Source organism: Cryptomeria japonica, chromosome 7 (assembly GCF_030272615.1).
Source record: "Cryptomeria japonica chromosome 7, Sugi_1.0, whole genome shotgun sequence".
Lineage (NCBI taxonomy): Eukaryota > Viridiplantae > Streptophyta > Pinopsida > Cupressales > Cupressaceae > Cryptomeria > Cryptomeria japonica.
Genome location: NC_081411.1, coordinates 621,804,356 through 622,092,713, shown reverse-complemented (window position 1 = coordinate 622,092,713; position 288,358 = coordinate 621,804,356). Strand labels below are relative to the sequence as shown.

The following is a 288,358-nucleotide window of genomic DNA, read 5'->3' as shown; positions in this document are numbered from 1 at the left end:
AATTGCCACATCAACAACCACAACATCACTACTTACTAGAATCTTCATCATCATTATATCGAACCTCAAGAACATTAACTATACTGACTGTCAAACTAAAAGATACACTTGCAGACCTCCAAATCATGAACCATCTAAATTGAACACACACCAGAGTGTCCCAAACACTGCCAAATCCGCAAACTAAAATATTGCAACATGGAGTAATGCAGAGCAAAATCTAGAACACTAACCAACACTAAACAATAGAAAAACCAACCTCAATACCGGATCTCATAACTCAATCATATCAGCATGTGAACCACAAAAACTATAGTTGAATCAACTAGAGATATTAATCTCAAAACCCTTTAATCTGCAATAACTCAACTATAACATGATGGCCAAACCAACTCACTCAGTCTGACTGCAACATTGGAACACACAAAGGAACATGATGACATCAATGACAACACATTATTCAAGCAAACTTCTCAACAATATCCAACAATCTCCTCCTTTGGCATTGATGGCAACATATGAATGTGAAAAAAATTAATGCAAAGAAAGAAAATAATCGGCTCCCCCTAAGATCATACACATAGCTCAACACGTAGCTCTCTCCCCCATAGTTTTTCACATGACTCTCTCTCCCCCTTTGACATCAATGCAAAAGGCACATATTGCACAAATCTATCTATAATCTCCCCCTTTGACCAAACTCACTCTCCTTACAACTGGTCATCAAAACTAACAAATCTAAACATCTGAACCACAAAACTGACTACTCCCCCTAAGTAGCAGCCTCAATCATCAATCTAGATCACAAGATATCTCTGTGAAGTCCACCAGACTTATGCAAATTTATGCATCTTAGTTCTCACTAGGACGGGCAATCACCCCTACCTTCTCTCTGAGATACTCAAAAGTATCTTTAGGCAAAGGCTTTGTGAAGATATATGCAATTTGTTCCTTTGTAGATACTTACTCCAATCTGACTTCCTTCTCATTCACCTTTTCTTTCAAGAAGTGAAACTTGATTGATATATGCTTAGTCTTAGAATGCAACACCAGTTTATTAGAAATGTTGATAGCACTTGAATTATCACAATATATAGCAATAGGCTCATCAAAAACAACTCTAATATCTTTTAACATCTACTTCATCCATATTACCTAAGTACAATTGCTAGCATCAACAATGTATTCAGCTTTTGCAATAGATAAAGAAATAGCATTCTACTTCTTACACATCCATGAAACCAATCTCTTTCCCAAGAAAAATGCACCACCACTATTACTTTTCTTGTCATCAATATCACCTGCCCAATCAGCATCAATAAAAGCACACAAAGTAAAATCATCATCTTTAGGATACCACAAACCAAAATCAACTATTCCTTTCAAATATCTGAAAATTCTTTTCACAGCTACAATATGAGATTCCTTAGGATCAACTTGAAATCCATCAACAAGACAAACAATATTCATAATATTTGGTCTAGTCTAAGTCAAATATAGAAAACCACCAATCATAAATCTATATCTAGTCTGATTTTCTTTTAGAGAATCATCCTTAGTCAACTTACATCCAATTACCATAGGAGTAATAATTGGCTTTGCATCATCCAAACCAAACTTCTTCAAAAATTCCTTCACATACTTGGACTAAGATAAGAAAATTATTTTACTTGACTGAGTAATTTGCAATCCCAAAAAGAATTTCATTTCACCAATCATGGACATCTCAAACTCATTATGCATGTCATTAGCAAACTTCTTGCACAAACTATCATCTCCACCAAAATAATATCATCAACAAATACCTCAACAATTAAGATGTTATCATGATCAATCTTGAAATACAAATTACTATTAGAAGTACCTTTATTGAATTCAAGCTTCATCGAATACCTATCCAATTTGGCATACCAAGCTCTGGGGGCTTGCTTCAATCCATACAGTGCTTTCTTCAATCTACAAACCATATCTTTATGATCTGTCAATTGAAATCCATCTGGTTGTTCTATATAAACTTCTTCTTCCAACTCACCATTAAGAAAGGCTGACTTGAAATCCATCTGATAAACTTTAAAATCTTTGTAAGTAGCATAAGCAAGAAATAATCTAACAGTTTCAATTCTAGCCACCAGAGCAAAAGTCTCCTCAAAGTCAATTCCTTCCATCTGAGAGTATCCCTTACAAACAAGTCTAGCTTTATTCCTAACAACTTCACCCTGTTCATTCAATTTATTTCGAAAGACCCATTTAGTTCCAATTACATTTTTATCCTTAGGTCTAGGGACAAGAATCCATGTATTATTCTTTTCAATCTGATTCAATTCCTCTTCCATTACTTTAACCCAATTTTCATCTTTGCATGCTTCACCAACATCTTTAGGTTCAATCTTAGAAATCAAGCAATATTCTTCAGTAATTCTTCTTCTAGTCATCACCCTTTATTCTTATCTCCTATGTGTTGGCCAGTCGGTCAGCACCTCCTTGGGGTTCATGACATGGCTTCCTCCATCCTCCCATGGATCTGTGTCTCTGGCTGCTCTCTCATTCGTTGATAACTCGAGCTTTTGGCATAACTGCAGTGATGATTCCAATAATTGGTATCAAAGTGCTAGGTTACGGGTTCAAATCCCAAGAGATCATCATGTGGTCTCCTTAAAAGAAGTTCGCGGAACCCCAGTCGATGCTAAGGGGGTATTGTTGGATAGTCGGTTAGCACCTCATTGGGGTTCGTGACATGGATTCCTCCCACCTCCCATGGATCCTTATCTCTGGCCACTCTCTCATTTGTTGATATCTCAAGCTTTTGGCGTAATGGCAGCGGTGATTCCAAAACTATGTTCTGATTCTCTGAATGATTCAACCTTACATACCTTGAAGTCTTCGGATTTTCTTGATTTTTAGAATCTTGAGAAATTACTTTTGCACTATCACTTGTACCTTCTCCTTCATTCTCAGGCTTTTCTGAAACACACTGAATTTGATTCTAAGTCTGCACTTGCTTTCCTTTATCTGAATTGACATCCTGATCATCTGAATCATATCTACAAGATCTGATCTATCTCTCATTGCTTTCATCAACCTTCAGATTAACACTCTCAACTATCTTTCTCAATCTCTAATTATAATATTGGTAGGGCTTTCTCTTAGTAGAATAATCAAGAAAAATTCTTTCATCACATCTAGCATCAAACTTCCCTAGATCTTCATCTCTTCTGATATAGCATTTACTTCCAAAAATTCTAAAATATCTAACTATAGGAACATGACCAAACCATAACTCATAAGGAGTCTTACTGGTATCACCTTTAATATTCACTCGGTTAAGAGTATATACAACAGTACCCACAACTTCTATCCAATAGATATGCAAAACATTTCCTTCAATCATCATGGTTCTAGCAGCTTCCTGAATTGTCTTGTTGTTCCTCTCCACAACACCATTTTGTTGAGGGGTCTATGGAGCAGATAATTGTCTCTTCACTCCATGATCTTCACAAAATGCATTAAACTTACCAGAAGTAAATTCTCCACCTCTTTTAGACCTCAGACACTTCAGCTTCATTCCAGTCTCAATCTCAACCATAGCTTTAAAAATCTTGAACTTCTTCGATGCTTCAGATTTCTCCCTTAAGAAGGTAACCCACATCATCCTTAAATAGTCATCAGTCAACAACATGAAATACATGTCTCCCTACAAGCTTCTCACTCTAGAAGGACCACACAAATTAGTAAGCATTAGATCCAATAATTTATTAGAACAATGTTGTTTGCTTTTGAAAGTAAATGTTGTTTGCTTTTGAAAGTAAGTCTTGTTTGCTTCCCTAAATGACATTCCTTACATACCAAATTAGTAGGCTTTACCAACTTCAAAAGATATCTCAATGCTTGAGTATAACTTATCTTAACCATGTAATCAAAATTTACATGACACATCCTTCTATGCCATAACCAACTTTCATCAACATGATCAATCAAACAAACTTTACCACTAGCATTCAAGTGAAAGATATTACCTTTGGTCTTGGTCCTTGATGCAATCTCAATTCCAGAATCACTTAATATTTTGCACTTTCCATTCTTGAATTGAAAATCATATCCCTTATCAACCATCTTTCCAACACTCAAAATATAATGCTTTAGACCTTCAACATATAAGACATCATTATTGTTATGCTTACCATCAAGAGAAATAGAATCTCTACCACGAATTATACCAGCTTTATCATCACCAAATCTTACTACACCACCATCATACTTTTCCATACTCACAAACTTACTCTTATCACCTATCATATGATGAGAGAAACCACTGTCAATAACCCATTCATCTTTCTCTTCAACTTTAGCGGCCAAATATTTTTCCTCATTGATGCAGCTAGTAGAATTAGTAGGTATTGGATCATCTTCCTTGATAGAAATAAACACCCATTCATCTCTTAAATTTCCTTTCTTAGATTCATCATCAGTCACTCCTTCATCAGCAACATAATACATTTCTTCTGATATTTAGACTTGTATGGCTTAAATGGCTTCTTAGGAACTCTTTCCAAACACCTTGAAGCAAAATGTCCTATCTTATTATATGAAAAACATTTAAGAGGTAACTTTACTTCATACTTATCGGCACCTTTAGGCAATCTTCTGGCAATTAGGGCTTCAAGCTCCTCAAGCTCTCTTTCCTCTTCTTCAATGTCTCTCATCTCCTTCTCATATCTGGACACCCTTGTATAACTTTCTCCTAGATCATATTTCTACTTCCCGGAAATAGTAGCTTTGAATAGAGATTCTGACTTAGGAAGAGATTCACCAAATTCTCTCAACTCAAAGGCAGCAAGCTTTCCAATCAACATGTCTCTAGTCACATTAATCACTATCCAGATCTCCTCAATATCACCAACTTTATGTTTGTAAGCAAGAGGTAAGGATCTCAGTACTTTAGCTACAATCTCTTATTCTTCCAATACTACACTCGCACATCTGATATTCAAAACAATCTCATTCACTTTCTACATAAAGGAGGTAATATTCTCATCTTCGCCCATCTTTAGAATTTCATACTTTCCCTTTAGGCTCTGCAACTTAGCAACTTTCACATGGCTGTCACCTTCATACAAAGTTTCTAGCTTCTTCTAGATCTCATGAGTTGTCTACAAATCCATCACATTAGTCATCTTAGAATTAGTCAAGTCACTCAACAATGCTTCCTTCTCTCTAATATTGAATTCAACTTCCTTTATCTCATCCAGAGTTGTAGGACCATTATGAGGAACATTATACACATTCTTAGTAATCTTCCAATAATCATCACCGATGCATCTCAAGTGACACTTCATCCGGTTTTTCCAAAGAGTGTAGTTCATCCCATCAAATCTTAGACTATCCTTCTTGTAAGCATAGGATGCCATCCCGGATCACCTCAAGCTATCAAGCTTCTTTCAGAGGATCTAGCTCTGATACCAATTGTTGGCAACAAGGCAGAAAACTGAGAGGGGGGGTGAATTAGTTTTCTCACAAACTTTACTTAACTCAAACATAATTTTAGATCTGATAATTAATAATAAAATCATAAATCAACACCACATCAATAACACACATAACACCAAGATTTTGGCGTGCAAAACCTAATCAAGGGGAAAAAAACATGATGGGAACCTACCCATAATGAGATGATACCTTGTTAGAAGTATATAAAATATTACAATGGGGAATGCACATGCATTCAGGCGCACTGCCTAGAACTCACTACTCATAAACAATAACAAGGAGGGTTACAACCCTTAGGAAGACTCACTGTCTTACAAAAACATTTGGATTACATTCAAAAGATTGTGAACTGATAGAATAACATCTCCTCATGCCTGTTTACAGTTTCGGTTAAGCACACAGTCTGATCTGCTCTGCCACACTTCTTCACACTTCCAAAGGATGAAAACATTTGTTCATATACTTATCCGATCACACACATTCGGATACACTTGCAAATACCATGCAAATACATCTCTCATATGATTATTACATATATTTATACATATCATCAACCTATATTTCAAGGTCGGCTCAACGTATAGCACAAATTACAAAGATATAACCATTCACAAGCTTTGTAATGTCCCCTACTAGGATTTGGTCTATTTTAACCATAATTAATCTATTTCAAATTGCTTATGGCTTAAACTAACTTGATCAAGAGTCAAGACTACCTTAACATGAATCAAATCTGGAATGTTCTATCTTTCTATAATCCATCAAGTACTTGCTATCTTACCATACTAAATAGTTAATCTTATTCTAATTCATTTATAGATCATTACGTATTTATTAATTACTATTTATGTAAATTGTTACTAATTTTTAAAGGTATTATATTATTATCAACATCTATATTTACAATCATTATATTATGTCTTACTCTGATTTGGGTATATGTATACATAAATAAATACATAAATTAAGTAATATATTACCAATTATTTGTGTATTAGCTAATATCCTATTATATAAATTACTAATACTACGAACTAAACATTACTTGTTAGTAATATGTTTGGTAGCTGATAGTGGCAGACCACGTAATGATCTATAAATGAATCAGAAGAAGATTAACTATTTAGTATGGTAAGATAGCAAGTACTTGATGGACTATAGAAAGATAGAACATTCCAGATTTGATTCATATTAAGGTAGTCTTAACTCTTAATCAAGTTAGTTTAAGTCATAAGTAATTTGAAATAGATTAATGATGGTTAAAATAGACCAAATCCTAGGCCTGTTAATGGGATTTTGAGGGCTAATCCTCACAAGAAGGGAGACAATAGTTAGGAGTGGGCTCTACTAGAGAAGGGATGGATCAAGGTCAATTTTGATGGGGCCTCTAGGGGGAACCCTGAGACCTCTAGGGTAGGGGTCATTGCTTGTAATGAGCATGGAAGTGTTCTATCTTATGGAGCTAAGAGGTTGGTGGATGGGATGAACAATGAAGCCGAGTGCCAAGCGGCTATAGAAGCCATTCTTTTGGCTAAGAGGTTAGAAGTGAAGAAGCTCCATCTTGAGGAGGATTCTCAGATTGTGCTGAATGGGATTGCCAAGGGTCAGATGGAGGCCTGGCATCTAGACAAACATATCAGAAGGATGAATCTCCTTCTGGGCGGGTTTGATGATTTTAAGATTTCACATGTCCTCAGGGAAGCAAACATTGAGGCAGATAAGCTCTCGAATGTCAGAGCTAATGGTTCTTTGGATAGCTACTTTAATTTATTTGAGGATTTGTGGAATGTGTGTCCTCTAGAATTTGGTTGAGTGTGTTTAGGGAGCAAAAGCGAACCCAAGTTGTGATTTTGATTTTGGAGATTTGTTCTTGATTCTGGAGTTGAGGGAAGTGATGTTTCACATGGCTTGTGTCATTCGTTCTAGTCGCAAGTAGTAAGGGTGGTGTAAAATGATGATGATTGCATCAGATGGTTTGATCAGTTGATGATGTTTGGTTTGAGGTGTTACGTGTGGAGTAATTATTTCTTGATGTGGCGCTGGCTATTTTAGGGCCTGGTCCTTTGGTTTTCTGGCTCTTTGCAATGGTTGGTTTGGGCTTTGTTTGCGAATGCAGGTTGTGGAAGATGGAGTGGGGAAGGATGGAAGCCAATTTCTCCCTGTCTACAGACGAACAAATTCCTGCATTCCATGGTTCAATTTCGTGCAATCGTTTGATGAATGTTTTCAAGGTTGACGGGGAAGTGTTTTGGAGGGTTGTGCGCTTGATGGTGGGGGAAGAGTTTCTGGTTTCCAACTGTCGACCGCGCACAAACCTAGACATATCATCTTTGTTTGTGGCGTTGGCCCCGATGGTGGGTAGTTCGATTGAAGAGGTGTTGCAGGTGATGACATTGGTGTTCAGACCTAAATGGTCAGGAGGGCTGGAGGATGTGGTGGCTCGGGCTGAGATAGGAAAAGGTTTGAGAATGGTGGAAGGACCGTGGAAGCAGTTGGGTGAGGAAATGGGCAATTTTCAGCCGTTGGTGGTTTGGTCGGCTTCCCGACCTATGGATGCTCATATGGAGGATGCAAGAAAGGGGTGGAGGGATGTTGTGAAGTTTGTGTGGGAGTTGGGACCAGCGGAAAGAGCTAAAGTGCATGGAAAATAGACCCCAATTAAGTCAGAGGCCCCTTTGGATGTTGATGGGCGGCTGTTGGTCCGTCATCAAATCCCCCAGAAGAAAGAAAAGGTGGTGGAGTGCAGTTTGGTTCAAGGTGGAAGGTTGGGAACCATGCCAGGTGGCGGGTGGGAGACTCATGTGGCTGGTCCTAGTCAGGGCATCCCTAATGTCTCAAGAGAAGAGGCCATTGGTTGGTTTAGTTAGGCTGGTCTCATGGGGTGGTGGAATGTGGGTGGGGAAGTATTTTTGTATGGTTTGTTTTTTGAGATGGTAGGCCATGTAGGTCCAATGTCCTTCTCAGGTTCTATTGGTTTTATAGGGGCAAGACCCCATGTAGTTGCTTGTTGATGAACAACTTTAAAGTATGTAATCTCTTTTTAAGTAATATAAATCTATCCTGGTTATCAATAAAAAAAAATAGACCAAATCCTAGTAGGGGACATTACAAATGGTATCAGAGGATGTGAAATAAAACAATGTCAGCTAAGACATAGTATGGACCTAAACCAACACCTCGAACATGAAACACCTTCAAAAATCATGCCATGAACATCAACAACATGCTACATTCATTCGGTCACCAAGAAAGTCACATAACATGAACATACTAGATAAATCATCAATAACAAGCACAATGATCAATACAGACCATCAACACAAATAGGACACAATCTAAAAACATCCACAAGCATCATTAATTACCACAGCAACAACCTCAACATCACCACTTACTAAAATCTTCATCATCATTATACCGAACCTCAAGAACACTAACTATATTGACTGTCAAACTGAAAGATACACTTGTGGACCTCCAAATTACAAACCATCTGAATTGAGGACACACCAGAACATCCCAAACACTCTTCCAAATCTACAAACCAAAATATTGCAACATAGATCAATACAGAGCAATATCCAGAACACTGAATAACAAAAAAAACCAACCTCAATACTGGATCTCATAACTCAATCAAATCATCATGTGACCACAGAAACTATAACTGAATCAACTAGAGATATTAATCTCAAAACCCTTTAATCTGCAATAACTCAACAGCCACACACTGGCCAAACCAACTCACTCAATCTTACTGCAACACTGGAACACATAGAGGAATATGTTGACATTAATGACAAGACATTTTTCCATCAAACTTCTCAACAATATCCAACAATCCACATCATCTTTGACCAATATGCTAAATATTTCAACATCTATGCTTCATAGGGGATAAAAGGTCTATAAATAAACCCCCCACTTGAACCTATACCTTTTTCATTTAGTTTCTAGAATAACCATCTACATCACCCTGAGGTACAGATCCATCCTTCACATCATTGTCTTTCTTTTCTTTTGACTTCTTGACCAATATATTTTCCATCTCTTTCTTCATTTGAACTAGATCAACTTTCTTTTGTGGAACATAAAACCTAACATTCTTTCCTCTACAAAAATTAGCAAAATGACCTTATCTATTGCAATTATAACATGTCAATTCCATGTTGCAGAGAATTTCCACTCCTCATATTGGATCTACAGTCAATACGCTTATGGTCAAATTTGTTGCATGTGTAACAGTAACCATTGAAATATTAAACATTCCTAGTTGTAGTATCAAAAAATTGTGACCCCTGCAATTTTAACCATATTTTAGGTCCTCACTCGGCGACGACATTATTCCTTCCTAACCAAGACCCCTTTTCTATATTTTCATCCTTGAAACCTCCTTGTCTAGACTCTAGACCCTGTTCGGGCCCCAAAATAGGGCAGGACAGGGGCATGGCGCCCCTCTCCCCACCCCTTAGGGTGGCCCTAAGTTAGGTATGCCTGATCTCCTATGCATAATTTGCCTTCGGGGTTTGTAATTCCTCTTTGTCGATCTTTGGTGGTTAAAAATTAATCCTTGAGGAATGTAAAAAAGGGGATTCAATTCCCTCATTTTGAGATGAGAGGCATAAGGATAAGATACGGGATGAGAGGTTATCATCAAGCATTCAAGCATTCAAGTCTTCTTCATTCATCCATTGGAGCAAAATTACAATATTCATTTGCAAGCATGTGTGTGTGTTAGGGTTTTGTCATGTTACATGCCATTTCATACAACAATTGTGGTTACATTCAAGAAGCAAAGCAATCATCATCAACGAGTTGCAAATCTACAAGGTATACATTTCCATTGTTTACATTCAAACATTTGCAATTACTTTCTTTCAAGGTTGATTCCTCAACCGAGGTTTGACTAAGGCAAACCCCTATGCACAGCCATTCTCCCTCTCTTTTATGTGTGTAGGTTGTAGGTGCGGATTTGGAATTGCAGGTTTGGGCTTCATTTGCAGAGGCAGAAGAACCCTTTTCATTTCATGGATTTTGTGGAGGACCACGTACATTCCTACCATGGTCCCGATGACTTTTCTCCAAATTTGCAGGGCAGATCCATATCGGTCTAATTATCTCAGATCCAAAGTTACAGTGCGATTCCGAACTGGTAGCTCCTCATTTCACTCATTTCCTCTCTCTCTTATGCATAGTCAATAAGTCAACTTTCTCATTTACAAAAGAGGTTAAATCACACTTCAACCCTTGCAATCCACTTGGAATTCACATCCTTGTTTCCCTTGGATTTGGATCTAGTAGATTCAAGCCCCTCTTTTGAATGTAGAGTTCCTCCAAGTGAAAATCATCCTAGTGGCTTCCTTTCTCTCTCCTAGGTGGGGAATCACTAGGATCTAATTTTCCACTTTACATTTTGGTGAGCCCAACGTCTTACACATTAATTCTAATTTCTCATTATTAGATCTGATTAATAGCAATTTGAATTTTAAATTTTCATTTTCAAGTTTGATCTATTTGCAAATTTTAGAGGTTAATTGCATAAAAACCCTAATTTTTCATTTTGAGGGAATTAAGCTTGTGAAGTGTACAATTTTAATTGCTTGTTTCAGATCTGATTTATATTTTAAAATTGCAATTCAAATCTCTCTCTTTACTCTGAAAATTCAGTGGTTAAATCATAAAACCCTAATTTTAAGATCCTTCTATTTTCGACCTTTGACTGCAAGTTTGACCTATCTAGACATCTCCAAATTGGTTGTTTTTTTGGATTCCGCATTAAAATCATAATTTCTATCATCCTTGAAATATCAAAAAAAGTTGGTCGGACCGTGTGTGTTCCCACCACGATCCTCGACTTTTTCCCAAAATTTTGGGAGATGGAATTGACTGTATTTTTCTGCTCAAATTCGGAAAATAAGCGTACTTTATCAATTTTAACACTCTCTAAGGTCAAACACAAATTCACAATTCATCAAATTCAAATCTTAAAATTCATTTTCATAGAAAGTTCCTAATTTTAGATCTTCTTTTCCAGCAAATTCAAATTTCACTTAAGAGACTTTTAATGGAAATTAATCAATTGGATTTACTTGCTCTTTCGCATGTGATTACATTGCTTTTTGCATATATTTATTACAATCATGTGTCAGAAAGAGTTTCTTTCATTTCCTGTTACTTCTCTTTATTCATAGCACTTGGTCATATTGTATTGTTAGGATTTCCAAACTATTTCCTTTTCAATTAAATTTCAAAGCTTTCATGTATCATTTATGTTGTATTATGGTGATGTTGTTAACAAAATGCATTTACTCTATTAATCACCTTAAATATTTTATAGATCCTAAACCTACAGATCCTAACCTTTGTACCTATCTTAGGGTATCTTGTGTGGATGAAATGAGATCTCATGCTTTACCCAGTGATCTTTCTACAAGAGAGCGAGCATTGGAAAGTAATATGGACCCATCTTCTCCTCATAAACATACCCTTGAGCAAGGGGGGCAATATGAAAACATCAACATTCTTACATCTTTAGATCCTCATTCTCCTAAGACCTATCTTCAACATCAAAGTTTATGTAGGGAGGATGATGTCATCCATTTTATTTTTCGACCTTTCCCCTCGCATAGAAATCACTAAAAATGAGCTTTTAGATGATGAAGATGTTTCTTCCCAATCTTCCAAAAAGGATAAGCTTGATAAAGGAAAGGATATTGTCAATTCACATGATACTCCTTCTTCATCTACAAATCCTTTTCTACCTCCTTACACATCAGATTTCAAAGAAATTCATGATCATGTTCCTCCATCTAGTCGATTGCAACATTCTTATAGTCGTAGCTTTCATATAATTGCAAAACAATATTTTAAAGGACAAGGAATTAGGAAATTTGAGCATGGAATTTGTGTCCCTATAAATCCTCCTACACAAACTACTATAAGAGGCATAGGAAGTCATACCCCTCTTTCTATGGATAAATTCCTTAGGCTTCAAAACTTTCAAGATTACCTTCAAAAATAGAAAATCAAGAGAGCCCCGCAAGAATCATTCTTCTTCAAAGTGTCCTTTTTGTTCATTTCATCAAACCCATAACCATAGTGTTGATGACTGTCCTGATTTTCAAAAATCTATTCAAGATGGCATAGATAGTGGCAAAATAAGAATTATGGATAATGAAACTTCTTCTCCTAACAAATCCTCTCCTTCATGGCAAGACGATATTTACCATCTTGACAGATTAGCTGCAAGAATCTATTGGAGGTTGAAATATGACAAGAACATTTCCTTTCCTCTTCAAAATAAAAACAAAAATCTTAAGCAAGTGAAAGGTATTGAATATTTCATTTTTCATGATTCATATTCATATTCTCTTGGAAAATATTATGCATTTAATAAATTTGTTCAACTGCAATATGATCTTGCACACATTTATCTCACAATAGATCTAGTTGTATTTCTTGGCAAAAATATAGTGCCTTAGCACTTCTTTTCCCTTAATGTTGCTCTTCACCCTATGGCATGATTAGCCCATTTAATGGGGGCTCTTTATCATTAGTGGTGGTATTATTTCACTTTAACATACTTTGGGGCAGCAAAATGAAGTCCATTTTTCTTCTTCTTTCTATACATTTATCTCTATCTTTGTGCATTATTCACTATTAGATCTCTTTTCTTGCATAGGGTTATTCTTATGTGAGCATATAATTGTTCTTTGGTTTTCCTCTTTACTTGGAGAGGGGAATCTTTAATGAGTACTACACTTCTTCTCTATCCTTTATTCTCTTGGAAATTGTACCTCTTCTATGATTTCGATTATTCGCAAGTATGATATGCCCCTTAGCAGGGAATGATCTCTTGAGAAGTATGTATCCCTTCCTTGAAAGGATTTGTTCCACTAGGAAGACATGTCACTCGAAACTAATCACCATTAAAAAATGTGTAATGTTTCTCCTTGTTCTCCTCACTTGGGGGGCAAGGATTTTCACTCCTTTCCCTTTCTTTCTTTCTCATTTATCCTTATTTCTTTTAGGGGTTGCATTTTTCATATGTGATTATCATTTCTTACAATGGTATGCTTTTATGATTAATCCCCCTTGGGGAATATATGATGCTTTTTCTCTCTTCCTTTCGAAGATTAGCACTTCTTGAGACGTGTATTTTACATTTACTAATATCTTTTCTTGCATGTGTTCATGTAAGTTCATTGCACATTTTCCTATGTTTAATCTCTCTCTAGTAGATTGTGTAAGCTCTTCTCATTGTCCCTTAGCCTAGGGGGAAATGATCCTTCTCTCTCTCTTTCTCTAGGGATCCACTTTGCTCTATTAAGTGGCTGGTGTGAGTTATGTTACTTGATGTCATTCCTTGTGCACAGTTGTTGGTTATTGGCTCAAGGATTGTCTCTTATACAAGAAGTGTTAGTCCTTGACTATGACCTCTTTTACACTAGGTAATGTACATCTATGATAAATTCACCCATCCCTCTAGGGGCTAAGAGTGAGTCATCCCTCATCAAGAATCCCTTTCACGTAGAAATAGGAGGAATGATTGCATCCTTATTCTTTCCTTTTCTTGTTCTAGAAGATGTTATGGGGTAGATGTCTTTTGAACAAAGATCTCTTCTCCTCTAAGGATCACCTTTACACTTACAACAAGATATCTCTTTTCAAGTATCTTATCCTTTCTTGAAGAGTATTCCCTCTATTGCTTGGATTTATGGCATTTTTGCATAACGGATACCTTCTTTGTGATGAAGGTAGGTATCCTTGTTCTTATTTCCTTAAGATATCAACATTACCCTATGTTGACATCTTAAGCGGGGGGCACCCACATTGCTCCTTTGTACTATACTTCTCTTATACATTGTACAGTGGGATATTCTTGGAACCAGAGGGAAACCTCTTAGAGAAAGATGTCATCACTTTTCTCTTGTACAGTGGGTCATTCTCGAAACCAGAGCATAGACTCTTAGAGCGAGATGTCTTCACTTCTACTTTTCTTGTACAATGGGATATTCTTCGAACCAGAGGGAAACCTCTTAGAGCAATATTTTGTCACTTTTCTCTTGTACAGTGGGTCATTCTCATAACCAAAGCATAGACTCTTAGAGCAAGATGTCTTCACTTCTTATTTTCTTGTACAGTGGGTCATTCTCGGAACCAGAGCACGGTCTCTTAAAGACAGATGACGCCACTTTTCTTTTATGTGGGGTGATTATTCTTGGAACTAGAGCACAGACTCTTAGAGCGAGATGTCACACCTTTCTTGACACTTGTACTATATATTCTATATAGGTTGTAGCGTACTCAGGCATAGACTCCAATGAGGCACTTCTAACCTTACTTGCACACATGCGCACGAGGTTGAGTGGAGCTAACAGTGTTCTCACTATCTCTCTTTACATGGATCACCTAGACAGGCTCTAGGGGCGAGATTTTCCATGTCCCTCTCTCCATGGATCACCTAGTTTTAGGGGCGAGATGTCCATGGTTTCTTTCTTCTTTGCCTTTCTTCTCATGGATCACCAAAGTGTGTATCCATGTTCTCACTCTTCTTCCTCTCACGAACTCACAGTTTTACTATTGATGGTTCATGGGTGATGTCAGCTTTGCTCTTTTATGTGATCGCTCGTGTTTATGTGATGGCATTAGTCTTTGTGTCCCGATTAGTTTGTCGTCTTGTGCCTTGTTCTAGTCTTGTGTCTTTTTGCGCTTTGTCTTGTGCCTTTTTGTTTTGTGTTCTCTTGCGTATGTTGGCATGAGTTGAGACCCTAAGATTGGGGGCTTTTTCCTCCTCAATATTAGTGGTGTCTTATACTCCTTGTGGTATTGCTCCATGTCCCTCATCTTCATCTTTCCCTTTCTTCTACTTTACCAGCAGTATTGGCGTAGACCATACTCCCACTAAAGTGGGGGCTAAATGTAGTGTCATAAAATTGTGACCCCTGCAATTTTAACCATATTTTAGGTCCTCACTCGACGATGACATTCTTCCTTCCTAATCGAGACCCCTTTCTGTATTTTCATCCTTGAACCCTCCTTGTCTAGACTCTAGACCTTGTCTGGGCCCCAAAATAGGGCAGGACAAGGACATGGCGCCCCTTTCCTCCCTAGGACAGGGGCATGGCACCCCTCTCCCCACCCCTTAGGGTGGCCCTAAGTTAGGTATGTCTGGTCTCCTGTGCATAATTTGTCTTTGGGGTTTGTAATTCCTCTTTGTCGATCTTCGGTGGTTGAAAATTAATTCTTGAGGAATGTATAAAAGGGGATTCAATTCCCTCATTTAGGGATGAGAGGAATAAGGATAAGATATGGGATTTCAAGGTCATCATCAAGCATTCAAGCATTCAAGTCTTCTTCATTCATCTATTGGAGCAACATTACAACATTTATTTGCAAGCATGTGTGTGTGTTAGGGTTTTGTCATGTTACATGCCATTTCATACAACATTTATGGTTATATTCAAGAAGTAACGCAATCATCATCAACAAGTTGCAGATCTACAAGATATACATTTTCATTGTTTACATTCAAGCATTTACAATTACTTTCTTTCAAGGTTGATTCCTCAATCAGGGTTTGACTGAGGCAAACCCCTATCCACAACCATTCTCCCTCTCTTTTCTGTGTGTAGGGTGCAGGTGCGCAGCTGTAATTGCAGGTTTGGGCTTCATTTGCAGAGACGAAAGAACCCTTTTTGTTTCATGGATTTTGTGGAGGACCATGTACATTCCCGCCACGGTCCCGATGAATTCTCCAAATTTGCAAGGTAGATCTATATCAGTCTAATTAGCTCAGATCTAAAGTTGCAGCGCGATCTTGAACTAGTAGCTCCTCATTTCACTCATTTCCTCTCTCTCTCTCTCTCTCTTCCGCATAGTCAACAAGTCAACTTTCTCATTTACAAAAGAGGGTAAATCACACTTCAACCCTTGCAATCCACTTGAAATTCACATCCTTGTTTCCCTTGGATTTGGATCTAGTGAATCTAGATCCAATCCCCTCTTTTTAACGTAGAGTTCCTCCAAGTGAAAATCATCCTAGTGGCTTCCTTTCTCTCCCCTAGGTGAGGAATCACTAGGATCCAATTTTCCACTTTACACTAGCATTGTTAATATTGATAAAATAATTTCTTATCATTGTACTTCTGCACTTGATTACTTTATGACCAAATTTGTTACAAGTATAGCACTAACCATTAAATGGCTCAGGCCTTGGACGCCTAGATGAATTTATGTTCAATCTACTCCTACATTCAACATCCTTATGTCTAATCTTATTTCAAGAGAAGTAGTTACCATTAAAGGACTAAGAGTACCTAGCTTGAGCAATTTGATTTTGAGATGACCTTTTGTAATTCTTCATTTTAATTCAAAATCGAGTGAAGTTGGATTCATCTTGAGCTTTTTCTTTATCTTTCTCATTCATGTCATTAGTATTAGAACTTTCTCCCTTTTCAAAACCAAGGCCACCCTTGTTATTTTGTGGTTTTTGATAACATCTCTTCTCATCAAGAAGGTCATTACCACCTTTGATTTTCAATCATTTCCTTATTTGTTCTTTAGTATCCTTAAAGTTCTTTTCTTAGAACAACAATGGTACATTTAGCAGTTTTATCATGAAGCTTAATCTTTAAACAAATAACAACTTTCTTGCCTTCTTTAACTTGAATATTTAGGTTTACTATATGATTTTATGCCCTTTTGAGTTCATCACAATTTTCGCTTCCTTAATTCTCATTCTTAAGTTTGACAATTTCATCCTTTGCCATTTTAAGTTTGTCTTTGAAATCCTTGCTTTTTGTAACTTGGGTTTTCAGTCCGACAATCATCCTTTAATCCATCTAATCATCTAATCATTCAACCCTCTTCTAAATATTAATTAAATATTTATTATTTAATTAATTGTGATTTAATCCTTTAAATTAAATAGTCTTTATTATTTAATTAAATTCCATTTCTAAATAATTAAATAGTTTCTTTAAATTATCTAATTAGCTAATTAATTCTTCCATTTCTAAATCCCCAAATTCTAATTTCATTTAATTTCATACTCTTCTAATTTCTTCCAAATTCATCACATGTTCATGATTTCAAAAATCAAATTGAAAATCAAAGTCAAGTTCTAAATATATTCAAAGGCTAAATTGAATTAATAAATTCAATTATTTGAATAATATCTCATGCAAAGATTAAATTAATAATTTAAATCTAAATGCAAGCACATGCTAAATTAATTAATTAAATCATTTATCTCTCTAACTTCTATTTCCGTCCTTCAGTTAGCTTTTTCTAAATTTAGCTCTCTGTGTCATCCTCTTTATTTCCTCCAATCATTATTTTTCTTCCTTTAGTTAACTCTTTCATCAATCAGTTGACTCCTTTAATCTATTCAATCTATTGAGTTCCACTCCTACAATCAATAGTTCAACTATCAAATTGCATTTGAGCTCACCTGAGTTTACACCTCTTGATCATTATGTTCCACCTTTCAATCAATCTTCTCCAATTTTCTATAAATTGAGCATCCAATCTCCATTTTCAACAATCACAAACTTCGAATCTTTGTGTCACTTGCAGGTTACTAGCGCAATATCTGAGAGCCATCATACCATGAAGAGAAGAAGAGCAATGGAAGCAATATGCACATCTTGGGAATAGGGAGTTTTATTTGAATTGATTTCATTCTTAATTCCTGTTTTGCTTGATGATTGCATTATTTCATTGTCTAGTTTGTTAGATTTGTTAATTAGACAGGGATTCATGATTTCCCTGGTGTTTCTAATTGATAGATTTAAGATGAATTCTAGCACGTGTTACATTTTGGTGAACCCGATGTGAACTAACAGCAATTTAACCTTTTTCTGTGTTCTGTGTGATTTTTGCAGATTGTGCGGATTTTTTTTTTGCAGGTTGCATGAATTTTGAGAAAAGATTTTCTGTCACGCAATCGAGCTTACTTCATCATGCAATCGCATAGACAAAATCACACATTTGACCCTTCGGGGTCACGCATTCGTCTAGACAGGGTCACGCAATCGCCCTTTCTGGGTCACGCATCCGCAGGGTTAATTGTTGTTTTATTTTTATTCTGTCTATTATTACTTCTGTATAATTTTGTCTTAAATTTGGTTAATCGGGGATCAAAATTACTCTTTTATTTCAAGATTTGATTAACAAAGTTTATGGCAAGAAAAGTTCAATTCAAAATTTCAGGTGCAAGAAGGACAAAACAACAAAGGAGGGAAGCTAAACGATATCAAAAATTTCTCCAAGCAGAAAAATTGATACAGGATTCAGAAGAACAACTGGCCTTAGACAGATATAATAGCCTAGTTCTTTCCTATATAGTTAAATATGATCTAATCAATATTGAGTGGATGATGCAAGATTTGGTTAGGGCTTCACAATTGGTTGTGCAGATTCCTGATAGAGTTTAATTTTCTTTAGTGGTTAATTTATTTTTATTTTTATTTTTTGTTGTCTGTATTCTGTCACGCAATCGATCTGTTATTGTTACGCAATCGAGCAGATAAATTCATGCATGCGCTCTGTCAGAATTATGCATTCGCTCTGTCAAATTCACGCATTTGCTCAGTAAGTATCACGCAATCACTCAGGTATTATTACGCAATCGCCTCTGTCAAGTTCTCAGTTTCTATTTTCTGTTGGTTTATTTTGCTACTAATCTTCTGTTTACAGCCTGTGGTGGATTCGCAGAGAGGATTAGATTAGTAATTTTGCATGCACATCTCACAACAGTTAAAATTGACATGCATGGATAAATCTCACACTTCTATTTTTAGTGCTTAAAATCAACAACAGTTAAAATTGACATGCATGGATAATCTCACACTTCGTTGTTGGTGCTTAAAATGAACATGGGCTAAAATTGACATGCGTGTATCTCACACTTGGTTTTTGGTGCTTAAAAATCAAACAAATGGTTAAAATTGACATGTATGCCTTCATTCTTGGATTTGGTGTTTAAAATTGACATGCACATGCGGATCTAACACCTAAATTTGGGCTATAAAAAGAATGTGAATCAGGCTACATTAGATTAAATCATTTTTCATTTTCTTAAGGGAAAAGAAATTTTTATTGTGTCTGGGGTGGACCTACTGTTGCACTAACTGCCTTTCTACCCACCATCGGGCCTATGGGAGAAAGAAGGAAGGTGACAACGACATCCAAATTTTCTTTTTGTTCTACGTAGTGAGGGGTATCTTTGACTGGGGATTTTCATCACCCCACAGAGGTACTTCGAATTGGGATGCGTTGGGGATATCATCTCTCCCAGCGTACTCTTAAGCGGGTTTTTTGAGCCGCTATATAAATATACTGGTCAGGCGGCTAGAGTGTTGAGTGAATTCGACGTATGTGGGGGCCTTCCCTGCACCGATAAGCTCAATTAAATTCTTAAGTGGCTTGCTCTGAGAATCCATCATTGGATCGGGACCCCTCGAAACCTAATACTAAGAACCAAATTAGTTGCCAAAAATCCTACATTCAGTAGTTCCGGGAGTGCGGATCATTCCCCATAGATACCCTTCATGTACCTTACACTATGATACAAGAATCCCTCGGCTAAAAGATCTTTGGATCTTCGGGGTAAGAGAGATTGGCATGCTCGAGAAGTGTGTGCCATGGAGTGGAGCCAGTGCTACCAGACTCTCTATCTATTCATTTTGTTTCGGTATTTTATTGTAAAGGCCTCACTGAATGGTGTCCAATATCCATCCTAAGATTGTTTTCCGTGCTTTTTTATGTATCATTGTACTAGACCAGTATTGAGTCAGTCCCTTGGGCTATCTCAGGCCCTATCCCATGTATCTCTGATTTTTCTGAGATTGTTTGAAAATTGAGTCAGTCAGCTATACATACCTGCCAACCATTGTTCTCAGATTTGGAAAACTGCAAAACATTGTCCTACACATGAAGTTACCAAAAACAAAGTCCATTTTGAAACTGATTCTCAAAACGTCCTTACATACTTGTGATCTTAGGCATAGTCCCATTTACGTCCTCATTATCATCCTAAGTCTTTTGCATAGTCCCATTTTACATCCTCATTAGCGTCCTAAGTCTTTTGCATAGTCCCATTTTACGTCCTCATTATCATCCTAAGTCTTTTGCATAGTCCCATTTTAGGTCCTCATTATCACCCTAAGTTTTTTGCATTATCATCCTCATATACGTCTGCACCTAGACCTCATATATGTCTAAGTCCATTATCATTTGTAGGTCCATATCCTGTGCCTTCATGGGTCTCCCAGGTGATGGTTTGCTCCCCTTCGAGCAACCTAATCTAGTTCTAAACAGCGGTCAATGAGAAATCATTGATGGTCTAGCTAACTTAGCTTGGGATTTAAGAAGAAGCGCACCCCAGTATATGGGAGTTATATACGAGATAGATATTGAGTCTAGGATTGCCCGTAAGATTGATAGAGAGATTGAGGCCGAACAACTTCGTCAACAAATAGAAAGACTTGCATTAGAGAAAGCTAGAAAGGCTAAAAAGGTCTCACGTCAAAATCCTCAATAGAGAGTCTAGTATAGTATTGCATACCTCATATTTACATCTACTGTCTAGTGTTAGGTCATCGTCTTGCATAGAACCATCATCATATAGGACATTTTTAGATGCCCGTCACAAGGTCCCAGAAAGCAAAAGGAATAATGGACCTGAACAACACATAGTCTATAAACCCTACGTGGAACATGGACATGTAAACAGGTCAACACTCAAGTACACAAACAATGTCCACCATAAATGAATTACAACAACATCTGACAAAGGAAGAAATTGAGTCCGCACAGCAAGACCCGCATGTCCTCATGATCCTAGATGCACTTATACATAGTGATAGGGACAAGTATCTTTCGTTGTTAATACAAAATGGGGCAAAATTACCTGAGGATTTTGATGTCACAAAGATTTTACCACCAAGAAAAACTTTAGGTCAATATAACAATCAAACATTACCCTTGACGCAAATACAAGCAACGACCTCTAGTCTTCCTCAAAACGTACCTCTTCCAACAAATGTCAACACAAGTGCAAACTTTCAAACAAGCGTGTCATCTTCAGTGATCAATGCTAGTATACCATCATAGAGCCTACCGATAATGTCAAGTATCTCAACACCTATTCAAACGCAAGTAACAAGTGTAAACCAACCTCCAATTTCCTATTCTATGGGATCCACATATGGTTATCAAAATCAAAACCTAGGTACTACCAATACAACAGGTACAAGTCAACCAAACATGGGTTCACATATCACCTATTTTACAGTACCTACGGGAACACACAACACACAAGGTTATAATCTTAGTACATTCCAACAACCTTCTAATTATGCAACCACGAATCCTTTTGTGGGACATACAAACACACAAGGTATACCTTTGACATCAACCGATATTTTGACACAATGAATACAGAGTTTGCAACAACAGATGACGACCATGCAAACTGGTACCGATAAAAAGAGCTACATAATGTAGGACTTACGTCCTTATCCATTTGATCACACAGTATACATGCCACCTTTCCCACAACACTTTGAAACACCCAAATTTGATAGATATCGAGGGAAGAGTGATCCTAGAGATCATATCAGAGAATTTTTCATGGCATGTATAGAAGTTGCCTCAGAAGATACTTATCTAATGAGACTATTCCCTAAAAGTCTGGGAGGTCCAACTTTAGAGTGGTTTTCACATCTACCACCAACCATCACGTCATGGGGAGAATTAGCTGAAAAAATTATTGCAAACTTCTCACACAACATTGACACCCCGGTTACTTTGATGGATTTATGTGCAGCTAAGCAATACGAGAATGAAACATTTGCATCCTTCATACAATGATGGAGGGCTCTCTACAGAAGATGCAAGACAGTTATCCCAGAAACAGAGCAAGTGGATATGTTTACAGAAAACTTGATTCCAAAGATTAAATATCCAATACAAATGCAATGCCTTACCACATTCAAACAAATCACAGAAAAGGCTCTCAAATGCGAGAAGGGCTTGATAGAACAAGGTCTTATTAAGTATGGCAACACAAACAATAGTGACAAATCTAAATTTTGGTCAAAAAACAAAAACGTGACCAATGATGGTATGTAGACGCTAGAACTATAAACAGAACCCAACCCATTTTATCATTTGGAACGAGTCAGTCAACAAATCCACATACTGGGAATAACACCAATGTAAATGCTACGCAAAATACGAACACAAGATACCCCAGGGTAAACACTCCAAGAAGAAATTACACACCTTTAGGAGAACCTATTGAGTCAGTGCTCAAAAAGTTAATACAGACAAACATGATCACTCTACCTGAGGTAAGAGTATATGAACCAAGTCCGTTCAAACCCACATGGTGGAATGACAATGATTTATGTGATTATCATAGGACTAAAGGCCACAAAACGGCAAGTTGCTACAAACTAAAAAACTTGGTCCAAGATGTGATAGACCAAGGGGACATCACAATTGATATGGATAAGACCTTAGCAAACACAAATCATACGATTTTTAAGGATCCGTTTGTTAAGCATGACAAGGGAAAAGCAACCACATCAGGTACCCAAGACAACACGGCTAACTACATGAAAGTCTCATACGACTACACTATTCATGCCATTAGTTCAGGAGATACGACAAACAAAGATTCACATGAAACATCTGATCAGGAAGACCAATATCAAGACACTCATAAAGATGACAACCAAATTTTCATGATATCCAAAGGACCAAAGTAGGATGAGGATACGAATCTTTGTCTCCAAGACTGGGGGCAGGATCAACCATCTCACTCAGATTGGTTTGAAGATGGACTCATTGAACATATTATGAATGTCAAACATACACATTGGGACTATGAAGAAGGATTTAATATAAATCTAGATAAAACAGCTTATGATACCAATAATACAATTGCTACAATCACAATTACTCCCAGAGACAGAGACTGTGCAGTTGTTACTCGCAAGTCAAAGGTAACCTTACAAGGGATACCACAAAATCATCCACTAGCAGTAGGGACTTACAATGTAGTTGACCAGCTTAAGAAAACTCCGGCACAAATATCCTTATTCGAACTACTGCGTATTTCACCCAATCATAGAGCTATAATGGACAAAGCACTCCAAGATTCAGTAGTAGACGAAGATATAGATGAATGTGCCTTCCAGTCTATGGTAGGAAATCTGACACAAGGTACACATATTGCATTTACAGAGCAAGATATTCCTAGTGATAAAATGCTTCATAATGACCCACTACATCTAGAAGCTTACATTCACAAGAAAAGGCCCAAAAGAGTACTTATAGATGGGGGAGTCGGTCTGAACATTTATACATTAAAGCTAGTCAAAGCATTAGGATATTCTAAACTTCACATTGATTCCTCCAAAAGGATAAACATCAAGGCTTATGATGATGAAGAACGTCCATCTAAAGGCATTGTAACATTACCTGTACAAGTAGGACCAATAACAAAAGAGGTCACTTTTCAAGTCTTGGACAGAGAACTGGGATATAACATGTTATTAGGCTACCCATGGATCCACACCATGCAAGCAATACCATTCACATTTCATCAGTGTGTCAAATTCTCATACAATGGTATTGAAATTACCATAAAAGGTGATCCAAATCCCTTCCAACATTGTAATTATCTAAAAGACAGTGTAGATAATCAGGTACCTATCAATCAGGCTACACCTCTCACTACACAGTTGGAAACGTTAAAGATCATAGAAACACAAAAAGATATGCCTACGACATCCTCCTTACAAATAAAGGATATGAGTTGTGGAGAGTAATCTATTGCAAACACTTCAAATGGGAAACAATTATCTCTTTCTCCTAAGTCCTTTGGGAAACCTCATACTATAGTACAAAAGAAAGACAAAGGAAAAGAAATTGTCAGATACTCAGACTCATGCTCTTTCATTAGATGGGGAGACTTAGAGGAAGAATCCTTGAATGAAGATGTTAACCATTGGATATATAGAGAAGAAGATCATATGACAACACACAGAATACATATAGATCAGTACGATAATGGATTCAAAATACTCCAAAGACATGGATATGATGGTACCACAGGCCTGGGGTTACAAAAACAAGGAAGACTAGAACCTGTTGTTCCTAATGATAATCCAAGAAATCAAGGATTGGGATACAAGCATGTACAACTTATCACACAAGCCAGATAGCGTACCCTTGATATACTAAATCGACCAAGAAAACCATTAGATTACATATCACAAAGGAATTTGTCCACACAAGCTCTTCCATCTTCATCTCAAATAGGCAATCAGATACCTACATCACCTAGCGCAGATTCAGATGGGGAAGACATGAGACAACTCTTGCAAGAACCTATCGTAGAGTTACAAAATGATGCAGTTATTGACACAATAGTACAAGCTAATGTGGCAACAGATGCAGGATTACCCACACCACCTGAATCCCACCCATGGTTATTGTCACTACTTCTACCACGAGAGGCAACTCAGGCTCAACCTAATGAAACAGATGAAGAAAGATTGCAAAGGCTTATACCTGGCTTAAGAAGAGTCACTAATGTACAAAGAAGACCAGTCAATCTACAACGGAATCATGGACAGGAACAAGAAGAAATAAGTGATGATAGCCCATATGATGAAACATATATTGACAGTGAGACAAATTCTCATGACTATGAATTCTTATCACTCCATGATTCTACCCCACCAGAAAGTGTAATATCAAACAATCAAGTCTTCATGTTATCAGACTCTACTACAAAAGAGAATAATGATTTACCCCTAGTACATTCACACTTGATTTATTGGGGGCAAGAAGGAAAACCAACGCTGGATTGGTTTGAAAATGATGAAGCAATTTCAGAATTTCTAGGAGTCAGAGAAGGATTTCCGCAAGGTGATCATAAAGCAGGGTTTGCTATAGACCTAAATAGAACGACATACTTTGGAGAAGAAATTACTTCTCAAATAGAAGATAAGAATCAAACTACCCATAATGACAAAAGTGATTTGGGTAATCTTCCTATGGAAAGAGAAGTTCAGCATTACTTACAGAGGAAACAAAAGAAGTAAACATAGTAGAAGGGGAAGTTGTACATAACATCCTGTAGACACCCAAAATTGTCCAGTCTAATTAAATAAATATTTTATTTATTTAATTATCTAAGCTTAATTCTTCTATTAATTAAATAAATCTTTATTTATTTAATTAATTCATTTATCCTCTTCTAGCCTTATTTCTCATTTAAATAAATACATTTATTTATTTAAATTATCCTTTTCCTAAATTAAATAAATATCTTATTTATTTAATTATCTTACTTCTTCTATTAATTAAATAAATCTTTATTTATTTAATCAGTTCATTAACCTTTTCTACCCATGACACATGTCATTCATCTCTTAATTCCTACACTATCTACCTCTTTCATTATTTTGTTATTTCTTCTACCTACCCTCTAATCATAGCTGACCTCCTTTTACACCTCTCAATCTTATCCCTCCATTTCATATTGTGTCTTCTATTTAAGGAGATGCCTTCTTCATTATCAAACCCTAATCGACAATTTGGAGGACTTGACTACACTACGATCCTACTTGCAACCACATTCCGTTCTTTGTTGAGCTCTTGTGCATATAAAATCTGAGAGCAAATATATGAAGCAAGATCAATGGAGATAGGAAGAATGGAGATCCAAACCCTATTGGACATGTGATGGTATAATCTTTGTGATTTCATTTGATTTGCATTGTCTTAGGTAATCTTCATATGTTATAGTGGATCTTTGTTGATTGTTAGGCTAGGGTTTTGTGGTTGAATTCATTTAGCCTTTCAATATTGTTGTTATTGTTATCCATTTTCACTATATACATTTTGGCATGCCTGGTGGGACCCTTATCCCTTTGCATTTAACCTCCTTGTTGCAGATCTTATGTTTTTGAAGTTGCAGATCGAACATTTTCGGCAGCATTTTTGGTATTTTCGCGTCTGCGCACTTTCGGATCGCGTTTTTTATTTTCAGGCGCGTCTGCGACAACTTTATCCGCGTTTGTGTTTTGTCAATATTTCATTTTGCAGGTTCCAGGGAGGCGCGTCTGTGTTTCTTAAACGCGTCTGTGTCGTTTTCACCCGCGTCTGCGTATAGAAAGCGCGTCTGTGATTTATAATCACATCTGTGTCTCACAGAACCGCGTTTCTATTTCGGAGTCGCGTCTGCGTAGGCGGTAATCGCGTCTGTGTATTGCCTGTTTCAAAATTTTGGAAATTTTATTGATTCGGTTTTCGGATTTTGCATTTAGGGTTTCAGATCTGGTTTATTTTTGGACTAACATTTTCAGATCTAGCTAACACAATTGGTGCAGCTTGCCTTGGAAGCTAAATCGTTTGGTTGAAGGCCCCTATTTTCACAAAGTCTTTTGGGTTTTAAAATTTACCTAACTTGTGTGCATGCAGGAAGGGGTGATTATTTCAAACAACCCAAACTACTAACAACTCTTTGTTGCAGGTCCTTGGCAAGAGTTTTTGATTTTTATTGTGTGCCTTGTTTTCATAGACTAGCAAACACTTCCATTGGTGCACTAAAATTGAATCATTGTCTTTTGTGTCTTGAGCAATAGGCTCTTTTTGTTTAATCTTTAGAGGACCTGTCTTCCCGTGTGGTCATTAGGACTACTAGTGAGAAGAGGACGACCCAAGTGGTAGCGAGGAAAACCCACCTCATCCAAACCACTATAATCAAATGTATTCATGGTGAAAACTATGGATAACGTGTGTTGATTAGTTCATACCGACACTATGTCTCCCCATAAACCCATTTGATCAAATTTATTTGATCATTTGTAGGGCGTAACCCCTACCGGCTGGGAGCCTTCTGTATTTACAGAGCTAAAAGTGCCGCATGTATGGCCACACGAGCAAATGCCCTTACTAGCACCATTTTGTTTTAGAGGCCCAAATCCTTCTAGTTGTTGGGGCAGGAGGTCAGACCTCTGGTAGCGGCCCACACACATACGGTTCTTAGTAGAGATACAAAGTTCGCCATGGGGAGTTTTCATGGGGACTGATGCTTGGCTGACCCGAGAAGTGAGTGTCGAGGGTGGAGCCAGTGAGATCAAGCATCTAAGTATCCGCTCTGAATAGCGTAGCCTCGGGGGTAAAACCCCATGTGGGATCAACAACTATTGTCTTGGCCAGCCATAAGAATTGTGCTTGACTTATGTTAAACATTCAAAACATTCAAAACCAAACAGCAAAACATTGTGTCTTTTGTGTCTTCAAGTGTATGAAAAATATTTTTACATCAAACAACACACTTTTCTTAGAGTCATTCTGAGTCTAAACACTTGCAAACATTGAGTCTAAAAAAGATGAAATCAAAAGAAAACCAAGACTCGACACCAACATCCACTATAGTCCTCAAGTTTAGTGTCTCTTGTCACTTGTATAAGTCTTATTTGATTGTGGTCACAATGTTTACTTTCACAAAAAGGATAGATAGCACTGAACCATATGTTGTCTGAGTCTGTTGAAAAGATTTGATTTGTTGAAGCTCATTGTTGTTGCTGTGTCCCATCTGAAACTGACTGAATCCATGAAACTGATACTTTATTGCAGAGAAGACAAAATTTTATTGCGGATCTGTGATGTAAATGCTGCTTTATTGCGGATTGTGCGTGGATAGACTGAAGGAAGCTGGAAGAAACTGTACTCCTCGAAACATGTGATGTTCTCAGTTCCACACCCATTACTAGACGTAGGATTTGCCTTAGCCACAGATAGGATCTGATTTATTATGGATGGAAAGGAAGGTTTATACAAAATGCTCTACAAAGACATTGAAGATGACACACAAGATCATATCAATATACCCTGTGAGAAATATGGCAAAGGCTTCAAGATTCTACAAAAATTCGGGTATGATGGAAAAAGCCCTCTTGGGTTACGAAAAGAAGGCGTTATGGAGCCCTTACAACCTGAATTGACTGTAAAAAGGGAATGCTTGAAAGGACTTGGTTTTCTGACTTCCAAGATCCACACTAAAAGGACAGAAGAGGCATCACGAATCAAAATTGCCAAAATTCAACAAGAAGATCGCTATTCCACAGACTCCAACGAATGGGAATGGGGTTCAGACAAATCCTCCAGTGACTATGAGCTCACTGAGACATTCAGAGAGCCAGATGAACCCACAGAAGAGGAGTTTTATAACAAATTCAGAGTTGGTCAAGAAACAACCCATGAGGAGTCTACACAGTCCTTGTCTCAAGGTTCTAGGTTGAAATCACATAGGATGAGAACACCTGTTCCGGAATGCGCTACTAGTGAGGATAATTTGGATTCGCTCGTGATCGAGACTGATGAGGAGAGTGCCATTGATGACCTCAATAATTACCTCGACATACCCGAATATAACCACATCTTCACTCTTACCCCCGCTAACTTCGAAGACATTAAAGGCCTTCCCCTTGTTCACCACCAACTCATTGACTGGGATTATGAAGGACCTACACAGTTGGATACATTCCAAACCGATGAAGCTTTTATTGATTATCTAGGCATACGAGATGATCTTCCCCCTAGAGACCATAAAGCGGGATACACCATAGAACTCAATAGCATGGCATATTTTGGTGAGGGTGTCAGACCTTCCAGTCGCAAAAATGTGAAAATAAGAACAAATCAAGGGTCTTATGGCGAAAACCACACTGTGGCGCTATCTGATCCCCAAAAAGTAAAAAGAAAGGACATATCTGAGGGTGAAAACCTCTCTGAGGCACCCGAAGATGGAAGGCTCGGCATTCTCCTAGCATCATATGAGGAAAAATCATCCATGTTGGTAGAGGAGACTATCAAAACAAACATCGGTACAGAGGAGGTTCCACACAACATATTCCTAGCTCAATCACTGACAGAGTCTGAAAGGTCAAAATTCATAAGTTTCTTCAAAGAGCGACAAGTCAACTTCACCTGGTCATACGCTGATATGCCTGGATTGGATCCGGATTTGGTAATGCATCATCTGACGGTCAAACCGAGGGCAAAACTAGTAAAACAGAAATTAAGAAAAATGCATCCACAAGTGGCATTACTAGTCAAAGCAGAACTTGAGAAATTACTCGATGTCGGATTCATACGCCCAATTGATTATCCTGAATGGATCTCCAATTTAGTACCTGTCAGTAAACCAGATCGCAGCATCAAAATTTGCACAGATTTTAGAGACATCAACAAAGCTTGTCCAAAAGATGACTTCCCATTACCAAATATTGACTTGATTGTTGATCTCACAGTAGGTCATGAAATGCTATCATTAATGGATGGATTCTCTGGCTATAATCAAATAAGAATTGCACCCGAGGATCAACACAAAACATCATTTACTTGTCCTTGGGGAACTTTCTATTGGAATATCATGCCTTTCGGGCTAAAGAATGCAAGTGCTACATATCAAAGAGCAATGACCACTATCTTTCATGATCTCATGCACATAACTGTGGAAGATTATGTTGATGATCTCTTGGTCAAATCAATAGACAGAAATACACATTTGGACATACTTTCAGTTGCCTTTGATCGGTTGGAAAAATACAAAGTAAGATTAAACCCCAAGAAATGTGTCTTTGGAGTAACCTCCGGGAAGCTCCTAGGATTCATTATGTCCAAAAGAGGAATCGAAGCCGATCCAGCAAAAGTCAAGGCTATCTTGGACATGCAACCACCAAGAAATATCAGTCAACTTCGATCCTTACAAGGGAGACTCCAGTCCATTCGAAGATTCATAACACAACTGGCAGATAAGTGTAATCCTTTTCAGCACCTGCTACATAAAAACATCAAATTCAAATGGGATGATAACTGTCAACAGGCTTTCCAGACGCTCAAATATTATCTTCTAAATCCGCCAGTTCTGATGCCACCAGTTCCAGATCAACCACTGTTACTGTACATATCAGCTACTCCAACAGCACTGGGGGCACTCTTAGCGCAACAAATCGCTGAAGGCAAGGAAAAAGCAGTATACTATATCAGTCGCACATTGGTGAGATACGAGCTAAACTACACACCAATTGAGCGTGCATGTCTTGCTGTGGTCTTTGCTTCACAGAAATTACGACATTACATGCTCATTCATAAGACTAAGTTGGTTGCAATAATTGATCCATTAAAATACCTTCTTAATAAAGCAACACTTACTGGGTGACTGGCCAAATGGGTAATGATCCTGAGTGAATTCGACATCAAGTATGTGGACAGAAAAGCAATAAAAGGACAAGCCATCGCAGATCAGTTAGCCGATGCCCCCATGATTGATGATGTTCCTTTAAATTCAGAATTTCCAGATGAATCCATTTTAACAATATCACATGCAAAGCCATGGCAACTGTACTTTGACGGCTCATACACAAAGCATGGGGCAGGAGCTGGCATCCTCTTTATAACTCCTCAAGAAGATTCTATACCAAAATCATACCGCTTATCATTTCCTTGCACTAACAATATAGCGGAATATGAGGCATTAACAACAGGATTACGAATTGCAGTTCAATGGAAGATCCAGGAACTTCGTGTTTTTGGGGACTCCCAACTTGTCATCCGTCAAGCAACTGATGATTACCAAACAAAAGATGAAAAATTAATGCCTTACAAATAAATGGTGGATGATCTGAAATAGTACTTCACAAGAATAGATTTTGAGCAGATACCAAGAGAGCAGAATCGTGTCGCAGATGCCATGGCTACAATTGCTTCATTGATCGATTTACCTCCAAATGAGACCCGCTATGAGTTCTTGGTGGATAACCTTTTGGTTCCTTCATGTGAGATCACTCCTACTGAAATGATATGTGTTGTTGGTCCTGAATCTCAGTTATATGGTTCCATCTTCACATACCTTCGCGACAATATCCTACCTCCTGATCTATCAAATAACCAACGCCGCACCTTCATTCGCCAATCCTCTCGATATGTCATTTTAGCTGATATCCTATACCGACGAGGTCTAGATGGCACTCTTCTTAGATGTCTAGAAAGCGACGAAGCTCAGATTGCGTTACGTGAAGTGCATGAAGGGATATGTGGTCCACATGCTAGTGGTCCTACCTTAGCCAAGAAACTCATTAGGACTGGATATTACTGGCCCAATATGGAAAAAGACTCATATCAGTTTGTCAAGAAATGTAAGCAATGTCAAATTCATGGAGACCTCATACATGCGCCAGCACAAGAACTACAACCACTTGCGTCTCCTTGGCCCTTTTGTCAGTGGGGACTCGATCTCATAGGCAAGATTCACCCTCCTTCTTCCAATGGTCATAAATTCATTATCACAGCTGCAGAGTATTTCACAAAATGGATTGAAGTTGTCCCTCTCACACAAGTCACTGGAAAACAGATTGCTACCTTCATCCTTAACTATATCATATGCCGATACGGTATTCCGATTTCCATTATTACTGATAACGGGCGTCCCTTCAAAAATCAAGATGTTCGTGAACTCTGTGACCGCTTCCATATTTCCCATCATTTCTCCACACTGTATTACCCCCAAGGTAATGGCCAAGCTGAGGCGTCTAATAAAACAATCCTTAAAATCCTCAAGAAGACAGTCAACGACGCTGGCCGTAATTGGCATATCCAACTCAATCCTGCACTTTGGGCCTACCGCACAAGCGTCCGTACACCTACAGGAGCTACACCCTATTCACTAGTCTATGGTTTTGAAGCCATCTTGCCTATTGAGGTCGAGTTACCCTCTTTACGGGTCTCTTTGCAAAACATCATCACTGATGAAGATTACAGGGTCTCTCGCTTACAGGAACTAGAACTGTTGGATGAACGGAGACAAACTGCTTTTAATCATCTCAAGGCTTACCAACAACGAATGAGTCGCAGCTACAATCACAAGGTCAAGCCTCGCACATTTGAGGTAGGTGACTTGGTTCTCAGAGAAAACCCCAAGAATCAGCAAGACAGAGAGAAGAAGGGCAAGTTCGAACCAAACTGGCTTGGTCCTTACATCATCACAGCAGTATATGGCTCTGGGGCATATCAGCTCTCAACTACAGAAGGTGAACCTTTGGAGGATCCTATCAACAGCATGCACCTTCGCAGGTTCTACACATAGCTCTTCAGAATATCCTAATTCAAAAATACAAAAAAAATTATAAAACAAAAAAAATCGTTACTTGGTGAAAACCTGGCAAACAGGCGCCTTGTGACACAAAGACATTGAAAAAATCAAAAAAAGTAAAGAGAATTTCGTCCAATGGTGAAAATCACTTTGGTGGCGCCCTGGGCAAGTACCATGGTGAAAACTGGGTCACCAGCGCCATGCATAGAGACATTGCTCCTCTCTCCTTCAGGATTCTCTTTCATCATTTCACTTTGCACACACTCATAGCCTATTCGTTCATAATAAACCTCCCTTTCCATCCATAATAAATCAGATCCTATCTGTGGCTAAGGCAAATCCTACGTCTAGTAATGGGTGTGGAACTGAGAACATCACATGTTTTGAGGAGTACAGTTTCTTCCAGCTTCCTTCAGTCTATCCGCGCACAATCTGCAATAAAGCAGCATTTGCATCACAGATCCGCAATAAAATTTTGTCTTCTCCGCAATAAAGTATCAGTTTCATGGATTCAGTCAGTTTCAGATGGGACACAGCAACAACAATGAGCTTCAACAAATCAAATCTTTTCAACAAACTCAGACAACATATGGTTCAGTGCTATCTATCCTTTTTGTGAAAGTAAACATTGTGACCACAATCAAATAAGACTTATACAAGTGACAAGAGACACTAAACTTGAGGACTACAATGGATGTTGGTGTCGAATCTTGGTTTTCTTTTGATTTCATCTTTTTTGGTGACATGTCTTTTAGCTTTTCCGGGATGTCTGTGACTAGAGATTCTATCTCCAGGATGTTTTTGACTAGAAAGGCGAGGATGGGGTATCGTCACCTATTTGTATTTGTTGTTTGTGGATTGTCTCTTAGTAATGCTATGACTTGTCCAAGGATATGAGGACACTATGAATCTAGTATGAACTGGGGCATTCCTTGTTTGTGACTGTCTTATCTCCATGCAAACAGGTACAATGACTTTCTGGGTCGAACATATGCCTCGATTGTCATAACCTACTTGTCATAATAAAGCTCAATGATGATAAAGCACAAGAAGCTCTTTCACTTTCATATCTTCTATCTTCCATCCCCCTTTCTTGATTGACTTCCATCGTCCTTCTCGAGTCCGCGTAGCCTGCTATCACATGACTGAGTATAATGACACACCAAAAACATTTGCATTTCATGTAGCTGCACCTACATTACCATATATAAGCATTTCATACATACATATAGATATCACAACTGCATCACATCCTGCACACAACACTTGTTAGCACAATTTGCATTTGCATTATCATATTCATCTACATTACTTACATTCACATTTGCATCATGCATACGCATATAAAACATAAAAGAACAAAATATATTGCATTGCACCATATACATATTTGCATCCATATCATAAGCATCACATAAGAACATCTCATCACATAGGTACACATGCATATAGCTATCGCAAAAAATGAATCATCTCATATATATAATCATAAGTGTCATGATACAATGATGTCAAAAATACATATGGCTACAATCACCCGCAGGTGTCTACAATACAAAAAGAATGGTACAACACTGATACAATGGGAGCCCTCTATGGCTATGATGAACTCTCTCCCTTGGAGCCGCCTGGCCTCGATGGAATCTGAGCCCCTAAAGGACCCACCCCAGGATCACCCTGCCTATCTCCTCTATCTGGTGGTGATGGTGGACCCATGACCCCACCACTAGATGTCTGCCTCCTCCGACTCCCTCCCGTAGCTGTCGCTATACGCGACGATCTATGGAATCTCCTCGCCCACTGATTTGCTGGCACTGCACCATAGTAGAGGTCCCTCCAGTACCCTATCTCCTCTCCGGCCCGCAGGACATATGCATATCCTGCCCCTGTGTCCTCCGCTGCTTGTCTCCCTGCCCTCAGCGCTGACTCAGCCTCTGTATAGCGCTGGATAGCCTGATCTCTCTCCTGCTCAGTATCTCTGAGCCTCATCCTGAGCCAATCTCTCTCCCTCTCCAGCTCCTGTATCTCATCTACCTGGCCCTGGTAGATCTCCCTGAGCTCAATCAGCTCATCCTCCTCTGGGTCAGCCCCCTCTGCCTCTGCCTGTGGCTCCTCCTCTGCGGGTGCCTACCCTTGTACCTGTACCCGTACTGGTGCCTGTATGGGTACCTATCCATGTACCTATCCCTGTCTCCGTCCTTGCTCCTGTGCCTGTACTGGCACCTGTCCCTGTACCTGTCCCTGTCTCTGTACCTGCTTGGGACCCTGTGCTGCTGGTACCTGTAGGGGCAATCCGCCGTGACCCCTCACCACCCGAGCCTACCTCTCCTCCCCACCCTCCCTCCGAGGTGCAACTCGCCTCTCTCCCACTACTCCCCTCCGCCTCCGTCGACCTCTACCCCCATCACCTCCACCATCATCATCATCATCCCCACCTCCATCTCCATCCAATAGCTCCCCTGGATCTGTCAATCGTGGGAATGGATGCTCTGCCCAATACGCTGTATACTCTGCATCCATCCCAGCGTCCTCAATCTTAGGCCACATGTCCCAAGGAAGAGGTATCATCTCCACCAACTGAGTCACTGCCTGATCATACGACAGTAGTGGCCCAAACTGTGCCTGATCTCTGACGGTGCGGGCATACATGCCTGATCCCCGGGGCATCCTCTGAATCCGGCCAAACTGTCGGCCAACCCTGTCCACCAGCTGCCTCTCCAGCACATAGGGCATCCGCCCAATCAGGTACCTACTCCAGAAGGTGTAGGGCAGCTCCACTGCGTCATCCTCCCACTGCTCGCAGCCCAGATAAGGTCGCCATATGACCTCATCAATGTCATCAATCACTCGTCGCCAGTACTCTAGCCTGCCAATCCGTGGCTGCGAGGTGATCATGTCATACAGGTGCACAAAACTGCATCCATGTCCCCTGCCTCTGAAGTGTATCGGCCTCGTCACAGGCAAATGCTCATAAGCCCAAACCTGCAATAGTGTCACCCCGCAGCCCAATCCAACTGATCCATGATACACAAACTGATGTAGCTCATAGTACAAGTGTGCCAGCACACACGGTCCCTAGGCATATCTGGTATGCTATGTCATCAGCGTCTCCAGTGCTCCCCCTAGCCCACAGCCAATCCCCGTGTCACCCTATCTGGACACAGGAAACCACTGATAGCTCCTCCGATCACCGTCGACAATGCTAAACCTATGGCTGTCATGGTATCCCAGGCCACATGTCCTACCCTCATCTCTAATCCAGGGTCCTGAAACACCCGTCTCAATGCCTCTCTGTCACCATCTCGATCGTATGGGATCAGCTCCCCATCGATCGGCACCTGCAGAATCCTATATACATCCTCCAGGGTGACTGTCATCTCACCCATCGGCAAGTGGAATGTGCACGTCTCAGAGTGCCATCTCTCAGCCAGCGCAGTCAGCAAACCCATGTTTGCCCGAAACTCAGGCACATACAATATATGTCTCAGACCCATCTCCTCGATGGCAGCTCTATCCTGAAACGACAACTCAAGTCGCAACCTCTGCGTCGACGGGAATCTCTCCTGTGACTCTAACATCGGCAAATACTCCTATAGTCAAGCAAATCAATCATGTCAGTCATAGTGGCATTCACTGTTTATCACAAAATGCTACTCGCTATCTAAATGCATATGGCTATTTATTCTAGTGATACTCACTGTTCATCACAAAGTGTTACTATCTATCCTAGTGGTACTCACTGTTCATCACAAAGTACTACGTGTGTGGCACTCCCTGTTCATCACAAAGTGTTACTCACATTTGCACTCCCTGTTCATCACAAAGTGCTGCTCATATTTTAGTACTCCCTGTTCATCACAAAGTACTTTATCTTGGTACTCACTGTTCATCACAAAGTGCCTTGATCTATCCTAGTCTTCCTAAAGGACCTACTTGAGTGTATCCTCTCAGCAGCTTATCTAATCGACAACGTATGTTCATCACAGAACTGTCGATTTGACCTAGAAGATGCAAATTCATACTTTTCAAACGCAAACGCGCTTACATGATGCAAACGCTTTTAAAGACTGCACAGACGCGTTTGTCTGATACAGACGCGCCTGCCGGACACAGACGTGCCTATGCTCTGCATAGACGCGCCTATTTGACATAGACGTGCCTTCTTGGCACAAACGCACCTGAATAGCACAGACGCGGCCGCATTCAACACAAACGCGCCTGGCACAAACACAGACGCACCTAGCAGACATAGATGTGCCTGGCACCAATGCAGACCCGCCTGGACGTTTTTTTGACACTTTTTGGACCCTAGTCTAAGTGCATTTATTGCCCTATTCGACATGCATTAATGACAAAATTAAATGCGTCAAAGTACGAAGAGGTTTGGCGGTACTTACCGGCTCTCCTGCCTCTGCTGGCCTCTGGAATCGGCGAACACGGTCGAATCTATGCACGAAAGTCATCGTTGCTGACTGCTCCTGCTCTATTCTCGCTCTGCAATATGCTCTTGTGGATGCGTGGATGACAATGAGGATGTATTTTCCCCCGTGGCTTATCTTATAGCCTACCCTAGCCCTCGCCTTCATTTCTCGAGTCAGTCTTCATTATCCCGTGACTTTGTCACTTTATCCAGTCAGTCCATTCTATCCCGTCTTTCTTATCGAGAGATTGTCTGCAATCTTTTCAGACATTTTCATCCAATCTCTCGAAGGGGCATATCATTCCCATCTTGGGGCAACTCTGTATCAGTTCATATTATCTTCTTTGAAACAACGCGACAAGCCGCATTGTCTCAAAGAGGGGCAAAATGTAGACACCCAAAATTGTCCAATCATTTTATTTATTTAATTATCTAAGCTTAATTCTTCTATTAATTAAATAAATCTTTATTTATTTAATTAATTCATTTATCCTCTTCTAGCCTTATTTCTCATTTAAATAAATACATTTATTTATTTAAATTATCCTTTTCCTAAATTAAATAAATATCTTATTTATTTAATTATCTTACTTCTTCTATTAATTAAATAAATCTTTATTTATTTAATCAATTCATTAACCTTTTCTACCCATGACACATGTCATTCATCTCTTAATTCCTACACTATCTACCTCTTTCATTATTTTATTATTTCTTCTACCTACCCTCTAATCATAGCCGGCCTCCTTTTACACCTCTCAATCTTATCCCTCCATTTCATATTGTGTCTTCTATTTAAGGAGATGCCTTCTTCATTATCAAACCCTAATCGACAATTTGGAGGACTTGACTACACTACGATCCTACTTGCAACCACATTTCGTTCTTTGTTGAGCTCTTGTGCATATAAAATCTGAGAGCAAATATATCAAGCAAGATCAATGGAGATAGGAAGAATGGAGATCCAAACCCTATTGCACATGTGATGGTATAATCTTTGTGATTTCATTTGATTTGCATTGTCTTAGGTAATCTTCATATGTTACGGTGGATCTTTATTGATTGTTAGGCTAGGGTTTTGTGGTTGAATTCATTTAACCTTTCAATATTGTTGTTATTGTTATCCATTTTCATCATATACACATCCATCTGGCAAAATCATTGAGCAAAGAAGAAAAAGACATATTCATTCTTTTTTTCAAACAATGACCTATCAACTTTGCTTGGTCCTATTAAGACATGCCGGGCTTAGATTCTAAATTAGTGTTGCATCATTTACCATTGACACCAGGAGTTAAACCTTACAAGCAAAAATTGAGAAAAATGCATCCAAGTATCGCATTACTGGTTAAAAAAGAATTACAAAAGTTGTTGGAAGTAGGTTTTATCAGACCTATTGACTACGCGGAATGGATATCAAACCTGGTACCTGTGACTAAGCCCACAAGAGGCATCAAAATCTGTACCGATTTTCAAGATCTAAATAAAGCTTGCCCTAAGGATGACTTCCCGCTACCTAATATCGACATGATAGTTGACCTAACAGCTGGAAATAAGATGTTATCCTTAATGGATGGTTTTTCAGGATACAACCAGATTAAAATTGCACCAGAAGATCAACATAAAATGGCCTTTACATGCCCATGGGGAACATACTGCTGGAATGTGATGCCATTTGGTCTTAAAAATGCTGGCGCAACATACCAGAGAACCATGACAACATTATTTCATGACATGATCCATAACATAATGGAAGACTACGTGGATGACATATTGGCTAAATCGCAAACCAGAGAAAGTCACCTTGCAGTTCTTACACAGATATTTGATTGATTGGAACAATATAATGTCAGATTAAACCCAAAAAAATGTGTGTTTGGCGTAACAGCAAGTAAACTATTAGGGTTTATAGTATCAAACAGAGGAATTGAAATCGACCCTGCCAAGGTCAAGGCTGTAAGGAAGTTAAGTAGCGGAAACAACTTCCTACACTAACCTTGAGAGGAGGGTAATGCAAAACTTTTTCAGATCATTACAATAGTTACAGAAAATAGAAATAGATATAATAGCATTCATACCACAACACAATGATTTACGTGGGGAAAACCCTTTCGGGAGAAAAACCCCACCCTCCAAAAGCAGCTCAATATTTTATTCAGCAATCAAAAACAGATTACAAAATACTTGCAGAGCAAGCTCTTCGCAGGAGTAGCACTAAACAGAGATTCAGAGGCAACTCAATAGCCATAGGACTCTTACACACAACCTCTATCTCACACACCTCATAAATAGGAGATACAATACAAGAAACCGTCAAACGGTATTACAAAACCATGGGCTAAAACCACCCAATAAGGTGTAGCCGACCTTATCTCCCTTCTATGACATGTTAAAGCACACATCAACACGTGTCGCTCCCTTTTACAGCTCATTTATGTATTCGATACAAATTATTTTTCCTATTTCAGGAGTACAAACTTCCGGAGGCCATAACTTGAGAACCGGGTGTCCGATTGACGAACCGTTTGAAGCGTCGGAAAGCTCGCAAAGTGCTCTATCACCTCGTAACCCGCTTCGCCGATTACGGCCACTTTTCAGGGCATTTCGGAGCCTCTAAAGTCCCCAAAATTAAGTTTAAATATTTTATTGCACCCCTCTAAGACGAAAACTTTAATATCTTCAAAACTAGCTGTGACCTTGCGACGAAACTTTACCGGAATGCTTATCTAGCCAACCAGAAGCTTCAGGGAGAGTTTCGCACCATTTCGTGCTCAAATAAAAACTTACTATAAATAGTAACCTCACATAAATGCAAGGTTGAGACACCATTTTTCCCAACAAAGGCAATCATTGATATGCAACCTCCATCAACACTTAAACAACTCATAGGGTTACAAGGGAGATTGCAATCCATAAGGAGATTCATAGCACAATTGGCAGATAAGTGTCACCCATTCCAGCATTTACTCAGGAAAGGAGTTATTTTTAAATGGACAGAACAATGCCAGGAAGCTTTCCAAGCTCTAAAAGAGTATCTTTTGAACACACCAGTGTTAATATCCCCTATTCCAGGACAACCTCTATTGTTGTACATATCAGCAACAAACTCAGCTCTGGGAGCTCTATTGGCACAGCATGACAAAAATGGAAAAGAAAGAGCCATTTATTATATAAGTAGGACTCTGATCAGCTATGAGCTTAATTACACCCCCATAGAAAGAGCTTGCTTAGCAGTAATCTATGCATCCCAAAAGCTCAGACACTACATGTTGAGTCATAAGGTACAACTCATTGCATGGTTTGACCCACTCAAATACCTATTGAGCAGAGCAACATTGATCGGGCGATTGGCTAAGTGGGTTATGATCTTGAGCGATTTTGATATAGAATACATAGACATAAAAGCTATCAAAGGGCAAATCATAGCAGATCAATTAGCAGAGGCTCCTATACAAGATAGTCACCCATTGCTGATAGACTTTCTAGATGAATCTGTGTTTACACTAACTACCTCAATAATGTGGAAGTTGTACTTTGATGGATCATATACAAATCATGGATCCAGAGCAGGTATTGTCTTCATTACTCTTCAAGGGGATGTTATACCTAAGTCATTTAGGATCAATTTCCCATGCACCAACAATATGGCAGAATATGAAGCTCTCCTCATAGGACTTCGTACAACTATGCAATGGAAAATACAAGAGTTACAAGTCTATGGTGATTCACAGTTGATTGTGAACTAGGTCAATGATGATTACAATATGAAGGATGACAAACTCATGCCTTATAAGAAGTCGGTCGAAGATTACAAGGAGCACTTTAGCAAAATTACCTTTGAACAAATCCCTAGAATACAAAACAAGGCAGCAGATGCAATGGCAACAATAGGGTCTCTTTTGAATATGCCTACTAATGAAACTCGGTTTGAGTTTATCATAGAACAGTTAATGCTACCTGCATATGAGACCCCCCCTATAAGACTATGTATGTGCAATTGTGGGACCAGAATCGCCTTGGTACAATGAAATATATACATATTTGAATACCCAATACATGTCACTAGATATGTCCAGAAATCAAAAGAAGACCTTTATTCGTCAAGCATCTAGATACACCATCATAGTTGATACTCTATATAGAAAGGGTTTCGATGGAACTCTTCTCCGATGTCTGGATGAGAATGAAGCACACCTTGCTTTAAAAGAAGTCCATGATGGAATCTGTGGGGCTCACCAAAGCGGTTCGCCATTGTCAAAGAAACTGCTGAGAACCGGGTATTACTGGCCAACCATGGAAAAAGATGCTTACAAGTATGTACAAAAGTGTAAACAACGCCAAATGCATGGAGACCTTATTCATGCACCAGCACAAGATCTTCAACCCATCACATCACCATGGCCATTTTCACAATGGGGATTAGATCTCGTAGGTAGAATCAACCCTACTTCGTCCAACAGGCACAAGTTTATCTTGACAGCCATTGAATACTTTACAAAATGGGTTGAGGCAATTCCTTTAACATACACTGCGAGAAAGCAGATGTCAAAATTTATGCTCAACTACATTATATGTAGATACGGAGTTCCAATGTGCTTTGTTACAGATAATGGGCGTCCATTTAAAAACCAGGAAGTGAAAGAATTGTGTGACAAATTTCACATACAACAGAGATTTGCCACGCCATATTATCCACAAAGTTATGGACAAGCAGAGGCTACAAATAAAACAATATTGAAAATTCTTAAGAAAGTAGTCACTGACACAGGACGGGACTAGTATCTCCAGCTAAATCTCGCTCTTTGGGCTTATAGAACAGGAGTGCGCACCCCTACAGGAGCAACAACATATTCCTTGGTCTATGGTACAGAAGCGATACTCCCCATTGAAATAGAAATACCGTCTCTAAGAGTATCCTTACATAACATTATATCAGAAGAAGACTATAGGGTAGTGATGTTGCAAGAACTAGAAACCCTTGATGAAAAACGACAAATAGCATTCAATCATTTACAAGGATATCAAAATAGACTAAGGCGAAGCTATAATAAAAGGGTCCGCCCACGAACCTTTCAAGTGGGGGACCTAGTACTTAAAGAGAATCAAAGGAACTTAGCAGAACGAGAAAGGCCAGGGAAATTCAAACCTAATTGGCTAGGTCCTTTCATTATAATAAGGGTCATAGGCAATGGTGCCTATCATTTGGCTACCTTGGAGGGAAATCCAATCTCTGACCCTATGAACAGCATGCATCTTAAGCGGTATTACACCTAAGGGCTGTGTAGTTTAGGTTTTACTTTCCGCATTGCATATCATATCATTTAAAACACTGCATTATATATAGTTTATTTTTCAAACCCATCACATTCTTAAAGTTCTGCATTCTCACATAGAAGCATCAAATAAAACAAGGCAACTATTCGAGTTTATCATTCGTTTGCATCCTAAAAAGAAAACAAGGGTCATCGCCTTTCTTAGATATTCGGACATGAAGTCTTTGGGGTTCTAAAGTCATTCATTCTCAACATTACCCTGCGACAACGTTTTACTTATGGTTGGGTAGTGATTTCACTATTTGAGACTTGGTAACCCACAATCTATCAATTGCTATATCTTACACCTTAACGAGATCTCTAATTCATTCTAGACACCTAGTTGATCATATGACTAGTGAAAAATCTAAAATTCTACTTCAACGCCGCTATAATTATCACACCCAAGTAGGTTTCATTACTTACAAGTCAAGGCAAGAAAATAAAAATAAAAAGAGCTATGCCAAATATCTATCTAAAGGCAAAAAGAGCAATGATATATAACTGAAATATCATGTATACAAATACGATAAAAAGCTTGACTATGGGAACATGCTAGTAACTCCATTAGGGCTATGAACGCCTACTAGCAATGGAGCAATATTTGAGAAATTACAGTCTATAACCTCGTCGGAGCTCTCAAGGCTTGCTGGCAGCGAGGCTCTATTCGGGATGCTTTTGAAGTTAGAAAAACCATGTAGCTAGTCATATAGGATGCTAAGGATCTTTAGTGAACACAAGAGCAGGAATTAACTCATCTGCACACACATGGGCAAAAGAAGATCAAAATTTCAAGAACCAATGGGGAAGTTTTCCATGTCTCCATTTGTAAATCCTAGTCACTAAGTGTGTTGAGATGAATGTTCTGAAGGGTCTTAGAGATCAATTGATCACTTATCTACGAAATGTTTTGCACCTTCATTTTCAATCAGTGTATTACAAATGCTAAAAAACAAAGACAATCAACCTTGTTCGAATAGGAAGTGCATCTTCATCCTGCATATTGCATTCACATAGGTCATGTCAAAAATTTATTTGTCTCCACACACATTCTACAGATCATCATGTCATACAGGTCTGCACACTAGGGGCATAACTGAAAAAATCCAAAAAATCAGATAAAGTCTTGAAAAAATCCAAAAAATCAGATAAAGTGAAAAAATCCAAAAAATCAAATAAAGTCCTAAAAAAATCCAAAAAATCAGATAAAGTCCTAAACAAAATCCAAAAAATCAAATAAAGTCTTGAAAAAATCCAAAAAATCAGATAAAGTCTTGAAAAAATCCAAAAAATTAGATAAAGTCCTGAAAAAATCAAAAACAATGAAAAACTCAAAAATCAAAAACAATCAAAAACTCAAAAATCAAAAACAATGGAAAAAATCATTCAAAAACATTCAAATACGATTCTGAAAAGATCAATCAAAAACATTCAAATACGATCCTGAAAAAAATCAAACAAAAACATTCAAAAATCTACCTACATAATCCAAAAACATCTAAAAAGCTCTTGGAAAAGAACTAAAAATCGAAAATCAATCAATCAAAACTTGCAATAACATGTCTTGTGAGAAACAAATACCCTAGCAGATATCCAGCAAACACTTCGCACGAAGTTAACAAAGGATACGACTATCCAGTCAAACATCTGCAATCAACTGATCAAACTGTCTTATCAATCGTATCATATCCATATCAACACGATCATTATCTTGTCTTAAATAGAAGAGGATACACTTGAAATCAGACAGGTCAGTCTTAAACGGGGTCCGCAACTTTCTAAGATCAGACATTATCAACCATCACATCAAACAACTAAGAACGAAGGCACAAGGTCAGTATAGCTACTGAATTTTGTCCGGGTCAATCTTTATCTTTTTATCATTTGGCGATAGATATTGTTTCTATGCTACTCAAAGATGTCCAAAAGCAACTAGAGGAGCTATGATGAGCATTATCTTTTTCTTTGTTTGTTGTTTGTGGTGTGAACCGATGAAATTCTAGGGAAATTGCTCTAGTGGGTGTCTGTGATAAGAGTCTTCACATCAAGGTGAAATCGCCACACATACCTCGACCCCTAATGCAATTCCCAGAATGGAGGGTTCACTCCTTGTTTGCTACGTGTTTGTTTCTACAATGAGATATCTTTGCATCTTGGTTCCTTACACCCTGATGTGCTAAGCTTCATTGTTCGATAATAAGGCTCAGTGATGAATATATATTGACACAATAAAATATGTGACACAGGTTCATGATTCATTCAATTTCATTTTCATTATCATCTCATTTGCTTATTGATAGTTTGTTAATTTCTCATCTTCTATCTAAATCACATTCTTTCTATCATCAAATTTTTCTTTTTCTATCATCTAACTAACATTTCTTCAAGGTGTATCTGAGTTAAAGTTGGTTCAACCATTATCATACCAAAAAAACATTCATTATAGATTCATTTGCATTCATTATAGATTCATTTGCATTCATATAGAGTCATTTGCATTCACTTAGATTTCATTTGCATCGTTAATCCATACATGTACTACCATTGCATTTTATAATCATATAAAATCAAATAGATATGCATTACAAAACTCATAGCATCACATAAATCATACATGGAAAGCAAAAATAATATACATAGATCATTTCCATAAAAAACCGCATGCTATATATATAACTCAAAAATGATAATGTGTGTGAATACAATAAATAAGCCCGAAGGCTCAGATAACATGATCAACCAACACTGGCTCTATCAGCAGGTGGATCCTGTCCACTAGATCCTGCCCCAGGATGTCGAGGTGGTCCCATAACACCACCACTGCTAGTCCGTCGTGAAGTAGATCTACTCGATCTCCTCCCCATGAATGCACTGAAGCTAGGCTCTCTCTAACCCTCAGGGATGGCTCTCTCATATGCCTGTCTATAATAAATAGCCTCCTACGCAGCAGTGAAATATCTCTCTCCCTGGTCATGTGCATCTGTACCTGCTCTAAAAAGCTGATCAAAGGCATCCATAGTAATCTGACATCGTCTCACTGCCTCATCTCTCTCCCGCTGAAGACGCACTCGCTCCGCCTTTAGGGCACCATAATCTACACGATAGGTCTCTCGCTCAATATCTCGTCTAGCAACCTCATCCTCCAAGCTCTGCACCCGCGCTCTAAGAGTCTACAGCTCATCCTCATCACCAACCTCTCCTATCCCACCCTCTGCGACAAGCGCATCCTCCAACTCTGGCATATCATCATCATCATCCCCACCCTCGCTACTCGATGACTCCAAGGAATCATCGCTATCCTCACTACTAATAGACTCAGTGTCTCCACCAATGTCTATATCCTCATCTCCACCACCTCCTCCCCCATCTCCATCATCTCCACTGTCTCCACCACCTCCTCCCCCATCTCCTCCATCTCCTTCGGCTCTCTCCCCTGCGTCTATCCTCAACCGTTGTCTAGGATGGCGAATCTGATGTGCTGCAATTGGAACAACAGGATCAGTCAAAGGAACTGGCATGTGCCTAGCAAACCATGCATCATACTCCGTTGTCATCCCTGGATCCACTCCACCCCTACCCCAACCCCAGAGTAATGGCTACAACGAATCAAACTCAGCAGAGGCAACATGTGGCTGAATACACACACCCTAATCAGATACCTCACGAGATACACGAGCAAAATATGCAGTAACCATAGGTATCACCTGTACCTCACCAAACTATCTAAGAACACGTCCAGGAAGATACATCTGTATGATCCGCTAAGTCTCAAAGGTCCTACCAATAAGATATCTCTGCTGGCGGCAGAAAGACAAGTGCACTACATCATCAGGCCAACTGGGGCAATCTAAGTAAGGTCTCCAAATGAAATGTTGCAATATATCCAACTAATGTCTCCAGTACAAGGTGTTCCCCAAACCCCTGTGTCTGATACCTGTTGTATACCTGAAAGCATAAGGCTCACCAGGCTACAAATCTACATGAACGACAGGCCTAGAAATAGAAATGTGCTCCCATGCCCATGTCTGCAACAAAGTAACACCACAACTGATAGAACGGTATCCCAGATACACAATACCATGCATCTGATAGTACAACATGGCAAGTAGACAAGGACCCCAAGCATATAGCTGACAATGCACAATCATATGATGGAGCACTCTGCCCCATCCAACTGGAAACCCATGACCTCGTCGATCAAGTATCAGTAAACCACCGACAATACGGCATAATACAATGGTCAGGTCATCATAGTCTAATCGGGCCCAAGGGATCTCATAGCGGCCACTGATCTGTAAATCCTGAATCTCACACTCAAAAAGTGCACATAGTCCAACAATGCCATCGTCATGGTCATATATAACCCTCTCACCATGAATGGGAATACATAGTATACGCCATACATCCTCTAAGGTAATGGATGCCTCACCAGTCGGAAGATGAAATGAACACATCTCTGAGTGCCACCGCTCTATCAAAGCTGTAATCATGGCCCTGTTGGCCGTAACCTCTGGCAAATGCAATACATGGTAAAGACCAAGCTGACGAATATGCTCAATCTCATCATCTGGTAGGTCAGCTCGAAGATCAAGTCCACTAGGCTTGCTCTGTCGACAGTATAACACTCTGATGTTCTCCTGCAAATGAGAAAATGATCAAAATATCAGATGTCGGATCTAGATAAACTTAAAATATTTTCAAACGCATGACAAAAACTTACATTTACAACAAATGCGTAACAATTATGACTTATGCGGTACAAATATGGCTCTTGCGTGACGATTGAAGCTAATGCGTGACACAATGAGTGCATGTGTGACAAATAACACTTATGCGAAATGATATACATGAATGCAGCATGATACAGCTAATGCGTGACGCTTACGACGCATGCGTAACATTTACAGCGAATGCGGTACACTAAGCACTAATGCGTAAAAGTCAACAAGCGATTGCGTAATGCATAGCAAAAAATGATCATGAATTTTTTTGGAAAAAAGGCATAAAAACAGGAAAAAATCAGGGAAAAGCAATGAAAAATACCATGCCGCCAATCCCAGGAGGTCTTTGAAAGGAACGTACTCGGTCCGACAAGTGCAATCGAGCTCTATAACCAGACATGATGACCAAAAACTCAGAAACAGGCACAAAAATTGCAAATAAACCAAAGAACTACCAAATCACAAATGAGCAAATAAAAACCTAGAATTATCTATTTATAGCTCAAAATTAGGGTTTTACGACACCTTGACACCCATGGTCCCCGCCAGCTTCAAACAACTTGTAGCCTACTCAAATGATCTCAAAATGAAATGAAATTTCATACGCTAGTTCCTTACACTAGTATCGAAACAATGGTCTCAATTTTTGAATTTTTCGACCACTTTTTTCGAGGGGGCATATTTACACTACACAGCAATACCAAGGCATACTGGGGCAGAATTTTTTGTTTTCTTTGAAACAACGTCATTCTGACATTGTCTCAAAGAGGGGCAAATGTAGACACCTAAAAATGTCTCATTGATCATGTACTAATTATTCCTCTAATTGATTAAATAATCTTTATTATTTAATTAAGTCAATTAAACTTATTCTTCTAAATTCTTCTAATTTCATATTTCCTCATCATCTTATTAATTATTCTATTTCCTATTCTATCATCATTTCATCATTTAATCATTTTCTAAATATTAATTATTTAATTAATTCTGATTAATTCCCCAATTTAAATAATCTTTATTATTTAAATAAATTACTAATTACTCGATTTCTATCTCTAATCATCTAATCATTCAACCCTCTTCTAAATATTAATTAAATATTTATTATTTAATTAATTGTGATTTAATCCTTTAAATTAAATAGTCTTTATTATTTAATTAAATTCCATTTCTAAATAATTAAATAGTTTCTTTAAATTATTTAATTAGCTAATTAATTCTTCCATTTCCAAATCCGCAAATTCTAATTTCATTTAATTTCATATTCTTCCAAATTCATCACATGTGCATGATTTCAAAAATCAAATTGAAAATCAAAGTCAAGTTCTAAATATATTCAAAGGCTAAATTGAATTAATAAATTCAATTATTTGAATAATATCTCATGCAAAGATTAAATTAATAATTTAAATCTAAATGCAAGCACATGCTAAATTAATTAATTAAATCATTTATCTCTCCAACTTCTATTTCCATCCTTCAGTTAGCTTTTTCTAAATTTAGCTCTCTGTGTCATCCTCTTTATTTCCTCCAATCATTCTTTTTCTTCCTTCAGTTAACTCTTTCATCAATCAATTGAATCCTTTAGTCTATTCAATCTAGTTCCACTCCTACAATCAACAGTTCAACTATCAAATTGCATTTGAGCTCACCTGAGTTTACACCTCTTGATCATTATGTTCCACCTTTCAATCAATCTTCTCCAATTTTCTATAAATTGAGCATCCAATCTATATTTTCAACAATCACGAACTTCGAATCTTTGTGTCACTTGCAGGTTACCAGCACAATATCTGAGAGCCATCATACCACGAAGAGAAGAAGAGCAGTGGAAGCAATATGCACATCTTGGGAATAGGGAGTTTTATTTGAATTGATTTCATTCTTAATTCCTATTTTTCTTGATGATTGCATTATTTCATTGTCTAGTTTGTTAGATTTGTTAATTAGATAGGGATTCGTGATTTCCCTGGTGTTTCTAATTGATAGCTTTAAGATGAATTCTAGCACGCGTTACAAGGTTTACTATATGATTTTATGCCCTTTTGAGTTCATCGCAATTTTTGCTTCCTTAATTCTCATTCTTAAGTTTGACAATTTCATCCTTTGCCATTTTAAGTTTGTCTTTGAAATCCTTGCTTTTTGTAACTTGGGTTTTCAGTCCGACAATCATCCTTTTTACCTTATTGATTTTAGTTTTGTAATATTCATATTCTTCCCTTGCAAAATCTAAATCATCAAGAGAAAAATGGAGTTCTTCTTATAGATCTACCTCACAATTAGTGGGATCAATACCCCATCCTTTAGATTTTATTGCGTCTAAGTCCACTTCTGAAAGATTTTCACTATTCAACATCACTTGAAATCCTCTATGTTCGAATGTAGGATCTACCTTAGTTTTTAGACTATTACCTTAGGAACCTTGCTCTAATACCAATTTCTCAACACACTTGGATGTTGAGAGGGGGGGTGAATCAACATAAACTAAAACTTAACTATTCATTAATATTTAAAATATTAAATTAGGTCTACAAATGTAAATAATAGGAACATAACATACACCACACAAGAACACCAAGATTTTTATGTGAAAAAAATGAGGGAAAACCACAGTGAGGATCAACTCACAATATATAAAATATGTATTACAATGTTTTTTTTAGGCTCACTACCAAGGAAGCTCACTGCCCCCTAAGTGGAATTGCAGGCTAAGGCACACTGTGCTAGGGAAAGATACAATAGACTAGTAAATTGAAGGTCACCTCTTCAGGGCAAAGATCATCTACACCCTTTTTATAAACATCTTTGAAGTAATAAATCATCAAGTGTTGGTGTTAAAGAACAACATCAGTAAACTAGTAAATAATGTGCAAACCAGACAAATTGTGTGACATCAACATGATAAATACTATGCACTAGAGAACCAACGCAACTAAAACTCATATCATTGATCCTTAATACACAATCCTTATCATATCTTCAAAATCGCAAGGTCATACCAATTATTGCGACATTCTAGTGAGCCAATTGAAACACCTTACACTGACAAACTATGAATTGGAGTACAAAACCTTACATCTTTCTTTGTGCAAATATGAATGTCATGAAGACTAGTAGAGGGATACCTTACATACTCCTTGGCTTGACTCCAAAGCCGCACACCCAAAGCATGTAATGCAGCAAAATGTGGATCAAATTATTAGTCCACAAACATAAGAAATTGCACTCTTTTATACTTGACAAATTTTCTCAATCAACCAAATATGAAACTGGACTCAAACACCATCCAACTAAACTCTTGAACATGTAGAAACCAACCAAAATGACTGCATCTTATGAAAAAAATATAAATCAATGCATACAATGTGTCTAGATTAATATATTATCATTTGATGAACCTCCAAACTATCTCTTACTAATCTAAAAAGGTACAACTGCTCTCAATTATGCTCAACACGCATCATCGATGACCATAATACATACTCCAACCATTTCCTCAAAGACAACACATATTGTCAGACATAAGGCTGACATCAATGACAACGCATATTGTCAGACATAAGGCTGACACCGATGATGACCATATTGCCAATAATGTTCTCTTCTTCCATTGTGCTTATAGTTCCACTACCTTTGGGGGATGAAGTCAATTCATAATAATCATACTTGATATATATGATTTATCATATGCACATACTAACCCCAAATAGCGGTTTCCTTATGTACTCTTTTCATGTCTTGCAACTTTCTCCTTTGATTTCATTATGTTTGGAGGCATTTCATTGTTGCGATGTGCTTGCCTTTTGAACATATGTATGCTACCTTAAAGCAATTTCTCTTGATAAGGTGTAAGCAACCACTTTAATGTGGGGGCATACACTCTACTATGTGCTACACTTTGTGCATACACCATAAAGTTTGGTTTGTACACTTTGACAACACAACATGATATGTCTGGTGCCATTATAGAACCCATTTTGCAGTCTCATACCAAATTTTTGCTTGGGGCATAATGCAACACCTATTTTGCAGTTGCATTTTTGGATTACCTAGAAAGCTAAGGCTTTGTTTTGTAATCTTTATGTTTGGTGCACGTTGCATTGATATTAATTTTACAATCACTTTTTTTAGATTATCCAATAAAGTAAGGTTTTTCTTTGTAATCTTTTACAAGAGTCAACTAGCATAACACACCTTGCTAGACTTGTTTGACTCTCTTCTCTTATGGCTCCTAGTAAGCAACCCTTACTAGACCCCAATTCCATATCTTTCTTTATTATTGCATGCTCCATGTGTGTGTAACCTATGTACGAATGATATTGCTCGTTTTATCGTGATATTTTAGATTGATAAGATCCTAAGTCACGAGGACTTAGTGTTGTCTTGTCTCTCTAATGTCTTGGTAGAAGTATTTTGATGCTATCTTGTACTTTACTAAGAGTATGATTTTAAGGTCATACTCTCGCTAAAATGGGGGTTAAATATAGTGTCATAATTATATCCTCATACAATTTACATTCATTTGGGGCTCACTTTTGTGGTTTTCCCCTCTTTCCCCTAATTTCGACTAATTGTGCTCAAATCATAGCCAAATCTGGAAGCTTAGCACCTTTCTATGTTCAATGATCAATATTATAGCTCAATATTCCATGTCTATGGTGCCTATTTCCTTGGTCCTTCTAGACTATGGCACCTAGCACCATGGTCTAGCCAAAATGAACCCAAATTAAAACCTCCAATGGTTGGAAAATTCTTGAGCGATAAATTGCTCCACAATGTCAACCTTCTTAAAATTTATAGATATGTTTCACGAGGTTGTGTATAATTATAAGTCTCAGCCCCTCATTCAAACATCTCCCAATTTTAAATAGCATTCCAATTGAGCAATTACAATTAGGCATTTTCAAGGTAGCGAAGGAGAGATCAAGCATTCAAGCATTCCAGTTAACATCCATGATCAAGTTTATGTGTTTTCTCCATGAGTGAAGGCATGCATTAACTCCTATCAAGAAAAATCAACCTTTCATGAGGCTTTAAGATAAGAAGATTCATAGCAAATGTATAAATTGTCAATTTTGCATTTCCTCAAGGTTTTCAACCTTTTCCCTACAAGGACAAGCTCTCTTTATAATTAATCATTGTTGTAGTGGAGGTTAATTCCTACCCAAGGTTTGAATTAGGAAAAATCCTATATATCCCAACACTTTTCCTCTCTTTTATGTGTGTAGATTCCAAATTCGATGGAAGAGGGTTGCAAATTCAAAAAGTGCAATACACATTTTTAGATTAAAAATACATAAAAAAAAACCTTGTCACTATCAACTAGCTACAATGTCCAACACTTTTTTACTTACATTTTGAGAGGACAATCTATAGAGCATCTTTATTTGAAATTTGCACATCCAAGTTGACAAAAACACCCCTAGATAGTGACACCTATTGACATTGAGAGACACTTTTAGGCCCATATCATAAAAACAAGTTCCTCTTTGTATCACATTTCCATATTTGAGATTATTTCCTAATTTAAAGTTTTGCATCTTGTTGTTCATAATGTTTCTTCTCAAATTCCATAGTTATTGCATCATTTCTCATTCCAATCATCTCCAATCATATCAAAATCAAAAGGATAACAATAAATCATAAGTGCCCAACTCTCCCAAGGGATTGAAGTTGGGCCTAACTAGTTGTTCTCCAATAAAAAAGGATGGGATTGGGTTTGATTCCTAGTTTACATGTTTAGACTGGTGAACCCCATTCCCCAACATTTCAATACCATCCCTCGTCATCATTCCTACTTCATTACTTTCATCACTAAAGAAAACCTCTCTACACACAATGGCCTACTCGCTTGGTCAAATTACTTGCAACAATGGATATATATATATATATGCTAGTAGAGACCACACAAAATACAAAAGGGATAAATGTGATTGTGTGGTTTGGTTTGAAAAGGTCAAACAAATAAATGGGTTGCAATGCCTGCCAAAATACCCAAGAGAAATGCACTAACTATCATGCAAATAGAGAAATTTTTTTTTGATATCATCTACTAATACCACACATATAACTAACTACCCATATATGCAATACAACCATAACAAGTTATCATTTAACCTTCATTAAAATAATCACAAGAGCATATATCGCAAACAGAAATAAACACAAACATCTAAACATTCCCTAGGGTATCTCAACGTCATTACCTAAATCTATCCATAAGCAATAACGTAACATTATAAGCATGATAACACAATTACCACCATGATCTAATGCATACTAATCCTTTCCATGCATATATGATCATTTACTATCCTTAATATGAATACATCCATCTACTATGCATACATTAACCAACCCCTTTTTAAGTTCATTTTAAAACACCAATACTAAATATTCCTAATCCCATACATGAAACCAAATGCATAACAATTTATCCAAAACCATTATTTCCATTAATGAATCAATACCGAGGTACATATGATACATCAATATATCCACTACCAAACCATCTATTACACAATATCTGATTACATCAACGAGAATTTCTCTCAATTACAAATACAATTACATCAAGAATCCATTACATTCATATGCCATATAAATCATATACATCAATATGCTAGAAGTATCTATTCATAGCTAAGAAGACAAGAGATCTACAACCACACAGAGGCATATAACGAAGAACATCCCAAAGGAAGAAGGCATCAAACCACTCGACCATGTGGAACCAAAGGAACCACCCCCCATGCTAGGAGATGACACAAGATCCCACTCACACTCTAGATCTAGGCTGACACCTAACATCCAAAGGAAAGACCGAAACAAAACAAGTGCAAGAATGCAAATCATAAAATTTCCAATATGAAACCTTCAAAGGAAACACATCAAAACAAGGCTCAAAATACTAGGACCTACATTTAGGGAAAAGAGTGTCATCACATGCGACAAATGGGAACCTGGGCAGATGTCCCGACCATCCTAGATGCACATGCGGAGCCATCTCAACCTTAATGGGGTAAGAGAGATTAGCTTACTTGGGTTACCAAGGCCTTCCCAATCCTATCTCAGATTGCTACCATTGGACAAGGCATAGGGGCCACCAACCAGTTCCTATCTTATTAGAATGAACTATGCTACCCAAACCCAAGAATTATTATATTAAGTTATCACTTGATTACAATCATACTTCCAATGAGATATCCATCGATCTAGACCCCGGGTAACCAGGTTGTCTACCCCCTTGCAATCCTAGTCACTCACTTAGAAGCCCACTCCCCCTAGCATGCACCTAGACTTTTAGGAAAAAACATAACATGATGACATCAAAATAATATCATGAAGGCTGAAACATGAAAATAATCTATCAACACAACATCATTGATACAACTGAAGCACACATGAACCATAAAGCCAATACATAAAGCAAGATCCTTCACCAATCAAAGCATAACAATAAACATGGATAAGGAATACATAATCTTACTAAAAAACATCCTCAATAGTGAGGCATAATCCTCCCATTGGAGATTAAATAAAACATCTCTCAACAACAAGGCATTCTCCCTCTTGCTAGAGCTAAGCAATGCATAAATTCACCCCTAAATGGTAAGGCACAACCATCCTACCGGAGCTCAAAAGGATGATGAAATAACAAAATATGGGCAAGGAAAATACCCAAAACCCTCAAGGATTATCACCACATGCCTCTGGTAAAAAGCCAAAACTGAGAAAATTAATCAAAACTTACTAAAATAGCAAAAACCCATCAAAACCATAGATTGGCGCATTTGACAAATTCAGTGGTGCATATGATAAATTTTGTGGCACATATGATAAACTATGTGGCGCATATGATAAATTTTGTGGTGCATATGATAAATTTTGTGGCGCATATGAGACAGAGAGCTAAAATAGAAAGATAAACTCACGATTAACTCATGAAAAATACTATGGATTGAAAATTGGACTCCAAATTCATCCAAAAAGACGCAATATCATCCATTACACAAAGATCAAGAAGAAATTCAATCAATTGAACCAATCATAAACTTAAAATCCACTCAAAAAGATACAACACCTCCCGACAACACTTGAGGAAAAATAAACACTTTATCAACCAAATTAAATCATGTAAATAGAGTGAAATCACTCTTAAAACACATAAGGTACTATGTAGATCCAAAATAATTTTCCAACTAATTAAAATAATAGAACCAAACAACTAAAGAATTCATAGAATGCATACAGAGCCATTCCGGACAGTACTCAAGCAAATAATCCAAATCTTTGAAAAATAATTGAAACATATAAAAATCATTTCCCCCAATCTATAAAATTAAAGTATATATTTATTCCAATACCCTGTTATTATTCATAACATTATTCCACCCAACAATGTCAATCAATCTTTCACAGGCACAATGCAGACACAAAGAAATGATTTCTTCCGGAAATCAAAATAGCAAAGGGTAGAATCCTCCAACCTGAAAATAATAGAAGTGATGGCAAGAATTTGATGAAGCGCAACCATAAAATTCAAGCAAGCCAAGCAATCTCCAAAATTGAAATCCTTAGCCAAAACCAAAACTTGTAGAAGAAATTCGAGAAGGTAACCCGACAAAATGCATAGGCTGCCGAATAAATAAGAATTCATACAAAACTATAGCCAAGTGTCGGCCAATCAAAATATTCCCAAATATAATAAAATCTACCTACCATACCATATATTATATTTTATTTCCCCAAAGCAATATAACCAATAGTAATAAAAGGGTAGGTTAGTAATATATATTATTTATATTACCCATGTAACAAGAGACATTAGTAATTAATTTAAAACCAAATGAAATAGTAATAGACCAAGCTCAATAAAATAAACAAGGGCCAATAATAAATTAAAAGCCACAAATAAAGTATAAATCATAATTAAATAAAAGCTCCAATAATTTTTTAGTTTTTAGTATTTTTGGCAAGCTGGCAATGCCACTTGATATATTTTATTAATAATATATAATTTTTACAATTTATTTAAAAACTGGTTCAAACTGAGCTCCTAGAGAAAAGAACCAGCAAGAAAAACTCTGGTCATTGCTCATCAACATGACTATAGAAGAGAAGTAGTGAACAATCCTCTAGCTGGAGCTAGTTACAAAATAGAGATCAGCAAAGGAGCATGCAGGCTCATTTACAAATAGGAGCATGCAAGCTCATTTTATAGAATAGGAGCATGAAAGCTTATTTAAAAATAAGTTCCTGGGATATCTTGAAGGCCCTGCAACAAAGAACTCCTGCAACCAAAATTGACATGCCCCTACACCAAAAAACAACTGCAACCAATATATATATATACTACAAAACGTATAGAATTTACAAGAAACGCAAGGGTCCAAAACATGACTGACACCAACGACATGAGATCTGCGGTCCGCCATTATAGACAAATGCCAAAGGAGAAGAGGTGAATGTGGAAATGCTAGAGAGAAATGAAGCCCAAAATTTTTATGTCGTAAATGAAAAGAAAGAGGAGATATATCATAAAAAATCTGACAAACCAAAAGAAGCAGCGTATAGAGACAATCATGAAAATAACGCTATGCCAAACTTTAAATGGCATATGAAGGATGGATTCCCAATGTGAAAATAAATATCTCCAGATTTCACACCAGAAGAGAGTACCAAACACATGAACAACATCAATAACAACCAACTCATCATTAATGAATGCCAAGTGATGATCAAGTAAAGCAAAGTACCTAAAATCAAAACCAAATGGAATTATGAAAAGAAATACCTCACCAAGAGAAGAGAATATCAACTTGTATAAACGAGCAATCATATATTAAGAAACATTAAATACTCGACTCTCTACAAGCTATAATAGGTTTGGGAAGCTCATCAAATCACACCCCAATCGAGAGGAAACAATAACAGTTTTGTCACAACCCATATTAGTGAGGCAATCAGCCAATGCATTACCTTCACAATAAACATGTGAGATGATGAGGTGCTCAAACGTATCAAGAAGAGTCCATGTTTATTCAAGAATATATCAAAAATGCCAATTATCAGCTTTTCTTGCCTTGCAAGCATTAATGACAATAGTTGAATCACCTTCAATATGAAGGTATTTTAAATTCAAATCCTTAGTCATAACAAGACCTTCTAAAAGAGCACAAGCCTCGGCCATATTATTTGTGCCAAGAGAAATTGGCATAGCTTTTAATGCTAATAAAGAACCCAAATGATCACGAAAAACTATCCCTATTCCTGAATCACCAGGATTTCCACGGGAGGATCCATCAAAATTCAATTTACAAAAAGGGGCATTAGGAGGATGCCATTTTATGGAATTTCTATCTACAGGTGTTTTCCGAATCCATGGAAAGGTGGGTGATACAGGAATAATGATACTTTTCCAAGAAGAGATCATAAAATTGTCCCAAGAAGAGAACTCTTAATTCATATTAAAATATTTCTGAAGATGAGCATTAACTTGCTCAATAATACTTCTTTCCAAAATCCTAAGAACAACCAATAAATCCGATGAGTCACATCTAAAAATGCGCTTGTTTCTTTCCCACCAAATGGCCCATATGACTGAAGAGGGAATTATAAACCACAAACAAGCAAATAGAGAAGATGAATACAAAACTGGCCAAGACTGAAACATGTCCCATAAAGATAAAGGTAAAGGGAATGAAAGAGATAACTTTTGGAGGACAAAATGCCAACAACCACTCGCAAACTCACAATGAAGAAAAAGATGATTGATATCTTCAAGAGCTTTACCACATAAGACACAAGAAAAGGAGGCTGCAATATTAAATTTGACTAAACGGTCACTAGTCAAAATTCTATTTTGCAGCGCGAGCCAGGAAAAAACACCAGCTTTAGGTAATACTGAATTATTCCAACAGAACAAAAAGGCATGATGAGGAGCATTTTGATTGGCCATTTGTTGAACAACAAAATATCCTTCTTTAACAGAGTAGTTTCCCGATTTAGAAGGGCACCAAATAAGTTGATCTTTGATGTTAGAAAGGAAATCCACTCAATCTTGCAAAACAAATTTAAAATTTTGAATTTCCTGCAAGGACAATGGAAGAGTAGAGGGATCCTTCCCTAAGACCTTGTGAGAAAACAGATCAACACTATCTACATAATCAACCAATCCAACTCCCCATGATTAAGAAATAACAACTGAAACAGAAGCAAGAGAATCATGCTATGAAAGAGGGGGAAAGCCATTCCAGGAGTCTTTCCAAAAAAGAATATCCTCCCCCGAATGGACTTGCCGGGAGAGAAAATTAGAGACCACTTCCCTACATGAGATCATAAAGTTCCAAATAGCAGACCCCTATGGAGGATTAGAAATTGTGAAGATCCTAGCAGGATTCTGGGAATCCAAATACTTAGCCTGCACAATTTGGCACCACAAAAATTGGGGCTTAGTATACATAGACCAAACTAGTTTGCCCCCAAAAGCCCTATTTCTTTTAGATAAGTCCTGAATCCCAACACCACCAACTTGCTTGGAAAGAGACATCTTGGTCAAAGAAATCAGTGGAATCTTTTTATCTTCTGCCATGTTAATTTTCCAAAGAAAAGATCGAATAATCTTTTCAATTTGGGAGATGACTGGTCTGGGAGCTTGAAGAACTAAGATATAGTAATTGGTAATGGCAGATAGGACCATTTTAATGAGAAGTATCCTACCTGAAAGAGACAACCACCTAGTCTTCCAAGCAGAAATACGAGATTTAAGTCTCTCAATAACTGAATTCCAAAAAGAAGACTTAGCAGATCCCATAAAGAAAGGAATCCCCAAATAGGTAGAAGGAAGAGAGTCTACTAGGAAACCTAAGATATTCACAAGTCTATCAGCCACCAACTGAGGAGTATTAAAAATAAAGATCTTGGATTTATGGGGGCTAATCTGTTGGCCAGATCCAGTAGTATAAGTATCCAGAATAAATTTAATATGAGTAGCCTTTTGAATAGAAGAAGACCCAAATAAAAGTGTATCATCGGCAAAAAGGTTATTAGTGACTGAAATATCAGAGTTAGGAATTAACTACCCTTGCCAGAATCCCAGATCCCTTTGCTTAATAACCAATTGACTAAAAGCTTCTGCCATAATGATAAATAAGAAAGGAGATAAAGGATCTCCTTGTCTAACACCTTGGGTTGAAAAAAAGTATCCTGAGGGAGCTCCATTAATGATGACAGAAAATGAAGCAGTAGAAATACAACTCTTGATCCATTTACACTAGCTTTCAAAGAAACCAAATTTTCTCAAAACTTTGAGCAAAAAAGCTTGACAAACTTTATCATAAGCCTTCATCATATCAAGTTTGACCACAAAAGTTGGGATATTGGATGAATTTATGGAATGTAAAGTTTCATGAGCAACAATTGCTCCCTTGTGAGTTTCCCGACCCAGAACAAAACCTCCTTGTTGAGGAGAGATGATATAAGGAAGGAGAATTTCAAGTCTTAAATAAATAGCCTTGGTGAAGATTTTGTAAATAGAGTTGCACAAAGAAATGGGTCTAAATTCAGCAAAAGTTTGGGGATTCTTAGATTTTGGGATAAGGGAAATATAAGTGATGTTAAATTTTTTAAGGATATACCCACCCCTCCTAGACTCTTCCAAAGCCATTAATAAGTCAAAACCAATAAAATCCCAACATCTCTGAAAGAACAAGATACTAAACCCATCAGGACCCGAAGCTTTGTCAGGGGCCATGGAAAAAACAACAAAATGAAGCTAATCTAAAGAAAAAGGCCTCATAAGAAAGTCATTATCATCATGAGAAAAAAGGGAGGGGATAGAATCTAAAATAAAATCCACATGATGATCCATAGAGGAAGAAGAAAAAGAAGGAGATAACAATTCCTTAAAAAAAGACACCCCCTCCTCTCTAATCTGCTAATCTAAATTAAGGACATAACCAGACTTAGAATCCTTAATACGAAAAATGTAGAAGCAACTCTTTTAATCTTGGTTGTAGCTTGAAACAAGGCAATATTCATGTCACCTTGTTTAAGCCAAACCTCACGAGACTTTTGCTGCCAATAGATTTCAACCCAGGAGCAAAGGATCTCCCAGTAAGCTTGCAATTTCTTTTGAGCATCATTAGTGGAGGAATTAGTGCCATGTCTAATAATCTCCTCATTAAAAACCTTCAAATCATTGGCAACTACCTCTTTTTCATGAAAAATATTCTTAAAGACCAATTTATTCCAAGCCATAATTTGAGATTTCACAAATTTAAGTTTGGAATAAAATTGAAATATCTTAGTACCTTTGCAAAACAGAGCACTTATCCACCATTCCTTTAATAAAGAAAGAAAATGAGGATGAGTGAACCACATTTTCTCAAACTTAAAAGAAGGTCTAACAGAGGGAATATGATCCAGTTTATCAAAATTGAGCAAAATTGGGAAATGGTCAGAATCTGAGGAGGTAAGAATCTCAGAAGAAAAGGAAAAGTTGCTCAAACGTAGGTTTAGGGAAATAAGAAATCTATCAAGACGAGAGGCAATCTGGCATTTAGATCTCCTATTAGTCCAAGTGAAAGAACCATTAGAAGGGAAAATATCGAATAACACACTATTTTGTACAAAGGAAGAAAAGTCATCAATAACCTTCTGAGATGTAGGATTACCCCCTCTTTTTTCATTCAAGCAAAGGAGAGCATTAAAATCACCCCCAAGCACAATAAAAAAATCATCATATCATAAAAACAATTCAGATAAGGAATCCCATAAGCCGGTTTAATCTGAAGGAGAAGTCGGACCATGAATATTAAACGGAACAAAAGAGACTTCAAACCAGTCAACCTTTAACAACTGCCAATGAGAAGCAAAAGATAACATCTCAACTTTGACTGATTTAGGATTCCATAAAGTTATAAGACCACCAGAAGCACCCAAAGAAGGAACATGGACAACTTTCCAAAGGGGGCATTTGGAAATTATGTTATCAAAATAATCCTGAGAAAGTTTAGACTCTTGCAATAAGATGATATCCACTTTTGAAGAATCAAGAAATTTCTTGATCCTTCCCCTTTTGTCAGGGGCATTTAAGCCCCTGACATTCCAAGATAAAATCCTCATTTATCACAAGGAAAGCAACATGCCCTCCTTGTTTTGACTTGGGAAGAAAAATTCTCTACAATAGTGGATTGAATACCAGCCGCAATCTCCTCGATTTTAGTCAATTTTGGTTTTCGACCCCTCTTCTTAGGAGTTTTAACAATAGCGGGGGAAACAAAAGGAGATTGATCTAAGGCTAACTTCTGAGAGAAATCAAATCCATACACATTAGAAACAGTTGAAGAAGGACTATCAAAAAGATTCGCATCCACACATTCAACTGAATTTGGCTGAGAAGAGGAAACATGACAACCATCATGGACAGGCCCTGAAGAGGCAGATGCAGAAGAAAAAGAAAATTCAAGAAATTCCTTTGCAACAATCTCATCAAATAGATCAGAAGAAACTAAAAATAAAATATCTGAAGCAATAAGTTGAATCTTCTCTTCAGAAATGGAAAGAGAAGAAGGAGACCTTGGAATGGGCAAAAAAGAATCACTATAAAAAATCAAACTATGAACAATTTTGGTATCATCCGCCAGACCCACAAAAGAAGAACGAGGAGAAGAATTAATAGAGCAATGATTTGTGCAACCATTCGAAGGTAACAACAATTTTGGAAACGGAACCGAAGGACAAGAAATTTGAAAAAAACTCGCAGAGGAGAACATAAAAGGTTCAAAATGAAATTCAGAAGACCAATAATCCTTGAAAGGACTAGGAAGAAACTTAATCGAGTTTGAAGAAATAGAACAAAACTGACGAATGGCAGACAGAACAAAGAAGAACACGGCCAAAGAGCAGAGAAAAGTAAAATCCATCAAAGGCACATCACATACTGTATATCCAGAAAAAGGAACGAGAGATGTAACAGAAAGAGGTAAAGGAGTAGAATCCTTAACATTATGATCCTTTAAAGACTGACGATCCTTACTTTTAAAAAAGGAACATTGGCGAAGATCAGATGAAAAATCTGAACAAACTTGTAAAGGTGCATCAGAATCACCACAACATTGAGAGGTGAAATGGCCAAGTAACGGAGAACAAGAATGAATAGCGATCGAATCTTGAATTACCACAGGCTGAATCCACGCACCATATTTGGAGCAAATAGTAATATCAGAGTGAATGGGTTTAGATAGATTTAATAACAAACAAACCCTAACCGGAAGATGAGGCCATTTGAAAGGAACTAAATCATGCTTAATAAAGATGCCCAATTTATTTGCCAGGATTTCAACCATATACATATCACGATACTCCAAAGGAAGACCTCAGAAAGTTACCCAGAAGGGCATAAACTGTGGCTTCGTCGATTGAATATCAAAATGAGGAGACCAATCATAGGTAAAAATTCCTATCCCAAAACAAAACCACCCTTTAAATCTATGCACACAATCCCTATACTTTTCAAAATAAAAAATCACAGTGAAATATAGAGAATCTTTATCAAACATAAATAAATCCTTCATACCATCCTAATTAGACTTTTCCCATGTTAACAATTTACCAAAAGAAACTGGAGAAAGAAGCTTACCAATGAGAGCAGTAGAACGCAATAACTTCACAGAGTCCTGAATCATGTAATCGGGGAATATAACCTTATACTGCACAGAAGAATGCGGATTACCCCTTATCGAATTGGAAAATGCAGAGGGAGAGTTATGGGGAAGTGGATTTGGATGGAAGGGAGCTCATTTAGCAACATGAATGTCATTCGGGGAAGAAAGAAAGTGAGGGTTCGAAACCAAAGTGTTATTTGGCCAGGTGACATAAGATGGGAGGGAAGGATTACAATCCTAGGAGGGAGATCCAGAAGAAGCTAATGGGGAAAAACCATCAGAACATGGGGAGCCATCACAAATGTCGAATGGTGGTTGAGGCGAAACATATCTATGCTTCCTAGGTTTTTTAGAACCAAAAAAGGAATGAAAATGCTTAAAAGGAGTCTTTGGGTGATCAACAGGATGAGGACCCAGAATGCCCTGAAATATTATTGCCTTGGGAACAGAAGATTTATAATAAGAACGTGAAGGTTTTGGAACAGAATTACTTGTAAATTTGTGAAAATATGACGAAGCCGATAGGAATTTGTCATAAGACAAGTCACGCCAATGAGCATCCTTGACAACTCATTGAGGACAATGATCAGAAGTTTGTAATTGAGCCAAATCATGGTCGTCAAATGGCACATCTTCCCATCACATCTGCATGTCTGCCATTCCTAGGGGTTTCTTCGAGTATCCCTGGATTCCATCACCATCTGCCATCCTCTGTGTGTCCTTGTGATCTGTATTGGCTGCCTAATTTCTGTTGCTTAAACAATCCATGGCCACTGCTGCATTTAGGGTTCATCGTCTTATATCGAATGATCTGATCCCTGCCGCCAACAATCCTACTACAATGTCGTTGTGAAAGAGTCAAAGTGGCCACCTCTATCTCATTTTGCAATTTTCCATGGCACTTAATTCACCAGCCTCTGCCCTCTTTGAATGGCAACCGCAGCGTTGAACCCCAAGTTTTCAAACCCTCGCTTCGCTTACCAAAATTGCAGCCCTGTTCTGTAAAACTCCACGGCGCTTCATTCACCAGCCTATCTAGAATTGTTGTTATGTTGAATAGGTGCACATACGATTGGAATCGGTCACTGCAATCTATTCAGCAACAGATTGTATAATTTTATGGGCAAAAGGAGACATGGACCGTTCCCTGGATGCCAACTACGCTCAATTTTTAAAGAGTAAATGCACCAGCCTTGCGGACAATACAACCATAGTAGAAATGGATCCAAACAGCTCCAACGCTTTTGATAACAACTACTTCAACAATATGCATGTGAAAGTCCATCAAGTGACCCCAACATTGGGATAAAACCCAATGAATCCAACTGCAACACTCCCAGCTATCCGATCTTACCTACGCAATTCGTAAACCAACCCTACTTCCAGCTCTCAGATCTGCTGAAATAAACCCAAAACAACTCCAATAATTAAATAATCAAATATATATATAAATAAATACTCACAAATAATCAAATAAATAATAATTAACTAATTGATCCTTGATAAACCATAATGATATTAAATCGTTATTCTAACTATAAAACCAAAGGATAAATAATAATAATCGACACACAATAATATTAAATATTTATATCAACTATTTTTTTAATTTATTATTATAAACTCTATTAATCCATTAATTTAATTTAACATTATTAAACTATATAAATCAATTTAATCAATTAATTAATAATTAAACCAATCCATAATCACAACACTACACAAAGCAAACCAACATAGGATAACCCAAGGAATCACTAGACGCTAAGCAACAACTCACACCAAGACACTAAACTAACAAGGGTGATCAACTTAAACCTAGAGTATAGAATGAGATTCCATGTCAACTCTGATCAACTTGCCATTGGGATAAGACAGACCTGTGAAGCCAAGTGGATTTGATGTCTAGTACCCGCAAACCTATCATCACCAACACATATACAACAACATATATAATATATCATGAAATAAACAGACAAGTGAAAGGAAATCACAACAACATATCATGGTCACGAATGAGTGGTATGACAATGAATGAGTGGTATGACATCATCCCTTATCAAAAACGTAGTAGAAGACACTCGCAATCAATCAAGCATTATCATAGTCATCATCAGCATAAGATAGGGTTAGTACATAATACAATTTAATTAAATTAACATAGAGAAAACACGAAACACACATATCAATCATCAAAGAGTAATCCATCATCACAATAGTCTAAAAATGTCATCATCCATATGTAATCATGATGTCAACACAATATAATATGTCTAATATCCATAATGAAGCATCTAAATCATAAGATAAATCCAGAAGCATCTAATCAAAACATCACAAAATAGTCTAAGATATGCCCATGTAATCTAACGATGCACAAAAAGGAAAGATGAATTAGGGAGAGGCACTCCATGGGGGATCATTTTAGTTGCTACCATGAGTACACAATTTGAATCAGATAGGGGAGGAATAATGAGGCAAAAAAATGATGTTTGATTTCATGTTTTAAAATATCTTTGATTTTTGTCTCTAATATACTTGGCATACTGAACATGTTGATGATTTTCCTTTTAGCTTATAAAAAGATTAAATAGATCATGTTTGTGAAAATATTACTTTTAAATTAATATTATGTTGATGGTAAATGTTTCTTCTTTTCTGCATAAATGCATTTGTCATTTTGATTAACTACTACAATAATTAACTCCCTTAAGGTTAAAACATGAACTAGTGGTGACTCTAGAGTTGATTTATCTACTCTATGCCAATCTTAGTACCTCTCCTCCTACAATAAATGCCTCGGTGGCTAAATAGTCACGTATTACTTTTGCTTGAGCTGGATTGCAAGACACCTTGACCAAGGCCAACTCCCAATTGGGCATCCAACAACCATTGCATGGTGATTAGGTAAGCATTTCCTTCATCAAATTCATAACCCTTAGTTCTACCCCTCATCCTTCTCAATTATCCTTGAACTATGATTCTCTAAACAAATCTGTCACACTCAAAATTCTAGCCTATTAGAATTTTATTGTTGCAACTAATTGGTTCACTACTAGTATCTCTTCCTTAATGGCTTATTTAAATAAAGGCTAAATATAAATATTTGAGGCCATCTTCCAAATTCAAATAGTTAAAAATTTTGAGTTGTTATTCTCATTTTTGGAAGGAATATCACATTTTTGTAATTCATCCTCTTTTGGGGCCCATTTGATAAAATTAAGGAATTTTTTCCAATTCTCTTGAGATCCAGATCCCTCATGCTTAATTTGTTACATTCTATTATAGTTTTTAATGTTCAATCATTATAGTGGTATAATGAGTATCGCGTGTCATCTCACATGTTACAATCTGCATACATTATTCTATTTCTAGATTTCCATTTCAATTACGTGTCTGATAGATTAGAGTGTGAAGTAGATCAACATTTCTTTTATCCATCTAGAATATGCACTTTCAAAACTCAAAAATTAATTAGACGCTAACATGCCACTTGGATGTTCACAATTATCAATATAGTCTAGGATAATTTTGTTGATTTTTGAACCACATGTTGGTTATACCTTATATTTGTCAGTTGTAAAGTCAAAATCTTTGAAGTCAAGATATCAAATTATAGCATCATAAAATTGCGACCCTTGCAATTTTGAGTGTGTTTTAGGTCCTTAACCTAGCGACTGCATCTCCCTACTCAATTGGGACCCCTTCTCTATATCATTCTTCCAAATCTCTTCCTGTTTCAGCTCTTGTATCACCTTGTGACTCTGTCCAAGCCCCAAAATAGGGTAGGACAGGGGCGTGGCACTCCTCTCCCCTTAGGATAGGGGTGTGGCACCCCTGTCCTCCCTCTTTGGGTGGCCCTAAAATGGGTCTATCCGACCCTTGGACCTAATTTTCTATTTGGGATTTACTTTCCCCTATGTCGGCCTTTGGTGAGAGGAAAATCAAATCCTCTAAGGCAAGTATAAAAGGGTATCTAGTTCTCTCATTTGCATAAGATAAAATTGGGTAAATAAGAAAAAGGTCTCTATTGTCACCAAGGGTTCAAGTGTTCAAGCCTTTAATCATTCATCAAGTCCTCTTCTCCTTCATGTGTCTTCTTCACTCATCCATTGGAACAACATTACAACATTGATTTGTAAGCATGTGTGTGTTAGGGTTTTGCCATGTTACATGCCATTTCATGCAAGACTTGTGATTACATTCAAGAAGCAAAGCAACCATCATCAACAAATTGCAGATCTACAAGGTATACATTTCCATTATTCACATTTAAGTATGTGCAATTACTTTCTTTCAAGGTTGATTCCTCAATCGGGGTTTGACTAAGGCAAACCCCTATCCACAACCCTTCTTCCCTTCTTTTATGTGTGTAGGTTGTAGGTGCGCGATTGTAATTGCAGATTTAGGCTTCATTTTTAGAGACGGAAAAACCCTTTTTGGCTCGTGGATTTTTCGGAGGACCGTGCATAACTTACACACGGTCTTGACGACTTTTCTCCAAATTTGCAGGGCAGATCTGTATTAGTCTAAAAATATCAGATCCAAAGTTACAACGCGATCCCAAATTGGTAGCTCCTTGTTTCATCTATTTTGTCTTCCCTTTCTATATAGTCAACAAGTCAACATATCTATTTACAAAAGAGGGCAAACTACATTCCAACACTTGCAATCCACTTAGCATTCACATCCTTATTTCCCTTGGATTTGGATCTAGTGGATTCAATCCCTCTTTTTAATGTAAAGTGCATTTTTGCATCAAGTGAAAATCATCCTAGTGGTTTCCTTTCTCTCTCCTAGGTGGGGAACCACTAGGCTCCAATTTTCCACTTTACATTATGGTGAATCCAACGTCTTACATCTTAATTCTGATTTCTTATTGTTAGATCTGAATAATTGCAATTTAAAGTTTCAAAATTTCATTTCCAACTTTGATCTTTTTTGCAAATTTTAGAGGTTAATTGCATAAAAATCCTAATTTTTCATTTCGAGGAAATTAAGCTTTGCTTCAAATCTGATTTCTATTTCAAAATTGTAATTCAAATCTGTCTTTTCATTCTGAAAATTCAATGGTTAAACAACACAACCCTAAATTTTAAGAATCTCCTATTTCAACCTTTGACTACTAATTTGATATATCTAGACATCACCAAATTAGCTATTTTTTTGGATTCTACAATAAAATCATAATTCTATCATCCCTACAAATTTTGAAAAACGTTGGTCGGACCATGCATAACTTATGCACGGTCCCTGGCTATTTTCCTGAAATTTTGGGAGTCAAAATTGACTGTATTTTTCTGCTTAAATCTAGGAAATTGGCGTACTTTATCAATTTTAACACCTCATAAGGTCGAAAAAAAATTGAAGTTTCAACACTCAACTTTTAAATTAATTTTCATAAAAAGGTCCTAATTTTAGATCTTCTTTTTCAGCAGATTCTAATTAAGAGACTTTCAATGGCAATCAATGGATTAGATTTATTTGCTATTTCACATATGATTACATTGTTTTAACATATATTTATCACAAACATGTGTTCGATAATGGATTTTTTCATTTCATGTTGCTTCTTTTCATTCATAGCACTTGGTCATATTGTGTTGTTAGGATTTCAAAGTCATTTCCTTTTCAATTTGATCTCAAAGCTTTCATGTATCATTTATGTTGTATTATGGTGATGTTATTAACAAAATGCATTTCATATGTTAATCACCTTAAGGCTTTTGTAGATCCCAATCTTAGAGATCCTAATCGTTGTACCTCTCCTAGGGTATCTTGTGTGAGTGAGATGAGAGCTAATGTTTAAACCAATTATCTTTTTAAAAGAGAGCAAGCATTGGAAAGCAACATGGGCCCATCTTCTTCTCACATACATACCCTTGAGCAAGGGAAGCAAAATCAAGATATTAACATTCTTACATCTTTAGACCCTCCTTATTCTCCTAGGACCTATCTTTGACATTAAAATATATGTAGACAGGATGATGTTATGCATTTTATTCATGATCTTTCTCCTCGCACAGAAATAAGTAAAAATGAGCCTTTAGATGATGAAGATGCTCATTCGCAATCTCCCAAAAAGGATAAGCATGATGAGACAAAAGAGAATGTCCCTTCGAGTGATATTTCTTCCTCATATACAAATCCTTTTATTCCCCCTTACACATTAGATTTCAAAGAAATTCATGATCCTATTCCCCCACCTAGTCATTTGCAACATTCTTATAATCGTGGATTTGATATAATAACAAAAAAAGGTTTTAGAGGACAATGACTTAGGAAGTTTGAACAAGGAATTTGTGTCCCTATAAACCATCCCACACAAGCTACTACAGAAGGCCTAGGAAACGAGACTCCTCTCCCTATGGACGAACTCCTTAGGCTCCAAAACTTTCAAAATCATCTCCAAAGACAAAAAATCATAAGAGCCCGCAAGAATGCTTCTTCTTCAAAATACCCTTTTTACTCATTTCATCAAACCCATGATCACAATGTCGATGATTGCCCTGATTTTTCATAAATCTATTCAAGAGGGCATAGACAATGGAACAATTAGAATCGTGGATAATGGTCCTTCTTCTAACAATTTTTCTCCTCCATGTCAAGAAGATGAATTAAAACATATTTATCATCCCGGAAGACTAGCTACAAGAATCTATTGGAGATTGAAATATGATAAAAACATTTCCTTTCCTCCTAAAAAGAAAAACAACAATCTTGAGCAAGTGAAAGGCGACGAATATTGCATTTTTCATGATTCATATTCACATTCTCTTGGAAAATGTCACGCATTTAACAAATTTGTTCAAAAGCAATATGATCTTGCACGAATTTGTCTTACAATAGATCTAGCTGTATTTCTTGGCAAAAATATAGTGCCTTAGCACTTCTTTTCTCTTCATATTGCTCTTCACCCTATGAAATAAATATCCAACTTAATTGGGGGCTCTTTATCGTTTGTGGTGGTGTTATTTCAATTTTAAATACCTTGGGGTAGCAACATGAGGTTCACTTTCCTTCTTCTTTCTATGGATTTATCTCTATCTTTGTGCATTATTCATTATTAGATCTCCTTTCTTGCCTAGAGTTATTCCTATGTGAGCATATAATTGTTCTTTGGTTTTCTTCTTTGCTTGGAGAGGAGCATCTTTAATGAGTAATCCACTTCTTCTCTTGTCTTCATTCTCTTGAAAAACTTACCTCTTCTATGCTTTCGGTTATTCACAAGTATGATATGCCCCCTAGCATGGAATGATCTCTCGTGAAGTACGTGTCCCTTCCTTGAGAGGATTTGTTCCATTAGGAAGGCATATCACTTGAAAATAATCACCATTAGAATATGTGTAACACTTCTCCTTGTTCTTCTCACTTGGGGGGCAAGGATTTCGCTCCTTTCTCTTTCTTTCTATCTCATTTATCATTATTTCCTTTAGGGGCTGCATTTTTCATATGTGATTATCATTTCTTACAATAGTATGTTCATATTACTAATATCTCTTGGGGAATATGTGATTCTCTTTCTCTCTTCTCTTAGAAGATTACCACTTCTTGAGATGTGTATTTTACATATACTAATGTCTTTTCTTGAATGCATTCATGTAAGTAAATTGTGCATTTTCTTATGCATTTTCTTATGTTTAATCTCACTCTAGAAGATTGTGTAATCTCTTCTCATTGTCCCTACACTTGGGGGGCAATGATCTCTCTCTCTCTCCCTCTTTCTGTAAGGATCCACTCTTTCTTATTTTGCAGATGGTGTGATTTTTTATTACTTGATGTCATTCCTTGTGTGAAATTATTGTTGTTTGCTCAAGGGTTCTCTCTTATACAAGAGGTGTAAGTCTTTGACTATAATCTATTTTACACTTGGTAATGTACATCTATAATAAATTCACCCATCCCCATTGGGATAAAAGTGAGTCATCCTTCATCAAGAATTCCTTTCACCTAGCAATAGGAGGAAGGATTGTGTTCTTGTTCTCTTTTGTGCTTCGTTCTAGAAGATGTTGGATTTGTCTAAGACAACCCCTCTTGGAGGTAGATGTCTTTTGAGAAAATATCTATTCTCCTCCAAGGATCTCATTTACATTTATAGCAAGATATCTCTTTTCAACTATCTTATCCATGCTTGAAGAGTATTCCCTCTCTTGCTTGGATTTATGACATTGTTGCATGATGGATATCTTCTTGGTGTTGAAGGTAGGTATCCTTGTTCTACTTTCCTTAAAATATCAACATTAAACTACGTTGACATCTTAAGGGTGGGGGCACCCATACTGCTCCTTTTGTATTACATTTCTCTTGTGCATTGTATCTCTTATATAGTGGGTCAAACTCAAAACCAGAGGGCAGCCTCTTGGAGCGAGATGCCGCCACTTTTCTCTTATAAAGTGGGTCATTCTTGGAACCAGAGGGAAGCCTCTTAGAGCGAGATGTCACCACTTTTCTCTTGTGTAGGGTGATTATACTCGGAACCAGAGCATAGTCTCTTAGAGTGAGATGTAATGCCTTTCTTGACATTTGTAATATAAATCTTATACAGGTTGTAGAATACTCGGGCATAGACTCCTATGAGGTGCTTCAAACCTCACTTGCACACACGCACATGAGATTGAGTGGAACTAATGGTGTTCTCACTCTCCCCCCTTACATGGATCACTTGGATAGAATCTAGGGGCTAGTTTTCCATGTCCTTTTTTCTCCGTGGATCACCTAGTTCTAGGGGCGATATATCCATGGTTCCTTTGTTCACCTTTCTTCTCATGGATCACCAAAGTGTGTATTCGTGTTCTCTCTCTTCTTCCTCTCATAAACTCATAGTTTTACTATTGATGGTTCATGGATGATGTCACCTTTACTCTTTTATGTAATTATTGGTGTTTATGTGATGGCATTTATCTTTGTGTTTCAATTAGTTGTTGAGACATTTGAGTATCGAGGTCTCTTCGGCTAGTTGATTTGTGGTCTTGTGTTTTGTTTTTTTCGTGTGTCTTTTGTGCTTTGTCTTGTCTTGTTTGTCTTGTTATTTTTGTCTTGTGTGCTCTTGCATATTTTTGAGTGAGTTAAGATCCTAAGATTGGGGGATTTTATTCCTCAAGATTAGTGATGTCTTATACTCCTTGTGGTATTGCTTTGCATCTCTCATCTTCATCTCTCTCTTCTACTTTACCAGTAGTATTGGCATAAGCCATACTCTCGCTAAAGTGGGGGCTAAATGTAGCATCATAAAATTGCGACCCTTGCAATTTTGACTGCATTTTAGGTCCTCACCCTAGCGACTGCATCTACCTACTCAATTGGGACCCCTCTTTGCATCATTCTTCTAGATTTCCTCCTGTTTCAGCACTTGTATCACCTTGTGACCCTATCCAAGCCCCAAAATAGGGTAAGACAGGGGTGTGGCGCCCTTGTCCTCCCTCTTTGGGTGGCCCTAAAATGGGTCCATCTAAGCCTTGGATCTAATTTGCTATTTAGGATTTAATTTCCCTTATGTTGGCCTTTGGTGAGAGGAAAATTAAATCCTACAAGGCAAGTATAAAAGGGGATCTAGTCCTCTCATTTGCATAAGAAAAAATTGGGTAAACAAGCAGAAGGTCTCTATTATCATCATCAAGCGTTCAAGTGTTCAAGCCTTCAAGCATTCATCAAGTCCTCTTCTCCTTCATGTGTCTTCTTCACTCATCCATTGGAGCAACATTACAACATTCATTTGCAAGCATGTGTGTGTGTGTGTTAGGTTTTTGTCATGTTACATGTCATTTCATGCAACACTTGTGATTACATTCAAGAAGCAAAACAACCATCATCAACAAATTGCAGATCTACAAGGTATACATTTCCATTATTCACATTTAAGTATTTGCAATTACTTTCTTTCAAGGTTGATTCCTCAGCCAGGGTTTGAATAAGGCAAATCCCTATCCACAACCCTTCTTCCCTTCTTTTATGTGTGTAGGTTGTAGGTGTGCGGTTGTAATTGCAGATTTAGGCTTCATTTGCAGAGACGGAAAAACCCTTTTCGACTCGTAGATTTTTTGGAGGACCATGCATAACTTACACACAGTCTCGACGACTTTTCTCCGAACTTGCAGGGCAGATCTGTATCAGTCTAAAAATATCAGATCTGAAGTTACAACACGATCCGGAATTGGTAGCTCCTTGTTTCATCTATTTTGTCTTCCTTTTATACATAGTCAACAAGTCAACATATCTATTTACAAAAGAGGGTAAATTACATTCCAACACTTGCAATCAAAATTAGAATTGACACTTTATAGGTTGTTTGTCTTCCAAAATTATTAGGTTTATAGGGTAGTGTTTTGAGCTAGAGTTTGGGTAGATAGATGTTTCTAACAAGTGTAATGAATTGAGCCAATTACAAGAATATAAGAAACAGTTTATAGATGTTTTGCAATGTTAGTGAAGTTTTCTCTTCTATCAATCTAGGTAAAGGACCCATTTGTTGGTGCTAGATCCAAGAGGTCAACGTAGAGGATAAATTTCTAAAATTTCAATGAGAGAGACCTACCCCTTTCCCCATTAGATAACATTGCATTAAAATCACCTAATAAGTAGGAGATATTTTTCACAGCAAGTCAAATTATGATATTGCTATCAAGATTCATTTGTGTTGTTTTTGAGTCAAACTCATTAACCCATGATTCATGAGTAGTGGTTCATAAGAACCCATCTCTAATGAGAATGAATGGTACACTTAGCACTCATGAATCATGGGTCAATGAGTTTGACTCAAAAACTACACGATTGAATCCAGATAGCAATATCATGATTAAAATAACCTCCCAACATAGTTTTCTTTGATGAATTGCGGAGGAAAATGGGAAAAATATCATTTAGATCATCAATTTGTCTATAGGACGAACATGACGATAAACATTAAAAAGAAGAAAAGACAGGTTAGATAACAAGCTTATTACCTTTAAGACAATCTAATTAGGAGTAGAAGTAAGAATATATACATGCAAACAATTAGGGCATCATAGAACTCTTAAACTACTAGTTGCCCATCATCTTCTACCCCGTCCCTTCTAGTTAGGGAAGTGATATAGAAAAGCCCATCTCTAGATATTTGAGTTTGGTTTCTTGCAGGAAGATAATGCCAACCAAAAAATTGTATAAATGATGCTTAGCCAAGTGTCACTCAATAAGAGCATTTAATCCCCTAACATTTAGGGTCCAAATCTTCATTATTTTTTAAGGGAGGGGACTCCTCCCTTAGACCAGAGAAAATAAGTTTTCAAGAAGGATTGTCCATTTTTTTTTTTTTTTCTTCATTTGGTAATCAACCTAATGTCGATTTTGAATAGTTTTGACACTAATTGTCTTAATCAAATATTAAATATATCCAAATCATCTAATTCATTTTTTTAGTTTACCAATCCTTAGAATCTTCTTTAATTAAAGGTATATCATCCTTATGAGGGTTTGGATGAGCATATGGAATTATTGCCTTTCCTTTTTTTGCATCCACCTTAGAATCTAGATCATTAAGAATACATTCATTATTTTTTATGAATTACCCCCTTTAATTGAATCCAATGGGAATTCAAAAGAGGGATTCTTTGCGACCCATCTATTTGACATCCTTGTTATCTAATTTTAATGCAACGATCTTCCATATGATCTCTTCCTCTCCATTTGAGATAAAATAATATGGTCCTCAATTTCAATTTCTCGTCTTCATTCACCATGAGAGGTAGACATGATGATTTTTTTGGGTATCTTGCATCCATAATTCTTGAGGAAGGTTATATTTAATCAAATCCAACAAGGCGATACCCTTAGAGAGAATGATAGAGGATTGGAGAGCAAACTTCATTCTTGCATGTACATTATTGCTCCATTTGTTTTCCAGGGTTCATTTTGTAGAATGAAATCCTAATAATCTTCATCCTCAAATTTCATGTAAAAGAAGCCCTTTAATAGGGAGGAAATTGAAAGCTTGAAATCCCAAGATTAGTGAATCCAATTCTCCACTTGACTCCACATCATCCTCTCATTGATCCATCTACCAATCAATCCACATATTTGAAAAAAACCACAATACATTCCCCATTAAATAAACAATATTTGACTCTTTCACACCAAGATTTAAATTGTTGAAAGCTCAAAAAAAACAAAACCAAATTCTATTTTTTTTTTCTTTTCTATTAAATATAATCAAGCCAAAAAATGAGTATCACATCATGAGTTACAAGGAGGCCATGCAAGACCAAGCATCAATGAAACCAGTGAGAGTCTAAAAAAGCAGTATATCAACCCATCCCGTATATGTCCTCAAGGAAATACAAAATGTACCCAATCAGCCCATGATCATCCCCAAAAAGATACATACAACCAACCCCAAGCTGAGGCAAAAAGTCCTAGACCAAAACTACCACAAGACACTAGTAAATATAGGAGACACATCCTATCTAAAATCAATCTTCCCATCTAGAAGAGTAGTCTTTCCCAATGGGGGGACCCATGCAATCCATCCTAAGTCTCCTTCCTTCCAAACTTCGACCAGTCCATTCAGAATTTGTTCTTTGTGCGGATGCATCACCCAACCCTGCATCAATTCCTCTTCTCGGTGAATCAGATCCATCTGGGCCCTGCCTCTCCTCCAGGAAGTGCATGAAATTAAGGAGGGCCATCTCAAATGAGGTCTTACTGTGGTCTCCCCTATCCGAGGTGAATCCATCCCAAGATAACAACGAACCATCCTGAAATATATCCCCAAACACTCTGATATCACTATTATACCATTTCAGCGTCGAGCATCCCTGTAAAGTAGCAAGAAATTTTCCTTTATGAGAGGCATTCCACCAAATGGTCATGTTTTCAGCCAGACGACATCTTCCCCTAGGCAATCATTATTTCTGACAAACTACTTAACAACCTCCCAGGCCTTCCACATAGATTTAAAGACCTCGGACCCCCAAGGAGAAACCTCAAATTTTCCAGCTATTAAGTCACCAAACGGGAGAGACCCTTCCATCTCCTAGCCTTTCTAAGAACCGACCTTAATATATTTTGCCTAATCCACACTTTCCATGGCTCTTCTCCAACTATGGCCCTAAAGATCCACTTGGAGGCCAGGGAAACCCCTTGAGTCGACAGATCCTTAAGTCCCATACCTCCACTCTCCTTCTTCATGACACACCAATCCCACTTGACCGCACGTTGTTTCATATTACCTTTCCCATCAGACCACAAAAAGTTCCTAATTTGCTTTTGGATGTGGTTAATCTGGTAATTATAAAAGAGCCAGGCTGAGGAGAAGTATATGTTGTAAGAGGAAAGTATTTTCTAGCAGACCTGAAACCTTCCAAGTAGAGAGAGGAAGTTCCTATTCCATTCAGATAGCTTTTTATCAACCTTGTTTATGATCCATTCCCACATCTCCTTTAGGTTTGGGGAAACTAGGAAAGAAATGCCCAAATACCGAACGATTCCCACTTCTTTGAAAATCTAGAGAGCCTGATAGGGGGATTGTGATCCCACCCAAGAAAACATGATTTCTAAAGAGCAATTTTACTACCAGATGTTTTGCAAAAGATGTCAACATTCTCTAACAAGGCCTCCATATCATTTTCTTCCAAAGCCAACATAGCAGCAGTATCATCCACAAACTACACATTAATTACTTATTCTCCATTAGGTAGGCAAATCCCTCTAACCCTAGGAGTAATGTCATTGTTCTGACAAGGTAATGTAAAGCATTTGCAACAATTACAAACAGGGTCGGAGCTAGTGGGCAACCTTGTCTAATGGATCTCGAGAGAGGGAAACATTCAAATTGCAACCCATTAACTTCAACCATTGCATTTGCATCACAGAGGAGAGTTTGAACCAGCCTACAAAAAAAGTTTGGGAAGCCCATACTGCTAAGCATTTGGAGAATAAATCCCCATTCAATCTTATCATATGCTTTTTCAAAAGCAATTATTAAAATTGATGCATTTTGACGAGTTTCCTTGGCCCAATTCAAGGACTCCCAACATGTAATTAGATTTTCTAGTATGTACCTTCCCTTAACAAAACTGGTCTGGGTAGGACTGATGATTTTAGGGAGGACCTCTTCCAGTCTATGAGCTGCAACCTTGGCTAGTATTTCATATGAAACATTCAGGAGAGTAAAAGGCCTCCAATTTCTAATCAAGGTTTTGTCCCCCTCCTTTGGAATCAACTTAATAAGCCCCTGATTAATCTCCCTACCAAGCAAGCCTCTATCAATAGCTTCCTTATATAATTCAAGAAGATCTTCCGAGATCCACCCTAGGTTTACTTTGTAAAAATCCACTAGAAATCCATCCGGTCCAGGGGACTTGTCATTACTCAGGGAATTAATGGGTTGCTCTATCTTCTCCTTCTGTAGAGGCATACCAATTTGGGAGCAATCATATGAATTTAGCACTTTTGACACCACCCTCTTAATCACTTCCCGAGCTCTGCTTTGCTCAACCCCCCTGTCCTCTGCAGATAGCAAAGATTTGTAGAACTATGCAAAGTGCTCTAATATTTCCTTAGGGTCTGAAATATTCTTATTATCTTCCCATATACTATGAATCCTTTCCTTCACCTCTTTCACCTTAAGCATTTGAAAAAATAACTTAGACCCTCTATCTTTGGCCTCGAGCCATATAAGCCTAGCCCTTATTTTCCAGCCATTAACTTTAGTATTTTGAATCCTCCTCAACATTGCCTTAGTTCCAATCAAATCATGGGTAAGCTACTCATTTTCTGGGTTGTCCTGAAGTTTAGACTTAGCTACCGACAGGGCCCCTTGCCAAAACATCTCAACCCTCCTATTATCCTTTGCCTTCTTCTTGCCGATAACTTGACACAACTTTGTCCAACTCTTAACATTCTGACCCCATCTCTCACAACATGAGCGAAATGATCTGTTATTCTTATTAAACATCCGGATAAAAGCCAAAGCACACCTAAAATCTTCATCCTCAAGCAAGCTAACATTCAATATAAAGGAAGCATCTCTAGGGGGGATAGGAGAACAACCAACAACAAAACCCAACTGAATATTAATAGGATGATGATCAGATAACGTGTAAGAAACCACATAGTACTTCTCCCCCTTGGCATCTCTTTGAATTTCAAAGAACTCTTTGTTAAAATAGAACCTATCCAACCTACAATAGACCTTCCTATTGAGCTGTTGATAATTACACCATGTATACCAGATAGTATTCAGTTCCTCCTTCCTTCCCTAACTGGGTCAATAAGCTTAATCTTATTGACCATCCTGTCCAAATGCACTCTCTCCAACCCTTTCCATTCAAATCTGTTTCCACCTCTCTTATCTTGAGCATTCTCTACCATATTAAAATCACCCCCTAAGAACCAAGGGATGTCATCTAAGTGGGAGACCCAGTTCCACAGCTCTACTCTTTGCCTATAATCATTAGGGGCATAAATTGAGAACACCGCAAAGATCTTCTCTTCAACCTTAAGAATAACCTACACAACTCTGGCATAGGGGGATTATCCCCACTTAATCACATTGTTAGCCCATTTATGACTAAGAAAAACAGCAGTACCCCCTTACCCCTAGAGTGATCAGTGAAGAAGTATGTAGCATCTCTCCAAATACATTTCAGTCCTACCTCTAGAGAGAAACCAACCGATTTCAGTTCTTGCAACATGAGGCAATCAATGTTCCTATGCATATTGATGAATCTCTTTACCATGTACTTTGTCCGGGGACTCCAAGCCTCTTATATTCCAAGACACTGTATTAATCATCATAAGATATTCATTCATAGGTATCCATTAGAGGCTTAAACCTCGCAAAACATTTAGGCCATTCCTCCTTGTTAGAAAGGTTACTAGCATCAAAGGCCACAACTGAATTAGGCCTACCTCTCTTTTTCCTACTTTTAGAAATTTGCTCAGGTCCTAAGGACTCCTTCCTGACAGAAGCATCCCTAATAGTCCTGGGAGATCTCTTATTCCTAGCCCTCTTTGTTTTGAATTCAATGAAACCATCAACCTTCTCACTCTCCCCTAAAGTAAAGTTAGGAGCCTCAGGACCTAACAATTCAAGTCCATTCCCCATTGTAAGGGTACCAATGTTATCATCCGCTTGTCCATGAGTGAGGGCTTGGGTGGAGGTGGGATTAGCCAGGGGGAGGTCACTACCCCCAATAAAAACACCAATCGGAGACATAGGAGTGGGGTGAACTCACAATACTGGTTCCCACTTTTTGACCAACTTTGACACTTAGATGAACATTTTGCAAAAAACCTTCACTTTCCGACACCTATAACTTTTAAATTGTTAAGAATTTGCAAATGATGTAAACTAGTGATTTGTAACATCCTTTTTGTAGATTCTAAATATATTTTTTTCAAATTTTTTTGAATAAAATTTTATTGATTTTTCCATCTCCCTCAAAAGTAGTTTTTTACAGGAAACATCATTTTTTAAGAGTGATGTGCATCCTGAAACGTATAAATTTTTTTCTATAAATGATAAAAAATTATCTCTTTTAAATTTTGGTTTGTAACATCAATACCCAGGGCATGCAGTTGGTTTGATAGTGATATGCTGAATATTTTTTATTTTATTAAGTTTTGAAGTCCGACTAATTATAATTTAGATATAGGTGTACGTTTGAACACATAACTTGCTCTATATATATCAAAATTAAGTTTTATTTTTTTTGTTAGAAAGAAGACATCAATACCTAGGGCATAGATATTTTTCAATTTTTTTTGAATTAGTTTGTTATTTTTCCCAATGCATCGAACAAAGAAGTTCATGTTCGGTGAAAAACCTACATTCATAAAAAATAAAATAAAAATATATTAATAAACTTAAATATATTTAAAATTATACTATTTGGAAAGCTTATAATAAGGACTGAATCCTCAAGAAAACAAAACTTCTAAATGAATTCGTTTGACCCCTCAAAAACTAATGTAAAATTGGTTTTTTATCATCATTTGATAGATGCAAAGGACACTCCATTGCAAGTATGATTTAGAAGTAGAGAGGTTCTATCCAAGAAATTTTGATCTAAGAGCCTTTGATCTAACCCTCTTCAATTAATTACTTCAAATGGGACCTCTTAAAGCTTAAATAATTATATTTTCCAAAAAATGTATGATTTCAACAAAAATCAGGATGTACCAAAAAGTGGGAACCAGCGTTGTGAGTTCACCCAGTGTCCAAAAATAGCTAGGGACTTTCAATATCATCATAAGACTTAGGAGCAACTTTGATGGAGGTTAAATTAGGGCTAGACCTTCCCGATATCAAGACCTCCTAAGGTCGGGAGTCACCATTGAAAATAGAGTCATACATAGGGCCCTCAGAATTAGCCTCCGAGTTAGTGGAAGAAGGAACACAAGCCACCTGGCCACCAATAGTGGCACTGTCAGTGGTAGGGGCCTCCAACTTGCCATCCACACCCATGAACTCACTAGGGGGCAAGGGGAGGATCACATTTGGATCAACCTTGTAAGATCCCATGACCTGCTCAAGTTGCTTCCTAGCCACGACAACCTCTTTCAACCTGTCCAAAACTATATGTTGTGCATTTTGAGTCCTTGGGCCCTTGTTCAAAGCCGACCCATCAGAGTAGTCAAAGAGAGAAGGTCGGGAAGGCTTAGAGGCCACCCTTGCTTCCTTTAGGGCTTGTCTATACTTAAGGATGCTCTCGACAATGGAGGGGTCAATGAGTTGGGAAGGAGAGGTTGGTTTATCAGGTTCAGTTTTAGAGATAGGGCCGGATTGAGAGGGAGCTAAGGGAATTTGGGAGGACGGAGGGGAATCATTGGAGGGGCTAGATTGGGGTTTACGCTTAGCCACAAGAGGGCAATTATTTTTAAAATGACCATTGTTTCTACATATATGGCAAGCATTAATATCCCCTAGATATTCAATAGGATAGGAATAGAGAGACTCATTGAGCTTGATAACAATTTCAGAGGGTAAATCTGTGCCAGGGTTAAATGCAACAAGAATCCTCGCATCCAGATGAGGGAGAAGGGTCGAAGAGGAGTCAATCCTTAAAATTTTACCCAAAGGATCCAACATTTCAGGAAGACAAGACCAAAGGAACAAAGGGACAATCTTAACACTAACCCACCTAGGGTTCGAAAAGGCCATAATTTCCTCATTGCAACATTCAGGGGCCCATTTAATGGTTCGAAAATTAGAATTACCTATCACCCAAAAATATCTCTCTAGGGCTTTTTTTTGGCTATCTGCATCTTTGAAAAAAATTAGAAACAACCCTTTTTGTATCATTATGCAATATGTATAATGGAGCCCTGGTTTTTTAACCCAGATATCTGGAAGCCATTTATTCATGAATTGCCTAGACGAAACCCTATTAACATCTAAGGCTTCAAGAAAGATAGCGGACTCTCTAAGCCTACAAATTTCTTTAGAAATCATCGCCGACATAGAAGAATTAGGCGAAATGATGAGTTTAGTGGCAGGCGGAACCTTACCTTCTTGCACGTTGGAATTGGTCCCAACATCTTGATTAGGCACTGTGAGAAAGCATGCATTCGCTGGAAGGTCGAGCCGGGGACCCTCGAGGGCTTGCTTGAATGATCTGCTAGAATCCACCGCTGAGCCAGAGAGAGTTGGAGCAGTCGAGGAGGAATGAGGCACATTTGGTGTCCCATCACACATATTACCATCCATCCCATCCACTTGGACGAGCATTAATTACGGGGGCTCCCTAATGGTGTTGGGAGCCCCCCTGCCTAGCTTGACCAGCAACCAGGACCGCTGAGTTTCGTACCCTAATTGCAGAGCCACCTACAAGAACCAAAAATGTCTCTATTCAACAATAGCACTCGGATGAAGTTTGAACCTTCCATTTTTTCTTTTAATTATATCAAACCATATATGTACATATGTATGCATCCTTATTATTATAAATATTTGTTTTTATTTATTTATTTTAGATATATGGATCATTAATATGATCCCTCTAATTATCGCCACGGAAGACCACCACTCCACTGAAAAAGCTCTTCGTATCTCCTCACAAGGGGAGGAGACGCATTTTTCGAACCGGATTCATTTGAGCAAAACAGCAGGGCAATCCAGTCAAAGGGTTTCTCGCTCGTCACAACAGTCACGATGGCCTCTGACTGCAACGAGAGTCGGGGTTTTACAGGCCTTCGAATAAAACCCCCGCCGGTATTTCAAAAAATTCCCGACTTCGTCACGCATTTTATGCATTCCATTTCCCACAACTTGGCAGCTCCATTAGCCACAGTTTCAACCAAAATTAAGCAGCAGGAAAATAACATAAACCCTAATCCCAGTATTCTGGTCCCGGTATTGTTCAACGTCATGCCTGTTTCGACCTTTACATGGCTTTCATCAGCGCCTTGGGACAACATTTCTCTTAAAAATAGTAATAATGACGAGAATAATAATACCAGATCATCTGGCAGTAATGGGACTAGCATACAGCGAGTTCCGCCGTCAAGGAGGAGAAGAAAAAGAGAAGGCGGTTTTCCCTCCAATGTACGGATTGACGGAATCGATTTTGGGAATAACAGAGGGCCGGCTTTTTTAGGTCAAGTTTTTAGCCTATGCAATCCCTATGGCACGGGGCTTATGGCTGTTACTAAGCGTATCGAGCTGCCCTTTGGATTAAAGTATGTATTATTTTTTTTCTAATATTCTCAGTTTTTTTAAGAAGTCTTTTTACAGACAGTAAAGTTTCTTTAGCGGAATAAGTGCAATAAGGATGTTAATGTCTACGAAAGGTTGAAATAAACTCATGGGACTGTAAAAGTAAAATGAAAAATAAAGAACAAGAAGTGCAAACTCAAATTATTAGTATCCAATTTGCCTTCAATTTTTGTCATGCTGCTCTTCATTCTGAAGTGCTTGTTAATATCTGATTTACTCAATTTTTTTAAATTGCAAAGTAATTGACAAAGAGGTTACGGTATAATAGCCAATGACTCAAAAAAGTCACTAATCATACTAATAAAACATGTCAGCACCCTGAAACTATAACAAGATCAGGGGCACCAATACAAATAAACAGTTTTATCAGCAAGTTTTGAGAGCAAGATATCGGGTCTTAAACACTGACAACATCGAAGCATTAACTTATTCATAATTATATCCTTCTTTCTTATCTCATTCGTTGAGTCAGATTCTGCTACATTATCCTGATCAAGAGCCAAATGTTCCAATTAGAGATGCCTGCATTATGATCGATAAAATGTTACTCAAACAGCTATTGGTCCACTAGATGATTTTTGTCAGCTGGCCTAAAATTTATAAAAATTCAGAAACTGGTAAAATCTCGAGAAAAAACTAGGTAATAACTCAGCAATTTTATCGAACATTTAAAAACACATTAATTTTTTATTTTTTTAATAAAAAACACATATTACTAAATTTGTAAAATGTATTACTGATTTCCATTGTATATTAATATAAATCAAAATTAGAGTTTAATACATATATAGACCCCAATGGGGTTGAGGGCAGTGCACCTCATGGGAGTTTGGGGAGACTCCCCCAGCAGGGTTGAGGGGCAGCATCCCTGGTATGTTCCTCGTTGTGATATAGGGCGGGGTTGTGGGGCAGAGCCCCTGCCACCAAGCCCTAATTAAGGCCTTTAAAACCACATAAACCTTCGTGGCGAAAACCATTTTTTCAATTTTAATGACTTAAGAGCAAAATTAGGTATTTGATGTTTTTTTGTTTATAAAAAATGTTTTAAAAATCATATGAAATTTTTAACATTAGGTGAAAAAATCAAAGTAAACTCATTTAACTGAGTTTTTTATTAAAAATTATGAGTTTTTGGTGAGTATTTAGGCGAGTAACTTGCCAGGACTTTTGGCTCATGGCTTTTGCAAGTACTTTGTGAGCTTTTCAACTATGCTCCAAATACTATGTAAGACATCTGAACCTGCAGGTTTCACATAAAATTTCTAAAACAACCGATCACGAGGATGAAGAACCTTACGATTTTTATTATTTTTTGGGACAACATTGCATATATTATTGCTAATTAGAGCTTTCCATGGTTCATCTCTTTCAAATTATTTAAGAATCCATTTTACAATTAAGGACAGACAATGAAATTTCAAATTCTTAAGCTCCATACTGCCATGTTTCTCTGGAAGGTAGCATCGATTCTGATTGATTGCATTTCTTTTTAAGCTTTTCTCATCTGACCAAAGAAGATCTCTTATCATCTATGCAATTTATCAACTTGACAGCTCCTGAATAGCCAAGCAGAAACATATTGCAAATGAAAGAAGAGAACATTTTTTGACGAATTTGAAACCTACCAGCAATAAAGAGGAGGGTTTCTTTCCATTGAGATATATTTTTTTTAATTTAGATGTTTAAACAAATCGGTTTATTACTCGAAACACACCCTTCCGTAATTATTATTATTATTAATAATTACTTGTTATCTTTCTTCAGGACTAATCGATGCCTTAGTTATCTTTACCTTCATAAGCAGTGAAGAGAAGATTTAGTAGACACCGATGTCCCTTAAACTTTATACTCGGTACTGGTTAAAGCATTCCTTTGGAGACAAATCGTAGCCTTGACTGGTTGCCGTGATAGACTATATAATTTGTTGTTCTATAATCACTTCCTCGACGGTTCAATACTTGTGTTATGACATCAAATGACTACTTGCGTGGGATATAATATTTCTGCAGATTATTATATTGGCAGCATAGGAAATGATATGCCTGTGAATGGAGACGAGGTGATGTGGCTCAATGAGTGGTTCGTATTTCACTTTTAGAGGAGTTTGGAAAGACTTTATTTTGTTTAAGGGAGACCATTCTGACATGCGTCAGATCTGGTCTTTCGCAAAGATTACCAAGTAATACCAAGTAATATGTTGGACACTTATAGATAGCAGCAGCACTCAAGCTCAAAGAACTGGTGAGTTGATAAATTTTATTTGTGTTTTCTTGGATTCTTCTATTATCTTCAGCCACCAGCCATTAAGAAGGGAGAAGTGGGGCCTGCAAGGACTTGGGCAAAGACTCCAAAGGTAAATATCAACTCAAGGATTAAAAACAGAAATAATATTGAGAAATTTATATTATTATTTGATAAATATGAAATTAATATTAATATTTGATAAATATAAATGATATATGAAATCTTGTTTATTATTATTATTAAGATTTCATGTAGTTCATTTTATTCATTTATTTGGTTATATATATATATTTTTATATCATCCATTCATGCTGATCTTGTGTTCCCATCCATTCAAATCATCTGCGCAAGCGGCAAAAGCAATCTCCCACTCCAACTCCTGTTTTTGGAAGGCATCTCAGATAGACAAAAATTCTGATGCATTGGCCAAATTTTGTTTTAGGATTGGTCTTGTGATGGGGAAGAAAATCTCTTGAATTCTGAGCTTTAGGCTTTCCAACTGCATATCTCTTTCTCGAGCACAATCTGCAGCTATGAGGAAGATCTTATCCTAAATCGCTTTTATCTGCTCCTTGGCCTTAGCACTATTTGCTTTTACTTTCTCCAAAACTTCATTGCGTGCAACTAATGTCCAATGCCATGCATTAAAATCATAGGCGGCCCCTGCTGCGGCCCCTGCTGCAATTATCTCTTTGTTAATCAGTTCTTGTTTATGCATGCCCTTCAATACTCTTAAGGCATGGGATAATCCTGTCTTGAATGTCTTGGAGATCAGTCCATGCTTGCAATTTTGGAGAGCAGGAAGGAAGTTTGCCCATATGTCAATCTCAATTTGTCCGCAAATGTTGCTGCTCCTTTTCCATTTGTCATCCATTCTTTAGTTTCTCTGGCTGTAATTGCTTCTTCCTCAGAATATCTGACTGTCTCTTGTGAATTTAAAAGTGAAGGAACTTCTGGATTGGCTTGATTGAGCGGCTTAGTCAAGTGCTGAATGTATTCCCTTAGTCGCTCAACTTCTCTTTTGTATTCCCTTTTCTTTCCTACTTCTTTGTCCAGTCTTGCATTCATGGAAGCGATTGAATTATTCAAGTCTTCAACTTCCTGACTCTTAGTAGTTGGTCCCAAATTGATTGTAGTGATTGCATATTCATGAGAAGCAATATCTCCTTTTGTCTTGTCTACTTTTGACACATCAATCTGCACCATGCAACAGGCGGCTTCATCTCTCTGGATGGTAGAAAACCTTTTGGTTGGCTTTTTTACAACAACTTGTTCTAATCTGGCCAAGAAGTCGGCCATATCATCTTCTTCTTGAACATCTATTACTTTTATCTTTTCTTTCAATCTTTCCTTTAGCCAATCAGGAACTGTAGGTTGTTCAACGTCTTCTACTTCTTGATCATTCTCTTCACATGGCATATTCTGGCGTCCTCGAAGAGCGGAAATCATTCCCTCTTGAAACTCATTGCCCAGAATATCCATTTTATTATCTGACTCCAATATTTCTGTGCCTGTAGGAGATGGGGGCTCTTCATCTTCTTGATGGACTGATTCTACATTTCCTCCAATAACTGGGGAAGGAATCTCCATATCTGCCAATGACTCATCAATAGCCAATGTATCAATTATGTTGCCTGATGCGGCAGAACAAGATGGTTCTATCTTTTGTTTCTTCTGAGCAGGTCCTTCATTTACAACTGTCTTCCCTTTCATTCTTGAAGAGTTTCCTACTCCTTTCTTCTTAGTACTTTCAGTCGGTCCGACACTTTGAGATGCTTCTGCATTTGAAGAACTTTATTTTGCTTCACCCATCAGGTCATAAGTCAAGGTTAGATTTCTCCGTCTTAGCACATGAATTTGCTAATCGACCCACCAATGAGAATACTTCACGATTGGTTGCATTAAAGTAGCCAAGTTTGCATGCTCAGGTTTTGACCATGTGACAGGCGGAAGAGGTGTATTCTCGTCAAAGCGTGGCTGAGTGTATTCTGCATTATCTTCCAACTGATCAGGTACACGAAAAAGTTGAGTTATTCTGATCAAGCTTACTGGTAGTCTGGACCATAGTCTCTTCCTAATGTCAAATTCGTCTGCAACATCTACCCAAAAAACTTCTAATTCTACTCTATGCTTGTATCTCTCTCCATTTACTATCCCAATATTGCCGTGAGGATCATAGTTAGCTCTGGACTGCTAGAATGTGAAGGGATACCATTGTATCTCTAGCCTGGCACTTTCAGCTGGTCGTGCCGTTGGACAAGACTCCAACATATTTCCAATAAAGAATGGGAAGGAAATAGCTGCATTCTGCCTTATTCTTTTGAAGCTTTGATATGTCTCCAGTTGTCTAAGAACTTCTAGTAGGACCATTCTATTGGTGGGATAGATCGGAAGTTGGTAAGGACGACCTGCAAAACCTTGAACTCTTATGTATGTGAATTTCGGAAACTGGATAAACCTGTTGAGATATGGACCAGCTGGGACTCGAACCTAGGACCTTCCATACGCTGCTGGAGTGCTCTACCATTGAGCTACTGGCCCCTTTTGGACCAGTCCATCGTCGGTCTGGGTGTGGCTTATTTCCAACACCAACACCCCCCCTTAAGCCACACCTCTCGTGTGCTTGGGGCTCCTAGCCTGGACCTGGCTCTGATACCATGTTGAGATATGGACCAGCTAGGACTCGAACCTAGGACCTTCCATATGCTGCTGGAGTGCTCTACCATTGAGCTATTGGCCCCTCTTGGACCAGTCCATCGTCGGTCTGGGTGTGGCTTATTTCCAACACCAACAAAACTAGGAACCATACTTGTTGATTAAACTCTTAGCTTCAGGAGATAGCCTTTGACGAGTTCCCCCTTGTAGTGTCCTTGTGATATACATCAGGAATGCATCATTTACTCGCTTGAAATGGCTCTTCTCACTAAGCTGCAATTGTGGGTAACAGTCATAAAATTTGAATTCATTTTCACCATTGCCAACTACGCCTTTGCAAACCAGTCCGGAATATCTATAATTTCTGGCCAACATGTAGACAATGTAAGAGCTCATGTAAAATGACTTTGTCTTTTCTAAATTTGTCAATTGTTCATGGAGATTATTACTGATTATGCGGGACCAATTGAACATCTTGACTCTCGAGGTGATTTCGTCAATAAAGTAGTACATCCATGTCTCGAATGGCGCACCTTGAGGGCTGCCCATTACTCTATTCAGCAGTAGGATAATATCACCATATTCCTCTTTGAAGTATGGGTGTAGCAGCTTCTTTGGAACTTTCCCTTGGGGTCTTGTCTTTTCTAACCATGACTTGTTGATATTCGCCACACAGAGTTCAGTCTGGTCATCATAGATCTTTTGGGTATCTTCTTTAGTTATATATGAGGTTTTATTATAGCTTGGTATTCCAAACACTTCCCGAATTGCTAACTCTGAAAGATTAGCTAATACCCTTCCATCAAGTGCTATGATCGCTCTTTCTTGTGCATCATAGTGCATAGCACATTTAACCATCAGCTCAACACATTCTTTAGTTGGTGGAAATCCAACTGCTTGGACGATGCCATTTCTCATCATCTGGCGAGCAATGGGTGTTGGTAGGCATCGATCATGGCCATACATTCTCTTTTTGAAGTCTTCGAAATACACATGCCCAAGGTCAGTACCTGTGACATTCTTCCACTTGGATTTGATCTTTGATTCTGGCTGTGCTCCCTTGCTGGCGAGTTTCATCTTGAACTTTTTTGGAAGGTACTCCTACAAAACACATGAAAACTTAATATTATTTTCGAGAAAACTTGGGGTTTTAATTCTGATTTTGGACGTTTTAATTCAGAAATTTCACTTTCAGCTGGTTAAAAGGCTAAATATCTGTGAAAAATCAGATTGAAAGTGGATGAAATTGGTCAAGTACTTAGTAAATTCTGAGAAATAAATGGTTTAGACAGAAGAAATCAGTCAAGAATACGAATTTCTTGAATCTCTGGAGCTTTCTTTGACTGATTTTGATGAAAATTTGCCTTAAATTCTGAAAATTCTGTCTAAAACTCAGAAAAAACACTTATTTTCTTTCTTTCAACACTTAGAAAAATTTTAATTCTTCAAAATTCCTTCTTGAAAATCAATTTTCCACAAAATTTGAGAGAGAGAAAACTTCTTCTCAATTGCATTCCAATCTTCCAACCTGATAATGAATTTGAAAGTGACTGGTTGAAAATATATAGAGTTCAGAATTTTAATTTTAGGAGCTCCATATTTTTGTTTTTTTGATTTTTTTATTATTTTTTGTGTTTTAATTTTTAAAATCTATCCAAAATGGAAAGTTTTATTTTTTCTCTCAAGAATTCATCCTTAGCTAAAAAGCAAGGAATCTTCTAGAACTTTCTCTTAGATTTCCAAAATTTTCTTGAATTTTCGAAAATCTTTCGAAGTGTTGAAATTATTTTCCTTTCGAAAATAATTTTAAGTGTTGGAAAATAATAAAAAATATTTCATGTGTCAAGATTTATTTTCCAACCCGTTCATTTGATTGACCCTTGATTTCTTATGTTTCTTGGTCGAAATTGTTATTCCTCTAGCCATTTTTCTTGCTTCGCCATGGCAAGTTGGTCATCTTCATGTGTAATCTTCAAATCATGGGCGAATTCTTCATCTTGTCTTAGGCGTCTTCACATATTCCATTTATGCCTAGGTGAACTTGGTTAGTGTCTTGCCAACTTGTGTTTGTTTGTTCCCTTCTATCTTGGAAAATTTTATTTTCTTCTTGAATGGACCTTGAAGTGTGTTTAGCCAAGAGTTTGGGCGTCTTTCATGCTTATTAAACATTCTTTACTTAGCCAAGTCAGACTTTGCGTGCTTTGACCCATGTCTTGCTTGCCACTTAGATTTCCTAGCTTTCTTCCTTGTCTTTGCCAACTTTATTTTTCTTTTCTACATGGCGGACTCCACAAGAGTTTGGACATCCTTCATGGCTGGGCGGAGTTTGTGTTGCTTGTGCCATGTTTTGTTTTGTGCTTTATTTTTTTTTAACTTGGTCTAGGCGAACATGGTATAGGTTTGGTCATCCAACTTAATTCTAACCTTTTCCTTTTCTTCTTAACATGTCAAAACCCTTTGGTTTAATTTATGTTTTTCCTTCCTTATGCCTTAGGCTTAATCTCTTTCCATATGGAGAAGAGGGCGGACTTCAAGTGCACTTGGACATACTAGCTTGCACCTTGCTTCCTTATCGAAATTTTTATTCCTCTTATCCCTTAGGCAGACTTCAAGCTTTCTTAGCACATGGCGGACTTCAGCTCTCATAGGTCATATCTTTTACATGCTTTTCTATCCTCCCAACCTTGTCTTTCTATGGCAGACTTCAAGAAAGTCTAGCCAAGGCGGACTTTGGTGTGATCAAGTCGGCTTAACATTTCACCTTGGACGGACTTTGAGACCCCTTTGCCATGTTTTTCTTGGTGGACTTTGTGCATTGTTTGGATGTGTCCACACCTTGGTTAGGCGGACTTGAAGGCTCCTTGGATATATGCAAGGGCAGACTTTGCTTTGGTCTAGACATTCCAATCATTTGCCATACTTACCTTGTTTGTGCCATCTTTCCTAGGCGGAGTTTGCTTGGTCTTTGACATGCTTTCTTTTCATGCTTCGGTGGACTTGATTGCTTCCATGCCATGGCGGACTTTGAGTTGGACAAGACATGGCGGACTTTGAATACCTTTGGACATTAAACCTCACGTGCCTAGCGGACCTTGAAGCTTGCTGGCCCCTTGACTTAGGAGGGCGGAGTTTAAGTCTTGTTGGACATATCCATTTGCCATGTCAAAACTTCTTGCTTTTCCATTGTGTTAACTGTAGGTTGGAGTTTGATTAACCTCTGCCATGTCTTTCTTAACTGCATGTAGGAGTTTAGGAATGTTTGGATAGTCAAACCATTGGCTGAGCGAACTTCATGAAGTTTGTGCCATTTCCTTCATAGTTTGGCAAACTTCTCTTGGTCTTTGCCATGTTTATGCTTCCATCCTTGGCTTGGGCGGAGTTTAAGCTTGATTGGCATGTGCAATGCGGAGTTGAAGAGCTTTATGCCAAGGCGGACTTGGCACATCATTGGCCATGTCTTTCATGCCTTGGGCAAGTTTGACCTTCATACCATTTTTCCTCTTCCAAACATCTTCATTCAGACTGCCATGTCCATCTTTGACTTGCTACGTTCATACCAGGATCATCTTGAACAAAACCCTAGATTAGGGTTTTCACCTTGCTTTTTGTACTTGGAGACATAGTTTTTCAATTTTGGAGATATGGGCATTGATCATATGGCCTAAGGAATGATCTTCTGGAAGAAAACCCTAATTAGGGTTTTTACCTTGCTTTTTGCACTTGGAGACAATTTTTCAATTCTAAGAACATGGGCATTGATGAAATGACCTGAGGAACAAAACCCTAATCTTGCTTTCAAAAAAGCAAAAAACAAAAAAAAGCAAAAAGCAAGCCAAAAAAGCTGCTTCCCGGATTGGGCCCAAAGTGCCAAAAACAAAACTTTCTAAATTTAGAAAAAAGGAGAAATTCCTAAAAATAGAAAGTTGTCAGAAATGATTCAAAGCAATTGCGATCCTTGTCCTTCAGACCTTCTAAGCACTTTGACAACGTTCAAACACTGTTCTGAGCATGAACTCTCTACTTGGCTTGGGATGACTTCTCAAAAATTCTAACTCAAAAACTCTCAAAGAAGACGGATTTACAAAATTGCAGAGCTATGACAAAACCCTAAAAAGCGAAAATAACTAGGGGTCCCCATTTGCAATGGGGCGATGTGTGAAATAGGTCACAATAGGACTATCAAGAGAGGAAGAAGAAATCAATACACCAAACAATAACTTAGACTAGCATGCAAAAGCTTATCAAGACTTGACCTCGAAATTAAGAGGAATCTTCTGTTTAGAGATTATTGTGAGGTTGGAACAAGAAGAAGCCTAAAAGAGAAAGGGGTTAACCTAATAAAGATTTATGTCAAATAGTGAGTAAAATGACTCTCCCTAACTTTGATGGGTCAAGAAAAGTCACTGCCAATTCATGGATCCAAAAAGTGGACACATCTATTTCTCAGTCCCATTTTTCGAAGAAGATGCCATCAAATTTGCCACATTACATTTGGAAGGGGTTGCACACAATTGCTGGCACCATGGTTTGATTGCTCAAGGGCAGAAAAACATAACAACTTATGATGAATTTAGGCAAAAGATTATGGATCAATTTGACCAAAAACACCCTAAAAGACACTTAAAAGAAATAACACAATTAAAACAAGGAGGATTCATAGAAGAATATATAACCGAATTTCAAAAGGTCTTAGTCATGATACTTGGGATTATGGAGAAAAGGCTTGCATACCTATTTATTGAAGGACTATTGGAGTCAATTCGTGGTTTAGTGAGTGCTTTTGACCCTGATCTCTTCAAGATGCGATTCAAAAGGCCCTAAGGTTGGAAATGACATCAATAAAAGAAAAGAGCCAGTCCAAGAAATTGGCAACAAAAGTCATTACCTTCTCACTCACATGCAACATGGGAAGAAAGGGACAATGTTTTGAGTGCAAGGAAAAATGGGAGCTAGGACATAGGTGCACAGGGAGAGGAAAAGCACACAACTTAGAAGCATTAACAAATGAAGAGGTGAGTGAAGAAGAATTGGAATCTCAAAGAAAAATAAGAAGACAAGACAATGAAGAAGAGGGTACTTTAGCAACACTCTTGGGGGCACCCAAATACCACTCTTTTCGAATCTATAGTGTTATACGGGGACAAAAAGTGACTATCGTAGTAGATATTGGTGCCACCCATAACTTCAGCGATGAAGGATTGGTGAAAAGGATGAAATTAGAAATTGAAGACTTTGAAGCATTCAAGGTGGTAATGGCAGATGTGTTCACTACCCCATGCACACAAAGGATCCAATAGTTGAGCATCACCTTGGGAAGACATCAAATCAAGGAGGACTTCTATGTGATGAACATGGGTGATGCCAAAGTGGTATTAGTCATCCAATTGTTGCACTCCTTAGGGAGATATTACCAAGGCTCCTAAAAGATGGAGCTTTGTTTTCAACATAATGGCCAAGAGGTTATCTTACACAGGTTTATCTGATGGGATGCCAAGGGTAGTATCATCCAAATGAATGGAGAGAGCCTTTAGACATGGTCAAATAGAATGGGTTGCACAATGTATGATACTTGACAAATCTTCAACCAATGGAAAGACTATACATGTAGACATCCAACCTATCTTGAACAAACACAAAAAGGTTTTATGTAATGTCCCTTTGACTGCAGCCTTACACTAAACTAAAACATCAGTCAGCACTTATTATTGATTGTATTTATAAATGTAAATTAATATTTATTGTGACTATTTAATAATTACTGCGAATATTTTAACATAATAATTATTGATGGTAATTATAAATGCATATTAATAATTATGTGAATATTATTTAATATTAATTATTGATTGTGATTATAAATACAAATCAGTATTTATTTAATAATTATTGTGAATGTTAGTTAACAATAATAATTATTGATTGTGATTATAAAATGCAAATCAATATCTTTTTAATAATTATTATGAATATTGGTTAATGAACAAATAAATAGTTCAGATCCTCTTTAAATATTATGTAAAAATATAAGAGATGTTACATTTTATAGTGACATTCCTCGAGGACTTCCACTAAAAAGGGCTTTCAAATACACTATTGAACTTGGAGAGGGGGGCGAGACCCGTTATCGCTACACCCTATTGACAACCAATAAAATATAAAGAAGAAATTAAGAAAACCATAAAGGAGTTATTGGAAATGGTACATATTGAGCCTAAATCTTAGCCCCTTTGCTTCCTTTGTAGTATTACTAAAAAAGAAAGATGGTACCATGAGGATGTGCATTGATTATAGGGCCCTTAATAAAAAGGCCATTAAGAATTGTTACCCCATTCCTAGGGTAGATGAACTAATTGATGAGCTTCGTGGGCTAGTGTACTAAAAAATCGAACCACCAAGTCAAGTTGAGGGAGGATGTTCACTGTTAAAATTAGTCTCAGTCGTAACTCTAAACAAAATCGTAATCTGTTTATTAGCCAAGTGATATATATCCGCCACCCTTTGTTGAATAAAATATCGATATGTACGATACATGCTGTGAATGGTAGAAGATATAATTGCTTGGTCTTCGTATTTGCAGAGGCAAACTGATAAGACATAAAAAAATCAGTTTTATATTTCTTTAAATCAAATGCTAACAGTATAAATTCACTGTCTCAGAATTCTGATTGTTCTGAAAATCATCACAGTATATTTACATTTACATGTTATTAGAGCCTAACTACTTAAGATCCGAATAGACTAAAAGCGAAGTTTACATATCAAATCAAAGATTTCTAAAATGGCGAACACAATCAGATTCGAGGACAGACTCGAAGGAGCAGCAAATTTTGTGGCTTGGAAAGTCAGAATTATGATAGTATTAAAAGAGAACAAAGTAATCAAATTCATAAAAGAAGACAAGCCCAACCTAAAGACGAACCTGAGAAAACTGTGTGGAATGAAGGAAATGATAAAGCTGTAAAAATTGTGATAGATGCAGTAAGGGATCACATAATACCACTTATATTAAAATTTGACAACGCTTATGAAATGTTCAAAACCCTTGAAAGGACGTATGAGATAAACAATCCGAGCAAAACCCTAGCTCTAAAAAGACAGTTGAACCACATAAGTATAAATAAAGGTGAAACAATAAACTCATGCTTCATGAGGATAGGTTCACTCAGAGATCAACTGCAAAAACTTGATGATCATGTCTAGAAGCAAGAACTATCAATGATTACCCTAGACGGATTACCTGAATCCTGGGAATCATTCAAACAACGCATAAATGCAAGGGATAAATTTACAGAATTTGATTGACTAAGGGATGACTGCCTCCTTGAAGAGTCAAGGCAAATGAAAGGGGGAAATCACAAAACTAAAGATGAGGACCTCCACATTCTGAATACCGACTCCTGTAAGAAAGGCAAGAAGAGAAACTTCAAGAAGAGAAAATCCCATCATGGGAAAAGCTTTCACAAGAAAGACATGTCAAAAATCCAATGTCATAGATGTGATCAGTACGGACACATGTCATTTAATTGTCCTGACAAAGTAAAACAGCAGGCATCATTCGCCAAAGTAGAGAGGAACACAAAACTTGAATCTGAGAAGTTTGTATTATATTCAGCACTATCAAGTCAAGCTTCAAACAAGTCTAACACTTGGGTGATAGACAGTGGATTGTCAAGACATGTCACCGGATTCAGAGAATTACTAGACTCAATGGAAGAGGGATCAAATGAAGAGGTAACAATAGGGGATGACTCTGCACATCCTGTAAAAGGTGTCGGGACATGTACAATCAGATTGAAGTTTGGAATCTCAATCCAACTCACCGGGGTACTATTTGTACCAGGCATCAAAAGGAACTTAGTCTCTATCTCTGCACTTGAGGACAACGGATATAGAGTCTCATTCATAGAAGGAAAGGTAATGGCATGGCCAAAAACATCCACCTTCAAAAGAGCACAAGTGATTGGTTAGAGACAAGGGCACCTATATGAATTGTGTAATGAGCCAAATCAAACCTTACTTCATGAAGTCATAGATCAAGCAGGAATTTGACATAGAAGATGAGGGCACTTACATTTTCGTGCTCTACCCTCTATGGAGAAATTAGTCACAGAACTACCTAAACTAAAGCCAATTCATTCAGATGTTTGTAAAGGATGTGCACTAGGGAAAAACACTAAAAGCTCTTTTCCTTGCAGTTCTAGAAAAACTAAATGAGTACTAGAACTAGTTCACTCTGACTTATGTGGGCCTATGTTTGAACCATCACTAGGAAACACATTATACTATGTAATCTTTGTAGATGATTTTTCTAGGAAAACTTGGATTTATTTTCTTAAAAGTAAAGAATTTGAAGATATTCTTAGAAAATTTAAAGAGTTCAAATCTATTACAGAAAATCACTCTGGTAGGAAAATCAAAACTCTTAGGACTGACAATGGTAGGGAATACACATCAGAAGTATTTAAAGAGTTTTGTAAAGATGCTGGGATTAAGAGGGAGTTCACTGTACCGTACAATCCTCAACAAAACGGGGTTGCTGAAAGAAAAAATAGAACAATAGTAGAAGCGGCAAGGGCTATGTTGTTAGATCAAAACCTAGAAACTGCACTTTGGGGAGAAGCCACTAATACCGCTGTATACATTCAAAACAGATGTCCTCACTCTCATATTGGTGACAAAACTCTTGAAGAAGTCTTTACTGGAATTAAACTTGATATTAGCCATCTCAAAATATTTGGATGTCCTGTTTATATTCATGTACCTAAGGAGAAAAGAACTAAATTAGAACCTACTGGACAGAAAGGGATTTTTGTAGGATATAGTGAAACATCTAAAGCCTACTGAATATTCATCCCTGGTCAAAGACAAATAGAATTAAGCAGAGATGTCATATTTGAGGAAGATATAACTATTAACAAAACAAGGAGTTCCATTACACCTGAAATCCCAACTAATTCCATTAATTTGGAAGAAGATTCTCTTTCTGAAACTTAGAGGGAGTATCCTGAGGATAACACCTTGGAACTTGAGAACACTACAACAGAGAATCCCAGGAAGAGACCACTATGGGCCACTAAAACAGTACAGGAAGCAGAATCCTTTGCAGTACCTAGAGGAACATTTAGAGAAAGCAAAAGACCTTCAAAGTTTTCTAGCTATGTTACTCTAATGACAGACCTCATAAATGCTGAACCTTCAAGTGCCGGAGAGGCTCTTAAACAACAAGTATGGAAGGATGCCATGATAGAGGAATATCAATCTATCTTAAAGAATGATGTGTGGAAAATTGTGCCTAGACCTAAAGGAAAATCAGTTGTATCTTCTAAATGGCTCTTTAAAATTAAGCATGCTGCTGATGGCAGTATAGAAAAACATAAGGCAAGATTTGTTGCTCGAGGCTTCTCACAGAAGGAAGGAATTGACTATGAAGAAACATTTGCACCTGTTGCACGATACACTTCTGTCAGAACAATCCTGGCTATAGCAGCATCTAAAGGATGGAAAGTTCATCAAATGGATGTAAAAACTGCATTTTTGAATGGAACAATTGAAGAAGAAGTATATCTAGAGCAACCTGAGGGATTTGAGGTAAATAATGCTTAAACACATGTATGCAAGTTAGAGAAAGCACTGTATGGATTAAAACAAGCTCCCAGAGCATGGTACAAAAGCATTGACAGTTACTTATTAGAGATAGGTTTCTCTAAGAACATTGCTGATCCAAATCTGTATTTCAAAATAATCAAAGGTGAAATGTTGATACTCATATTATATGTAGATGACTTATTAATTACAGGCGAAGATCATCTCATTGCAAAATGCAAAGAGGAACTAGCTTTAGAGTTTGAGATGAAGGATTTAGGTCTACTCCTTTATTTCCTTGGATTAGAAGTATGGCAAAAACCAGATGGTATTTATCTAAATCAAGGTAAATACACCATTGACATTCTGAAGAGATTTAGAATGATGAATTGTAAGCCAATGTCATCTCCTATGGAAACAAACCTACATAAACTAAAAGAAGCTATAGCAGATTCCAAATTTGCAAATCCAACATTATACAGACAGATTATTGGATCATTAATGTACCTAGTCAATACCAGACCTGATATATGTTATGCAGTAAATGCACTCAGCCAACACATGGTTGAACCCAAAGAAATACATTTGGTTGCAGTAAAGCATATATTGAGATATCTACAAGGTACCTTGGACTATGGACTACATTATGAACACACTGCATTGAACCTACATGGATACTCTGATTCAGACTGGGCTGGAAGCGTGATAGACAGGAAGAGCACTTCAAGATGCTGTTTCAGCTTAGGATTAGCTATGGTATCTTGGATCTGCAGAAAACAATCATCTGTAGCTCAGAGCTCCACAGAAGCTGAATATATAGCTGCATCCATGGTAGCTAAGGAAGCCGTATGGTTGAGGAAATTGATAGTAGGACTGTTTGGTGAAAGTCTGAAGCCTACTATCATTCATTGTGACAATCAGAGCTGCATTAAACTTTCAGTGAATCCAGTTTTCCATGATAGATCCAAGCACATTGAAATCCCATATCACTATGTAAGAGACATGACAGAGAGAAAGGTAATAAGACTCGAATATGTCAATACAGGAGATCAGACAGCTGACATTCTCACCAAACCCCTAGCAAGAGTGAAAATTGATCACTTCAGGAGGTATCTTGGTATGGTTAAAATGTAATTGATGTCTAAAATTTATGTAAACTTCTTGGTCATATATTTGAGTATATGAAGTATGTAACCTTTCCCTGTGTTCATTCCTAAAGGATGACGATTCTTTAGTTAATGAACACTTGTATTTTAACATTGTAAGGTGATGATCTTATAAATGTTTGGAAGATCATATAAATTGAAAATCAGACAATTTGAATATCAGTAATATGATAAGTTATAGTAGACATTATGTAAGCAGATTAATGTCAGTGCACATACCATAACAGGGATATCAAAGTGAGTATATCCTTAGTATAACAAGCTGATACTTATAACAGGGATATCAAAGTGAGCATATCCTTAGTATCACAGGCTGATACTTAAAATTGGATATCAAAGTGAGTATATCCTTAGAATCACAGGCTGATTCTTCACACCTAGGTGATGTAATTATCATGAGATTAGTATTGAGCTAAATTAAGTTTTAGGTCTATACACCTAAGACTAAGAGGGAGTGTTAAAATTAGTCTCAGTCGTAACTCTAAACAAAATCGTAATCTGTTTATTAGCGCCCAGAAATTCGATTTTATTATACTTGCGATTTAATTGAGATTTATTTAAGTTAGTATTAAACTAACATATTAGTTTGCTATTGTGATGTTTGATTTAAGTAATCCCGCCGGTGTAGAAGGATCGTGGCTCCACACAGGGGTCACGACCCTATGTGGAACCATGTGGTTCCACATAGGATCGCGACCCCCTGTGGAGGCACGATCCAATGAAGACAAGTGATATATATCCGCCACCCTTTGTTGAATAAAATATCGATAAGTACGATACATGCTGTGAATGGTAGAAGATATAATTGCTTGGTCTTCGTATCTGCAGAGGCAAACTGATAAGACATAAAAAAATCAGTTTTATATTTCTTTAAATCAAATGCTAACAGTATAAATTCATTGTCTCAAAATTCTGATTGTTCTGAAAATCATCACAGTCTATTTACATTTACATTCACAAAACAACTTTTAGATGTCATTTTGGGCACTTTGAGGTCCTTGTCTTGCCTTTCAGATTAATCAATGCCCTTGCTACCTTCCAATTGTGCATGAATCACCTTTTTAGCAAGCAACTAAGAAAATTCCTCTTGGTATTTTTTGACAACCTTCCTGATTTATAGCAAAACTTGGGGAGAACACCTAAGACACCTAGATGAAGTGTTGGGGATACTTGAACAACAACCATTGTTTGACAAAATGTCCAAATGTGAATTTGGATTGGAGGAGATTTATATCTAGGAAACAAAATTAGCCCCAAGGAGTTAGTGTTGATGAAGAAAAGATTAGAGCGATAAGCGATTGGCCAAGATCAAGAACTTTAACACACCTAAGAGGATTTTTGGGACTTTGCAGCTAGTACAAAAGATTCCTTGAAGGCTTCTCAAGTTTAATTGCCCGACTCACAGATTTGACCAAGAAAGGTACATTCTCATGGAGTACAGAGCCCCAACAAGCCTTTGAGAAGCTAAAGGAAATAATGAGCTCCTACCCAGTTTTGACCATTCTCGATTTCTCATTGCCATTTGAGTTAGAATGTGACGCTTTTGGAGAAGGTGTTGGAGTAGTATTAATGCATAACAAACATCCTATAGCTTTTGAAAGTAGAAAACTAAAAGAAACTGGAAGGAACTATTCGATATATGATAAGGAAATGCTAGCAATCATGCATGCCGTAGCAAAATTTAGACAATACCTAGTTTGTGGGAGTTTCATTGTAAAAACTAATCATAATAGTTTGAGGTTCTTCTTAAACCAAAAAAGATTTAAATGACAGACAACAAAATTGAATGAGCAAATTACAAGCTTATGACTTTGACATTGAGTACAATGAAAGGGAAAAATAATATTGTAGTCGATGCCCAATCAGGAAGACCACATCTATGCTCCATGATGGATATCTCCACTAAATGGAAGAATTCCATAATTGCAGAATATGGCAAGGATACATTATCAAATGATATATTAGAAGGAAAGCTACAAGATGAAAGGTACCAACTATTAGATGAACTCAACCTCTACAAAAATAAAATATAGATCACTCTGGGATCAATGATGAAGAGGACAATTATGAAAGCCTATCATGACGCTCCTTTGGCAAGACATCAAGGGTACTACAAAATTTTAAAACAAATAAGAGAGATTCTCATGGAAAGGTCTCAAGGGAGATGTCCTAAAACACATTAGAGAATGCATCGCGTGTCAAAGGAACAAAGAAGAACATACATGTCCTATAGGATTACTTCAACCCCTACCTATACCTAATAAGAAATGGGAAAGTATTTTGATGGATTTCATTACAGAGCTCCCAAAGGTGCAAGGAAAGGATTGTATATATGTTGTTGTGGACTGTCTGACTAAGTAGGCACATTTCCTTGCAATATCTGCTGACTATAGAGCCCCTTAAGTGTCTGATGTCTTTTTCAAAGAAATTTTCAAATTGCATGGTTTACCCAAAAACTTTTTTAGCAACATCGATAGCATATTCCTTAGTTTGTTTTGGCAAGAGCACTTCAGGCTAGTAGGAACTGGACTCACCCAAGTACAAGTTACCATTTACAAACCGATGGACAGGCTGAGATTGTCTATAAATGACTTGAGAGATATCTAAGAAACTGTGTCACTAGACAACAAAATGCATGGATGAAACGGTTACACCTTGGGGAGTACTGCTATTCAACTACTCATCATATCTCTATAAGAATGAGTTCTTTCAAAGCCTTGTATGGGTACAAGGCAACCTCATTTGGAGATTGACTTCTCACTGAAAGTTGAGTGCCAAGAGCTAGAGACTTAGTACGACAAAGTATAGACATTATGAATGCACTTAAAGATAATTTGCACCATGCGCAAAATCAACAAAAGATATATGCTGATCGAAGAAGAACTGAAAGGGCAATCGAAGTCAGGACTTAGTCTTCCTAAGATTGCAACCCTATAATCAATCATCAATAAAGGGAAGTGGAGCTGAAAAACTCAAATCAAGTTTTTATGGGCCTTACAAGATTATAAGGAGGATCGGTGAGGTTGTTTACGAGTTAGAATTATCGGTGAATTGCAGAATCCATAATGTGTTCCATGTGTCTCACCTCAAGAAGTTATCGAGGCAACATATTACACCATGTTCAGAATTACCCTCGCTTGATGATGAAGGAAAATTGAATTTGAAACCTGAAGCCATCATTGATATGTGAGAAAAGAAGTTAAGGAATAAGACTATTCATGAGTATTTGATTAAATGAAAAAACTTGCTTCTGGAAGACACCACTTGGGAAGGAACCAGAATCTTTGGTCATCCCAAACTAAGATTGCTTGTGGACAAGCAATCTTGTTAAGGGTGGACTATCATGCCCCCCACTGTAAAAGAATAATAAAATAAGTATAATAAGATCGTTACCTTAATCCCATTGTAAGCATTAAGGAAAGCCCTTACAAAGAAGAAAGAATCTGGTCGACGATCTTTTTGAGTGAATAATATTAATTATCCTTAAGCGGTGGTTAATCATTTCTAAGTGACAATCTCTGAACAGCAGTGATTGTCATGGGCAGTGATTCCTCCACGGAGACATGTCTTATCAAACAATATTAAGAAGCATCAGTTAGTTTTGAAGGGGCGACGATTCCTCCATGGAGACACGTCTTATCAAACAATATTAAGAAACATCAGTTAGTTTTGAAGGGGCAGCAATTAGTAAAGAAGGGACGCTTCATTTATGAGTAGTTGTATACCTTGTGAAAGTTGAGACTCTTCATCCCTTCTTGAGGGTTATATGAGGTGGTTCTCTTCACTGGAAAGGGGCATCGAATGATCAAGCATCAAGCAAGAAAATAATTGGGAAATCAGAAGAATGTTAATAGCAGAAATTAATATTTATATCAGCAGCAATTAAATTAAAAGATAAATCTGTGAATAAAGTAAATTATAACCACATATGTGTGTGTGTTCATGCAATAGTGGTCCTTGCAGAAATTATTGATCATTGTGAAAAGTCAAAATGCTTCTCTTGTTCTAAATATGTAATAGTAGATTTGTATAATAATCTATTTTGAAATTAGGAGAAATGGATTGCAAATAGGAAGGATGGCCAACCTTCCAGGTTCACAAGAGATGAAGGACGTCCAGCCATCATGCTTCTTATCAAGTATGCCACCTAGAGATTGAATGGATGACCAGCCTTCCATGCTCATGGGCTGGGGGGTGGAATGGACCAGAAATCCTTCTGTGTTTCCAGGCTTGATCGAGGAGGATAACTGAGGGATGGAAGTGCCACCCACCTTCCATGCTTTTGCAATACAAGGGTGACCAACCTTGAGATTGCAGTTTGCAAATGTTTTGAATGAATTCATAATGAGATTATCATAGGAATATGGTTTGGAATGACTATTGCCTTAATTGGATTTCAATTTGTATGATGTTTATGTGATATCATGATGCCTACTAATGCTGAGTAAAAATAGATGTTTTCTTAGCTTATGATTTAATTTAAATATCCAGTGACTATTATTGTTATAGATTCACTTGCAATTGATTAGATGGATTAGAGTCAGGCTTGAGACTAAATGATCAAGGTATTATCTTTTCCAAAAGTCTTTGATTTCTGGTACTGCTATCAGGCACCATTCTACACTTACATACATGCCATCTTGTTTTTGTGCATCAATAGTTTTTATTCTGATATTGTTTTTTCTGTAGAAGTGTGAGCACCCATTCTTGAATTTTTATTTTCATTTTTTATTCTCTTGCACAATTATACATTGCAAGCTTCATGTTTCAAGATATTTTGTAATTGTTATTTTTGATGTTATTTCTTTAGTGGAGATTGCATCGTATTTGAGAAAGCTTTGTTCTTTCAGGACTCCTGAGTGGATGAAGAAGATACTTGCATTAGTCACAAAAAATGACATGGATGGTGTTTTTCGATTTTTCTTGGACATAGGTGATGCAGGTATTTGATTTCTCTGATCTAAATTCCAAATAGTAGCCATAGGCATTTGCAAATGCATCAAGTGTAGAATTGAAGGCATTTTAGTCTTGATTTAAGGGAAATTCTGGCTTGAGAAAAATATCATACAGGGTATTAATTATTTTTGTTCATGAAGACAAAATTAGTGCACATCCTTCATGCTTATATGGTCAGTTTTCCTTGTTATAGTAGCTGTTCAAAGCAACCGAACATGACTTGGCAGATTAAGAAAATTGCTGTTATGGAAGAATATTGTATTCAGTCTTAGTCTCCATATTTTTGTTACAATCAATATTTTTGACTTTTTCTCATTGTTCCACGGTCGTTGGGGACAGGGAGATGGGGGGATGCGGGGATGGGCTTCGGGGACGGGGGGACAAAGGGAAAAAGTTTCAGGGAGGGGTTTCAGGGATGGGGGGACTTGGGCCTGCGTGGGGGAAACGCATTTCCGTGTTTTTCTTTTCATGACAATACTGTTTGAGACAATTCATCTGAATCAGATGTTGTAAATTGCCTCATGTCAAATAAACATATAAATATTGCGAGAAAATAAATGATGAAGGAATAATTTAGAATCTTTGAAAGTAGAAATAAAATCAACCTAATCACCATGCTAGAATAATTCTAGATATTCTGACTTTGACATACTTATAAAATTACTTTTAGACAACTACTTAGAAAATCAATCCATGCCACATAATTACAAAACATAGTGCCAAGATGTATAATTTGTATAAGGGAGTACTCTACTAAATTCATTGTAAAAGGGTATATTGATTGTGATAATATGTGTAATATGGATACGTTGTAAATGGTATCATGAAAGAATCATTATCTTGGTAATTAATATCTCTATATAAAATTTTACTGTTTTCATTTTTAGTAATGACTTATATGTCATGTCCCCATCTAAACATTCCCATTAATATTATGCCATCGATTCCCTTGCAAGTAGTAAATTGAAGATATTAGAGAGGGGATAGTAATTCAGATATTTTAATATTGAAATATAAAAGATGGAAGCTAGGTTGTGGGATTTATTCCCAGCCCAGCGACTCATCTAAAAACAAAAAAAACAAACAAATAAAGACTAAGTTATAATTAACAACGGGTTGCAATGAAAAGTCATGACTATTGGAGGGAAGAAGGAATTTTAAGAAGACCAAGCAAGGCAGAAGGAGATCATTGAAAGTGTTATATTTATTTATTACTTCTTTGAGGAGTATAAACCATTACACTTACGGTCTGAGGACAAAACCCGTCATGATTATACAATTAAGAATGAAAACCCTTGATTGCCATTGCTGAGTTAGGGATGAAAACCTCTGATTCTGGCAGATATGAAAGCACTTTCAAAGTAGACATACAAGAGGAATCATTACAGTTTGAAGAATATAGAATATAAGAATGAAGGATAAGTGCTATATATTTTTCAAGAGATAAATCATTAGTTTCAAGCGAAATTATATTATCAAAATTACAATTTCTGAATAAATTAGTAATTATGATTTATATTGTAATTATTATTGTGAGTCAGGATCATCATATTGAAAGAAAATAAGAAATGTTCTAGAACAGGACATTACATTATATATCAAAGTTTTGTGTACATAAGAATCACAAATACCCAGAGAATTTATGTTTGAAATTATGCTGCACAAGGGATGCTGCCTTCAATATGACTAGATGTCTGCTGGTCAATGGTTGGCACACTGCAGAATGAAGTTATTGGTTTCACAAGGGAGCTATGTGAACCTGTGGAACCAAAATGATGGTAAAAGCTATAAATAGTCATTCTCATTGACAGGATTTTGCAACTTCTCCCAGGAAGTCGACATTGAAAGACAGAAAGCAAAAAAGGGTTGAGAGGATGCTTTGTTGAAATAAGCAACATACCAATCTCTAGCATTGCCTTTAAATATTAAATTAAAAGTGGAAGCTTGCCTCATATATTTAGCCAAGTGACATACCTCAAGACTCTGTAGATGCGATCTTATTTGATCGATCAGGTGGTTAAAGTTTCATTTTCAGAACATGGAAGCATGTGTTTGTCCCATTTTGTTGTGCTTTGTTGCCCTGAAGTTTGGTCTCAAGTCAGATGCAGTCTTGGGTTGGTTAGACTTATATTTTGAGAGAAAAATCAATGATGATGAAACAGCCAGTTTTAAGCAGATGGCGGGTTTTTGGGTAACACTGTTGGTTTGTAGCGAGGGAGAAACAAAACAAAGAAAAAATCAAGCCTCAAATCAGTTATGGTCTATTAATTTTGTGGGTCAAAAGTGCAGTGAAATATTAAATCCTTTAGGGGATCTTAGTGATCTAGAATTACATGGTAGACAAGGCTAGTCAAATGAACTACCAATGCATTCATAGCTTGAGAAGGACCTAGAAAAGGAGTTGAAGCAAATAATTTCTACACCCTATGTCAGTTTAATGCGGATAATCTTTGGGAACGTATGAGGTCTAGGCTTCCCCAACAAATGCTTCTTCATAAAAAGAAAAATAAAGCATGAAAAAGTAGACTTAGTAGTAACAACTGGAGCAAGCTCAACTCATTTCACAAAGCACTCAAGGATTTGGAGATGCAAGCACCATCATTTCTCAGCCTAATTAAACAATGATCTAGTGGAAGACTGCTAGATATGTAACAATAGAGCACCAACCTTTTTCCTGGAGACTGGTGTTTGTCTGCCATTCATTTTAATTTTGATGAACAATGTTGTATTGTAAATATATACATCCTTTCTTATGACAACACTACAATCTGGTATCTAAATCGGCTGTTTGACTCGATTTTGGCTACATCATCACACATACAGTATATGTTGATGCCCCCAATTTGATCAAGCGACTCACAATTTTTAAACAGCAGATCCAGATGATGAAATTGTCTTATACGGTAAGACTTCACAATTTCCTGGAGAATACTTCACAATTTCATGAAGAAAATCATTGGTTAACTACAGCTGAACTTCCATGGATTAAAGACGATAAGATCTACCTTTACAAATTGAGCTGCTGGTTGGTTGTGGTGGACTTCCTATGTTGTTTGAATACATAAAAAAACTGTAATGTCCCCTTTTCTCTGAGTGATCTCCTAGAGGAGATTATTAGCCTATTTTATTCCCATAGGCTAATTGGATTTATTTAAGGGAATAAATAAATTAATTAAATGTTAAATAGTCCTAAGTCCTATGGAATTATTTAAATTTAATTAATTAGCAGTTGGACATACTTTATTTTATAAAGTGACTTTATAATAATGTCAATGACAAATTATAAAGTAAAGTCACTTTTGAGGGGCAAAGTAATTTTAAAGAGAAATAAAGTAAAGAACTACTTTCGAAGAGGAAAAGTATTATAAAATTTAAAGGAGGAAAAAGTGTAATGAGGATTCATTTTTGAGTTGTTATTTTCAAAGAAACTTTTCCTCGAGAGCTTTAGCTTGCAGGTTCAGTAAACCCTAGGACGGAAGCCCTAGAGGTTTGGCTATTTGGATGGAAACCCAGATCAGCCCACTTGGTGAATTTATCTCAGGATTCACAGTTGCACATCATTGATCAGTTTTCATGGAGATTCAATGATCTATCTTGCAGATTTTCAGAAGGTTTGTTATTTTATGTATGGAGGCATTTTGGGTATGTATTACCTAATGGCATTAGGCATTTTCTGATTTGTAACAGCAGCATGTGTTTGTAATCAGCAATACATTTCTTCATCAAAAGAATACCATTTAGATTCTCCGTATTTCATTCATTGATTTCCTTGAAAATCTATATTGTTCATCTTGCATGTTTAGTTTGCATGTTTGTATGTCACAACATTACATTATGATGAAACAAAACATGAGTAAAAACGAAAATCCAAATCAGATTCGAAGCATTATCTGAGTCCAGGATATTTCAAAAACCACCATAACATCAAGCAATGAGGGGAAGAGAGAGAGAGAGAGAGAGAGAGAGGAGAGAGAGACATGGTTTTAGTAAGGTTGACCACAAGTTGGTGAAGGTCACAAAATTTGGAATGGTGATTGAGTTGTCTTTGTGAGCTATCAAGAGAGTGAGAGAGGAGGATCACAGCAGCTATAAAGACCAATATTACTATCAGATCATATACTCAAGCTTATTGATGTAGTTGTTGAAGAGGGTTGACGAAAGGGGGAAGCCACACTTGAAACCAATAGTACTCTTGACAAAGTCCGAAAAGTGATTAAAATTTTGCACTTGTTCAACAACTGTCTTGTAGAGCCTCCTGATGGAAATAATGAGACTCTATGTAAAAGTATTCAAATTTATGTTCAAAAGTGGAATGTTAAGGATTTTGTCTTTCTTTTAATTCCTTAGACAATATTCAATGCTCTTAATCTATGCTCTCTAGTTATTTTTGATTATGAACTGAAACTTCTTTGTTTGCAGGTGGCTGTAGATAATATTTATTGATTTCGATATTTCTCCAGCATTCTTCACGGCACATATATATATAGGCATTGCCTTGTAAGATCAAGGCATACCTTGACTGGACATGTCTCATGACATGTCCGATCAAGACATGTCTTGATCAAGGGTGGTGCCTCTTCATAATGCAAACCGATAACTATCGGTTAATATAAATGCCGATACATAACAAATGATAATCGATGCCAATCGGTTTGTGATTTAATGCGGTTTGATTATCATTGTAACCGATAATGAATCGGTTAGTTTCTAATGCAATTTTAGTTATCATTAACCGATCACTAATCGGTTTATTCTTAATGCTATTTCATGGTAATCGATGGTAAATGCAACCCGATTATGGATCGGTATAAGAGCAAAAATATGTTAATACGATAACTATTGTGGTTATCATATGACAACACTAATTAGTGTTGTCATATGATAACTAGAATAGATATGCAAAACCGATTACATTCACAACATATAAATGAAATCACTGCATAGCAAATACGATCATATCTCGATCGATGATAGAAATGCTTATAAAGATGATTATGATGTCTACCATTAGCATGTAGATTTATCGATAGGATAGATGATTGAATGAGAGACTTCATTTATCTCTCATTCAATCATTTATCTTATTGAAGCTACATTGTTTCAACACTCCCTCTTAGCTAGAGAAGATAAATGGAGATCTATGTAAACATTGAAATAATCATCTAATTATATAGCATCACATTTCTCATAATAGAATGTATTACATGACCTCGTGATACAAAAGATCAAGTCACATATGTGTTGATGTGTCTTTTGTACACGATCAAACATAGAATAAAATACCCAGAGGTATCTTATCCTCTCTTGAATAAAGTTTCCCGACTGCTAAAGATCTCGCCGAAGGATTAGTCGGAGAAACTCCAAGGCTCTGTTATGTAGGTTCTGTGCTCGTGGATAAGCCCTTGCAGTATGATGTGATTTTGCTGGAATCACAAGGGGACGTACATTTGACTGCCTGAGCATCTGATCTACTAGAACTCAAGTCCTATCTACTGGTTGGAAGATAAAGAAATGGCAAAAGGTACAGAGTTTAGAGAGTCTACTCTAAGACCTAGAATGCAAGAAGATGGATGAACGACTAGGTGGAGTCCTACTGGGCTGGGTCTCACCATCAGGCTGAACAATTCCACACCAACTCAGTGCGATCTTCTAAGGGATGCTTCAAATATATTCAAATTAGATACCATCAGATACTGATCATCATTCAAGTTAATGCATGAACACATTTCACCATGCATATTGCAAAGAAACGACACATTTCACCATATCTTCAATGAAAAGGGGGTTCATTTACAATCAAGGCAACAATTTCTTGCCTTCTCTTCCTAATCTACTCTAATTGCTATTCTATTTGCTATTCTACTATCTATTCTCTATTAATCAATCTCTGACTATTATCTATTAACCCACTATTAACCTTTACAAATGAGGAGCCAGGGTTTTATATAGAGAGTCCATTACAAACAGACGACTCTGATTGACTTAGAATCAATGGCTAGGATTACAAGATAGAAACCCTAATTAGGGTTTGTTACAACAAACTTCCTTAGCCAATTAGAAAATTACATTCCAAGGGTGAGGACCAATAGGAAGCAGGGGTAGGTACATCAAAGTTTGTGTCGCCTCCAGTAAATTAGGTACATTGAATTTGGTCATGCTGAGGTGGACCAATCCAACTGGAGGAATGATGACTGGGATGCCACCTTGTCTAGTTCTTGCTCGTTCCTCTTTTAATATTCAATTTGATGATGCTGAAAAGTTAACTTTGATTAACTCTTCTAAAACTATCTGCTTCTTCAACGTACCCTTGCATTGACCTTGGTTGATCCTCCTCTGTCTTTAATGTGCTTGATGAATGGTGTGCCTTTCTTTGACTCCCATGTGTCTGATGAGGTTTCCTGACTGTCAAGTCGTCCTTCTCCAGAAGTACACCTCGCCTTGAAGTGCTGGCAAAGCCTTTCTTTGTTACCTTGTGGTGGAATGAGGTCTTGAGGCTAACTTGAACTCCTTGAACACTCCTAGTCATCCAATGCCTCAAAGCATCTTGAGTCTTCCCCTTTTGCCAGTGGAACGTCCCTGATGATGATGGACTGGAAGTGGTCGTCCATGCCCTGGCTTGGTCTTCTTCTATCTGCAAAATAAACCAAAAGATGATTAAGGATACATAATAAATTCATCATTTTCTACCTTAAATCATCAATAAGAGTAATCAAATGAAATTCGCTTGAAATCCTTCCCAGGGACAGGCCCCATAAAATTTCGCCTTGGACCCTCTGGAAGGGTCAGGAGCGAAATTCTTGTTTAAGCTCAAATTCCATCATTTTATTGGTTCAAAATGCCTCCAAGACAAGCATATACTATCTTTCTCTTGTCCAAAGCCTAGGAATCCATGTCTTGACCTTCATCATGAGCAAGTTAGGTAAAATTGAGAATTTCGCCCTGGACCCTTAGGAAGGGTCAGGAGCGAATTTCTTCCCTTAGCTCAAAATACTCACTTCTTTCACTCACAATCCCCTCTAAGGCATGCTTGTGGCAATCTTTAAGCCCAATCTACCTTGATCACTGTCTTGGCCTAGCACAAATTTGGAAGAAAAAGGACATTTTTGTGAATTTCGCCCTGGACCCTTTGGAAGGGTCAGGAGCAAATTTCTAGTTTTAGACTTGATCTTACACTTCCTTTATCTCAATTCATCTTGCAAGGCAAGAATACCTCACTCCACCTTCAACCATGCGACACGAATCAATGTTTTGGCTTCACCCAAGGAGAAAATGGTGGATTTGAAGAATTTTGCTCTGGACCCTTTGAAAGGGTCAGGAGCGAAATTCAAGTCTTAGGCTTAATTCTCCATTTCTTTCACCTCAATTCATCTTGCAGGGCAAAGTAAATATCATTCCAACCTCAACCACGCCCTAGGAATCAAAGTCTTGGCTTCACACAAGGAGGAAATAGGTAGTTTTGAAGAATTTCGCTCTGGACCCTTTGGAGCGAAATTCAAGTCTTAGGCTTAATTCTCCATTTCTTTCACCTCAATTCATCTTGCAGGGCAAAGTAAATAACATTCCAACCTCAACCACGCCCTAGGAATCAAAGTCTTGGCTTCACACAAGGAGGAAATAGGTAGTTTTGAAGAATTTCGCTCTGGACCCTTTGGAAGGGTCAGGAGCGAAATTCATATTTTGCTTGTTTATCCTGAGTCAACTCCATTCCTTTCCTCTTGTTTCCTCTAGACTCCCTCATTTGAATCCATCTCTCAGCTTGGCAACGTTTGCTTGATCCTCAAAAGGCTTGAAAAGGAAAATTTGCTCAAAAACCTAGCTAGGGACAGGACCTATCCAGAATTTCGCTCTGGACCCTTTGGAAGGGTCAGGAGCGAAATTCATATTTTAGCTCAAAATTTGCATTTTTGGTGATCAAGAATCATTCAAAGGCAATCCAAAGGATTTCTCTCACATAGGTCTAGGCCTGACTTCACACAAAATTTGGAGAAAAAGATGGTTTTAGGGTTTTTCGCTATGGACCCTTTGGAAGGGTCAGGAGTGAAAATCTTGTTTTGAGCTTATTCTTCCATCCTTTCAACCTCAATCAACTTCAAAAGGGCAAGAACACCTCTCCTCACACTCATCCAAGCTATAAAAACTCAAAGTTTGACTTTACCTGCAGGGAAAATAGGTGATTTTAGAAATTTCGCTATGGACCCTTTGGAAGGGTCAGGAGCGAAATTCATAGTTCTGCACAATTCCTTCAAATCCAATGATCACCAACATGCCAAAGTCGTACTTAAAGACATCTCCTTCTTGAATCTACCTTAGCCCACACTTGATCTAGCACAAAGTTAAGAGAAAAGAGTGGTTTTGAGAAAATTCGCTTTGGACCCTTTGGAAGGGTCAGGAGCGAATTTCTCATTCTTGACTTGATTCTTCATCCTTTCAATCTCATTCTTCATTACAAGATAAAATTTCATCGTTTTTCACCCAAGGAACAAAGTTTTAAGCCCAAGCAAGGTTAAAAAATAGGTTTGTAAAGAATTTCGCTGTAGACCCTTTGGAAGGGTCAGGAGCGAAATTTCCATTCTTGGACAAAATCCTCACTTTTCAATGCTTTCAATCATCCCCCAAGGCAAGAACACATCAATCCACCTTCCAACATGCCTTACAGATCAACACTTAACCAAAAATTAGGAAGGAAATGAGGGTTATGAGGATTTTCGCTCTGGACCCTTTGGAAGGGTCAAGAGCGAAAATCTTGATTTATCCAATTCTCTCTCAAACTTGATCAATTTCAAGGTCCTTTCAAACTCTATTCATCATTTTAGGCAAGATAGAAGGTAAAATGGAAGATTTCGCTCTGGACCCTTTGGAAGGGTCAGGAGCGAAATTTCCATTCTAGGCTGATTTTCACCATTTCATCTAATCCATCTTTAAACTTGATCAAATTTGCCTCTCCTTACCACCATCAAGTCCATTTGCCACTCACTTGGCTCAAAGCAGGGTCTTTCCAATGTCCTAGGCAAATAGAGGGTCAGATGAGTATTTCACTCTGGACCCTTTGGAAGGGTCAGGAGCGAAATTTGACATTTTGGTCTCTCCGTCAGGATTCATATATGGAATATAACATTTAAGTATAAGTGACATTTCCTTATATCTTTCTTCTTTCTTATACTTTTAGTTATATTCCATATATACTGTCAGGATGTTTGAGAATGGTTTCGGACCTCTAGGAGTTATAATGCAAAATCTAGTTTTTGGAGGATTCTTCAATTTTCCAGACTTAGTCAAATTTTAGGATCAAGATGACATTCTAGACTTAGCCAAATTTCAGGACATTTGAAGATCAAGATGACATTCTAGACTTCATCACTCACCAATTTGACCAACTCAGACCTTCAAAGATGATATTCACTCACCAAGCTTCATTGACCTCCTGAAACTCAAACAAGACACTATTAGCAACAAGAGCAAAACTAGGCCTAAGGGACACTTTCAAAGAAACCCTAACTTGGAGCTCCTGTTGACTCTCCCTGGCTAAAGCAGAGCCTGCCATCCTAGTGATCCCCTGGCGACACTCAAAATGCAAAGGCTAATAGACAAACCCTAAAAACCTAGAAAAGAAACCCCAGAAAGCAAAAAAAGTAGGGGTCCCCATTTGCAATGGGGTGATGTGTGAATACATCACAACAATATGCTCGTGACATGATGTATCACATAACACGTGATACAAAAGTATATCACATCATCTCGTGAAATAGAGATATCACATAGCACGTGATATCAGTATCACATAACACGCGATACCTTGGATATAAACTGATTTGAGAATATTGAATTCTCTTATATCCAGGTTATGGTATGTGCACTGACATTACGTCACATAATGTCTACCATAACATATCATGGCACATCCACGAGTCAAGATGATATCAAGTCAGCATGATATCAACATTACAAGATCGTCACCTTGTAATGTTCAATACAAGTGTTCATTATCTAAAAAATTGTCACCTCTTAGAAATGGACACAGGGGGAGGAACCCATAAAGTCTTAACACGACAAAATAAGTTTATACATTAAACATCTTATATATTAGTGCAGATTATAAAGCAAATTACAATCCAATCATACCAAGTCCTTTCTTGAAGTGTTCAACTTTTACTCTGGATAGAGGCTTGGTCAGTATGTCTGCTGTCTGGTCTCCTGTACCAATATACTGCAACTGAATCACATTCCTATCCACCATATCTCTCACATGGTGGTAAGAAATCTCTCTGTTTTTGGATCTATAATGAAATACAGGGTTCACAGAGAGTTTTATACAACTTTGGTTATCACAATGAATTATAGTAGGCTTCAGTGTCTCACCGAATAATCGCACAAGTAGTTTTCTAAGCCATACAACTTCTCGTGCAGCCATGGAAGCTGCGATATATTCGGCCTCTGTAGAACTCTGAGCTATTGAAGACTGTTTCCTGCTAATCCAAGATATCATGGCTGAACCCAAACTGAAGCAGCATCCTGAGGTGCTTTTCTTGTCAGTCACACTTCCAGCCCAATCTGAATCAGTGAACCCATGAAGATCCAAATCAACTTTCTCATACTTGAGTCCATAGTTAAGAGTACCTTGAAGGTATTTCATAATATGTTTCACAACCATAAGATGTATCTCCTTAGGTTCACACATGAACTTGCTCAAGGCATTTACTCGATAACAAATATCAGGTCTAGTACTGACCAAGTACATTAACGATCCAATCATTTGTCTGTACAGAGTGGGATCTACTAATGGGGAATCTGCTGCTGCCTCCTTCAGTTTGTGAAGATTAGTTTCCATAGGAGAAGACATGGGTCTGCAGTGCATCATACCAAATCTCTTCAATATGTCTAAGGTGTATTTTCCTTGATTAAGCACAATACTGTCAGAGTTTTGCCAAACTTCCAATCCAAGACAGTAATGTAGAAGGCCTAAATCCTTCATATCAAACTCCTTTTCAAGGTCTTTCTTACATTGTCCAATAAGGTGATCTTCTCCTGTAATTAGAAGATCATCAACATATAAGATCAATATCAACATATCACCTTTGACTTTCTTGAAGTATAGATTCGGATCTGCATCATTCTTTGAGAATCCCAATCCCAAAAGATAGCTGTCAATTCTTTCATACGAGGCCCTGGGAGCCTGTTTTAAACCATATAGGGCTCTTTTTAATCTGCACACGTGTCTCTGCATTGTGGATCTCAAACCCTTCTGACTGTTCTAAGTAGACTTCCTCCTCAATTTTACCATTCAAGAAAGCAGTTTTCACATCCATCTGACGGACTTTCCAACCTTTGGCTGCTGCAATGGCTAGTACTGCTCTGACTGAGGTGTACCTAGCAACTGGAGCAAATGTCTCATCATAGTCTATCCCTTCTTTCTGTGAGAATCCCCGGGCAACAAATCTAGCTTTGTGTTTCTCTATGCTACCATCTACGGCATGTTTGATTTTGAACAACCATTTGGATGAAACAACGGATTTCCCTTTTGGCCTAGGAACAATTTCCCACACATCATTGTTAAGTATTGTTGATGTGTCTTTTGTACACGACCAAACACAGAATAAAATACCCAGAGGTATCTTATCCTCTCTTGAATAAAGCTCCCCGAATGCTGAAGATTTCGCATAAGGATCAATCGAAGAAACTCCAAGGTTCTGTTATGTATGTTCTCTACTCGTGGATAAGCACCGGTGGTTGTTGTGTTTGCTGTTTTACAACGGGCCTTACGTACTGTTGATGTGTTTATTATGCACAAAACATTTCAGAATAAAGTACCAAGGTAATTTATCCTCTCTTGAACAAAATCACCTTAGATGCTAAGAATGAGATCAACTAAAATGATTCCAAGATTTCTACATGTCAGGTCTTGACGAGTGGGTAAGTTCAGTGGTTGATGTGAATTGCTTTGTTTCACTTGGGGACTTACGCAAATGTTTGGATTATCATGAATGATGCGGAATAGGTGTGCTGACAACTTAAGATTTATCAATAAGGCTTTGGATTTACTTCTTACTAAAAAAGGGGGAAAAAGAATAGGGTTCAGGAAATCTATTCTAAGCCTAGGAATGTAGGAAATGATGAATGGATCTAGTGGAATCAAACCAGGCAAGGTCTCACAATCAGGTATTGACACAAGCTTAGTGCAATCATCTAAGGTATACTTAAAGATTTCAGACTATCACCATCAAACGTAGACACTATCCAAGTTGATGCTTGTCAACAGACGCGTAATAGTTGAAGTTATGCTTACTTAAATTCCAGTTGACCACACAAGGCGCACTTACCAACGGCAAGAGGCTAGTGGTATGGATTAAGGATTCCACACAAATAAATTTAACAAATTTTTCACTCAATCTAACATACATGAAGATAAATTCTAATCTAATTCTAATCTAACTTGGAGGAATTGAGAACCATGAATGCAAATACAACACTTGAAGAGCAAAATCACCAACAATTGAACAATGATTAGGATTCAAATAGCTGCAGCATATACCAACAATTCTACAAAAACTCTCTTACAAATGAGAGACAAACGGAAGTAGTAAAAGGCTCTTGATTCCTCTGATTCCTTTGATAAACTCTTGGTCCAGTGTTTCCTGACGACTGATGAAACACTTCTTTAATTCCTTCAACTAAAACACTGTTATTCAATGGTGGGAAATAGTAGTTTGGATCTTCAATAGCTCCATTGGCTGAAGCAGGTGGGCACTGAGAATTAGGTGGAACCATAGGTCCATTCGCTGATTCTGGAGGGAATCTTCCACCTTGTTCGCACATTAAACTTTCTTCATAGATTGGAGGAAACTTGAAATCCTCAATGATTAGTGCTTGGTCATATCTTGTAGTAGGGACGATTTCATATCCCGTTGTTGGAATGTTTTCTGAAGCTTCATTATTTCGCACTTCCTGTTGGAAAATGTTAGCAGCAACCTTGAATTCGGGACAATGCAACTTTGAATACTGACTAGTGTTGTGTAATCTGCACCAATTTGATAAGGCAGCCTCCGCGAGGAAGAGCCGGTCGACTTTCCGAAGCGGGCGGATTGCCCAGGGGCGATGGCACATTCCCATTGTTGGGTGCAGTATTCCACGTTCTCTTCTAATAATTCTGATTATTGCCACGATATCCTTGGTTGTTCTGATAATTCTGGTTATTACTTTGGTAACCTTGATTGTTGTTTTGATTACCACCTTGATAATTTCTATGCATACTGTAGAGCTGATTGTTCTGGTTCCTCAAATGAGTAACCTTTGTAGATAATTTCTTTACTTGATCTATTAACTCTTTCATTTCTTCTTTCTCCTCCCGTGTCCTTGTGGATGTCACAGCATTTTGCAGGTACACTGGATGCGCTTGCAGAGCTTGAGAAATGGGTGCTCCAGGATGGAGTACCAACTGATTTGATGGCTGAGCAACTGGATACATCGGCTGTGGGACTTGATTTATTATCGGCGTATGATGCACCAAAGCTTGGCTTAAATTCTGAATTTGATTTGCGGCCGTGGGCGACCCGAAATTGAGCAAAGGTCCACTAAGATTCTGACGTAATATTTTACTAACTTCTATTGCCTTCGCATATGCTTCGTTCAAATTTGTTGGAGAGGGAGGAGTTCGCACAAACATAGTTGTAAGTGGATCTAAAGCATGATAATATATCTCCCGAGCATCTGGAATGAGATAAGGAGTCTGCAACCTTGTGTAAGCTTTATGGAATCGATTGTTGAATGAATTGATAGGTTCATTCTCTTGTCTTTTGCACTCAACAAACTGTCTATGCAACTTCGATGTGGAAATTTGGATTCCAATCTTTCCAATGAATGTCTCTTTTAATTCCTCCCATGAGGTGATGGATCCTGCAAGTAAATGGATGAGCCAATGATATGCTTCTTCTCCTAAGGAATAGGAAAAAAGTCTGCAAGCAACATCTCCATACTCAATTGGTCTATTTCTCAAATGGTCTTCGAAAATCTTGAAATGATCTTCTGCCGTTCGGCTTGAGTCGCTAGCATTGATTTCAAACAGAAATTCTCCGGGTTCTTCGGCATCTCATGAATGTCATTGAAAGCGAGCGGTGACGGGTTGGTAACCAACCAGGTAGCACCGTTCGGAGGTGGTCCTTGATTCTGGGCCATTTCTTGGTCTTCTTGTTGAAACTGCTGAGCTTCCTCTTGATTTGGATTTGGAAACGTATTGTCTTCTCTCAGCACGTCCCTTTGATTGAATAATCTATCTCTATCTGCTATATCTGATCTTGGTGAAGTCTCCCGCCTTCCAAGTCTGGATCTGCGGGGAGTCCTCAACTCAATATGTCTTCGATCTTCAGGAGTGGATCTTAGAATTCTTTGAAGTCTCTCGGGTGAGAAGGAATTGATGCGATTCAGGGTGATCTATCTAGGATCAATCCGGACTTGTTGTAATCTTCGAGCAAGTAAATCTCTTTCAATCTGCTCCTCAATTTTTTTCGTCAATTCGTTCAGCTATCTTTGCTTCTTCTTCCAAGATAAGATAAACTCTAATGTATTGTGGTGCACTTGTTTTCACTTCCCAGGCAAAGTTGTTCAAACTGGATATAATCTTTCTTTTGTCTCCCAGGTTCGGTTGCTTGAACTCAAGTTCGTCCAATTCAAGCTCGTTCGTTCTATCAGGATCAGGTAGCACCATGGTATTTCATACTAACTTGAAATCTTCAACAGGTTCAATTTCTTCCAGGCTGATTGGTAGACTGGTTCTCACGATCAACTGCTCCAAGAACAATGATAATCGGAGGCAAGCTTCCCAACTGCTCTTCTTTGTCTATCACTTTTCTCACTTGTCTGAATTCAGCATGACTACTTTGGTTTCTCCAAGCAAGAGTGTTGAATTGTGAAATGATATCTCTTTGTTCAACTTGGATAAGTTCTTCTTTAGGCAACACCATTCCGGAACATAATCTTCGAATTATTGCAAAGAATGTTGAGCGCGAGAGCGGGGACAAAAGTCTTGGATAACTCCTTGTGAATTAGGATCTTGATTTCAGCTACTCACGGCATGATAATGCTCAACGCTCCTTCTAGCGCCAAAAGAATGTTGATGTGTTTTTTATGCACAAAACATTTCAGAATAAAGTACCAAGGTAATTTATCCTCTCTTGAACAAAATCACCTCAGATGCTAAGAATGAGATCAACTAAAATGATTCCAAGGTTTCTACATGTCAGGTCTTGACGAGTGGGTAAGTTCAATGGTTGATGTGAATTGCTGTGTTTCACTTGGGGACTTACGCAAATGTTTGGATTATCATGAATGATGTGGAATAGGTGTGCTAACAACTTAAGATTTATCAATAAGGCTCTGGATTTACTTCTTACTAAAAAAGGGGGAAAAAGAATAGGGTTCAGGAAATCTATTTAAGATTTATCAATAAGGCTCTGGATTTACTTCTTACTAAAAAAGGGGGAAAAAGAATAGGGTTCGGGAAATCTATTCTAAGCCTAAGAATGTAGGAAATGATGAATAGATCTAGTGGAATCAAACCAGGCAAGGTCTCACAATCAGGTATTGACACAAGCTTAGTGCAATCATCTAAGGTATACTTAAAGATTTTTCAGACTATCACCATCAAATGTAGACACCATCCAAGTTGATGCTTGTCAACGAATTCGTAATAGTTGAAGTTATGCTTACTTAAATTCCAGTTGACCACACAGGGCGCACTTACCAACGGCAAGAGGCTAGTGGTATGGATTAAGGATTCCACACAAATGAATTCAACAAATCTTTCACTCAATCTAACATACATGAAAATAAATTCTAATCTAAATTCTAATCTAACTTGGAGGGATTGAGAACCATGAATGCAAATACAACACTTGAAGAGCAAAATCACCAACAATTGAACAATGACTAGGATCCAAATAGTTGCAACATATACCAACAATTTTGCAAAAACTCTCTTACAAATGAGAGACAAAGGGGCATATATAGAGTCTCTTACAAAATGGATGGCCAAGATTGATCTAAGATCAACGGCCGAGATCATGCCAACAAAACCCTAAAATTGCCCTAATTAGGGTTACATAAAAAATGGCGCCACCAACATATGGCCCAATGAAAAGATACCTAGTCATCATATAGGGAATCTTCTAGAAGATTCCTCCCTGCATCTCTCTCTCTCTCTCTCCTAGCATACTCCAAGAATCTAGCCAATACTGAATCTAACTCCTCCATGGAAATGCTAGGCAAGGTATCCTACTGTGAATCAATCACGTCCAATGAATCCGAGCAAGCATTCAAAGTGTTCTCCCATTTTGACATGAGCTTCTGCGAACTATGAACATGAATCAACAAAGAGACCAAGTCATCTATTTGACTCTTCTTCAAAGAGTCCAATTGGCAAAAATACATAAATTTCATCTTGTCTCTTAATTCGGCTAAGTGTAAACCACTAGCATCACTAACATCAACCCCCAATAATTCCTCAATCGAGGCAAGGATCTTCATCTGAATTTCTCGAATTAATCCTTCCATCTCCATGCAACTCGATTGGGCGTTCTCATAAGTTGATTTCTTCACGGCTAGTGAACAATACCAGCCATGGAAATCATATCTGTCTCCACAGTGCACAATGTTTTCACTGACCAAGGTGGAACTAGGAATCTTCTTCAATGCGTGGAGGTGTGGAATAGTCTTGTCTTGAATAGGCCGAAATTCTTCCCAAACTCCCTCAAAATACTGGATTTTGAATACAAGCTCTGTTGTCCTATCATATGCATGAACAAACTGAGTAAGGAAATCATCTGCCTGCTTTCTTGTGCTCTCAATCCACTTTTCCACCTCTGAGTGTGTACCTCTCGCTACCTTGCAGTGTGAATGTATTCCATGGTCAACTGCAATAGGGGAAATAAGGGTTGGATCTCCACGCCTTGTCCCTACAATATACTCTCTGAGTCTAATATTTTCTTCTCTGTACCTTTTATTTTTCGCAACCGCTCTGTCTAACCTTGCATTGGTTGCCTGGAGGTTGTCACCAATCTCTTGTAATTCCTGCTCTGTGGATGTATGACCAAGGGCAACTGAAGTGATTTGGAAATCCATAGGAGTAGCAATGTCCGCTGTCACACCTGCAATAGGAACAACAATTTGCGCAATCCGCATTCCTGTCTCATCTCTAGCTAGGTAGTCATCAATATCATCAATAGGCTGCACCTCTATCATTTGTTTACTTTTCTCCATACTTCTCCTCAGTCATTCAGGAATAGCGGCCATCTCCATACCATCATCGAGACATACTTCTCGATCAAGTCCTTTCAATGTCGAGATAACATCCTCATTGTCATTAGGATTATCCCTGGTCCAATCATATACCTCATTTCCCAAACTAACTTCCAAAAGGACAGTAGGGGATTCCGACTGATCATTATTCTCATCAGGAGGTGTAGACGTTGCTGTGGCATGGAATTCCTGAATATTCTCTGGTAGTATCACTGTGTTGGAACATTGCTGAGTCTTCTTATTCTGTTCTGTTACTTCAATCACTTTGATTGATGAGACACTGGGAGGGGTGAAGGAATGATAAGTGGAATGATAGTCCTCTGTTTCTTCTTCACATCGTCAATCTTCTTCCCTCTGGCCTTAACTTCTCCTGGCGTGTTCTTCCTTCTCTTGGGAGCTTGACTCTCTTCGTTTGCATGAATCCTGACATCACTGACAGTCCTTTGATCATCCTCGGAAGTAGACTCTTCCAGTTTCATCTTTTCATAAGTGAAGGGAACACCCATGTCAACTAACTTATTCATCTGTATATCCACCTACAGGCTGGAGAAATTCAAGACCTCTTTCATCAATATATTCAGGTCAATCTCTTCTGACTCTGACCAATTAGGCAATAGGATTGCCTTCTTCATTTCACTCTCATACTGTGGATGTGTATGATCTCTATCATCTAATACTTGATCAGGAATGAGGAAAATTCCACACTTCCTCATGAAATCCATTGACATTCTAGACCACATTCTTCTCTTCACTGCTTGCTCGTCCATCAAGTTAACCAATAATCTTCTATGTCAATCTTATGAGTGAACTTCTCTCCTTTGATCCTTCCGACCTTCTTGTCTGGATCGAATCTTTCTCTCTTCTTATAGGTAGCAAATCGATAGAATGCAAGCTCCTCACTCGCAGTGCTAGCGGCTATGGCGGATTGGCAAACCTCTGACGTCTTCCCAACTGAAATAGGGAATGTCATTCCTATCCTGTGCTTCTCTCTCTGGATAACATCGAACTCTAGAAGCTGTCTCACCACTTCCAACAATATCATTCTGTCAGTAGGATACCTAGGAAGTTTGTAGGGTTCAGATTGAAACCCATGAATCCTGAGATATGTGAAAGTGGGAAACTGTATATACCACGATCCATATTTTTCTATTAACTATGTTGCCTCCTTGGACAATCTTCTGTGGATTCTGCCTTGCAGCATCTGTGTGATGTACATAGTGAATGCATCATTCACTCTCTTATAGTCTTCAATTCTATGCATGTTCAGCTGGGGGTAGCATTCATAACTCTTGAATTGTTCTTGCCCATTCTCGACTTCACCTTTGCATATTAATCCTCTGTATGAAACAAACCGTGCAAGCAGGTACACCAGGTAAGAAGTCATGGCGAATGACTTGGACCGCTCTACATTCTTCAGCTGAAAATCTAGATTGTCACTTATAATCTTGGACCAATTCACTAGTGTTCCTCTAAGACAATCCTGGATGAGGTAGAACATCCATCCATCAAATATTGCTCCCTACGGCATCTCCATCACTCTGTTGAGTAGGAATATCAAATCACTGTATTCCTCCTTAAAATCTATGCACATAAGTGTCTTGGGAGCCTTGGAATGATGAGACCTAGGCTCAATCATTCACTCTTTGTTAATTAAACTCTTACACACCCCCATCTTCTTCGTGTATCTTTCTGCATAATCCTCCTTGGTCACATCCTTCGTGTCTGTTCCGCGTGGAATTCTGAACACCTCAGCAACGGCATCCTCAACAAGGTAGGCAATGACAACGCCTTTAGGACTCTTAATCATTCTTGTGAGCGGATCCTAACATCGTGCACATTCCAAGATAAGCTCACTGCACTGTATGGACTGTGGAAATCCAACGGCATGGAAAATGCCACTCTTCATAATATTCGCATATGCTGGGGAAGGAACCTGGTGTCTGACTCCGAACATCCGACGCTGCATCTGGTCGAAGTCCAGGAAATGCATGTTTGTATCAGCGATCTCCTTCCATCTGGATGAAATCTTAAACTCTGGATAAAATCCAGTCTCCAGTGTCTTCAGCAGTTCTTTCCTTTCCTTATATCCTGACTTTGACATCGCACCTGTACGAAGCTCGAAGTTAGACTTAGGAAAATATTCGTAATAAAACTCCTGACTTTCTAAAGATTTAGCTAATTTAGAGCATGGAGTCAGGAAAATAATCCATACACTCGGTAAATTTTAGCTATTAGGTTCAAAGTGTGACAACACTAAGGCATGGAAGCCTTCCATAAAATTCATTTATGCCTCCTTATGCTTAGAAAATATGCAAGCTAAAATGCAAAGGAGTATACCGGATAAATGATGATTAAGGAAAAGTGTGAAAGATTGTGTTTTTACACAATGAATGTCTAAAGACACCATCCGCAGTCAACAGTGGAGGTCAAAATTCTAAAGACAACATGAAAAATCAGACTTTTAAAACATGTTGTAATCTTCAAAATGTGCATAAAATCAATAAAAATCAGTTTTATTGATGAAAACAATCATTTTCTGAAATGTAAGTATGGCTGGTAAGATTTAGTTTTCTGAGGACAAGTCTGAAAATCGGATACTTCAGACTTACCAGCACCTTGCAAAGTGGTTTAAATCCCTGAAAATGATGAAAAATTGCTAAGGAAACAGCCTCAAGCAAATTCGCCAAAATTGGTTAGGTGGCTGGAAATGAAAATTTCTGAGGACAACCGCCTAACTAATGGAGTTTCAGATCTGCAACAGCGATAAAATGGTCTAAAAAATGCACAAAAAACTCTATAAGACACTTCCAAATGCTAAATGTTTAAGTTCGAATTGGTTGGGCAATAAAAACTTAAGTCTGAAAATTAATGGCAACCATTAACGGATGTCAAAATCTGAAGCAAACCTCAGATCTGAAGCGAATCAGCAGGCTGGAAATGATGGCAGCCACCAAGAATGCACGAAAACCATCAAAATGTGGCACCAAATCACCTCCTTAGCAAAATCGAATTTTCCCAACTATGGCGCCAAGCTCAAATCTGAAGATTGATGTCAATGGTAGCCTTGTTCTGCAGTAGCAAGGATGGTAGCAATTTGAAAAATCGCCCAAGTTGGGATTGGATACCCCAAACACAAAAAATTGCCTTAGCAAAAATGAAAATTTTCAGAATTCTGAAAAATGGAGGAAAAATAGCCCAAGTCTCCAATCATGAAATTGCCAATTTTCACAAAAAAATGCCGAAGTTTGAAAAAATCGCCAAACTTAGCAAAATCGAAATTCTGAAACTGGTCTTTAATGGTAGCCAAGAGGAATAGATCAGCAAGCTGGAAAAAATGGAGGAAAATAAATCCTCAATCCCACACTTCACAAAAACGCCTTGCTAAAAAATTCGCCCAACTTGGAGAAAAATTGTTTTCATGGAGACACCTGACAGATTTAATAATAAAATAATGTCAAGTCTCCTCTCATATACTTGCTTTCACCTCTCTCTTTCACCACACAAGCAATGTGGGATAAAACACTTGTATAAATACTTGCTTGGTGAAAACCTAACTTGCTTCTAGAAGGTTCAAACATTAAATAATTATTGCAAGTTATTAAATTTTACTTTTAAATTTTAAATAATCATTAATAATTATTTAAAAGCAATTAAATGGGGCTTATTTATTAAAATAGTGCAAATTAAATCCAAAATAAGCCTCCAGGGGAAAATCGATATAGGTTGGGATTGAAAAATCCCTTCAAAAATCATTAAAATGCCAAAATTTACCCCATAAGGGAAATTCGACCCATGCTTGGACAAAAATCCATGCATAACTCCATCAAAATGCACACAAAAAACCTCCCAGGGGAAAATCGATACGAGTTTGGACAAAAATCCAGACAAAAATGCACTCTATTTGCAAAAAATCACTTCCAGGGGAAATTCGATGGCAGTCTGGATTGAAAAATCCACTCCAAACTCACTTACCTTGGCAAAAACCTCCCTGGTGGAATTTCGACCTCAGTCTGGATGAAAATCCGGACTCAAAACTCTTCAAAATATTCCTAGTGGAAAATCGATCCTTGTCTGGATGAAAATCCAGACAAAAATCCTTACAAATGCTCTCAGGGGAAATTCGACATCTGTCTGGATAAAAATCCGGACAAAAATCCTCCCTTAGTTGTCACAAAAATCCTGGTGGAAAATCGACCTAGGCATGGAATTATCCTCGCACTCCAGTCCGCACTCCTGGTGGAAAATCGATGGCATTCTGGATAATTCCTGACACTTAGCCAAATTTTAACACTTCCAGGGGAAATTCGACCCAAGTATGGATAAACAGTGGGGGAAAATAATAGCCAGTATGGATTTCAGCGGAAACCCATGTGTAGTATGGATTTTGAGTGGGGGAATGGGTTGGGTAGTCTGGAATGTGAGGGGAAAAACATCTCTAGCAAGGATTTTGACCCTTTAACCCTTGGAATATGAATTTTTCTTAGGATTTTATCATTTTAACCACTCAAAATCACTTAGAAACATTAAATTTACATTGGACTTAGACTAAGTTTCCAAAAATATGAGCGAAACGCTAGGAAAATATTGGAATAAAGTGTGAAACCAACTTAAATAATATCTTAGGAGCGAGAAAACAACTCCAAAAGGTTATGAATACCTTGGCACTTTAAAACCACTGATGTGCGTGTTTAAAAACACGTTAACGCTCAAATAGGTCTTACACTTAGACAAAACTTAGGATCATTAAAATATCAACGTTTTGCAACTTGACCCTATAACTTCAAAAACCTTGGACGACACTAGGCATGATCAAAACTCCGAGACTCGAGCACAGGAAACGCGAAATTGCCCACTAAGCAGCCAAAACCCTAACCTAACAATGCAGACAACCTGCAAAGAGGGGGTCCCTGTTAGCAATGGGGCGATGTGTAAAAAGGTCACAACACGTACTTTCTGAGAAAGCTTGCTCTTGCAACTACTTTTCAATGAGGAAATTTGTTGGTGTAAATAATTATTCATCTTGGATATTATTATACTTAAGTTTACTTAGGAAATGCATTTCATAGTAGTTTGGGTATGAGACACTTGGGTGTTTGTGCCACATTGGGATAGTGTGTGTAGGAGTTATTCCACCTTTTATGGTGTTGATCTTGTTGTTACACTCCACATTTAGTGGGTGATCCACCTCATGTGGAATATTATATTGTTTCTCCTACCTACCCACACCTATTTCCTACCTACCCTTGTTTCTTATTGAGCCACATGTCATGTTTGTGTGCTCACATATCCATATAGCCTTGCCTATATAAGCAGGCTTATATTCATTGTATGTAATTATTATTATTGATCATTTTCTATTGATGAGAATACAGTTTATTCTTGTCCTATATTGTGTCTCTATTTTGTACATTTCATTGAGCTCTTGATCTTGGCAAAATCTCACATGGTATCAGAGCCACTGGGGCTTCATTGATTCGTCTTAAAGAGGCATTATTGCGACGTCAAGAGGTAGATCTGAGGAGCAGCATCTTTTGGAGGTGTCCTAGACCAGGTCGGACCCCGCCATTACGTCCAGAAGGTCGTTTCCATGAATTTTGGTTATAAAGTCGGCCTATTTTGGTGAGAAATTTTTTTTCGCCAATTTTGCTATTATTGTACGAATTTCGAATTTTTTTTTTAGTTTTTTCTGAAAAAATAAAAAAAAATTTTCGGAAAAATTTCGTCCAAAAAAAAAAAAAAAAAAAAGAAAAAATTTTGGGGGTTCGAAGACCCCCCCCCCTAACCCACAGGTCTGCAGGGCTCCTCCGACACCGGTGGCTCCTCCTTCACCGCCCACCTGCCAGCTCCCCCGCGCGGCACCGCCCACAGCCTCCCGCGCTGCAACCGACCCATAGAAGCCTCCCGCAGCGGGCCCCGCGTTGCCCTTGCCCGCCACCGTCGGCTCCCCCTCCCGCTGGGTCTCGACTTTCCGGTAGCTTTCTGGCCACTCCGGCCACTGCCACGCGGACACCGGGACCCGCCTGCGTGCCATGTCAGCAGACTGAGCCTAGTCACCTGCCAAATCAGCTTGCATAGTCAGCTTTTTTTCGGCCAATCAGATCACGCCACGTCATCAATCCGTGCTGTACAAACGCCCAGTTAGCAAGGAGGTGAAGTTTTCGCGACGGTCATACGGCCGTCAAATTTAACCCCGCAGTTTGCTGACGTCATCATTTTTCAAAAATTTTGCAGGCCCCTCTCATTGAGCTTTTTGATTTTGTAGTTCAACTTCAAATGGCCATAACTTGCTCATTTTTGCTCCTTTTTGTGTACAATTTGTTTTGAAATGGGCTAGAATTTCATGTACTTTCATGTGGTGGAATTATTTTCTGATTTTGATGGACAGATTTTTCAGAATTCTCAGTTTTTGGTGACTGTACCTGTCCAATCCTCGTTTCTGCAACTTCCAGGTCTCCGTTCGGGCTCATACGAACTCCTTTTCAGGTGCCGTTTTTTTTGAAAGTGCGTTATTTTTTGTCTACTCTCAGAATATGCTATCAGTTTGCAGCAATTGTGGGTAGAAATTGTACTTTCATCATATGGTCTTATTTGGCCAATTTGGCCATTGTATTGCATAGATCTATCTTCTGATCTTTTGCTTTGTAGTTCTCAGCCTATTGGGGCAGTTGTAAAACAAAATCATAAGTCCACCTTGCCATTGTTTGCAAGTGGCCTATTGTACACGCACTACATATAAAGTGCCAAAATCATCATTTTTGGGGGGGTACTTTGATTGAGTGAATTTGGGGGGGTGTATCTTGTGCTTTTGTGCTCTTGTGTTCCTTCCTTTCTGCTGCTATGGGTTCTTCTAAGTTTCCTCTCTTAACTCCTCATAATTATGCTACTTGGAAAATTGATGCATGGAGTAAACTTATGGAAAAAGGACTAACTCATTACATTGATGGAACTATTGTTGCTCCCGCTGATCCTAAGGTTGATCCAGTTGGTCACTTGGATTGGCTCACTAAAAATATCATGGCAATTGGTACCTTAAGAAAGTATGTATCAAAGGATCTCATTTTTCATATTGAGAAGTGTACTCTAATCAAGGATGCTTGGAAAAAGTTTCAAGACTTGTATGGACAAGTTGATGAGATTAGGGGATATCAAATTGATAGTGATCTCACCATGTTGGATCCCAAGAACTTTGATACTATACAAGATTATGTCACTAAGGCAAATGAGTTGAGGGCACAACTCAAAGATTGTGGCATTGATAAGAAGGATACTCAATTGATATTCAACTTGGTAGGCAAGCTTCCACAAGAATATGCAACATTTGTTTCTAGTTTCCAAACCCATAGGATGACAATGGGTTCAAGCTACACAATGCCTACATTTGATGCTTTCAATGAAATGTTGATGATGGAACAAACTAAGTTGATAAGCATGGGCATTCTTAAGGCTTCTAAGTCTCAAGCATTAGTGGCAAATCAAGGGAACAAAGGAAATCAAGGAAAGGACGACTCAAACAAGAAGAAATGGCAATCAAAGCCTAAGGACAAAGCACCATCTTCTCCACAACAAGGAGATTCATCCTCTTCCAAGAGGGATAATTCACCAAAGAAGGAGAGACCTACTTGTGCCTATTGTAAAAAGGTTGGTCATGAGGAGTGTCGTTGCCATTTTAAAAAGATTGATGAGCTCACACATATCATCAAAAAGCATAACATTGATTTGCCTAATGTCTACAAGAAGGATGATTCATCAACTTCCACTTCCTCACATTCAAAAGGAAAAGGGCAAGCATTCATGGCTTCTACAAGTGGGAAGACTCACTCTGTTGGAACAAGAAAAGGAAAAGCTCTATGTGCTACTATCAGTCATGATTCAGAGAGATGGCTTCTAGATTCAGGGGCTTCTCATCATATGGCATCTTCGTAGTCTATGTTCTCTACATTTGAGCCTTGCACCATGCCGCAGATTTTGATGGGCAATCATACATACATGGATGTGATTGGGAAAGGATCTATTGACATTGGGGATAACTCCTTAAATGATGTGTTGTGTGTACTCCACTTGACAAACAATCTCCTTTCTATCTATCAAATCACACATGGCGCAACTAAGAGAGTTGTGGAGTTCACACCTGACTCGGTTTTCATTAGAGACTTGGAGACTAGAGCTATCATTGCGACTGGGGTGGTTGATCATGCATCTCGGTTATACTCCTTTTCAGATTGATGATGATTTCACATTTGATGATTCTACACATGATGATCACACTTCTTGTGATGGTTCAGTTTTTGAGGAGAACTTTGGACACTTGAACATGGGGATTCTCACATGTGACCCCGTTCTTGAGCCTTGTATTTCATCTCGTCATATTGATATCACATCACCTATTGCACCTGATGATGCGGATAGTGCGACAGTTTTGCCTTAATGTGATTCAGTGTAGCAAGATATTCATTGTCTTCCAGCTTCAGATTCATGGGATGATTATTTGACAGACATTGCAGGTTTGTTTATGGAATCCTACATTGCAGATTTGGGAGACATCATTGATGACATTCATCTTCTCTTTGATGAAGGTGATCCTTCTTTGATTGTTGTGAGGGCACACTCTGACCCTCTTGTTCATTTTCTACATGATCATTCTTTTGAGGTTGACATGATTGTGGATACTTATGTACAGCAGTTGGAGGAGGTCTCTTTATTTTTTGAGGAGACATGTGAGTCTTTGGGACATGTTCTACATCCATCTCCACTAGATCTTGGAGTGCCTTTTTCAGCAGTGTGGCACAGTTTACCACCTTTGGAGGAGGTATCTTTCAGCATCGACATGGGGACACTTGAGCAGTTTTCAGAGATTCCATTCATCATGAGTTTTCTTCATACATCTTCCCTTTATGATTGGGGAGACTTTAAGGATACACCTTTGGTTTTGTTTCTTCCTAAGGGGAGGAATGTTGTTCGACGTTCGTGGAGCAGTTTCTTCATATATCGAGCTTCTATCATTGGTGCAAATTCCACATTGAGGGGGGGCTTCCTAGTCTCTCTTCTTCTTCTTCTCTCATATGGGGGGGACTTTTTCCTCACATGGGGTTTTCTCCTTCACATTCTTCTATGAGAGTTCTCTTGTATGTTTTCATCTCTCTTTTGGGGGAGGGTTTTTTCCCATTGGGTTTTTCTCTCTTTCTCCACTTTGTTAGAGATTTCATTGCATTGGTTTGCATGCATTTGCATTTGTACATGGGTACCTAACATGGCCTTGTAGCCGGGACCCATCTTGCATTGCTTAGTTGCATTGTAGACTTAAGTGCATTCCCCTAAGTTGCACTTAAGGGGGGGTGTTGGTGTAAATAATTATTCATCTTGGATATTATTACACTTACTTAAGTTTACTTAGGAAATGCATTTCATAGTAGTTTGGGTATGAGACACTTGGGTGTTTGTGCCACATTGGGATAGTGTGTGTAGGAGTTATTCCACCTTTTATGGTGTTGATCATGTTGTTACACTCCACATTCAGTGGGTGATCCACCTCATGTGGAATATTAAACTCTACTAGAATTGGTGCAATCTTCTAAGGGAATTCAATGATTTTCGAATCATCAATGCGATAGATACTATCACTAAGATACATATCAATATCTCCAATAATGATTGAACTCTTAAACAATCTTAATATCTCTAGTTGACCACACAAGGCGTGCTTACAATAAAAAAGGAGCTAGTTGTTTGGACTATGAATTTTACCAAAGATCAATACAACATCCGTCCTTCAATCTAATTCTAAACTTAAGTACTATCTCTACTAAGAGTGATTCAAGAAGATAAACAACCATGAAGATAGCCAGAAGGATTGCAATAAAACACCATAACTTCAATATTTCATTGATCTCATAGCAAAATAAAACAACAATTGTTCAACTTTCTTTCTTCACTACTTCTTTCTCTGCTGCTAACAATCTTAATCTTTTTCTCTCCTTTTTCTCTTTCTATGTCTGGGACACACTTTGCTAGGCTTCCTTCCATCATGATCATGCAAATTTGCTCTTCAAGATGACATATAACTCAAGTTTTTAAAAAAAATAGGGTTTTACATGAATTTCGCTCTGGACCCTTTGGAAGGGTCAGGAGCGAAATTCATCCTTTGGCCATGATCCAGACTTCATTTCTCTCATTTCCTCATTCAAAACAAGTGCTTTTACCTTCCTTCAAGCCTAGGAATGGGCTAGCTCAGAGTTTGGGTCAGGGTGGAGTGTCTTGTGGAGGAATTTGCTCTGGACCCTTTGGAAGGGTCAGGAGCGAAATCCTATCCTTGGCATGATTTCCTCCAAGATTGACTTGACTTTACCTCCAGACTCATCCCTTGATGCATAACTTATGCATTTTCTTGCCAATTCGCTCAACAATTCTTAAAATCGCCTCCTGAATCTTCACTTTGCCATTGGCTCTGTTTTATCGACTCCAACTCGACAAAAGACAAGACTTTGACTTGAAAACCAACAACCTTGACCTATCTCGACTTACGACTTTTATTCCCTTTTGCACTATTTATCCATTTTCAATCTCATGAAAGGCAAGACCCTTCTAAGATACCACTAGGGCATATATGACTTCCCCAAGCCCAGGTTAAATTTAGCTCTGAAAGAAACCCTGGATGAGCTCTTTGAAAGAAACCCTAATCTACCCAGCCCAGGCGACCACTAACTCACTCAAAACACCTAGCAAGCAGAGAAAAAAAAACTAGCTAAGGGAAAGCAAATCCCCCCCAAAAAAGAGGGGGTTCCCATCCTGATGGGGCGATGTGTGAAATGGTCACAACAAGTATGGATGTATATTCTTCAGACATTGCATCTTTCCAAACTTGATGTTTAGGAGCTTCTAGTACACTAGAGGGTTCTGATTCGGAGAGATCATTCATAAGGTCTACATAGCTAGAAAATCTTCGGGGCCTCTTACTTTCTCTAAAAGTCCCTAAAGGAGCTGCAAAGTCCCTTGCATCCTCCATTGTTTTGTGAACCCATAGAGGTCTTTCCTTAGGGATTTCTTGGGGAGGAATCTGTACTTCATTTTCTTCTGAACACTCCCTCTGAATCTCAGGAGTGGGATCCTCTTCTAGGTCTGAAGATGGAGCATAGATTTCAGACTCAATAGAGTATTTAGCCCTTTTGAAGGCCATGTCTTCTTCAAATATAACATCTCTACTAAGTTCAATATTGCTATGTCCAGGTACAAAAATTCTGTAAGCTTTAGACGTTTCACTATATCCAACAAAGATTCCTTTTCTTCCAGAGGGTTCTAGTTTTGTCCTTTTCTCTTTAGGTATGTGAAAGTAAACAGGGCAGCTAAATATTCTAAAGTGGGTGATATCTGGCTTTATCCCGGTGAAGACTTCTTCAGGGGTCTTGTCTTCAATGTGGGAATGAGGACATCTATTTTGTATGTAAACAACAGTGTTGGAGGCTTCTGCCCAAAGGTGAGTTTCTAAGTTCTAATCAAGGAGCATGGCTTTGGCCATTGAAATGTGATGTCTATATCCTCGATTTGAACTTCTCAAATTTGAATGCCTTAGGTTCGATCAACCTTGCTCTGATACCATGTAAAAGTATTCAAATTTATGTTCAAAAGTGGAATGTTAAGGATTTTGTCTTTCTTTTAATTCCTTGACAATATTCAATGCTATTAATGTATGCTCTCTAGTTATTTCTGATTATGAACTGAAACTTCTTTGTTTGTAGGTGGCTGTAGATAATATTTATTGATTTCGATATTTCTCCAGCATTCTTCACGACACATATATATAGGCATTGCCTTGTAAGATCAAGGCATGCCTTGACCTGACATGTGTCATGACATGTCCGATCAAGACATGTCTTGATCAAGGGTGGTGCCTCTTCATAATGCAAACCGATAACTATCGGTTAATATAAATGCCGATACATAACAAATGATAATCGATGCCAATCATTTTGTGATTTAATGCAGTTTGATTATCATTGTAACCGATAATGAATCGGTTAGTTTCTAATGCAATTTTAGTTATCATTAACCGATCACTAATCGGCTTTTTCTTAATGTTATTTCATGGTAATCGATGGTAAATGCAACCTGATTATGGATCGGTATAAGAGCAAAAATATGTTAATACGATAACTATTCTAGTTATCATATGACAACACTAATTAGTGTTGTCATATGACAACTAGAATAGATATGCAAAACCGATTACAATCACAGCATATAAATGAAATCACTGCATAGCAAATACGATCATATCTCGATCGATGATAGAAATGCTTATAAAGATGATTATGATGTCTACCATTAGCATTTAGATTTATCGATAGGATAGATGATTGAATGAGAGACTTCATTTATATCTCATTCAATCATTTATCTTACCGAAGCTACATTGTTTCAACACTCTAAAATGTTGATATTCAACAATTTTTGGAAGAACAGGTGATAGCAATCCTCCTTGATGATAGCTCAGATTGAAAAATAGGACCAGTGTAGAAACCTAGGACAATGGGGTGATATGTGAAGTGGGGTTATTCTTGGGAGGAGGGTACAAAAAATCTTTAGGGAGTGGAGGGGAGCAAAGAGCTTGTGTTGCCTTGATACAAGAAACTCATGTTTCTTATGGCAAAGGGAGATGACGATAGTCTCTATGGGTGGCAGATATGGAGGGAGGGCCATGGACTAGGACAAAATGGAGTATTTGATGAATGGCATTATACTCACTGTCAAATCACGAAGACAGTGTGGAATTGAGTCATAAACTGTGGAGAATTCTACCTGAACTTGTCAGTGTTTGTTGCTCTAATGGATGGAATAGGAATAATTAAAATGGCTGCAGTTGAGGTATGAATGGTCAAGATATGAGCAATAGAAGCTGGAATATCTGATCTCGGAGGAACATGAGCAGCCACTACTGCTGAGAAGCAAGAAAATATATGACCAGAAGAATTATAAATTAAAAGATCAACGGGCTTTGATTGGTGATTTTGAGCACTCTAAAATCTGATGCATAGAGAAATTGAGTGTGAATAATGTTGGCTGAACTTGTAGGTGTTGCACTTCAAATGTTGTTCTCTACAACTCCAGGAATCTAGTTTTGTTGCTAAGGCCTGATCAATAGTATGGCAAAAATGGAGGGTGATGAAAAAAAGTGCAAGATTGTGACCAATTTTTGAAGTTTTTTTAATGGAGCTCGAGTTCCCACTGAAATGTAAAGGGGAATTTTGATTAATTCTGATCCAACAAAAGCTAAAAATAGAAAGCAAAGCTGAAAATAATCTTATTGTGGAGCCACCAACTACACAACAAAGTGCAGAGCCAACATTTGATTATTCAGAATGAACTGTCATGTTGAAGGATAAGAAATTTTAAACCGTGCACCAGGATGTAGTGTGTTTATCATGGAACAGAATCAAATCATATTCAAATGGTCAAAGATTAATATTTCATCATAAGGGCGGGCACTGCAATTGCTCTTATGTTTGCTTTTTTCTTGAACTAAGTAAATATCTTTTGATTTTTTATATCACATCTAAAAGCTTCTCTTTACAATAATGCAATTATGCTAGATTTTCAATTTTTCATTGTTTCAAATCATACATTTAATTTTTTTTACATTGTTTGTAACACACTAGATAAAATGTCAAAATACACTTTGCACACAGGCATTTATTGCTTATGATTTTCTTTTTTTTGATTGATGAGGAGGGAGTTTTTTAGATTGGCTTGAACCAGGTGAGGGCACAAATTGGGGACCTCATCCCCAGCATGAACGCACAACATCAACACAAATAATCTAGACCCTTTTGTGACGTTTTCACACATCCTCCCATTGCAAATGGGGACCCCCTCTTTTTTCTACTTTCTAGGATAGTTGTTGAGTCTTTTAGCTATTAGCCTTGCATTTTGGAAGAAGTGTAGTATCCCAGGTGGCTAAGATGTAGTTAGGACAAGTCTCTCTCTTTAGGATGAAGTCAAGCACATCACCTCCTTTGCCCAACCAAGCTGCCGACCTGCCTCCCCCAGCATTGCTAGTGGGTGCTCAAGCCCAATCGCTTCCCATTGCCATCTCACACCCTCCACTCTCACCTTCCACTTCCATTCCCTTCCATCTCTCATTTCCATTTTCTTCCCTCCATTTCTTCCTTTCCCTAAATCACTCCATCCCTTAACCTATCTTCCTCTAACCTTCATTCCCCACCTTCAACTCCTTTACTACCTCCCACTTACTATTTCCTGTCATTCATCTCTTCCACTTCACCTTCTCCCATTCTCCCATCCATTTCTACTTTCCCTCACTTCCATCTATTTCCCCCCTTATCCTTTCATTTCCTTTCTTACCCTTCACCTATCATCACCACCTAACATCCATCTCCCTTCACCCTTCTTTCCTTCCATCTTCTTCTCACCCTCATCCCCACTTTCTACCTTTCTTCTACCCCTTATACCTCTCACAACTACCACTCCCTACATCCTCTAACCTCACCTCATATTCCAACTCCCTTCATTACCCCTTATACCTCCTACACCCTACACCCAACCCCTTTCTATCTCCTTATAACTCCCACCGCAGCATTCAACTAACCCTGTAACACCCCATTCCTACCCCCCGTATCCCTTCCTTCCTACCCCGTGGCACTTCCTTATCCCTTCCCCTCATCTTTCCCTTGCCACGGTATCTTTTCATCTTACCACCTTTATTTCCTTCACATCCCCCACTTACATGGCATTGCTGAGACCCACCAAAATGGAGAGTTGAAAGTTTTTTTAGGAACCTTTTTTAATGTGGTATGCTAGCCCCCACAAAGCACTCAGGAGGAAATTTAAATGTTTTTTAAGGCAGTGTGTATGGTATTGTTTGAGCCCCACTGACTTTAGAGAAGAGAGTAAAAAATGTTTCTAAGGCATTGATAATGCCACTTCAGCATAGAGGCTAAACTGAGATCAACATTTCTTTTAGGATAGAAAGTATGAACTTAGCCTTGCGAACTTGAGTTTGAGTGACTCACCTTAAAATCTGAAAAATAAAAAATTTGGCTAAGGCATGAAGTCAACCTTGTGCATTACTCTCGCACGCATTGTGCATTGCTCTCAATGCCTATTGTCATTGCTTTTAATGCCTTGTACTTTTGCCTTGTTCGATTTTGAGAGAAACGAGAGCTATGCTTTGAACAATGCAAGTCATTCAGTGGGTGCAATGAATGAAGATCAATGATGATTCCAGTGCATACGAGCCACAAGCATTCAATGATGCTATCTCAGTACTTGACATTCATACGATGCAATTCATGCAGCCTATTCAATGAAGATTCTAAGTTCGATGAAGGATTCAAATGATAAATGAAAGGGCATTTGATAAAGGGAGATCGATTGCAAGGGAGCATTTAAAATCGATAATCATGAGCTAATTTGATCAATGCAAATCACCAAACTTTATATAGCCAGCTGATTCATAATTGAAATTCAAATTTTAAAAGTTCTAAGATGTGTCTATCAAGGACAATCGCAACACACTTAGTATGTGGTGTTTGCGTTTATGAAGGGCTCACAAGGAATTCACATTTAAAAAGAGATGCAAAATTCAAAGTTGTTTTGGGCCTCATCTAATGATGTTCGCTGGCAATGCATATAAGCTGATAATCGTAAGTTAATCAATGTGTGTATTGCATTTAGTAACGCCAAGGTAATTGCATTCAATGACCCAAATTATAAAACACAAGGGCCCTTTTGAGACTGATTGCAATGCATGCATTTAATGGAAGGAGTGATTTAAAATCGATGAGCCACCATCATTTTATAATACGCTTTTATTTAAAAGATGAAAATGATGACTATACCACATTGAATGAAAGCGACCAAGAAGTTCATCATTTTAAATAATGTGACGAGGTATCGAATTTGTTACTGATAAAGAGCAATCAAGTGAATTTGGTGATCATTTCATTTGATCAACATTCAAATTCGATATGTCTTAGGTGCAGCGATTGGAGACCATCAAAGGCAATGAATTTGTCTCCACAAACATAGCGACCTCATTTACGAAGAGTGAATTGGTTCTGTGAGCATCTTCGTATCCTTTGGATGAAGCGATTCCTCAAATAGGAACAGCGATCTTATACATGAGCAAGTCGATCAGTGATCCTACCATTGGCATGTGATCTAGGTTCATCTCATTTTCAATCAGCTTAAAGATTCGATATTACTAAAAGGGCGTTGTTTGGTTCCAGTGATTCTCAATCTAGGTGAATATATTCCCTTGACATTGACTTCAAATTGAACAAACGCGATTTATGAAGAGGGTGAATTTGGTCATTGTTACAGAGGGTGGATTTGATCCTTATTACACTGAATTGGCAATCTTTTGATCAGCGAACTTGATATTGGAGGCGGCAATAGTGAGATTGCTAGATGGCAATATAAGCTCCAACGATTTCCTAAGTTGGAGAATGATTACATTTCGGTGCCTTGCATTCCAATGAATTCACCTTTTTTGCATACAGCGATCTCACTTTGATTAGCGAATACATTTCTATACATGGAGACTGCATTCAGGGATGATTGTTTTTGTTTGATTGCATCAACACTCCAGCGATCTCCACTTGACATTGGTAGAGTCTTGAAAGAGGACAACTTTGTCCAAGACGATTGATTACTGATTCATTTTGATTAATTCGCAGGTCTGGGACAAATCAGATTTGTCATATCAGACCTTATTTCAAGTGCTGGTGTATCTTGTCATATGTCAACCTCAGTCATAAGTGACTCTTTCAATGAATTTTGATCATCTTTAATCATTTACAAGGATTCATTATTAATGAGGATGATCATTTTCATGATTAAGGGTTAATAGAATTTGATGAATTTCCATAGAAGCTCTTTGCCTAGGTTATTTAGTTTTATTTACAAATTGAATATCATTCTACAAAATAATTTAGACAACTCTCGCAGGCAAAGGGTGGCGAGCTCTCATCAAGAAGGACATTGCATTTCAAGTCTCTACAAGGCAGCTGTTGGGATCGTCAAGTCACAAGCTCATACAAGGCAAGAATAGGAGTCATATACATCATGAGATCTGTTCGAGGCAATGACACAATACGTCCTAAGCAAAGACAAGGACCAAGAACGTGATCAACATGATGATTTATTACAACACTTAAAGTATTAGAAGAATACAAGGAAGTTGCTCAAAGGAAAGGATTTCACAAAGCACACTTCAATTGAGGAGCAATATCAACATCAAGCACTTAAGATGGAAATTTTCACAATCTTGAATTTCCTTCGGAAATCCAAGAATCATTGTCAGTATAGCTAGATGAAATCTCAAGAATGCAAGTGATCAAGACGGAAGATAGTTTCAGAAGAGTTAAATCAAATTTAGAAGATCAACTTGAGCAAAGTCATCATCGCATCAAGAGCTTGATAATTTTGAGTATCAAGAGATATGCCTCATTCATTCACACACTTGTGATGAGCTACAAAGAGCGAGATGAGGTGGCGCCTAGTCATCATTTATCCAATCATATCATTTTATGATAAGGCGTCCAGATTCAATGAACCTGACTCATCCAACAAAGTGATAACTACCTCATATGGGTACAAAGTTCGATGTACCTACCATCACCATCTATTGGTCGAATTTTCAAAGGACATGTGTCCTATCAAATGTAATTGTATCATTGGTCAAGCATTAAATGCTTTGTAATGGGTTCAACAAACCCTAATTAGGATTTCAATCTTTTGATCTTGGCCATTGATTGTAAATCAATCTGAGCCACTAAATTGTAATGAGAGCACTATATAAGGCTCCACGTCTTCATTTGTAAAGTTTAATAGATAATAGTTAGTAGCTCAATAGTAGATAGCAATTAGAGTAGAGTAGGAAGAGAGGGCAAAGATTGTTGCCAAGACATTGTTGTAAGAAGCATGTAAACTTCATTGAAGATATGGTGAAATTGATATGTTGATTCGACAATTTGCATGGTCTCCACTTCTCATTTGATTTTCATGTCATTTAGATGAATGGAAGAACTTTGTGTATGATCAATGGTGAAATTCGTATATCCATGCTACCAACTCTTTGCCTATGTTAAAGTGCCTTGCATAGTCAACTGGATCTATTTAGCCAAGATTAACTTCAATTATTGCTTCTTCATTGATATGCATCAACTTGATGGTGTCCATGCTTGTAGTGGTGATTTGAAAATCATAAAGCTATCCTTAGGAGATTGCACTAGCCTCGTGGAGATGTTCATTGCATGTCAAAGCAAGACTTAGTTGAATTCCACCAAAGACTGTCCTTTGCTCGTACATTCTTAGAGTTAGCTTAGCTTCCTAAACCCTTATCCTTTTTTCCTTTTTTTTAATAGAGCGAAATTCCACGTTCTAGCATCATTCGAGCATTCAGGCATTCAACGTAAGTCCACCTTGTGATTCTAGCATTATCACATCATATACAACTGAGTCTATCCAAGAGCACGTCAAGACTTGACATTCGAGAACCTTGGAGCTGTCCCACTTGATCACGCAACTTAGCATTTGGGAGTCTTTGTTCAAGAGAGGATAAAATAGTTAGTATTTTATTCTGTGTTGCATAGTGCGTAAAAACACCATCAACAGACCCGTGAGCACAATACCTTAGCAAGAGCACACTTGCCCAACAAGGGTCTAGGACTCTAGAGAATAGTTTGGAGCACTAAGTCACTTGGCATGAACGCCAACAATATTGACGCTAAGGTTGAAACCCCACGAGCACAAGGGATCAACGATGGCACAAAACCCACAATTAGAATAGCCTAGCTGGGGTTTGAACCTTGGTGGCTACAACAACAATCCCACGCTTTAACCATTGCATTATGCCATGAACAACACATTTATTGCTTATGTTAATGATGTAATAACACCAAATTAGTTATGCTAAAAAATGACTACAATTAAGTTACAATTTACAACCACCTTGTAATTTTCCCCTTCAATAAGAAATGCAAGCCACACTCATTGGAGTGTGTGTGGTTTGCAATTTACTTCTTTTCCCTCTCTAGAGCCCTTAAAGCCCTTTGACTAAGTTGCATCAACTACTCCCCGTCCCTTAGGCTGGTAGGAACAAGGCTCTGATACCAATCATAATGTCCCCTTGCCGCAAAATCACAATTCCAAGTAAAGCAAGAAATGAAATAGAGTTAGAGGTATCATTCAAAGAAGCGATAATTCGGAAAAAAACCGCGACTAGTCGCAATTAATCGAGAATCGCCATTGTTCCCGATTTTTTCCCCAAAAAATCGCTAGAAAATTGTTGACTGATTTTCAATGACTTTTAATTCGTTTGAATCATGAAAGAGTCGTTCGTTTAATCAGCAAAAAAATGCGTTCATGGAAAAGAGTGCCAAAACCCAAAACGCTCGCAAAACTTAAGGAAAAACCTGCCAAAAAACTTACAAAATGTGCCATGCGATTGCAGAAGGTCATCAACAATGCCACAAAGGGAAAAATTGAAGGCTTTTTCAATGTGAATGACAGTGCTAGGTCGCGCGAAATCGGTTTGAGGGTTTTTTTGAGGTCGTGCAAAGCTGGGTCGCCTGTGTTTTCGAGGTCGTGCAAAGCTGGGTCGCCTGTGTTTTCGAGGTCGCGCGAGCTGATCGAAGGATTTTCGGTGCTGGGTGTAGGGTTTTTATAGAGTTGACGGAGCAACTTAGAGGTATGTATTAAATTTTATCGAATATTTTTTATTATTTATTTGTTTATCAGATTTTTTTGGTAAAAAATTATTTTTTAATGAAATTTCTGTTTAAAAATTATAAAGTTAAAATGATGTTATTTATATTAATTAGAAATTTATATATTTTTAAATTTATTTAAATTTTTTATTATTATTCTTTATAGAATCATTTTATATTTATACCTGTTTTTGTGTTTTATTCACAGAAATCAGTATAATATACTTATTTTGAGCTTGATCTGTAATATTATTTATGATTGAAATCTAAATAAATATGTATTATTTAATAATAATATTTTAATTAACAAATATTATTATTAAATAATTCATATTTGTTTTTATTTAAACTAAAAATAATATTTGAAATGGTGAAGCTGAAAATCAGTATTAAAAACTGTTTTCTGTTTTTTATGCGTATATTATATAATATGATTCCACAAAGATCTTAATAAATTGAAGAATATATAATTTTTTAATTAATTAAAAATAATAAATTATTTGACAAGCATTTATAAAAATAAAAACTCATCTTGAACTACAAAAATTACAAAGCTATTTGTGAAGACATTTCATAGTGGTTTATTTGTGAACACTTTGAATTTTCTAAAAGTGTTTATTAGTGTTGGTTTTTGTAGCTAGGTCGGATCCCTTCTAGGAGCCGACCTACTACACAAATATCAAGTGGCTTGTCGGCCTTGATATTTAAATATCTCAGCGGCTATATCCAATATAGGGCAGGCCCTATTTGGGCGTATGATCTAAATGTAACTTGTAACTTGCTATGAGGCAAGACCTAATTCAAATGTAATTTGTAAATTGAACTTGTATCTTGGCGCCAATTATATATCCAATATAGGGCAGGCCCTATTTGGGCGTATGATCTAAATGTAACTTGTAACTTGCTATGAGGCAAGACCTAATTCAAATGTAATTTGTAAATTGAACTTGTATCTTGGCGCCAATTATGTATTAGGCCGACCAAGAAAATTAAGGGTATGTTTCATATAAGTACAAGGTGACTTGTAGTCACAATTGATGAAAATAATCAATCATCTCTCTGCCTTATGCGATCTGTAATAATCAAGACATCTATAGCAGCGAATCTGATCACACCTAGTAGCGAACCTGATCACTTCATCATTGAGCGAATTTAGCCTACTTGGAGGATCAAAGTTATTCTACCTTGAGCGAGCTTACTCTAGTCAAGGCGAATCATCTCCTAAGTCTGTGATGCCTGCTGAATCTACTATCCTCAGCCAGCGAACATCATCCAAGATCAGCGTATGACATTCTGGGAATTTCGTTCCTATTCAGATCTGTTCAGAGTTGCAGATAAGTGTGTACTTTGGTGATCATTTGTTGTGCCCTAGCTGGGGTAATTTGTAGTTTGGTTGTGCCCTTAATATATATTGGATCTGAGATATTCTTGCTTGGTTTTTCACCTCCAAGAGGGAGGTTTTCCGAGGGTATCACTGTGTTATGCGTGCATTTCATGTTTTCTGTTTCTTACTGTCAATCTGATTGCTAGAATTAACATGGTATCAAAGCTTGGTTCAAATTGGTTGTGATCAAATTGATAGTAGTTTGTTTCACCTCTCCTTCTACACCCAAGATGGTGGCAAGCATGCCAACCATAAAGGCTTATCTGATGACGCACGTGGTGCGCAGAAATCATGGTGGAGGGGAACAATGTCATCTTGCATGATGCAATATTAATATCACCTTGGCTAGTTATCTTTGTTTCATACTGGACAACCTCGTGTGTAGACCGTAGTGATGCTGCTACACCATAGACAACGATGACTTCATCAACCACAGAGAGTTCTCAAGACTTGCAGGGTCTCCACTTGAATACATGGCTGGGAAAATCAATAAAGAGATAAGTAGTCCTTTAATGTTCATGTATTGCATTAAATATGTGTGTTATTTACGTTGGCAGCAGATAAGCTGCATTTGAATGTACTTACCATGAGAAACTTGCCCCTTACATGCAGGATATTTCATGACAGCCTGTTGCTCTTCAGGTTATAGGTTTTTGGAATTCTATTTGCAATGAAGAGATTGACATTCAGGAGGAATATGAAGGGGATTTTAGTGAAGCAATAGGCGCTCTTGCTTATGCTCTACAGGTTGTCTTTCAAAGAAAGGACAAACCAAGAAGCATTCAAGGGAGAAAGAACTTGAAGCTTGTAGTCATAAAACTGAGATGATGGCCGGAAGCGTTTCTTCAAGGAAGGAAGACTTTGAGGCATCTTGTGAGGAAGCATCTCAGGTTGAAGTCTAGAAAGCTGAGCTGGTGATACATAACTAGAGGTAACCTTGGACAAGGAGGTCAGAAGATTGATTTCAGCTTTAGTGGGAGCTTGACGCTTCAGCTTCAGAGGAAGCATGACATTCCAGCTTCAGAGGGAGCCACGCCATCATGAAGATTTGGTTAATGCATTTTTCTTTGTGATGGAGAAATTTGAGGTGAAAGCCCTTGTTAATGAGTTCTTCTCTATGAGGTCGAAGTTCGAGGTGCAATCCCTTGTTAATGAGTTCTTCTCTGTGAGGGAGAAGTTCGATGTGCAATCCCTTGTTAATGCATTCTTCTCTGGGAGAAGTCTGAGGTTAAAGCCCTCGTTCCACCCTCTGCGAGTAGGTATGGTGGATCCACTCTCTGCGAGTAGGCATGGTGGTGATGCATTCTTCTCTGGGAGAAGTTTGAGGTTAGAGTCCTCATTCCACCCTCTGCGAGTAGGTATGGTGGATCCACCTTTTGCGAGTAGGCATGGTGGTAATGCACTCTTCTCTGGGAGAAGTTTGAGGTGATAGCCCTCTTCCACCCTCTGCGAGTAGGCATGGTGGGCCCACCCTCTGCGAGTAGGTATGGTGGGTATCATGGAAGAAATTCCATGATGTGCTTGTTCACCCTTTGGGGGTAGCTATGGTGAACGTCTTATGTGTTTCATCCATGGGAGTAGCCATGGTGGTAGTCACTATGTGACTTGTTTAGAAGGAATCCTCCCTAGCTAAGAGGGAGTGTTGGTTTTTGTAGCTAGGTCGGATCCCTTCTGGGGGCCGACCTACTACACAAATATCAAGTGGCATGTCGGCCTTGATATTTAAATATCTCAGCGGCTATATCCAATATAGGGCAGGTCCTATTTGGGCGTATGATCTAAACGTAACTTGTAACTTGCTATGAGGCAAGACCTAATTCAAATGTAATTTGTAAATTGAACTTGTATCTTGGCGCCAATTATGTATTAGGTCGACTGTTGATGTGTTTTTTAGGCACATGCAAACACATAATAAAATACCTAAGTATCTTACCCTCTCTTGAATAAAATCTCTTAGATGCTGAAGATTAGCTTAAGGATCACCCAAAAGACTCCAAGGTTCATATATGTAGGATCACTACGTGTGGATAAGTTTAGTTGGTCGTTGTGATTGCTGTTTCATCAAGGGGCATTTATGGTTCGAAAAGATTTCATGAAGTGATTGGCAGGTGATATGCAATGAAGTTTCTTTGTAAGACTACTAAATGATTATCAAAAAATGGAAAAAGATGAGGGTTTAGAGAATTCTAAGCTATTCTAAAATGAATGAATGAAGAAATGACACAAGTGAAGCTGAACTAGTTATAGCATCGCCATAGCTTGAACAACTCCACTAGAACTAATGCAATCTTCTAAGGATATTTAGAGATTTTCAAATCACTACCAATCATAGACACCATTTGTTGAATGCATATCAATGATTGAGCAATAAGCGAACTTAAACAATTTCAAGAGTTCCAGTTGACCACACAAGACTCGCTTACAATCAACAAGAAAGCTAGTGGTATAGATAACGAGTTTCACAATATATCAAGTGCAACATTCCATCATTTAATCTAAACACTAAGACTAACATCAAAGATTGACTTGAGAAGATAAAGAACCATGCAATAAGCTTCAAGGATTGAGCAAAAATACCATAACTTCAATGTTTTATTGATCCATTAGCCAAATAACAACAATTCTTCAAGTCTTTCTCTTGCCAATATTCTAACACTACTACTCTCTCTTCTATTCTCTTCTCTAATGCTATTCTTATTGCTATTGCTATTAACCATTAGAAATGAAATGAGTGGAGTTTATATAAGACTCCCAAATACAATGAAAGACCGAGATCAATTGAAGATCAAGGGCCAAGATTTTGCCACCTGAACCCTAGTTAGGGTTTGATACAAATGAAAACCCTATCTAGATAATCATCATCATGAATCAACCAATAAGACAACATGTGCCGACACAAAAATCGAGGAAGCATCCTCCAATAGGAAAATGAAATGCCAAGTGGAATCACAACAAACTTTCTTCTAGAATTTTGTTCCCTTTCTCCTTTTCCTTTCTGGCATATTCAATGAATCTAGACGTCATACTCCACTTCAGAAATTGGAATCTTAGGTAGATTCTTCATTCGTTCTTCTAGGTGGATTACTTCATCAAAGGTTGCAAGAAGTGTTATCTCCCATCCATGCTCAAGTTCTTTTGTCTTATCAATAAGAAACATAGTGGCATGCATAAGATCCAACTATTTTTCAGTGATTGGTCCACCTTCTCCTTGAAAGATGACATTTATCCTGCCCTCCAATTCTTGAATGTCCACATCTGTTTCAACTTCTTCCCCTTTGTCAAGAATAACACACATCACCTCGATTATCTTGTCATGAATAGGATGGAGGGTATCTTCAACTTGACTACATCTGTTACTAATGTCTTTAAAAAGGAGTTTCTTCATTTGAAGCAAAGTCGACCACTGTAATAGATTAGGAGTTGATTCCTTTCAAATTATTCCCTCTTGTGCCAGTATCTGTCTAGGTGCTTTCCTTATTGCTTGCAATACTGGAATGGTGACGTCCTTAGCATGAGTGAAGGCATCAACTGTCACCATGAGGTTATGAATTATCTCAAGAACTCGAATGGCTCTACCAAGTATTTTCATCATATTTCTTACAGACTCATTAGCCATGCCTCTAGAAGTTGTGTTGAGTTCCTCATTTTCTCCATATGATCAACTGACTCTGCAGGAAGCAAGGGAGGTGGTGTGTCTGTCGGACTTTGATGTGTCAATGGTTGCTGAAATTGTTGGAGATAGTTCCTCCATGCATTTACCTCCTTTTCTAACCTTTTGTTCTTCTCTATTTCGGCCTTTAGCTTCTTATTGACTGCCTTCACTGATTTGGTTGCTTCCTCCATGGCCTGCTCAGAAGGAAGTGGACCTAAGTCAAATGTCTCCAAATCATATTCATCTGTCATAATCTCATCCTCATATTTATCTACCGCTGGAGTGGCAATCTGTATCTTTTTGGAGCCTGCATCATCTCTTATTATTTTAGACATCTTTGGAGCTTTCTTTCTTTCAATGACTTCTTGAGGTCTGTTTAGAAGACTTTCTAAATCAAATGCTTTTTCTTCTTCTTCCTCTATTACTTCTTTGGTAAGTCTCTCTTTGAGCCATTCGGGGATAGAAGATCTTCCTTCTTTTACTTGCACTTCTTCGGGCAATGGCTTATTCTTGGAAGGGGAAGTTACTTCATTATCGTCTCCTTGTTCTTCATCATCACAAATTTGGATATGAAGGGCTGGGTTTGATGATTCTTGTGGCATTTTTCCTTTTCTTGCCTATCATTCCTGTCATTTTGTATTGTGGACTCCATTGATTCATCTACTTCGTGGACCATGCCTTCATCTATTCTTTGATCTTTGCCTTGATTTTCTTTCTCGTGTCTAGAAGCAGCTCTAGGAGGCTGATTGGAATTTGTCTTTTGCTTCTTCTTGGATGCTTCTTTCTTTCCTTGTTCATTCTTCCTTTTTGATCCTTTGGAATTAGAGGTGCTCTCATTGACACTTGCCCTTTCTTCTTCCTTTGTCCTTGTCTCCAAATTGAATGTCATTGTTACATCTTGCTGCTTCAATTATTGATGTTGAATATCTACCCATCTTCGTGTGCAAGTTAAAACTTGATTCATCAATTCCCTCAAATCTGTGACTTCCTTTTAATCCCAATTAATCTTTATTCCTTTATCCTCCATCTCATAGGTAGATTGGATATATATACCACTATCTTGTGCTTGATTGACCACTCTCTTGATTTTGCATTTCCTGATGAGATCAAGAGGCAGACGGGAATGCATCGTCTTCTTTATCTCTAGGACATCTTGTGCGTTCATCCAAAAGTCTTCTACTTGAAACACATGCTTATGCTTTCTTCCAGCCATTTCTTCTACATTACCATAGGGATCAAAATTATCTCTAGAAGCAAATGGTGTAAACAAATAAAGAGATAACTCCGGCTCGACACTTTCAGCTGCTTGAAGGGAAGGACAAACTTCTATTGAATTCCCAAGTGAAATGGAATTAGTGATAACACCTCCATGATTGTACCTCAATGACTTGGTACATGATAACAATTGTCTTGTTACTTCAAGTAGTACTATCTTGTTTGTTGGATAACGCGGCAACATATAAGGAGGGGAAGGACATCCTTGGATCCTTATATATGTAAATTTGGTAAATTGAATAAATCACGCACCATATTGCTTGACAAGTGCTTGTGCTTCCGGAGACAATCTCTGATGGATTCCACCTTGTAGGATTCTAGTGCTGTGCATTGTGAAAGTATCATTGACCAATCTATAGTGCTGCTTAGGTGGGTGATGCAATATCTCATAGGAATCACAAACCCTTATCTCTCCTGGCCTCCTTCCAACTTTGCCTCTATGTGGTAGTCCCGCATATTCATAACTCCTTGCTAGAGAATATATGACCTATGAGCTCATGTGAAATGACTTGGTGGGAATTAACCTTCTCAATTGTACATCTAGGCTATTACTAATGATTCTTGCCCAATTGATCATTCCTTTCCCTTGGATGATAATTTTTATAAAGAAGAACATCCATTTATCAAAACAAAAGGCTTGAGGAGCACCTATAACTTGGTCAAGCATGGTGATCAAATCCTTGAATTCCTCTTAGAAGTCAATTTGGTGTGGCCCATTAGGTATCTTGTTCAAGCAAGGTCTACTCTTTTGCAACCAATCCCTATTGATGATTGATAGGCATGCATCAAGATCATCTTCATAAATCGATCTGGCTCCTTCTAAACTTCTATAGATCATGTCCCTCTGTTCTGGTAGATGGAAGGCTTCACTTATGGCCTTTTCTGATAGGTAAGCAAGAACGGTTCTATCCTCGGCCACAATTGCCCTTGAGTGTGAATCGTAGTGCTTGGCACACTCAATCATTAGTTAATGACATCTAATTGCAGGAGGGAAGCCAGCTGCCTTGATGATGCCGCTTACTATTATCCTCTTGGCTATAGGTGATGGTTTGCCAATGTATGGTGCCTCACGAAACTTCTTCACATTGAAGTTCCCAAGATTTGTATCTCCAATGTTGCTCCACCGGGACGTAATCTTGGTCTCCAAGTCATCATTCTTCTGATCTTCTTTGATGAGAGCCTGCCGGGAGGAAGATCCACTTGCCTTGGGCGCTGCCATCATTCACCTATTTAAAATGTTCAAGTTAGGTTCTTGGTGAGTTATCAATGCATTGAGGCCTATCTACTTGAGCATGAATTGAACCTTGCATCTAAAATATGAAATCAATTGCCAAATAAGTCTGATTTAACTCTATACATGTACCCTAACTTGGATGAATTGTTATTTTCTGCCTCTAATCAGACCTGATTTATGATCTTAAATGCAGTCCTTACCTCTGATTTTGATGATTTGCTTTCAATTAAATGACTGGCACTACTTAATGAAATCACTATTTGGAATGCAAGTCTGATGTCTAATGCAAATCTGGGCTGTCCCAAGATGAATTCGCTGTATGATAGGCCTCTTTATTGAGCAAATTCGCTTCCACCTAATCTTCAAATGACAACTTCGCCTTCTTCAAAAGACCAGCCCTGCAATTAATGGTGAAATTGGCCCTATATACTGATTGAAAATCGGTGATGTTTGGTGGAGTTCACTGACCTGCTGGAATGATTCGCTGATCTGCTGCCAAATTTCTCTTTTAAATAGGAATTATGTTTTGAATTGGTGTTAAAATGATTCTTTTGATCCTCCTTATATATGTGATTTAGGGTAAAGGTGTGTCTTTTGGTGTTAAGGCCGACTTAATCTAGCAAAAAATAAAACAACAAATTGTCTTCCTCATGCTGGCCGACTTAACACATTAGAGTTCTCCTTTTAGCAATTTGAATTTTGAATAAGTTTAGGTGCCAAAAATGCTTGCCTTTAAGAATTTCGCTTTGGGTCCTTGGCAAGGACATGAATCTTGGAATTAGTTCGCTCTAGGTCTTTTGGAAGGACAAGGTCAAGTTAAAAGTTCGCTCTAGGACCTTAGGAAGGACAAGGTCAAGGTAGATAATTTGCTCCATGTCCTTAGCAAGGGCAGGACCTAAAATGAAAATTCGCTCTCCGTCCTTAGGAAGGACAAGGTCAAGTTAAATGTTCGCTTCATGTCCTTAGCAAGGACAAGACCTATAATGAAAATCGCTCTTTTAAATTTTCGCTCCATGTCCTTTGGAAGGACAAGGTCAAAGGAAAAGACTCGCTCCATGTCCTTAGCAAGGACAAGACCTATAATGGAATTCGCTCTATGTCCTCCCCAAGGACAAGGTCAAAATAAAGAAGTTCGCTCTATGTCCTTTGGAAGGACATGACCTTGATAAGAAAAATTATCGTCTTTGATCTTCACTTGGGCAAATTCGTTTTTTGATCATTACTTGGAGAAATTCGTTCTTGAATCTTTGCTTGGTACATCATTTGAAGAAGAATTTGCTCTAGACCCTTAGCAAGGTATGCCACTTGGAGGTGAAATTCGCTCTATGTCCTTTGGAAGGACAAGGTTAAGATATGAAGTTCGCTCCAGGTCCTTTGGAAGGACAAGACTTGAAGGAAAATTTCGCTCTATGCCCTCTGGAAGGACATCAATTCAACATCCGCCTTAGGACCTATCCAAGGAATTTCGCTCAATGTCCTTAGGAAGGACATGGTCTTGCTAAAATTTTTCACTCAATGTCCTTAGGAAGGACATGATCTTGAAGATAAAAAAAAAATCGGTCTTGGACTGCGGCAAGGACAAGACTTTGAGTTCACTTTAGGACCTTTCCAAGGACATGGCTTGAAATTCACCACTTTCTTTTACCTCATCGATTTGAGCCTTAAGTTTTCCAATCTGTCCACATGAAAGCATCATCAATTCGACCCTTAAGAACACCAATAGAGGAAATTCGCTTTGTGACCTTTGGAAGGACAAGACCTAAAACAAAAATTCGCTCTAGGACCTGAGCAAGGTACGGGGTCAAGGCATTTAGGCAAATTTCACTCCAATGAGGGACCGAGGTAAACGGTTTTGATGAAAATTTTGCTCTCAAGTTGGGCCAAGGTGGGCGACCTTATGAATGACTCTTCATTTAATACTTTCACCTAACTTTGCTTTACTTGTTCAATCTTTGAGTTCTTGATCTAGTAATCATTTTTGCAACACTTGATAACCCATTCCACTCCACTCACTAGAAAAGAGCATAGAGAGACTACTCCCAGAGAGGGCAAAACCTAGGGTCCCCATCTTGATGGGGCGATGTGTGATGTGGTCACAACACTGACCATGAAAATTAAGGGTATGTTTCATATAAGTACAAGGTGACACAATTGATGAAAATAATCAATCATCTCTCTGCCTTTTGCAATCTGCACTAATCAAGATATCTACAGCAGCGAATCTCATCACACCTAGCAGCGAACCTGATCACTTCATCATTGAGCGAATTTAGCCTACTTGGAGAACCGAAGTTATTCTACCTTGAGCGAGCTTACTCTAGGCAAGGCAAATCATCTCCTAAGTCTGTGATGCCTGCTGAATCTACTATCCTCAGCCAGCGAACATCATCCAAGATCAGCATATGACATTCTGAGAATTTCGTTCATATTCAGATCTGATCAGAGTTGCAGATAAGTGTGTACTTTGGTGATCATTTGTTGTGCCCTAGCTGGGGTAATTTGTAGTTTGGTTGTGCCCTTAATAAATATTGGATCTGAGATATTCTTGCTCGGTTTTTCACCTCCAAGAGGGAGGTTTTCCGAGGGTATTACTGTGTTATGTGTGCATTTCATGTTTTCTGTTTCTTACTGTCAATCTGATTGCCAAAATTAACAATTAGGCTGGTTGCACTTAGAAAAAACAGATCAGTCTGGTGGTAACTTTTAGAGCTTTATCTATCCAACAATGAGGTATAAAATATAACTGGAGGAATCATCAATTAATTAAGTTTATTGCAGATGTATTGTTTATTAGCTTTAGCCGCAAGAAGGTTCACATCTATCTCACAAGTATTAGCTTTAGCATTGTATAAATCTTCTAAGTGTATATACTCTACATTTGCTTTCTTTTTCTCTACAATTGCAAATTCCAACTCCACTGCTCCTCCATTCTGGACTGATGTTGTCTCATCCTTTATACCCTAAACGGTATAAAAAAAGTAGTTTTGATCTTTTTTCTTCAATTTTTTACCTTTTTTTGTAAATCCGATTTTTTCAAAAAATCGTATACTTTTGGTTTGCCGATTAATTCCCCAAACGATTAATGCTTCTTTGTTATCATTTACCAATTTAAATTGTTGAACAAGATAGATCTTGGTTGAGACCTTGCAATCATGTTAGATAATCATTGAAAGCATAATCCACAAAATAGATCTTTCGTACTAGGGTTGGGAACATTATCCTAATCATATTACATATCAAATTCATTAATGGAGTTCAACCATAAAGGGTTAGGATAAGAGTACATGATAGGGTGCCCAAAATGATCCTCTACCCTAGGCCCAAGAGCGGATACACCATCCCTCTTGGCCTCATGTGGCCTTCCACCATCTCATATGAGGTGGTGTACCTAGTGAGGTGTCATACAGCCGTTCCCCCACATCAGTGTTATGTCCTGTTGATGTGTTTTTTATGCACATAACAATACAGAATAAATTACCAAAGTAATATACCCTCTCTTGAACAAAATCACCTCAGATGCTAAGGATGAGATCAACTAATGTGATTCCAAGGTTTCTACATGTCAGGTCTTGACGAGTGGGTAAGTTCAGTGGTTGATGTGAATTGCTGTGTTTCACTTTGGGGACTTACGCAAATGTTTGGATTATCATGAATGATGCGGAATAGGTGTGCTGACAACTTAAGATTTATCAATAAGGCTCTGGATTTACTTCTTTCTAAAAAAAAAAAGGGGAAAAAAGAATAGGGTTCAAGAAATCTATTCTAATCCTAAGAATGTAGGGAATGATGAATGGATTTAGTGGAATCAAACCAGGCAAGGTCTCACAATCAGGTATTGACACAAGCTTAGTGCAATCATCTAAGGTATACTTAATGATTTTCAGACTATTACCATCAAACGAAGACACCATCCAAGTTGATGCTTGTCAACGGACGCATAATAGTTGAAGTTATGCTTACTCAAACTCCAGTTGACCACACAAGGCGCACTTACCAGCGGAAAGAGGCTAGTGGTATGGATTAAGGATTCCACACAAATATACTCAACAAATCTTCCATTCAATCTAACATACATGAAAATAAATTCTAATCTAAATTCTAATCTAACTTGGAGGAATTGAGAACCATGAATGCAAATACAACACTTGAAGAGCAAAATCACCAACAATTGAACAATGATTAGGATTCAAATAGCTGTAGCATATACCAACAATTCTACAAAAACTCTCTTACAAATGAGAGACAAAGGGGCATATATAGAGTCTCTTACAAAATGGATGGCCCAGATTGATCTAAGATCAACGGTTGAGATCATGCCAACAAAACCCTAGAATTGCCCTAATTAGGGTTACATAAAAAATGGTGCCACCAACATATGGCCCAATAGAAAGATACCTAGTCATCGTATAGAGAATCTTCTATAAGATTCCTCCCTGCATCTCTCTCTCTCTTAGCATACTCCAAGAATCTAGCCAAAACTGAATTTAACTCCTCCATGGAAATGCTAGGCAAGGTATCCTGCTGTAAATCAATCACATCCAATGAATCCGAGCAAGCATTCAAAGTGTTCTCCCATTCAGGTATGAGCTTCTGCGAATTATGAACATGAATCAACAAAGAGACCAAGTCATCTATCTGACTCTTCTACAAAGGGTCCAACTGGCAAAAATACATAAATTTTATCTTGTCTCTTAATTCGGCTAAGTGTAAACCACTAGCATCACTAACATCAACACCCAATAATTCCTCAATCGAGGCAAGGATTTTCATCTGAATGTCCTGAATTAATCCTTCCATCTCCATACAACTTGATTGGGCGTTCTCATAAGCTGATTTCTTCAAAGCTAGTGCACAATACCAGCCATGGAAATTATATATGTCTCCACTGTGCACAATGTCCTCGCTGACCAAAATGGAATTAGGAACCTTCTTCAATGCCAGGAGGCGTGGAATGGTCTTCTCTTGGATAGGCCGGAATTCTTCCTAAACTCCCTCCAAATACTGGATCCTGAATACAAGCGTTGTTGTCTTATCATATGCTTGGACAAACTGAGTAAGGAAATCATCTGCCTGCCTTCTTGTGCTTTCAATCCACTTTTCCACCTTTGAGTGTGTACCTCTCGCTACCTCGCAGTGTGAATGTATTCCATGGTCAACTGCAATAGGGGAAATAAGGGTGGGATCCCCACGCCTTGTCCCTGCAATATACTCTCTGAGTCTAATATTTTCTTCTTTGTACTTTTCATTCTCTGCAATCGCTGTGTCTAACTTGGCATTGATTGCTTGGAGGTTGTCACCAATCTCCTGAAATTCCTGCCTTGCAGATGGATGACCAAGGGCAATTGAAGTGATCTGGAAATCCATGGGAGTAGCAGTGTCCACTGTCACGCCTGGTCTAGGAACAGCAATCTGCGCAATCCTCATTCCTGTCTCATCTCTAGCTATGTGCGACAAAATCTCCGCTCTCTTTGGCTCTTTCTTCTTAGCACTCCTAGCTAAGTAGTCATCAATATCCTCAATAGGTTGTACTTCTATCATTTGTTACTTTTCTCCATACTCTTCCTCAACCATTCAGGAATAGCGGTCATCTCCATACCATCATCAAGACATATTTCTTGATCAAGGTCCTTCAGTGCCGAGATAACTTCATCCTTATCATCAGGATTATTCCCGGTCCAATCATATACATCATTTCCCAAACTAACTTCCAAAAGGACAGTAGGGGATCCCGGCTGGTCATCATTCTCATTAGGAGGTACAGATGTTGCTGTGGCATGAAATTCCTGAGTATTCTCTGGTAGTATCACTGTGTTGGAACACTGCTGAGTCTCGTTATTCTGTTCTGTTACTTCAATCACTTCGATTGATGAGACACTGGGAGGGGGTGAAGGAATGATAGTCTTCTGTTTCTTCTTCACATCCTCAATCTTCTTCTCTCTAGCCTTGACTTCTCCATGCATGTTCTTCCTTCTTTTGGGAGCTTGACTCTCTTCGTTTGCATGAATCCTGACATCACTGACAGTCCTCTGATCATCCTCGGAAGTAGACTCTTCCGTCTTCATCCTCTCATAAGTGAAGGGAACACCCATGTCAACTAATCTGTTCATTTGCATATCTACCCATGTACGGGAGAAATTCAAGACTTCTCTCATCAATATATTCAGAGTCAGTCTCCTCTGACTCTGACCAATTTGGCAATAGGATTGCCTTCTTCATTTCATTCTCATAATGTGGGTGTGTATGATCTTTATCATCTAATACCTGATCAGGGATGAGGAAAAGTCCACACTTCCTCAAGAAATCCATTGACATTCTGGACCACATTCTTCTCTTTACTGCTTGTTCATCCATTAAGTTAGCCCAATAATCCTCTATGTCAACCTTGTGAGTGAACTTCTCTCTTCTGATCCTTCCGACCTTCTTGTCTGGATCAAATCTTTCTCTTTTCTTGTAGGTAGCAAATTTGTAGAATGCAATCTCCTCACCTGCAGTGTTGGCAGCTATGGCGGATTGGCAGACCTCTGACGTCTTCCCAACTGAAATAGGGAATGCCATTCCTGTCCTGTGCTTCTCTCTCTGGATAACATCGAACTCAAGAAGCTGTCTTACCACTTCCAACAATATCATTCTGTCAGTAGGATACCTAGGAAGCCTGTAGGGTTCAGATTGAAACCCATGAATCCTGAGGTATGTGAAAGTGGGAAACTGTATATACCACGATCCATATTTCTCTATTAACTCTGTTGCCTCCTTGGACAATCTTCTGTGGATTTCGCCCTGCAGCATCCGTGTGATGTACATAGTGAATGCATCATTCACTCTTTTATAGTCTTCAATTCTGTGCATACTCAACTGGGGGTAGCATTCATAACTCTTAAATTGTCCTTGCCCATTCCCAACTTCACCTTTGCATATTAATCCTCTGTACGAAACAAACCGTGCAAGTAGGTACACCAGGTAAGAAGTCATGGCAAATGACTTGGACCTCTCTACATTCCTCAACTGAAAATCCAGATTGTCGCTTATGATCTTAGACCAATTCACTAGTGTCCCTTTAAGACAATCCTGGATGAAGTAGAACATCCATCCATGAAATATTGCTCCCTGCGGCATTCCCATCACTCTGTTGAGTAGGAATATCAAATCACTATATTCCTCCTTAAAATCTACGCACATAAGTGTCTTGGGAGCCTTGGAATGATGATTTCTAGGTTCAATCATCCATTCTTTATTAATTAAACTCTTGCATACACCCATCTTCTTCGTGTATCTGTTTGCATAATCTTCCTTGGTCACATCCTTCATGTCTGTACTGCGTGGAATTCCGAATACCTCAGCAATGGCATCCTCAGCAAGGTAGGCGATGACAACACCCTTCGGACTCTTGATCATTCTTGTGAGCGGATCGTAACATCGTGCACACTCTAGGATCAACTCACTGCACTGTATGGATTGTGGAAACCCAGCGGCATGGAAAATGCCACTCTTCATAATATTCGCATATGCTGGAGAAGGAACCTGATCTCTGGATCCGAACATCCGACGCTGCATCTGGTCGAAGTCCAGGAAATGCATGTTGGTATCAGTGATCTCCTTCCATCTGGATGAAATCTTGAACTCTGGATAAAATCCAATCTCAAACGTCTTCAGCAGCTCTTTCCTTTCCTTGTATCCTGACTTCGACATCGCACCTGTACGAAACTGGAAGTTAGTCCTAGGATAAAAATAAATACTTGTAATAAAATTCCTGACTTTCTAGAGATTTAGCTAGTTTAGAGCATGAAGTCAGGAAAATAATCCATACACTTGGTAAATTTTAGCAATTACGTTCAATGTGTGACAACACTAAGGCATGGAAGCCTTCCATAAAAATTCATTTATACCTCCTTACGCTTAGAAAATATGCAAGCAAAGAATGCAAAGGAGTATACCGGAAAGGTTGTGTTTTCACACAATGAATGTCTGAAGACACCTTCCGCAGTCAACAATGGAGGTCAAAATTCTAAAGACAACCAGCAAATTCAGACTTTCAAAATATGTTGTAATCTTCAAAATGTGCATAAAATCAATAGAAATCAGTTTTATTGATGAAAACAATCATTTTCTGGAATGTAAGTATGGCTGGTAAAAATTAGTTTTCTGAGGACAAGTCTGAAAATCGAACACTTCAGACTTACCAGCACCTTGCAAAGTGGTTTAAATCCCTGAAAATGATGAAAAATGGCTTAGGAAACAGCCCCAAGCAAATTCGCCAAAATTGGTTAGGTGGCTGGAAATGAAATTTCTGAGGACAACCGCCTAACAATGGAGTTTCAGACCTGCAATAGCGATAAAATGGTCTAAAAAGTGCACAGAAAACTCCACGAAATGTCTCCAAATGCTAAATATTTAAGTTAGAATTGGCTGGGCAATAAAAACTTAAGTTTGAAAATTAATGGCAGCCATTAATGGAGGTCAAAATCTGAAGCAAACCTCAGATCTGAAGCGAATCAGCAGGCTGGAAATGATGACAGCCAACAAACATGCATGAAAAATCCACCAAAATGTGGCCTCCAAGCAAATTCGAAATTTTCCCAAGTCTAGCGCTAAAATGGAAATCTGAAAATTGATGCCAATGGTAGCTCGGATCTGCAATAATGGAGAATGGCAATAATCTGGAAAAATCGCCCAAGTTGGGATTGAAAACCCCAAACACAAAAATTTGCCTGCCTTAGCAAAAAATCGAAATTTTCAAAATTCTGAAAATTGTTGTTAATGGCAGCAATCTGCAAAAATGAAGGTCTGAACAACAATCACAATGGTGGAGGAAAAATCGCCCAAGGTGTCCAAACACAAATTCGCCAACTTTCACCAAAAAATGCTAAATTTGGAAAAAATCGCCAAACTTAGCAAAATCGGAAATCTGAAACTGGTCTTTAATGGCAGCCAAGAGAAATAAATCAGCAAGCTGGAAAAAATGGAGGAAAATAAATCCTCAATCCCACACTTCACAAAAATGCCTTGCTAAAAAAATTCGCCCAACTTGAAAAAAATCGCTCTCATGGAGACACCTGGCAGAAATAATAATAAAATAATGCTGAAGTTCCTCTCATATACTTGCTTTCAGCTCCAACTTTCACCACACAAGCAATGTGGGATAAAAAAACACTTGTATAAATACTTGCTTGGTGAAACCCTAACTTGCTTCTAGAAGATTCAAACATTTAATAATTATTGCAAGTTATTAAATTTGCTTTTAAATTTTAAATAATCATTTAATAACTATTTAAAAGCAATGAAAATGGGGCTTTTATTTAAAATATTGCAATTTAAATCCAAAATAAAGCCTCCAGGGGAAAATCGCTATAGGTTGGGATTAAAAAATCCCTTCAAAAATCGCTTAAGTGTCAAAATTTGCCCCATAGGGGAAATTCGACCCATGCTTGGATAAAAATCCATGCTCAAAATCATCAAAATGCACATAAATCACCCTCTAGGGGAAAATTGATAGGAGTTTGGACAAAAATCCAGACAAAATTGCACTCAATTTGCAAAAATCACCCCCCAGGGGAAATTCGATGGGTGTCTGGACAAAAATCCACACTCAAAAATCACTTAACTTGAAAAAATACCTCCCTGGTGGAAATTCGACCTCAGTCTGGACAAAAATCCGGACTCAAAAACTCTTCATAATGTTCCCAGTGGAAAATCGATCCCTGTTTGGACAAAAATCCTTACAAAAATGCTTAGGGGAAAATCGATCCCTGTCTGGAGAAAAATCCAGACAAAAATCCTAACTTAGTTGTCACAAAAATCCTGGTGGAAAAACGACCCAGGCATGGAATTATCCTTGCACTCCAATCCGCACTCCCAGGGGAAATTCGATGGGTGTCTGGATAAATCCTGACACTTAGCCAAATTTTAGCATTCTCAGGGGAAAATCGCTCCAGGTGTGGACAAACAGTGGGGGAAATTAGTGGCCAGTATGGATTCCAGGGGAAACCCATGTGTAGTATGGATTTTGAGTGGGGGAATGGGTTGGGTAGTCTGGAATGTGAGGGGAAAATCACCTCTAGCATGGATTTTGACCCTTTAACCCTTGGAATATGGATTTCCCTTAGGATTTTAACATTTTAACCACTCAAAATTACTCAGCGACTTTAAATTTAACTGGACTTAGACTAATTTTCCAAAAATATGAGCGAAACGCCAGGAAAATGTTGGAACAAAGTGCGAAACCAACTTAAATATTACCTTAGGAGCGAGAAAACAACTCCAAAAGGTTTGTGAATATCTAAGCACTTTAAAATTATTGATGCGCGTGTTTTAAAACACGTTAATGTTCAAATGCTCAAACACTTAGCAAAACTTAGGATAAAAAAAAATATCATCTTTTGCAACTTGATCCTAACACTTCAAAAACCCTAGACGGCACTAGGCATGATCAAAACTCTGAGACTTGGGCACGGAAAACGCAAAATTGCCCACTAAGCAGCCAAAACCCTAACCTAATGACGCAAGAAGCTAGCAAAGAGGGGGTCCCCGTTAGCAATGGGGCGATGTGTGAAAAGGTCACAACATGTCCCCACCATGAGCAGCACAAGAGAATTGTCTTAATTTTAAGACTTCACGATTTTCTTAATCGAACCTAGACATCAATCTGATCTTGCCTAAGATCAATACAAGTTACAGCACTAAAAGTGATTGGTTAAGAAATAAGAAGCTGAACTAGGGTTTAAATGCTTTAATAAGTGAAATTTTGATGTTTTGAAGGGCAACCTGAATAACCTAAGCAAAGAAATAAACTAGGGCCGACTCAAATGAAGAACAATTGATGAAGGCCCGACTTGATAAGACCAAGCCACAAATTGGTTAAAATAGCTAATTATTTTAAATGATCGGACTAAGTGAAAGGGTGCATCCCTCCGAATGAAGAGGCATTACCCCCAGCCATGAAGAAGATCAGTTTGAGAGAAGGCATCAAAAAAGGATGATCTGATATATGTGAATCAGATTAAGGCATACAACCATTGTGCATTACATTAGTGATTTGGTATGAAGTCTAAATGTTTTATACAATCAATCTTCCTATTCACATTTATGAAAAATGATTTCTAAGTATTTTATACAATAAATCTTCCTATATTTATTTATAGATATTGATTATAATAAGATCAATGCTTATATTATATTTCTACATATATACTTGTATTTATTCCATAATCAATGAAATGTAAGGTTGGAGGAAATAAGCTAGGGAGATGCGGTTTATTGAATCCCTCGAACTAAGTAGACCACCCCAAGGGATGGAATTGGTCATAGTTGGATGTTCTTGCCGCTTGTGGGCCGAGAGGCGAATAGATTACCATAAGGGATGGAACTGGTCATAGTTGGACGTTCCTTCCGCTTGTGGGACAAGAGGCGAGTTGCCATGATTGAATGTTGCATGCTCTTGGGCTTAGTGGGTTGGGTAGTTTAATGGCGCCCTTTTGAGTTTTCCTACCAAACTAAGCTATGATTGGTTATAGGATAGTTAGCTAGTTATAATGCTTATCATAATATGCTTGTTCACTAATCTATGTATTTGTTAAATATCTCTCGAATTATTAATAATTAAATGGATTTCACATCAGTAGGTCAGTCCCATAAATCATACCTGAAGCACAAATGAGATTAAGCTCATAATCATAACATGATAACTAACATCATTTCCATTTCAATTTCATTTCTATGCATTTGAAATTAACCATCTAATTTATCAATCACGTACATATAGTTAACCATTTAATCAAACACACAAGGTGATGTCCAATAGTCTCATCAAATATATAAGGAATAGTAAAGGTAGCAAAGCTCAAGTGGTGACATCCACTCCTTGCCCAACTTGTTTGAATCATTCTGATTTGGCACGTAGCATCAACAATGTTTATGTGATTCATGTGAACATCATGCCATGTTTGATCATGCTTCCGTAGCTCGCACCATGTTAGTATACCTTTCTGTGCAATATCTACCTTGAAGAATAACTGTGACATGTGCAGGAAGGTGATCCATTAACAGTAATTTAAATCTAATATTTCCTAACGATTCCAGATGTAACTATCCTTATAAATGTGTTCTATTCATCTGTAACATCAGTTTTGAGAGACTAGATGAGTAACATGAGTTACATAAAGTCACAGCATAGATGCAGCGAGGTAATAGAAAGCCTTATACCATCAAGGGTATTTCATGTACATAACATACAAATCAATACAATTTTTTTCTTTAAATAATATTGTTTTTCTTGCATATCACTCTCTTATTGTTAGTACTACCTTATTGATAGTACACTTCAACATATAATACGTCTAGATTTGTATAGTTAAGAGTGTTGTCTTTTAGAGACTCCTTCGGTTCTTCGAAATGCGCCTCTTGGTTTCACTTGTACATCTTAATGTAAAAGAGTCATCTATGTTCCATCACAATCGATGTTCCTTTATGTAGTACATACTCTGATTTTCAACAACATTTTGTAGGAAGTTTGGCTATAGCATTCCTCAAAACTCAAACAGTGTTATCCTAGGATGTTCTACATTTAAAAGGCAGATGTTATTCATTGCATGCTTTCATTTGAAGCAGGGGCACACATTCAAAAGCCAAATGCTTATTTATTTACCATCTTCATTTGAAGGAGTCACCTTTTATCAATGCCAGCTCTTGATAAACTCCAGATACTTAAGTGAAATGCACTTTTATTGTAAATGAATGGTTGTACTTTCACGAACATGAGGGTTAAATAAAGTCCATTCATTATAATTGGTAAATATCACTCACCCTTATTATCATTCATGTAAATGAATAGTTGTACTTTCACGAACATGAGGGTTAAATAAAGTCCATTCCTTATGATTGGTAAATATCACTCACCCTTATTATCATTCATGTAAATGATTCTTCCATGTGTGTCAAGTTAATTTATGTGAGATTTATCTACATTGTGTAGGGATTCTTTAAGAACTCCGCTTTTGTTTAGTTCATGTACTGTTTCTTTCATTTGTCTAGAAGTATATTTTTTTACGTGTTTTGGAGTTTCTTGCCTTATTTCCCAGCTTATCGTTATTCAAATCAAACGAATAAATATAATTTGCCTGCTGCAGTATTGTTTAAAGGAAGATATTTTTGAATTATTAATGATACTTGTTGATGCTATTCATAATATAATTTGTGTGATAGAAATAGTGTGTTGATAGATTGTCAATTATAACAGTGGGGTATGTGAACCGGTTAAACATTCCAAGCGGCTTGGTGGGAGCTTGTCGCCTTGATGTAGCCTATAAACATTTCAAAGTAAGTTCATTATGGCTGCTAAGTTCAATTGTTGGTTGTTTGCATTAACAGCTAGGGAATCTTAAAGATTAAGTGGTAATTGTCATCATTTCTTTAGATGTTCTAATCCATTTGGATGCGTTCTAATGTGCATATGCTGAAATGCATATAGAAGTGTCTTTATAGTATGAATATTTGTGAAAAAACTAAAGCAGTTTAGCGATTTACATATATCTTGCTGTTGTTTTCCTTGGACATCTCGCTTTCTGAAAGAAATCCACTACTACCTTGCTTCTAATATATGTTTTACCCAACAAATTTGTCTAATGCTAGAATATCAGTGCATGTTCTGACGGGAAGATGGAATTGAAGTAATGTTTCAATTGGTTGATAGTTGTTTTGGATCTTACCAATTTTTTCATATTCTTGCTAGCAAGGCTCTGAATTTTGTTTTTGATATGGTTGCTTTCAGACTGTATGAAAGAACTAAATGCAGATAGCCCACTGAAGGATTATAAATAACTAATGATTAAAGTCCTATGGTCTTATCATTCTGGCAAAGAGGGAACAAAATAATTTTTTTGTAAGAGGAACCTTTATTTTTGGCATTTTAATGTGGTAGTTCTGACTTTTTTCAACATTTCTTTTTCACAAATGATACTTTTAGTAAGGCTTTACCCTTTGAGGGCAGTGAGAAAAACAGTTGAGAGATTTTTTTTTGATTGGTTAATTTGAGGGGGTCAACCATTTCTTGGCCTCTATGGAGTGCAATGGAAGCTCCAACACCCAGCAAATATGGGGTTCAAACCTGCAAATGCGGTGACCCAGCAGGGGCACAAAGCCTGTGATAGCCCTATCTAGATATGTAATTATATACAATAATTGAATACTTTCAGTTAATTGCATAAATTGTATACATGAATTCGCATCTAGATTTATTATTTATTCTATTGAATTACACTTGTCACAATATATGTTACATATGAATGAATATCATGCTGTTGGTATATTACATACACTTCTATTAACTATTGGTTGATTATGACTACATTAAGTTAATCACATAATGAATTGTTTAATGATGAATATATATTAAATCGGATTGATCATGAACCTTACACGATTCATTATCATCGCTGTTTATACTTAAAATTGCTAATAGAATTTACTTCCACCGTTTTTGTTAATAGCTAATCATCCGATAGAAGACGCTTCTACATAAAGACGCGTTTTTTATTAGAGTCATGACTTATGAAGAAATCGTTGGAATTCATATATCTTAAGGTTAGAAATCCGATAAAAGGGATGGAAAATAGACGTGGGGAATCATCAGAGATTGATATTCAGGGATTATTAGATCCCAACAATCTGCTGAAACACTTTAGCCTTACACCGCAGAGGCACTGTGAAGAACAACACAGACAAAAGTCCGACCTGGCAAATCTATTAACGGGTATGTGGAGAATACCTTCTTTATACAGCATTATGAACGGGTTTTTTATATAATCAAATATATATAGGAATACACTACCACCCTTATTATTATCAGTACTGAGGAGAAGAGCAGGGATGCGGTCAGGGAAAGGCCTGTGTAAATCCAGCCAATGAATTGTCCCAAGAAAGTGTAGGGATCAGCGACCCTGAGCACCTTGCGGGCGGGGCCCAAGAAAGGTTTAAGGGCTTGGATCCGACAACTTGAGGGAAGCCATTGAGTTTGGTGTCAAAGCAACCTGTCTCCAACTTGTATCTTCTCTCAGACTGGGCAAATAATAAGACTGGCATGTTACTAATGATTTATTAATATTTACAATAATTAGCATCTTGTATTTACCTATTGAATTAAGTTAAAATATTACTTTCCTTTCAAGTTTCCAATTCATGTACAATGAACATAGTATAATGATGACTAAATTGGTAAAACTTACTTGGGGACATTACAATTGGTATCATACCCTCTATACTGCCATCCCGTGCACAGTAGTTAATGCAAGCCTACCAAAGGGCCCAAAGGGCATTGGAAAGAGAAAGGAGGAGGTTAGTAACAAAATCTAACTGAGAATCATGCAATTCAATGGCAAAACTAACCGGTGAGGAAATGAGGTCATTCATGGAAATAACAACCAAAACACTAATGGAACAAAATGAAAGAGCCCAAGTCCTCATGGAAACCTTGAAAAACATGAATGCTTCAATTAATGATCTTAGACCACACTCTAGTGGAAGGAACGCTAATACAAATCAGTCCGAGAATAATAGTAGGTCATCCACATCCAAGGGGAACAACCCATCCTTCCTACTTGTTGGTGTTTGTCTTATCATCTACCAAACATTAGAATAAGATACACGAAGGTATTCTATCCTCTCCTGAAAAATCACTACTGATTCCAAGGTCTATATGTGCGAACAAGTGACTTTAGTGAAATAGCTTCTTGGGTAGTGTATGCTGAAAATCTCGAGGGGGACTTACGTTAACAAATGTCTTTGAACTGTTGGACTTAGACGGATTTAGCAATTTTAGGCTCTGTTGTGACGTTTTCACACATCGCCCCATTGCAAATGGGGACCCATGTTTTTTGCTTGTTTTGCTCGTTTTCGCTTTGCTTTTTTTTTTAGGGTTTTGTTAGTTTGTTAATTGTCTGGATTTAGGGTCAAGCCTTAGGGTTTTAATTACCGTCTTTTCGGACCAAAATCCAGTCAGGTTTTGGGAGCTTTTTGAATTTCCTTTTCTAGAATGCAAATTTTGAATGCAATGAATTTGCCAGAATGGTCTAATTTTCAATTGGAATGTTGATGCAGAGCTTAAATTTGTCTAAGTGTTGAAGATGAAATGTGAATTTTTGTCCAATTGAATATTTTTGACCAAATTTTGACTTTTTTGAATTTTGATCCTGGGCATTGGAATTGATTTGTTTTCGCCTCGTGCAGTGTTAAAATGTGAAAAATCTTGTTATTTTGGCCTGTAGGAGCAAAATCGCTCCTGTCCCTCAGTGAAGGACGGGAGCTCAATTTCAAATATCTCATCATCCTTGCAGAGTCCAGACAAATTTTACGTTTGAAGTAATGGAGAACGACAAGATCTTTCCATTGAATATAAATTGAAGATTTTCATGAGCACAGAAAGGCCTCCAGGAAGAAAATCGCTCCTGTCCCTCAGTGAAGGACCGGAGCTACAATTCAAATTTCGTCTTGTCCTTGCAAGATTTTGAAAGTTTAATGATTTGAGGACGTCCGAAGGAAGACGCTTTGCCAAATGAATATAATTTGATATGCAAAAACGAAGGAGAATGACCTATATTGACCATATCGCTCCTGTCCCTCTCCAAGGGACCAGGGCGAGGTACCTTGTAGCTCTCGTCCCTCTCCCAGGGACCAGAGCGATTTCCTTCATTTTGCAAAATCCAGACAAAGGTCAAGGCAAGTTTACGTTCAAAAACAAGGAAAAACATGAGATAAATGCGTTGAATATAAATTGAAGATTTTTGGGACGTCCATAACAGTGCTAATTGCCTAAATCGCTCCTGTCCCTCAGTGAAGGACCGGAGCTACAAATCCAATTTTGCTTTGTCCTTGCAAGATTTTAACGTCTTGACGATGTTAGAAGGTCCAAAGAGGTGCATTTTATCAAATGAATATAACTTGAAGTGCTGTCGGGGAGATCAACAGGGTAGCAAGTCCGGCTTGAGTGAGGTCCTGATCCTGAAATTTGGCTAAGTCTGGAATGTCCTGATCCTGAAATTTGACTAAGTCTGGAAACTGAAAAACCTCCAAAAACTAGATTTTGCAATATAACTCCTGGAGGTCTGAAACCACTCTCAAACATCCTGAAAGTATATATGGAATATAACTTAAAGTATAAGAAAGAAGAAACATAGAAGGAAATGTCACTTATACTTAAATGTTATATTCCATTAAAATTGTCCTGATCGAGAGTGCGAAAAGTCAAATTTCGCTCGTGTCCTTCTCCAAGGGTCCAGAGCGAAATGCGCTCGTGTCCCTCTCCAAGGGACCAAGGCGAATCGCTCGTGTCCCTCACCAAGGGACCAGAGCGAAAATGCTTAGTTGAGCCATTCCTGACCTTGTTTGGACGAATCGAGACATCAAAGGCATGGTGAAGGACGAAATGAGCATGATAGAACATCCAGACTTGATCAAAAAACAATGAAATGATGAAGTTTTGCCTAGAGGGTCAAATTCGCTCCTGTCCCTCAGGAAGGGACCAGAGCGATTTTTGTTGTAGATGATTTTCTCGCCAAATTTCAACCGATCTCAAGGCATGAATGAATGAAAGGAGGCATTGCGAATCCGTTGAATATAATTTTCGAAGGTGATGAAGTGAAATGAGGCCCATAAGAGCAAAATCGCTCCTGTCCCTCTCCAAGGGACCAGGGCGATGAGGTACGTATCTTCCCACTTTTTCATTTTTGGGCGCTAAACAAACATTTTTTAAATTTATTTAAATGCTAGAAAAAAATCGATATTTAATTAAAAGCATTTAAATAGCGCATGGTATGTATTTATTAATTATTTTTTGCCTTTGTAAAAAATCGAAATTTATTAATTAAAAATAAAGGCATTTAATAATTAATTATTAATTTAATAAAAATCAAAAGGGAGCGCTTGGGTTTATTTTGTCAAGGTCGGCCTTTGTTATTTATTAAAAATCATTTATAATTGCTTTATTATTACCAAGTCGGCCTTAAGGTAAGTATGAGGTGAGCGCTATAAAGGGAGGGTGAAAATCTTCATTTTCACATCATCATTTTCATCTCTTACATGCGATTTGAGGAAGACAAAGGAGAAATGCGATTTGGAGTATGCAAAGGAAGGCGCCAAGATCATTCAAGGGGAGGAGCGAATTTCAAAGGGAGAAGTGCGAAGTTGTGTTCAAGGAGGTGCGAATTTATATCCAAAGGAAGGCGTTAGTACTATCCAAGGAAGTGCGAATTGTCCAAGGCATTGGAGATCACGTTAAAGACTTGAAGGGTGGTGAAGTTGATAATTTGAAGAGGAGATCATGTTGAAGACTATTTAATGTCAATTTTGCCTAGGCGATTTTGTCCTTTTTGCATTCTAGAGTTAAGCTCTCAAAGAGGTATGACGATATGGATTTATTGTTTTAATTTTGAATTTTGATTGTCATTGCCTTAATTTTGGAATTTTGTTTTGCCTTAGCTCAGTTGTTTTTAGGAAATGATTAATAAAGGACTTATCATTAAGTTTCCTAAAAATTGCTCTCTAATTTATGTTATGTATTGCAAAATCATGTTACTAATTTTGAAATGTTGTGTAGGCGTCAAATGGAGGTCTCTTCAAGGAAAATCAAGCCGGATCCAGGACGGTCTTCGCCGGGACGGTCTTAGCCAGGACATGGGCAACCTCTTTCAATCCAGTGTTCCAAGGCGAGGTACATCATCCTGCACATCAAGGACAAAAGGAGTTAGAACAAGAGTTAATTAAAGATAGCCTCTCAACGACATCAAATTGAATATCTAGCAAGCTTCAAGTGTCAGATGAGGTGGCGTCCTAGTCATCATTTCTCCAATCAGTGAAGTCCATCTCAACATGTCCAGATTCAATGTACTTAACTCATGGAAGGTGGCACAAACTCCGTTGTACCTACCCCGGCTATCCATTGGTCGATTTTTCTAAAAGGGACATGTGTCCAAGCAATACAATTTTATCATTGGTCAAGCATTAAATGTTATGTAATGGTTGTAACAAACCCTAATTAGGGTTTTCATTGTAAAATCTTGGCCATTGATCTTGAATTGATCTAAGCCATCAAATTGTATTGTGGGCACTATATAAGCCCAGGCATTTCATTTTGTAAAAGGAGAATTTTAGATGATTAGAGAGAGTTGTAAATAGTTGGAAGAGTTAGAATATAGTTGATAAAATAGCAATTAGAGTAGAATAGGAGGACAAGGCAAGAAATTGTTGCCATTGATTGTAAACAAACTCCATTTTCATTGAAGTAATGGTGAAATATGTCGTTTTCTTGCAATTTGCATGGTTTCTTGTTGAAGTCTTCAATCTTAGATGGTAGATAATTAGATGAATGGAGGAAGTGTGATTGATTGATGGTGGAATTCGTACATCCATACTACTAGCAGTTTGTTGATTGCAGACTCGCCTTGCGTAGTCAACTGGAATCATTCAGCCTAAGCTCAATTTCAATTTGTTGCCTCTTCATTGATATGCATCAACTTGGATGGTATCTATGCCTGCGGTGATAATTTGAACATCATAAAGCTCCCCTTAGAAGATTGCACTAGTCTTGTGTAGATGTTCCATTGATGTCAAAACAAGACCTAGTTAGAGTTTCATCAAAAATCAAATCATTGCTCCTACATTCTTAGTATTAGGATTAGATCCTCTTTTCGCCCTTATCCTTTTTCCATTTTTTTCAAATCTAAGTTAGTAAGAGCCTGTGTCCAGCAAAGCAGATCGGAAGTTCAATGTAAGTCCCCTTGTGATTCCAGCAAATCACATCATACCACTGGAGCTTGTCCACACGTGGAGACCCCACTAAAAGAACCTTGGAGTCTACCTAACTGATCCTTTACGCGAATCTTCAGCAGTTAGAGACTATTTTCTCAAGAGAGGATAAGATACCCTTAGGTATTTTATTCTGTGTATGATGGTGTACAAAATACACGTCAACAGAATTGGCGCTAGAAGGAGGGCTTGTACGTGAACTCCAGATTCTATCACTTCAAATTTACGGAGGTTATCTCAAGAGCTTTTGTCCCTCCTCCCGCGCACAACAGAATTGGCGCTAGAAGGAGGGCTGAGCATTTGAACGTCAAATCCTGAGAAGCGCTTGACAGTGAACACGAACTCTTGAATCCAAGGAAGATCGGTGGAAAGTTTTTTTTTCTCAAACACTCGAAGGAAGGTGATCGCTGGATCGTCAGTTGGACTTACGCAAGAGGGAATCAAGCTGGAACCAGTTGAACGTTCAAGTTGAATCTGAGATATTCAAGATCTCTCTTATTCCAGAAAATCCAAAAAAAGTGAAAAATAGAAAATCCAAAAAAAAGTGAAAAATTGAAAATCAAAAAAAAATCAAAAAATCAAAAAATCAAAAAAGAAAGATTTCTCAATGGAGCGGCAACAGTTTCACGAAGAGCAACAAGTTGATTTTCCTGAACTTTGGTGGAGGTTAGATACGCAACTTTATCCACGAAGATTGTCCGAGTTTGCAAGACCAGGGCAGTGTCGAGTTCATGAGACAGAGGAACATGATGAGATGCATTGCTTGAAGTACTTATCAAGGATGGAATCGGCAGCACAGGGAAAAATCTTCTTTTGGGATGTCCCTAGGCCAAAAACGGAAGAAGGCAACTTCAGTGTCCCAGAGACTAAAGATCCTCTTCTAAGCTTCATGTGGATGATCGAGAGTCAACTCGTTTTGGATGGTGAAATGCGTCTTGAAAACATATTGCTACCATTGTGGTGTAGAATTCACAACTCACCTCACTCGGAATTTACTTGCTCAGTATGTGAAATGGCTATCAATCAAGTCAGAAACCAGTTTGGAATGCCAACTTTGTCCGAGGAAGAATGCATCATGAACAAATCTTGGAGTGCACATCTCGCAGCCGAATTCAGGAGAACCTATGAACAGGACATTGCTCCAGCATCTGAATGTGAGAAGGATCAAGTGTACGTTGACGATACCAATGCACCTGATGATCAATGTATTACAATGAATAGCCTGCCATGCCTTGCACCTGAAAAGGAATACTATGAAACAAAAGTTGAAGAATCAGTTGAAAATACTCAAACAAAGGAAGATCTAGGAGTTGAACAAGCAACTAAAGGAAAGGACGACTCATTCCTTGAAGAATTCTCACTTATGCTACAAAAGGAGATCCTTGAAATTGAATTGCAGGAGTTTTCAAATGGCCTCATTGAAGAAGACAATCAAGTTGAGAATTTGAACAAAGAGATACAAATCATCATAAGTGAGCCCAGATATGAAGAACAATTCAAAGGGGCGCTTGAAGATTTCATCACTCTTATGCTATTTGAGGAAACATTGAAGGATCTTGTAGAGGAAACACAAATGGAATTACTGCCAAATTTTTTTCTAGATAAGCAAGTTACTGGGAGTGATATGATCCACCATCAGCTCCGACCTCCCGAGACTATACTTGAAGAAGAAAGGCCACTTGAGATTATCTTTGATCCACTAGAGGAGATGTTTGAAGATCAGTCCATCAAGGAGACTCTCATTTTTGAAGATATGCTAACAAAATTTCATGAAGATGCCTGGTTTATGCAAGATATCTCAGTGAAAACAAAGAATCTTGAGCTATTCGAGGGGGCGCTGAGCTTGTTTCAAGAGGAACTTCCTAATCAAGATCAATATGTTGTGGATACTCGTGGAATGATTCGTCATCAATGGCGACCTCCTGAAGCGGCTGGTGACCTCGCTTTCAACAATACAGTTCCGTCTGAGCCTGAAATATGCCAGGTTGTTTCTTTCCTTAATCCTAGCCTTGAAAGTTATTATGATTTTGATTATGGGGATTTTGGGAAAACAACTTGCATTTGGATTGATCATGGTCCTAACGAATTACCTCAGTTGATCATTTTGAGTGAAAACTTGCTTGAGTATGAGAGATGCATGGTGAGAGTTTGCCTTTCTGTATTTAAGGATGAATTTGCCCGATTGAGAACCATCACGTTTGCCATGCTCCTGTTGCACAACCTGAGAAATCATGTAAAGTCATGTACATATTTTGCTTCTTTGAGTCGTGTCGAGTCTAGGAATCTTGTATATAGGTTTAGAGTAGGTTTTCTTTTCGTGTTTTTAGATTAGAGGTCTTTTGAGCCTTGTTCTTAATTCGCCTTGAGTCATTTGACTCATGATCTAGTGTGGCTCAGGTAGTTTAGGTAGTTTGCTTTTGGTGTGCGTTTTAGTTTAGTTTGCTTTGGGTCGGTCTGTCGGTCGGTTTGCTTTTGTTTAGGTGTCTTGAGTGGGAGCCTCCATTTTGTGAGAAAGGCGTTTGTGTTGTTGCTCACACACTGGCAACATCCTGGATCTTATGTTAGACTCATTTCTTAGATATCTATTCATGAAGTGTTTGGAATCCGAGGTTGTTCCTCTCCAGTTTTATCATCTGATTAGGACCTGTATTTGACTTGGAAGGGAATCATTTTCTGTGTCTTGATGCCGACATCTGTTGATTACTATATTTTCACACATTAATAGACTCCGAGTCATTATGGTTTTCAGGCAAAGCTGTGATTGGTGAAAAATCTAAAATCTGGCTTCAGCGCCACCGCAATCCTCAAACCCTAGTAAGCTTCACTGCTTACGAGCCAAAAGGAATTGACGAAGAGAAAAGCAATATCAAAAGGAAAAAATGAGAAAAAAGAGAAAACGAAAGAGAAAAATGAAAAGAAAAGTGAAATGAAACGAAATATCAAAATTGGCTAAAGGGAATATGCGAGTAACTCCATCGGGGCTATAGACGCCTGGCTGGCAATGGAGCAATGTTCGTGAGCTTGCGGCGATAACCTCGTCGGGACTATGGACGTCTGACTGGCAGCGAGGCTCTATCCAGGATGCTTTTGAAGTTTAGATAAACTACGTAGCTAATCACAGGGGAACCTGAAAGTTATAGTTGTCTTGTCGAGAGGAATGAATACACTTGCACACACTTGGGTAATCAAAGACTAAGTGTCTAGATTTGGTTAAAGATTCTCCTTCTACTTTGAGTGCATTTTCTAATCTCTTGATGAGCTCGGTTGAATTTTCCAGAGGTTCTAGGTGTCGATTGAGTCTTTATCTCTGAAATGTTTTTCAACATTTATTCAAGGTGGCGCTAGATGTTGTGACGTTTTCACACATCGCCCCATTGCAAATGGGGACCCATGTTTTTTGCTTGTTTTGCTCGTTTTCGCTTTGCTTTTTTTTTTAGGGTTTTGTTAGTTTGTTAATTGTCTGGATTTAGGGTCAAGCCTTAGGGTTTTAATTACCGTCTTTTCGGACCAAAATCCAGTCAGGTTTTGGGAGCTTTTTGAATTTCCTTTTCTAGAATGCAAATTTTGAATGCAATGAATTTGCCAGAATGGTCTAATTTTCAATTGGAATGTTGATGCAGAGCTTAAATTTGTCTAAGTGTTGAAGATGAAATGTGAATTTTTGTCCAATTGAATATTTTTGACCAAATTTTGACTTTTTTGAATTTTGATCCTGGGCATTGGAATTGATTTGTTTTCGCCTCGTGCAGTGTTAAAATGTGAAAAATCTTGTTATTTTGGCCTGTAGGAGCAAAATCGCTCCTGTCCCTCAGTGAAGGACGGGAGCTCAATTTCAAATATCTCATCATCCTTGCAGAGTCCAGACAAATTTTACGTTTGAAGTAATGGAGAACGACAAGATCTTTCCATTGAATATAAATTGAAGATTTTCATGAGCACAGAAAGGCCTCCAGGAAGAAAATCGCTCCTGTCCCTCAGTGAAGGACCGGAGCTACAATTCAAATTTCGTCTTGTCCTTGCAAGATTTTGAAAGTTTAATGATTTGAGGACGTCCGAAGGAAGACGCTTTGCCAAATGAATATAATTTGATATGCAAAAACGAAGGAGAATGACCTATATTGACCATATCGCTCCTGTCCCTCTCCAAGGGACCAGGGCGAGGTACCTTGTAGCTCTCGTCCCTCTCCCAGGGACCAGAGCGATTTCCTTCATTTTGCAAAATCCAGACAAAGGTCAAGGCAAGTTTACGTTCAAAAACAAGGAAAAACATGAGATAAATGCGTTGAATATAAATTGAAGATTTTTGGGACGTCCATAACAGTGCTAATTGCCTAAATCGCTCCTGTCCCTCAGTGAAGGACCGGAGCTACAAATCCAATTTTGCTTTGTCCTTGCAAGATTTTAACGTCTTGACGATGTTAGAAGGTCCAAAGAGGTGCATTTTATCAAATGAATATAACTTGAAGTGCTGTCGGGGAGATCAACAGGGTAGCAAGTCCGGCTTGAGTGAGGTCCTGATCCTGAAATTTGGCTAAGTCTGGAATGTCCTGATCCTGAAATTTGACTAAGTCTGGAAACTGAAAAACCTCCAAAAACTAGATTTTGCAATATAACTCCTGGAGGTCTGAAACCACTCTCAAACATCCTGAAAGTATATATGGAATATAACTTAAAGTATAAGAAAGAAGAAACATAGAAGGAAATGTCACTTATACTTAAATGTTATATTCCATTAAAATTGTCCTGATCGAGAGTGCGAAAAGTCAAATTTCGCTCGTGTCCTTCTCCAAGGGTCCAGAGCGAAATGCGCTCGTGTCCCTCTCCAAGGGACCAAGGCGAATCGCTCGTGTCCCTCACCAAGGGACCAGAGCGAAAATGCTTAGTTGAGCCATTCCTGACCTTGTTTGGACGAATCGAGACATCAAAGGCATGGTGAAGGACGAAATGAGCATGATAGAACATCCAGACTTGATCAAAAAACAATGAAATGATGAAGTTTTGCCTAGAGGGTCAAATTCGCTCCTGTCCCTCAGGAAGGGACCAGAGCGATTTTTGTTGTAGATGATTTTCTCGCCAAATTTCAACCGATCTCAAGGCATGAATGAATGAAAGGAGGCATTGCGAATCCGTTGAATATAATTTTCGAAGGTGATGAAGTGAAATGAGGCCCATAAGAGCAAAATCGCTCCTGTCCCTCTCCAAGGGACCAGGGCGATGAGGTACGTATCTTCCCACTTTTTCATTTTTGGGCGCTAAACAAACATTTTTTAAATTTATTTAAATGCTAGAAAAAAATCGATATTTAATTAAAAGCATTTAAATAGCGCATGGTATGTATTTATTAATTATTTTTTGCCTTTGTAAAAAATCGAAATTTATTAATTAAAAATAAAGGCATTTAATAATTAATTATTAATTTAATAAAAATCAAAAGGGAGCGCTTGGGTTTATTTTGTCAAGGTCGGCCTTTGTTATTTATTAAAAATCATTTATAATTGCTTTATTATTACCAAGTCGGCCTTAAGGTAAGTATGAGGTGAGCGCTATAAAGGGAGGGTGAAAATCTTCATTTTCACATCATCATTTTCATCTCTTACATGCGATTTGAGGAAGACAAAGGAGAAATGCGATTTGGAGTATGCAAAGGAAGGCGCCAAGATCATTCAAGGGGAGGAGCGAATTTCAAAGGGAGAAGTGCGAAGTTGTGTTCAAGGAGGTGCGAATTTATATCCAAAGGAAGGCGTTAGTACTATCCAAGGAAGTGCGAATTGTCCAAGGCATTGGAGATCACGTTAAAGACTTGAAGGGTGGTGAAGTTGATAATTTGAAGAGGAGATCATGTTGAAGACTATTTAATGTCAATTTTGCCTAGGCGATTTTGTCCTTTTTGCATTCTAGAGTTAAGCTCTCAAAGAGGTATGACGATATGGATTTATTGTTTTAATTTTGAATTTTGATTGTCATTGCCTTAATTTTGGAATTTTGTTTTGCCTTAGCTCAGTTGTTTTTAGGAAATGATTAATAAAGGACTTATCATTAAGTTTCCTAAAAATTGCTCTCTAATTTATGTTATGTATTGCAAAATCATGTTACTAATTTTGAAATGTTGTGTAGGCGTCAAATGGAGGTCTCTTCAAGGAAAATCAAGCCGGATCCAGGACGGTCTTCGCCGGGACGGTCTTAGCCAGGACATGGGCAACCTCTTTCAATCCAGTGTTCCAAGGCGAGGTACATCATCCTGCACATCAAGGACAAAAGGAGTTAGAACAAGAGTTAATTAAAGATAGCCTCTCAACGACATCAAATTGAATATCTAGCAAGCTTCAAGTGTCAGATGAGGTGGCGTCCTAGTCATCATTTCTCCAATCAGTGAAGTCCATCTCAACATGTCCAGATTCAATGTACTTAACTCATGGAAGGTGGCACAAACTCCGTTGTACCTACCCCGGCTATCCATTGGTCGATTTTTCTAAAAGGGACATGTGTCCAAGCAATACAATTTTATCATTGGTCAAGCATTAAATGTTATGTAATGGTTGTAACAAACCCTAATTAGGGTTTTCATTGTAAAATCTTGGCCATTGATCTTGAATTGATCTAAGCCATCAAATTGTATTGTGGGCACTATATAAGCCCAGGCATTTCATTTTGTAAAAGGAGAATTTTAGATGATTAGAGAGAGTTGTAAATAGTTGGAAGAGTTAGAATATAGTTGATAAAATAGCAATTAGAGTAGAATAGGAGGACAAGGCAAGAAATTGTTGCCATTGATTGTAAACAAACTCCATTTTCATTGAAGTAATGGTGAAATATGTCGTTTTCTTGCAATTTGCATGGTTTCTTGTTGAAGTCTTCAATCTTAGATGGTAGATAATTAGATGAATGGAGGAAGTGTGATTGATTGATGGTGGAATTCGTACATCCATACTACTAGCAGTTTGTTGATTGCAGACTCGCCTTGCGTAGTCAACTGGAATCATTCAGCCTAAGCTCAATTTCAATTTGTTGCCTCTTCATTGATATGCATCAACTTGGATGGTATCTATGCCTGCGGTGATAATTTGAACATCATAAAGCTCCCCTTAGAAGATTGCACTAGTCTTGTGTAGATGTTCCATTGATGTCAAAACAAGACCTAGTTAGAGTTTCATCAAAAATCAAATCATTGCTCCTACATTCTTAGTATTAGGATTAGATCCTCTTTTCGCCCTTATCCTTTTTCCATTTTTTTCAAATCTAAGTTAGTAAGAGCCTGTGTCCAGCAAAGCAGATCGGAAGTTCAATGTAAGTCCCCTTGTGATTCCAGCAAATCACATCATACCACTGGAGCTTGTCCACACGTGGAGACCCCACTAAAAGAACCTTGGAGTCTACCTAACTGATCCTTTACGCGAATCTTCAGCAGTTAGAGACTATTTTCTCAAGAGAGGATAAGATACCCTTAGGTATTTTATTCTGTGTATGATGGTGTACAAAATACACGTCAACAGGCTCTTTCTTTTTAGATTTTCTTGGATTTAGACTTTTAAAAAGGAGAAAAAGGATAGGGTTCAAGAAAGCTAATCTAATCCTACGAACTCCGGAGACGGTATCAACTGGGTGCTCTCGAGAAACCACACTTTGCTTCGCCACGCTGAGGACAACTACACAAAGTGGGTGCAATCTTCAATGGGTTGTGCTTATGATTGAAATATTGGCATGCACAGAGGATAGGCTCAGACTAACTTTGCACAGTGATATGGAAATCATCCATTCACCAAAAGTATGAGCGGAGATACACCGTCAATTAACACTTATCAAATCCTTCATTCAACGCTAATAACATGAAAGCAAATCTAAATTAATTTTAACTAAGTGTTGAGGAAATTGAAACCATGCTAATCATTCAAACAATAGAGATTACAAAGCCTTAAGAGAAAGCGCACATGCAATATATTATTCGAAAATGACCTTCACGCAACAATATGTCAAAAACCTCACACTCTCCAAATGAGAGGAGGTAGCCTTATATAGTTTTTCAAAAATAAATGAACGAGCAAGATCAAAAACTGATCAAGGGCCTAGATTGAAAGCTACAAACCCTAATTAGGGTTTCCCAAAACTCTATTAGTTTGAAAGAATGAGAAAGTGACATGTGGCACAGCTGCTATTCTTACTGAGGTGAGCGTCCAGTTTCCCCTTTTGCAGATTCGATGTACCTGGACACGATAAGCTTGACCTCCTCCATAGTGACACTTGGGAAGATGCTAATCTGGAATTCGATAATGTCCACATCATCGGTACATGTGGCAAGGATGCTTTCCCACTCAACTGCTTGGGCAAGAAAGTTCTCATCGATGAAGAGAAAATTTGCAATCCTTGAAAGATCGCCCTTGTCAATCATCCCCGAGTCTTTGAAGAAGCTCGACTGAATCTTGGCTCTCAGGTTCTCTGCCTGCAAGTGCTTCTCCCTTATACTCTCTTTCTTCCAAATCTTTGACGCTACATGAAACACCTTGCTCAAAATTTCCCTGACACTCTCCTTTGTCTCAAAGCACTTAGTCTCAGATTTCTTCAAAACTTCAATCCGGGTGACCAAAGCATAATACCAGGTGTTAAAGTCATACCTATCCCTAGCTTGTATGACACCTGCATCCACCAAACTTCTCTTCGACAAGCCTTAGATAACCTTTAGATGCGGAAGTTTCATCTTGAATTTCTTCCACATCTTCCCAATTTGCAGCTAGGTCCTGGATATGGCTGACCAACAAAGAAGCCGACTCATGTGTTGATACTAAATTTTCCACAAGTATGTCAGCACGTGCTGAAGCATCTAAAATCCACTCCTTGGCCTGTGTGAATGTCCCCTTCATGTCCTCATAATCCTTCATTGATTCTTGTTGAAGAGGCTGTGGAAGGGTGACCGGTATCTCATGGTTGAGTGGCCTGGTAAGATGGAGAACATACTTCCTCCATTGCTGGTTTTCTTCCTCAACCTTCTTTCTCTTCTCTCTCTCCTGAGCTAAACTCGCCTTGAGGGCATTACAAGAGTCCTCGAAGTACTGGACTTCTTGGTCTTGGGTAGGCTTACCCAACTCTATAGTGGTGATCTTATAATCCTCCAAGGCAATATTGTCTCGAGTTTTTCCTTCCTTTGGCATAGCTATCTGAACTGTCTTGAATCCTGCACTATCCCTCTGAATCAAAGAGAACTTTTTGGCTGGCTTGGGTGGCTTGGTTATGATTGGCTCATTCACCTTCTCCAGAAATGTTGCTGTGTTCTCTTCAGAATGGGCTTCCTTAGGGACCTTAGCCCTTATCCTTTCCCTCAGCCAATTAGGAATGGTCGACTGCTCTATGGTATTCTGATCAAACCCATCATCTGTACCTCCTGGTCTAGTAGCTATACCATCCAAGAAGACGACTGGAGATGCAGGCGTTTCAACTTCTGTAGTTGCATTTAAAATTTGCTCTCTGTCTGGACTTTGGACAACTGCTTTCATTATTTCCTCAATTGAAGGAGAAGGCACTCTCACTTTATTATTTACCATATATATGTCCATCTCTTGCTCCTCTACTGCGTTCTGATCAGGCACGATAGATGCGGCACTCAAGATGGAATGACCTTCGTTGGACTCTTGTCTCTCCCCTACAACCTTCTTTCCTATGGCCCTTCCAGAGCTTCCAACTAACTCCTTCCTCTTCCGAGACCCAACAGTCTCTGGATTTCGAGCATTGCCTGTAGAGATGCAAGGGTTGGAGGACAGAGAGTTAGTTACTCCCATCAAGTCGTAGATCAGGGCCATACCTTTAGACTTCAATGGTTTCGTCCTTTCAGAGGTCCAACATTTAGAATATTCGACCACCGACCTCATGAGGTCTGCCAAATTTGATTTTTCTCCCTTTGACCAACCTATTAAGGCTAGTGGGTCATTCTCCATCTTTTCAAAACCTGGCTGCTGAAGCTCAAGGCTGTCTTCTACTTGGTTAGCGACTCTAAACACCTCCGTTGCTCTTACCATGCTCAAGGGAATCCTCGACCAAAATCTCTTTCTGATTTCGAAACTATCGGTTGCGTTAGCCCAATAATCTTCTAAATCAGCTTTGTGCTCAAATGTCATCCCTTCGATCCTTTTTATTTTGTGGAATGGATCAAAATTCTTCCTCACCTAGTACTGATAAAAGGGGTACCAAGCTAGCTCCTTCTCAGCAGTGGCAGTGGTTTGTGATGACGAACACGTTTCCAGTCCATTCCCAATCGTGAGAGAGGAGGTTCCTGCCTTCTTCTGCTTATCTCTTTGAATTGCCATATATCCCTCCAATTGCCTCACAACCTCGAGTAGTACAACTCGGTTGGTAGGGTAAGCTGGAAGCTTATAGGGAGATCCGGTAAACCCTTGAATTCTAATGTAAGTGAACTTTGGGTATTGGATATACCAATATCTGAATCTACCAATGAAGTCCATAGACTCTTTAGAGAGTCTTTGATGTAGTCCACCTTGCAACGTCCGTGTGATGTGCATGAGGAATGTGTCATTCACCCTTTTGAAATGGAACTTTTCTTCCATGTGAAGCTGGGGATAACAATCATAGACTGGAAACTGATTTTCTTTGTTTCCCACTTCCCCTCTGCAGGTGAGACCTCTGTGTCTGTAGGTTCTAGCCAGGGAATAGAACAAGTACGAGCTCATGAAGAAGGTCCTATTCGCTTCCAGATTCTTCAACTGGCTGTCCAAGTTATCACTTATCATTCGAGCCCAGTCTATCATCTTCACTTCGTTCATTATTTCATTTATAAAATAATACATCCAGGGCTCGAATGGAGCACCTTGAGGATTCCCCGTTATCCTGTTCAACAGGACGATCATATCTCCAATATCTTCCTTGAAGTATGCTCTCACCAAGCTCTTCCTTTGTAGTTTGGAGGCACCTTTCCTTGGCTTGTCCAGCCAGGAATGATTGACGATGGCGTCATACTCCTCCAAGTGGTCCTGATACATGCGATCAGCTTCATCCTTGGTCACGTACACAACGTTATGATACTCTGGAATTCTGAAGGCTTCCCTGATGGCCTCATCGCTGATGTTTGCCAATACTCACCCATCTGGCGCGACAATATCCCTATTGGCAGGGTTGTAATGCCTAGCACATTCAGCTACTAACTTGGTGCATTGCATGGTAGGGAGAAAACCAGCAGCATGCACAATGCCACTCTTCATCATCTTTCGTGTTGTCATGGTAGGCAGGAGGTTGTCCAAACCAAACATCCGCTTCTTGAACTCCCTTAGATTGATGTGCCCGAGGTTAGTGTCGCTAAAATTCTTCCATTTTGAAGTCATCCTTGACTCGGGGGGAGCGTCTTTGTCCACTTGAAATTTCATCGTGCTTAAAATCTGCAAGTAAAAATGAAGCTTAAGTTAGAAATTGGTTTGCGAATTGAAGAAAATAGAGGCTGCGAATGGCTAAGTGTTTGGAGACGTTATTTTATTTTCATACTTAGCCACAAAAAATGGATTTTCACATGTAAACTCTTCAATCCTAAGGATAATTATAATTGCAATTCGACACCAAGTGTCATAACTTCAAAACTCTCATTTTACTTGGCCAATAAAATGATTTTCCTTCACTAAAAATTCGAATGGATCCACTAGAATCACTTTCAACGACTCTGGAAAACTCAGAAAATGTAACAAACCTGCATTTTAAATTCAACTTCACCTCCGAATGAATTGGAATAAGGCTAGAAGTTTCTCAGAAAACTCAGAAAAATTAACAACTCTGCCTTATACCAGCCGATTCTACTCCAAAATCTGCGAATTCTTTGACAAGAAGCTTGCCCAACTGCAAGCAATATCAAGATTTTCTCCAAATAAACTTCAATCTGCAAATATACTTCTTAATGTTTTCCTTAGCTTGCTAAGGAAATTCGAACTTCATGGTGTAAGAATGAAGGAACAAAGGATGCATTTGTAATGAAGTTGATTTCATAATTAGAAACACATAAAAACCATCCAACTCGTGTTTCTAAATTCAACTTAAACCTTGGGAAAGTTTCTCATCCAATTTTGAGTTGTGTTGTCATCTCTTTTAGTTCAAAAATCTTCTACCTGTGCAAGTTTCTAAATTGTATTTAGTCCATAAATTCGAACTAGGCTTATAAATTAGTATCTTCCAAAAAGTTTCTAATTTGGGACTCGGTCTGAAAATCATCGTGATCTGCAAATATCTTCTTTCTAATTTCAATTTCGAGTTTCCATTTTGATTTCCCAGCTCGTTGATCTTTGAAAATCTCTTTTTTTCAACTTTCTAAATTGATTAGAAGTTCGAATTTTAGGAAGATTTGATGACATCACTTAGCTTCTTGTTGACTTTGTTTGACTTCCAAGAGTAGGGCGGAGTTTTGAGTGTTCAACTTCATGCTTGGGCGGACTTTTGGAGGCTCTCTTCATGGGCGGCCTTTCTCCTTCTCACCATGCATGGTGGACTTTTATGACTTCACCATCTTCACTATCAAGTTTGGGGCGGACTTTGGAGCTCTCTCAAGACATGGCGGAGTTTTAGAAGAGCTCCTCAAGGCGGACTTTTGATGCATCTCCTAGGGCGGACTTTGGAGTGACCTCAACACATGGCGGACTTTTGGAGGTGTCTTCCTTGGGCGAACTTTGATGCATTCCCTCGGGCGGACTTTGGATCTCTCTCCTTGATCATGGTTGGTCGGACTTTTGACTACCTCTACATGGAGGACTTTAGGCACTCTCCATGATAGGGTGGAGTTTTGGAAGGCCTTAAGAGGCTTACACACCATCATGAGCGGACTTTTGACATCCCTCTACATGGCGGACTTTAGGCACTCTCCATCATAGGGCGGAGTTTGAAGTCTTCACCAAGGGGGCGGAGTTTTAAGCTATCACCAAGGATATGGCAGACCTTTGGAAGCTTTCAAGGCATGGCGGAGTTTTATGACGTCTCTACACATGGCGGAGTTTGAAGGCATCACCTTGAGGGCGGACTTCTAGGTGACCTCAACCAAAGTGGACTTTGGACACCTTTCAACACATGGCGGAGTTTGAAGAGGCTTCTTCAAGGTGGACTTTTGATGCACCCCATGGCGGACTTTTGAATGACCTCCAACATGGTGGACTTTTGAATGACCTCCAACATGGCGGACTTTTGATCATCCCTATCATAAGGCGGAGTTTGAATCCTTTAACTTCAAGCATGGCGGACTTTGGAGGCACCTCCATTGCTAACATCTTGGGCGGAGTTTTTGTCACCTGCCATAGCACTCAACATCATCCATTAGCCAGACTTAGGAAAATTTTCGGAAAATTCCAAAATTTCACAATTTAACCAAATTTAACCACATTGACTTGAAATTTGAAATCCACACTCAGGCAAACCATCTGAACCATCATGACCCCTAAAATGTAGGAAACTAGCTTTTTAGGTCAAAACTTGGAAATTTTGGGTCGCGATCGAAGCAAGTCAGTGGTATCAGTGCAAATCCTAGGTCCTCACTCTGAAAAAGCAAAAAGCAGACATCCCTAAAAAGTAGGGAAAACTTTCTAAAAATAGTCATACTGGGGATTGGGCTAAAAATGCCAAAAACGAAACTTCCTAAAAAATAGGAAAAAGCAAAAAAGCAAACTTTCTAAAAATAGAAAGTTGTTAAAATTTGTCCAAATCAATTGCGATCTTCGTCCTTTGGCCTTTCTAGGCACTCTGACGGTATCTGGGCTCTGGTATCACTCGACATGCAAAAACTAGCTTTCAACCTCTAGGACTCGAACCGTTCAAAATTGAGCAAGGCTTGGCAAAACTGAAGCGGAAGGCCACAGAACACTAACAAAAACCCTAGAAAGCAGGAAAAGAGAGGGTCCCCATTTGCAATGGGGTGATGTGTGAAAAAGGTCACAACGCTACCAAAAAGAAGTACATTGAGGAAGAGGGAAATAACCGGCCTCCTAGCAGCACAGAAGAACTAGCAGAGGCTTACTCAAAACTAAGTCCAAAAATAAGGAGAACTATATCTTTTAGAGACGATTGTGAAGCAAAGAGACTAGAAGCCCCTAGGAGAGAAAGAGAACAACCTAATAGGGACTTGAAACACAAGGTAAATAAGGTCACTATACCAAATTTTGATGGGTTTGGCAAGATCACCGCCCAGGGATGGTTGCAGAAGTTAAACACATTGTTAAACCTCAATCCCATGACACAAGAAGATGCAATCCAATTTGCCATCCTACACTTGGAGGACACAACCCACGACTGGTGGTATCATGGTGTTCGTACCCAAGGGTGCTGTTGATGTGTGTTTTATGCACATAACATTTCAGAATAAAATACCAAGGTAATTTACCCTCTCTTGAACAAAATCGCCTCAGATGCTAAGGATAAGATCAACTAAAATGATTCCAAGGTTTCTACATGTCAGGTCTTGATGAGTGGGTAAGTCAATGGTCGATGTGAATTGTTGTGTTCACTTGGGGACTTACGCAAATATTAGGATTATCTTCTTCGATTCATGAAATATGTGGAATAGGTGTATTGACAACTTAGGATTTAACAATGAAGCTCCAGACTTAATTCTTATTAAAAAATGGGCAAAAGGAATAGGGTTCAAGAAATCTATTCTAAGCCTAGGAATGTAGTAAATGATGAACAAATCTAGTGGAATCAAACTAGGCAAGGTCTCACAAACAGGTATTGACACAAGCTTAGTGCAATCGTCTAAGGCATACTTAAGGATTTTCAGACTATCACTATCAAACATTGACACCATCCAAGTTGATGCTTGTGAAAGGACGCGTAATAGTTGAAGTTAAGCTTACTTTTCCAGTTGACCACACAAGGCGCACTTACCAGCGGCAAGAGGCTAGTGGTATGGATTAAGGATTCCACACAAGTATATTCAACAAATCTTTCACTCAATATAACATACATGAAAATAAATTCTAATCCCAAATTCTAATCTAACTTGGAGGAATTGAGAACCATGAATGCAAAGACAACATTTGAAGAGCAAAATCAGCAACAATTGAACAATGATTTAGATTCAAATAGCTGCAGCATATACCAACAATTCTACAAAATCTCTCTTACAAGTGAGAGACAAGGAGGCATATATAGAGTCTCTTACAAAATGGATGGCCAAGATTGATACAATATCAATGGCCAAGATCATGCCAACAAAACCGTAGAATTGCCCTAATTAGGGTTTACATAAAAAATGGCGCCACCAACATATGGTCCAATAAAAAGATACCTAGTCATCAAATAGGGAATCTTCTAGAAGATTCCTCCTTGCATCTCTCTCTCTTCTAGCATACTCCAAGAATCTGGCCAATACAGAATCTAACTCCTCCGTGGAAATGCTAGGCAAGGTATCCTGTTGCAAATCAATCACGTCCAGTGAATCCGAGCAAGCGTCCAAAGTGTTCTCCCAATCTAGCATGAGCTTCTGCGAACTATGAACATGAATCAACAAAGAGACCAAGTCAACTATCTGACTCTTCTTCAAAGAGTCCAACTGTCAAAAATACATAAATTTCATCTTTTCTCTTAATTCGGCTAAGTGTAAACCACTAGCATCATTAACATCAACACCCAATAACTCCTCAATTGAGGCAAGGATCTTCATCTGAATGTCCTGAATCAATCCCTCCATTTCCATACAGCTCAACTGGGCGTTCTCATAAGTTGATCTCTTCACGGCCAATGAACAATACTAGCCATGGAAATCGTATTTGTCTCCACTATGCACGATGTTCTCGTTGACCAAGGTGGAATTAGGAATCTTCTTCAAAGCCTTGAGGCGTGGAATAGTCTTCTCCTGGATAGGCCGGAATTCTTTCGAAACTCCCTCCAAATAATGGATTCTAAACACAAGCCTTGTTGTCCAATCAGATGCCTGGACAAACTGAGTAAGGAAATCATCCGCCTATTTTCTTGCACTCTCAATCCACTTTCCCACCTCCGAGAGTGTATCTCTCGCTGCCTCATAGTGTGAATGTAATCCATGATCAATTGCAATAGAGGAAATAAGGGTGGGATTCTCACGCCTTACCCCTGCAATATACTCTCTAAGTCTGATATTCTCTTCTGTACTTCTCTTTTTCTTCAATTTCTCTATCTAACCTTGCGCTGATCGCCTTAAGGTTATCACCAACCTCTTGAAACTCTTGCTCTCTTGATGTAAGGCCAAGGGCAACTAAAGTAATCTGGAAATCCATAGGAGTAGCAATGTCCGCTGTCACGCTTGCAATAGGAACAACAACCTGTGCAATCCGCATTCCTGTCTCATCTCTAACTATGTGCAACAAAATCTCAGCTCTCTTGGGTTCCTTCTCCTTAGCACTCCTAGCTAGGTAACCATCAATGTTATCAATAGGCTGTACCTCTATCATTTTCTTACTTTTCTCCGTACTTTCATCAACCAATTAGGAATAGCGGCCATCTCCATACCATCATCAAGACACATCTCTCGATCGAGCCCTCTCAATGCCGAGATGACATCATCATCATCAATAGGATTATTCCTGGTCAAATCGTATACCTCATTTCCCAAACTAACTTCCAAAAGGACAGTTTGGGATCCCGACTAATCATCATCATCATTCTCATTGGGTGGTGCAGATGTCGCTGTGGCATGTTACTCCTGAATATTCTCTGGTAGTATCACTGTGTTGGAACATTGCTGGGTTTCCTTATTTAGCTCTTTTATTTCAATTACCTTAATTGATGAGACACTGAGAGGTGGTGGACGAATGATAGTCTTCTGCTTCTTCTTCACGTCCTCAATTTTCTTCCCTCTGGCCTTGATTCCTCGTGGCGTGTTCTTCCTTTTCTTGGGAGCTTGACTCTCTTCGTCTGCATGAATCCTGACATCATTGATAGTCCTTAGATCATCTTCGGAAGCAGACTCTTCCGACTTCATCTTTTCATAAGTGAAGGGAACCCCCGTATCAACTAACTTATTCATTTGAAAATCCACCCATGCACGGGAGAAACTCAAGACCTCTGTCATCAATACATTCAGATCAATCTCTTTTGATTCTGACCAATTAGGCAATAAGATTGCCTTCTTCATTTCATTCTCATACTGTGGATGCGTATGATCCCTGTCATCTAACACCTGATTAGGAATGAGGAAAAGTCCACACTTCCTCATGAAATCCATTGACATTCTGGACCAAATTTGTCTCTTCACTGCTTGCTCGTCCATCAGGTCGGCCCAATAATCCTCTATGTCTACCTTGTGGATGAACTTCTCTCCCTTGATCCTTCCAACTTTCTTATCTGGATCAAATCTTTCTCTTTTCCTCTAGGTTGCAAATTGATAGAATGCAAGCTCCTCACTCGCAGTGCTGGTGGCTAAGGCAGACTGGCAAACCTCCGATGTCTTCCCAACTCAAATAGGGAATGTCATGCCTGTCCTATGCTTCTCTCTTTGAATGGAATCAAACTCTAGAAGTTGTCTCACCATTTCCAACAAGATTATTCTGTCGGATGGATACCTAGGAATCCTGTAGGGTTCGGATTGAAACCCATGAATCCTAAGGTATGTGAAAGTATACCACGATCCATATTTCTCTATTAGCTCTGTTGCCTCCTTGGACAATTTTCTGTGGATTCCGCCTTGCAGCATCTGCGTGATGTACATTGTGAATACGTCATTTACTCTCTTATAGTTTTCAATTCTATACATGTTGAGCTAGGGATAGCACTCATGACTCTTGAATTGTCCTTGCCCATTCCCGACTTCACCTCTGCATATCAATCCTTTGTATGAAACGAATCGTGCAAGCAGGTATACCAAGTAGGAAGTCATGGCGAATGACTTGGATTGCTCTACATTCCTCAGCTGAAAGTCCAGATTGTCACTTATGATTCTAGACCAATTTACCAATGTCCCTCTAAGACAATCCTGGATGAAATAGAACATCCATCCATCGAATATTGCACCCTGCGGCATCCCCATCACTCTGTTAAGCAGGAATACTAAGTCACTATACTCCTCTTTGAAGTCTGTGCACATGAGTGTCTTGGGAGCCTTGGAATGATGAAGCCTAGGCTTGATCATCCACTCTTTGTTTATCATACTCTTACATGCATCCATCTTCTTCGTTTATTGGTCTTTATATTTATCCTTAGTTGCATCCTTCATATCTGCTCCGCGTGGAATTCCGAACACCTCAGCAATAGCATCCTCAGCAAGGTAGGCAATAACAACGCCCTTAGGAGTTTTGATCATTTGCAAGCGAGGATCATAACATCGTGCACACTCCAGGATAAGCTCACTGCATTGTATGGACTGTGGAAATCCAGTGGCATGAAAAATACCACTCTTCATAATGTTTACATATGCCGGGGAAGGAATCTGATTTCCGACTCCGAACATCCGTTGTCGCATCAGGTTCAGGTTCAGGAAATGCATGTTTGTATCTGTAATCTCCTTCCATCTGGATGATATCTTGGGTTCTGGATAGAATCTAGTCTCTGGTATATTCTGTTGTTCTTTTGTTTCCTTAAATCCAGACTTCGACATTTGCACCTGTACAAAGCTTGAAGTTAGAACTTTGGAAAATAAATAGTATTCTCAATAAGATTCCTGACTTCCTAAAGATTTTAAGCTAATTAGAGCATGAAGTTAGGAAAATAGTTCACACTCTTGGTAGATCTTAACAATTAGATTCAAAATGTGACAACATTAGGGTATGAAACCCTAATGAAATTCATTAACACCTCCTTATACTTAGAAATTGTGTAAACTAAAGTGCAAAGGAGTATACCGGATCAACGGTGACTAAGGAAAGGTGTGGAAGGTTGTGTTTTCACACAAAGTATGTTTGAGGACACCTTCTGCAGTCAACAATGGAGGTCAACAAAATCTAAAGACAACCTGAAAATTAAACTTTTAAAACATGTTGCAATCACCTAGATATGCACAAATTTGATGAGAATCAACCTTCCAAGGCAAACATAAGAAAATCCGAGCATGTATGTAGGGCTGGAAATGAAAACTTAGTCTACAAATCTGAAAATGGAGTTTTCAGACTTACCAACACCCTTAGGAATGATAAGATACTCAGAAATAAACTCCGGAATAAAGTAAGAATGCTTCCCAAGTGAAATCGCAAGGTAGGTAAGTGGCTGGAAAAAAATGTTTTCTGAGGAGAGCCCTCTACAATGGAGATTCAGATCTGCAACAATGGAAGATAACTCTGAAAATTAATTGAGAATGCCTCCAATTAGCCCTTTGGATAAAATAGTCTAAGGCACAAATTAGTTGGGAACAAGATATAAGTCTGAAAATTGATTTTCCAAACAGCTATGGATGTCAAACAGGCTGCAACAATGGAGGATAAACCCAGGTCTGCAACACATCAACAAGTAGGGAGTGATGGCAGCCACCAAGTGTGAAGGGAATTCACCAAAATAGGCACAAAACTTGCCAAATCAAAATCGTATTTTCCAGCTATGGTGCCAAACGCTTAAGTCTGAAAATATCCTCAATGCACACTTCCAATCTGCATACAATCTGCAACTAAGATCTGGGAACAACAAGTGATAATGGTGGAGATAAGGAAAATCGCCGAAGTTCTTCAATCACCAAAAATCGCCATCCTCACAAAAATCGCCAAACTTGGAAAAAACGCCAAACTTGGAAAATCGTGGCATTAAGCCATTAATGGCAGCCACCAAAAGGTTGCTAAGCTGGAAAAAATGGAGGAGAAAAGAATCCTCAATCAATCGCTTTACCAAAACATTTCGCCAAAATTCGCCAATAAGAGAGAAAAATCGCCAAACATGGAGACACCCGACAAACTTAATAATAAAATATTGCTGGAGACTCCTCTCTTATACTTGCTTTTGTCAATCACTTTTACAATGCAAGCAATGTGGGATAAAAAAACTTACTCTTATACTTGCCTGGAAAAACTAACTTTCTACTAGAAGGGTAAAAACATTAAATGCTCATTGCAAATTATTTAATTTTGTTTTTAAATTTTAAATAATCGTCAATCATTATTTAAAAACAATTAAAATGGGGCTCATTTATTAAAATATTTCAATTCAAGTCAAAAAATTGAGCCATAAGGGAAAATCGATTTGAGTAGGGATTAAAAAATCCCATTAAAATCATTTAAAATGTCAAAATTTTCCCCACAAGGGAAAATCGATTTCAGTGTGGACAAAAATCCTCATCAAAATTCACATAAAATGGGCCAGGGGAAAATCGATGAGTTTGGAATGAAAATCCCACTCAAAAATTAAGTCATCACCCAAAAATACCCCTCTGGTGGAAAATCGACCTCAGTTTGGATGAAAATCCGAACTCAAAATTATGAAATGCACTCTCAATGGAAAATCGCTATGAGTCTAGATAAAAATCTGGACAAAAATCCTCGAAAACTTGTCACAAATTTCTGATGGAAAATCGACCCAGGTGTGGAATGAATGCAAACATCATCAGCAACCTTGTCCATACCTCCTTGGTGGAAAAACGTGGGTAGTCAGGATAAATCCTAACACTTAGCCAAATTTAAAGGCTTCCAGGGGGAAAACGACCCTAGTATGGAATAACAGTGGTGGAAAAATGGAGCAAGTATGGATTTAAGGGGAAATCCATGTCCAGTCAGATTTTGAGTGGGGAAAACCATGGGTAGTCAGGAATATGAGGGGAAAAGCATCTCTAGCATGGAATTTTGACCTTTTAACCCTTAGAATATGGATTTTACTCCGGAAAATGATGATTTTTCCACTGAGAACCACTTAGAAACCTTGAAACTTAATAAAACTTGACTGGACTTAGGCAAATTCATCAAAAAATGGAGCGTAACACAAGGAAAACTATTGGAACAAAGTGCAAAATCAACTTGAATAATTCCCTAGGAGCGAGAAAACAACTCCAAAAGGTCTGAAAACACCCTAGCACTTAAAATCACCGACAAGGACATTTAAAAACACGTTAACGCTCCAAAAAGGGTCTACACTTAGACAAAACTAGGATCATCTAGAAATCTCAATTTTCACGCGCTTGATCCTATAACCTCAAAACCCTAAACGACACTAGGCATGATCAAAACTCTGAGACTCGGGCACGAGAAACACAAAATTGCCCACTAAGCAGCCAAAACCCTAACCGAACAACGCAGAAAGCCGGAAAAGAGGGGGTCCCCGTTAGCACTGAGGCGATGTGTGAAAAGGTCACAATAGGTACAAAAACATAACCTCCTATGAAGAATTCTTACATAAATTGATTAAATTGTTTGACAATAAACACCCCCAAAAGGATTTCAAAGAATTGACTCAACAAAGACAAACATGGTCAGTGGACGAATATATCAGTAGATTCCAAAGAGTATCTATAGGAGTAACAGGGTTAGATGAAGAAAAACTGACCTATCTTTTCATAGAATGGTTAAAAGAATCAATAAAGGGGTTAGTGGCTGCCTTCAAATCAACTACCTTGGATGATGCGATAGAAACAACCCTGAATGTGGAAACATCATCACCAAACAACAAGAGTTCAACTGACCATACTAAACCCTTCCAAAAAAGGGACCATCACCGTAAAGGCAACCCCATCATTGAGGAATTAAAGAAGAAAAACTTGTGTTTCCATTGTCAAGAGCCATGGGAGAAAGGTCACCAATGTCATAAAAAGGGGTTGAATCCATGTCGTAGATGCAAGGGAAGATGGGAACCTGGTCACAAATGTAAAATCCAAGTCCACCAATTTGAGGCAGCTTCCGCAGATGAAGAAGAGGAAAGGCCCCAAAAGAAAGCGAAGTGTAGGGATGATGATGAAGAGCAAGTAACCATAGCCACGATCACTTCTCGAAAGCCCAAACACCGCCCCTTCTGCATGAAAGGTACCCTCCAGGGATAAAAAGTCATCACCTTAGTAGATAGCAGAGCCTCTCATAACTTCATAAGTGAGTCTTTGGTGGCAAAAAGGAAACTAGAAACTAAAGAATTTTGAGGGGTTTTCTGCAGCAACGGTAACATGGGCTTTGGTTAAATGTACTAGAAAAGTTCCCCAATTAGAAGTGCTAGTAGGAATTCACCCTATTAAAGAAAGCTTTTATGTGGTTCCATCAGCTTCTGACATAATATTGGGCACTCCTTGGATATATTCGTTGGGATGCTTCTTATTTGATCTACCGAATCTAACAATCCGTTTTCAACATGAGGGGAAGGAAGTAATATTAAAATGATTACTCAACGGGTCCCCGAAGGTAGTCTCTTGCAAGAAAATGGAAAAGATCTTTAGGAAAGATCAAGGAAAATGGGCAGCACAATGCCTAATCCTTGATCAATGTACTCCTCAAGGGAAAACCATTCATATTGACATAGAGCATATCCTAAGAAAGCACAAAAAAGTTTTTGATGACATTCCTCCAGGATGACCACCCAAACGAGGATTTGAACATATTATAGAATTGGAAAAAGGAGCACAACCAGTGATCACCACCCCATACAGGCATCCATAGAAGTTCAAAGAGGAGATAGAAAAAACCATAAATGAGTTAATAGAGATGGGCCACATTCAACCAAGTTCTAGCCCATTTGCATCATCAGTTGTACTAGTCAAAAAGAAGGACGGAACAACGAGAATGTGTATTGATTATAGGGCCTCGAATAAGAAAACAATTAAAAATCGATACCCTATCCCTAGAGTGGATGAACTTATTGATGAACTCCATGGTGCCAGATATTTCTAAAAAATTGACCTAAGGTCTGGGTATCACCAAATTAGGATGAGAAAAGAGGACATTCCAAAAACAACATTCAAATGCCACTATGGACACTTTGAATTTCTGGTCTTACCCTTTGGGTTAACCAATGCTTCCGCTACATTTCAATCTTGCATGAATCATACTTTCAGGAAGCAACTCAGAAATTTTTTACTAATATTCTTTGATGATATCCTTATATATAGTAAAACCTGGGAGGATCATCTTAGGCACATTGATGAAGTATTGGAAATTCTTGAACAAGAGTCACTTTATGCTAAAGCTTCAAAATGTGAATTTGGATTGAAAGAAATCCTATACTTAGGCCACAAGATCAGCGAACAAGGGGTAAGCGTTGATGAAGAAAAACTCAAGGCTATTAAGGAATGGCCTAAACCCAGAACATTGACCCAACTAAGAGGCTTTATAGGACTCTGCAATTACTACAGGAGATTTGTTAAGGGATTCTCAAAAATAGCAGCACCCCTTACAGATTTAACCAAAAAGGGAGTCTTTGGAAGGAATGAACAAGCCCAACATGCTTTTGAAGATCTTAAAAAGGCGAAGAGTTCATGTCTCGTACTAGCCATTCTCCATTTTCTCTACCTTTCGAGCTACAGTGCGATGCATCAGGAGAGGGCATCGATGCGGTCCTCATGCAAAATAAACATCCAATTGCTTTTGAAAGCAGGAAGCTCCACCCTACTGAAAGACCTTATTCTATTTATGATAAGGAGATGTTGGCAATCATGCATGCCTTGGTGAAATTTAGGCAATACTTGGTTTGTGGGAAGTTCTTGGTTAAAACATATCACAGCAGTCCACAGTTCTTCCTAAAACAAAAAGATCTGAATGACCGTCAACAGAAATGGATAAGCAAATTACAAGCTTACAGCTTTGACATAGAATGTGTAAAAGGAAAGAATAATGTTGTAGTGGATGCACTCTCTAGAAGGTCATACTTGTGTGCCATAACAAACATCACAGCAGATTGGAAACATTCCATGCAAAATACGCCAAAGATTCTCATACCAATGATATCATGGAGGGAAACATACAATCATAAGATTATAAGGTAGTAGAAGGAGTTATCTTATATAAGAATAGAATATACCTTACTCCAGGCTCAAAAATGAAAACAACCATCATCAAAGAGTCTCATGACAGCCCCTATCCGGACATCAGGGGTACTACAAAACATACAAACAAGTAAAAGAAAAGTATTCGTGGAAAGGACTTAAGAAGGATATACATAAGCATGTTCAAGAATGTATGATGTGTCAAAGGAATAAAACAAAACAGACACATCCCGCTGGCCTACTTCAACCACTGCCAATACCCGATCAAAAATGAGAAAGTGCCTCCATGGATTTTATAGTTGGCCTCCCCAAAGTACAAGGGAAATATTGTATATATGTGGTAGTGGATCGCTTAACCAAATACACACTCTTTATGGCCATATCTACTGAATACAGAGCACCTCAAGTTGCAGAAGTGTTTTCCAAAGAAGTGTTTAGATTACATGGACTGCGAAGGAACATCGTTAGTGACAGAGATAGCAGATTTTTGAGCATGTTTTGGCAAGAACTCTTCCGTTTGACAAGCACAAAATTGATACCTAGTACAAGTTATCATCCTCAAACCGATGGACAAACAAAAATTGTTAATAAGTGGGTAGAAGGATATTTAAGGAACTATGCTACAGGACAACAAAATGCCTAGGTGAAATGGCTACACCTTGGCGAGTATTGTTACAATACCACACATCATCTATCCATTGGGATGAGCCCGTTCAAGGCACTATACAATTATGAAGCCACTTCTTTTGGAAGTCTGATCCTTCCGGAAAGCAAGGTACTAGGGGCTAAAAACTTTGTACAACAAAATACGGACATCATAAGAGTACTCAAAGATAACCTCCACCATGCATAGAACCAGCAAAAGATTTATGCCGACAGAAATAGGACTGATCAGGCATTTGAAGTTGGGGATTGGGTTTTCTTGCGGTTACAACCCTACAAACAAGGATCCATCAAAATTAGTGGAGTAGAGAAACTTAAGCCTAGATTCTACGGACCCTACAAAGTTCTAAGAAAAATTGGCGAGGTAGCATATGAATTGGAATTGCCTAAGAATAGCAGACTCCATAATGTCTTTCATGTATCCAGACTTAAGAAGGTCCTTGGCCAACACATTACACCATGTGACGAATTGCCCCCACTCGATGACGAGGGGAAATTCATCCTAGAACCATAAAGGGTCCTCAACATGCGGGAAAAAAAGCTAAGAAACAGGATCATTTTGGAATACCTGATCAAGTGGAAAGGTCTAACCAAGGAGGACGCAACTTGGGAAGGAGCAGAAATCTTTGAACACCCAAACCTTAAGTTGCTTGAGTACAAGCAAATTTAGGAGGGGTGGTTTGTGATAACCCTATCTAGATATGTAATTATGTACAATAATTGAATACCGCATCTAGATTTATTATTTATTCTATTGAATTACACTTGTCACAATATATGTTACATATGAATGAATATCATGCTATTGGTATATTACATACACTTCTATTAACTATTGGTTGATTATGACTACATTAAGTTAATCGCATAATGAATTGTTTAATGACGGGTATATATTAAATCGGATTGATCATGAACCTTACACGATTCATTATCATCATTGTTTATACTTAAAATTGCTAATGGAATTTACTTCCACTGTTTTCGTTAATAGCTAATCATCCGATAGAAGACGCCTCTACATAAAGACTTGTTTCTTATTAGAGTCACGACTCATGAAGAAGTCGTTGGAATTCATATATCTTAGGTTAGAAATCCAATAAAAGGGATGGAAAATAGACGTGGGGAATGTCTGTGAGAATCATCAGAGATTAATGTAAAAGTATTCAAATTTATGTTCAAAAGTGGAATGTTAAGGAGTTTGTCTTTCTTTTAATTCCTTAGACAATATTCAACGCTATTAATGTATGCTCTCTAGTTATTTCTGATTATGAACTGAAACTTCTTTGTTTGCAGGTGGCTGTTGATAATATTTATTGATTTCGACATTTCTCCAGCATTCTTCACGGCACATATATATAGGCATTGCCTTGTAACATCAAGGCATGCCTTGACCGGACATGTCTCATGACATGTCTGATGTCTTGATCAAGGGTGGTGCCTCTTCATAATGCAAACCGATAACTATCGATTAATATAAATGCCCATAAATAACAAATGATAATCGATGCCAATCGGTTTGTGATTTAATGCGGTTTGATTATCATTGTAACCGATAATGAATCGGTTAGTTTCTAATGCAATTTCAGTTATCATTAACCGATCACTAATTGGTTTTTTCTTAATGCTATTCCATGTTAATCGATGGTAAATGCAACCCGATTATGGATTAGTATAAGAGCAAAAATATGTTAATACTATTAGACTTTTAAAATAATGTTAATTTTAGTATTAATGCTCAATAGTGTATATTCTACTTTAGAAAGATCTTCTACGATCTTCTCAGCAGTTTCTTATTAGAAACTTGCTATTCTTGTAAATACTCTTGTATTATTTATGAGCGTCTTGCTCATTCTGTAATTTTAATCAATTCTTTGAAATCCATTGCGTGTGTCGCACTGTTTTATGGTATCAGAGCCTGAATAAAGAATTTGTGAATTCTTTTCCGAGATTTTTCGGGCCTCTTAGTTTTGCTGCAGATTTTTGAATTTTTTTTTTGTTCAAAAGTACGTTTTGGACTGTGTTTATGTCGTGTAATGGGATTCTTCTTGTTTGCGTCTGTCTGGTGAGGGTTTTCGGCATTTTTCGGCGCAGTATAGACCCGCCATTTTTTCTGCAACTTGCAACTTGGTCAAACCCGCATTTTTTTGACTTTCGGCTAGGGTTTTGACCCTCCAGATTCAGTTGAATTTTTTTTTGAGTACAGATTAGTGGTGGGTTTTTCGAGATCTCAACTGGGTCGTCGTCAGAATTTTTTGGGTGCCTCGATTTTCGAGCCAGCGGATCCAGATTTCGACTGCAGATTCCTTCTAGGTTTTTCGCATGGATTTTTGGGTTCTCTTCGGATTTTTCTGGGTCAATCGGAATTTTTTTCTTGAAATTCGTGCCAGCCTTTCTTCATTTTTTGAATTTTGTACCTGCATCTGCCTCTGTTTCTGCAGTGGGATTCAAAATTTTTGAATTCTGTGCTCGCGCCTCTTCTCAGTTTTTTTCGTTTTCAGTGCATTGGGAAACGTGCAAATGGCTTCTCTAACCAACCTGATGTTAGAAGGCAGTCAATGCTTTAATGGCAACAATTACAACATCTGGAAACAGCGTATGTTGACCATTTTGGAATATAGGCGTCTTGACCAGCTTGTTTTGGGAAAAGAGCTCAGTCCTGGTACACCTGGTGTAGATCAAGATAAGTTTGATGAACGCAATCGGGAGGCAGTTATGCTTCTCAAACTCTCTGTGACTGATGATTAGTTACCGCAGATTCCTTTCGGCAAGACAACTTCCGACATCTGGAAGCATCTGAAGGAATTGCATGAAACATCCGACAAGAGCCAAGCATTCTTTTTGAAGAATCAGCTGTTCTCCATCATGATGGACGAACGCATGTCCTTACAGGAACACCTCACGAGGATCAAGGACATTCGAGATCAGCTCGAAGCTATTGGTCGGACTATGGAGGAAGAAGACATGGTAGTAATCACTCTGAAAAGTCTTCCGAAATCGTATGAACACTTCATTGAGACCCTCAATATTACTTAACTAATGTTGACCTGAAGTTTTCAGAATTGTGCACCAAACTTTTGCAGCAGGATTGCTGGAAACAACAGTTTGGTAGTAGTACTACGTCAGCCTCCTCGGAAAATGCCTTTACAGCCAAAACCTTTCACAAGGATAAAGGCAAATTTCAGTCCTCTCAGCCTTTTCAGTAGAAAGGCTCTTCTCAGACATAGGATGATGCTAAGAAGAAGAATGTGCAGTGCAATTACTGTCACAAGTACGGCCACATGAAGAAAGCTTGCTGTCAGAGGCTCGCTTCTGAACAAAAGAAGCAGGGAGGGTCACACCAGAAGGCGCATGTTGCTGAAGATTCCGAGCAGGAGGAGTCTGCCTTTTATGCCTTTATGGCTAAGACGTCTTCAGATCATGCCAGGTCTTCTACTTGGTACATCGACTCTGGTGCGTCACGTCACTTTTCTCATCGGCGTGACTAGTTTACAGACTTCTCATCTTTCAGTGATTCCGTTGTATTCGGCGGAGGTGAGGAGTATACAGTTGTTGGCAGAGGCACTGTTCGGATACAGTCTGGTGGCAGGAATCTCATCTTCCTGAATGTGTACTATGTTCCTGGTATGCAACTTAATCTGCTCTCTGTTAGTCAGATTATGAGGAATTCTCATCAGCTAGATGCGGTGTTCAGTGCTCACAAGTGTTCCATCATTGATCAGGAGACTCGTCTTACTGTTGCTGTTGGTCTAGAGGATCATGGCCTATACAGGCTTCTTGACACTGGTGATTCTCCTGAAGTGGCTCTGGCAGCTTGTGTTTCCCCTCTCAGCACTTTGTGGCATCAGAGATATGGACATCTCAACGTTCAGTATCTCTCTCAGCTATCTCGGGAGGGACTTGTTTCAGGATTACCTGATATTCAGACTCAGCATCTTGGAGTATGTGGCGCCTGTCAAGTTGGCAAACAGCATCGGACTTCATTCACACATGGAGAGTCTTGACGCGCATCTAAGGTACTTCAATTACTTCATGCTGATATTTGTGGTCCTATGAATACATCTTCTGTTACTGGTTGCAAATACTTTTTGCTTATTGTAGATGATTTTAGTAGAAAGATGTGGGTGTACTTTTTTAAACACAAATCCAATGTATTTAGTATCTTTCAGAAGTTTAAGTCCTTAGTTGAAAAAGAGTCTGGATGTAGCATCGTTACTCTTAGGACAGATAACGGGGGGGAATTTTGTTCTTCTGCATTCCCCAACTTCTGTGATACCCATGGCATCAAACGCCAGTTTACACTCCTCAACAAAACAGTGTTGTCGAGCATCGCAATCGTACGGTTGTTGAGATGGCTCGCTCAATGTTACAACACGGGAGTGTTCCGAATCAGTATTGGGCTGAAGCAGTGTTTACTGCTGTCTACCTCCTTAATCGTTCCTCTACTCAGGCTGTTAAGGGGAACTCCAGAAGAGGTTTGGTCTGGTCGGAAGCCTAAGATCAGCCACCTGAAGGTTTTTGGCACTATTGCCTATGTTTGGATTCCAGATGCTAAGTGCTCCAAGTTGGATTCCAAAAGTCAGAAACTCATGATGACAGGATACAGTGATCACCATAAGGCCTACAGACTGATAGATATAGACACTGAACGTCTTATCTTCAGTTGTGATGTTGTATTTGATGAAGACAGAGGATTCTTTCAGTCCCCTTCTTCTGAGCAGTGTTCTGAGGATCGGCCTCACAGTGTTCTTCTTCCATTAGGTTCGCCTGATGGGAGGGATGATGCAGAATCCATTTTCGATGATGCACTACCTGAGTTCCCTTCGGAGAATAATCCTCCTCCTGCTGCTCCTGTTCCTGATCCTGAGCCTCTTCCAGCTCCTCCAGATGTTAGCACTTCTACTCTCCGGCCTAAATGGTGGGCCAAGACCATTGGTGATCTCAGGGATACTGAGCTCATTGAGGGTAGAACCTCCTATAATAAGAGCAAACAACAACATACAGTCAATTTTGCTCTCATGGGTAACATACATAGTGTTTTTGAGCCTTAGAAATATTCAGAGGCTAAAGGTATACCTGAGTGGGAACAGGCTATGGAAGCTGAGTTCCAGAGTCTTCAGAAGAATCACACTTGGGCCCTTTCTGATCTTCCTTCAGGGAAGAAGCCCATTAGCTGCAAATAGGTGTACAAAGTAAAATACAAAGCTGATGGAACCCTAGACAAGTATAAGGCTCGTCTTGTTGCTCGTGGGTTCTCACAGAAAGAAGGCATTGACTACGAGGAGACTTTTGCTCCTATAGCCAAAATGAGTACCATACGGCTCGTTCTTGCCTTGGCAGCCCAGTTCAGTTGGAAAGTCCATCAGATGGACGTCAAGAGTGCTTTTATGAATGGTGACTTACAGGAAGAAGTCTACATGACGCAAATCCCAGGATTCAAGGTTGCTGGTCAAGATAGAAGGTTTGTAGACTAGTCAAAGCACTCTATGGTTTGAAACAAGCTCCTTGGGCTTGGTACATGAAAATTGATAAGTACTTGACAGATCATGGTTTTCATCGGAGTCCATCTGATGCAAACCTTTATATCAAGCATACTAGTAATGATGTTCTGTTTGTGGTTGTCTATGTGGATGATTTAATCATTACTGGCAATTCAGCACATTTGATCACAGGGATCAAATAAGATTTGTGCCGCACCTTTGATATGACAGATTTGGGACTTCTACATTACTACTTAGGAGTTGAAGTCTGGTAGACTGAGAACAGTATCTTTCTCTCTCAGTCCAAGTATGCCAGAAGTCTTGTGGACAGGTTCAGAATGCAGGATTGCAAACCTGCCTCTACTCCTATGGAACCCGGGCTCAAACTTTCAGCTCAGTCATCTTCACCAGTTATGGATGAATCTTTGTTCAGGCAACTAGTGGGCAGCCTCATCTATCTTACTGCCACTAGAATTGACATCAGTTTTGCAGCGAGCTACATTTCACACTTCATTACAGCTCCCAAGGTTGATCATTGGATAGTAGTGAAGCGTGTGCTGTGTTATGTGAGTGGCACTCCTGATTATGGACTTCTGTACACTAGGAGTTCTGATCCTACACTCAGTGGTTACACAGATTCTGACTGGGCAGGTTCGATTGATGATCGTAAATCTACAACAGGGTATGTGTTTAGTTTGGGATCTGGTGCTGTCACATGGACTAGTAAGAAGCAGCAGGCAGTGGCTCTCTCCTCGACAGAAGCAGAGTATCGGGGAGCAGTTAAGGCATCTTGTGAGGCGGTTTGGCTTCGACGAATGCTTGCGGATATGCATGTCTCCCAGGCAGGTCCAACTCCCTTGTTCTGTGATAATCAGGGAGTGCTCAAACTCGCCGAGAATCTAGTCTTCAATGAAAGAACCAAGCATGTGGAAACTCATTGTCACTATATTCGACAGCGGGTTGAAGACGGATCTATCCAGTTGCTGTATGTTCCTACCCCGGATCAGCCAGCAGACATCTTCACCAAGCCCCTTGGTCCTGATAAATTTGTAAAATTCAGGGGGTCTATAGGTGTAGTTAATAGATTGAGCATTAAGGGAGGGTATTAGAATATTAAAATAATGTTAATTTTAGTATTAATGCTCAATAGTGTATATTCTATTTTAGAAAGATCTAGGATCTTCTCAACAGTTTCTTATTAGAAACTTGCTATTCTTGTAAATACTCTTGTATTATTTATGAGTGTCTTGCTCATTCTGTAATTTTAATCATTTCTTTGAAATCCATTGCGTGTCTCGCACTGTTTTAAATACGATAACTATTGTAGTTATCATATGACAACACTAATTAGTGTTGTCATATGACAACTAGAATAGATATGCAGAACCGATTACAATCACAACATATAAATGAAATCACTGCATAACAAATACGATCATATCTCGATCGATGATAGAAACGCTTATAAAGATGATTATGATGTCTACCATTAGCATGTAGATTTATTGATAGGATAGATGATTGAATGAGAGACTTCATTTATCTCTCATTCAATCATTTATCTTACTGAAGCTACATTGTTTCAACACTCCCTCTTAGCTAGGGAAGATAAATGGAGATCTATGTAAACATTGAAATAATCATCTAATTATATAGCATCACATTTCTCATAATAGAATGTATTACATGACCTCGTAATACAAAAGATCAAGTCACATATGCTTGTGACATGATGTATCACATAATGCGTGATACAAAAATATATCACATCATCTCGTGATATAGAGATATCACATACCACGTGATATCAGTATCACATAACACGCGATACCTTGGATATAAAATGATTTGAGAATATTGAATTCTCTTATATCCGGGTTATGGTATATGCACTGACATTATGTCACATAATGTCTACCATAACATATCATGGCATATCCATGAGTCAAGATGATATCAAGCCAGCATGATATCAACATTACAAGATCGTCACCTTGTAATGTTCAGTACAAGTGTTCATTATCTAAAAAATCGTCACCTCTTAGAAATGGACACAGGGGGAGGAGCCCATAAAGTCATAACACGACAAAAGAATTATAGTAGGCTTCAGTGGCTCATCGAATAATCCGACAAGTAGTTTTCTAAGCCATACAACTTCTCGTGCAACCATGGAAGCTGCGATATATTCGGCCTCTGTAGAACTTTGAGCTATTGAAGACTGTTTCTTGCTAATCCAAGATATCATGGCTGAACCCAAACTGAAGCAACATCCTGAGGTGCTTTTCCTGTTAGTCACACTTCCAACCCAATCTGAATCAGTGAATCCATGAAGATCCAAATCAACTTTCTCATACTTGAGTCCATAGTTAAGAGTACCTTGAAGGTATCTCATAATATGTTTCACAACCATTAGATGTATCTCCTTAGGTTCACACATGAATTGGCTCAAGGCATTTACTCGATAACAGATATTAGGTCTAGTATTGACCAAGTACATTAACGATCCAATCATCTATCTGTAGAGAGTGGGATCTACCAATGGGGAATTGTTGACGTGTATTTTGTACACAATCATACACAGAATAAAATACCCAAGGGTACCTTATCCTCTCTTGAATAAAGCCTCTGATTGCTGAAGATGTCGCAAAAAAGGATCAATCAGGGTGACTCCAATGTTCTTTTATGTAGGGTCTCTACGTGTGGATAAGCACCAGTGGTCGTTGTGAATGCTGTTTCATCAAGGGGCCTTACGTCTTCCGATTTGCAGGAACAGAAATTTCCTAAAACTAATAAGTTCTTCAAAAAAGATCAAAAGGTAGAGTTTACAAGGGATAAATTCTAATCTAATCCTATGAATGACCCAATGTAGGCTAGACTTGGCAAGATTCTACCAATTTCAATATTGCCATGAAATAACAACCCAACTGAAATTGATGCGATCTTCTAAGGTAACAAATGATTTTTTTCAATTCATCAAGGATCATGGACACTACCACAAAGGCACATATCCAAAGCTCAATGACGACTGAAGGTTTAAGTAATTCAAGTATCTCCAGTTGACCACGCAAGGGGTTCCTACAATCAGTAAGCAGCTAGTGGTTTGGAACGTGAATCTCACCAAAATCAAGCCCAACACTTAGTCCTTCAAACTTAAATACTACTTCGACTGAGAATGATTCAAGAAAACGAACAACCATGAAGATAGCCACAAGAATTGCAATAAAACACCATAACTTCAATATTTTATTGATCTCAAAGCCAAAATAGACAACAATTGTTTGAAATCCTTTCTTCAAACTCAATCTTGCTACAAAATAACTTTCTTCTCTCCAAAAGCTCTAAACTTCTAACTATTTCTTATTTTCTCTCTAATCTCTAATTTCTAATCACAAAATGAAAATGAGTGAGGGTATATATAGCATCCTCAATTACAATGAACGGCCCAGATCAAAAGAAGATCAATGGCTGAGATTCTGACACCTAAACCCTAATTAGGGTTTTATTACAAAAGTTCCCTTTTTATTGCACAACATTAAATGCATAGCCAAATATTTAATTTGGCACAAAAATCTAGGAAGCATAGACCAATGACAATTAAGGTGCCATGTCATCTATAACAACCTCTCTTCTAGAACCTTATTCCCTTTCCAATGCTCCTTTTTAGCATATGCAATGAATCTGGACACGATTCCCTCAATCTCAGCAATAGGAATCTCAGGAAGATTCCTCATTCGTTCCTCCAAGTGAATAATCTGATCAAAGGCCTTGAGAAGAGCTGCGTCCCATTTAGGTTCGAGTTCCTTAATTTTCTCAATCAGGAGCATAGTAGCAAACATTTGATCTCTTTGCTCATCTGTAATCACATTCTCATCCTTGCAAAAGATGACTTTGACCCTTCTTCTAATCCTTGAAGATCCACATCTGTCTCAACTTCGATCCTTCTGCCAAGAATAGTACATAAAACCCCAAACACCTTGTCCTGGATTGGATGGATGACCTCCTCTACTTGATTGCATTTGGTGCTGGTGTCCTCGAAGAGAACTTCCTTCATCTGGAGTAAAGTAGACCACTGGAGTAAATTATGAGCTCCTCCATCCATTATCTTTTCTTGTGCTAAGATCTTTCTTGGTGTTTGCCTAATTACTTGAAGAACAGGAATGATAACATCTTTAGTATGAGCAAAGGCGGCTACTGTTATCATTAGGTTGTGGATGATTTCAAGGACTTGGATAGCTCGATGGATGGTCTGCATCATTCTTGTTGCAAACTCAACGACAACTGTATGGGATTTGTTAATCCAAGAGCTCATAAGCTGGACCAAGCTCTTAACTTTCTCTACTTCACCAACTGATTCAAGGGGAAGTGCTTGCATGGGAGATACTGCTGGATCCTGACGTCCCAAAGGCTGACTGAGGTGACTAAAGTAGCCCCTCCAAGCATTGACCTCTCTCTCAAGTTTTCTACTCTTTTCCATCTCTTCCTTAAGTTTATCTTTAAGTGTTTCAAATGAATCAGTTGCCTCATCCAATGCCTGCTCGGTGGTGAGTGGACCAAGCTCAACGATTTCTACATCATACTCTTCTGCAAGGATCTCACCCTCGTACTTGTCCACTGCCGGTGTAGCTATCTGCAACTTCCTGGACCCTGTCTCATCTCTGATCATCTTGGACATTTTGGTGGCCTTCCTCTTCTCTGTTACTCCCTGAGAATCTCCAACAAGGCTATCTAAATCAATCACATTATCTTCGTCTTCGATCACAATTACCCTTGTTAATCTCTCCTTCAACCAATCTGGAATGGCGGACCTTGTCTCTCTAACTTGTATTTCTTTAGGTAGTGACTCTTCTTTCCGGAGAGGAGATGTCGCTTCATCATCATCCTTGTCTTCATGTAGCTCATTGACCTGGGGAGATTGACTTGATGAATGTTGAGATGCCTGTCCTTCTTCAGGTTTATCATTCTGAACCATTGACTCCATAGATTCCTCAACTTCAAGTGTCCTCTTCTCTTGTCGAGAAGATGTGTCGGATGAGCGATCTCGATTGGCCTCTTGCTTCTTCTTGGAAGATTCTCTTTTCTCAGGTCTTTCCTTCCTCTTCGCACCTCTATGATGGGGATTGCCTTCACTTACGCTTCTGGGGTGAGGATTGCCTTCGCTTGTGCTTCTAGGATGGGGATGGCCCTCACTTACGCTTGTTCTTTCTGCTGACCTTTCCTCCAAAGTAAAAGTCATTGATATATTTTGCTCTCTCAACTTTTGATGTTGCACATCAACCCATCTGCGAGTACAGGACAAAACTGGAGCCATCAAAGTCTTCAAGTCCACAACCTCAGGTTCATTCCAATCTATCTTTACTGCCTTGTCCTCTCTATCATAAGAGGATTGGAGGTGCCTGCCACTGTCCTGAGTTTGATCGGCCACTCTGTAAACTTTGCATTTCCTGATGAAATCCAAAGGCAATCTGGAATGCATCTTTCTTTTCACTTCCAAATCATCTGAGAGATTCATCCAAAAGTCTTCTACCTGACATTCATGCTTGTATTTTCTACCAACTGTCTCCTCTATATGCCCATAAGGATCAAAATTCTCTCTCAATGAAAATGAATATAAGGCCAACTCCCTTTCTGCATCATCTAAAGCTGGAACATTAGGACATACCTCAACTGAATTTCCTAGTATGATAGGTACAGGAATCCCATTTCCATGCCTGTGTCTGAATGCCTTCGCATAAGCTGCCAACTGCCTAGTCACCTCAAGTAGTACTATTCTGTCTGTCGGATATCTTGGCAACATATATGGAGGTGAAGGACACCCATGAACTCTAATATATGTAAACTTCTGGAATTGGATAAACCAAGCACCATACCTCTTTACAAGTTCTTGTGAATCCTGAGATAGCCGATTATGAATCCCGCCTTGCAGTGTCCTGGTGATATTCATTGTGAAAGTATCATTGACTAACTTGTAATTATTCCCAGGTGGATGATGCAAATGAACATAAGAGTCACAAACTCTGACTTCTTCAGGTCCTCTTCCAATTGCTCCTCTGTGAGGTAATCCTGCATATTCAAAACTCCTGATTAAGGCATACATGATGTATGAACTCATGTGGAAGGATTTAGTAGCTTTTAGTCTTCTCAACTGTACGTCCAAGCAATGGCTAATGATTCTAGCCCAATGAATTGTTCCTTTTCCTTGAACTATCACTTGGATGAAGAAGAACATCCACTTTTCAAAATAGAAGGCTTGAGGAGCCCCTGTAACTCGATTGAGTAAGGTTATCAAATCTCTATACTCCTCCTGGAAGTCGATCGTATGTGGTGTGTTGGGAATTTTGCTCAGGCGAGGACGACTTTTGAGTAACCAATTCTTGTTGATGATGCTCAAGCAAGTGTTTGGATCATCTTCGTACATGGATCTAGCTCCTTCCAAGCTTTTGTAAATCATATCTTTATGTTCTGGTAGATGAAGAGCTTCACTGATAGCCTCATCTGAAAGGTAAGCCAAAGTGTTTCCTTCCTTGGACACGATCGATCTTGACTGTGGCTCATAATGGCGAGCACACTCGATCATCAACTCATGGCACTGGACTGCTGGAGGGAAGCCGACCGCCTTGATAATGCCACTCTCAATTATTCTCCTTGCGACAGGTGATGGCTTTCCAATGTAAGGGACCTCTCGAAACTTCTTCACACTGAAGTTTCCCAAGTTGGTATCTCCAATGTTGCTCCATTTTGACACGATCTTGGTCTCCATTTCTTCATTCCTTTGATCTTCCTTCATGAGGGCTGGACGGCTGGTGGATGCTCCTGGCTTTGGGGTCGCCATCTTGACACCTTTCTTTGAGAACTAGCTCTAAAAAGATGCAAAAAATAAGCAAGTTTGCTAGGCAAAAATGTGGATCGAAGTCTTCAACTTGAGCTTCCTCTAGCAATTTCACCACCCTTAGCCTTCAACGTCTTGAGGAACATTCGCTCCTCCTCCAACCTCCAACAAAGTTCGCACTCCTTCTTGGATCAAAATTCGCACCTCTCCTTGGATGAGATTTCGCTCCTCTCCTTGGATCAATATTTCGCTCCTCTCCTTGGATGAGATTTCGCTCCTCTCCTTGGATGAGATTTCGCTCCTTCTATTGCTCCTCCAAATCGCACTTGAACAATGATTGAATGATGAATCAAAATGTTTCACAATACCTCCCTTATATAGGCGCTCACCATTATACTCTCCCATAGGCCGACTTGGTGGAAATGAAGCAAATAATAAACAAAATTAAATAGAAAGGAGGCCGACCTTTATAAAATATTTAAAATAAAACCCCAAGCGCACCCCTTTCATTTAATAATTTAATTAATTAATTAAATGCCTTTGCAATTAAATTTCGATTTTTAAAAAAGGCTAAAACCAATTAATAAATGTTAGGCGCTCTCATTAAATGCCAATTTAATTTCAAAATATCTTGGAGTTTTAGCGAAACTGGCATTTAATGCACTTTGAATGATATTGGCGCCCAAGCATGGAAAACAATAGATATTAACAAGATCGCTCTGGTCCCTTGGAGAGGGACAGGAGCGCCCCCTTCATTTTGGCCTCACACTTCTTGTTTTTTACGTCCAAGACCTCATTTCTGACGTCCAAGATGGCATTTTTACTTAGAATTTCGAGTTCAATTTATCCGATCTTTGAAATGAGTGCATTTTAAAGCATTTTCGCCCTGGTCCTTGAGTGAAGGACAGGAGCGCTATTTAGTTGATTGTGCAAATTCTTGATCTCATCGTCCTTGAATTACCTTTAAGGCACAACACATGCTTTCCCCATTTCATCTTAAGTCGTGAAAATGAGAAATGGTATTTTAATCGTTAGGCTATTAGGCATATTGAACATTTCGCTCTGGTCCCTTGGTGAGGGACAGGAGCGCCCCAGCCATTTTTTATCAACTTGATGGCCTTTGTCACTTCATTCCTCCGTGAAACCTTTTAAACATCACTTTGACCTTGCGTCTTGACTTGGATTCGTCCGAATTTGGAGAGGAAGGTTGGCTAGTGTGTTTTTCGCCCTGGTCCCTTGGTGAGGGACAAGAGCGATTTTGTCTTTTTGTCCTTGATCCTTGTCTTTTTAATTGCCAAGTCAATTTGCGAGGTAGGCAAGGATCATCCTTGTTTGTTCTATGCATGTTTAAATTGCCTTCCAAGACAAAATGAGCTCCTCCAAAGATTATCGCCCTGGTCCTCCAGTGAAGGACAGGAGCGAATTTTATACTTGAGCTTAAAATTGTCGACTTTTGACGTTAACTCCTTATCCATCGTCTTCCTGAAGACATTTTGGACCTTGCATGACTTCGCCTTGATATGGTTTTGGAAGGAAATGACTAGTTTAATAGAAATCGCCCTGGTCCTCCAGTGAAGGACAGGAGCGAACTTTAGTCCATGGCGCAAATCCTCAATCACATTGATACCAAATTGTCTTCAAGGCGTAAAATGTTATTGCTTACTCCATCCTGAATGTTTGAAACGAAAGTAGCATCTTAGAATTAGGTACTCTTGAATATTTCGCTCTGGTCCCTTGGTGAGGGACAGGAGCGCTTTGGCCATTTCCATCAAGTTCTCGTGGTCTTTGCAACTTTGTTCCTCTTCGAAGCGTTCCTAATATCATCTCCATCATGCGCCTTGGCTTGGATCCGACCAAACTTGGAGAGGGAGTCTTGACAATCTATATTTCGCCCTGGTCCCTTGGAGAGGGACAGGAGCGTTTTTGCAATTATAAGTTCATTTTTTTGCTAACTTTCAAAATTCTCTTCAATGGATTCATTATGCCTTCTTTCACTCATCTCCAACATGAAATTCGTCCTAACTTTGCGGGAAATTTGCCTTATGAGGAAATCGCTCTGGTCCCTTGGAGAGGGACAGGAGCGCTTTGGCCATTATGGGCTCACTTTGCGTTTTGCAACCTTCAAAATTTATCTTCAATGGAGTGACTATGCCCTCTTTCCTTCATATCAATCTTGAAATTCGCTTTACCTTGGCCAAAAACATGTCTTGAGGGAAAATCGCTCTGGTCCCTGGGAGAGGGACAAGAGCTACCTTTGATATTCGCTTTGGTTCCTTGGTCAAGGACAGGAGCGCCTTAGCCAATTTGGGTTGATTTTCAACTTCGTAGACGGCTCAAGTTATATTCAATGAACAAAGCCTTCTTCTCCCGACCTCCTTAAATCGCAAAATCACTTAACTCTTGTGTGGACAACGTAAGTTTGGAATTCAAGCTCCGGTCCTTCAGTGAGGGACAAGAGCGATTCTGGTCCTTAGGGTCAAATCTTCAATCTTTCATTGCCAACGACGAAGTTTGGATATTCAATTACGTTCACTTCATCTTCCATTGCGTCCTTGATGCCCCATTTCGATCAACCAGGGCCCAAAATGACCTAAGAAAACCATTTCGCCCTGGTCCTTCAGTGAAGGACAGGAGCGATTTGGTCTTAAACTTTAAAAAACTTGTCATTTTGGGTCTTTGAAATCTTCAAAATCTTTAATCCATGTTCGATTTGTCCTCCTGGAGACCCTGCACAAAACAAATTAAACAAGTCAATAACCAAGATGCATAAAATATCACTTTCGCCCTGGTCCCTGGATGAGGAACAGGGGCGATTTCACCTCTGCAGGCCAAAATATCAAAATTTAGGTCTTCAAATCACTTGACAAGGCATAATTAAGTCATCTCCAAGGCCAAGGGCCAGTTAGTAAACCTTCAAAAAATTTGGTCAAAATTCACGTGGACAAAATTGCATAATTCAATCATTGAAATGCTAACACTTAATCATAACTTGAATGTGCCCTCAAAATCTTAACTGGACCCATTCTGAGACAAACTTGACTTCCTGGCAGGGTCATCTTATTTCAAAATTGCAATCAATGCGAGGGTGCTTAATAATCTGTCAAAATTGGACTGGACTTTGGCTTGAAAATATCAAAGGAAACCCTAAGGCTTAACCCTAATCCAGACGACTCACTCATTTAATTCAAAACCCTAAAGCAGAGAGAAGAAAAGGCAAAACAAAAGCAAAAAAAAAGAGGGGGTCCCCATTTTAATGGGGCGATGTGTGAAATGGTCACAACAGGAATCTACTGCTGCCTCCTTCAGTTTGTGAAGATTAGTTTCCATAGGAGAAGACATGGGTCTGCAGTTCATCATACCAAATCTCTTCAATATGTTTAAGGTGTATTTTCCTTGATTAAGCACAATACTGTCAGAGTTTTGCCAAACTTCCAATCCAAGAAAGTAATGTAGAAGGCCTAAATCCTTCATATCAAACTCCTTTTGAAGGTCTTTCTTACATTGTCCAATAAGGTGATCTTCTCCTGTAATCAGAAGATCATCAACATATAAGATCAATATCAGCATATCACCTTTGACTTACTTGAAGTATAGATTCGGATCTGCATCATTCTTTGAGAATCCCAATCCCAAAAGATAGCTGTCAATTCTTTCATACCAGGCCCTGAGAGCTTGTTTTAAACCATATAGGGCTTTCTTTAATCTGCACACATGTGTCTCTGCATTGTGGATCTCAAACCCTTCTGGCTGTTCTAAGTAGACTTCCTCCTCAATTTTACCATTCAAGAAAGCAGTTTTCACATCCATCTGATGGACTTTCCAACCTTTGGCTGCTGCAATGGCCAGTACTGCTCTGACTGAGGTGTACCTAGCAACTGGAGCAAATGTTTCATCATAGTCTATCCCTTATTTCTGTGAGAATCCCTAGGCAACAAATCTGACTTTGTGTTTCTCTATGCTACCATTTGCGACATGCTTGATTTTGAACAGCCACTTGGATGAAACAACGGATTTCCCTTTGGCCTAGGAACAATTTCCCACACATCATTGTTAAGTATGGATGTGTATTCTTCAGACATTGCATCTTTCCAAACTTGATGTTTAAGAGGTTCTGGTACACTAGAGGGTTCTGAATTGGAGAGATCATTCATAAGGGCTACATAGCTAGAAAATCTTCGGGGCTTCTTACTTTCTCTAAAAGTCCCTGAAGGAGCTGAAAAGTCCCTTGCATCCTCCATTGTTTTGTGAACCCATAGAGGTCTTTTCTTAGGGATTTCTTGGGGAGGAACTCCCTCTGAATCTCAGGAGTGGGATCCTCTTCTAGGTCTGAAGATGGAGCATAGATTTCAGACTCAATAGAGTATTTAGCCCTTTTGAAGGCTATGTCTTCTTCAAATATAACATCTCTACTAAGTTCAATATTGCTATGTCGAGGTACAAAAATTCTGTAAGCTTTAGAGGTTTCACTATATCCAACAAAGATTCCTTTTCTTCTAGAGGGTTCTAGTTTTGTCCTTTTCTCTTTAGGTATGTGAAAGTAAACAGGGCAGTCAAATATTCTAAAGTGGGTGATATCTGGCTTTATCCTAGTGAAGACTTCTTTAGGGGTCTTGTCTTCAATGTGGGAATGAGGACATCTATTTTGTATGTAAACAATAGTGTTGGAGGCTTCTGCCCAAAGGTGAGTTTCTAAGTTTTGATCAAGAAGCATGGCTTTGGCTGCTTTTACAATGGTTCTATTTTTCCTTTCAGCAACCGCATTTTTTGGGGGGTTGTAAGGAACAGTGAACTCTCTCTTAATCCCAGCTTCTTTACAAAATTCCCTAAAGATGTATGAGGTATATTCCCTCCCATTATCAGTTCTTAGGACTTTTATTTTCTTTCCAGAAGAGTTTTCAGAGAGGGATTTGAATTCCTTAAATCTCTTGAGAATCTCTTCAGATTCTTTATGTTTAAGGAAGTAGATCCAGGTCTTCCTAGAGAAGTCATCAATGAATATTACATAATAAAGGAACCCTCCTTATGATGGTACAAACATTGGCCCACATAGGTCAGAATGAACTAGTTCCAAAACATTGCTCGTTTTCTTAGAACTATTCTGAAAGGAACTCTTAGTATTTTTGCCTAGGGCACACCGCTTACATGTACCAGAATGGTATTGTTTTAACTTAGGCAAACCAATTACTAATTTTTCCATTGAACATAAAGCACGAAAGTTTACATGACCTAATTTTCTATGCCAAATTTCATTAGAATCTGCAATCTCATGAAGTAGGGCTAGGTTAGATTCAGTACATACCTCGTACAAATAGCGTTTTCCATGTCCTAGGGTTATAGCCTTCTTGATGGAAGAGTTTTGTGGCCATAGTAGAACTTTACCATTCATGAAGGTTATACTGTACCCATCATCTTCAAGTGCAGATATGGAGATTAAGTTCCTCTTGATGCCAAGAATGAATAGGACTTCAGTGAGTTGGAGAGACATGCCCGTCTTCAGCTTAATGGTGCAGGTATCGACGCCTTTCACTGGATGTGCAGAGTCATCACCAATGGTTACTTCTTCATCAATTTCTTCTAACATGGAATCCAATAATTCTCTATACCCAGTGATGTGTCTTGAAGACCCACGATTAATGATCCAGGTGTTAGATTTATTGGATACTTGGCTAGAGAGGGCAGAGTAGAATACATGCTTCTCGAAGTCATATTCTTCCCTTTTCACTTTTGCAAATGTAGCTTGTTGTTTGATTCTATCCGGACATCTTGCTGCATAGTGTCCATATTGATCACACCTAAAGCACTGAATGTGAGAGTTGTCTTTCTTAGATGACCTTTTCTCATGTCGGTTCTTTCTCTTCTTGAAATGTTTCTTCTTGCTTTTCTTGTTGGAGTTGGTATTTAGAACATGGGGATCTTCATCTATGTTCTTTTGCTTGATCCCCTTCTTATTTAACCTCGACTCCTCTTGAAGACAATCTGCTCTTAGCCTATCAAATTTCGGATATTTAGCCCTTGCACTAATGCCTTGGACGAATGTTTCCCATGTACTAGGCAACCCATCTAGAGCAATGAGCGTTAGCTCTTTGCTTTGGATCTCATATCCAAGCGTTGCCAGTTCATCCCTTAGGGTTGATATCCACATAAAGTATGCATTGATTGACTCTCCTTTGTTCATACTTATATGATTTATTTCCCTTTTTAGAGCTAGGGTTCTACTTGCGTTGTTTATCTCGAATGCACTTTCGAGTGCTTTGAACATATGGTAGGTAGTCTCATGCTTTGTTATTATTGGCATAATGTGATTTCTCACTCCATCGACTATGATCTTCATGGCTTTTTCATTTCCCTCGATCCATGCCGATTTGTCAGGTTCATTCTTGGGTTCTTTAGATTCAACTCTTACAAATGATTCAACTTTATTCTCTTTTAGAATCATCTTAATTCTGAATTTCCATGCTGAGAAATTGTCGCCTCCTTCAAGTCTATCCTCAAATTTGATAGCGTTAGCCATGGAAATGTGATGTCTATATCCTCGATTTGAACTTCTCAAATTTGAATGCCTTAGGTTCGATCAACCTTGCTCTGATACCATGTAAAAGTATTCAAATTTATGTTCAAAAGTGGAATGTTAAGGATTTTGTCTTTCTTTTAATTCCTTAGACAATATTCAATGCTATTAATGTATGCTCTCTAGTTATTTCTGATTATGAACTGAAACTTCTTTGTTTGCAGGTGGCTGTAGATAATATTTATTGATTTCGATATTTCTCCAGCATTCTTGACGACACACATATATAGGCATTGCCTTGTAAGATCAAGGCATGCCTTGACCGGACATGTCTCATGACATGTCCGATCAAGACATGTCTTGATCAAGGGTGGTGCCTCTTCATAATGCAAACCGATAACTATCGGTTAATATAAATGCTGATACATAACAAATGATAATCGATGCCAATCGGTTTGTGATTTAATACGGTTTGATTATCATTGTAACCGATAATGAATCGGTTAGTTTCTAATGCAATTTTAGTTATCATTAACCGATCACTAATCGGTTTTTTCTTAATGTTATTTCATGGTAATCGATGGTAAATGCAACCTGATGATGGATCGGTATAAGAGCAAAAATATGTTAATACGACAACTATTGTAGTTATCATATGACAACTTGAATAGATATGCAGAACCGATTACAATCACAGCATATAAATGAAATCACTGCATAGCAAATACAATCATATCTCGATTGATGATAGAAATGCTTATAAAGATCATTATGATGTCTACCATTAGCATGTAGATTTATCGATAGGATAGATGATTGAGTGAGAGACTTCATTTATCTCTCATTCAATCATTTATCTTACCTAAGCTACATTGTTTCAACAATTGATATTCAGGGATTATTAAATCCCAACAATCTGCTGAAACACTTTAGTCTTACACCGCAGAGGCACTGTGAAGAACGACACAGACAAAAGTCCGACTTGGCAAATCTATTAACGGGTATGTGGAGAAAACCTTCTTTATACAGCACTATGAGCAGACTTTTTATATAATCAAATATATATAGGAATACAATACCACCCTTATTAATATCAGTAGTGAGGAGAAGAACAGGGATGTGGTCAGGGAAAGGCGTGTGTAAATCCAGCCAATGAATTGTCCCTAGAAAGTGTAGGGATCAGCGACCTTGAGCATCTTGCGGGCGGGGCCCGAGAAAGGCTTAAGGGCTTGGATCCGACAACTTGTGGGAAGCCATTGAGTTTGGTTTCAAAGCAACCTGTCTCCAACTTTTATCTTCTCTCAGACTGGGCAAATAATAAGACTGGCATGTTACTAATGATTTATTAATATTTACAATAATTAGCATCTTGTATTTACCTATCGAATTAATTTAAAATATTACTTTCCTTTCAAATTTCCAATTCATGTACAATGAACATAGTATAATGATGTCTAAATTGGTAAAACCTACTTGGGGACATTACAAAACCCATGAGCAGGTTGGCTCAGCAGGGATTTGGAATTAGGTGGCTGCTGAAATGGCACTGCTCAATATCATTGCACCATACCATGAATGGCAGTCAGATTAGATAAGTATATTAATGTCCATGAGTGACCAAAAGTAGGTAAATGGGACAGAAAAATACATCAGTTTATGAAAAGTTCTAGTTAGAGAACAACCTAGGAAAGCAGAATGAAGGAATAAAAGCACTAGAAACAAAATGAAGTAGTGCAACACCAGTAGAATTGTTTATGAAGTCAATACAAGTAGCCTACGGGGGGACCAAAATCCACAAAGAGAAAGAGCTGATGAAGACAAGATGGATAGGGAACAATTTTCATCAAATATCCATGTCAGGGCTTGGATGGAGGGAATCATGTGCCATCACCACTCATTGTGAAAGGACTGATACATGATTTGGTAATGCTTATTGGGGAGTGCCAAAGGTTGAGGTAGGCATGGTGGTGCAAGGTACTCCACCTAGAATCTCTCCTAACATTCAAAGCCAGTGTAACTCGTGTAATGTTGAAGAAACTTGTAATGTCTATTTCTTCCTTATGCCCATGGGGTGGATGGGAAGGAGTAAATCCATTTCATCAAGGAGCAAAGCCATGATGTTGAGGAGTAGAGTCATGTTGATGAGGGACATTTGAGTAGTGGTTGCATGTTGGGAGAAATGTTGTTTCACAGGTGTATTGGCCCCCATGTGTGAAGTAGCGGTATTGCAAGGGCGTTTAGTGCTGCCGAGAGAGTTTAGATAGTTCGTATTAAGGATCAAATATGAAAGTCAATAGACTGCAGTAAGGTGGCTGACAAAAGGACTGAGGACAAAGTTGAATCATAGAATCATCAAAACATGTCACTTCTACTGGGCTGCTTCTAGATGACCAATTTCCTTTTAAACACATATGCCAAGGTCATGTATCACTATCAAGTGACATAAGGTACTGAATATCCACTGAATGATTTGCTTTAGCTCTTATTATGGTTAGCACTCTCTAAATGGCTCATTTAGGTTCTGCAATTTTATCATGATCCCAGAAGGTTAGGAACATCTTTGGCTGCTCCATTACAATATCGCTTTACATAATGGATTTAGAGATTTCAATTTGATTGATGGCTTCTTCCAATTTAGTGGGCATCAGCCAATCTAAATTTGACAGTAAATCTCTGAATCTTCTTCTACAATGATATTGATCAAACCATTCTCTTTGTATATCTGGAGATCCATTATTAATACTTTAAATCAGTCTGGTTGTCATACATAGATCCTTGGGCTCCTGCAAATCAATTGATTGATTGTCCGTGATTGTTTTTTGAGTTCAGTCATTTAAATCACTGCCTACTGTGCTTGGATTACTTTTTGTTGGCCCATCAAATATCAATTCATTTGTTCTAATAGGAGGCTCATTGAATTCAATTTGAGGTCTCTATGAACATTTGAATTTGTTCACTGGCAGGAAATAATGTGTTTTCCCTATCATGGCAAGCAAATCTTTGTATTATCACACATCAAATGACAAGGGTAGAAGGAAACAGATTTTGTTATTCATTTTCTAGTTGTTTTTCTGCTAATGCACATCTGAAATTAAGAATAGAAAAGACAAATAAAAGTGTCTTACCGAGAAAATAGAAGTGTTTGAATTACAAAGGTTTTTTTACCTTTATATTATATCTGGACTGTGCTCTGAATTTCCTTGCCCAACATTTAACTGGTACACCCTGCTATGCAGCATATAATGGACAGTATGCATAATTGCATGATTTCTTCTTTCAACAACCTCATTTTGTTGTTGGGTTTAAGGAGCCAAGAATTGTCTCTATACTCCTTGTCACAGTATTCTTGTAATTGTTTGGAAACAAACTGTCCATTATTTTACTTGAAAGTTTTAATATACCCACCATAGTGATTTTCTGTCAATGCTTTTAGAAATTAAAACTTTTACTAATCATTCAGAGTTGAACTTCAAGAAGTATACCCACATTCTTTGAGAAAAATCATCAACTAGAAGAAGAAAATGGTTTGCCCTTGATGCTGTTGCTGATTTCAATGATGGCTCACACAAAGCAGCATGAATGAGGTAAAGAACCTTTTTGGCCTACTATACGTTTTCAAGCAGAGACATTATATTTCCATAGTCCATTGCAATATGATTTGAAACAATTCTGGAAAAAGCTTTGTGAACTTTTTTGGATCAACGTTTCAGATCGCTGATGATGATCCATCATCAGAAAGAGGAATAATCTTTGATCAGGGAGTATGATCTGAAACGTTGATCCAAAAAGCTCACATTTTTTTACAGATGCTTTTCAAATCATATACACTTTCAGTCAAAAAGTGCTGCCTTTTATGTTTTCCTGCCTAACACCCTACATAGATATCCTATTTTACCCGAATGGAAGGTAGCCCTGTAACCATATAAGTTTAACTAAGTGCAAGAAGATAACTGAAAGTTTAAATGACCATAGACGTCATGCCAAAGAGTGCTAGTGTTGTGCAGCTTGTGCTCCCCGGGAAGAGTGTTCAAATTCACCATGGCAGCATCAACAAGTTTATACAGACCTCTGTACACAATACCAATGGCAACCAACCTATTTTGTATCACTTTAGATGCCAAGCTTTTTTTTTATTATTGGAATTTGCTAGGATGTCTGGTTCAGGCCTCTGGCCCCTTGGTATCGGTTCAGTCCGAATTGGGTCCAGGTCTGGGTCCGGGGCCGGTCCGCCTATGGGTCCAGACAGGGTTCGTGACCACGGCGGCTGGTTTGAACAGAACGGACCAGGTTCGAACCCGGGTGAATTCCAACTGGCCATGCACGAACCCAGGTGAATTCCAACTGGCCATGCACGAACCCGGCTGGAATATTGCCGGCAAACACAATTTTTTTTGTAAATGTAATAAAAATTTGACATCCACAACCCTAAAAAGTGGTTTTAAAATGACTTATGTTGGGTTTTATGTCTCATTTGGTGTGCAAATAGATTGTTTTCTCTTGAGTAGGAGCAAATAGGTGGTTGAGCAAGAGGGAGTTGGAAGATTGATTTGTGAAGCTTGATCGAGTGTTTGTGCTTCATTCCTACTCCTTTGCAAGCTTCTATTGGGTGAAAGAGGCAAGTTTTTTTTCATTTCATTTTATTTTTGTTTAAGTTTTAAATTTTTTTTCATTTCTCTTTGATTCATAATTGTCCAAAAGATATACCTATTTTTTTTTCCATTATCTTGTTTTTATTTTGAATGTGTATAAAATTTCTTGCCATAGGAACTGCAATGGCATCTACCTCTTCTTCCATAGGCAATAATGAACAACAACCAAATTCTGATTCTCCTTTGTGGAAGTATGTTGATATTATAAGACCCCTTCTAGGAGGTGGGGGATTCCATTGGAAATGTCGGGGTTGTGATAAGGAAAGGAATAGTTCATATTTTCAGGTGGCAAGCCATTTGTGTGGAATACCTGGAAGACGAATAGTTCATATTTGCATGACACCAATCTTTTTGGGATTTTCTAGGTTTGTTCTCTTTGGTCCTTAGAGAACACTGCTATTTATAGTAAGTTTTTGCATGCCATTGATTTTTCAAGGTTTGTTCTCTTTGGTTCTCAAAGAACATTGCTATTTATAGCATGTGCTCATGTTGGCATCAATTATCGTCTCTTAGCTTCAATTATGTTTTTGCATGATCGAATTTATATTTCCAGTGTCTTGGTGAAAGTGATGTATATTATTTCGATATTTACACTGAGGTTATAAATTGACTTTAAATTATTCACTTTAGTGTTAAATAATAAAGTGCTAAGTGGTGACCCCATAGTTGGATGCCTAGGTTGTGGGGTAAATAAAACAAGTTATATTTAAAAGCTTATCAAGAACTTTTATGATGGAAATTATATATTTAAATTTTTGAAAGTGCTCTAATTCCTTCCAAACTCTATAAATTGGAGTTTGGGCTCTCGTTTCTGTTAAAATAATATTATAACTATTCTATAATGGTCATCTTAGTTGTTGACATAGTTAGTTTTTTAGTTCGTTTAGTCTTTTAAGTGCAACTATTACTTATTTTATAAGAACGCATAGTTTGCTTTTCAGTTTTTAGCATTTTAGCTTTATTTAGTGTTTTAAGCTTTCTAGCTTCATGTTGAAGCTTTCGATTAACGGTTCATTCTTTTTAAAACGCCATCTTGTAATTCCTTTATATATGTTGTATATTTGTAATTAATTCATCCAATTATTTATTCAATTAATTTTCATGGTATCAGAGCAAGTCGATGGGATTTTTTAAGATTTGGTGAATGTTTTAAATAAAAAATAATTTGAGGCTTTCTACTTGGAATTTTATTTCCAGAACTTTTTTTTCGATTTTTTTATGAAAAAATCACCGGTGTGTTCTTCAAAGGTTTTTTTTTGGGTTTGAAAATTTTTCGTGTTCTTTCAAGCAAATATCGAGGGCCTGAAATTGTTGTGTTTTGTGGTTCTTTTCTGCAGATTTGTTTTCAACCCCGTGCAGATTTTCTGTTCTTTGTTTTCCGATCTGCGGATTTTGTGTGAAGGGGCGTGATTCTTTTCATGATTTTTGCGTTTGTTTTTGGTTCGCAAGTGATTAAAACAAGGGCTTTGTGTGAAGATTTTGCATGAGAAAATCGCGAAATTCGTGGGCGTTTTTAGTGACGCGGCGACAATTTTCTCCCTCAATTTTTCAGTGATTTTATTCTCGTGATTTTTTTGATGGCGATGGGATTTTATTCCACAACCTAGGGCATTTTCTTGCAGTTTTTGTGGGGATATCCATTGTTTTAGATGGGTGGAAAGATTCAAGAAACCGTCCCTTGATCAATGTCATAGCGGTGTCCCCTAATAAAGAGGCAATGTTTTTGAAATCCGTGGTTTGTGAGGGGCAAGTAAAAGATGGGCAATTTATTGCTGATATTTTTATCTTTGCCATTGAGACAGTGGGACCTAGAAACGTTGGGCAATTTATTGCTGATATTTTTATCTTTGCCATTCAGAACGGACAACACAAAGAATTGTAGAGCTGCTGGTTTGTTGGTTGAAGAGCGATATCAACATATCTTTTGGACACCTTGTGCGGTCCACTCACTCAATCTTATGCTACAAAAGTTTTGGAATAAAATTGGGTGGATCAAAGAGGTGTATGCAGAGGTTGAGGACATCCAGATGTTCATCACAAAACACCACGTCTCAAGGAATTTTCAGATTATTCGCAAATTTGGAGCTATTGAAGGTAAATGAACTTGTAGTAGTAATTTAATTAAAAAAAATTAAAATTAGTATTTTACATTTTCTGATTTTCATAATTTGATTGTGTAATGTGTATTCTTTTTACATGTTTGTCTCTATTTAATTGTATTTTTCTGCTTTAATTTCTATTACAGGTTGCTGAGACCCGTTTTGCATCTAACTTAATCATCTTGAGACAAATTGTGAAAGTGAAAGCAGCACTTGGCAATATGGTGATCAACAATAATTGGTCTATATGGAAGCAAAGCAACACTGAGAGGGCAGCAAAAATTAGGCTAAGGATATTGGATGACTCGTGGTGGGAAAATGTGGAAAATCTCTTTCCCTTTATAGAGCCCATTATGGGCTTGCTTCGTTACATTGACATGGATAGGCCTTGCATTGGAGAGGTGTATGATGGCATTGACTCAATGCTTGAGAAGATGAAGAAAATCATAAATGACAAAGAGCAAGACCTTGAGGAGACCTTCAAACAATTGTAAGCAATTATTGTAGAACGATGGAACAAGATGACCACTCCTCTACATCTTCTTGCCTATGCATTGACACCAAAATATTATAGCAAAAAATATCTTGATATGTTGGGAAGGCTTCCACCATATAGAGATTTAGAAGTGTTTAATGGGTACAGGGTAGTGTTCCTTAGACTCTTTCTTGATGATGATATGCGAGATTTGATTTTAGATGAGCTCATAGAGTTTGTGAATGCAAGAGGTTTAAGTATTGATGCTCTTCGTCATCGATTTAAGAAGGATGCTCATAGTTGGTGGTACTTCCATGGCCAACGATTCCAATTGCTACAGCCCCTCGCAATCAAAATTATATCACAAGTTTTATTTATAATTTTAATTTACTTTGTCTTCATAGGTTGTTAGTAATTTACTAACTTTATAATTTAGTTTTAATTGTTTACTGTCTTGTCTTCATATGTTACTAGTTCATTTGCATCAGAAAGAAATTGGAGTACATATTCTTTCATCCACTCAGTAAAGCACTATAGGTTGCAATAAAAAAGAGCGGATAACTTAGTATATGTGCATTCCAACTTGCGTCTCCTTTCACACAAGTAGAATGAATACAAAGAAGGGGAGAAAGATGTTGGATATCAATGTGGAGCATATAGACTTGGATGCTTCCACTTCTCAGCTTGCAGTTGCTGCATTGGAGGACTTGGACAGTGAGAATGTTATTGGTGCAGCTGATCCCATTGGCCTGGGCACTATTTGTGAATCAACTAATGCCATTGAAGAAGAAGAAGAAGAATCCATTAGATGATTTAAACTTAGTATAAAGTTCCAATTGTTGCAAGTTGAATTTTGAAACAATGATACTTGAACTTGATATTATCATTTTAATATTTTGATGTTGAACTTGTAGTATATGATGGTATGATCATGATGCTATGATTACAAGTTTATGGTGTTTTTTTTGTTTATATGATATTATGTGACATTCTAATCTTAATTCATGCTTATAGGCTGCATATATATATATAAATTTTACATGTTTTTGTACTAACGAACCCAAACCCCATTTCAAAATTTTGCCGTACCAACGAACTGGTTCTTTGAACCCGAACTTGAACCCGAACCTGAACCGGCAACCTAGGGAATTTGTATTGATGTTTGGCTTTTGGGGACTCAACTATTTGATATTAGGTTGTTATTAATCTTTGAACCATAGATAACATTCCAAAACACATATTTAACATCATGATTGAGAACAACTCCAACATTACCTATACTTCCTACTGTGTGCGACCAAGCATCTCCTAATGATAGGGATTCAAAATTATTATTTATTTTTTGTTAAACATAATATTGATTTTTGCCATTTATTAGCACCCAGTGACTTCTTTGTCATCTTGGGAGACAACAAAAGCATATTCCTTGCTAGAATCATGTCTCCCTTAATGAGCTGCCACATTTGCTTGAGTTCTTGATTTTTTATTAGCCAAATTGTATTGCCACTTCTAGCATTCTTTCCTAACCTAGCAAAATTTGTGAAAATGTAAACACTAAATTTTTGTTTTTTAGTGAAGCGCCTGCAATTGTTTTCTAGAATATGTTTTCCTTTGCCTTTGTGTTGTGTTACAAAGGCACTTTCCATGTATCAAGATATAAACTCCCTTGACCATTTTTGTTCCCTTTCCTTCCGCAAGATATGCATATTGAACTACTCAGAGGTCAATACTTGATTCTATCAACCAATAGCTCTAGGAATTCAATAATGGTCTCTGAGGAAAGGGGCAGAATGTTCAAGACTGGGGCAACCATATCTTCCTCATTTCTTGGTTTGTGTATGGTAGATCACTTAGGTCTTTTAACCTAGGCAAGTGTTTGGATAAAGAACCCTTTGGTCAATTTTGTGGAGGACTACTAATTTTTAGAAACAATGTAGGACCCCTGTTTGATGTTTGATATTTATCTTTTAGACTAACTTGAGCTTGAGCTTGAGCTTGAACTTGAGACATGGCCTTGATGGCGGCTCCTTGCACACCCTCTATGAGTGAAATGTTTCTGTTCTTGCTCAAGAAGTGGAGTTAGTTCGTTACTTTCTATTAGTAAATGAGATCATAAGGAAAATTTGAAGATGCTTCTGAGCTACTACTCAATATGTGTTGAACACAAGATGCCACTAAGGGCGGGGTGAATCAGTGGTTTCCAAATCTTTTCCCTTTTCTATCCTATGTGTATATAGTGGTTAACAGATCTAACATAAGGTAGACATACCGGTTAGATAGGAGGATAACACAATTGCAACCGCACGTAAAAGAGACATCTCATAACACCAGATGTACGAGGAAAACCCAAGAAGGGGTGAGAAATACTACTGGAGACTACTGCTCCAATCAAGCTTCACAATGTAAACCACGGTTACAACATTTAGGGAACCAACCCAACGAGTACCACTCCTGCTTTAGGGAACCAACCCAAGGAGCACCAACCCCTAATTTTAGGGTACCAATCCTTGCACCGAGCTCCAACTCAGTGATTACAAGATCATATCATAAATACAAAAGTAATCTCCTTGTTACAAAAGAACTTTGTAACTCTTATGCAAGTCTCTTCACTGGTTCTCCTCTATCCAATTTACTGCCGGTTCTCTGCTCACCTTTCTGCTGCAACCTTATCTCCTGATGCAACTCACTCTCTGCTGCACCCTTATCGGTTCAGCCTCTTCTTCTTGTCTGCCGGTTCTGCTCATTGTCGGATCTCCTTCCTCTCTCTTACAATGCTGCTAGTCACCACCGGTCTTCTTCACTCAGTCAGATGTCTACTATCTAATTACTGCCGGTTTTCAGCTTACCTTCTCTGCAATCTTCTGTGACTCTTCTCTACCGGTTCAGTCATCACCGCCATACTCCTCTGTCAGACTTAATGGCAAGCTACCGGTTGCCTCACTCTTGCCGGTTGAACTCTTCAACCCGATTCTCTCACACACTCAGTCTCTTCTCTAATTGTCGTTGAGCACTTGACTGGTTGGCTCTCTTCACTAACCTCGCTCTCTCATGCAGCACCAACAACTACATCCTTGGCTCGCACTCTTATAGCCAGATTTTCCCGCCTAAACATTGGTTTGAACATTGGCACGCTAGGGTTTCCACCATGCAGTAAATCTGCATCCAATATGATCTTTGATCATCGTGACATATCATATCCAATCAAATATCATGTCCTTGATTGATGATCAACACTCCATCAATGAGCCTCACCATTCTGTTTACCTTGCTATTCATGTTTTCTATCTTTAGCCGTCTGCAGCATGATTTTCGGCCTTTTGTCTGATCAATCATGTGCGTGATGCGGTTTCCTTCACCCTCTTCGATCTGCAAGATCAGTCTGTACTTGATCTCTGTTGTTTCCTTGATCTCGAGCCACAATCTTCTGCCATACTTCCTCGAGCTTCACAGTCGCCATTTAATGTTGGACCAACCGCCAACGACCTTACCGACACATCACACCGACCTATGCATGCATGCCACTTCACCTCCACGTGGCCCCTTTGTCAGTATCCGCCTTTGCTAGATCTTCTGTGTCGGTCCAAACCAGATCATCGACCAACCACACAACCGGGTTCATCCACCGGTTCACAAACCCTGCTGGTTATACCCTAACCAGTCTGTCTTCACCTTTGCACTTTTCTTCTCTTTCGGTGGAACATCGAAATTAGTCAGCATTCTTGCCAACCTACCTCATGCACATCTTCATCAGATGGGAGCCTTTTGCATCTGCACTTTGTCAGCTTACCGATTGTCATCTATACCGGTAGTATCTTCTGCATGTATACTGGTAAGATACCATGCACACCGGTGGCACCAAACTTCATCAACATTTTTGGTAACATCCTCTGTCTGCAACTACTCAACCTTGCCTTCTTCATCAGTAGACTAGTTCTCCTATTAACTAGTTTGTCAAAGTGACAAACACATCCTTCAATCTTTGTACCGGCAACTCATCATGTCTACCCGACAGTTTCGGTGCATATCTTTGATCTCATGCACCTAAGGCAACTTAGTGTTTCACCAGTTCATCCGGTGTGAGCCTTCAATCACCTGTCTTCTACTCTTCTGTCTTATCTCAGAGGACTATGATTCATTCCATGCATAATAGGAGATAAGCTCCACTTACCGGTGAGAGTGGATCCTTGTCATCTGCATCCTGCATCGCACCAATGTGGCTTCCTTGTTTGAGCATGCATATCTTCAAACAGGCACATATGATCTGGTTGGGCACACTCATTGTCTATCATCTCTTCATTTGGTGACTGCATCTTTATCCGGTGGGAGTCTTGCTGTTTCACATCCACACAACATACCGGTGGCCTGCACATACTTCACCTCTGGTGTTGATGTGATTTTTGTAACATTTCGCCTCTTCATCACAATCAACAACCTAACATCTTGCTCTCTTGTCGGTTGGCAACAATGCATTGCCAACATGTCACTTATCGGTTTGCAGTCCTTATGTCTTCAACACAAGTCAACACTAACCTGTGTACCGGTGACCTGCTAGGCTAGGTGACATCAGAGACATCAAAGACATCACTTCCGGTATGCATCAATAACAGTACTGCACATACATCTCCCATACCGGTTCCCATCATATACCGATTGACATCAATGACAACATAATGCCAACAATATGAATGTTGATCGATATTTTTTCTTTGCAAAAACCCTTCCAAGGAATGATCTCCAACCATGTTTACCTTTTCTTCCTCAGATGGTCTCAGACTTAAGTTATGTTGTTTTACATACTTTTGCCTTCCTCATGCATGACTGTCAATTTTGTTTGGTTGGAGTGCTCTACTTTTACTTTACTTGTCATGTGTAAGAAGTCGTAAGGAAATCATGCAACCTTCATCAACATGAACATGAGAATCTGAAAGTAGTACAACCTTTAATGCCATTGGCTCCTTGTACTTAGTGCTTTCTAAGTGGATTTGATGGATGCTTTATACTTACCCCTGAGCGGTGAAATGTCTGCCAACTTGCTAATAGGAACGGGGTTAGTTCCTTGCTTCTATCGGCAAATGGAATTCTATAGCAATTTGAAAGCAGTTTTAAGGTGCTTCATAGGTACCACTCAATGTGAGCACTGCAAATCAACATCTTATCTTTGCCAGTACCTTCCCAAGGAATGATAGGTTACTTGTTTACCTCTTTGCAATGATGATGAAAATGCATTGGTGGGTTGATTTCTTTTTATGGCTTCTTCCATGAGGGGTTTTACTTCTTTTATTACTATCTCTTGTTTTGTAGGTGAATGAGCTACTTCCTCTTGATTCTGAATACTTCCTCCTCCTTGGGTTACCCCTTGCAATTCTTTGAATGAAATTGAGAATGAAGATCTAAACATTTCATGCCAATTTTTCTTCAAGTTATACTTAGTGAAAATATTCTTGTGTATGCCCTTGGGCAACATCTACATTTTAACTTGTTCTTCATGCTAATTTTAAGAGTGCTCTTCGAAACTGGCATTTTTCTCAGCTTCTTACTCCATGCTTGTTTCATTGACTAAAAGAATTGCATGAACTACTTGCTTTCCTGTTGAAAAACTCATGATGGTTGATGATTGATTGCTTCTTCCAACACATGGCTGCATGATGGATTCTCATTCCATAAAATGAACATGGATAGATGTACCAATATTCTCTTTCTACAATGGACACATAATAAAATACTTTCTCTTTCAGATCTTCTTTGGATTCTTGCAGAAGTTTGATCTGGTTTTTATTGTAAAAACTCTTTGCATTCTTCGTCAATGCATTTGCGCTTATTGGAAGGTTGCTAACCAATTAGAGTAACCCTGCATCTATTCTTGTAGTCAGAGGGGTAGTGTGCTTCCCACATGAGTTTCTGTTCTCCTTTTGGATATTCTATTTGGATTATTGAGGTGGTGCATTGCTATCTTCAATTTCATTAGAAACTTATCTATTCTTTGGAAGATTTAAATTTCATTAGATTTCACAAAAAGAGTGACACCATTACATTGTTTAGGTTGACTTTGTGAGAGAGTGGCTTGGGGTCCCTTTTTTTGCAAGATTGCCTACATTGCCCACTTTAGTTCTTTTAGAGCATTCACCAACTACATCAAAGTATCCCAATCTTATATACTAAGGCTTTTCTCAACCTCTATAGGTTTATCATTCTTGGTGTAACATCCTCATTTTACACCATCTTGTTTTACAAGCGTTGGCTAGTTTTCAAGGTTTTTTGTAGGTTTCTAGTTGTATTGGGAGATTTGCAATGTTCTTGGTGAGCCGAGTTCTTAGTTTCGATGGGTTTCAACAACAATTGCTATTTATAGTAAGCACTTGTTTGGCATGAATCTTTCTAGGTTTTTTCGGGTTTGTTCTCCTTAGTCCTCGAAGAACATTGCTATTTATAGTATGTGATTACATGGCACAAACCTTTTTGGGTTTGTTCTCTTTGGTCCTCAAAGAACATTGCTATTCATAGTAAGTACTTACATGGCACCAATCTTTCTTGGTTTTTTGAGTTTGTTCTCTTTGCTCCTCAGAGAACACTACTATTTATAATAAGTGTTTGCATGACGCCAATCTTTTTGGGATTTTCTAGGTTTCTTCTCTTTGGTTCTTGAAGAGCATTGCTATTTGTAGCATGTGCTCATGTTGGCATCAATTATCGTCTCTTAGCTTCAATTATGTTTTTGCATGATCGAATTTATATTTCCAGTGTCTTGGTGAAGGTGATGTATATTATTTCAATATTTACACTGAAGTTATAAATTGAATTTAAATTATTCACTTTAGTGTTAAATAATAAAGTGTTAACTGGTGACCCCATAGTTGGATGCCTAGGTGGTGGGGTAAATAAAACAAGTTATATTTAAAAGCTTATCAAGATATTTTTTGAGGGAAATTATATATTTAAATTTTTGAAAGTGCTCTAATTCCTTCCAAACTCTATAAATTGGACTTTGGGCTCTCGTTTCTGTTAAAATAATATTATTATTCTATAATGGTCATCTTAGTTGTCGACATAGTTGGCTTTTTAGTTCGTTTAGTCTTTTAAGTGCAACTATTACTTCTTTTATAAGAACTCGTAGTTTGCTTTTCAGTTTTTAGCATTTTAGCTTTATTTAGTGCTTTAAGCTTTTTAGCTTCATGTTGAAGCTTTAGATTAACGGTTCATTCTTTTTAAAATTCCATCTTGTAATTCCTTCATATATGTTGTATATTTGTAATTAATTCATCCAATTATTTATTCAATTAATTTTCATGGTATCAGAGTAGGTTGATGGGATTTTTAAGATTTGGCAAATGTTTTAATTAAAAAATAATTCGAGGCCTTCTACTTGGAATTTTATGTCCAAAATTTTTTTGTTTCGATTTATTTATAAAAAAATCACTGGTGCGTTCTTCAAAGGTTTTTTTTGGGTTTGAAAATTTGTGTTCTTTCAAGCAAATATCGAGGGTCTGAGATCGTAGTTTTGTGGTTCTTTTCTGCAGATTTGTTTTCAACCCTGTGCAGATTTTTTGTTCTTTGTTTTTCGATTTGTGGATTTTGTGTGAAGGGGCACGATTCTTTTCACAATTTTTGCGTTTTTTTTGGTTCGCAAGTGATTAAAATGAGGGCTTTGTGTGAAGATTTCGCATTGGAAAATCGGGAATTTCCTGGGCGTTTTTAGTGACGTGGTGACAGTTTTCTCCCTCGATTTTCAGTGGTTTTATGGTCGCGATTTACGGTGATTAAAATATAGGGAAAATTTAAAATATATAGGAAAATTCTAAATGTTCATATGAAAACATGGATAAAGAATGCATCTATACATTATATTCATATGAAAACATGGATATAGCATGTGTATGATACTATGAAAACATTTTAGAATGCAAGCATCGAACATACAACATTATCAATAGACTCAGTACTCAATATGCACTCATAATTCAGAATTTCAATTCATTCACATTGTCAATATGTATATCATAATAGATATTAAAGAAATAACATACAAAATGCCCAAAGGCCACACTGCTGCCATATTGTTTCATTGTCAATTGCGATATGGAAATCAAAATAGTACTAAGTAAATACTAAAAAGCAAAGTATAATATTTATTATTTAATTTATTTTCTATTTATAAATTTTAAAATTTATAATATGAATTAATTTAAAATTATAAATATTTGATATGAATTAATAAATTTAATGTTGCCTTTTAATTTTTGATAGAGGGCCCATGTTAGAAAAATAATAAAATATAGATAGTCATATTTTGATTTCATAACTATTCAAATTCAATAATAAAAAAATTGATAGTCGTTTTTTAAATTTTTTCAATATAGAGGGCCCATGTTAGAAAAATTAAAAAAAAATTGAAAATACGACTTTTTAAAAATATTTTTCCCTAGCTCTAGATGTGGGGGACGTCTAGCCGTCCCCAATCCGTCCCCAGCCGTCCCTAGCCATCCCCCCATTTTTACGTCCCCTCAAAATTCTGACAATTTGGGGACGGGGGGGCGTCCCCAAGTCCCCAAAACGTCCCCGGGACTAGGACGGGGGTTTTCAGGTAGGGGACGCGTCCCCGGGTTTCGTAGACTGACCTGCTTTGACCAGGATCCAAAATTTCCAAGTTTTGACCTAAAAAGCCATTTCCCTACATTTTAGGGGTCATAATGCTTCAGATGATTTGCTTGAGTATGGATTTCAGATTTCAAGTTAATCTGGTTTAATTTGTTTAAATTGTGAAATTTTGAAATTTTCCAAAATTTTTCTAAGTCTGGCAAATGGATGATGTTGAGTGTTATGGCAGGTGTCAAAAGGTCCGCCCAAGCATAGTCCGCCATGTTGGAGAGATGCTCAAAGTCCGCCATGATGAAGGAGGCCTTCTAAAGTCCGCCATGGAATGAAGGGATGTATGAAAAATCAGCCCTCTTTGGTGACCTTCCTAAACTCCTCCCAAGGAAATGGATGCAATGTTGAAAGACCACCAAAAGTCCGCCCAAGGAAGACCTCACCAAAGTCCGCCTTGGAGAAATCTCCTAAAACTCCGCCCTCCAAGCAAGTAGCCAACCTTCTAAAACTCCATCCTATGCCCTGTGTTGAGGTCACTCCAAAAGTCCGCCCTCCTTGATGCCTTCAAACTCCGCCCTCCAAGCAAGTAGCCAACCTTCTGAAACTCCGCCCTATGCCCTGTGTTGAGGTCACTCCAAAAGTCCACCCTCCTTGATGCCTTCAAACTCCGCCCTTGGTAGCCATGTCTTAAAACTCCACCCATGTTAGAGGTGTTCAAAAAGTCCGCCCTAGAAGAAAGGCATGCGAAGCAAACAAGGCAAAGTCCACACTTGGAGATAGACCAAAAGTCCGCCCTCCTAAAGCCTCCAAAAGTCCGCCATGTACGGGTAGTTCCTAAACTCCGCCCTTGATAGTAAGTGCAAAAGTCCGCCCTATCATGGGGAATGTCCAAAGTCCGCCATGTAGGGGTAGTAGAAAGTCCGCCATGCTTAAGGAGGTAGCCCAAAACTCCGCCTTGGTAGAGGTTTTCCCAAACTTTGCCTTGGTAGCCATATTAAAAACTCCGCCATGCCTAAAGAAGCCTTCAAAGTGTGCCATGGTGGAGAGGTGTCTAAAGTCCGCCATGTAGAGGGAGATCTGAAGTTCGCCATGTGTTGAGGTCACTCCAAAGTCTGCCCTAGGAGATGCATCAAAAGTCCGCCCAAGGTGCTAAGTTTGATGTTGAAGACCTTCAAAACTCCGCCCTATGCCTTAAAAGGGTAATGAAAAGTCCGCCCAAGTTTGATAATGAAGATGGTGGAGTCACAAAAGTCCGCCATGCATGGTGAGAAGAAGAAAGGTCGCCCATGGAGAGAGCCTCTAAAAGTCCGCCCAAGCTCGATATTGAAGGCAAATAAACATGTTGGAGTTCTTCCCAAAGTCCGCCCAAGTATGAAGTTGAACATTCAAAACTCCGCCCTACTCTTGGAAGTCAAATAAAGTCAACAAGAATGTGAGTGATGTCATCAAATCTTCCCAAAAATCGAACTCCTAATCAAATTAGAAAGTTGGAAAAAGAGATTTTCAAAGATCATTGAGTTGAAAAGTCAAAATGGAAACTCAAAATTAAAATTGGAAAGAAGATATTTACAAATCAAAAGGATTTTCATACTGAGTTCCAGATTAGAAACTTTTTGGAAGATACTATTTTATTAGCCTAGTTCGAATTAATAAACTAAAAACAATTTAGAAACTTGCATAAGCAAAGGATTTTCGAACTAAAGAAGATGACAACACTTTCCCAAAGATTTGAGTTAGATTTAGAAACATGAGTTGGATGATTTTGTGTGTTTCTAATTAGAAATTCAACTTCATTTACAAATACATCATTTGTAACTTCATTTTTACACCAAGAAGTTCGAAATTCTTAAGGAGAGCATAGTGAAGTATTTGCAGATTGGAGTTCATCTGGAGAAAATTTTGATATTGCTTGCAGTTTGGCAAGCTTCTTGACAAAGGATTCACAGATTTTTGAGTGAAGCCAGCTGGTATAAGGAAGAATTGTTAATTCTTTCTGAGTTTTCTGAGAAACTTCCAGCCTTATTGCGATTTATTCGAAGGTGAAGTTGAATTTACGATGCAGATTTGTATATTTTCTGAGTTTTTTTCAGTGTCATTGAAAATGATTTTAGTGGATTTATTCGAATGAAAATCATTTTATTGACTAAGTAAAAGAAAGTTTTTGAAGTTATAACACTTGGTGTTGATTTATGATCACAATCATCCTTAGGATTGAAGAGTTGACAGATGAAAATCCAGTTTTTGTGGCTAAGTATGAGAATAAAATGAAATTTTCAAACACTTGGCCACTCGCAGCCCCTATTTTCTTCAATGCACGAATTAATTTCTAACTTAAGCTTCATTGTCTAATTGCAGATTTTAGGCACTCTGAAATTTCAAGTGGATAAAGACGCTCCTCCTGAGTCAAGGATGACTTCGAAGTGGAAGAATGTTAGCGACACCAACCTCGGGCACATCAATCTGAGGGAATTTAAGAAGCGGATGTTTGGTTTGGACAACCTTGTGCCTACCACAACCGCACGAAAGATGATGAAGAGTGGCATCGTGCATGCTGCTGGTTTTCTCCCCACCATGCAATGCACCGAATTAGTAGTTGAATGTGCTAGGCATTACAACCCCACCAGTAAGGACATTGTTGCACCTGATGGAAGAGTGTTGGTGAACATCAACGATGAGGCCATCAGAGAAGCCTTCAGGATCCCAGAGTATCATAACACTTTGTACGTGACCAAGGACGAAGCTGACAACATGTATCAGGACCACTTGGAGAAGTATGACACCATCGTTAATCATTCCTGGCTGGATAAGCCAAGGAAAGGTGCCTCCAAACTTCAAAGGAAGAGCTTGGTGAGGGCATACTTCAAGGAAGACATTGGAGACATGATCGTTCTGCTGAACAGGATAATGGGAAATCCTTAAGGTGCTCCATTTGAGCCTTGGATGTATTATTTCATTAATGAAATAATGAATGGAGTGAAAATGATAGACTGGGCCCAGATGATAAGTGACAACTTGGACAACCAACTGAGGAACCTAGAAGCAAATAGGACCTTCTTCATGAGCTCGTACTTGTTTTATACCTTGGCCAGAACCTACAGATACAGAGGTCTCACTTGCATAGGGGAATTGGGAAACAAAAAAAACTAGTTTCCAGTCTATGATTGTTATCCCCAACTCCACATGGAAGAAAAGTTCCATTTTAAAAGAGTGAATGATACCTTCCTCATGTACATCACGCGGACGTTGCAAAGTGGACTACACCAGAGACTCTCTCAAGAGTCTATGGACTTCATCAGTAGATTTGGATATTGGTATATCCAATACCCGAAGTTCACTTACCTTAGAATTCAGGTTTTTACCGGGTCTCCCTATAAGCTTCTAGCTTACCCTACCAACCGAGTTGTGTTACTCGAGGTTGTGAGGCAATTGGAGGGGTATATGGCGATTCAAAGAGATAAATAGAAGAACGCAAGAACGTCCTCTCTCACGATTGGGAATGGGCTAGAAACATGTCCATCGTCACAAGCTGCTGCGACTGCTGAGAAGGAGTTGGCTTGGTATCCCTTTTATCAGTACAAGGCAAGGAAGAATTTTGATCCGTTCCGCAAAATAAAAAGGGTTGAAAGGATGACGTTTAAGCACAGAGCTGATTTAGAAGATTATTGGGCTAACGCGGCCAATAGTTTCGAAATCAAGAAGAGATTTTGGTCGAGGATTCCCTTGAGCCTGGTAAGAGCGACGGAGGTGTTTAAAGTTGCTGACCAAGTAGAGGACAGCCTTTAACTTTAGCAGCTAGGCTTCGAAAAGATGAAGAATGAACCACTAGCCTTGATAGATTGGGCAGAGGGAGAGAAATCAGATCTAGCAGACCTCATGAGGTCGGTGGTTGAATATTCTAGGTGGTGGACATCTCAAAGGACAAAGCAATTAAAGTCTAAAGGTGTGGCCTTGACCTATGAATTGATGGGAGTAGATGACTCTTTGTCCTCCAACCCTTGTATCTCTGCAGGTAATGCTCGGAATCCAGAGAGTGTTGGGTCTCGGAAGAGGAAGGAGTTAGTTGGAATCTCCAGAAAAGTGACAGGAAAGATTATTGTAGGGGAAAGGTGGGAATCCATTGAAGGTCATTCCATCCTAAGTGCCGCATCTGCCGTACCTGATTAGAATGTCGTTGAGGAGCAGGAGATGGACATATGTATGGTTAATAATGAAGTGAGAGGGCCTTCTCCTTCGATTGAGGAAATAATGTCACCCAAAGCCCGGACATAGAGCAAATTGAAACACTTGCATCTCCAGTAGTCTTCTTGGATGGTATAGCTATTGATCCAAGAAGGACAGATGATGGGTTTGACCAGAATACCGTAGAGCAATCAACTATCCTTGATTGGCTAAGGGAAAGGATAAGGACTAAGGTCCCTAAGGAAGCCTGTTCTAAAGAGATCACAACAACATTTCTGGAGAAGGTGAATGAGCTAGTCATAGCCAAACAGCCCAAGCCAGCCATAAAGTTCTCGTTGATTCAGAGGGATAGTGCAGGATTCAGGATAGTTCAAATAGCTGTGCCAAAAGAAGGGAAACACCCAAGTCTTTAGCTTGCAGAGGCTGATCTTCAGGACTCTTGATGTTAGAAGAGAGCTAAAAAGGTCCACCTTCTTCATCAAAAACGACATCCTTGTTGAATGTTACACAATTAGTGTCCACAACTGATAGGCCTTATGTTGTCATTGTATCCTATAAGCATCAACTTCTGACTTTTGGAATCCAGTTTGGTTCTCGTAGCATCTAGAATCCAAATGTATGTAGTGGAACCAAATACCTTAAGATGGCCGATTCTTGGTTTTTTCCCAGACCAAGCTTCCTCTGGGGTCATCTTTTTGATGGCTTGTGTGGGAGACCTATTAAGAAGGTATACTGTAGTGTAAACTGCCTCAGCCTAGAACTTATTTGGAACACTCCTGTTCTCCAACATACATTGGGCCATTTCCATAATAGTACGGTTCCTCCTCTCAACGACACCATTTTGTTGAGGGGTATAGGGTGTGATAAGCAGACGTTTCATACCATGTTTAGAACAAAAAAAGTCAATGAATTATTGGGAATAAAACTCAACCCTCTTATTTGACCTAAGAGTGATGATTGGATATCTTGACTCTTTTTCAACTAATGCTTTAAATTTCAGAAATTCAATAAATACATCTGATTTTTCTTTGAAGAAAAACACCCACATTTTCTCACTAAAATCATCAAAAAACAAGATAAAATACCTGGCACTAGTGATTGATGCAGTATTCATTGGTCCATAGACATTTGCCCAGCTGAAGTACCTTTGATGCTCTCCAAGCTTGTCCTTCTGAAAATGGTGTTCGATGCTATTTCCTTGCTTGGCAAGCTCCACATACACCATGTGTTTGTTGCAGAATCTCAGGTAAGCCTTCAACCAAATTCTCTCGATCCAACTGAGAGAGATAAGATGGGTTGAGATGCCCATAATGTTGATGCCAAAGAGTACTTATAGATGAACTCTTTGTAGCCATTGCATGTTCTAGAGACTCTCCAATATCAACCCACCAATACAACCCATGATCTTCGATGCCAGCTGCAATCTTTTCCTTTGACTCCTTGTCAACAATATGACACCCTTGTGCATTGAAGATGGTGTCCAACTTGGGATAGTGGCACATAATCTGACTCACCGAGAGCAAATTGAGCTCCATGCCTTGAACATTGTATACGTTGAGAAAAATGAGATTTCTCTCGCTATAAGTAATTTGACCATTGGCTTTGTCGACAATTGTATACTCTTCACCACCACTGAAGATAATAGAATTGGAGCAAGCCTTATACTCTGTGAACCAATCTCTCCTATGTGTAAAATGCTAAGATGCTTCATAATCAATATACCATGCATAAGACTTTGCATGTTTAGTTGGTCGTTTGGCCATGAACGCATAGAAGGTAGACACTTGCTTTGAATGCTCTACAATATGAGCCTTCTATTGAGGCTCTCCCTGGTTGGATTTTTGATCAGCCAACCGCTTTCACTAGTGCTTCTTCATATGACCAAGTTTACCACAATAATGACATGTGATAATCTTTAGATTCTTGGAAGTATCATCAAATTTGTCTTGTCCTTTCTGCTGAGAGGACTTGCCTTTGCCTTTGTCCTTGGTAGTAAAAGCCTATTCTACACTTTTTGAATCATTGTTGCTACCAAACTGTTTCTTCCATCTGTCCTGTTGTAAAAGTTTGTTGCACAACTTTTCGAACTTCAGGTCAACATTGGTAGAGGTGATGTTTAGTGTTTCTATGAAATGCTCATATGATCGTGGTAAGCTTTTCAGTGTTATGATGGCCAAAACTTCTTCTTCCATTTTGTGACCAATGGCCTCCAATTGATCGCTAATGACTTTGATTTATCAATTGATTTTGCAAAGACATCTTGTCATCCATTATAATCGAGAACAACATATTTTTAAGGAAGAAAGCTCTGTATTTATCTAACACCTTGTGTAAAGATTTCAGATGAGTCCAAGTCTTTGCAAAGTTCTTGGCAGACAACACTTTTGGAAGCATCTCATTTGTGACAAATAGCTTGAGTAGCATAACTGCTTTATGATTATGTTCATCAAACTTGTCTTGGTCTTTGTCTGTAGCTATTCGACAAGTGTATGTACCAAGGACAATTTGGTCAAGGCATTGGTACTCGAAAATGGTGAACCTCATAAAGTGGTTGACTACCTGGTTGTTTCTAGGTATTATAATTCTTGCCGTGAACCTTTGGCTACCTTCCAACATGATGTTGGGTAATGAGGCCATACCTTCCACTATCCAAAGACATGGAAAACGAGATAATGTGCAACTTCTCAAATACCTTTGATTTCAAAGAATTGGCAAAAATTATATAGGCTAAAAACCAACAATTTTGACCAAAAATCGTTAACAAAATTGTTGCAGATTTTGAACAAGACAGGTCTGAAACCCTAGGTCCTCAAAGACACCCACGATTTTTATAAAGGCTATAGATTTTGAACCCTAGCCGCACAAAGAAACCCACGATTTTTTAAAAAAAATCGTCAAAAAAATGCAACCACCCTAGGCTCAACGTTACAGGCAGAAGAAAACACTAGGTTGTGGCGAATAAACCTTATATCACATGATTTGTATCGTCGAGAATTGGTGATTAGCAGAAATAGATTGCGCGAATTGTAGGCACAAAAAAACCCCATGATTTAAAAAAAAAAAAATCGTTGAAAAAGAAAACAGAGATTGAAGTCGTGCAATTTTTCAAAGGAAAAATCTGTGATTTTTAAATGTAAAACTGTCGCGGTTTTGTAGAAATGAACCCTGCGTAAATCCCACAATTTTGATTAGAGATTTATGCGGTTTTTAGACAAAAACAAAAATGGTGGTCTACAGAAAAACCCACAATTTTTACTAAAATAAAACAAGATTCTCAGAAAGGAGTAAGGTGCAATTTTCCAATCAAAAAGGCCCATGATTTTTATAAAAAAAATCGTTCAAAAATACTACTAAAAATTTTCACAAAATGTTTAGCCAGAAAATACCGCTGCTTTGATACCATGAAATGATAATTGATTAATTACAAAGGAGCTGAAGACTCCTTAAATAGAGATTACAAACGATGTTTCTAAAAGGGAAGCAATAAAACCAAGAAATAAAAGAAAGTTACTAAAACTAACTAAACAACTTAAATAACCATTACAAGCTAAATATAACAATATTACTTTATTAAGACCTCCTGAAGAAAACATAGAGCCTCCTTGTGAAGGAGAGTTAGATCATGGGAAAGATTGTCCTAAACAAGATGCTGAAAGCAACCTTCAAGTTTATGACAATCCACTCTTTCAGATGAAAGCAGAGATATCATTTAATAACCCACTTTATGAGGTAGAATACTAGGATGATCTCGTCCAGAGTTTTGCAGGAGAAATATGCCTCATTTAACATTAATGAAGGCTTGGAGCACACTGAAAATTTCAAATCAGCAACTGTTGATGAGGTTTTGATCATTATGATGATGTTATTTTAGTCTATGAGCAGTTTGTCTCAATTCATGAAATATAGAGGTTTAGTTTGCAGGAAAGTTATGTTAGGGAGTATACACTTGAGCAAAATGTTGGATTTAAGGCTGCTGCAATTTTCAGACTAGCAACTGAAGGTAAGCAAATTGACCATTTTCTAGATTATAATCCAAGACTTGAAGGTAATCATGAGAGCAGAAGATTGATGCTTTGTTCTTTTTGCCCTTACAAGGTTTTGATGCATCATAACAAAGGTGAAAGAATCCATGCATGCCTACACACGAGCATTTGATCCAGGGGCTCTATTAAGATGATGGGGATTAAGAATAAAGGGCTGTCTTCCATACAAGAATCTCAGTTTGCAAGTTAAGACAACGTCGGATCTCTCATCTTATCATTGCATTCAGTTCACTTTGGCTCAGCCTTGCATGATATGTGATGTTGCATTTGGTATAAGTGAAATTACTAGAATAATAGCTCCAAAATTCCTTATAACAGCAAGATCATGAAGAAGGTTTTCCAATTGATTTTGGATAATCTTCAGGGTTTGGATAGTTTCAGCAGTCCATTGTTTGGTAAGAGGGTAACTATACTAAAGACTTTGCAAAATTCAAGTTTGGTTATGTTATGCTAGATATTGCTTTTGTGGAAATACTATTTGTCATGTTTCTAATCTTTTGGGCTGCCATTAATGATGTTCATATGAAGAAAATTATAACCTCCATACACTCCATCATGTCATTCATTTTGAATGAATATGAAGTTTTCACATGGGGTACTTTGTGCATGAAGGCTTCATCATCTTGAAGACACCATCACTAGATTCCATAACTAGGTATGAGATGGTGTTTGTGGAACCTATCTACATATGAGATATGACATCCCATGTTAGTCCTACCATCCCTTGCACCATGCAAATATCACTTGTTATTGTTGTACATGCCACATCACGCCTTGTCTTAGAGAGGGGACCCTCTGCTTCCAGCCTGCCCGTGTGAGAGAGGTTGGCGTTCTGAAATCTAAACCCTTGCAAAGCCCTTCAAAATCCCAATGAAAATGCCAACCAAAGTGTCGGATATGTGATGAAACGAGACAAAGGTAAAATACATTTTCTCAAGCTCCCATCCATGCCGATAAGACCTCGACTTCTGCTTGGATTCGTGACTCACTCAAAAAATACCAATCGCATGAGTAGAAGTGATGGCGTTGGAAAGATACAAAGTTTGGGCAATGAGCTTTTTGATCATTTTGCTTGTTATCTTGAAATCGTTTATTAGCAACTGATAAAAATACTGAGGTTCGTGTTTAGAATATGACAGGTCGAATTTGTTTAGGACATAAGCCAAAATCGGCTTCTCTGCTAGGGCAATCAAATTGTTTCCTTCCCTCGTCTTCCAAATCTCGTGAAAAACACTGAGTCTGGTGTTAGTGCGTCTTCAAAGAGCAAAAATGTCAAGTATAGGTAAATCATTTGGAGCAAAGCGAACTTGTTTTACCCTTTCTATCTCTCCAAATGCCGTGAAAAATACCGAAAGTCGCCAAAACCATTAGACAATCGAGGCCAGTATAAGGTTCAAGTTTTCTCTTCTTATCGCATGTTGTCTCCATGACTCCCATCCCTGTGAAGAATGTTAATGTATTGGGAGCAGTCTAAAGCAAATGAAATAAAATCCTCTTACATTCGCCGAGAGATATCTTGATAGCATAAAAGGGGGTCGAGTAAAAATGAAATTCGAATATTTTAATGCCAAACACTTTTCACAATGCCTTCAAAGTATTGAGAATTATAACGAAATGAAGTTGAGACTCAGTTGAGGCAAATAAAAAATAAGCTTGTGCCTATTATAACCAAAGCTTTTGTAATCACCGATAAGAGCTCGAATGAGCTAAGAGCAAGATCGAAATAGATAACATAAGCCTTGGGCATAAGAGCAAAAAACGAAAGCTTGGTGTTGTCTTTATTCCATCAAAGAAACTACCGAAAAAGGGGGAGAGCACAAATTTTTTAAACATATAAGCTAAAGTGCGTGGCATTTTAAAAACAAAGGGCATTTTTTCCCAAAATCGTTGACAAAATGCCGAAGTTTGTATTAAGGGCATTTTAAAGATCAAAGCCAACACAAAGAATGGCACAAATTCCGGTCTTTTTAAGAGGAAGGAGTGCAAAAGATCTAATATTGTATTTTCCTCCTTATAAAGCCTGATAAAAACATTGTCGAGTATATGACCAAATTTTGTCTTAAAACATTAAAGCCAAAGTTTAAAATAAAGCACTTTCTTTTTCTCGGTGTTGGCATTGGAAAGGCATATTTGATTATTTTGAGAAGCTGTGAGTGAGAGGAGCAACTTGTTTTAGTCAACAAACCAGAGCTGTGCTCGCTATGTCTTCCAGTACTACGTGGAAATTGAGAAAATTGCTCCTATCAAATATGGCTCACACTATGGCAAGCTTGTTGTAATCTTGATTTTTGTTGACCAGAATCGAGCTGTGGTGGATGCCCCAAATGGAGAAATTAGTTGATGGGATGAAGGCCAAAGTCTTAAAATCATAACACAATATCGCAGTGTACCAAGAGTGGCACTGTGACAACAATTGGGTCTATTTTAAAAAATGAGTGATTGATTCTAGATTTACTTGTTTGTGTAGGATGAATGGCACCATGCGAGGATTTGGGAGGTGAAACCACCACTGGGGCGACAGGAGGAGATCCAACACACATATGAAGCTGTGATCGTAATGAAGCTGAAAGGTGAAGGCGAAGCATGATGATGGCGAGGATCGATTCAACCAGATGAAAGATACAACCACGACACAAAAAGACCAAAGTGATGCTGTTTCAAGTCTCTTGAAGGCAAGTGCTTACAAGATCCTACAGGACGTGCAGGATCAGAAATACACAGTTGGAAACAGCAGAAAATCATTTTTGTTGTAAAACAGAATTGCCTACCTGTAAAATAACTACTCGTGAGCCCCATTAATGCAGTTTAAAACAAATGGGACACGTTAGTTATTTCTTAGCTACCTATCTACAAAATTGATGTAAAATAGTTGTTGGTAGCTGAAGAAGTGGTTGAAAAGGGACAATTGAGAACTTGTGAGAATTACTAGGCATGGGCTAAAGTTGCCAGGCTTCTAGAAGGCAGATCACAGCCACTGGATGGTTTCAATCTTGGCCATTGATTCAAACTGTAAAACCTATAAAAGGCCTGAACCTCTCTTTGTAAAGGGTTAGATTTTAGGAGTTAGAGAAGGTTAGATAGTTAGAGTTTTTAGAGTTAGCAGTTAGCATCTAGCAGATTAGGAGTAGAAGTAGAATAGGATTGTTGAGCAGAAATTGTTGTAATGGCAATTGAAACAAATAAATAAACATTGAAGTATGGTGTTTGTCATTTATTCTCCTTTGTTTGCATGGTTTCTTTTCATCTGGTCAGTTAAAGTTAGAGTTTAGTGATGATAATGGTGAAATGTGAGGGTATTTGATGTGATTTGAGTTTCATACCATTGGGGTCTTGCTGATTGTAGGTCCCTGTGCATGGTTAGTCTGAACCTTATTATTGTTTTTAGTTCAACCGTACATGTTTGTTTTAGGCTACACCAAAATTGGGTGCCTGAATGAGTACCTACAGTCTGAAGCTCCTTATTTCCCTTGGAGCTTGCACTATTCCTGCGGAGTTGTGAGTATATCTTTGGCTAAGCAAGGATTGGTTTGTTGGAAATTTGTTTACCCGCAACATCAATCATTAATATCATTGTCCTTAGGATCCTTAAACTCTATCTCTTTTGTTATTTATTTCCCCAGCTTGAGATTCACAGCATCGTCAGATGCAGGCCAGCTTGTTGTATCCGTAAGTCCCCTCGTGTTTACCAGCAAAACACATCAATCGCTAAGTTATCCTAAGCAGTCAAGACCTGACAGTTGGAACCTCGAGGTTGTCCCCTTTGATCATTCCGAACAATATTAGGGATTTCCTTATTCAAGAGAGAATAGGATACTTAGCATTCTATTCTGGGTTGACAAAGGATTAGTGCGTACTTTTACTGCATCAATAGTTATCTTATTGGTGGAACACAAAGTATGTAGGGACTTTGAGATGCATGTTGATAGTTTAGGTGAAGAGCAAATACCTATTGATGGTTTGCTTCTTGTGATGGATTTTGATGGATGGGATTAATATAGTATAATTGATGAGTTTGTAGATTCACCACAGGGAGAGGAGTACTATTGTGACTTAGAGGTTGATGGGCCTCAGCATGATGGAGCCATTTTAGGGGTGAGTACCTATGCTTAGAATCATTTGCATGGGTTGTTGGGAATTAAAGATGATGGGACAAGCATACCATGGGAGGATGTGGATCAAAAGTGTGAAAAGAATGCTGTTGTTATCTTTTGTAACAGTCATTTTATGAGTTCGTTTGTGTTCATACAAGTGGATTGGAGAGAGATTTTGAGCGAAATTTGGTACACTACTCAATTGGTGACTCTTGGGAAGGCATTTGTAGCCAAAGGAATGATCAGAAATTTTATTTGGGTAATGATTTTTAGTGTTGTAGCGATGGTTCTTCTTTTGGGTGTTAAATTTTGAAAAGTTAGACTTGAACATCTGCAGATTTAAGTATTTTCAGACCATTCAGCCTTTTGACATGGTTGGTTTTTGGTTTCACATGAAGGTAATAAGCGTTGCAACTAACCTAGTCTAGTGTTGGATGGGAGTTTGGGCATCAATTAGTGGTTATTTCTTGTTTTCAGCTTGCACTTATGGTTGGAACAACAGATTACTTTTCAGTGACGACCATTATGCTAGAGTGCATGGTGATGACAATGAGGAAGTTAGCATTAACTTTCTTGAGTTTCCTATGGTGCCACGTATTTTCGATTATGGAGAGCAATTCGCTAAGGAGTTGACCAGATCTTGCGGTGATTGGTTGCTCTTCTTATAGGAGGATTTTAGGAGATCACTTCCATAGGAGCCCATCAGTTTAGTGTCTCAAGCGGATGGAGCTACAAACCTTCTAGACTAATTTGGGATCTTGGAGTCTCATTGAGTTTTATTCGGGATCAATTAGTTTATGTTTTAGTATTGGATGAGGACAAGCAATCTTTGGGGAGGGAGGACATATCCCCATTTTTATGCCATCTTGTTCTTCGAGCATTGGCCAATTTTTAGGGTTTTTTGTAGGTTTCCAATTGCGCTAGGAGAGTTGTAATGTTCTTGGTAAGCTTATTTCTCCATTTCAGTGGGTTTCAGTAGCAATCACTATTTATAGTAAGTGCTCGTCTAGCATGGATCTTTTTGGGTTTGTTCTCAGTCCTTAGAGAACATTGCTATTTATAGTAAGTGCTTGCATGGCACCAATCTTTTTGGGTTATTTTGGGTTTGTTCTCTTGGGTCCTTGAAGAACATTGCTATTTATAGTAAGTGCTTGTATGGTACCAATCTTTTTGGGTTTTCTAGGTTTGTTCTATTTGGTCCACAGAGAACATTTCTATTTATAGTAAATTGTTGACTTGCATTGCACTGAGTTGTTTGGGTTATTTGGGTTTGCTCTCTTTGGTTCTTGAAGAACATTGCTATTTATAGCGTGTGGTCGTGTTGGCATCAATTATCATCTCTTAGCTTTGGTTATGTTTTGACATGATCGGATTTCTATTTTCAGTGTCTTGACGAGTTTCGTAAGGTGATGGATATTATTTCAATATTTACACTAAAGTTATAAAGTGACTTTAAATTATTCACTTTAGTGTTAAATAATTAAGTGCTACATTTTGACCCCATAGTTGGACGCCTAGGTTGTGGGGGACATAAAACTTAAGTTATTTTTAAAAGCTTATTGAAGACTTTTTTGAGGGAAATTAAATATTTAAATTTTTGAAAGTGCCTTCATTGTCTCCAAACTCTATAAATTGGAGTTTGGGCTCTTGTTTCTTCATACAGAGTTTACACACATAACAAAATGTTGTTGGAACAAAAAAGTTATTCCGAGATTGATTGAGGACGGAAACCCTCGTCAAATACCCTAGTTTTGGTGGTGAAAGATGCTCCCTAGCTAGTTTGATGTTTTCACACAAGAAACACATTGGTTTTCATAGATTTTCCAAAATTGGGGTTTGAAGAAAATGAAAATATACAAGGTATTTTGATTGCAGATTTGTGGGTTTGTTTTTTGGTGATTAGCAAAGATTTTTTGGTGGTGTTTTCAGGTGCTCTTAATGTTGGCCATACAACTAAGTGTTTAGCGCAATGCCCTATTTGCAGAACCTTCTTTTGGTATTAAAAAAAGATGCTAGAAAGGGTTTAATTTTGTGGGTGACTAATCATACAGTTTTCCAAAGCATGGCCACCAGGATATAGTTGTTTAAGGGTTTTTTCTGTTGAGTGTCCCTTGTGGAGTGACCATGATAAGGTTATGAAGTTGGTTTCATGCTTTCGTTGGCTGTAGCAACCTTTTTTCTTGCTGTATTTTGTTTCCAGACCTTGGGAAATACATTTTGGCATCTTGGTTGAATGATTTGGACTGTTTGCAAGCCAGTTTGGTGGGAGTCAGCTATGTACCCAGCACCCAGTTTACTGTTGCAGACATTCTGAGCTTGTTTCCAGTTTGGTAGATGAGATTTTCAGGTGTTAGGAAGGCCGAAAATTCATTCTGAGCAATCAGGAGTGTTGGGTGTTGATATTGAGTGTTTCTTTGACCTGTTTGATGCCTTTGGAGCTTTGCATGATGACTATGAAACGCTGAATGTTAGACCTGCTGTTGACTGTTCAGTTGGACTGCTGCAATACACCCTAAAGTGCATGTAATACTTTAAATTTGAGGTATTTTTGAATGTGAGGTAGTTGGTTGTTTATCGTGCTTTCATTTCCTAATATAATATTTCATTGTAAAGGCAATAAACTCATGAACCATGTAAGCATTTGAAGAAAGATTGCTAAATATCAAATCAGAAAATTTCATTAGCACAGAACCCTTGTTTGCATTATCAAAAAATATAACTAATGCTACAGCAGTGACCTTTCATATCTTATGTTGATTGTGGTTAAGTTGTTTGGCAAAACAAACAATAAAAAAAAGAAGTCTAGGGTTGTATCTAAACATATTAAGATGATTTCTTAAGTGCTTTAGTATGTGAGGTAGTTGCATGGAATGAAAATGAACAAGTGATGAATTGAAACATAAACAGAGAGAGATAAACACAAGGATTCACCATAAGCTTGCAAATTCTAAAAAAATAATTGCTAGCATTCACAAGCAATGTAGCTCTATAAGATTTTCTTGCCATAAATTAATTTTTACTTCAGCATGCTTGAATGCTGCTCTCAGCTGTTGTTGTCATCTCTTACTTCAGTAATTCCTTTAGATCACTCTTGGCTATGCTTCCATGCACGTGCTTGATCACCAAGGGGTATATTTGTAATAAGGAATGAGAAAGTGAGTTGTATATATGATTCAACTTCTGATGTTTGGTTCTGCTATTTAATCCCATATGGAATAGTTTTGTAACAACCAAAACTAATCTGAGTAACCTTTTCCCAATAATCATCTTCAAGCCCCAATATAACCATTTGCCCTGGTTTGCATCTGACTCTGCATCTCTACCTTGTCCAATTTTGTCTTTATGAGGCTAAAAGTGTGTCTTAACTCTTAAGTTCTTCTTGAATCTCGTTATCAAATAAGTACAGCTGTTCTTCTTGATCAACTGAATTTATGATGATTTTATGATATAATTTGGATCAATGTAAGGCTTGCTGAACTATTTGGCAAACAAAGCCGGTTGAATTTGTAAATTAAACCATTTTAATTAATAATTAAGTAAATGGTTTTGATTTGTCAATGCAGATTGTTGTAAAATTATAGTAAGATCTGGTCCTAAGTGTGGATTTAAGGAGTAATGGTATGAACACATTTTGGCTGAGTTAAATACCTATGTATTAGCACCATGACAAAGACTACAGAGATGGAGTTTTCAGGTTCTTCTACTAAACAAGTAGAGACTCAGTCCCATCAGTTACTAACAACTGTGTGTAATGAACCTTTGCTGTACCTGCCTCGCCTTCCTGATAATTAGGGCCTGATCTATCCACCGAAGGTTGGATTTAGGGCCACAAAAGGATTTATGGTTTCCTGCAACATTTAGATATTTCATTTTATATGTCAGCAGTAATATTAGATCAGTGGCATAATTATTGCAGCACAAAATACATACACGACCCATTCTAGATTTTGAGGATTTTCCAGGTTGGCTGGGCTACCCATCCAGACCCATCCCGTCTCTTAGGGCTAATAGGGCCACCTGAAGATGGGCCCAACATACACCTGGCTTGCACTCATATCTTGAATGTACTAACAAACAGAGGATATCAGGAAGATAATAAATGCCTACAGAAAACATAGATTCATGACTATATTACTTGGTTAACATTTACCCATTATATATAAATTTGTAGGGATTAATTCATTATATTTGTGCCTAGTTGTAGAAACATGACTATCATTAATTAGTATTCCTTTTCTTTACTTATTAGTTGTGTTTGAGAATGAATGAATTGTTTTTATTCTTCTATCTGTCACTAAAGTGTATTTTAATGCAACATACTAAACCTGATATTGCAGGTTACCTATCTAGCGTGAAGATTAAGTTCATTTTACCCTTTTGTACATTACAAATGTGCTTAGTTCATTTGGCAACACATTTTTAGGCATGGAACCGATTTAGCAATTAATCTGGGCCACTAGTTAAATTATATTAATTACAGTTATATGAGGAATGAAAGCAGATTTAATACAACTTGCACAAAGACATACTTCATCATTTCGACATTTAAGCGGATTGGCCTGGGGACGTACTAGCCTGCTGGCGATGGGGAGGGCTGCTTACTAGGCGTTGGTTCTTCATCGCTGGGAAGAACCAACGACTAGCCCTTTCACATCGTCTGCTGACTGATGTGTTCCCAAGGCAGTCCTCATGGTTGTCTAGGCATCATAAATTATGAAAACTGAAATAAATATTATTACTGAGTAACGAAGTTACCTATTGGATGCTTCTCCTTGCCCTTCTCTCCTTGTCACCTCCTTTCCCGTGTTTCCTTGGGGTGCGGGTTTATACCTCTTTGAAACCACGCGATTCCCCTTGAAACATGGTGTCTATTCCGGAGGTGGCTTGGGAATGGACGCATCCCTTCATTACTCCCACTAGTTAAGAAAAAACGTATTTTAAGCGGTAAAAATAATTGATGTATTGAAAATATATATTTTTGTACATGTATTGTTTAATGTTTCTAATCATTGCCTGCTGTCTACACGGGAATATGACACAGTGTCAGTTAAAGGTCTCCTTGGCTAATGGAGCTGATATAGTTGATAACATAATTTGTAATAGAAGGGAGTGAGGAAATTGTGTGGGTTGTGAGCTTCAAATGTCATTGGTCAAGATTCAGATCTGAAGATGCATTTCACTTTTATTTTTAGGCTAATTAATTGTATAGCTCTACTAATGCCAAATTGGTCATCAAAATCTATAGAATAGAAATCGATCATGCCTTACTGCAATTGCTGTCTGGCTTGCATAGCCTATAGCAGGGATTTATCTTAATAAACCAAAAAAAGTATGGTCATATGGTATTTAGCTAGGTTACTGGGTTCGGCCCCCTAGACCCCTAGCACTGGTCCGGTCTGGTTTTGGTCTGGACAGGGTCCGTGATTCACAGGCCTGGTTCAAACCAGGTCGAACCCAAGAGGACCCAGGTCGAACCCAGGGGTCTGACAGCCCAAAAATAGTTTTTTTTTTTGCAAAATTTAATTTTTTTTGAATTCCACCACATAAATAAATTAAAATATAACCTTAAAAGTGAGTTTTAAAACATTAACTTGGCTCATTTCACACAAGCAACATGACTACAAGCAAGGGGAAACGAAGATGTGGATATAGAGCCAGAGCATACTGATTTGGATGCTTTCACTTCTCAGCTTGTTGCATTTGATGACTCAGATAGCGAGCAAACTTAAAGTGCAAGTGCAAGTGTAAGTGGCATTGGCATTGATTCGTCTAATCTCAATGTCAATGATGAGGAGGAGGAGAATGAGGATGATGAATTAGAGAATCCATTTGATGATCAAACTTTAAATTGTTGAAAGTTGAAACAATGATACTTGAATATTTTATCGTTTTGATATTAAACTTGATTTATATGATGCTGTTATGGTATGATCATGATGCTATGATTACAAGTTTATGTTGGCTTTGTTGTTTATATGATGCTATGTGACATGCTAATCTTAATTCATGCTTATAGGCTGCATGCATATATATATATAAAATTTACATGTTTTTGTACTAAAGAACCCAAACGAACCCAAACCCCTTTTCAAAATTTTGCCATACCGGTGTACCGGTTCTTTGAACCTGAACCTGAACCTGAACCGGCAACCTAGGTATTTAGTATTGGTGGATCATTGAAATATATTGTACATTTATGCATTTTGACTATTTGCCAATTTTGTAATATGGGTTGGATTCTCTTATGTATTGATCTAGACAGATACTGTTATAATCTGCTACCATCCAAATTTTGTGTTTTGCCTGGGTTTAATGATCTTTACAAATTTGTGGAATCTAAAGTATTGTCCATTATCTGATCACTAAGGAAAATGAGAGCTCGGAGGCCAACTAAATTGACAATAGCAGGAAACTTGTATGATTTGGGTGGAGCATTGTATTTATTACCGTCTGTGATATGAGTTTACTTTTGTTTTTGCAAGCTTTATTTTCCTTTTTTATAGATTTTATCTTTCTTTAAATGACAAATTTTGCCTGTCTCTTTGTGTAGTTGGTCTCAATTTTCGCTATGCTTTTTTTTGGTGTAGGTTTGGTTAAATACACTAACAAATTAAACTTTCTTAAGTAAAGTTGCCTCATTCCATCATATTGTATTTTTGTGCATATTAATCAAGGTGCAATATTTTGATGTTTATACCTTGGCTTGTTCAGGCAATATATGTCATGGGATGAATTACTGCTTGCAATTGTGTATCAAATTCAAAACTAGGATTTGGCACTCTTTTTCGTTAATGCCAATCCAGTTGCTAGACCATGGAAGCTAAATAATATAACTTTGAAAGTGGAGAATGCGTTTGTAGTTTGTACTCTCAAATTAAGTGCTGTTCACTACCAGTTCTTAAAAATAAACTTTAGAAAAAATGCAGTGCTTAACATTCTAAGTCTTGTTTCATATTTGATACTATTTAATTTGTTGCTGCAGGACAGGCCTCACATGTTCCAATTTATTCCCAATGAAAAACAGGTGTGAGCTAGAAGGTTTCTTGAGTTATATTTTTTCAACTATTTTTTGGTAGATTGTAACTGTTACTGAAAGAAGAATTTTATTCTTCAAACAGGTCAAGGAGGCTAAGAAACTTCTTCGAGAGAAATCTGGGCTAAGAAGGGGAAAGCAACTGAAAGGTGTTCCAGTTTTCACTGCTCAAAATCTCAGTATTGCCATTGCTTCAACTAATGGCGTCAGATGGTATGTTGTTTGATTTGATTTGTCTTTGCAATGGTTCTCATCATTAAGCATCATATGTTCTGCCCTTTAGAGATACGTTCAAACTATTGTGCTTGGAGGTACCATTATATTAGGATTTGTTTAGTTATACTATCCTTGTAGCCATTTTTTTTTTCTTAAGAATGAGGCTCAAAAGAACTTTAAACTTTAAACTTTAAACAGTAGACGTCAATGCTTAATTTCTATGTTGATGAATTCTCCATAACACCTCTCCGTACCTGAATTGAAACAGTATTTGTACTGATCCTGATTCTGATTTTCCTTGGAAACATAATGGGTTCTCTGCGATCACATTATCTGTCAGTGTTTTTGAGGGGGAACCCATGGATTGTGTCTGTTGAAAGTTGAAAAAAAAGCATAACTGATTTTAACCTTAATCACAGATTCTAGTCTATGAACCTAGGAGATTTTAAATCATGAAGTGCCATTCTAATTTTTTTTTTACATTAATGTTGATTACGTACAGGATATTGATATTGTGGCTATGTTTTTACATATTAATGTATAGACATCTCCATGACAAACTGTACTCAAGTCCCATATAAATTGGCTTTCCCATGCCTGTGCCAGAACCGATATTGTGATGTCCCCACTTCGAAATATAATTTAATAATAAATAATGATTATAGAATTAAAATAAAAAAAATAATAAACATAAAAATTAAATTAAATTAAATATCAATATACTTATGTGTACTGATTAATCATCCATTTATTTTTATCAGCAAGATATTATTAGAAATTAATGACTAACCCTTTTTCTCTATTATAATAAATTATTAAATAAAATATTAATATTGCAATCAATATTAATTATTATTAAATAATTATTAAATAAACACATAGTGGCAGACCAAATCTGACGCATGTCAGATTTGTCGGCCTTTGCAACAACTAAACAAGGAAGATATCTCATAATTAAGCGTATATATTCATTAGTTAATGAAATGATGAATGGACGTGTCTCTTAACGTAGGAAGGGGTATATCCTTCCAACACGGCAATGTATATATGGGACTCTTATCGATAATGGATTCAGGGAAGGAAGTTCATTTTTTACGGCACTTGAAATAGCAGAATAGATGGGGAAATGCATGCGATCTTATGAGGAAGAATAACATAAGTGCCAACTATTTTATCCGATAAAGGGAAAAGAGATATTATGCAGTGAAGAGAAGCAATGGGTCAACTGATGTATAAACAGTGACTTATCGGTGTATGAACAACCAGCGATCATCTATAAGCATATCAATCATATATGAATACCAAACGAAGATGCAAGTGTTTATGCCTTGCTTGGAAATGGTCAAGATATTTGATCAATGCATATGAAGGATCGATAAAAGCCAAGAAACTAATGGAATTATAACGATTAGTCTAGTATGGTGTAATCTGTACGTATGAACCATACTTAGACAGAACGAATAAGGAAATTTGTAATCGATATATTCATTATCGAATATCGTTGGTTTTACATATATCCATATTTGGATCAGCTCCAGTAGTGCATCTACTTTTTGGCACGTTCAGGGTTGCCCAGATTAGAGATAACAATCAGGATTCAACACCATTATTTGCATATTTTAAAGAATGATCAGACACAGCAATGAATTGTTATCATATGTGACCTGAGGAAGACTAACACCATTAGAAGGACATCTCATAAAAAAAAGATAGCAATTGTGAATATAATAAGGGCCCATGCACATATATTGAGTGCAGCGATTAATAGAAGTGTTGTAATTAGGTGAAGAGACGGTGAAGAATTCTATGACAAACTTATGAGGAGACTGTAAGAAATTCTATAGCAGATTGTAAGGAGATAGTAATCGGTTTTATGGGAGATTTATGATCAGCATAAATCCATTGTCAAATAAAGAAATCTATCAAGATAAGTTCCATCTTCCAAACTATTCTTAGCATTATGAGTTAAACATTATAGAAAAATATTCTCAGAATCAATGAAATTATATTTATAAGTTATAACTATATTACAACTTTCATTTAAGTTAGACTTGTGGTTTCAGGTCTAAACCAAGGAAAGTCTCGAATGGGGGCATTACAGATATCTGTGTTTTGTAACTTAGCATAATTCATATGCCCTGGAATTGTCTTCCATTGTGTCTTTGGGCTATTAGTTATTCATGGAAAGTAATATAAACTATTTCTTTCTTTCTTTCTTGGTTCATCTCTTGATTATTGAAATTTATCTTCCTTTAAAACCTCCAATATATTATGTTTTTGCCCTGTTTTGTAGTTAAACAAGCAATCCCATGTGCTGTACATGTTACATTGTAGTGTCATTTTCCACCTTACAATCCTTCATCCATCAATTCATCTAATTGCCCACTATCTTCAAACCATATGTCACTACCAAGATTTGGGCATGAAACAATCTGATTCAAAGCTGATTTGGCATCAACAGCCACATGTGCAATGGAAATAATGTGATAAATGTCACGATCAAGGAGTCTACGTGCCTTAACTTTAGTGTTCTGACCCCTCTTCTCATCCAGAACCAAATAGATGCAAGCGATCTAAAACCTCATAGATGGCTTATCATTGGCTTTCTTCTGTACCAAGCTTCTTCAGATGTGATGTTTTGCACCATGTTGGCTAAACACTTGTTTAACAAGTATATCATACTATGTACCACTTTTGACGTATGCCACAATGTTCACTAATTTTAATCCATTAAGTGTGAAATTTGGCAAACTTAAAGAGAATTCAAAAAAATTGTTTTAGTTCACTCTAAAGTTTGTACATTAAAACTTAGGGTTTTATAATTAAAATATGTTTAGAAAGGCATTGTCCATCAGGGTTTTCTGGGTGTGTGAATGTTTGTTTTCATTTTTTGCAAAGTCAGTCTCCAAACTATCATGTTGAATGGAGAGCTTGTGGTTGCTTGTGTAGAAGCACAGATGATGGCTGTGGGAGGCGGAGATGGCTGCATAGGTCCATCTGATTTTTACAGTTCCCCACCACACCCCCCCCACACTTTTTTTTTTTGTAGTTTGACAATTTTTTCAATCTTTTTTTTATATTAACATTGAATGTTGATTATATAGCTTCAGTTGGAATCCGATAAGGCTGACTATGCAGATCAAATGTGTAAGTGGCCTATCGGCCTTATACATTTGATTATATCAATCAATCTGCATTCACCCTTAATATTATTATTAAATCCGATTATATATTATTGGGGTTTTTTATGATTAAATTTGCCTTACCCAAACTTACTATTATCGGGTATGTTATTTATCAGGTTGATTATTATCATTATCGGGTTTGTGTTAGTGATCAGTATTAATCATTATTATTGGGTTTGTATAACCAATCATGATTATAGAAAGACGTCTTATGTTATGAAGGGTCACGGTCTCTAGAAGGATGCCATTCGAATTCAATATATTATTATACGTCTCTCCCTCACTTGGTGATGGGCAAATAACACACAAGCATCCGTGAGTATATAGATCTTGGGAAATTGATATATTGCAGTTCGTGAACATATACTGATCGTGGCATATAGATATATATTGCAGATTGTTACCTTCAGCATATCGTGGAAGATAGATATCCAGTGAATTCAGAATCACACATGCAACATATTGTGGATTATACACTCAGTGAATTCAGAATTACACACACAGCAAATTAGAAGGATTCAATTGATATCATGTATTGATATCAGATTGTGATCAAGGTGTAAACAAAAAATAAAATTACCTACTATTCAAATCTGATCGAAACTTAACATTGAATACATTAATATTTATAAAATATTAATTTCAGATTTTTAATAACTAACATCATAGTTTGCAAACACTACAAGTACTCACATGAGTTTTTCTTGGTTTGACTCCAGAGTCTACAGGGACAATTTTTTTGGCAAAAAATTGGCAGGGTTTTTTGGTGAGTACTTGTGAAAACTCAGTGAGTTTGTGGTGAAAAATCTCAAAACAAGATTTTTTTTTTAAAAGCATTGAAATTTGTAAAAATTTTTTTTACAAATTGTTAAAAATTGACAAACATGTTGAATGGCAAAAATTTGCTTTGGCTCAGCCTAATGGCCTTGCTGAAACACCTTTGACATGGTGAGGGGGTTACACTCAATCCCCTTGCAATCCCTTGGCCATTTAGGCCTTCAGCCTTAACTTTCTACTTTCGTCACACGTGGCTCATACATCACTACCTTAGATTCACCAACTATTCAATCAATGTTGGATAAACAAAATTGACTTCATATACCAACACAACTTCAAATTGTTATATTTTTAGTCACCTAGATATGAAATTTATGATGATTATTTTCAAAGACAATCATCATAAAGTCATAATAGTTATCATTTAGCAACTAGCTATTGTATCCACTATCCAACTTCAAATGATGATTTGATTTTTGTAATCCATATGTTTTGAAGAATCAAATTTAATAGAAAACACTTCCTCATGGTTTTTAGATTCATTTGCTACATTTTGTAATTGAATTTTGCAAAAAAGTGTTCTTTTAAGAAATTATAGTATTTTTTAAGTTGCCAAGTTTTTGTTTGCAAATATGATTGTTCCATCATCTCACCTATTATATGTCATTAGATTTTCTTGTATAGACTCTACTTGTCTTGGAGAGATTTATGAGACATTTGACAACATGGGTGTATGAAACAAGCAATTTGTAGTAGGGATCCTGATTTGGCATTATATAAGCAACATATTAAGGCCATTGTGATGCAATGGTGGAACCCTATGAATGCCCTGCTTCATATGGCAGCCTTTGCTCTAAATTCAGAATGGTACACACAAAAGGTTGGGAGGTTCCCTCTTTGTGATTATGCTGTAGGTGTATTAGACCCACATATGTATGCAAAAACATCCGTCAATAAAAACTAGAAGCATTTAATTTGACGTGTTTGTGACACTTAAATGCTTGAAAAACAAAATTAAACATTTATTATTATTTTTTAATTTAATTTAATTTATTTTCTCCTCTCATTCACTCAATTAAATAATTTTTAATTATTTAAAGCTAATTATATCTTCACTTCCACTTCTATCTGCATCATGCAATCAGTTAACTTTGCAATTAACTTAATCTAATATTATTAATTATTGGGGATTGAAATTGTCCCTACATAAAATCCACTTTTTTCTTGAGGATAAGGATAAGAAGGAATATAAAATAAAAATATAATAATAATTATAATTTGGCACTAAAAGTTTTTTTACTTTTGTAAATAGTTTAATGGAAATATAAAAATATAGAAATAATAATATATTAAAACATAATAATATAATCATATCTTAATAATGATTTAATATTAATTACAATATCATAATATAATAATAATTTAATGTTAATTACATTATAATTATATAATAATTTTTTAAGTTGAATAATGAACAAATATGATATCTTTCGTGTACTTTACCTATATTCCTCTAAGGATAGGTATTCTAGTGACAATGAGGTGAAAGAAGGATTAATGAAGGCCCTTGGAAAGATGTATTAAAGTGAGGAGTTGACTATACTTCTCACACAATGGCTTGCCTTTACTAATATTTGTGGTCCAATATTCAGCAAACCAAAGTGAAGATAGATAGAGCCACATTAGGTCAAGTTGATCCTACTGGGTGGTGGACATGGCATGAAATGTATACATTAGAGTTGAGGATGCTTGCCATTCACCTACTTTCATTGGTTGCCAATTCCGATGGTAATGAGAGTAATTGGTCCACATACACCTTCATCCAATCTATCGAGAGGAATAGCTTACCTCTAGATGAACAAAGAAGTTGGTGGCCATGCATAGTGCCTTGCAACTTTAGGATCATTAGATTTCAAAGTTCATAGACTAAAGCTTCATGGTGGGATGTTGATCCCGAAGATACTACCCAGGTTGATGAGGAATAGGCACAAGATGGATTTTTTGGGGTTCCATTGGAGGAGGCAACCCCTTTTAATGGTAGTGACCTATAGTTAGAGTCTGATTTTGACGCAGTGTTGGCAGATGACAATTAGGGGCAACAACATACTTTTTATGATTTTGCCATTTTGTAGTTGAAAATTGCAGTCTTTGGGCATTTTGTCATATTTTTTAATTCTATATAATATATTAATATATCATATGAAAATTGACAATGAATTATGAAAACAATTAAGTTTGACATTTGTTAATTTGTTCAACTCTCATGTGAACTCTCAATTCAACACTAATGTTATGTATTAAGAATCTAGAAAGTAAATGAATGCCTTAACAATGTTACAATACGAATATCTGAAATTTCCTCGTATCTTTTAAATTTTCCCTATTTTTTATATAGCTGCCCCCAGCCTTCCACTAAATTGGCCTCAAAAATTTCTCTCCTTGAAATGCATCCCCGTCCCTTTTCCGGAAACTTGGTGGAACATAGTTAGTAACACAAAGGCAAATTGGCTATGGATTTCTTGATGCATACTTTCAACACCTTAACGAAAAATTTGAATTATATTTTCAGCTCAGATGTATGTTGCTTCCAATGCAATGGATCTTCATGTGCCAGAAGTAAGATTGAATAAAAAATTATTGATTATTATTATTTCACCAAAAGAGGAATACTTTTATATGTGTAGTTTTGAATTCAAATTTTGAGATACAATGTGGACGTGTCAAGGAGCCAACGGACAATTGGAATCTTGCATTGTTGGCACACATCATGGTTTCAGAATTTGGGCAAACCTAGTTGGCCCAATGACAACTTAGATCAAAAGAATACCAAAGGAAAACATATCACTGGGTATGAAAGATGGCATATGATAAAATATCATGAGGATTCTGCTTGGGTACTCTTTCACATTGAACGAATATGCTGGATTTGTAACAAGTGGGTATATTTGGAAAGTTCTCACTAGTCATGGGGAATTGTAACAGGTTTTTGTTGGAACCTTGGTGTGTATAAGTACACAATCGGTTGTATTCCAAATTCATCTCTTTGAGGATCAAGATTTCGATCTGCAAGCAGTTGTGTTTATATAATTCATTCAGCCTTGCACTCATTGTAATGTTTCGTTTCTATAATTAACTTTCTGATCTTCTGCATCCCTATGTCTTTCACAATTGCGCATGAGTTTTATGTTTTGTTGCTCAGTTTTTAAACCTTTAGTTAGGTTCTCAGAACTTGAATTAACCACCAAGCCATACATTACCTAGGGTCTTAAAGAGGGCAACTGCCACACCTGAATCCCATATTGTTAGCTTAACTCAAGCTGTTAACCTAGGCTATAATCTAATGGACAACCTTAGGGAAGAGAAAGAAATATAACTCATAGTATGAAAGATCTTCAGTTTGGTTGATGTAAACAGTAAGATAGATGAAGCTTCCAACTAGCTGCCTATTTATTCACTTATTGCAGGCTTGGAGTCAATGTTGGTTGAATAAATTATTCCAAATTACATATGTAAAGAAGCTGATTTATACTCTACTGGGAATCTCTTCTTCAAACATTCCCCCGATTCACTTTCTTTGAGAAACTAGAGTACAATTGAAAATGGCTACTGTTGAAGCCTATAACTATTTTGAAAACACATGATATTGCTTTCATATTGGATTAATCCCTGATTGATAATAATGGTGAAAATCTTTTAGGTGGTGGATTTCTCATTATTATTGTACACCATGTAACAAATGCTTGGAGTGCATGTATGCTTTTTGGGTACCAATTGCATTGTGATTTTCCTAAACATACATGAGAAAAAATTCATTAAAGAAATGATTACTCATGGAAATTGGTCATCATAGCGGTAACATAAACATATACAGGTTAAAGATCCTCTAATTAAATCTAATAAATAATGACTGGAATCCTCCAATCGTTTAACAAAGTACAAGATATTGGGTTGAGATTACATTAGTCCCACACTGATTATAATTGTGAGACAAAGAAAACATACAAGGCATTGCATCCTTTAAAAGCTTTTCCAATTAGGAAAGAGGCTAGAGCATGGGAAACTCAAATTGGTGGAATTTCTAATAATCACCATTCCTTCTCTTTACCAATAGATTCTTACAGGTGCTGCTGTGGTTTGTGGGTCCCATTTTCTTGTAATTATTATCACATATATGATGGATGAGCATTAAGATTAATGACTACTTGTGAAAATTGGTCATCTTAGAGATGACTTGATCACTTGTGGGTCAAACTCCCACAAAAAATAAAAAATTAATCAAAAATGATAGCTGCGGAAGCTTCCAAAATTTTAATAAAAGGGTACAATTGTTTTCTTGGCCATCCTCTATGCCTAGAGACCTAGATAAGACATGCCCAAACATAAAAGGCGTACATAAATCTGATATCACGTTCCCAACATTATTAAATATGATATAAATCCAATTGGAGAGAATGAACATTGGTTTATGGCCTTCATATGCCTGCTTTGTATTTTGGTGGTTCTGTCAAAGTAAAATACATGAAACTAGTGCATGTCTAGTAGATGGTATACAATAATTTTGTTAATGCTCTAATGTGCAACCGCTACCTTCTAAACAGGCTTTTAGTTGTGAAACAGAAAAATGCTTCCAATATATTTTCTTACATCATCTTTTCTTCTTTAATTTTTTTGTTTTCTAAAGCAATTTTTTCAATGAACTCAAATGTACTTTATGGGGTATTTCTATTAAATGCCTTGGAGGACACCCTGGCTTTTCTAAATTCGTCTATGATTTAGTGGGATTTGTGTGTCTTTCCATGTTTCAGGTTTACACCATACTTCTTTAATAAACAGTTGTTGGACGACATTCTTGAGACTTCAGTTGATCAACACTTTGAATCCTTAATTCAAAATCGATATGTACAGAGACGACAAGAAATTGGTGATGATGATTTTCCAACTGACTTAATTGATGAGCATTTTGAGAGTTCCTCTGAGCCTTTGGAGGTAAAATTTCATGCTTTGACGTTCTGTTATGAGATTTGCATTAAAAATAAATTTGCTTTATATTTGCAAGTGTCTTGGTGACAAATGACTAAATCCTAGATAATTTCTTTGATGAGTTGGGAAAATCCTTAAGGTTGATAGATCTATTATATGCTGTGTGTCCAAAATGCTAGTTAAGTTTACAGCATTGAATATTAATTACATGTTTAATAGTTTTGGCTAATTAAGTCTGCATCTTTGAAAACTCAAATGTAAGGGTTATCTGTGAAAGTTATTTCTTTTGTTGGTTTGTTATTTTGAATGAGATATTTTTTTTATGTTTGCTACTAATAATATTGCTATAAGTACAGGACACAAGCTAAATTAGAATTTAAAATAGATTATTTGTTGCAGGAGCATTTTCATAGTTGCTTTGCTCCTCCAGAGATAAATTGACATTAATTGATGTTTCATTATAGAGTTCCTTCAAAAATGTTATACCATATAGTTTTATGTTTTCTTATTCACCAATATTCAGAGCTTAGATTATTTCTTGGAAGAATTTTGCAAAACCTAAGGCTGACTGATATGCATTTTATTCTCTTTGTCTAACTCTAGAATGTGATTACAATTTACAAAAAGATTTCAATCAAATATATGTATTCAAAATTTAAATTCATGGGAAATCTGTGCATTCTATTTCTTCTGTTGATTTGTTCTGTGAAAAGAGCCACTATTTCTGCGTTTTACTAATAATATTCATATTCGACGTAGTTCAAGTTCAAGTGGAAAATTACTGTGTAGCAGGCCTTAATTTGGATTGAGTTATAAAAATCATAGGCATGGTTATGGTTACATGATATCAGGTTGATGAACTCCTTGAAGAGCTTGCACAAGATGGGATTCCATTCTCTATTATTTCAAAGGCTGCAGAAGTTCATCTATATGATGTTGCAGATAGATTGATTTTGGGGAACAGATGGATTCGCAAAGCCACTGGAATTCAACCAAAATTTCCTTTTATGGTGGACTCATTTGAAGAAAGGTACTCATTTCTTTTCTAGATAAGTTGTCTCTGCATATGTTTTGTAATATCAACCCATGAGAAAAAAAAAAGGAAGGTGTATTGAATAGGACAACAAGAAGGTATGAGCACCCTGTCTGCAATTGCTTTATGCTGTGATACATAATTCCAAAGCCACTAAGATGGATTTGCTTCTATCCTGTGGATAGATCCCATTCACTTGCGTGTTCACTGTAACATAAACTACAGTCAACATGATATAATTCCAACCTTCTGTCTGATGGTTCATACAAAATAAGTTTACTTGCATTTGTTCAAGATATATTATCTTCATTCATTGGATAGTATTTTGCACATTACTTGGGATCTACAGATAGTCCTAGCTTTGCTAGAGGATTAATCTTAATTTCCGTTGGTTGTAATACCACCAAAAGTTTTGCCCAACTCTAGTTAAATTTGTAAGTGCAAACTAGCCACTTTTCTTTTCTGGTTTCGCTTGAATCTCCCACTCCAAATGTTCATGAATTAAAACCCTCATTGTGTCTTGTGCATGGCCCCTAAGTCAATAGAATATCATTTTTTTTGAAGCAAAAGTCATGTATTTAATTCCTTTGGGATACAATGAATTCTTTAAAGCAAAGCTTTAAACCAAAATATGTACTTTGAAGTACTGTCAAAATGATAGGAACAAATATTGAATAGGAAAATCATGGGATAGGGATGAGGGGTGGTGGACATGGTTGAGAGTCAGATGATTAGGGATGTGTACCAGTTGAACACACATATGTATGTATGTGTGATCTGTAATCGTCTATTCTATGAATAAACACAGTTTGGAGAAAAGGATCTTTTCCAATAGAAAGCTAGATTATTGTATGGACTTTAGCTTTCTTTACATCCATGTACAAAAGAACAAGAAGAAATTAAATTGAAGATGAATCCAGATTTCATAAAACTTTTTTATTTGTAGGAAAATAACGACGGAAAACATGTACTAACAAGAGAGGCACCAATATTTAGCATGGAGAAACCCTTTTGGGATATAGACAAGATGGAAAAAAAATTGCTTGTACTTTTATTCTTTCTTAAACATTTTGTTGACAGGTCAAGTGATATTTGTTCACTTTGCAACAGTTATGGTGTTATTCCTCATCTAGATAAATTGTGACAGTGATCCCCATTGTATCCTGACTGCTCTTTTCTGGCCCTTCAAAATGGTGTTTGAGGATGATGTAAAATTGATTCATATTCAGTGCTTTGATTTGTAAATAGCAGGCAAAGCATTTCTGGCAGTTACAGAAACTGCTTGCTCCCGATCTGACATTAGATGAACAGTAAACCAGTCCTATGGAATTATCTTACAATACAATTTCAATAATCGTAATCATGCAACAGTTCGCATCATTACAACAGGTCATGATGAATGGAAAATATTATATGCATAATGGACCGTTCCCCCTTTCCAAATGACAGTGTTCTCACACTTAGTAATCATCGATTTGTTAAGGATAAAAAAGTATTGTTTAGAAGCGGTTTTAAGAGGTGGTTCATTAAGATTAGTCAAGCATCTCTAAAGCAAGTGAAAAGGCAGCAGTCAAGATAGGGAAGAGACACCCCACCTACACAGTTGCAACCGCAGGAGGAGTCAGGACCCTCCCACCACTGAGTAAGTAGAAAACTGAAGTTGGTGCTTCAAGGAGAGTTGGTGCTCACTTTTGTATTTTGGGTTGGTGCGCATTTGTTAATGAAATCTTTGTGTGCCGTGGTTTTTTTACCCAAAAGGGTTTTCCATGAGAAAATCGGTGTTTGTGTCTTGATGTTTTCTTTCTCTATGTTTTATGAAGTTTTATGTTTTTAAAAGTTGCTAAAATACTGATTCACCCCTCCTCCCCCCCTCTCAGTATTTTTGGTGTGTTTTTCAGATAGGGATAGTGAGGGAATATGAGGGGAAACAGTTATGTGGTCCTCTTCTAAGCACACCACCTCATGGTGGTGCTTGATAGTCCCATGAGGCCAAGGGGGTGCAAGGAGTGCCCCGCCCTTGGGCTTAGAAGGGAAGGATGTTCCAGACACCCTATTGTAGTTTCCCCTAGATCTCTACCATGGCTGACTATTGGATTAAGGAACCCCAATCTTAGTGAGGAGAATAAGGGTGGCAAGAAGAAGGGGAATGACTATAGGATTCCTCACTAGGTACACCCCCTCATATGGATGGCGAAGGGCTACATGAGGCCAAAGCGATGGTATATCCGCTCTTGGGCGTAGGGTAGAGGATCGCTTCAGGCACCCTATTATGCCTCCTTATTCTAAGTCTCCTATGATTGAATTCTGTTAATGAATTAGATATATCTTATGATTAAGTTAATGTTCCTAACCCTAGTAGGAAAGATCTATGCTTTTGATTAAGATAATGTTTCTAGTAGTGAAGATCTATTTTATGGATTTAGTGATTACCTAACATGTTTGCAAGGTCTCAACTATAGGATCCATCTTGTTCCACAATTTAAGTTGGTAAATGATATCGCTCTCTCTTTTCCATTTCTTGTTTTACTTGGAATTGTGATTTTAGGGAAAAAACTAGGGCATTTACAAATGGGACATTACACTATATTTTTACTTGGAGTTGTAGTTTGGTTAATTTGTAGGTACTATTATGCTGCCAAAAATCGCTCAAGATTTGCATGTTGGTGATATTATTGTGAAGCCTTGCCCTACAAGTGTATCATAATTAATTAATTTATTGAATAATACAATGGGTCATAGTTGGCATACTCGAACTCAACAAAATCCCAATAGACCCAAAACTTTTGACTTAACAAAGACTCGACAAAAGGCCACACAACTTAAAATTTTTAAATTTTTTTTAAGAACACAATTTTATAAAAACTTTAATGACAACATATCCATTGAGTCCATAAATGAGTACAAAAGTGTTTTCTATCAAATTTGATTCATTTGAATACAAATTGAGTACAAAATTGCATCATCATGTGGAATCTTGATACAATAGTTAGCTAGCAACTATTATGAGTTCATGATGTTTGCCTTTGAAAATCATTTTCATAATTCATAAATTGCATATTATAAAATTTACATTTTCCTCTTCCCTAGTCTAGTGAAAGCATTGGGAGAAGTTTTAGTCCTTAACACTTTGTCGTAGCTCCTTGTTTGACATTGAAGGCTGTGTTTGTGGCTTTGACTCACCTAAATCAATGACCTCCTTTGATTTATCGCCTACCTTTCTTGTGCAAAGGTGAAGCTTGTGTTGTATTTTATAGTAGTAGTGGCATTTAAATCTTTTATAATGATAGTATGATAATTTATCGTTGATCGATGATACTATGATAGTGTTAAAGATAATTATCTAATTCTCTAAGTTGTCGATTTTGGTCTCCACTCCCAAATCCCCTCATTGTGATCAAATTTCTTAGATGAGAAGAGATCCCAATAACTAGAGGGGGTCAAGGAGTGGAGACCCTAATGGGGCTGAGGGGTAGTCTTCCTCATGGGGGTTTGAGGGCAACGCCCGCAACAAGGTCGAGGGACACAATATCTTGTAAAATATTTTCTCTCCAAGTGCTATATGAGGAAGTGTGAGAGGCGTTCACACATTTATAAGGGAAAATCATGACATTTTTCACTATTTTCCACCTTTTTTCTTCATTTTTTTGTGTTTTTCTATTTTAATGTATTTGGTGAGTTTTCTTGTCGAACTTACTGAGTTTTTGGCGAGTACTCACAAAAAAAATAGCTAGTACTCACTAGTGTTAGTGTTTTATAGCTGCAGGAGGTATTCCTAGAAGCAAGTCAGCCTATTGCAAATGATTATTTTATATTTATAAGGGCCAACCCAAGATGAAAAGTCACCTTGGTTCTTGAATGAGGCTGACTCTTGTGAAGAGTCGCCTTGCTTGAGAAAAGGCACCTTACTTTGTATATATAGATGGTGATGATCATTTTATTTTAATCAATGGGAATTACTTCATTCGCACCTCCAGCAGAAGTTCACCATTCCAGTAGGTCAGATCTCAAGGAGGAGATTATTCATTTGTATCAAGGAGAGATATCACTAGTCTTTGTATCAAATTCAGCCTTGAGTAGGGCCTGAGTTGTAAGCAGATTTTCTGCCCTTATTCATCTGATATATATATAAAAGAGAGATAATTTCTTGTTGGGTTTTTCTCCCTCGAGTAAGAGGGTTTTCCCAAGATATATGCTGTTGTATTTCTGCTTATTGCAAATCTGATCCTAAAATTAACATAGTATCAGAGCGGGTTTAAGACAAGACCTGATCAGATTTGTGTAAGTAGTAGAAGTCAGCATCCTTGGAGATATTCGCCTCCCTCTTGTTAATCGCTTCCCTCGGAGATTTGAATAGATTTCCTGGCGCCGTATTAGTACAAGACAAAGATAGTGACAATTAAAGTGGAGAGACGCAAGGAAATGAATAAATAAAAGCAGCGGCCAAGTTCATTATGCAGCAATTCTGTACAAGACTGAGACAAAGGATTATTCTCAGTAAAATCATGAAGGTTGATCATGTTTGAAGGCATATTAATACATATAATGTATTTGCCATATTAAGAGGTCGATGTGTGATACAGAGAGCAGCGAGAATGGCACAAGTATGGGCTTAAAACGTTACTTTACAATACTAGAATATACGTTTGGAGGAGCAGTAAATTCCACAATAAACAAAAAATAATAAACCGTCAAAAACAAGATATGGTATGTAATGTCCCCATTTTGCGAACATCAGAGTTTGTAAGAATTAGCTTATCATTTGACCCTTGTAGGCTAACAATTATTGATAGAGGGCCTTGTGTGGCAGTTACTTGGTGATTAGAGACATTACTCTTCAGCTGGATTCAGGTTTTGGCCTTTGCACAGGTTTTTTGACTCAGATTGGCACACTTACTATTTATAGTAAGTCACTATTCAGGGTTTCAATTTTTAGACAGGCATCCAATCACATGGAGAACAGGGAGAGTCGACTCTTGGCTCAGACGGCTTAGCAATCAGACAAGTACATCAAGAGATATTAAAGTTTAAGTGACTTAAGTGATTTATTTAATATTTTAATATTATTATAAAGTTCTAAAGTAACTTTATAATAATAAAGTCACTTTAATATAATAAAGTGCGTTAAGTGAATAATTTAATGTGGGAATAAATCTTTTATCCCACATTGGCCAGGAAGGTGTTTGAGCTCTCTTAAGGAAAGAATAAAAGGAAAGGCAAGAGTTCATTCTCGGCATCCAGTTGATGAATAGTATTTTGATTGATTTTTATTGTGGAGCCTAAGGCTTTCGCAATTTTCTTCTTTGATCATAGGAAACGAAAACTTCCTATTGGTAGCAATTTTGAAGGTGTGAAATAACACCTGAATTATTGCAGTTGTGGGAAAGAATACTTCAGTTCTTTCATTTGTGCAAATTGGTGAAGTTTTCTACAAGGGTTTGAAGTTTATTGTTGGAGAACATTTATAATTGGTTGTGAATCATCTTTCTTTGGCACATGGAGTTATATCATTCTTGTTGGGAGAGATTATCAACAAATTATTCAAGGTTTTAAGAGCAGATTGCAAGTTTGTTCTTGCTGCTACAGTGCGCGTGAACAGTGCGCATGAACAGTGCCATGAACAGTGCGCTACAGTGCCATGAACAGTGCGCATGAACAGTGCCGTGAATAGTGCGCTACAGTGCCATGAACAGTGCCGTGAACAGTGCGCTACAGTGCCGTGAATAGTGCGCTACAGTAGTTTGAGTTCTATAGAAGGGGATTTAGAAAGGTTGAACAGCTATATATATTTGACAAGGGATTTGCATATGAGGAGAATCAAACCAATATATCAAGGCAGCCATTGAAATACCAGGTTTTCTATCTATGGTCATTGTATTAGAAAATCATTACTTCATTGCATCATTTTCTATTATGATTATATCATGAAATACTTGGAGGTTGCATATGTTTAATGGAGATATAATTTGCATATTCCACATTCATCGTAACATTCAACATTGATCAACCACTTAGCTTTCATGCCAATTGTTTGCTTAAATGCCTAATGGTTGTAGGTATACATTGGGATGCATGACAAGTGTTTGTCTTAATGTCAACTAGCTGTACTAGTTAATTTCAGTCATTACATATGTGTGGAAAGGTCTAAAACAGCTAGTATATCATTTCTATAACAACTTTGCATTGTTAGAAGCTTTCCATAACTTCATTTGCAGCCTACAAACCCAAAGAAGACAAATAAAGAATTCACTACAGCGGCTTCAAACATTGTATGCCAAGTGTTTGACAATATTCCTTGGTGTTCAAATAAGCAAAAACTGGGTCAGATTAGCCAAGGGATATTACATGGTAGGTTCTCAAGTCTGGGTCGATAAATAATATGCAGCAGTCTGTTCAATGACAGCGATCTGTATAATTATCAGCATGTATTGTGTGCAGCGATGATAGCAGTTCTGATGAATATCAAGTGATTAAAGTCTTTTAAGACAATGGGAGGAAGAATGTATTGATAGATTGTCGAGCAATACAATAGTGGCGATAAAATTATCAAATCAGTGTTCTGAGCCAGTGGAAGACAGCGACTACAGTGATAGTCAAGTTTCTCAAGTCAGTGATTGAAGAAATATATAATACTAGAGATATGCGATCTGTATGTGATAAAGCGATTGTATGAAGAAGTCATAGCAGTTGTATTAAGAAGTTTATAATATGCAGTGATAATAAGGCAACATACAAATTATTAGAAGATGCAATTGGAAATAGTAAAGGAATAAATTGCAATTACCTTGAGAAGTGCGATTAGATGTTAAGAAGGCATAACAAGTGGTTGCTTAAAAGCAGCGATTACATCTATTAAAGACACAGGTGAAATTTGATATTAAGAGCAGCGATATATTAAAGAAAGCATGGTGTTTGAGAATGAAGTCCTGTAAGAAGAGATAGTGCGATCAGCAATTATATAATGAAGACACGACTTTGATTATTAACAAACAATGAGTGACTAAAGGTGATGCGATTAAGAAAAAATAATACAACTGATGCGATTAATGAGATTTTTGAAATGAAGCTATCATTATTCATAGACAATGATATAAGTAGTGACTGATGATTTAGAGACGGCCGATGATTAATGGAGTTGTGATTCCTTATTAAGAAAGAAGTCAACATCAACAAACCCAATATCGTTCATTATGTGCAAATTGATGTGATAATACTAGGCGGAAAGCATCGTGAACAAATATTCCAGTCGAGTTTGTGCAAACTGTTATGGAATGATATAATTACCTTTAGAAATAAATAATCGGGAAAATAATTAATATAACGGATATTTGTAGCATGCTCTTTAGCATGGATACTCCTCTACAACATGCAAGACTATTTCTTGGTTTGTGACGTGAATCTTGATCAAGATTGTGCTACTTTGTAAGCAAGGATTAAGATGACAGTCCAACATTTGTTGGTTGAATGAAAAGCCACTGATTTATTTATATTAATGAAAGAAAACAGTTGATGTGAACATTATTAGAGAAGGGGCGCGGCTTCTTAATAATAAGAAGTATGATTAGTAAAGAAAATTTGAATCTTTAAGTGCTAAGATCAGGAAAAGACAATTGGTGAATTGTGAGGAAGATTAATCAATAAAGAGGATGGACCAAGAAGCAATAAGAGACTTCATTCAAGGAAGGAAGAACTTGATGCTTGCAGCCATGAGTCTGATATGGTGATTGGAGACATCTCTCAAAGAGGAAGAACCTTATTGTCATTGCAATCAGTTTCTTCAAAGAGGAGGATTTAACATTCAGAGGGAGTCTGACAAACCAACAAAGGCAACCTTGGACGAGGAGGTCGGGAGGTTGATGCAAGAACTTGGGGCTTCAGAGGAGTCACATTATCATTTGTTTAATGCATTTTTCTCTGAGACGGAGAAATTTGAGGTGAAAGCCCTTGTTAATGCATTTTTCTTTGAGACGGAGAAATTTGAGGTGAAAGCCCTTGTTAATGCATTTTTCTCTGAGACGAAGAAACTTGAGGTGAAAGCCCTTGTCCATCTCTGAGACAGAGATGTGATTCTTTCCACCCTCTAGGAGTAGCCATGGTGGATGTCATGTTGAGAGACTCCATGACAACATCACCTTGAGAGACTCCGTGATGAATCCTTTGTACTTGTGTTTTTCCCAAAGAAACGGGACTCGGACTCGGCTCGGACTCGGCAAGGCCGATTCGGACTCGGACTTGGGACTTGGCATCAGACTCGGCTCTAGACTCGGCTAGACTTGGGAAATTGAAAAACTCAAGAAATTTAGAGATTTTTAAAGATTTAAAACTTGTTTCAGACACCCTTTATTGAATACACCTTAAAGACACAAAAACATCATTAAACTCGGCTCATTTGATTACATACACAAGTATACATCAATCACATAAGCATAAACGCAAATTGTAGCTGAAGAAAATAACAAACATAGATATATAAATATTGTCAAATGTATACAATATTACAAAACTCATGGAATAAAAAATCCATGTCATCATATGATCATCATCAAATGTTTCATACAAATACCAAAGGTAAATAGTAAATACTAAATACAACTACAAGTGTACAAGCCTATGGCTCAGAGGGCTGTGCACCCTCTCACCCTGGCCCCCTGCGAAGGCGTTTAAAGTAGGTCCTAGATGATTCAGCAGCCATAGTCGCTCCCCGTGACACCATGCCATGCTCACCAACATCAAGAACGGCTGTGTCATGCTCACCAACATCAGGAACAACTGTGTCACTCTGAGTCTCAGTATTTCCTATCTCTGCTCGTGCTCTCTGCTCCTCCTTTGCCATGGCTACAGCCTCAGCCTCTATATCTACCTGGTCGATCCAATCAATGTCATCATCACTAAATACAGCTGTAGGAGTCCCAGGAGCTGTCTAATTCTCATTGGCCCACTCTGCTTCAAGATCAACCTCATCTAGAATGATAGGAGACATGTCAACTATTGCATTCTTTCTCATTCTCAGGCGGAGGTTGTAGTGAACAAAGACGAGATCATTCGTCTTCTCCACAGATAATCTATTGCGCCTCTTGGAGTGTATGTGCTCAAACATACTCCAATTGCGCTCACAACCTGATGCGTTGCATGGTTGGCTCAAGATGCGAATGGCCAACTTCTGAATATTTGGTGTCTCTGGGCCAAAAAAGTTCCACCAATGATCTGAGTTTGAAATGAGAAAAATAAATAAAATCAGTCTCACTCATGAACTCATTTAACAAGTTACAATATAGTATTGAATAAAACTAAAATTAAGCCTTACAATTTATTTTTACCTGGCATCATAGTTGTCCTACCGTCTTTGGCGACAGGACGAGAGGTCTCCCCTTGTGCATTTGAGAACATCTGTAGCTCTCGAAAAAGGTCTATTTGAGAAGTACCAGCAGGTCCCATCTTCTCCATGATTGCATATAGCCCATTAAGGACCTCCACATCAGCCTTGAAAGAAGGGATAAAATGGAATGCCGGATTTAGATAATAGGTTGCTGCATGGATGGGCCTATGAAGCTGATGATGCCATCTCCTATCAATGATCTCCCAAATGGGACCATACTTGCTCTCATTTGCTCCATAGACGAATCTGATGGCCTCCTTCGCCCTATCCATGCCCTCATATATAGCCCATTGCGGGCTTATCTCCATTCGCAACTCGCAACAAAACCACCAAGGGCTTAACAAACTGCAAAATTGAAAATATTGTGTAATTTAGAAAAATGAGCAAATAAGAGAATACATATAATAAGTTATAAAACATGAAGTTAAATTGTAGAATTTATATAAAAATTACCTTCATTATCTCATCACAAGGGACCCAAAAGCCTTGCTCATCAAAAATGCAGTCTGTCATATCTATCCCTGCAGGGGTGGTAGCATAGGATGAGGAAGACCACTCCTCACCAACAATTATACATCTCAAGGCAGACTTAGACCTAAGCATGGACTGCAATGTGAGGAAGTTTGTGGCAAATCTTGTGATTCCTGGACGAGCTAACTCTTTTTGCTCTGTGTATTGTCTCATAAGAGCCAACACCCATGAATGATTATATACAAATTTGCAGACATTTCTTGCCCTTTCTACACATCTCTTGACCCATGGGATTTTTCCAATATCCTCCAACATGAGGTCAATGCAATGAGCAGCACATGGAGTCCAAACTATAGATGGGTGCCTCTCCATCAATAGCCTACCTGCAGCAACATAATTTGTTGCATTGTAAATTGTAATTAATGGAGGTACAAACCACAAGATAGTAATTAATTTGCAAACAAAAATAGTTTGTAATCAAAAGTTTACCTGCAGCAACATAATTTGCTGCATTGTCGGTCACCACCTGTACCACGTTCTCCTCACCCACATCTTCAATCACCTCCTCTATCTGCTCACATAGGTAGGTGGCATTCTTGCAATGGGCGGAGGCATCAATGGACTTGATGAAAACGGTGCCCCCTGAAATAAAAAAATAAAGCTAGGTCAATGATCATTCAATAAACCATTAGATAAAAAATAAAAAATTAAAGACTATATGAAACTAAAATTAATTAATCACCTGCGGAAGAAACAAGAAAATTAAGGAGAGTTCTATTTCTCCTATCTGTCCAACGATCAGTCATGATGGTGCAACCTTTAGTGCTCCATATCTGGCGTTGTTCATCTAAATCCTTTTTCACATCATCCACCATTTGAGACAAAATGGGTCCCCTCAAATCACTCTCATTAGGGGCTTTGAACCCCGCCCCGCATATGGTAATGGCATCAACCATTTGTTGCCAATAAGGAGACCTGTCGCAAAGAAACTCAATGAGATAAGTTAAGTATAAAAATTCAATGAGATAAGTATACAAATTAAAACAATCAAAGTTATCAAACATAAAAGTTAGTAAAACATTCACCTGGCTACAAAGAATGGAATACAGCTGTAGCTCCAAAACCTGCCAACTGCCAACTGCCATTTTAGCAGCATCATGAACCTCCTTGTTCCAACCCATGCCCTCAAGCGACGGTTGGGACCCAGGAGTAGTGCGAGGCACAAAGAAGGAATCCAACCTAGATTTACGAATCCTAGGTCCAATGGTAACATTCCCACTACAACTACTAGTGGTAGGAGCATGAGAAGTGGTGGTGGCACTGCCACTTATAGAAGCAGAAGCAGCAACGGAAGCACCAGTAGTAGAAAATTGAGTGGGACGATATGGAGGTAAGGAAGAAGGGCCTCCAACACAACCTAACTGTGTCCCTCTTCCTAAAACTGTCTCTCTCCCAATGGCCGCTCGATCCTCCTTTTGTTTCTTTTTCCTTTCAATCTCCTCAACCATTACATAACAATCACGTACGGCCTCAGGGACTACTTTTAGGCATGGTTCGGCATCATGTCCACGCACACCAACATTACGGTATTTCAGCCTATATATACTTCCATGGAATATTGTTTTGCAAAACATACATTTTGTTTGCCCCTTTCCTTGCCTCAGAAAATCCTCATGATATTTCCAAGCAGGGTCCTTTCTAATGGGGGGTCTAGAAGCTGAAGTAGACATTTTAGGATAGTTTTGTGAAACTTGAAGTTGAGGCAAATTGAAATAATAAAGTGAAGTTTGCTGCAATAAAACATTACAAATACAAAATAAAATTAATACATATTACATACATTCAAAAAAACTAAAGTAGGGTTTGTCAAACCCTACTTTAAAAAAAGAAATTTACAAACCCTACATAGTACAACACTACAACTACATACTACATGCTACATACACACATACAAAAGATTTTGAAAGATGTAAAACTTTCAAAATAAATGGATACAAAATGGAATTTTTGCATACAAGAAACAAACTAATCTTCAAAAAAAACAACCGTACCTCTTACAACAAGCTTGAAACGAGCTGCAAAGTCTTCCTATCCAACTCTTGATGCACCAAATCGAAACACAATGCAGCTCCAATGTGACAAATTGAAGAAAACTTGAGCTTCCTCCTTGCTGGTTTTTCTTCTATGCACCCTTGTTTTTCTTCCCAACTCACTTTACTCCTTTTTTTGCAAGTGAATGAAATGAAAGTCACTTTTTGGGATAGAAGATAATTAACATAAAAAAACGGACTTCAAAAAACTTTGCAATACATTTTTTTTTTGTGTTTTTTAGTTGGCCCACGCCGGCCGAGTCTGGGGCTCGGGACTCGCCGAGTTTGGCGAGTTTGGGCCAAACTCGCCAACTCGGACGAGTCTGGCGATTTTACTCGCCAGACTCGGACGAGTTCGAGTCCGAGTTCCTAGGACTCGCCAGGCCTGATTCGTACTTGGACTCGCTGACAAACTCGCCAAACTCGGCGAGTCTGGCGATTTTACTCGCCAGACTCGGACGAGTCCGAGTCCGAGTTTCTAGGACTCGCCAGGCCTGATTCGTACTTGGACTCGCTGAGTCTGGGCAAGTCCAGGCAAGTCCCGTTTCTCTGGTTTTTCCACACATTGAAGTAGCCATGGTGGACGTCATGTTGAGTGACTCTGTGATAGGCACTTGTACACATATTCCTTTCTACACATGGGAGTAGCCATAGTTGGACGTTATGTTGAGTGACTCCATGACGATGTGTTTCTTTCCACAAATGGGAGTAGCCATTGTGGGCATCACTTTGAGAGACTCCCTGATGAACCTTTGTACATCTCTGAGACTGAGATGTGTCTTTTCCACAAATGGGTGTAGCCATTGTGGGGCATCATGTTGAGAGACTACATGATGAGGATATTTGAAAAATACCTCCCTAGCTAAGAGGGAGTGTTAGTGTTTTATAATTGCAGGAGGTATTCCTAGAAGCAAGTCGGCCTATGGCAAATTATTATTTTATATTTATAAGGGCCAACGCAAGATGAAAAGTCACCTTGGTTCTTGAAATAGGTCGACTCTTGTGAAGAGTCGCCTTGCTTGAGAAAAGGCACCTTACTTTGTATATATAGATGGTGATGGTCATTTCATTTTAATCAATGGGAATTATTTCATTCGCACCTCCAGCAGAAGTTTGCCATTCCAGCAGGTCAGATCTCAAGGAGGAGATTATTCATTTGTATCAAGGAGAGATATCACTATTCTTTGTATCAAATTCAGCCTTGAGTAGGGCCTGAGTTGTAAGCAGGTTTTCTGCCCTTATTCATCTCATATATATATATATATATATATATAAGAGAGCATTTCTTGCTGGGTTTTTCTCCCTCGTGTAGGAGGGTTTTCCTAGGATATATGTTGTGTTCTATTTTTCTTGTGCTGTTGTATTTCTGTGTTTCTACTTATTGCAAATCAGAGCCTAAAATTAACAACTAGAAACTTGGTGAGGTGAAAAACTCGCAAGTATTTGTTGAGTTTGCGAACTATGCAATGGGTTATGTTGGATTGTGGGGTTTTTTTTTCTGAAAGGATTTTCTCCACACGTGTTATGGTATTGTAGTGTCATAAAATTGCGACCCTAGCAATTTTTGACCACATTAGGGTCCTCACGCACGCGAGATCGAATCCCCTAGCCTGATCGGAGACTGCTCAACCCCTGAAAACTGCTTCTCCCTTGCCCTTTGCACCACCCTGTTTGCACTCTGCCCTAGAGAAAAGGCCATGCCCCTGTCCCTGCCCTATTTTGGGGCAGGACCTTTCCTGAGTTTGCATAGAAGGTTGTGCAATGAGCGGGAAAACTTCCCCGCTGTCGGCCTGTGACGAAAATCAGTTTCATTAACCCTAATTGACAAGTATAAAAGTTGCATTTACCCTCTCATTTTGCATAAGTTGGATGAGTGGGAAGTTTACATGTGATCAAGCATTCAAGAGCATTCAAGCATTCCTTTCCAGCATTGAGCATTCTCAAGTCTCCCTTCAAGGCTAGGTGTTGCATTCAAGTCAAGGATTCAACCATTGAAGAGGAGATTGATTCCAACATTCAATTCCACACAAGCAAATCTACCTACATTATATCTACAACCTCTCTTGAGGTGATTTACATTACAGTCTTTCAGTTACATTTACTTGCAAGTACTCTCTTTCATCATTTGGTTAATTCCAAAACTGGGGTTTGACCTGAAGGCAAACCCCCAATCCCAACCACTTTTCCTCTCTTTTCTGTGTGTGGGTTGCAGGTGCGCGGTTGTACTTTCGGATTCGAGCTCCATTTGCAGAGGCAGAAAAACTCTTTTCGTTTCGCGGATTTTTCGGAGGACCCTGTACACTTTTGACACAATTCGGGCAACTTTTCCTCAAATTCACAAGGCGGTTTCGTTTCGACATATTATTGCCAAATCCAGGTGCACAACTTCATCCCACACTTCGATCTTGAGTTATTATCAGTTCTTCGTCTCTTTTCACTTAGTTTTAATACATAATTCAATCAATTCCTTTCCATTTCAAGTAGAAGAGGGGATTAACTTATCATTCTCATTTCATTCAAAATTCTATCTTCTTCTTTGGAGGTTGAATCTAGTGAATTCCCCTCCCCACCCTCTTCCAATGTAATGCGTGAAAAGTGTTTGAAGGGAAATCCGTAGTGAAACTCTCATCTCTCCTTGGAGGGAAAGGGTAGCTTTCCTTTTGATCTCCCATTCAAACATTTTTCACCCACCATTACATTTTGGTGCTGTTATCACAAAAGCTTGCACCCTTGCTAAGCTATCAACTCAGCAACTTTGTGAAACATGGAAACAACCCCGAAGTGTTGGACCTTGCCCGAGGGGGTTGAATCTCCGGAGAAGGCTGACTTCTTTCTCACTCTAGGTGCAGGTGTTGAACCAACTCAACACTTCAAAACTAACTCCTAAGCCTATCCTAACAATTTTGTAGAGGTAAAGGGAAGAGAGAATTGCTTGAAATAAAAGGAGGTGATGCATCAAGAAGAGATTGTTTCTCTCCGCACCCGAAATGGCACAAGGAATCAACTGAAAAGCCCAAGAGATGCACAAACTTCAATTGCATGAGTGACCCAAATGCTTGTGTGGAGGTTAGAATTTGCTAAGTGTCAAGAGGGGAGAAGGATTCCCACAAAGTCACACTCAGAAAACAAGTTAACACAGCATACATGTGAAAGGAAACCACAAACATACACTTATAATGGAGGTAAGAACACATACACATCATACATAAGTTGAAGGGAGGCAAGAATGGAGATTTTCAATTAATCATAAGGCCAAAAGCCAATCTTACAGTTGCAAAATTGCAAAAATAATTACAAGTCTTCAAGAGAAGAGAAGAGCATAAGAAAGCTCAAGCTAGCAAGGAGAGAACCCTTTACAATGAGGCTTAACAACCTTATATAGAGAAATGGGTTACATTGGTGATCATGACCCCTATATGTCAGTCTGGAAGTGCAGGGAAGTGCATGCACTTGACTTGTACATGCAAGCAACCTAGCCATACCACCAAAGGCAATTCTGAGAAAGGTGGACTGACTGACCTTCCAAAGTCAAACATGACATAAGTCACCAAGCATGGCCCCATACCTTCCTTGATGGAAATCCTGCCAAAAACACTTAATGCACCCTTGTGGCTCCACAAAAGAAAGTGCACAAGTCACCAAGCTGTCTGAGCATTAAAAGCCTTGAGTGTCGATCACGCCATTCGAAAGTGTCGCCAGTCAGAAGGAAACCCGAAGACTTCGGAAGCTCGGACTCCTGAAGTGAGGAAGACAAGGGAAGAACTTCGGAACCTCAGGATTTTGGAGTTCCGGGATAGAGAGAAGAAGAGAAGGAAAAGGCCTTCGGAACCTTAGGGTTCTGGAGTTCCGAAGGAACTAGGGAGAGAAGGCAAAAGGGGAAGGAACCTCGGAACCTCAGGGTTTCGGAGTTTCGGGGAGAAGAAGGAAGAAGGGGGAGGAGGGAACCTCGGAACCTCGAGCATCCGGGAAAGGCAAGGGAGTTCCGGGGAAAAGAAGGAAGAAGGGGGAGGAGGGAACCTCGGGCATCCGGGAAAGGCAAGGGAAGGGAACTCCAGAACCTCGGGGTTCTAGAGTTCCGAGGAACTGCGCAAAAGAACTTCGGAACCTTGGGGTTCCAGAGTTCCGAAGAAGAAAGGGAAAGGCTAAACAAGAGGGGAATTTCAGAACCTTGGGGTTTTGGAGTTCCGTGGAAAGGAGAAGCTTAAGAGAAGAGGCAAAGGAAAGGAAGGCAGGGAACTTCGGAACCTCGGGGTTCCGGAGTTCCGAGGAAAAAGAGAGAAAGGCTAAGGAGAGGAGGGGCTAAGCTAGGGAAGGAACTTTAGAACCTCGGGGTTCCGGAGTTCCGGAGAAGGAAAGAAAGCGGCTAAGGCAAAGAACTTCGGAACCTCGGGGTTCCAGAATTCCGGGGAAGAAGAAAAGGCCAAGGGAGGAACTTCCTCCGGACAAGGCAACACTTCACACTTCATGATTCTTCTCTCCTTGATCAACTGGGGCCACACTGGTCCATGGAACATATATCTGATTGGTTCTTACTAATGGACCAAGGGTGTCATAAAATGACAGCAGGTGCCATTACAGGTATATTGTTTATTTTAATGTTTATAAGTGTTTCTAGTTTCTATTGTTGTAAAGGTCGAAAAATTTGCATATTACTCTCCTCTTTAGATTACTGGAGGAAGCATTTCTTCACACCTTGCTTCTTTTCAATTGGTATCAAAGCTTGATCGTATTTTATTCTAGTTGTTGTGTAGACGGGTTTTTTTGTACCAATTATCAATTGAGGGGGAGTTTGCATAGAGTATTTCTTGATCTTATTGTAGGAAGAGGTGGCAAGCACATCAAGAATCGAATTGGAGAAGTTTAATGGCAATAATTTTGAGTCGTAATAACTTATGATGGAGGATATGTTCGTGGATAAAGATTTATGGGTTGCGATATTTGGTGCCATGCTATTGGATATGAAATAAGAATACCGAGACTTGATGTACAATAAGACTAAGGTCCTTATGAGACTCTGTTTGGCAGATTTAGGTTTATCAAGTTTTTGTGAATTGACTATCACTACAAATATTTGGAAAATGATTAGTGAAATCTATTAGGCTAAATCCACGGTATATTAGTTATATTTAAGAAAGAATTTGTGTTCTCTTAAAATGGAGGACAATTTATATATAGCCAATTATTTGAATGCCTTCAATATGATGGTTGCCCAATTGAGCTTTGTTGGAGTTAAAATAGAGGAGGATCATTGAATTACTTTTTCTATATTCTTTGCCAAGTTCATGGATCACCTTGTGATGGCCATTGGGAGCACTATCACTAAGTTTTAATGGAGGACGATCATTGAATTACTTTTTCTATATTCTTTGCCAAGTTCACAGATCACCTTGTGATGGCCATTGGAAGCATTATCACTAAGTTCAAGATGGATGAGGTTGTTGCATCATTACTTTCTAAAGAGATGTGAAGGATGACTTTTAAAATGACTAAGGATACCCTTGCGGTTTTTGGTATGTTTAAAGGAAAAGGTTGAAGAAAGATGAAAAGAAAGATAAGTCTAGATCCAACTCATGTAGGATATCTAAGTCTTCTGGTAAGTCCAAGGTGCTATGTTGGAACTATGACAAGCCTAGTGATTTCTAAAAAGATTGTAAAGAGGAGAAAAAGAAGAAAATGAATCATTTTGATGATGAATTTGATAGATCCATCCAAGATTATAGTGATGCCTTTGTTGTAGCCTTGGCTACGCATGCATCAGAAGGGGCATGGCTTATTTACTTTGATACAACTTCTCATATGACCTCACATTGGGGTTGGTTTACAAAATATGAAGAATATGGTGGTAGTAAGGTGTACTTGTGTGATGATTCTCATCTAAAGATTGTTGGTTGTGGGAGAGTCTTGATTAGATTCCATAATGGATGAGCAAAGGGGATCAATAGTTGGCATACAACTTATTATCTATAAGTAAATTGAATGATACAAGTATGTAGATTGGTTTCTTGAATGGAGGGTGTAAAATGGCTAGAAGAGCTATGGTGCTTGTTGAGGGGGGGTCAGATGGCACTTTGTTTCAGCCCAAATCATGTACGATTCAATACAACAGTTCTACTATAGTGGAGAGATTTGCAAAGTTTTCACCTTCACCATTGGAATTAGCAACAAAGAGAATTGTTGCGTACACTTTCGATGGTCATTCTTTCTAGGTACGTAAGTGTGCTAATTCTTTGGAAATAAAACTTTCTATGATAAGGCAATGTTGTGGCACTAGAGGCTTGGCCACATAGGTGAGAAGGGTCTTCATATGATGAAAAATAAAATTTTGGTTGAGGGGTTGAATGATTGTAATCTTTAGTTTGATATTTGCTAACGTTTCATATATGGAAAACAAAATAATGTTATGTTTTATTCTAGTTCTCATAAATATTTTGGGATATTGGACTTGATATATTCTTACGTTTTTGGTCCTATCATTGTTTTTTCGATTTCAAAATCTATTTATTATGTTTGTATCAAGATCATCCATCACTTTCCTTCATCAAGTAGCTTTCTTAAATAGGCAATTTTGTTTTTAGCCTTTTTACACACGAATCTTCTCTCATCCAGATTTGTCAAGGCAAATCTCAATTCCCCTTCCACATTGATAACACCTTCAATTTTCCAATTATGACGATTCTTAGTATCTGTATCAACAAGTGTTCAATTCCCAGATCTACCTCAACGGTTAAGCTATTTCTTCAAAAATTGATGCTCTGATACCAATTGTTAAACATTGTTGGATGCTGAGAGGGGGGGTGAATCAGCATGAACTAAAGCATTACCAATTAAAGATGCCAAAACACATTATTCATTCACTCCAATTATGCAGCAAAGAAGATAACAGAAACAGTAAATGCATCCACACAAGAACACTAGATTTTTACGTGGAAAACCCAAACTGGGAAAAACCACGGTGAGAATCAAACTCACAATATGTATATTTACTGTTTACAATAAATATGGCCACCGACCAAGGATCTTACTGCTCTAGACTTGTTGACTAACCTTAGGCAAGATACAAAAGGGACATGCTCGACTAAAGATCACTTCTTTAGGGCAAGGTACAACATTACTGTCCAAATACAATATGAAATATAATTTGAACTGTAATGAAAAGAGATTCTATTAAATGTTGATAACAGTTCACAGTTTAAGCACTCATTTGACTCTTTTGATAAATCTTTGAATCTCTGATCTGCTTTTGATTTGCACCACTTTCACACGATCTGTCTTTCTTATCACCACATAATTGTACATCCTATTACAAAGCAATTCTGACTTATTTATACCCTCTGGACCAAATACATACATTATGAAGTAAACTAGTAAGAGATGTAACGTGTGAATAGCCACCGAACCAAAAACAACCGATTCCACAAATGTGAAATGCACAAAATCATGTCTCCTGTCAGTTTCATCAACTGCAAGAGATCTATTCATTCTGCATGGTACTGAATATCTGCAAACACCTTTAAGGTGTAGGTCACTATACACTATCCCTTAATCCAGACTAAAATATGATCACCACATACTCCGAAAACATATCAAGATAATATCACACGACCTTTTGGACCACTTTAAGTAGGACATGATCATCCAGATAATATCCATCCCATATATACAAAAGCTGTACATAACCAAACCAAGCGAAGAGGTACTAGACTACTTCCGGACTTGAGGAGTTGACATCAATGACAAGGAACAAGCATATTGCAACAATATATATATATATATCAATGAATTTATTAGAAAACTATAAAATTTATAAATAAATAGCCTATATTAATAACTATTATTAAATATATATAAACATTCAACACTCCAAATTACACTCACGACCTTTTGGACCACTTTAAGTAGGACAGGATCATCCAGATAATATCTATCCCATATATACAAAAACTATACATAACCAAAACCAAGATAAGAGGTACTAGACTACTTCCGGATTTGAGGAGTTGACATCAATGACAAGGAACAAGCATATTGCAACAATATATATATATATATATATATATATATATATATATATATATATAGACACTCGTTGCATAGGAATACTACAAATCCGAGACCATTTTGAGATGTGTAGGGAAAATCGTTAAAAATAATACCAATTTTATTAGAGCCAACAAAGACAAACTGCCGGCGAACCCAAGGTTGCACTCGGCTCGGTCTCAAACCCGGACTTGGTTCGAACCCGAATCGGCACTCAGGCTTCTGATGTTGTTTTTGGTAACTAAGTTTTCAAGTATTTCGGGCAAGGGGGATGTGTCAGCTAGGGTATAAAAAGAGCAGTGAAGTGCAAAGGTAGGCAGATACATGATAAGAGCATCTGTGGCATGTTTTGACTAAGCAAAGGTATGTAAGGGCAATTTCAAGTCAAGAAAATGTATGTAGGTGGTTTGGGATGCACCAAAGGACGAGAATGTCACAATGGAGGGCCGAAATCACATGAAAATGACTCCAAACATCTTGGGCACATCCGTTGGGAGTCTAGTATCAAGTTGCAAGGAAGTTTTTTCATTAGAATCATCACTTAAGCCAAGTGTTAGATTGGTTATTTTTAGCTTAAGCTATTTCATAGTAAATGTTTATTTTAGCTATCACTACTTTTGAGAAGCTAATCATCTTTTGAGAAATTTATTTTGAGAATGGCTATTTTTAGATGACCTTGTAGAAGGTTTGTTTTTAGTTCATAGGTATCCATATTGGTAATTGTTTTGAAGATTTCCCAATATAGGTACTAAATTTGTGGACCAAATTTGAATCATATTTGGAGAAATTTATTCTGAGGATGATTATTTTTAGATGACCTTCTAGAAGGTATATTTTTAGTTGATAGTCATACTTATTGGAAATCTATTTGAATTTTCTTAATAAAGGTTGTTAATTTTTGGACCAGAATTGAATCGTATTCTAAGAAATTTATTTTGAGAATGGTTATAGATTACCTTCTAGAAGGTATATTTTAAGTTGATAGTTATTCTTGTCAGAAATCTATTTGGAGATATCCTAACATAGGTATTGAATTTGTAGACCAAAATTGTATAATAAGCTTGCTCTGTCCGCAAGGAAACAATTCATAGCATAGAAGTTATTGTTAACATTTTTATTATTTCTCACGTAAAACCTTGTAAAATATTATAAATGAGTGATTTTAATGCCTAAATTTTCATGTAATGGTAATTTTTATACCTTTTTTTGGCCCAAGATTACTGTTCAAGCTTCTATGTGGTCTTGTGTGTGTGGTGTAAGTAATAGAATTAATTTTTATTAAAAGTTGCACGGTTTGTATTGTAGATTTCATCAAAGGAGTAATTGTAGCATTGTACAATTTTCTCCTTTTGATTTGCTTAACCTCGTGTGTGTAATCCAATTCTAAGTTTTGCATTTTACTCACACTTTCTAGTCTCTACTTTTAGCTAGAGTGTGAGTGTTTGTTATCTATTGCAAATGTTTACTTTCAAGAAAATATATAGAAATTTTTCATTTTGAGTAGAAGTGTTGATAATATTGGGGATTTTAAACATTGTTGCAAATGACCGATAGACAGAGATGATGAAGACTTAAGATTACTGTATTTAGATGACATTCAACAACACCAGTCAAAACTAGCATGTACATAAAACAATATGTATCAACAAGATGACACAAAAAACCCTTTTGGGAGGAAAACCCACACCCAAAAGACGTTCACAGTTATATTATTCAAAGTCAACATTGATTCAATATAATAAGGTCTTTGTAAAGCTTTTATAGAGTCTTAATCTACAACATACCCTTCTTCTGCAATCACTCTAATTATTACACACCAACAATGTGCAAATGTCTTCACTGTCTAACAAGTGAGTTCATATCCTTGTACTTTCATATATATATATATATATATATATATATTTATATATATTTGAATAGTTGGTTTTCCCACATATATCTATATATATGGGAAAACCATATCCTTGTACTTTCATACATATATATATATATATATATATATATATATATATGAATAGTTGGTTTTCCCACATATATTTATATATATGGGAAAACCAGCTGTCCAATGGTACAACCAACTCATGGAATATCAAGAGTCATGTAACTATAATCCGATCATACATGATGTTAGCATCCCACATGAATCGGCAAGTATGACTCTTCAACATGGATAATGACCTTGTATGACCACTGCTGCACACTATGAACCAATAGTTACAACCTTTACATTGTTGGTACGTATACATGTTGCAAGTATAATCACCACTACCAGCTTCTAGCTTGTGGTAGCTCAGACCAACATAACATTACTCCTGACTACTTGCAGTATCTAGTGCCATCTTCTAGGACATTATCTTGCCCTTAGATCTTGCTGCATGTGCTCCTGCATCACTGATTATGCTCTAGCAAACACTTATATTTAATTGTGAGTTTTCTTCTAGATGCCTTGTGGTGCTATCGTGACACCTCATGTAAACCCATGTCGCTGTACTACAACTTACTTCCATGACATCACTATATGTTAGTTCACATAAATGCCATACCTAAACATTCAGAACTCACCCCACATTACCACAAAGTATTCTGTAGTCAAACTCTTCCTTCAAGGACTGTTTTATTCTGTAGGTGAGTATATCTCAAGTCCCAACATATAAGCTCTGTGCGTTTACCCTAGAACAAAAAATACGAACTATTTGTTTACAATTCATGTTGAAATCCGTATATTTGTATATATTATAAAAAGATTTAGAGGTTGTTTCCTTAGGTTCTAAAGTTTAGTTTAGTTTGGTTTTCTACAAGGGAGCTTCTCCCACTGATTTGAGAAAGGTTTTACCTTGCACATTATTTTGTTGTTTTGTACTGAAAGGTGCAAATTAAGCCGCTAACAATCAAATATCTTCATCAATGTACATGTTAAAAAAATGGTTTAATTTTTGGCAACAGACTCAAGGTTTTTATGAAGTTAGGAACTTGACGCTTCTTAGAGATCCACTTCATGCTTAATCATACCAAGGCTTTTTCTTATTTTAAATTAGTCGTAGGCAATTAAGATTATACATTTCATTATGAAGATATTTCTAGAATTTTTTTTTTCTTATCCACCAAAGCTATATTCACTTGTAGCTTGTCAAAAGAGATTATTATTTGATCTACATATTTGCAGCCATTGAGAAAAAATCTGCAACTACCATCAGGAAAATGCACATTAGTTTTATTGGAAAACAGAATAAACGTAATTGTCGAGATTCATCAAATTCTACTTGGACCAAATATAGGGTAGACTTGAGAACATTGGTATCCAACTAGGGATGAAAGCCTCAGTTACTGCCTATATAAGCGGCATCTTTAATACCTTGATCCAAACATGAAAGTCATGCTTATTTTATTCTACTACATTTTATGCTATATACCATTCTATAATACTGATCATCATGTATTATGTCAAATATTTTTGTGGTCTTTACACTAGAACTTTGTTATGTGAATTCTCGGTGGGATGAGGGAGATTTTGCTGTCAAGCATGACTTTTCTTGTAGATTATGTAATTATTTTGTATAAACCAGTATTGAAGTTTTGTAGTTACCTTACACGTAAGTCTGCAGCTGTTTAGTGGCATATGCCCTTGACTTGCTGGGACTTAAATATTCAAGTACAACTACAAATTTATATAATCAAGAACTGGCTGCCTTTCATTGATGGCAAGCACATGTTTTTATATTTTTGTATATGTTTGTTTTGTGTTCCGAGTCTTCTGACTACCAAATGGTACCTAGTGCCTAGGGTTTGATTGTAGTCTTAAAAAAATATGTATGTGCCCTGGTAGTGTATGCTTTACATAAAGAACTTTGTTACGATAGGTTATAGCATTTTAATATTTTTCTTCTGCATGTGCAAATGGGGATATTGGAATTGAAAAAAATGGAGTTTTAAAATTTAATTAAATAATTAGGAGCTTATCTTATAGCTGCTCTGGCATCTTCACAATGAACAAAAAATAGAGCTTGGCCAATGGCGCTACTTCTGGGTGTGCAGATCCTAATTTTTATGTAATTTTATATTATTTAATAAATCAAATGGGATTAATTGTTTTCATGCCACCTTGATGTCCATTATAAAGCAGTCTGCTGTTCAATTGTGGCTTATGTATGGGTTCTGTTTCATTTTCATGTTGAATCAGTGGATTATTTTTTCTATTTTTATGATGTAAGATTTAGGGTAAGTTTTCCATGAAAGATAATTTTTTTTATGCCATTTTGATTTATTCCATACTGATTTTTTTCTGATGCTTCCAAATTGGAATTATTTTTAGGAGGCAATTCAATGAAATATAAATGTTATCTCCATATCCATTTTGAGAATTCAATCTGATATTTCTTGCTACATTTTTGTGAGAGTATACTTAATCATGTCTGATTTTCAGAGCAGCAGTTGCAGTCTCAAGAGCAATGGAGCTATCTATTGGCATTACACCTGATGTGAAAGGGGAGCTTGGGGCAAGAAGTTTAGAGGAAAAAGGAGCAAATATCTCTTCCTTTGGGTCTGAATTTGAGATGGAGAAGGCAAGTGAGTCTGGGCTCTCAAAATCATCCCAAAGTTCTGAAAAATCAGGGATCATATTGGAGGAAAGGTCTAGCAAGTCAGATTCAAGGTAGTGTATCACAATATCATTAGGCCATATGGTCTCAATAATTGTATGGTTAGGTTGGACATTTTCTAGCTACTGAATATTTAGTTAATGCATTGTGTGGATAAATGAATTACTTGCAATATTTAACATCAATACTTAACATTTATTTGCAGAGTTTCAGCTCTGGCTGGAGGTTCTTCTGAACAAAGTTTTAGTGACCATATTCAACTACCGAAAATTACAATAGTTGGCATTTCAATGAGTGGACGTGAGATGAACAAGGTTTCAATGGAAAAATTGACAAGGGAAATAGAAGAAAGTAAGAGGAAACGTGATTTTGATGAAGATACAGATCCCTTATTTGTTGCTAATGTTGGGAATTTTACTGACATTGTTTCTTCGAGAACAGATTTAGAAGAGAGGGAATAGCATGTAGACATGAATCCATACAATCCTGTGTATTTTAAATGTGGAAAAATAATCTCCATGCCATATCTGTGTACAAACAGTGCCGGCTCTTGAATTATGCTTTGTGCTGCCACAATGTTTAAACAATTAATCTATCAAGTTGTTGGAGGCTGGGGTTGAGGTGATGGTAGTTGGATATGGTCAATGTTACTAAATGGTTTGTTACATGCTATCCTTTCTCTCCTGGGATATTGGAAACATATAAATATTTATTTATCTGGCCCAGATAAGTCTTCTGGCTGGGTTTTGTATGGTGCAAACTTGGGGCTACTTTTCTTTCATGAATTCACTTTGGACTCGGTGATTTGTCATATTTGTTTTCCTTTTAATTTTTGGCTGTAAAAACATGTTCTCTACCAATCTCATGATTATTAGATTCATTTTCCTTTCTTAAAGTAGTGTTTTGATTATAAGATTTTTTGTAATATTATTTGTAGGTGTGGTCAAAAGTTATCGATCAGTATACATTTTTCATTCACCAAGTTTCATATAAAAGTAGTTCCATTGTCCTTCTTTTGTTCATGCACTTTTCTTCCTTTTAAAACTGGCTTACTAATTTTGTTTTGTAGTGACTCAACCTTTGTGCCATAGTGTTTTAGTCTAGAAAATAGAAAATGATTACCATGATTACAATCTTTGGCACATGGATTTTGATATTCCGTATGATTCAAAGTCCATCCCTGACACTGTTGATCTAACTGTCCCCAAAATTGGATGAGCTGGCTCACATCGTTTTGCCCTGGAAGTGGTTGCTTCTGGGTTAACTTTCATTTGTCATGGGTTAAGTCTATGGATGGTGGTGTGCCCTTGTGGTTTGTGTTAAGATATTTTTATTATATTCTGAATTATTTTGAGACTGTTTCCTATTCTTTTATTCTTTTGTGTATCAGGAGACATCCAGCTATCCTGGGGATGCCCAGATGTGCCCTTGGGCACAATTAAAAAATAAAGTAGGATCAGTTTTTCCCTTTTATAAGCCTACTGATTAAGATCAAATGCACTTCAAATTTATAATATAGGGATGGCTAGATGTTCCCTCGGTCTTTCCTTTTAAAAGCCTACTGGTTAAGATCAAATGCACTTCAAATTTATAATATAGGGATGGCTAGAAGTTCCCTCCGTCTTTCCTTTTAAAAGCCTACTGATTAAGATCAAATGCACTTCAAATTTATAATATAGGGATGGCTAGATGTTCCCTCGGTCTTTCCTTCAGGAAAGTCTCTCTCTCTCTCTATATATGTACCCTTTTCAAGATCTGTTTATTTGCTTCAGGCAAAATAAAAGGAAATAGGGAAGAACAATTTGTTTCTCTTTAATCTATACACTTGATCTTAATCTGTAGGTTTATAAATTGTGGGAAAAAGGAAACAAACTTTAATTTCTACGTTGAGAACATTTCCCGAATATGTCCTCCTCATTGGCAAACACAGAGATTTGCACTTTTACCATGCTCTCTACATATTCTTCTACCATCTTGAGTGTACTTGAAAATTTCTTTTGCACTGGACGTATTTTTAGGTTACATATATACATGTATTTAGAAGGTCGAAGTCAATATGTGGCAAGGTGGGTGTGATTGACATGCTCTTTGTTTTAGTTCGTTTCAACATAACTTTTTACTCGGAATATTGAGAATTCTGTTTTGTGGTGTGTTTTATTTTTGGTAATGGTCGATGTTTGGATCTAATTTTTTTCAAGTTTCTTTATGTCCTGATTTTATTATTTAAATAAAATTGATATCTTGAACTTCTAAGATGGTGACAAGTGTGATCATCCCCACTTTCTTGGGTTACGAATGATCACGAGTACATCAGCTATGATGGACTATACACCTTTAAGTCCAAGCCCTCGCTAGAATTTATACAAAAGGTTTTGTGAAGAGAAGTGTGGAAAGCCTAATTTGTTTGGAGTTCGAGTGTATCATAATGTCAAAACATATTGGGTTAATTGGAGATTACCTACGAAACCCGGGGACGCGTCCCCTACCTGAAAACCCGTCCCAGTCCTGGGGACGTTTCGGGGACTTGGGGACGGCCCCCCCTCGTCCCCAAATTGTCAGAATTTTGAGGGGACGTCCCCGAAACGGGGGGACGGATTGGGGACGGCTAGGGACGGATTGGGGACGGCTAGACGTCCCCCACATCTAGAGCTAGGGAAAAATATTTTAAAAAAGTCGCATTTTCATTTTTAAAAATTTTTCTAACATGGGCCCTCTATATTGAAAAAAATTAAAAAACGACTATCATTTTTTTTATTATTGAATTTGAATAGTTATGAAATCAAAATACGACTATCTATATTTTATTATTTTTCTAACATGGGCCCTCTATCAAAAATTAAAAGGCAACATTAAATGTATTAATTCATATCAAATATTTATAATTTTAAATTAATTCATATTATAAATTTTAAAATTTATAAATAGAAAATAAATTAAATAATAAAATATTAAATAATAAATATTATACTTTGCTTTTTAGTATTTACTTAGTACTATTTTGATTTCCATATCGCAATTGACAATGAAACAATATGGCAGCAGTGTGGCCTTTGGGCGTTTTGTATGTTATTTCTTTAATATCTATTATGATATGCATATTGACAATGTGAATGAATTGAAATTCTGAATTATGAGTGCATATTGAGTATTGAGTCTATTGATAATGTTGTATGTTCGATGCTTGCATTTTAAAATGTTTTCATAGTATCATACACATGCTATATCCATGTTTTCATATAAATATAATATATAGATGCATGCTTTATCCATGTTTTCATATGAATATAATGTATAGATGCAAGCTTTATCCATGTTTTCATATGAACATTTAGAATTTTCCTATACATTTTAAATTTTCCCTATATTTTATATAGCCGTCCCCTTTGCAAAAAAAATTGCTGTCCCAAAAACTCGTCCCCCCGTCCCCTCATCCCGGAAACTTGGGGTAACATAGGAGATTACATGAAATCGTAGTAGACCCTTGAGATCTGATTGATTGAAAGTGTTGAGTGCCATGATCTAAAGAAACATGAGTTGATCCTTGGATTTTAAATGACCTTGTGGAGACATGAAGAAGAATTAATGAGGAAAAAAAGGTTGAAGATGTGAATGTGATGGACGTCGTTTCTCTAGGCCATTCCTTGAACTACGATTAAAGATAATCACTACAGGGAATTAAGCATATAATTTTGAATTTTAAGTTTTTTCGTTTTGGACATCGAGCTTAGAAAAAATGAATATTGGTGCTTGATTTGATAACTTGAGGGATACATGTCAACATCAATAGTTTTATTTGTGAGAGTTCAAGCATGTTGGCCTGGTTGTAGGAAATGGCTAGCTAGCCCTTAGGATGTATCAATATATAAGTTACCCTCACACACCATAACTTATATATTGGTTCATTCTAGGGGTTGGATAGTTGTTTCGTTGGTTGTATACATGGGTCTAGATAGTTCATATGATGATAAAGGTTCATCATCATTCATCAGTTGGAAATGTTCATTTTGTTTGGAAATGAGCCAAATTGACCTAATAGGAGTAGGCATTTAAGAACTAGAGGCTTGGAATAAACTATATTTAAATACTTCGAAAATTCAAGAATGTAGATCGAGGGACCTTAGATATTCCATAGACCATCTTGGGTGCAATATGTTATGTAGTGAATGCTTAAGATTCTTGTTTGTATTTGAGAACAAACTAGAGGTATTCCTTAACCGTAATACAATTAGAGATGTTTGCTTGTAAATATGCTTTGATGAAACATTAGATATTATGTTTTGCTATTAAAGATTTATAAAAGCATTTTATCTCCAAAATGTCTTTAATTAAATAATTTTGAAGGATCTTTCGTAATTGAACTTTCAGTTAAACTATCAAATACAATTTTCTAACTATCAAAAGCTTCACGTTTTATTTGTATTGAAAACATGATAAATCTATTGAGAATCACTGATAACTTATCAAAGTTATGAGTTTCTTTAATATCATTTTAACAATTCAAACACCATTGAAAATATAAGTCATGGCAAAATCACTTAAAGAAGATAGGCATGGAATAACACTACTATTAGAACTAATATTACATCTATAACATATGTAGAATATAGATTAAACAAATATATAAATAGGTGCAAATTTTTATTATTAATAACGATTGATGGTATTGAAACTTATTTTCCCCCAACATAACTTGGACAATTTTGTATGCGAAAGCAACATTTTTTAAGTTAGTATGATGTAATGCAAAATCAATGTTTGAGAACATACAAACATTTTTATTTATAAATTTTAGTATACAGTCTACAAGAGTGATTTTATAGAAGAAATTGGAGACATGGTTACATTGAGTAGATTCATTGGACTGCCTCATTATGTCGTATTGGAAGATTGGATGTACATGTAGATTGCGACCATACAAACAAGCCAAGTATGCTACACTAGCCTAGGTTTATTAGCGATGGCTTATGCAATTAAATCACAAACTTTGAAACATAGAAGAAATTCTATGTGACCTCTTACTTTGTATATGCTTTATTTGCCAAAGGAACATTCAATAGGTTGGAATGAATATGAACCGTAGGCATTACATCGGGGCAAAAGCTAGTATATGATCATTACCCCCAACTATAGGCTAAGTAATCCATGTTGTATTATAGGAGAGTTAATGATACCTTTTTGATGTGGTTGGTCGAGATAATGGAGGGAGAAAAACCAAAATATTGTCTCCACAAGCCCAAGTTGTAGTAAGTGAGAAGGGAAGTTAGTTCATTTTGTTCACTAGGTTTTCTTATATTAAATTGGAAGGATTCTTAGGGCAACCATACAAAATACCAAGATAACCTATAGATAATATGGTCTTGTTATTGTACACAAGAAAATCTATCGAGTCCCATTACTTGCCAAAGTCAAAGCACAAAATAGGTGCATAGTGCCCTATCCACATTGAATGGTATAAATGTGACAATGTAAATTGAACCAAGGCTTCTAAACATGGATTGTAAAAGAAAAATCTAGAGTTGATTTTTTAAGCAAGACAAAATTATGACGTGTATAGGAAGATGGAAACCAAGGTATTTGCTAGCTTGAGGCATGAGCCTCATATTGAAGACTTATTAGTAGATTGTGCCAATGACCACAAGGTTAGCAAAAGGGGTTACCAAAAGTTAACTTTGCAAAATGAGAACCATTTGCATGCATGAGGTGCCATTATAAGTAAATGAAGTGAGATGACTCTAGATATGATCTATGACATAAACAAAAGTATATGATGAGCTTATTCATGATCCATAATAGATAGAGCTAGAGAGATCCTCATTAAAAAGAAAAAAACACAAAGAGTCTTGGAAGGAACCATGACGAGGTTGAACTATTGCAAGAGGGATCTTAAAGCACACAGTGTCAAAACCACTTACCCCAAAGTAAAAAAATGTAAAGAGAAAAACAAAGATGACACAATTTTTAATACTTACTTACAAAGAAGAAGATGACCAATTCAACCTAGGTAGAAACATAAAAAAAGAGGTCAATCATGTAGTAACCTCATCAACACCCAAGTGCATAAAGATGCAATAGGTACCAGTACACCAATGGTAATAGATCGACCAAGTGCTTCTTGTACCATCCCTCCCCAAAGGCTATTCCAATAAATGATTACCATTGTGGATACAAGCAATGGACAAAGCTAAGTGTAAACAGGTGGAAGTGAGGACAACTACTACTTTTACTAGAAGTATACTCTTATTCCTCCTACAATGTCAAGAACTATAATAAGTGTAGAGACAGTGGAAAAGGCAAAACTAGTGCAGGAGAAGCAAGTATCCAATGCACCTCGGGAAGCACCAACAAGTCAAGCCACATTATCACCTCTTGTTATAGGACAATCAGAAGAAGTTGTGCAAAAGATGTTGATAGAGGCAATTTACTACAATAACCACACTATGAATAATGATGAAATCTTTGTAAATATTACCAATTTACTCCAAGGCATTAATATGTAATTGCATCTAGAAGTGGAGTAACTTAGTAGTAAAGAAGATGAGATCATAGGTTGTTGAAGGACAAAAGGAAATTGATATTGAGCTCCCTAAGAAAGAAAGAATGAATTAATAAACAATTAGTTGAGAATACAACATTTAAGTAGAGGGTACAAGATGAAACCATTGAAGAGATGCATCATAATGAAGAAATGAACATTGACACCAAGATACCTGCTAATGAAGACCCACCAAAGGTCGATAAAGAGGTTCAACGTGATAAATTTTTGAGAAGTATCGAGTGAACCATAATGAGTAATAATGGGATGAGGTCCTAGGTTCTAAGAATGCAAACAAGGACTCACCAAGAATAGGTGAGAGCAAAATAAGAGCAAATAGGAGAAAGATTGTCTGTAAGAGAGTAACAACAAGATGCAGGAATATTGGTGTAAATAATTATTCATCATGGATATTATTACACTATACTTAAGTTTACTTAGGATAATGCATTTCATAGTAGTTTGGGTATGAGACACTTGGGTGTTTGTGCCACATTGGGATAGTGTGTGTAGGAGAATTTCCACCTTTTATGGTGTTGATCTTGTTACTACTCTTATCATATCCACTTATTGTGGAGTGATAATTCCACCTTCGGTGGGTGATCCACCTCATGTGGAATATTTTATTGTTTTTCCTACCTACCTACACCTATTTCCTACCTACCCTTGTTTCTTATTGAGCCACATGTCATGTTTGTGTGCTCACATATCCCTAGCCTTGCATATATAAGAAGGCTCATCTACATTGTTTGTACGGGCAATCATTGAACATCTTGTAATGATCCAGTTGATCATATTTTGCATCTTGATAGAATACAGTTTATTCCTATCATTTATTTTGTTCTCTCTTATTTGCGCTTTCCATTGGCTTTAGATCTTGGCAAAATCTCAAAAGGAAAAAGTACAAGTACAACCTCATGGTTGATAGATAAATGTCAATCTAGGTCATAGGTGCAAGTTGTTTCAATTGATCTAAAGAGCAGGATGATCCCACAATACTATCCCACTTTTGAGACGACTTGATTTTTGCCTGAAATCACATGTTTATTAAAAAATATAATGATTTAAGCATTGAGAGGTTCCATTTAAAGTATTTTAATTGAAAGCAATTAGATCAAACCCCTTTGTATAGAATCTCTCTAGTCTTAAATCATACTTGCAATGGAGTCTCTACACCTATCAAAATGTTGGCAAAAAACCACTTTTGCTTTACCTTTTGGG

The 288,358-nt window shown here is 37.8% G+C and overlaps 1 protein-coding gene across 1 annotated transcript; it reads left to right on the top strand.

The window, feature by feature from the left end:
- The first annotated feature begins 81,771 nt into the window (after positions 1 to 81,771).
- LOC131069234 (uncharacterized) lies at positions 81,772 to 281,416 on the top strand. The gene is made up of 9 exons (XM_058004597.2): positions 81,772 to 82,445; positions 102,980 to 103,071; positions 160,863 to 160,942; positions 245,798 to 245,839; positions 245,934 to 246,061; positions 254,832 to 255,012; positions 255,858 to 256,036; positions 280,431 to 280,658; positions 280,811 to 281,416. Exons 1-9 carry the CDS (start codon positions 81,919 to 81,921, stop codon positions 281,064 to 281,066), a joined length of 1,713 nt encoding a protein of 570 aa, XP_057860580.1. The 5' UTR covers positions 81,772 to 81,918; the 3' UTR covers positions 281,067 to 281,416.
- Positions 281,417 to 288,358: the final 6,942 nt, after the last annotated feature.

Excerpts from the sequence above, each read along its gene's own strand:
- LOC131069234 (XM_058004597.2), top strand. The coding sequence starts at position 81,919 with ATGGCCTCTGACTGCAACGAGAGTCGGGGTTTTACAGGCCTTCGAATA. Across the intron at positions 256,037-280,430 it reads GTGGACTCATTTGAAGAAAG|AGCAGCAGTTGCAGTCTCAA; the intron begins GTACTCATTTCT and ends TCTGATTTTCAG. Across the intron at positions 280,659-280,810 it reads TCTAGCAAGTCAGATTCAAG|AGTTTCAGCTCTGGCTGGAG; the intron begins GTAGTGTATCAC and ends ATTTATTTGCAG.